The following is a 245,146-nucleotide window of genomic DNA, read 5'->3' as shown; positions in this document are numbered from 1 at the left end:
GCCACATGTGGCTGGCGGTCACTTTCTTGGACAGTGCAATTCTAGAAGCTTCCAGCTTTTATAACTTGATGCCCCGGATGTATGGGCTCTCAATAGGGGGTTGGGTCTGGAGAGAGAATGACAGAATTCTGATTGAGAGCCCGTGGGCTTCCCTAGAGGTGAAGCTGGTAGAGTTGGGGGTTTGGACTGGCCAACCTTGGTTTTGTTTCTCCTAGTCTTTATGCGTTAACCCTGGCTTTTTTCTCAGTTCCAGAGAATTTAGTCATTCCTCGGGTAACAGTTATAAATACAGTGGAGGCATTACTGCACTTACATAAATTAATAGCAGACACAAAGAAGTTGGACTCAGTCCTCTTAACCCTTAAACATGAGGTTAAGAAAAGCATTTTAAACATTCCTTAAAAAAACAAAAACAAGGGGCACCTGGGTGGCTCAGTGGGTTAAAGCCTCTGCCTTCAGCTCGGGTCATGATCCCAGCGTCCTGAGATCGAGCCCCGCGTCGGGCTCTCTGCTCTGTAGGGAGCCTGCTTCCTCCTCTCTCTCTGCCTGCCTCTCTGCCTACTTGTGATCTCTCTCTCTCTCTCTCTCTCTGTCAAATAAATAAAATCTTTAAAAACAAAAACAACCAAAAAGCCTTCCCAAGAGTAAAGCAAATTAGGGATGCCTGGGTGGCTCAGTCAGTTGCACATCTGCCTTCAGCTCAGGTCATGACCTTGGGGTCCTGGGATCTGCCAGGTATTGGTCTCCGTGCTCAGCAGGAAGCCTGCTTCTCCATCTCCCTCTGCCCCTCTTCCCGGCTTGTGCTGGCTCTCTCTCTCTCAAAATCTTTAAAAATCTTAAAAAAAATTTTTAAGCAAATCAGGCCTTTTGGTTTTCTAAAAATTAGACAAATCTGATATACCATGATAGCATTTTGATTTTACTTAGGAAAATCCTTCTGTGCAAGTTTTTTGGAGGCCTCCACTGATCAGCTTCATGCTGCCTCTCCTTTGGCAAGGTCAAGGGCGCAATTGTCCCTATCTCCTAGGGATCTCCAGGAAGGGGCACCTGGCTGGGTCAGTTGACGGAACATGGGACTCTTGATCTCAGGGTTGTGGGTGCGAGCCCCCCTCCCACGTTGGGTGTAGAGATTACTTAATACTAACATCTTTTTTAGCAAAATAGGATCTGCAGGGAAATGGGACATATGCTGTATAGGTCTGATTGCATTGTCACGCCTTGCACTGTCTTGGATTCTAATTCTATTCCCTAAGGAGCTCTTTCCATGACTATAGGTTTGTTTCAAAATGAAAAACTTTAGAGCTGTCATTGCTAATTGTGGTTGCAAGTATGTTTCCAGAGACAGGGAGCCTTTGTTTTGCCTTGAATGTATTTTTAAATGCTTGTGATCTCAAATGCTGTAAAGCTGCTATTAAGTATCATTTTGGAAACCAAACAAAACGCCCCAAAGGTTCTAATACATCCCAGAGTGCTGGGTGTGTCCACCGTATCCAGTGCATATTTGTTTTGTTTTGTTTTGTTTTTGTGGGTTGTTTTGTTTTTGTGGGGTTTTTTTTGTTTTGTTTTGTTTCTGGTTTTGTTTTTTTGACTGAAATCAGTACTTCCTAATCTTTTTCACACCATGGACTTAAATGTGATCCATTGAGGCATAACAAAAAGCCCACAAACTCCTTAGCTTGAAAACAGCAATCAACAATATCTCACCCAGTCACTGCGCATTTGAAATTCCAGAGTAGCTTACCTGGACTGTCTGATTTGAGGTATACCATGAGGTTGCGGTCAAGCTCTTGGCCAGAGCTGCCATCATCTGAAGGCTTGACTGAAGCTGGTGGATTCGGTTCTAAGATGCTCATTCCTAATGTTGGAAATTGGTGCTGGTCTTTGATGGGAGGCCTTAGTTCTTCTCTCTGCGGACTTCTCTCCAGATGCACGGCTGCTGACTCTCCCTAGGGGGCACGATACAAGAGAAGTAAGGCCAATGTGGCCACGTCCTTCCTGAGCTAGCCTGTGAAGTCAGACTCCCTCACATCTGCCATCTTCTGTATTTTAGAAGTAGGCCACCAGGGTTGGGCCGCATTGCGGGGGAGAATTATTGGGCTCCATGTTTTGAGTGGCGAAGTGCCAAAGAATTTTTTAAACATATTTTAAAATCACCATAATGGGGTACGTTAAGATTCTGTATTTGCTGTCTCACTGGGACCTATGGAGGAAGCTACTTGCTGCTAGAAATTTCCAGCCCTGGAGTCCCTCCCAGCAGGCTGGGCCAGTCAACCTCAAGTAATATCTATAACCCAGTTCCTGGGTGCACCATGGCACACCACTTGGGAAACTCTATCTAGCTGAAGAGTAGTTCTCAGTTGGCCATCTTTTGTAAGGGACAGAAAACCAAACTCAGTTTCGTGCTTTCAAAGGGGGTGGTGGAGTTTACAGGCTCACATAACAGGACAACCCAGAGGTATTGTTGGGTCAGATGCAGCTTGATTCAGGACCCACAGAGCACGTCCTGGGTCCATTTTTTATCTCTGCTTCCTCCTGGCTGGCTCCGTTCTCGGACGTTCAGTAGTGGCCCCTGCAAATTCCAGCTCATCGCTCGGGATGACAGACTATCAGGCAGTCCTGAACCTTACAACCTCCTTTGTTCCAGAATTCTCAGGGAAATCTTTTGGGTTCATTCTAAGCGGAGTGGCTTGTGCTAACCAAGGTTCTCCCTTCATACTAGAAGTGGGGTCAAACCACATGGCTAGTGGTAAAGGGACCAGTAGTTCCTCAGAGAACAGGGAAGAAAGGGAGAAAGGAAGCAAAGAAATCACGAGAGGCTCATTACCAAACATTTTGCGTTACAGCATTCAGAAGCAGGAGATTGTATGGGCATCAGGATGACAGTTTCTTTTCTACCATGTTCACAACCACTGACTCAGCAGGACCCTCCCCAGGAGGGGAGCTGAAGGAATATATGCACTAGAAGAAGCAGGACCTAGGGCTTCTTGTAGACGGAAGGAAAGTGGGGACCGGAGAGATGGGAGTGGGGTATGTCACTGTACCAGTCATTCGTCCTCTGGAGTGTCTTTCCAAAAATTGTGCACATGATCAGGAATCAGAAGTATGGAGCTGAAGGTGGGGAGGGGCACTGGTAGGAGAGAGAGGGACAGGGAAATGGAACAATGGTAGGTTTGACTGGGTTAAATCAAACATCAGAATTGTGCCTTTCACTCATCACTGCATTGCCAGGGCCTGGCCCATAATGGACACTGAGTGGGTGTTTGTAAACACCCAAAATAATGGATGAAGGTGGCCACCAGTGATGATTTCTTCCAGACTGTTCCTTTTCTGTAACTCTGAGCTAAAAGCAGTACCTAAAGGAGGACAGTCCATTTGGGTCCATTGGCCCCAGAGGAATGCCTTTCCATTCACTCTTGACTCTAGCCTGTCAGTGCATGGGCAAGACTTAGAAGATTTCCTCCCTTTTCTGGCGCCATCCCCGGACTCATCCTAAACTTTATCCTTAAAAACCTTAAACCTAACCAAACAGAGTCTGATGAAGAACCCAAATCTCCAATGGTCACGAAGTTTGCAGTCATAGAATTCCTGAAGGAAATGCAACATGGCCTCAGTTGAAAGTGATTTGGAGAGATGTCCCTGTTCCTGACCCCACGGGGGTGTGGAGGTGGGGGGTGGGGCACTGCTGTCTCTGGAATGATGCTACTGAATCCAGCCCAGCTCCTAGTCTGACAGTGATGTCTGTGGCATTTGCCTGGCAGCTCACATGGCTTTCACTTTTACTATTTCGCTCATGCCCTGGAAGACGGAGTCACCAGCAGCAAGGATAAGGGAGTGACTTTCCAGGTGGTATAGCTCCAAAGGACACAGTGGAAAAATCAGCTTTTGTCCCTTGTCAGTTCCTTTATGCAGTGAGAGAACAGGACATAGATGAATACGTTCCGTATGGATAACAAGTTCAGTTAGCCAACAGGATTGTCAGGATTATCAGTGAGACGATATAATAACAACAAATTATTATTATTATTATTATTATTATATAGAAGACCACGTGACTGCCCAAAGCCTCTGAACCAGGGATCAGAAGCCCTGGTTTCTCACTCCTTTGGTCTCTAGTGCGGCAACACTGGCCAAGTCACTATTCTGCTCAGCTTCAGGGTTTGTTTTTTTAACTGTAAAATATAGATAAACGTTGCTCTGTCTTCTTCCTACCTGCCGAGGAGATCCAGTGGATAATGAAGGCATGGGACTTGTTTTGGAAACTCCAGAGGGCTTGCCCCCAATATAAGGAAGCACTGTTTGCACTCCACAGCTTCAGAAAGTTTGGCCAGGCCCCCCCTCCCCCCCGGCGGCGGCATTCATCAAAAGGAGGCCAAAGGTGGCCACAGGACAGAGGCCTGATTTCCCAGTAAATCAACGCCTGGCCTATTCAGCTTGAAGTGCCCGTTGATGCCGGCTGGCAGGGGCCAACAGCGAGGGCCTGCAGGGGAGCGGAGAGCAAGCGTCTCAGTGGAACAGAGAGGGTGCCCAGTGGCGTCTGGAAACCCAATCCGACCTGGCTTCCCTTCCTTCTCAAGCGCAGCATGTTTCCAGGGCATTCCTCTGGAAGGTAAATACACGGGCTCCAACAGCCCACCTGTGTCCACCCCCCGCAACCCCGGTCCGCAGGTGCTCCTCCAGGGTATCACAGTACACAGACTCCTCCTGGAAACAAAGCTACCCCAGTTTGCCCAGAGCCCTAAGGAACAACAACAACAAAAAAAGACAAGGCCGGAGCAGGGACACGCAGTCACTGAGCTGACAGGCTCCGTCAGAGGCCCGGCCTTCACCCGCAGCCTCGCCTACCCGCTCCATCCGCTCCAACTTGGCCGCCAAGCCTCCAGAGTCTCTAGATGCATAGGAAGCCAAAGGTTTCACGAAAGGATGGTGTAGGGCCCGGCAACAGAATAAGAAACTCAGTGGCCCAGATCCCCGGAGAACTGAGCCCACGACACCCCAGCTGTGGTTCCAGTGGGGCTGGCAAATCCCGAAAGCCCTGGGGTTGTAGGACGCCTGCGCTTGGGGGGGTGTGTGTGTGTGGTTTGTGTGTGTGTGTGTGTGTTTGTTGTTATTTTGGTTTTGCTGTTGTTGTTGGTTGGTTTGGTTTGTTTTGCTTCAGGAGCAGAAAACTGCTTCCGCCTGTCATTCATGGTGATTAGCTGGACTTGAGAAACGAAGCCTATGGGCAGGCTCCGGGCCTTTTTCCGTCAGGAGCTGTGAAGCTGCAGGAAAAGGAGTCCAAGTGGGAGCCGAGTAAGGTCGTATCATGAGACTTGGGCACAGTCCTAAAATCTTCCCCACCCCCCTCCAACTAGAGGAGCCCAGACGGGGGCAGCTCACCTTGCAGTGGGAATGAAAGGGTAAAAAAAAAAAAAAGGTGGGGGGAGCGGACCGTTGTCCAGTGGTGTCCCCCGAGCAGAACCCCCACCCGTACCAAGCTGGGGGTTCACCTGTCTGAGTTCTGGTTCTCATGGCAAACCCACAACGTTGGGAGGCCAAGGGGGGGACAGCATTTCCTGCAGATGAGGAAGCAAAACCCAGTCTCTGCCCTGAGAGAACACCCCCATCCAGGGGGCACACACGTGTGTGCGCATAGCTGGAGGGAAGGATTGGAAGTGTGCCCCCCATTACTCCTGAGCTCCAGCAGGAACTCACCCCCAACTGTGCACCTGCTTCTGGAAACTTCTTCCCTTTCCCACCCATCCCTCACTGACTTCTCCCGCTCTAGTTTCATCTGAGTATAAGACTGTCCAAGTCCCTCCCCTAACACACACATGCGCCCTACCCCCGACTTATCTGGACGTTCTGTGCAGCAGGAAGCTCTCCCTCTTCTTGACTGCTAAGAGACTGAAGATCTGGAAACTCTTATCCAAGTGGACACGAGCCTTCCTGGGTAGTGAAGACGGTCCTGTTCACAGTCCCCATGGGGATTCTTGCCGTGTAAACCAGATACTGGAGAAATTAAATTCTCCTTCAACTAAACGATGCCAAGGTTATCATTTTGCAAAGAGCTGCTCAAAGTCATGTTAATAGAGGATGTAACATTTCTTCAAATAACAGGAGATGCTTGTGGCTGGGCGATATTGAAGCCTACTCGGTTGAAGTTGCTTGTTTGTTATGTAATGAATGAAAAACAACTACCACTGGAAGGAACCTGCCCAGGGATCTGATCACCCACCAAGGTCTCCACCTCCAGGGATAACCATGTTCTCCTGCAAAGCTAGGCACAGAAAGCCCACAGCACCAGAAGAGGTCATACATGTTGGAGTTTGCCAGAAGGTACCAAGAAAATATCAAGGAAGGACACTTGGACACCAGACCGAGGGTGGGAAGAAGGAACTGTAAGGGGTAGGAGAGAGAGAGGGGTGGAGGAGCACGCTGAAGATGGAAGTCACAAGATGGGCCTACCTTTGTGGGTACGCCTCCTCGAGAGAGCCTAAGTCTGCCATCTTCCCTGGAGTGGGACAGGATCAAGTAAGATAAAGTCACACTTTCTGGTCCCCCTTCACACAGCTGTTCTATGTGGTTAGTCATATGTTAGGAAAAGAATGCATTCTCTAGCTCTCCATTAGAGCTGGGTGTTGTCACATGAGGACATGTGCCCCAGCCAGCAAGGAACAAGACCCACTCCCTGTGTGCAAGGAACAGTTAGAAAAAATCTGCTCCCCACACTCTCCTCCCCTTCTGCTTCGATCAGAGGTAGCAAGAAATGCCCTTATGTGACTAAAAAGAAGGGGCTGTTCTCCTCTAGGCCCAACTTATAACCCCAGAGGCCCAGGCATGGTATTGTACCTCATAAATAGTTAATAAATAGACAAGCATTTCTGTCAGGTTATAGGGCCCACCTCATCCACAGCCCCTTGCTGAGAGCCTACCCTGTCCACAGTCTCTGGAAGGGGCAGTTGTCTCTTCCGAAAGAAAGGTGCCTGCTGCTCCTCGCACACCATGGCTGACTGACCAAGGAAACCAGCGTGATCCTGAGAGCCAAACATTGCCTCAGGCCCTGAGTTTCTCTCCTTTCCACTTTCTTGTGTTGTGGTCACCTTCATTTCTGGGAAGTTTCTGACTCTTGACCATAGATCCCTTTTTTTTATGAGCTGGCTTGAGTGGGTTTCTGCTTCTGAGCACCAAACAAACTCTCTCAGGACCTGATTGCTTATGGGAAATGCTAAGCGTATGGAAGATTTTTCTTCTTTCTCTTCTTGGATTGGGATAGCCTTTGGTCCCCAGAATACAGTGAGGTGATATGGTGTGAGTTCTGGCCTCAATCTTAAGAAGCTTGCAAGCTCCATTTTTCATCCTCTTGGAGTTGTGATCCATTGTAAAAAGAAGCTATGTAATGTGCAGAACCGAATCTAAAAGGACAATGCAAGGTCCCTTCTTTAAAAAATTACTAAAAATTCCAAGATGGTGGCAACAGAGTGTTAATCCCAGCAGGGACCCTTTTGGATGTGGGAAGCTGTGGGTCTGTTGCATCCTTATGAAGCCAGCCTTACTGGCCACTCTGGTGATGGGACCTCTTGAAAATACAGAGATCCCTAGCCTTGTCCCCACTGTTCTAGCCATCCCAGCCAAGGTGTCTGATGCAGGAGGGAAGCCATCTTGGATTTCCAGCCCCAGTTGTGTCTCCTGGAGGTGTGAGTGCACAGGTAACTCCAGGTAAGACCAGCAGAAGAACCACCTAGCTGAGCCCAAGCCAGACTGCAGAACCATGAGAAGAGTTGCATTGTTCTTCATGGAAATCTCACTAAAGCTCTCAGGGCAGGTGGCACAGACCGACCCAAGGGCAGCTCACTTGGGTACTCTGTGTGCGCCAGCTCACCTGACCCCCACAACAACCTGCCCATCTCTCCTGTTTGCAGGAGAGGTAGTAGCATTTCCATGTGGGAGAGACTGCCCTCCCACTCCTGTTCCACCGTCAGTAAATGGCAGTGGCCAAATTTGAACCTGAGTCTGACTGATCCCAAGACCTTATGATGTTCCTATAATAGAACAAAGAAGGATCCAGAGAAGGTATGTGGACCTCGGAGACGGTTGGGTCGGGATTTGGTTCATTGTTCCCATGTTTCCTCATGGATCCCAGAGTTGAAATATCAGCCGGAGACGGGATTCCTGATGGGGCATCTTCCATCACTGCTCAGTCTGCTTCTACCGTAATACCTGTGCTCTCGGTCGCAGGCTAGAGTAAAGCTTGCACTGCGCTCCTGATGGGGATGATACTAAGGACATTGTATGGGATTAGCTAGGGTTAGTCACCGCTGGATTTATATGCCTGTTATCCCCCAACAAACCTCAGACACCTGTGGTCAGCTGGGAATGACGTGGGAATGTGTCCAGGCACACATTCTGGGATCTTGTATCCGGAAGGCACAAGAATTAACTTCAACAGTAGATGAAGCCAGAGTTCATTAAGCTGAAACAGCTGTCTCTATGCGATGGCATCCAATTTAAAAAAAGAAAAAAAAAAAGACTTTCTATTTATGTTATTCACAGCTTTGAATTTTCTTTCCCAAGCCTTCTTGAGTGTCATCAAGGGGTGAGTGAGTGAGTGTGTAGGCAGGTGCCCGTCTGTCTGACTCTCTGCCCGTGGGTGGTGAACTCATCTCACTAGGTCAGCCATGAGATTAAGGTTAAATGCTAAGTCAGCCTTAATTAAGCAAAAGAATGACATTCCCTAGCACAGAGGAGGTACTGGGCAGGAAAGCGGTATGGACCGGAGTCGAGGAGCACAGATCTAGAATCAGAGATGCTGAGGTCTGGTGCCTTGTTCTGCTTCTTACTCTCAGTCATTGTAGTGGGCTGAATGTCTGTGTCCCCCCAAAATTCCTGCGTTGTATCCTAACCCCCAATGTGATGGTATTTGGAAGTGGGGCCTTCGGGAGGTAATTAGATCACGAGGGTGGAGCCCTCAGGAATGAGATTCATGTCGTTGTAGAAGGGACCCCAAAGGACTCTTGCCCTCTCTGCCGTGTGGGGACACAGCTAGAAGTAGGCCATCGGCACCCGGGAAGAGAGACTTCGCCTCCCACTGAATCTGTGGTGTCTTGGGCTCAGATTTGCAGCCTCCACACTGAGAAATGAATGGTGTTTATAAAGCTTCCCAGTCAGTGTTAGAAACTTTGTCACAGCAGCTGGGACGGTCTGAGACGGTGACATTGGGCTCTTTGACGATCTTTGTAAGGCTCAGTTTCCTACTTCTCTGGAAAATGAAATGTGTGAGCACTAAATGAGGGAGAACACGTTCCACAGGTAACAGGCCTCGATGAGGGCTTAATCAACGTCCGCTGTCGTTTCGTCTGATGAGCCTAAGAAGGCAAACATCTGTTCTTCGCCTCCCTAGCCTTGTCCCCTGTGTCCTTTCTCTGAAAACGGTGTGATTTCTGTTTTCCTTCCCCTGTCCCCTCACCTGCCGTTTGGTTCCCTCTTGCCACTGATCCCCCTTTTCCCCTCTCGGTTCCCACCTTCCTTCCCCTTCTGCTCCCCTGCGCTGGAGACAACAGAGAGGCTCTGGGACAGTGCAGCTCAGCGGGGCTATCTAGACTTTTCTACCTCTGAGGATACCATTTTTCCAGGACTCCTAATATTAGGCAAAACCTCGGCCATCATCCGATGGTGTCCAAACCCCTCACTTCCGGGTCCGGAAACTAACCGATGGGAGGAGCTTTAATGGCTAGTGTTGACCATGCCCGGGCAAGAACCCAGGTTTCCTGGACGCCCATCCAAAAGCAAAGGGGGAAGGCCAGCCCCATGTTTCCGTCTCAACCAGGATGTCCTTACTCCCCAAAGCACCTCTCCTCCTTCCTTGCTCGGCTGTGGTCATATCAAATCGTACCAAGAGTTTGGCCACGGTGGACCCTCTCTCTATGCACAGAGATGCTCATTTCCTGGGACACACATAGAAATACCATTAATAAATATTAACCCTTGTCTTTTTCTGAGACCTTACTATTTTCTAAGTAGTATGTTAAGCACCAACGTACTTGAGTTTTTTTCTTTTTTGTCTTAAAAATGTTACATTTGCAGCGTTGGAATACATGTCTGACTTCTGAGCCAAAGTGAGCAAAAGCAAAAAAAGATACAAATGTGTTTTTTAAAGTTGTTTCTTCCTCCGAGTTAGCTCTGTTCTGTTGTACGAGTCACCTTTCCTGAGCCCCCTCTCTCCTCTGTTTCACTGGGGACAGAAGCATCTGTGGGAGTATCGTAAAGTTTAAAAGCACGTTTGTCTGACACCAAGTATTCAATAAACAATAATTATCATCACTACTGCATTTTGCAGTTTGGCCAAAGATTGTCCGGGAGTTGGGATGTCAGGTGAGAAAGTTAAGAACATAAGGGAGTCTGAAGGGTATAATAAGTATAATATACTTTAAATAGATTATTCTTTTTTTATATTCTGTGAATGATGTTCTCTCTGATCAGTGTGAGGTTTCTCTGTGCCTCGGGGAAGACTGCGATCTTTAGAGCAGGAATGCAAAGTAGAAAAAAAAAAAAAGTAAAGGTCCAGCATTTATTTTTGTTTTTTTTTTTTTAAGATTTTATTTATTTATTTGACACAGAGAGAGAGAGATCACAAGTAGGCAGAGAGGCAGGCAGAGAGAGAGGAGGAAGCAGGCTCCCCCCAAGCAGAGAGCCTGATGCAGGGCTCGATACCAGGACCCTGAGATCATGACCTGAGCCTCTACTGTGCAGAGGCTTTACCCACTGAACCACCCAGGCACCCCAAGGCCCAGCATTTAACTTCCAAATTTGAGTTTCTAGAAAGACAGTCTTTAGAAGTCATCGATTATCTGGAGCACCTGGGTGGCTCCGTCTGTTAAGCGTCCAACTCTTCATTTCAGCTTGGGTCATGATCTCAGGGTCCGGGGCTCAAACTCTGCATTTGACTCCGCACTGGGAATGGAGCCTGCTTGAGATTCAATCTCTCTCTCCCTCTGTCTTTGCCTCTCCTCCTGCTCTCTCATTCTATAGCTCGCTCCAAAAAAAAAAAAAAAAAAAAAAAAAAAAAGTCATCAGTTGTAGAATAAGAAGAGGATTTTCTAAATTCCTACCATTTCCATGAATGGATCAAGGGTCTGAATGGCAGACCTGAGGTTGAAGCCATAAGTAAAGAGAAGTAAGTTTGACCTAAGGGGCAGCCCCCACCAAGCCGGAGCCCTGAAGAAAGCAAGTCAGAGTGTGGGTGTTTCTGCGTGTCTTCGTGGAGGCTCACGTACAGCCGTCTCTGGTCATCCGGCACCTGCAGTCTGGTTCATCAGACACCCGCCCCCCCACCACCCCGGCTGCCTCCCCAGTTCACCCCCAACAAAGTCAAAGTTGAAAACCTGAGGTCCGCCGTTGAGGGGGTTCAATGCCAGGTCTACCTTGCCTCCCCACATCAGCCCCCTGGGTCTGTCTCTGAAAATGGTGGGTAATGACCTTGCCAAGACCCCCAGTGACTGGAAGGATCCGCGGCTGATGAGGAAGCTGACCATTCAGAATAGATGGGTCAGGTCACCAGAGCCCCCCAGGGACCAACCAGGGAGAGAAAGAAGCAGGAGAACAGGAAGCACAGTAGAAATCAGATGTTGTGGGACAGATGAGATAGTGGTCTTCAGCCAGAGAACTCTCTAGAGCCGTTAAGGAGATCCTGCAGCTGGGGCCTGCCCCGTCTGTGGGCTGCGGGGCCGATGGGGGCGGCCCTCTCATGACGTCATAGGTGACATCACCAGTGGTGAAGAACAACAAAGGAAAGTATTGCAAATAAAGGGTCATTTCACAACAGAATACGATGTGGTTAAGAGACCTAAACCCCAGGTGGCCCAGGAGGGACCCAGGCATTTCCTCAGGGACTCGAGGACGTGGGTGCCAATGAGTCAGGCAGCTGTGGCAAGGGATGACCTGGATGGCCTAAGTAAGAGAGTGGCTGAGACACAGAGGGATCTGCAGGGCCACCAAAGCCAACGTGGGAGCTGGGAGCAAGTCACAGGGAAGACCCCCAAGCCCTGACCAAGGCAGAAAAAAAATCACAGTTTTCCCAAACACAGACATCAACAGTGCTGTCAGCCAGATACCCAGACACATTGCTGAAAACATCAGCACCAACGATCTTGGCTCAGGCTGCCATAACGAAATTCTGTAGCCTGGGGGGCTTACACCACCGACGTTCATTTTCTCACAATTTTGGAGGCTGGGAGGTCCAAGATCAAGGTGCTAGCCAATCAGGTTGCTGGCGAGAGCTCTCTTCATAGTTTGAAGAGGGTCAGCTTCTCACTGTGTGTGTGCACCTGGCCTTCCCTTGGTGTGTGCATGCAGAGAGAGAGAGAGAGAGAGAGAGATTTCTCTTCTGTTTATAAGGCAACTAATCCCGTGATTAGTGAGATTATCCCCACACTCATGACCTCATCTCAACCTAACTACCCCCGAAAGGCCCCATCTCCAGATACCATCACATCACATACCAAATGCCCTAATTGTGGGTGTGCAAATCTCTGTAGGTGTGCAAATCTACAGCTTGGTTCCCACCTACTGCCACCAGGTCATGCACCTGCCCCCATGATGCCACAAGGTCCTATTTTGGAAAGTGAGGCAGGAAACAAATAAGATTAGACATTTACTTTGAAATGAAAACAAAACAAAACAACTCTTAAAACCAAAACACTTTCCCATCTAAAGAGATTAAGATACGTTAATGGTTAGTTCAGGGAAAGCTGATGATAGAGATTCGGTCAGTTTTAGGAAACAGACCACATTTACTCTGCACACTGATTGTAATTTGGTCCATTTGTATGATGTATGAAATTGTACGAAAGGAAAAAATATTCCCCTTTACTACGCTGAGCATTCATTGCATCTTCAAGGTATCCCTTTCTGGCTGTTTTGCATATGCATGCTTACTTTTTAAAAAGATTTTATTTATTTATTTTATTTATTTATGTTGAGAGAGAGAGCATGAGAGAGAGAGAGAGCACAAGCAGGGGGAGGAGCAGAGAGAGAAACAGACTTCCCGCTGACCCCAGTGCACGGCTCCATGCGGACCCAGGATCATGACCTGAGCTGAAGCAGGTGCTTACTGACTGAGCCACCCAGGTGTCCATACCTGTGCTTATTTTAAATAGCTACAATGTGTATCATTCACGTAATTTAATCTGGTGCTATTTGTAAAATTCACCAAAATCTTTTCCGTGCTGCTATGTGGTCTTCCCAATTATCAGTGTTCATGGACACATAAGCAGTTAATCAAAACCCCTGCAGTTCCAAATAACGTAAAGCCAACTCCAACTAGCTTAAGGAAAATAGAAATTTAATGGGGGGGGGGGCGCAATACTGGGACTATCCACTAAATTGCAAAAAGCAGGTGGCCTTGGGGACCCAAGTGTTAGGGGCCACATGTCACCAGAGTTCTTCACTACTAATTCTCCTTCCAGATGACATGTGTGGGAGCCTGCTGGTGTAGGTATTCATCATACAGCTCTCCAGCATAAAGGGAAGACAAAGTCTTTTCTACAGAAAAATCGAAGGGAAAGCCTTTGGCTCGTGTGTCCATCCACGATCAAGCACTGTGATGAAAAGGAAAGGATACGGCGGCCCTTTCTGCCCTTTCCGAGTTGATTTTCTGCTTCTTTAATGGGAACAGAAGGAGGGCGAAATTTCCTAATAGAATTCTGGTATCTACAACACATGCTTGATTTCAACAGCCTGTTTAACATTTAGACAGTAATTGTTTTGCTATGTGGAATTCCTCGCAGGGAGGCCTCATCTCCTTTGAGATTTCTGACTTGCAAGAAAAGGGAATTCATGTTTATCGATCCCCTGGGTGCCCCAGCTTCCCTGCAGGAGGTCCATTTCCATTAGCCACATGTTCCAAACAGGGAAGCAAAGCCTAAGGGGTTAGAAGGCTCGCTTCAGGTGGTTCAGCTCCTAAGTGACATTGACTTGAAAATGTGCATCTTGATCGAGATCAGTGGATCCACACAAGCTTGCAGAGGACAGTGCTCTCTGAAAGTGTATGAGGAGCTGCATGGGAGAAAAACACATTCGATGTTGCGGGGACTCCAGCTGAGAGAGAAGAGAAAAATCCAAACGGGCTCCCGTTTCCCTACTTACAGGCGCTCCCTCCTTCTCAGGCTAACACCCCGGGGTCTTCCTGACCTTTGGCTCTCCCTCGAGGAAGCTCACAACAGCGTTGTTTTCAGAAGCCGACACTGTATCCTCCTGTCTCTACTTGCAAGAAAATCACCGGGCTTCCAGTAAATGTAATTGGTGTTAGAAGTGATTTATGATCTACTGAGTTCTCCAGATGGCCCTTCGTATGGAGATTTTCCCTGAAAACAGAAAAATATGGAATTGTCTCCCCTCTCATCAGGTTATAACAGGTCCACAATCTACTCCGTCAAAGCTGAAAACCAAAAACATTGACAGAGTTCCCTTAAGACAGAAATACAAAAAACGCATTCCATTGGGTAAATAATTGCTGGGGCTACATTCCTGTGCATTCAGGCACGAGCTAACTTCTGTACAGCACAAAGCTGTGAAAATGTCTAGGTCTAATGGGGCAATTGGAGATAAGATCTACTAAGATTTACCATATCCTGGAAATGCAGCCTCCTGGGGGACGGGTGCCTCCTAGACTCCCGGCTCATCTTAGTCAGATGAGCTAGACGGACCTTTGCCAAGTTCATTGTGAGATGACCGTGGTTGCAGAGACAAGTCGAATGTGGTGCTAAGTTACCCGTTTTCTTCCTGAAGAGCAGGTTGGAAAATGTATCTAAGAGCTACCTCCATCTTGCGATGGGATGCTTGGGAATGAGAAAAGCATTCAGCAAGAAGCAGGGAGCTGCCAAAAGGATTGGAAGTGCAAGAGTTAATATATAGCACATTAATTTTAGCTGGTGAATCTATGCTATGATTTTCATTCAAGAAGCACTCTTTTTTTTTTTAAAAGATTTATTTTATTTATTTGATAGATCAGAAGTAGGCAGAGAGGCAGGCAGAGAGAGAGGGGGACGCAGGCTCCCTGCTGGGCAGAGAGCCCGATACAGGACTCGATCCCAGGACCCTGAGATCATGACTTGAGCTGAAGGCAGAGGCTTAACCCACTGAGCCACCCAGACGCCCTTCATGCAGGAAGAACTCTTAAGTCAGAGCTTGCTCCCCATGGAGCCCACTTCCTCAAAGGACCTGCTTCTAGAGAAGCATAGGCAAGGAAGCCACATGCTAGAGATCTTCTGTGTATGTGTGTGTGGCTGGAGGAGAGATCCAGGAATTCGGGAAGCTGGGTTCAAGTTAGAGCTCATAGACTCAATGTCTCTTATGGTTCAGGTGGTTAAATTGTTGAAAACGTTAAGAGAGCAGGAAGTGGATCAGACAGGGAACAATTGGACAGGCACACCCCACCTAAAGGCGTTCAAACTCAATATTATTATATATATATTTTTAAAAAGCATTGTCTTGGCCAAATAAAATATCTCTGCAGGATTTGGCTGTGGATCAGGAGGATGGTTTGCCACTCCTGAACGGAAAGATCCATCAGCTTTCTTCGACCTCTTGGTTCTGTGATGTTCTATGTGGAAATAATGCATTTTAGCTCTTTTTGTTTTGCATGTAAAATAACTTATTGATATGGATGGGTTTCTTTTTTTCCATTATGTTCAGTTAGCCAACATATAGTACATCCTAAGCTTTCAATGTAGTGTTCAAGGATCCATTAGTTGTATAGAACACCTTGTGCTCATCCCAGCACGTGCCCTCCTTAATACCATCACCCGGTCACCCCATATCCACCCCCTTCTGAAACCCTCAGTTTGTTTCCTGGAGTCCAGAGGGGAGTCTAGGCAGGTGCTCCTGGCAACTTGCTAGTTTCTCAGCAACGTAGAGGCACGTGCCTGCCAGAGTCAGATAGCTAACATCCAGGGGCGACGTCACTGGGATCATGCTCTTGGGAGTGTGAAGTCAGGTGTGCATTGGAAAGGAGATGCCCCTTGCAGGGCTGTGACAGCGAAGGGGCCTGCAGACCACAGCCAGACTGGTGGGAAGTGGAGGGGCAGCTCGTGATTCAACTTTCCCGCCTTGCAGACAGGACAGCGCCTGCTCCAAGCCCAGCTCTGCTCAGCCTCCCTGTGCCCCGCTAACCCACTTCTCCGGGTCGCTTTCCTCGGGTCTCAGATGTGGATGAGGTTATCCACACTTGGAGGATGTCGAACACTCAGCCCCAAGCCCCCCACTCGGCACTCCGGGACCTGGCTGTTGTTGCCTACTGTGCCCTTCTTCCCCAAAGCAAGAAGAGCCTCGGCGCCCCGTCTCCCACACCCCAGAAAATCGGGTGAAGTGCAGCCCCATGATTCATTCCAATCCATTACCTCCTCCCTCCTTTGGACCCACAGTCGCAAGCACTGCGAATCAAGCTTGGAAGAGATAGTGAGAAGTGAGATAAAGAGTATCAATGACCCAAAAATAAAGGCAGAGGGTCTATTTCTGGTTCCTTCTCAGGGAGCATGGGGTTGAAGACTTGCAGAGTGGAGCACAGAAAGGTGGCAAAAGTCTCCTCCCAGATCTCTGGCCTGTGACAGGCCCCAGGAAACTCTATGTAGCACCTGAGTTCAGACAACACAGCACCAAAAAATGACGTGCTTGAGCCTGGAGAGAAAGACCTTCTGGATTTTTCTGGGGATGGCTATTGTCAACATCTCTGAGACGAAGAATCCAACACAAGGTTGATCCCACCTTGAAATTTGCCATGGAGAAGTTAAGAAAACAAAAGTTAGGCCTCACAAGGTGCACATGTGACAGTGGTTTGGCCCACGATGGACCCACGTTTGACTTTAGAAAGGCCCTGAAAGCTAGCACTGGTCCCAGGTCAACCTTTGGTTCTTGGGCCTTAGAAGCAAATCCATTAACCCAATTTTTGACTGGCAGACAGAGGACCCTCTCTCCAGTCTTGGTCGCTGTGCTTTGGATAAAACGGACTATATCCCTGTCCCCAGGGAATAGGTGTGGTAATCAGGCCTGGTCAATCAGAGCATCACATTCCCCTGACACAGTGATAGGTTTCCATCATCTCAAAATGATCTCTCATGCTCATCTGTAGTCATAAGAGAACTTCAGGTGAGTGCTGGGTGAGATTTCCACATTCCCTCTGGCTGGGCCTGTCCGCAGTCAGTGACTGGTGCCATCACACAGAACCTGAGAATGAAGGAGGAACTGCCAAAGGGAGAACCAAGAAATGGAGAGATATTGTGTCCTGAGATCACTGGTTCAGACTCTGATCAAGCCGAACCTGAAGCCAGTGTTTCCCCTGGACTTTTTACTTACATGAACCAAGAAGCTCCCTTTTGTCGTAAACCAGCTTGACAAGGGGTTTTCCATCTCTTGCAATGGAAGCCTCTCAACGGACTCCAAAAATTATTGGCCAAACTCCAGTGACTGAAGTTGAAATCTTTACTTGTTGGATTTATTTATTAATTAGATGTTAATCGGATATATTATGATAGGAATTCTTCAGATCTACTGTGATCATAGAATTTTTTTTTTAAAGATTTTATTTATTTATTTGACACAGAGAGAGAGATCACAAGTAGGCAGAGAAGCAGGCAGAGAGAGAGAGAGAAGGAAGCAGGCTTCCTGCTGAGCAGAGAACCCGACGTGGGGCTTGATCCCAGGACCCTGAGACCATGACCCGAGCCGAAAGCAGAGGCTTTAACCCACTGAGCCACCCAGGCGCCCCTGTAATCATAGAACTTTTTTATGCATGACCATAGAGCCACCATTTTACAAATGAGGACACATAGCAGAATCTGAAAGAGTCCTGGGTTCTGTGTCATCATGAAGTTGATCTCACATTTCTCCTCTGTTAATTAGCATCATTATCATCAAATGAGGCCTCACTTCCCCAGGCCCTCCTCTCTGGGTTTCTTCTTCTGTGGCCCAGCCTGATCTCCTACTGATGATGTGAGCAAACTGACCAGTTTGACCACCAATTTCCTAAGAACCTGATGGTGTTAAATAACCAGAAGTCCACTGGGTACATTGGAGGATCTCATTGGCTTTATTGAACTTCCCATGAGTCAGGCAACCCACCTAGCAAAGAGAAAGGAGGTCCTTGGAGCTGTAGAAGAGGAAAAAGCTTTTAAAAGCAGAGAGGAGGTGGGGGAAAAAAATGAAATTTTTGGTGAAGAATGCATTGTTTGGGGAAAGGTCACCTTCTTAGGAGAGTAAAAAGGACATATCAGTAAATTTCTGGTGCTGCCCATGAAATGCCATGTTGACTGGGCAAAGGTTACCTCCTCAGAGGGTTGAACCTGCAGTTCAGTTAGCTATCAAAGCTCGGTTTGCTGATGTGGGCCCTTAACGTATGTGAGGGGCAGCGGTTTTCTTGTTAACTGACTGGCTCATCGCCTCCATGATTCTCTATACACATGGCAGCACACGGGCACGGTTCCTGGCTCACCCGTGTGCATTTGGGTTGAGGATTTTCTGCCATCAGTCGGCCCTCGCGCCATCCGGTGTGCGGGAATGTGGAGCCTGAGAGGCGGGCAGGACACAGCGGCTGGGGCCGGGGCCAGGTTCCGTGTGAGCAGGCAGGCGGGTGCCTCACCTCACCAGTAGCCACTGGCTTCCTGGCCTTGGCTGGCCAGCCCTGCAGAAGGAGGAAGAAAAGCCAGCCAAGCTCTTCATTCACCCTCAGGTTATTTTATTCACTTGGAGAGACAAAACCTGGACTTGAGCCCTGTTTCTGCCACTTACAAGTTGTCTGAACTTGGATACGTATGCGAATCTCCACTACTTCAATTATAAAGGACAGTGACTGTGATGTCTTACCTGCCCCGTTCACAGGATTGTTGGAAGAATCGTTGGTTTTTGTACACGGTAAGTGCTGCACACACGTACTCTGCAGAGTCAAGTGCCAGGAAAGACTGCCCCTTTTATCGAGGGTCAGGATTCTCTGTTACTGTGTGTGCGTGTTGACTGCCAAAATCGTGGTGTTACGGTTACAGGGAGAGCCCCCAGTCGTATTAAGTGTATGATTTTAAGAATGACATAGCTTGGGGCACCTGGGTGGCTCAGTGGGTTAAGCCTCTGCCTTCGGCTCAGGTCATGATCTCAGGGTCCTGGGATCGAGCCCCGCATTGGGCTCTCTGCTCAGTGGGGAGCCTGCTTCCTCCTCTCTCTCTGCCTGCCTCTCTGCCTACTTGTGATCTCTTTCTCTGTCAAATAAATAAATAAAATCTTAAAAAAAAAAAAAAAAAAGAATGACATAGCTTCTAGGAATTTATTTTGCAAACCAAAGCCTGTAATTTTAGGAACAATGGAATATTAAAAGGGAAGAGTTCTGGGAAATTGAGGACATATGGTCAGCAGAGAGATATTAAAAACAAAAACAAAAACAAAAACAAAAAAAAAAAACAACTTAGCTAGGAGTTAGGAAACTTGATTTCTAGTCCTTCCTCTGTCTGTGACCTTGAGCTGTGGTGGCGCCCTTGTAGGCTTCGGTTCCTCTGATCTGTAAAACTAGGGTGCTTGACCCCAGTGTTTCATAACTGGGTGAGGTTTAAAAAAAGAAAAAAGATTTATTTATATATTTTACAGAAGCAGCTTGAGAGAGTTCACACGTGCATGGGGAGGGGGTGGGGAAAGGCAGAGAACCCAAGCAGACTCCCTCCTGAGTACGGAGCCAAGATCCCCACTCAATCCCGAGATCATGACTCGAGTTGAAATCAAGAGTCAGATGCTTCATGGACTTGGCCACCTGGGTGCCCCACTGGGATGAGTGTTTAAAGTTCCCCGGGAACATTCACGAAGGTGGAATATTTGTTTTGTTTCCTGCTGAGTTTCCAAGGCAGAGAAGAGTACTTGGTACAAGGTACGGACTTAGTGTTTTTTAAAGGAACAGATAAAAGTTTATGAACATTCACAGGCCTGGCTACACTCCAGAATCGTCATAGAGCGTGTGTTGTTATTTGCCAGGTTTAGCACATAAACACTCAAGACATCCAGCGAAGTCTCAATTTCAGATAAACGGTGACATTTTTTTGAGCATTCCTATGTGGTGTGCAGTGTTAGGTGTCAGCCTTCATGGAAAGATCACCAGGTAAGGCTAGTGCCTCGGCTGATGGTTAGGGCCCGAGAACTGCACTTGAAACTGGCCCAGATTTCAGAATCAGACAGATAATCTTGGTGTGAGTCTCTGCCTCGATTGTGTAATTTTTTTTTTAAGATTTTATTTATTTATTTGACAGATAGAGAGCACAAATAGGCAGAGAGGGAGAAGCAGACTCCCTGCCAAGCAGTCCCGATTTGGGACTCAATCCCAAGACCCTGGGATCACAACCTGAGCTGAAGGCAGCCACTTACCCGACTGAGCCACCCAGGTGTCCCTAGAAACACCTATTTAATGTTGAGTACATATTATGTACCAAAGACTGACCTAAGTGCTGGGACTCCTCAGCGAACACAATAGCGGTCAGTGAATAAAACAGATGCAAATCCTTGCTTTTGTGGAGATGGCATCCTGGGATAGGAAGAAAAATGTAAGCGCCCCAAATAAGTGAATTATGTAGGATGTGGACTGAGTTCTATGGGAAAGGACCACAGGGGAAGGAAGGCAGGACCAAGGATGGGGGGCTGGTCATTTTAGGCAGCAGGGTAAGAGTGGGCCTCTCCTGCAAGGTGGCATTTGGGAAATGGAGGTGATAGAGGGAACCCAGCTGGTCTGAGGGGATGAGAAGAACTTGGAGCACAAAAGACCGAAGGCAGTCACATGCCAACAGTGGTCCAGGAACAACGGGGAGCCCAGTGTAGCCACTAGAGAAGGAAGACAGTGGGAAGAGAGAAGACCCAGGTGACTGATCTGGTCTTAATCCAAGACTCCATAAACATCACTGTGAATCTGTGTCTTAACTGATTTTCTCTGTACTTGCAGGGACATCTTCAACTACCCACTTGGAATGATGGCTCTTAATTTGTAAAGAATGGTTAGGTTAGAGATTTACCCCACAAAACTATAACTGGAGAAGGAGCACAGCTTAGCGAAGATAGATGTGCTTTCCTCCATAGATCTGAGTTCCTATTCTGATGTCCTTGCTAGCTGTGTGCCCTTGGGGGAGTTGCTTAACCTCTCTGTGCTTCAAGTTCCATCTCTAAAGTGAGGTGCCTAAAACTGCCTCCTTTGAAGGCGTGAGGGCTGTAGAGAGGGTCCATGGACAATCTTAATATAGTGCTTGGTCCCTAGGAAGTACTAACTAAATACTGTTTTTATTTCTTGAAAACTATAATCAGGAGAATTGGGTATTTTGACATATCTATTTCGGTGTATACTCAGAATGCATATTTAATAGCCTAAACGTGTATTTGAGCAAAAATGGACTTTGAGCCAACCTCGGAGACGGTCCCTCGTGATCCTGTGTCTGAGGATTCAGCCCCATGTGTGACCCCTCCCACCTTGTATCAGCGTTCGTTGATGTGACCATAGACCGTGGCAGAGGTGATGACATGTCACTTTTTTTTATTTTTTATTTTTTATTTTTTATTTTTAAGATTTTATTTATTTGACAGAGAGAGATCACAAGCAGGCAGAGAGGCAGGCAGAGAGAGAGGAGGAAGCAGGCTCCCTGCCGAGCAGAGAGCCCAATGTGGGACTCGATCCCAGGACCCTGAGATCATGACCTGAGCCGAAGGCAGTGGCTTAACCCACTGAGCCACCCAGGCGCCCGACATGTCACTATTTTAGAAGAAATATTTAATTAAAATTTTTTTCCTCTAACGATAATTAGATTATAAAAGGCATTGCAACTTTGGTCTGGATACTGCTCTCTTTCTCACTTAGTCATCACTTGCTCTGGGGGGAAGCCAGCTCTTGTGTCCTGAGCAGCCCCATGGAGACGCGTCCCCTGTGGAGGGGTCTGCGTGACAAGGTACTGAGTCCTTTCGCCAATAATCGTGCAGGTCAGAGCCTTTTGGGGAATGGACCTGCTGGGCGTGGTCAACAGCGGCCCTCGCTGACATGTGACCGCACCTTCAGAGAGCCCCTGAGCCAGACCCATCAAGCTAAGCAACCCCCAGATTCCCGAACCACAGAAGCCGGGTGAGAGGACAAATATTTGTTCTCTCAAGCCTCTAAGTTTTGCGATAACTTGTTTATGCAGAGACATATCATTAATACAGTTGTTTACACACACATATATTTTTCTAATTAACTTTTGATTATAAAGGATTTACCGGACCTAAACCTATTTCTCTCATCTTTCAACATCGCCCCTGGTCCTGGGTAAGTCTACAAGCATTTATTTTTTTACATAGCTGTTATCAAGGTAAAACAATGTATATATGTCCATGGGTATTTTGATTTTTTTTCCTCCTCAGGGTCATTTCATTGGTACCAAGAGATTGCAACATTCTTAGATTCTTACTGGCTCTATGGCGTTCTTTGTTATGCCAGGTCCCCTGGAGGTCCCCAGCTCCATGGTTCCCTATTAGAGGCCATAGTGAGTTACAATAAAAGTAGTGCCCATGAGCCAGGCAATGTCCTGAGAGTTCCTGAGACTAGGTCGCTGCTCTCAGGTACGAGAAAGATGGGCAACACGGAGGGGCAAGTCCTCCCCAGGGGTACAGAATATGGTAGGTATCAGACATGAACTCTTGCGTTGGTTAGGGGAGTGCCTTGTCCTTGAAGCTGACCCTAAGATTGTGGGTGCAAAGGAGCTGGGTGAATGTCATTGTTAAGACAACAAGAATCACTTTCTAGAATTCTGTGTGCTTCCTGGAGAAATACGGAAGCGACAGTAGACAATAAAACCTTGGGGGGGATAAAAGAATCTTTGCCTTGACTCCAAGTCCCAAAGCAGGATTTCAGGGAGGGTATCCCTGAACTAAAGCCACTGTCCCCCAGCGCTGTGTGTCTGCCTCCCCCTCTCAGCAGTCTCCTCCCCTCCTTGGCTGTGCTTTGTCAGACCCCACCATTGTGGCTGGAAGAAAACAAGTTGACTGAGCCCTTCTTTGTTGAAATGCAGCACAATGTCACACATACCGGGTCTCTTCTGAATATAGCATTCATGACAGGGCTCCTACGTAACCAGATCCTACAAGCAGGGAACACCATTTCTCCAGCTTGGTCGGTTCTGGGGCTCATCGTCTGACTTTCCCAACCTTCCCGATGAGATTTGGTGGGAGATCATGGGGTCGACAAGCCATTTTCACCTTTAAAAAAAAAAAAAAAAATAAGGTGTGGTAAAGGGAGCTGCGCTTAGTGTAGCAAGAACATTAAACACAACCAACTCTAAATCATCAGTCTACTGAGGCAGGTGCAGCCCTGCCAGTGACGGCAAAGTCAACGCACTCCTTGAGTGACAAGCCTGAGGTGGCATTGACATCTGTGTTCCAAACTAGGTTCCAGCTGCGCTGACCATCATATGAACTTCCCTCCCTCCCCCTAGCACTCACGGAAGACGCCCTTCCCTGTTCTGCTGCACTCAGAGAACCTTCATTTTTTGTTAAAAGTCTGTCTGATGACAAAGCACCCAGGCTCAAAAGACGGCGGTTCCAGTTGTTTGAAAACTCCCGGGTTCGAGAATGGGGCTATGAGGTCAAGGTCAGAAGGTTACCAGGTCAGGACGGCCTTTCCAAAGGAGAAAAGGCTTCGGGGCCAATGACTTGGGGGCAGAGTTATCACTAATATGATTTAAAAAAAAAATGAGCAAACAAACCAAAATACCTCGGGCACCTGTGTACCTGTACACAGTGTGGCAACTGAAAGTGACGGGGTAGGGGGTGCGGTGAGTTCCAGCTCTGCACCTTTGCAGCCTGGGTTCAAATCCTGCCCTCACCACTTGGCGCTGTGGCTTCCTGTGGATACTTGAACCGCCCCGAACCTCTGTCTTCGTTTCTGCGATGTGAGTCATCATCACGCCTACCCCTCCAGACAGTGAGGTTCTCAGTAAGTGTTATCAATTATTAAAGTTATACTGTCTGAATTATGATAATATTTTATACTGCATTCAAGCCAAAATCTTTTACATCATGCTCAAGTTCGTACACGGGTCAGCTCCTCTAAGTTACAGGTAGGTTCTTCGGATTCTTCAAGTCTGTGTCCTTTATAGAGCTCTGAACCCGGCGCTCTGGGCACACTAGGCCCCCAGGAAATATTTGTCAAATAAGTCAATGTCCTAACTATAGGGAATCTGCAGGGACAGGCTTGGACACATAATCCCTCTAGTTAGGAACCTATGAGAATGTCACACACCTTTTGAATACTCTGTAAATATTTTCTGTGAGTAACAAGGATATAATGAAGATTATAGCTATGAATAAAGATTACTCACAGTTCCAATCTCCCGGATTAGGGTTACCTCCTTCAGCAATGTATAAAACATAGTCACACGGGGTCTCAGCTTACTGCAGACTAAACCCTGACTTACTTTACAAAACAAAACAAAGGAATCCATGTGTTCTTTACTTTTCAGACAGGTGTTCCCAGGAACCAGGAGTGCGGGGCTGTCATGTTAGAGGTGGAAATAACCTCTTTTCTTTCGAGATTTAGATAACAATTGTATGTTTTCTGACACCGTCAGCAGCTGGATTATTTTACATTCATTTCCTAAGCTTCGTAATGCTTAGAACTCAGTGGCAAACTCGTGAGGTCTGAGTTATGAGCTTTGGGACGTAGAAAGAAGCAGAGCTGGCTCTGCGGGCCATTCCCTTCTGCTCCTCTATTTTAGTTTTCTCCAACAAGGGAGGCTGAAGCACTGTTTTGGAAGAGACAACCACAAAGCCACCGGCAGGAGGTAAGTGTTCCAGAATGTGAGTCATGGACTAAGGTTTTGTAATATTAATAAATGTTCTTCAGCAAGAAGACTCCTTAGTGGTGGTAAGAACTGAGCCAGGAGGAGGAACACATTGTGTCCTTTAATAAAATCTAGAGCCTCCAAGCTTGGCCCTGGGAGAGAATCTGTTGTGGTGAATGCAGAGGTCTCTGCCGTGCAATACACAGCCACCCACCCCCCACCCCAGTTTACCTTTTCTTTCAGGGAGACTCACTTGTGCCCAGGTTTGCACACGTGCACACACATTCACTCACACACGTTCTTGCCACCATGACTTCTCTTTAATACTCTGACATGAAAACGGACAAAACACTTCCCGTCACATCTCTAAAATATTTGAGAATGACAAAAACTAAAAAAACAAAACAAAACAACAAAACCCTCAACAATAACAGTGGTATATATCCATCGTGGAAAAAGAAAAAGGAAATAAAGAAGGGTATGAGAAAGGAAATGACTTCCAGGGCCTGCCCCAATTCTGTCCCAAAGGACTCGTGTGACTTTGGTGACCTCTCATCTCAGAGTCTCCCTCGCTCTGTCCTGATTTATCTCCTTGCTGCCCTGGACCTTATCAGGCTTCAGTGCATGGGACATTCAGGGCGCCATAGTCCTTCCTGCAGCACCCCCCCCCCCCCCACCAGGCCCTTTCTGCTTCAACTCACACTTTGAGGCTCGATCCTTACTGTAAGGTGAGGTTGGTATTGTTCCCATCTTACAGATGGGGAGCTTGAGGCTCAGGGAGGTAAAAGAGTGGGTGTGGCTCCTTGCACACACTTTCTAGTATATGGCAGAGGACCAAGTATGGGACACGAAAGTCCACTTTGCAAATGATATATCGCAGAACCAGGACAGGTGCCCTTTAGCTGCAAAGCCCATATAACTTATGGTCATGTTTATTATTATTTTTTTAAGATTTTATTTAATTACTTGACAGACAGAGATCACCAGCAGGCAGAGAGGCAGACAGAGAGAGAGAGGGGAAGCAGGCTCCCTGCCGAGCAGAGATCCCAATGCAGGGCTCAATCCCAGGACCCTGAGATCATGACCTGAGCCGGAGGCAGAGGCTTAACCCACTGAGCCACCCAGGTGCCCCGATGGTGTTTATTATTAATATACTAGACAGCTTAACTGAGTCCTGAGGGAATGGGCATAGGAGACATTGGTTTCCCTGGGAAAGGAGAATAAAGAGGAGGCCCTAAACATGGGGACATTGTCAGTAAGACAGTCCTCATTATGACCCTCAAGTATAAAGTGCAGAGCCACAGACGTCATTGGGATGATAGAAAATAAATAATGTTTTATTTTTATTTTTTAAATTTAATTTAAATTTTTAAAAAGATTTATTTATTTATTTGACAGGAGAGATCACAAGTAGGCAGAGAGGCAGGCAGAGAGAGAGAGAAAGGGAAGCAGGCTAACCCACTGAGCCACCCAGGTGCCCCTAAATAATGTGTTTTAAAAGGGCCTGATGGAAATAGGTCATAATCTGAACAGTGACTGTATCTAGGTGATGGAACCATAAATGATTATTACTTCTAATTTATCCTTCCCATGTTTTTGCAGTTTTTTTCCCTGATAAGGGGCATGCATTACTTTTATTGTCTGAAAAACTGTTAAGTATTAGCTTATAACGTGTTAGCATATGTTTTATTGTAAAAACATTTGACTATCAAATTAAAAATGTATGTGCTTCAAAGGTCCCCATCAAGTGAAAAGACAACCCACAGAATGGGAGAAAATATTTACCAATCATATATTAGATAAAGGACTACTATTACTTATCAGATATAAGATCACTTATGACTCAACAATAGAAAGACACGCGACCCAATGTAAAAATGGGCAAAGGATTTGATCTGACATTTCTCCACAGCAGATACACAGATGGCCCATAAATGAAAAAGCCGCTCAGCATCTTTAGTCATTAGGGAAATGTGGATTAAAGCCATGAGATACCAATTCACACCCACTAGAATATGTATAATTAAAAAAAAATGGCAATGACTGTGGGTGAAGATTTGGAGAAATTGGAACCATCGTAATGGGAAGGTAAAGCAGTACGGCCACTGTGGAAAAGTGTGTCTGTTCCTTGAGAAGTTCATCATAGAGTTACCATATGGCCAAGAAATTCCACTCTTAGATATACACCCAAGAGAAAGGCAAACAAGGCAGTATAGAGGGAAAAAGTAGAAACAACACAAAATGTCCATCAGAGATGGATGCATGAACAAGATGTGGTTTTATCTACACAAGGGAATATTATTCAGCTTTGAAAAGGAAAACAGATGCAGGCTATAGCTTGGAAGCACTCTGCAAACATTAGGTGTAGGAAGCTAGACACAAAGGCTTTGTATTGTACGTCTCTACCTATGTGAAATGTTCACTATGGGCAAATTTGTAGAGATGGAAAGCAGATTAGTGGTTGCCCAGGGCTCAGTGCTGGGGGAAACTGAGGAGTGACTGCTGGTGGGTGTGGGGTTTCTTACTGGAATAGTAGGAGTGTTCTGGAATTAGCTAGGGGCAGTGGTTGCAGAACCCGGAATATAAAATCACCAATGGTAAACTTTAAGAATACATCTTACGATATGCAAATTGTATCTCAACAAAGAAATGACTAAAAGTGAAGTAAAATTTCAAATGGAAATCCACCAAAAAAAGGCGGGGAGGAAGAAAAAGAAAAGAAAAACCCAGAATCTGCCTTACTTTTTTTTTTTTTTAAAGGGAATTAACTGAGTTTTCTTTTTTTAATTTTTTTTAAAGATTTTTATTTTTTTATTTATTTGACAGCAGGCAGAGATAGGGAGGAAGGGAAGCAGGCTCCCCGCTGAGCAGAGAGCCCAATGTGGGACTCGATCCCAGGATCCTGGGATGGTGACCTGAGCTGAAGGCAGAGGCTTAACCCACTGAGCCACCCAGGTGCCCGAATCTGCCTTACTTTTGACGGATGAGGTTTGACTGCGTTTGAGGACCTGCGGAATAAATGTTCACTGACTACATGTAAAGAAGGAAAAACAAAGGGTGGAGAGAACTGTTGATGCAGGAGCCCCCTGCCTCTCATTCTCCCTCTTACTCCCTATCACCCCGGGGGATAAAGATTGTTTTCATAGAATGGTAGACGTTAGACAGAGAGAGGGTAGAGAAGATCTACGGAACCCATAACCCTTATTCTACCAATGAAGAAAGCGAGGCCCGGAAGGAAGAAGGGTTGCTCTCTGCCCCCGCCCCCATAGGGGCTGCAAAGGGGCGGATGGACTTTCCTTGCCCCACGTTATTTTTGAGCCGCTGTCTGCCCGTCCTTTTAACATTTCAGAGCCATCCGCTTCAGGAATTAGCAGGTGTGCTTTGCCTGAACACATAGAGAACACTGATCGTGCAGTCCCTCTGCCCCAAAGGCCAGCATTTTGCTTTTTGGGGTTTGAGGACTCTTCCCTGTAGCCTACTTGCAAAAATACGGGGACAAGGGTGCAGCGCCGCTGGGTGTGTTCTCCGCGGGAGAGCTCAGAAGCAGGGCCCCAGCCCCCTCCAGAAAACCAGTGACGGGACACTGGCGTTAATGGGGTTTTGCTTTTGGCCCTTCTTGGTTTTATAAAGCTGGCCCTCCCGTCCGCTTTATTCTCATTGCAAAGAAGACCCAAGCCACAGTCTCTGAGTCTCGGCGCCTGTGCTCGCCCCCAGCTGCGACGGCTCTGAGCGCAGCGTGTCTGGCTTCCTCGTCTGCTCTCCGCTCCCCAGGCGGGCGCTGCGCCTTCCCCGGAGTCCGCCGAGCACAGGCTCGCATCTGCACACGCTCGTGTCCCCCCCTCTCCACCGAGGGCTCCGTCCCGGCCCCACCCCCCGAGCCGGCCCGGGGAAAGGCGACGGGAGGTCCGCGGCCGCCCCCGTGCGCGTCCGGCTCGGGCACCTGCAGGAAAGCCGAGCCCCGCGCGCTCCCCTGGGGCCGGGAAACCACCCCACGCGCGCAGCTTCTGGGCGGAGGGCTGGGAGGGGGCAGTGAAGAGGCGCTGGCGGCGGGTATTAGCCGTGATCCCTCCCGGACGGGGACGAGAGGTGGGAACGGACTCCGGTTTCCCCCGGGTGGGGCGGACTTTTTCGCTCCCTGCGGGGAGAGGCAGGCACCCGTGGGCGGCAGGGGCGCGCCGGGCGGAGGGCGCCGCTCGGATCGCGGCGCTCGGGGCAGGGGCCGGCGGGCGGGGTGAGGCGGAGGTGCGCGAAGGTGCCTCGTGGGCCTGGTGGAGTCGGGGCGGCGCGCAGGCGCACTGGGGCCAGCCCGCCGGCCGGGTCCCGGGGTACAAAGAGGCGCGGCGCAAAGCCGGGGTTCCCGGAGGTGTCCCGAGCCGCCTGGGGAGCCCTCCCGCCCGGCCTCGGGGCGCCGCCACGGTCGTTTCCCGCGCCGCGGCCGAAGCTCGCCCGCCTCCCCGGACTCGGTGGCCCTGCGGCGGCGGCAGGGCCCGGAGCGCCGCAGTCCGTTTCGGGGTTTAATTCTGGCGCTCGCACGCGGGGCCGGCTCCGCCCTCTCCGCCCCGCCCCCTCCGCCGAGGTCCGGGAGCCGCGGCCGGGCGGGCGCCGCAGGTTGGGGAGCGCGCCCGGAGGTGAGTGAGCCGGGGCTGCGCCGCGCCCTGTGCCGCGCGGGGTGGGCGCGGGGCGCCCGGACCCCGACCCCCTGGCGCGGGCCGGCCAACTTGGCGCGCGCCGGGGGCGCTCGGCGGCCGTGGCGGTGGCGGAGGGCAGCCCCGCGGGCTCGCGCTCGCCCTGCCTCCCCCGGCCGCCTCGGGGCGGGCCTAGGGACGGGTCCGAGAGAGGTTGCTTGGCGCGCGCTGCGGCCGCGGGAAAGTCCGGGCTGGGGACGGGAGGGTGGCGGGCGCGTCGCGCGAGGGTCCCCCGGGCCCTGAACTAGCCCGGGACGGGGTGCCCGACCCTCCCCGAGGCGGCGCCGGCTGAAGTTCTCGGCTCGGCTCCGCAGGGGGACTGGCGGTCGACCTCTTTATCTCTGTGTCCCAGAGCGCCAGGTGGCCTCGGTCGCCCTCCGCCGACTCCGACATGGCTCCGGCCGGCTGGGGTCAGAGGGGTCGGGGGGGGGGGAAGGGCGGGGGAGCCGGGGCCTCCGGGACGCGACCCGGGCTACGGCGCGGTCGGCTTCTGGGCGGTCCGCGGCGTCAGGTCGGCGGAGGGTGCGAGCGCCCTTGAGCGGACTTGGCCCCCGACGTCCCCTCCGCGGGGCCACTCGGGCAGAAACCTACGGAATCCTGCGCTCCGTTTCAAGCCTGCCACCGCCCCCTGCTCACTCTGCCCCCTCCACCTGGGTCCCCGGGGAACTTTCGGAGGCAGCTTCTCTCGGGGTCCTGCGGGTCGGGGGGAGCGGCTCTGCACCGGGGTGACGGGTGAGGGCTTCGGCCGAGTTCGCGTTCCGATCAGTCTGTGGCGTCCCCCAGTGCTCGCTGTCTGCACCTCATGTCTGCGGGGTTCGTCTCGGCGTATTAATTAATGAAATACATCAGCACGACAGCCCTGAGACTAACAAGGAAGGGTAATCATCCAGTGTAATTGTGTAGTTGTGCAGTTTCTGGTCCCAACTTAATTCCACGCATCTCTGAGTTCGATGGAAATCAGAACCCCCTTCCTCTTTTTTTAGTTCGTGGGTTTAGTCAACTTGATTTTTAGGAGGTGCTCAGTTCATCGGCTAATGTTCCTTTCATCCAACTTTCTCTGCTAAGGAGTGGGGCACTGTCACGTTGTGTTTATTTTTAAAATTGAGATACGATAAACATGCCATCAATTTACCCTTGTAAACTGCTCAGTTCCATGGTTTTTCATATATTCACTAAGTTACACCGTTATCACGACTAGTTCCGGGACATTTTTATCACCCCCAAAAGAACCCCCGTCCCCATGAACAGTCTCCTCATTTCAACCTAGCCCAGCCTTCCTCCTTCATTTTAAGGAGGTTTTCCCAAGATAGAGATAGAATTAGACACGGAGAGATTATTAACTTCAGACTTTCTTCAGTTAATGGATTTGGGGGAAGGTGCTGCTGATGAGGCAGTTGAAGAATAAGTGGGGGCTGTCTCAGGTGAGATTAGTGTCTAAGGATGCAGGAGAATTGCCCCGTGGGGGAATGATGGCCTCCTTCAAACACAATCACAGGAGGGATGCATTTTATCCCCTGGGGGGCACAAGGGTGCTTTGGGGGCACTTTGTCAAGTGCATGAACCCTTCTAGTTGAAGTTCCAGCAAAAGTGAGTTCTGTTTTGTGTGTGTGTGTGTGTGTGTGTGTGTGTGTGTGTTTCGGGGAGGGGGGGTGGAGATGATAGAGCAGAAAAGGAGCAATGTTTAAAAAATAGTTTTGTTTTAAATCATCCAAACCGGCCCCCAAAGAAATAAACCACAGGGAAATGGCCCCTGGAATCGATACAGTCAAGACCTAGATTCATTTTGTGAGAGTCAGTATTTGCTCACTCATAGTACCACGAGCTGATGTGCTCTTGCCTTAGCCCCCTCGTCCAGAGGAGGAGAAGGAGGGTGGCCAGGGGTGTAGCTGGAGAAAATTCAAGGAATGGAGGAGGAGGTAGGTGAAGGGCTGACAGGGGCTGTGCAGATGGGAGGGGAGGCCTGTAGGGTATGAGGGTTCAGAAGCAGCAAGGGGGAATCTCAGGGAAAAATTACAGACACGTCACTCAGGCATTTGCTGGACTATTTGTGCATGTTGTAAAAGTCTCCTTTTAGAGTTGCAGCCGCCCAAATGACAGCCACCTTCATACTTCTGCCCTGCAGTCAAAGAAGCTAGGTTGGTTTCGAATGTTTCGGGACATTTTATGCCTCTGTTGCATAGGTGACTTCGCTTATAATCTCTATTGTTTTGTTTTGTCTTGTTTTTAAGTAATTGTTAAACTATATAACACCTACCAGTTGTAAATGTCTAATATGACGCATTTTCACAGTGAACATAAACTTGTAACTTGCATTGAGATCAAGGCACAGGAGGTTGCCAGACTGCAGAAGACCCCTTCTGCTCTTTTCCCATTCCTTTTTCATCCCACGGTAACCACTGTCCCAACCCATAGATCAGTTTTGGCTGTTCTCATGCTCTGTGGGCAGGGTATCCTCTAGTACATGTTGTTTGTGTGTTTTTCAATCTGGCTTCTTTCTGTCAAAATCACGCTGGTGAGATACAGCCATGTCGCGTGTGGCTCTGATCCAGTCATTATCTTTGCTGTCCAATATTCCATTGTGTGACTGTGCCCCCGAGTAATTTATCCATTCTAGGGTTGATGGGCATCTACATGGTTTCCACGTTTTATCCATGGCCAGCAGTGTGGCTGTGAACATTCTAGCACACTTCTTGATACAACTGTGCACATTTGTTTAGGGTCTGTTCTCAGATGCGGCACTGTGAGTTCTAGACTGTTCAGTTTAGAAGACTGTGCCAAACAGATTTCCAAGCGGTCGTTTGGTCAATACTCTACTAGCAGCATGTGAGAGTTCTGTCCTGTGTTAAACTGCAAGAACGATAAATCTACAGAGTTTCACAAATGGGCGAAGGGTAACCCGTATGTGTCCCAGTCTAGCAGATGGATTTTTCTAGTTGTGTGCACTTCTAGTGTTTTCCATGGTGGCTTCTGTTTGTATGATATCCTGATAGTCAATTTGGTATTTTGTTTGTCTTAATATTGTTTCAATCTCCGTAACTTTCTAATTCCTGCACACATCCACAATCCCATGGACAGGCTTCCATTTAATAGTGCCCCCAGCATTAGAAATGAGTATTACTTTTTTTGGACTTGAACTGGTGTATATTGCTAAAGAAGCCATCTTTGTGCATATATCTCCCCCCCCCCCCCTTTTGGGATCATTTCATAAACTAGAGTCTTTGTTTTTTATGGCTCTGGTCCTGTTGTTAAAGTACCACCGGCAGACCTCAGCTGTCCTTGAATCTAGTATAGAATTAAAGTAACCTATAAATTGCTAATATGTTACCCACAAAAAAGCATCTGCCTAATGGTTTAAATTGCTTTCAAAGTAACGGTGAAGTTGACCCCGATACCTGCTTTTTAAGTAGTGTAAATGGGACTGTTGTAATTTCATTTGCCAGTCACCTATGATTTTTCTTTATGTGATGCTTTTTGCCACGGTACTAAGCTGGGACTTTTCAGGAGTACCAGAGGAATCACACCATTAAGCTGCTGGTTGTCCGGAAATTATGTATGAAAAATTAAGAACACCAGCTAGGCAGATTCCTTACATGTGACAAAGGAGTGTTTCGTTCATTTTCCAGATATTGAGTATTTCTCTGAGTTCTGAATCCAGAGCGGTCTTTCTTGCCTGAATGGTTAGAATGGGCTTCCCTGAAAAGTAAGATTTGAGCTGAGCTCTAGGGGATCCTTAGAAATTGGCAAGGGAGTAGATTTCTCCGAAGAAGACACCACTGAGTTATCTCAAGAAGAGAGCTGAACCGTGCACAGGTCATCCTGGACAGTGGAAATGATGCTGGTCTTTGTCTTCTTTCTCTGGAATAGAGGGAAAATCGGTGAACTACTATAAAGGCAGAAAAAGTAATTCGAGCTTTTAGGGCAAAAACTTTTTTACTTTCAAGTCAGCATCCTGGGGTTCGATCACGAACACTTGCCAAAGGTGACCATGTAGCGGACTGCTGCTTTGCCTAGCTCTGGCTCTAAACGCACTCTTTCCTCTCAAAATGCAGCAAAACTCTGCCTGAGTTAAAGGCTGCTTCACCACCTGGCATGTAGAATAAGCCAGTAGCAGTTTGCCTTTAGTAAATAATAATGACGTTTCTATTTTACACATGGCTTGGTGGGGGCAATTCAGAGACTTAGACCCTGGCAGAGTTCATGGCAAGCGGGGAGGTAGAAAGATACAGAATTGTGGTAGGATGCAAAAGGATGGAAGTATCTGCTAGTAATGGCTCACTCTGGACATGTAAGGGGTGAAAAATATAATGTTGAGAGGTTTGTGTGATATTGAAGGAGACTGGGCCTTGAAAAATTATGTGGTAGGGGTTAGAGCAAAGGGCATTGCATTTTAGGGCCCAGCTTTAGAAGCAGTGAGGCAGTCTGGTAGAGCAGGATGTAATATTTGGTCGGTCACGCTCTTGGAGACTCCGGGGAGTGGCAGCTTGAGATCATGCTCTCTGTCCAGTGACTTCTCGCTGCTGAGGCAGCCCGATGATCTGTGTGGAAATACTGTAGCTCTGGACCCGGACTGGCTGATTTGAATATAGGTTGTGCTGCTTGCTGTGTGATCTTTGCCAAAGTTACTGAACCTCTCTGTGATTCTGTTTCCGATTTATAAAAAGGGGATAACAAAAGCACTCCCCTCATGGAGTCACCTGAGAATTAAGTGAGTTGAAATGATAGAGGGGGGCTGGCATGCCTCCAGCTCTTGAATTTGGAGTGTCCAGCACTTGATTTCGGGTGAGGTCACGCTCTTGGGGTGCTGGGATCCAGCCCTGCGTCCGGCTCCGAGCTCGGTCTGCTAGAGATTCTCTTCCTCTCCCTCTGCCCCTCCATGCCTGTACACTTGCTCGCTCACTCTCAAATAAATAAATCTTTAAACAAAAACCCAAACCATAGAGAGCACTTAGAAGACTACTTGGTACACCATAAATGCCAAACACATTTACTGTTGTTTCTTTAATTTTTAATTGTTTAAATTTCTGAGATAGTATTTGGACATAGAATAATGCAAACAACAAAGAAGCATTTAAAGGGCTCCTTTCTGATCCCTGTTCAGCTACAGTCTCTTATCGGGTGTTACTGTTAACTCTTTCCATTTTTAATTCTTTTGGCGGTTGTCATTGAGCAAATGACCTCAGACTTCAGTGGCTTGAACAGGTGTTTCATGGTATTTTGGATTCTGTGGGTCGGGGATTCAGGCAGGGCTTGGCTGCTTCTCCTTGTGGTGGTGAGGTCTCTGTGTAGCACGCCCCTGGTGAACAGGGTGGTCTGGAAGGTCCTAGAAGGCTTTGCTGCCGTGTCCCATTCCTTGGCAGGGATGGCTGGAGGGCTGGCTCAGTGTTGATCGCTGCCCAGAGAATCTACTACGCATGGCAGCTTCAGCCTGATGGTCCTAGGTAGTTGGACTACTCACGTGGCCACCAGCTTCCCTCATGTATTAATCAGGGTTCTCTAGACAAACAGAACAAATAGGATGTATGTATTTTCATAGAAAAATATGTATTTTAAGAACCCAGGGTTCACTGATTAAAATGTTAATCTCATCCCCAAATAGTCTCCAGATGGACAGATACAATTCACTTGAGCTAGAGTGCCTCAAGAGAACCAGTTAGAAGCTTTGTGGCCTTTTATGACCTAGTCTCAGAGGTTATATGACTTTCCTTTCACCAGTCTCTATTGATTGGGTCCATCACAAAGCCTGCTCAGACTCAGGGAGAGGGGACATGGACCTGCCACTCAGTGGGAAGACTGTCAGCAGATTTGCAACCAACTGCCATCATGTACCCTTGATTTCAACAAATTTGGCAGTATCCATTCATTCCTGCCAAGAAAGAAAGGGAATTAGGATTATCCTCATATTTCCTCTCTTGCTCTCCCCTCCGCCTTCCAATTTTATTAGATTATTTTTATCTTATTATTATTATTATTATTTTTTAAAGATTTTATTTATTCATTTTACAGACAGAGATCACAAGTAGTCAGAGAAGCAGGCAGAGAGAGAGGAATAAGCAGGCTCCCCACTGAGCAGAGAGCCTGATGTGGGGCTCAATCCCAGAACCCTGGGATCATGGCCTGAGCCAAAGTCAGAGGCTTTAACCCACTGATCCACCCAGGCGCCCCTATCTTGTTATTTTTAATTCTCTTTTTTTCAGTAACCTTTATAATTTTAAATAAACCATTCTGTACTTGACAAGGCCATGAAGAAACGAGATTTGTTAGAGTGTGTGTGTGTGTGTTTAGTAGAAAAGAACAGAACTAAGAGGAGACCTAACAGAGAGGCTCTTATAAAAACCCTCCACTTGCTAGATGTGTGAATTGCTGGGGAGCATGTCCCCTGAGGCGCACAGCAGGTGACCTAAAGCAGCAGTTATTTTCTCTTTGGCTTTTGGATGCCTGTTTGCTTTTTTCTTCCTTGAGCTTTATGTTTCAAGTATGAATTCGTTCTCACTGATGAGGAATCTTCAAACAGATACACTGTTGATTTGTGTATTTGTGTATGGATACATACACCAGAAGGACCTATCAGAACTAAGTATGCTCATGCTTTTTTCATTACAGAAGCAATCAGTTAATTGGAAACAGTTGCATATTTCAGACAGTGTCAGGAACCCTGTGGCTCTGTTGGAAGGTTGGCTTTTTTTTTTTTTTAAATTAGTTAATGGAATTGAGAAGTGGGGCTTAGTTTAACCCTCAGAAGACATACTAATCCCTTTTTATAATTATCTGATCTCCTGAGAAGCACACAAAAACCTCCATTCTTGTTGGTTTACATTGTCGTGTATTGCAGATAAAACTCCTTTTTATATAATTTTTGGCTTAATTAGAGGGAAGAATGTAAATGTGTTGATATCTGCACTATGTTTTTGGCTGAATTTGTTCAGATTTTGTTGGTGATTCTGACTTGTTCACTGTTGACCTTGGGAAAAATATGAAAAAATGATTAGAGCAAAGGTCGAAATCGAGCTGAATTGGTATACTCCCTCTTTCTCTCTCTCCTCTCCCCTGCCAACCCTTCTCCCTTTCTCCTCTACCCTTCTCAACAGAACTGCTCTTTCCTGTAGAAGTAACTGCTTAAGGGTAGCCCTTTTTAGGGGTGCTGATTGTCCCTCTTAGGTGATGCTCTGAGTCACTTGTCTATCAAATTCTGGCTCATTTCTTCTCCCTCACACAGAGCCACACCCTTGGGGTAACCCTCTGGTATCCTAGGTCACTTTTGTCTATGTGTGAAGGTTTTTAATCGCAGTGTGTATATCCTTTTGTGTCTGGCTTCTCTTTGCTTCGGGCTGTGCTGTGTTATGTGGCTACGGAGTGTTCTTGTGGTTGGTTTGTTGTGTCCCATGGTGTGCTGTACCACCAATGACTCGTCCTCCTAGAGACCTGCATTGAGTTGCTTCCCACTTGGGACCAGCACGGACAGGGCTGTCACAAACCAGTCTGCGCTCGTGTTCTGGCCCATGTGTGTATACAGTTGTGTTGGACGCACACCCGGGAGCGGAGCTGGTGGCCGGACCGCTCACAGGTCTGCTGTGGTAGAGACGGCCGGAGCGGGGTATCACGGATATTCCCGTGGTGCTGTGTGAGTTCCACTGGCTCTGATGCTTGTCAGTGTCCTTTGTCTTGTTTTAGCCGGCAGGTCAGTACCTGTTCTTGAATTCCCCAGACTGATGAAGATGAGCACCCCAAAAAGGGCTCCTGTAACATGTGCTGTACTGTATGTCAGAGCATAGCGAGATACGCACCATTAGACTAGTTCAAAGACTCATCTAGAGATTATATGTCAGCTTTTTGACTGGTCTAGCTCTTCTCTCTCTCCATGCTGTAAAATTCCGTTCTCATGGGACTTTCTCTTCTCATTTGGTAGGAGATGCGTGGCAAGAGATGGGCTCATAGTAAAAGTTAACAAAACTTTACGAATGCTTTCTACCAGTTCTGAGAATTAAGGCTTTCGGTATATTTGAAAGCTGGGATTTTGCTCGTGTCATCTTACCGTTTGCACTTTGCTGGTTTAAGTCAATCCACTGGTTTTTGGCATTTACTGCGACATTTTTGTAGGAGAATTTGTCTAAGTCATGCTCTGCATTTGGCCAGGAATTTTTGCCATGTTTAAGAAAATGCAGTGAGTGGTTTGGATGAAACTTAATATGATCTGATATGCCCGTTTGTTTTGATTTATTTCCTTTTGAAATTTCATCCCTCAGCTTCCGTTTAAGGGGCCCGTTTTATCTTCTCCGTTGTTTCTTTTTGAGGATCCTATCCCTCTTTAGGAATGCAGCCCCGCTCTGTACTTGGTGCAAATGTTCTCTCCCCATTATATGTCACTGGGGCGTTGCTGATCAAGGGAGAGGCGCTGTTTGTCTTCAGCACCTCTAAGGTCTTTGTGGTACTGTTTGGCCTGTTGGTGGCAAGATTAAATCCTGGGTGGCATAGTCTAAAGGGTCTTTAGAAAACCCAGGCTTCTGACCTCAGGAGCAGAAGATTTCTCTGCCTCCAGAGACCCGCCTTCGGATCCCCTTTCAGGGTTACGCTCGGGAGCGGTGTTGGGGCTGGGGTACAGTTTGTAGGATCTCTGTCAAGGAGAGGAGGTTGGAAGAGAGATCATGGAAGCTTACTTCCTGCAACTCAAAGTTTCTTAGCCTGGGTGGGGTTTCAGTAACAATTAGGAGATACAATTCAAATAGTTGACTGCTATGGAAGTTTTTGTATATTGTTAAGTTATTTTTTTAAGTTGAGGGAACTCAAGACGAATCCTTTCATGAAGTCACGTGAACTTGTGTTCCAATATGTTTTTGTTGGCAGGAGGAAGAGGAGTCCTTGTGGCTCTGGAGTGGGATCTGAGAATTGTTTGTAAAGCGGAGAAGGGCCCGTGGTGGATGGGAGGCACCTGCTTGAGGAACAGCAGCGGGGGCTAGTTACGGAGTCGTCGTGAAATAGAAGAAGAACGACTAGGTCACACTTCGTAGGCATTCAGAACTGTTTGTTGAATGAATATGCATAATTATATCCACCACATACTGAAGTTGCCAGATCTGCATGGAGGTCCGACCCATCAACTGTGGCAGTGGTCAAGGGGCTCACGGTCTGGTATCTCATTGATCCTTAGGTAATAAGGAGTTCTCTGCTTCCATCAGCTATAGTCGAAGCATTTTGGTTGGAAAGAGATTTGTCTTAACAAGATGTGGCATGCTGTACCACGCCCCTCCCCCTCCAGGCATCCGTCTGAACCCAGTTTTGTTCCCTGCTGTTCCTCCCTACACACCCTTCCTGCACGTGTGTGTGTGTGTGTGTGAACTTGGGGGCACGGGGATCCTATAAGGTACCCTCCCCAAATTCAGTGGACTCTTATTTTGTCAGGAAAGTTTTTATATTCAATTTTTTAATAATTTTTTTATATTCAATTTTTTATATTCAATTCCCATTTATTTATGGCTCTTGGGGCCATGTGATCTCTTCAGTATGAAAAAAAGCAGCAAGTTCAACACAAAATAGAGATAAGACATGCAGAGTAGGGCAGCACCAAAGTAGGGGAAAAGGCAGGAGCCAAAGGAAGAGGTGAGATGCTCAAAGATGAAGAACTTCCTGGCCCACCCGCCGCCCCCCCCCCCTTTCTGGGGAATGACTCCGGTGTTAAGGTGGGACATACAGCTTTCCATAGGTGAGCCCCCCTTTTTTTAAAAGAATTTTACTTTTATTTATTATCATTATTTTTAAAATTCCCTTTATTTATTTATTTATTTATTTATTTATTTTAGAAAGAGAGAGAGAGCAAGCAAGCAGGGGAAGGAGCAGGGGGAGGGAGGGGAGAGCCCTGAGCACAGCCACCCTGAACAGGGAGCCCGTCGCGGGGCTCGATCCCATGGCTCGATCCCATGGCCCCGAGATCAGGACCGGAGCCAAAACCAGGAGTTGGACACTCAGCGGACTGAGCTACTCCGACGCCCCCAGGAGCGTTTTAATCAATTTTTAGGTTCATAGAGAAAGAAAACTGTCTCTTTTTGTTTGTTTTTAGGCTTATTTTAGCCAGCCCCTAGAAACAAAAGGCTACTGTTTGGATAATCACGGGAACTGGGAGAGCCTAATTGGAAGGACTTGCTTTTCCTTTAGTCAGATCCCTTGCGCTCATAAAGCTCTTTCACACCTTCCAGAGAAAGTGTCTCTCACTGGGAAACAGAGTGCTACTGTGCCGGGCTGGGTGCCGCAGCGGCTCGTTGGGAAGGGCTGGGAATGGTGTGCCAGCTGCTCACCTCCTGAAGTCAGGAATGAGTAAGAAGACCCGGAGGACTTTGAGCCAATCCAGAACCATCAGAGAAAGGAGCTTTACTACAATGGGGGGGGAGGGTGTCATTTTTTTTCCTGTCCATCAGCTTTGCCAGCAAGTGGGGAAATACCGTTTAAGGGCACGACATTTCTATAGTTTAGGAATCGTTTTCTTGGGAACTTTTTCTTTCAAAGAAAAAGTGTTATGAGCCTCTAGCCTCACATCCCGTTTGACCAAATAACTGTGCTTCCCTGTGGATCTGATTGGAGTCCCGACTTGAAGCTGTTACCCACAGAACCAACCCACAGGCTGGTTCGGGGTGCTGAGTCCCTGGAAGCTGTGTTTGGTCCTCAACATCTCTTTCTCTCCTTGACCCTCGATGGCCCAGCGCAGCTTTTTCTCCCCCACGTCCTTCCCTGTTTCTTACCTTTGTTTTTGGACTGCTCAGATTGAAGGGATCCGATTCCACACAGGGCAGCGGGCAGGAGCCTGGGCTGCCGGGTCCCAGCCTTGCACTTCCTGCCAGGGGTCTATTTCCTCTGCTTCCTTGTGTCTGAAAGGAAACAGTCTTACTCTGCGGTGGTGTTTAAGTGTGTCTTGGGTGTGTGAGTGTGGGGCGGAGGGGAGGCAAGGCAGAGGACGTAGGGAGGGAATACAAAGGAAGGCGGGTCTAAGATACAGTATGTCCTGACTCTAAAATTCCCTGAAAGAACATCATAAAAGGGTGTCCTGTTTGCCCAGGGCCAGATGAGTAGAGAAGGGGTTACGGTCCCAGGTAGCGCACAGTGGAGCGGAGAACCCTGGGAGCAAGCGAAAGGGCAGAGACAGGCGCAGGGGCCCCGACTCCGAGCAGTGCCTTCTCCTCTCTGCGAGGTCTTCCACACTTTTGCCCGAGGAAGAGCATCTGTCTCGGCCCGTGATATGGGGGTAACAAGATGTATTATACAGAGAAGCGAAGCTGATCAACCAGGTCATGGGCATGTGTGCCTCGCCGGAGCTTTGTTGAAATCTGCATCACTTGGGAAGCCTGTTGCCCTGCCTGCTGCCCCAGCCAAGGAAACTCAGTGGTTATGCAGGATCCCTGGTTATTGAGGTTGGGGTACTAGTGGAGGCACTGGGGTGGGGAGAGATGAGATGCGTTCCTGGGACCCCAAGTTGGTGCTCTGCACTTCTCTTCGGGCAATGTCTCCATACAAATGCTGGTTCCGCAGAGCTGTGCTGGAAACATGGCATGGGTCTTTGAAGTGGTGCAAGCCATTCATCATCTAGAATAATGTTTCTAAGATTAATGCATAAATACTGTTAATAAACTGTGGGCAACACTGCTGGGTGTTGAATCAGTGATTCATTGTATCTGAAGCTTTGGGGGAGTGAGGAGAGTGACATTGTATTCATAGTCCAAGGCCTGTGCAAAAGCTGGGTCCCATTCCGTTAACTACTTAGCTTTTCTTAAATCAGTGACTGTGGAGACCCAGAGGTTGGGTCTTTTCCTCACAGCAACATGCACTGTTTTGCCTTTTCTTGTGTTCATTAAAAGGAAGAACTTTCATTTAGCAGCATACATGAAGGGTGGAGAAGCAGGTCACAAAGTAGAAGGTATTTGTCATATATCCAATAAGCGGCTTGTCCAGAATATGTCAGGAACAGCTACAAATCAACAAGAAAAACAAAACCTCATTTTAAAAATGGGAGAAGGGTATCCCATATCACCCGTCATCAGGAAAATGCACATTAAAACTACTATAAAATACAACACATATTCAAATGGCTCAAATTAAAACCAACCAACCCTAATAACCAAATATTAGCGGAGATAGGAAAAGCTCTCATTAGCTGCTGGTGGAAGTATAAACTGGTTAGTCACTTTGGACTTAAAAAGCTGGACAAATACATACCCTGTGATCCAGTGATTATCCTCCTGGATATATGTGTCCAAGAGGAATGAGTGTATATGTGCACTAGAAGCATTTGCAAGACCGCTCCTAATGGAATGATAGAATCTAAGAGAAACAGTCCAAATGCACATGAACGGGTAAATACATTGTGGCAGGATTATGCATGAAATATTGCACAGCAATAAAAAAAAAAGAACAAAGTGGTGCTGCACAGGAAAACATGAATATTGAGACATTATATTGAGTAATGTTATAGATGTTATATTGAGGAAAAGAAGCCAAAAGTGTACATATTGTATGATTTCTTTTTTTAAATTTTTTTTTTATTGGCCATTTAGATATTCTTTTATTGTGAAATGCCTATTCAAGATTTTTGCCCAGTTTTTTTTTTATCATTATAATTTTTTTATTTTTTATAAACATATATTTTTATCCCCAGGGGTACAGGTCTGTGAATCACCAGGTTTACACACTTAAATTTTTTTTTTTTTTAAGATTTTATTTATCTCTTTGAGAGAGAGAGACACACAGAGAGAGAGAACATGAGAAGGGGGAGGGTCAGAGAGAGAAGCAGACTCCCTGCTGAGCACAGAGACGGATGTGGGATTCGATCCTGGGACTCCAGGACCATGATCTGAGCCGAAGGCAGTCACTTAACCAGCTGAGCCACCCAAGTGCCCTGTATGATTTCTTTTTTATGAGGCTCAAAGAGGGGCAAAAATAATCACTGGTGAATAGAAGAATAGGGCAGGGGGGCTAAGGTCAGGGGTATATTGACTAGGAAAGGACATGAGGGGCTCTGTGGTCTGGATGAAGTTCTCTTTGACCTAGTTGCCGATGACATGAGTATTTCATTTGTAAGAATTCCTCATGATAAGTATTTAAGATTTATATATTTTTTAAAGATATTATTTATTTGTTTATTTGACAGAGAGAGATCACAAGTAGGCAGAGAGGCAGGCAGAGAGAGAGGAGGAAGCAGGCTCCGCACTGAGCAGAGAGCCCGTGGCAGGGCTCGATCCCAGGACCCTGGGATCATGACCTGAGTGGAAGGCAGAGGCTTTAACCCACTGAGCCACTCAGGCGCCCCAGATATTTATTTATTATTCATTTATTTTTACTTCATTGTACTTTTTTTTCATTATGTTCAGTTAGCCACCATATAATATGTCATTAGTTTTTGTTGTTGTTGTTTTTTTTTTTTAAAGATTTTATTTATTTATTTGACAGAGAGATCACAAGCAGGCAGAGAGGCAGGCAGAGAGTCAGGAGGAAGCAGGCTCCCTGCTGAGCAGAGAGCCCGAAGCGGGGCTCGATCTCAAGACCCTGAGATCATGACCTGAGCCACCCAGGCGCCCCCATCATTAGTTTTTGATGTGGTCACTGATTCATTAGTTGCTTATAATACCTGGTGCCATTTCCTCATTTTGGAAGTTTATTAAGATCAAACATTTAAAAATAAATAATTCAGGATTTACGGTAAAACAGATAGGCTTATTGGCTGCATAAAAAGTGAAACTCATTTAAACTGACTTAGACAAACCAGCATCATCAAGGAGTTTTGGGAAACCAACCAGACCACAGTAGCCCAGCCAGTCCTGCTGGGAGTGAGGACCGGAAACGGATTCCTGTGGGCATTCATGGTGTCTTGTCTCCAGCATTTGCACCATACTTTGGCTTTTCTCTGCAGATTACCTTTCTCTGCTTCAGCTCACCTGTGGTAGGAAATGGCAGCCCAGCCCTTGCTTCTGACTCCCGTCTCTAACCTTGCTGCTCTAGCCCTCTCTCCCTCCCTGCGACTGGGCTTAGCCTATGCCTCCTTTTTTCTCCCTGGGAAGAGGAATCATTCTGTGATCCCATCAGCTGTGGCCAAGGAGGCTGGGGTTGTGTAGGAAGTACCACAGTAAATAGCCAAGGTTAAGAACGGGTGGCTTTTTCTAAAAGGGAAATGTGTGTGGGAAGAAAATGGTCTCCATGCTACCACGTGTTCTCCTGCTGAATGTCTGCTCCCACTGATTTTTTTTCTAGCCCCAGTTTAAAGCAGGGAAGAGGAGTCCCCAGGAAATTCTTTGCTACCTCACAACCAAAGTCAGACTCACGTTTGTCTCCAAACACCCCATCAGCTTGACCCTGATATTTTGCAAAGTGTTCCTTAGCTAAGCTTTGTCAAGATCCCTCACAAACTAGCCTTGCCGAGGGACCTACTACCCTGGATCTTTTGGGGACTGTAAAAGTTTCCCAAATGCATGAAGTTTCACACCTTCCGGATGTAACTTTCTGTCCAATTGTAGGAAATAGCGTTCTTAACTTGATTTGAACTTAGTGTGAATAGCCTTCCTGTTTATTACTGTGGACTTGCTAACCATGGTGGAGGGAACCATGGCCCCCAGATTCAGGACTTTTCAAGGCAGAGTATAGCATTATCTCTCTCCCACTCTTGGGTCAGCTTAGTCCTAGTAAATGTTAGGAGTTTCTCTGGTCATCCAGCTTGCCCTAGCCCCATCACAAATTTGCAAGAGACTGTGCTGAATTTTTCCTTTGGCAGTGAAGTTTTTAAATGATTTGCTGTATATGCTCACCAGAGTAGCCATGAGAAGAGTCTTTAAGCATTGTTTTTCTTTGGCTTCTAGAAAAACGTTTGAGAGATCTAGTAATTTTCATCAAGTTAGGTTTTAATGGCTCAGATCTTATTCATATAGATAAGATTTCCAGGCAGAGGCTAATACGAAAAGGCTAACATGAACCTGAACTTTTTGGGGATTGATTTCTGCATCCCATAAAATCCCAGACAATTACATTTCCTTGTTTTGCTGGGAGACTGGTTTGCCAGTTAAGTTTATAACCTTGATTCTTGTTTTATCCCCCCAATTAGTTAGAGATTAATTACGTGTCTTAGGAAGGGTGAGCTGTTGAACCTTATCTTCTTGGAACCTACCATTGTTCTCAACAAGGTTTTCTAAAGTTCAGTCAAGTAACTGAAGTTTTCTCTCTCTTTCTAAAGCACATATTTATAAAGTAAAAACTTTAATTAGAAAAAGACCTTATTTCCAGTTTATTACGTATGTTTTGCAGATGGTCATGGAAATTCTCTGGCGGTAAGACCTGCATGTCTTTCTGCATTCATTCAGCTGCCCTAGGTACTAATTATTCCATTGATCATTAAAAGTTTTTTTTTTTTTTTTTTTTTAAATAAGTGATGGTTTCATTTCTCAGCTTAGGCTACGTGATACTCAGTGACCTAAGACACCATTTTAATTTCTTCTTCGCTCTGCTCCAAAGGTCTTCTGTATTCTAGCTCCAGATCTGGGTTGCGTGAGCCGTCCCGTTCTGGGATATGGTAGAGGGTGAGAAAGGGAACCGCCAATCCATTCGTGGCTCTTAATGCTTCCGTTTGTATGTCAGTCCTCGTATTCACTTGACTATGGTAAGTCGCGTGGCTAAGCCTACCAACAGCGGAGTAGGGAAATGAAATTAACTCTTTCATCTGGAGACACTGCAAGTCACGTGACAATGGGAAGTCTGTTCCTTTTGCAGGGAGGGCAGCAGATGACTGAAACAAAACCACAATTTACCACAATGGAAAACAATATTTAATTCTAAGAGGTTTAATGGCCTGTATGCTGATTCAGAAACAGAGTTTCGATTGATGACATCTGTATTTGGGGGTTTGTTTTGAAAGTTGTGCTTCAGAAATCTGCCTACATATGGAAGACAGGGTCACATTTTCATACAGGAGTGATTAATCTTTTATGAGTTGGAGAGCTGTACCCACAGTTTGGGAACTTTCCACTCATTGTTTCTTAAGGGTCTGGATCTGCATTTAAACAAGAAGTTACTCTTCTTACTCTCTTGACTTTTGTATCTTGATTTTCTCTGTGTTACTGCTATCTTATTGGTTGATTGTCTTTTGTTTAATTGCCTGAATTAATATGGTTTTGGCAGCCACTCAAAGGCAGATGACAATGTAAAGAGAAAAATAGGAGCCTTCTGAACTGAAATTTATTAGTGCTTAGTCAATCTGTCCTGGTATTTTTCTTGCAAAATGAAATTGCTGAGCTGTTGCTGATATCCTTACTGGGGAATTTCTGCCTTAGTGCTGAAAAAGGACAACATCAGAACCCTTTGAAGAAAGATGACAAATTGCAGTTATTCTTAATGCAAGGTAAAAAATGTCAGTGCCTGGAGTGGTTATTTTCCCGTATGCATGCTGGGGAGATTCAGAGCCCTGTTTTGGGGGCAGGCAGGGAACCTTGGCCATTCTTAAGAGTTTCATTCTTGCAGCCTTTAGTGGAGTTAAGGCATCTGTTTAGGTAAGAGTCTTGCATAGATTTTTTTTTTTTAAAGATTTATTTATGTTCTATAGTTAAGAGGCTGTTATGACTTGTCTCCTTCTCTGCTTTCGTCAAGCCACGAGAGACCCTTCACTCTAGGGAACAAATTGAGGGTTGCAGGGGGTGGGGGGAGATGGGTGGGGGCTGGGCATTAAGGAGGACACTTGATGTGATGAGCACTGGGTGTTGTATGCAACTCATGCATCCCTGACCTCTCCCTCTGAAACTAATGATACACTACATGTTAACTAACTGAATTAAAATAAAAGAATTTATTTATTTACTTTAGAGAGAGAGAGCGTTCGTGCATGAGTGGAGGTAGGGGCAGAAGGAGAGGGAGAGAGAGAGAAAGAGAGAAAACCTTTGGTGAGCACGGAGCCACACTGGGGGCCCGATCTCATGACCCTGAGATCATGACCTACCCCGAAATCAAGGGTCGGCTGCTCAACTGATGGGGCCACCCAGGTGTCCTTAGTTTCTGTAATTTTGATAAGAATGCCAAGATTTTTTCTGATTGCTTTATTCTTTAAAAAGGTGAGATGGAATTGACACAAACATTGTGTTAATTTTAACTGTATAATATAATAATTCAGTATTTGTGTATTTTGCAAAACGATCACCCCAGGAAGTCTAGTTAACACCCATCACCACACGTAGTTACAAATTTTTTTCCTTGTGATGAGAACTTTAATTGTTTATTAAAGTTTTAAATTTTAATTCTAGCTAGTTAACATAGTATTAGGATGGTTTCAGAAGTACAATATAGTATGTTCAGTATATTATGTATTTATATATATATATTTTATATATAGCATTATATGTATTATATATATATTTTAAATATATATATTTTATTTATTTCAGCAGTCCTATACATTAGTGCTCACGATGATAAATACACTCTTTAATCCTCTTCACTTATTTCGCCCATCACCCTGCCCACCTCCCCTCTGGTAACCACCTGTCTGCTCTCTGTAGTTAAGAGTCTGTTTCTTGATTTGTCTTTTTTTTTTCTTTGTACACTTGTTTCATAAATTCCACATCGGAGTAAAATCATATGGTATTTGTCTTTCTTTGACACTTGTTTCTCTTACCTATCCTCTCTTGATCCATCCGTGTTGTTACACATGGCAGTTTTCCTTCTTTTTTATGGCCAAGTAATATTCCACTGTGTTTATATACCCATTTTCTTTATCCATCCGTCTGTGGATGGACACTGCGGCTGCTTCTGTGCTTTGGTGATTGTAAATAATGCTGCAATAAACATAGGGGTGCTTGTATCCCTATGAATTAGTGTTTTTGTATCCTTTGGGTAAACACCTAGTAGTATGATTACAAGATCTTAGGGTATTTCTATTTTTAACTCTTTGAGGAGCCTCCGGACTGTTTTCCAGAGTGGCTGCACCAGGTTGCATTCCCCTCAGCAGTGCAAGAGGGTTCTCTTTCTCCACATCCTTGCCAACACCTGTTGTTTCTTGTGTTGTTGATATTACCATTCTGACGGGTGTGAGGTGATCTCATTGTGGTTTTGATTTGTATTTCCCTGATGATGAGTGACGTTGAGCATCTTTTCATGGGTCTTTTGGGACCACGAGAACTTTTAAGACTTTTAAGATCTACTCTCTGCAACTTTCAAATAACACAGCATTATTAACTATAATTGGCTGGATTTTAAGGTAAGCAGACCAGTCCTCAATGGATAACAACACTTAATCAACCTCAAGTATTAATGAAAACTAGGTTTTGAGACATAGTGTCCATTTATTGAAATTCTAAAGGATTCTACACACCAGTCCCAATCAAGTATTGGGTGATTGTGAATGCTACTTTTCCTTTCCCTCTGATTTCTCTGATCATGTTGGCATGTGTTATGTCCTGAGGGACAGGAAATAATTTAAGGACTAGCCACAAGAGACCCTAACACAGTGCATGTCTTTTGTGTCTGTTAGGGGCCCTTTTATGAAGAAGCATTAGAAAAGTTGCCTTAGGCCCCAGTATTAGAAAATGGTGATTTATTGAACGATATGAATCTCATATGAGACTATGGTTTGACCAAATGTATGTCCTGCTGTTGTTAAACAACCGTGTATACCTTCAGGATCATCATTTTCCCCAATTTAGACTTTGTTTACTATTCCATAATATTTTCCTTTGTTCTGAATCTGATATTTTTCTTCTGTTTTTAAAATTAAGGTAAATACAGTTCAGTCTAGTTTTGAAAGCTGCCTGAAGCCCTCTTTGGAGTGAGGTTGGATATACATGCATGACCTGGTGCGTTCAAACATTTCAAGAAGGCCCTTCATGTACATGAAGTGTGCGCAGAGAGAGGAGAGCTCAGTCACCCTTGGTCTGCCCTTTGTCTCTCTTGTTCTCAATAATAGATGTGCACGCTCAGGGGTTGCTGGGGTCTCCGGCTCTTGGACTCAGACTCTAGGCAAGAGACCCTGTCGGGGCCCTTTTGCTAACGAAGAAGGGGCTCGTGGTGTGCTATGGGGTCTGCGATGCAGGCCCAGGACTGCGAGTGGGTTGAAACTGGTAGGAGGCAGTGGGATAATGGGCACGTGGGCAGGAGCAGCTGGGGAAGGGCCTGCACACCGACTTTGGGGTTGGAGTTCATATTTTCCAATGAGCTGCTTTGGCATCTGTCCCTGGTCCCTCTGCAGCCGGTGATACACTCCTTGGGCCGGGAGTGTGTGCCTCTCTGTGCTCTCCTGGCCTCTTGTCTGTGACCTGCTCTGGCTTCTCCTTCACCGCCCTCGGTGTTCAAGACAGAACTGGCCAGAAGCTAAACGCCCGGCCTGCTGCACTGTAGCTGCTCGAAGGCGTGCTTCCCCTGAACTTGGACTTGGTGCCCTTTGCTGTTACTGATGGACGTGATAAAGCATGTCCGTGTTACAGTTTCCGTACACTTGCTGGTTCTCCTCCTTGCTCACGGGTCATTCCTTTCCACTTTCCTTTGCTGCTGCTTCATCTCCTTGATTTTCGGAGGCCCGAGGGCTCCGTCCTCGCTGTCTTCCGCAGACTCTCACTCGCTCGGTGCTTCGAGTACGGTGCATAACTGCGGCGAGTCTCACATTGATTTCTCCGGCTCTGACTTTCCCCCTGAAATCCATGCTTGCTCGTCCAACCACCTCCTCCTGTCTCCACCTGGAAGTCTCCTGTGGCCACCACAGTGTGGCCAGAACAGAATTCCTGCTTTTTTCCCAAACTGGTTTTTTTCCCACAGGCTTTCCTGTTTCTATTGTGGGCAAAACCCTCAAACTCTGTATTCCTCTTCACTCGCTTTTTTCTCTCACTCCAGTCCATTGGCAGATCCTGCTGACTCTGCCTTGGCAATTTACCCAGAGCCCGCCCCCTCCCCACCTCCACCCTCCTCTCTCTCGCGTGAATCGCGGCAGTAGCCCCGCAGCTGGTCTCCCTGCGTCTGTCCTCGTGGTGCATTCTCCGCCGTGGTTCTTTAAAAACATCTGGGGCCTCAGTCGGTTAAGCGTCTGCCTTCGGCTCTGGTCATCCTGGGATCGAGCCCCGTGTCGGGTCCTTGTTCAGTGGGGCGTCTGCTTCTCCTTCTGCTTCTCTCCCCATTCGTGCTCTCTCTTCCCCCGTCTCTCAAATAAAGAAAATCTTTAACAAAAATTAAAAACAAAGGTCAGGTGGTGGCACTTTTCTGCTAAACCCTCTGTTGGCTTCCTGTTTGCATAAAAGGAGAAGTTTTTACAGTAAACTCTGGGACTGTTTTGACCTGGGCCCTGGGTAGTCTCTGACTTCCTCTGCTGTACTCCCCCGCCCCCTTGCTCGACAGCGGGGCCCTCCATGGTCTTCCTCACACTTGGCTGTGTGCTTCCCCTTAGGGCCTTTGCACAGGCTGCGTCTCTGCCTACATTGTTCTCATCTCAGTTCCTGCTCAGGCCGAGCGCTCGAGTCCCCAACTCAGAACCTTGACTGTTGGTTCAGAATTGAAATCAGCCTCCTCCTGCCGCCCTTCGTCCCCTTGAGTCCTTCCTTGGCCTTTTCCCCGTAGCATAATAGCATATCCTGTAACTTACCGATTATGTCTACTGTCCGTCTCGCCCAGCAGAATATGGCCCTCCCTGGGATAGGACTCTTGACCTGATTTGTTGGCTCACGTACCCCAAACTCTGAGAACAGAGCCTGGAAACCCAGAAGGGGCTTCGTAGGTACGTGTCCAGTGAGCTGCTCCTACAGGTTCACTGTGCCGTTCACGGTCCCTCCTGTAAGGAAATGTATGTTTCAATTCATGTTACGAAAAGAAAATCTATTTCCCTGATGAACAGGGACTTTAAATTTCTTCTGCCAGTTATGGAAGTTGTGTAACTCATCGTATTTCCATTTTTGTTCTGGCTACCAGGATGCCAGGAGCTAAGTCGTAAGGTCAGTTGCGCCTCACTGTGTAGGTCAGTTGTGCCTCACTGTGTAGGTAAGATCATCCAAACCTCTTCTCCTTTCCCCTCCCTCCAGCCTTCACTCCATAAAAGTTACCTGGGAGTTCTTCTTATTCTTTGACGATAACTATGCCTTTTATCATTAGATCCTTCAAGTGACCTTTGGGCATAAAGGGTGTATAAGAATTCGTATCCACAGGGCACTTGGGTGGTTCCGTGGGTTAAGCCTCTGCCTTTAGCTCAGGTCGCGATCTCAGGGTCCTGGGATCGAGCCCCGCATCGGGCTCTCTGCTCAGCAGGGAGCCTGCTTCTTCCTCTCTCTCTGCCTGCCTCTCTGCCTATTTGCTCAAATTTAAAAGATATATAAGGGTCAAGTGAAAAGCCTCCCATTCCTGCCACTAGCCGTATATTCCCTCCTCAGTGTTCTTGCTTCTAAAGATACTCATAAGTAAAAAACATGAAATAAAAAAGTATAAAAACATTAAACACTAAATACTAAAAAAAAAAAGACTAAATAAAGTGTGTGTATTGTCATATTCTCCCCCCTTTTAAAATCCCACATATAACGTACTTTTTTTTTTTTTTTAAGATTTTAAAAATTTATTTGACAGAGATCACAAGTAGGCAGAGAAGCAGGCAGAGAGAGAGGAGGAAGCAGGCTCCCTCCTGACCAGAGAGCCCGATGCGGGGCTCCATCCCAGGACCCTGAGATCATGACCTGAGCCGAAGACAGAGGCTTTAACCCACTGAGCCACCCAACCTCCCCCTCAACCCCCCCATAACATACTTTACATACTGTTACGCACCTTGCTCTTTTCCTATAACCAAACATCTTGAAATTTCCTCTGTATAGGTAGAGTTTTTCTTATATTTTTATAGTTTTAAACAGAGCAGCATAGTATTTTCTTCTTACAGATACTCTGTTTTGTTAAGTAGGTCTCCTTTTGATCTTGCCGTTTGCTACAATGCTGCAAGAGATGACTTTGCACGTAGATTATTTTGCTCACATAGGATACAGTCCTAACTCTGGGGTCCCCAGGTGAAAGGATACGTGGCGTTTGTCCTGGGAGGAGACCCCGCCCCAGGTGACTTCCGTAGAAGCCGTGCTAACGTCTGTACGCTCACCAGCGAGGTATGTAAGTGCCTGTCCGTTCCCATCCTCACTGGCATGGTGGGTTGTGAGGCTTGTTCCTCTTCGCCAATCTGATAAGGGAAAAACAGCAGCTCCTGTGGTTTTAGTTTGCTGTCACTTAGGAGGCTGAGCGTCCCCTCCTGAGCCCGGAGGAGCTCTTCCTATTTACCTTCCTCTGAACTGTTCTGTCCTTCGCCATTGGGCTGTGAGTGACCAGTTCATGTCACTTACTGTCTAAGGGAAACGAGCCCCTTGTGACGAGAGATGGAGATGTTCCTGGTTCACTGCTCATCTTTTGACTTGGTTTATGTGAGATTTCTCCATGCAGACAGTTCTGTCAGATGCCTTGTTTTAAGGCCTTTGAATTTAATACCATAAAGAGGAAAAGGCCATCCTTACTCTAAAATTACTGTCTTTTATTTGTCCAGGGCTGCTTTTCTTACTTCTTTGCTTTTAGTTTTTATACTGACATTATTCATCCATCTTGAATTTATTTTACAACGTAGGATCCCAATATGCCTTTTTTAGATGGCTGCTGGTTTTCACAACCACGTACTGAGGAATCCATTTACCTCCTTTGATAGGAAATGCCACCGTTATCACATATTAAATCCCACATGCCTGTGTGTCCATTTTTTGATGTTTCTCCTCTGTTGATCAGACTTGATATTCAGGTTTTAATTGGGACACTTCTAATTATTAAGGGTTTTCTAATCTATGTTGGTGTTAGGGAGAATTAGGTTTTTTATTTTAATTTAATTTAATTTAATTTAATTTAATTTAATTTTATCTTATTGTTGGTGTGGACATTAACTACCAATTTTGCAGTGGCATTTAAAGGTGAATTAGGCAGCATTTAAGGAAAACCGATTGGGATTTTGTGTAAATCAGAGGTACACGGACCTAGGTTGGTTCAGCTCAGAGTTTGCTAATGTGAGGCTTACTATTTTTGTTTTTTTCCAGTGAGGGGAAACAAAACACCAAAACAGGTAAAAAGTACTTAATTGTTCAGTTTTGGGAACAAGACTGGCTTACAAGTCAGAGCATTTAGTCCGGAGGGAGGAGGAGTGCGATTCACTAGGCCCGTCATCCCAAAGCAACACTCAGGTGGCAGGGCGGGTGCGGAGGCTTGGTGGGGGGACGCGGACCCGTTGGAGATGTGACCCTGTTGGGGGGACCTGGACCCGTTGGAGATGCGACCCGGGTGGGGGGGGGGAGCGGACCCGTTGGAGATGCGACCCGGTCCATTCTTCGGCGTTGAAAATCCCGTGTCAGCAGCCTTGGTGATGTTCCGAGTGCGGAGCATCTGAGAGGACGGAGGGAGACTGCGGCGGCCCGGAGACCATTTCCTTCTGAGTCACGACGGCCTTTTGGCCTCTGTCCTCGGCGTTACTCTGAAGAACCTGAGAACGTGGAAGAAGCAGTTGGCACGTCTCTGCGTGCGTGTGGGTCCGTGTGTCCGTGTGAGCCAGGCTGTTGCCATACGTCTGGGGGCCCCAAGGAGCGAGAGCTCATCTGGATGCCCACCTTCGCTGTGGTGCCCAGAGTCCCTGCACTCGAGCGGGTCGTTTTAGGAACTTTTCTGCGGACGGTAATGGGTCTCAGCCGGTAACTGAATGTGGGTGCCAGCACAGATCAAATCCAGAGGAGACCCGTCATAGCTCAGGCTGCTGTGACACAGGCCCCAGACTTGGGGGGGCTTAACAGCCTGGTCGCTTCTCCCCATGATCAAGGCTGGAGGGCAAGGTCCAGCGGCTGCCTGGGTGGGTTCCGGGGACAGCGAGAGGGAGCGTGTTTCCTGGCGGGTGCTTCTTGCTGGGTCCTTGTGTGGTGGAGGGAGGAAGGGCTCTGCTCCCTCTCCCTCTTCTTCTAGGAGCACCCGTGCCTCACGACCTGACCTCACCTCACCCCAGCTCCCTTCCGAGGGTCTCACCTCCAGATACCATCACACTGGGGGTTAAGACTTCAACCTACGAATTTTGCAAGCGACACAAATGCTGAAGGGCGATCGGTCCTTTCCTCAGAGGACTGGCAGGGGATTCTGGCTTTACCGAGACACGCAGGCTCCACAGAGCAAGCCGTCCCTCAGGAACATTCGTTTTTTCCCCCAGAGCTCTGGGCCTGCAATTCCCCTTTCTTCCATGTAGCCCCTGCAGTGGGCCTAGAAAGTTCCAGTGGTTGGTTTTGGAAGGAGCTGGGGCCTCATTTCCCTTGGTACGGGGGCGGTTTCAACAGGAAGCACTCACCTGAATGTCAGGGTGCCTTTTGCTTGTGTTTCCCCATTTTCACCATGTCTGAGTGTACATTTCCGTGGCCCTGAGTCCGTTCACGTTGCTGGGTGGGCATCCCCACCCTCCTTCTCCAGAACTTTCTCATCTTCCGGGGCAGAAACTCCATCCCCCGTTAAACACTAACTCTCCTCCTTGTGTCCCTGCACCCACTTCTGCTTTGTCATTGTTTTTTTTTGAATGCTTGGAAGATCCCTCTGATATCTTTCTTTCTTTTTTCATTTTTTAATTAACATATAATGTATTGTTAGCCCCAGGGGTACAGGTCTGCGAATCACTAGGGTCACACACTTCACAGCACTCACCGTAGCACATACCCTCCCCAGTGTCCATCACCCTCTCCCCCCGCCCTGCGCAACCCCCTCTGATACTTCTCTTATGACACAGTCTTCACTCAGCAACTTGGCCTGAGCCTGTAGTTTGCTGGTCTTGGGATGGTCTTTATCCCTCGTTTTGGAACATGTGGAAAGTGGGTAAAACTGCCTGAGTTTATTAGGGAGGGACGTGCTTCCACATTTCTGCCGGGGACAAGAGGTCTGACCAACGGTAGCATCTGCAGCACCCGCAGCACCCGTGGTGTTCTTACCTCTTGCTGCCCTGGGGTGGTAAAGCCGTAGGCACAGCTGCAGGCCTGAGCTGGGAGGGGCGCGCCCGGAGGCTGGGGAACTCCTGGAAGGGGGCGCGTCAGGCCCCCTGCAGTGGAGGGTCTGGACAGTGTTGGAGTTGGAGTCCATCTTGCCGGGGTGCAGACTCCTTCAAGGGGAAGGCATTTTGGAATATTTGCATTGCTTTGAAGCCAACGCCAGGGAGAGGTTGTGACTTCTTGTCCTGCAGCAACGCCGGGTGTGGCAGGTTGTCGTGTGCAGGAGTCAAGGTGGTTCAAAAAGGGAGATCACCATTGATTTTTGTCAGTACAGTTTGTTGATCCCCCGAGGGCAATGTGGAGGAAGCCTCGCTGTTCCCAGAGTCTGTTGCCAATCACGGCAGATCACAGGCATTAATCCTGAGGTCAGAGCGAACAATCTGGGTTCAGAGTCTAGGTCTGCCAGCTGGTGACTTGGGGCATGTTGTTTAGCAGTTCCAAGCCTGGGTTTCCTCCAGGGAAGAATGAACACGGAGGTAGTTTGCTCTTGGATCTTTGGAAGAAACAGATCAAATAATGCACACGCATTTAGGGAGTCTGGCACAGTCTCGGTACTGACAGTAGGGAAACTCCTACGGCCCTGAAAGAGGCGTATAAAATGGACTGTCTTCGAGACAAACACTGTGGGGATCTCCCAGGCCTGTGCTGTGTGACTTCTTTGAGTTGCAGATCATTTTTGTGGGATTGTGTGGTGGTGTCCGGATTATCCTTGCAAGAAGCACGAGGTGAGAGAGGCTGGTGTGTCCAGCTCGGTCGGCATTGCGGGGTCTGATGGAGTGGCTGAAGCCCACGCGGAGGTCCAGGGAGCTTCGAACAGCTCCCACACGTCATGCTGTTTTCCTCTTCCAACAGGAGGCTGGAGTGTGTTAGCTAAGTCCGTTCTCTGTCTCTGAGCCATACCTCCTCCTTCCCATGTTGATAAAAAGCCAAACCAAATCACTAGACACACGAGGTGCATGTTCTCCTTCTAGAAGGACCCAGAGATTCACCTGCTGACCCTCCCAGAGTCTCCAGATTTGGACTGAGGAGAGGGCAAGCCCTGCAGCTCCTTTGCTCTGCGGGGTTTTTTGTATCCCCAGGGTCAGCAGAGGCTTGCAGCTTGAGGAGCACAGAAAACAGGGGTTGGGGGGAGGGCAGAGACAAGATTCAGTGCTCTTGTCACGTGCGCCCGAATAATGGATCTGTTCTGAGAACCGCCGATCTGGGTCTGCGTGGAAAGGGCACCGAGTGACACACAGTGGGAGTGCAAAGAATGAGCCTTCAGATCCACGCAGCTTGGCGAAATTCAGAAAATGTCGTGCAGAAGTGTATGCCTTTCCAGTTGGTGAATCCTAAACAATGGGATTGTTGGCAGAACTTTGGAAACTTGTTCTTTTTTGAAAGCATCATTGTGTTCGGTGGGGACATGTGCTTGGCTCACAGACATGCGTAACTTCATCACGCCACCCGCGAGGTTGTGCCTTCTGCCCCCAGCAGAAAGGAACGGAAGAAACGGTGGCTTCCCTGCAGGTGCTAAGAGGTTTTCTTCGAAGGAAGAACATGGGACTCGGGCAGAACAGGAGGACTCCGTGGGCCGACTCACTGTCTTATCAGCCTACTAGGGGAGACTGGTTTCCTTCCTCGCTGCTGGGTTTTATCTTCATCATTCCTAAGGTGACTTTTTCTCCCTCTCTGTTAGGCTGTAGCCTGCTGGCTGACATTTAACTCTCGACTGGGAGTCCTGGCCAATGAACCACTGTAATTTATAGCCCTGGGTGCCCATGTGAAGAGACAGAAAGGATATTCAAATGCTTTCGGCGTCTTGTTTCTTTCCTTGTGATGTCTTCTCCCAGAAACCTTAGGAAAGCGCCTGAACTAAAAAAGTTCTTACGCTAGGAAAACACCTGTCATCCCTCCTCCATAGAAAATTCTAGGCGTTTCTGCAAAAGTTGGCTTTGCCGTGCCCCTGCAGGAACAATTGCGGTCTTTTTCATTCTTGTTGTGTCTTATAATTTCATGGATGGAGATGGGTGGTGGGCGGGGGAGAGGGGGAGGCAGAGGTAGGAAGCCAGGCTGGAGAATTGAAAACGATCTCTTTCTTTGAGGACGCCCCCGTCACCCCCTCCTGCCGGCTTTTCGACCGTGGGACCCAGCCACATCACTTCCTGTCCAAGTTGGCACCGAGAGGGGCACAGTATCTCGGCCCAGTGTTCTCAAACTGCGCTTGGCACGCTTCCAGTAATAGAGGCACCCAGAGGAACAGCTCAGCCCCCTTTTTGTCTTGCTCTGTTGCCTTGGACAGCTTCCCCAGGCCTCAGTCCCTCTGTCTCTTGCATTTCGGAATAGCCCCATTGAGCTCCCAGATCGCACTGTGATTTACGGAGCCCTGGCTTCCTGAACGTCCAGGTCTGGCTCTGCTCCCTTCTTTTATGCTTAGACCCTCAGTCTGCCCGAGGGAGGACTCATCGCAGGCTTTCCTGTGGGAGAGAGGGTGCCTTCCTCTCCAGCCATTTCCCAGTGTCTGCCCTGTGCTGGGCACCCTGTGAGGTTTCTGCCTGCACGTCCTCGTTAACCCCTGTGGTCCCGTGAGGTGGGCACTGGGGCCATCCCGAAGAGCGGTTCGCAGAGGCTGTCTGCCCCAGGTCACGTGACGGGACAGCAGGTTGCCCCTGAGATGGTCAGGTGCCTTCCCCCCCTTGGGGGCTTCACTTTCTTTTTTTAAAATTTTTTCACTTTTTTATTTTTAAAAAGATTTTATTTATTTATTTGTCAGAGAGAGAGAGAGCGAGAGCGCACACAAGCAGGCAGAGAGGCAGGCAGAGGTGGAGAGAGAAGCAGGCTCCCCGCAGAGCGAGAAGCCTGATGCGGGACTTGATCCCAGGACCCTAGGATCGTGACTGAGCCGAAGGCAGCGGCTTAATGGACTGAGCCACCCAGGCGTCCCGGGGGCATCACTTTCTTCGCCCACAGCAGGCGGCGCATGCCAGGCGGGTGGCATGTGTGACGTCTTCCGCTCTCAACCATGCAGGCGTCTCCTCGGCAATCTGGGTTTCCTCCCTCCGGAGCTCTCCTTCCCGTCCACGTGTCTCCTAACAGCTCTGTTCAGGGCCATCTAGACTTTCTCTGCCGTGCTCCCCGCCACTGCCCTGTTCCAAAGCCACTGGCCATTTCTTGGCTTTTGTCACAACAGCACCCCACCAAGTCTGTATTGGTTTTCTCTCCCTGCCGTGACAGAACCCTGACGTTTGATGCTTAGAGCAACATGGATATATTCTCCGACTACTCTGTAGGTTAGAAGGTCAGCACTGGACTCACGGGGACCAAATCGGGGTGGGCAGGGCTGGTTCTGGGAGAGAATCTGTTTCCTCATTGTCCTAACTTCTCGGGCCCCCCCGCATTCCTTGGCTCAGGACACACTTATTCCATCTTCAAAGCCACCAGTGGTGATGTGAGTCCCTGTCACATTTCAGATCTGGCTCCTCCATCTTCCGTCTCATCTCTCTCTCTCTGACCCCAGCCAGAGACGTCTGTCGGCTCTCCAGCTCTCGTGATTACATTCGACCCACCAGGAGAGCCCCGGTGACTCTGCTCAGCTCGTGGGTCCTTGACTTTAACCACACGTTCAAGTCCATCGTGATAACATACTCAGTTGGGGAAGTAGGACTGGATATCGTTGGGGGGCTGGTAGGGGTGCATTCTCCTGCCTGCCGCCCAAACTAAGGGATAGCTTCTTAGCAATACGAACTCTCTGGGCTTCGTTTGCAGCCAGCATTCCTTTAGCCAAGTGTGCAGTTGCTGATACAACGAACATTTTCTCCAGGTCCCCTCTGTCCCTCTGGCTGGCCGCACACACCTTGCAGAACAGGTGCGAGACGAGCAAGAGCCGTTGGAAGACTAGAAGCTTCCTCCTTTCCTCTTAAAGGGAAGACGAACCACAGAAGCAAGGAGACCACCCGGATGCAATTCTCCTCCTCACTGTAAAATTAAGAAAAACTAAACCATGAACGACAACAACCAAAACCTCCCGTAACAGAAATACCAGTTAGTGCTGATGCTTAAAACCGACCCACCTCCTCCAAACCGCTTTCTCCTTTGAACGCAAAGCTGTCTTGCACTTTCATGGGGAAATCATCCCCCCAACCCCCGCCCCCGTGACACTGGGTTGTGTTTCTGACCAGAGTCCCTTTGGGGGCGGTCGGGAAGCGCCGTCCCCACTTGCCACCTGGAACTGGATGCCAGTTCCGCTCTGATAGCTGGTTAGCCTGTGGGATCCGCGCAAGTTCAATCTTGTCTCGGGAAATAATTTGCCTGAAGATCAAAGCGTGGATGGGATAGATTAATTTTTCAGCAAAACCGCAGGTCTGGGAGAATGTCAACACTGTCTCTTAAATGCCGCTCAGGTCCTGATGAACGAGTCATTTGAGGGGACTCTGTTTCTTTTTTTCTTTTAAGATGAAAATTCTGCTTGTGGTTCCTTTACATCCGAGTGTGTAGAACAAGAACCGTGGAAAACTGGTGCCGCGTGGAGGAAGATAAGGCCGCGAGTTGACCAGTTACTACTTGATATTTTGGAACCTCTTTAGAATAGTGCTTCTCGGGGGGCTTTGGTGGTGGGGTGGGGGGACGGTGGAGATTTTGCCCCCCGGGGGGGGGGGATTTGCCAGTGTCTGGAGATATTTTTGACGGTCATGATTCAGAGCAGGGGTGCTCCCAGCATCGGGTGGCCTGAGGCCCAGGACGCCGCTGAACCCCCGACAGCGCACAGGGCAGCCCCCACAACCAGCAGTTCTCCAGCCAAACGTCAGTAGTGCCGAGGCTGAGAAACCTGCAGAGGGACGGTCTCCGCTTTTCCACTTACTCAGCTGTGTTTGCGCGTGGATGTGGTTTCTCTGAGGGGCCGCTCCTTGTATCTCCTCGTAGCGTCTTCCCCTTAGTGGGCTTAGTGGCCGCCATCTTTGTTAAGAACGTCGTCTTTTTTGGCCTCAGAGCAGAGCTCTTTGGGGGGCCCGGGGGGTGGGCAGCACAGACAGGCTGACCGGGGCTGAGTCAGCCTGGTCTCCGGAGAGGGAAGAGCACAGGCTTTGGACTTCTCTCAGCCTCTGCTCCCTGACATGTAGAGCGGAGCTGGTAGGCTATGACTGGTATTTAAGAAACACGGTGTCGCAAAATGTTTGACATGTAGTGAGTGACATGTAGTAAATGTCTTCTCTGCCCAGACAACTGATCAGGAGACGGTGTGCAAAGCCCAAAGGCCCTAGGACCCTTTTTTGGGGGTAAAAAAGTTGCATATAAAGGAGAGGCAGAAGTCTGAAGCATTCTGGGATTTCCCCCCCACCACCACCCAGGAAGGAGAAGGAAAGAACTTAGAGCTTTTTAGTAAAGGTTACTCCCCGGTTGACAAAACAATTTGAAGTACTTAGGAGGCAAGTTTTGCCTCAGGCCCGAGTGAATTTTAAAACTAAAATGAGAGCAGCTAGCTCAAGTTGGAACATTCCTGGCTTAATTACAGAGACCTGCAGAAGTCCCGCAGAGCAGGTGGGTCTCCGCGGCTGGGGGCTCTTCCTCCGTCAGGTACTTGGTCGAGAGGGGCATCGAACAAAGACGTGGGAGTCCGACTGGACAGAGAATTCTGTCTCCTCTCGATTCAGAGTTTGTTTCCCATTTGTCAAGCGGCCATAAGACTACTCCCCTCAGAGGATGGGTGAGCGTTGAGGGAAAGCGTGTTTTAAGACACCCGACACAGTACGTGCTTCGTGGTGATACCTGGAAAGGTTACTCGTTGAAACGTTTCCAGTTTTTCAGTGTCACGTTAATGAAAGTGTGAGGAGAGGTAACAGGACGTTAACAAACAGGTAGAGTGAAACCTTGTCTGCCCCGTTATGTCTGTTAACAAACTGATGTTTGAAGAACCCCACGCCTTTGCTTTGTTGCTGCTTGTGCTTTTGTGGCGGGAGAGTCGGCTTAGGTCTGTGACCCGTACTTCTCCTGCCACCACAGAGTCACTGCTGGATGCCGTGGTTTTGGTGCCACCGGAAAACTAGCAGGGGGACTGCTTACGTTCTCACTCGAAAACAACCCGATAAACTCAACCGGTGACAAAGTGGTTCATCGTCGCAAAATTTGGCCTCTCCCGGGTTAACGTCTGTGCCCGTCCGTCTGGCCCTCACCACTCTCAGAGCCTGAGTCCGAGTCCTCCTCTCGCAGGGGCTTCCAGACGGTCTGCACGGCGCCCGGATGATCTCCGCATTCTGCGTCTCCGCACCTCCTGCCTTCTAGGCCGCCCCTTTCCTGCTCTCCGTCTGCAGACCTACCGTTGGGTACGCAGAACGCTTCGTGTTCTGTAACGTCCCTGCCGGGATGCTTTTTCTTGAGGCTCGTTCCACATCATGTACGTGTTTTGCTGTCCCCATGGCACCGCGTGGTGTCCGCTAGTGATGCTGAGCTGTCGCACGCGAGGTGAGCAGTTACAGAGGACGGCTGAGCTGTGCAGAAGCTGCTAGGTACAGCTGGGGGAGGGGGTCTGGCATGTTTGGCTGCAGCCTTCGTGCTTCCCTAGGGGGAGGGGAGGGCAGGCTGTTCAGGCCCTAGGACTGGGAACAGTAGGGGTGGAGGGCAGGGAGGCGCAGGGAGCCGGGCGAGGCCAGTCTGAAAGGGGCTGCCTGTTCCTGACTCAGGTGGAAGAGCGCCCTTTGTTCACGACCCAAGAGAGCTGAGTTTGACTGCAGACTGGAGAGTGGATTTGGGTAGGCGGGTGGGGGAGGCGTGCAGAGTGGGGATAAGGCCATGAAGGGCCTGGTTAGCCTCAGTCGGAAATTTTAAACTCGAGCCCAAGGGCGGTGGGAGATCACTGAGGAGTTGAAAGCCCCGTGAGTTCGGGAAACACCCTCCAGCCTGGGGTAGAGGATGGCCCGGGAGCCAAGGCACCTGCAGCAGCGCTCAGGTCAGGTGACCGAGCCTGGGCAGGGGCCCTGGGGCTGGAGGGAGGTGGACGGGCAGCTGTGGGAGGCCGCTGTCGGGGAGCTGTCTGGGAGCTGAGCCAGTGGGAGCGGGAGGCGTCCAGGGCTGAGCCCAGGCTTCCGGAAGGCCCAGCCGCTTGCTCCTCAGTGAGCGGAAACTCAGGAGGGTGTTGGGGAGGGCGATGGGCTTGGTTTGGGGCAGATTGAGTCCCAGGCTCTGCGCCCCATCAAAGGGAAGCGTCCGTGGGAACTGTGTATGTCAAGTTCAGGAAAGAGAGAATGTGCACCGTAGGGCAAGTTGTGCCCCTGCCCCTCCCCCGCACCCCAGGCAGGCGGTCAGTGCAGCTGGGAAGGAGCAGGATCTCCCAGGTGGGGCCGGAGGCCCAGGGTGGGGGACGGGGAGGCGCAGGGCCAGCACCTGACGAGCAGCCTGCAGAGCAGCTTGAGGATGCGGGTGCAGAGGGGTCTGAGGAACCCTGCAGGGGTGCGTTTCAAGGAGGGGAGAGTGACCGGCGTCCTGTCCTGTGCAGCCACGGGAAGGGAGTCGTGTATTGGATCTGGTGGCAAGAACAGTTTTCGGGGCACGATGCCTGCTGGACCCAGAGCCGAGGGTGGCAGAGTGGGTTGGACGTGAGGGACGGGTTCCTGCCGGCCTCCTCAGGCTTTCGAAGAAGGTGTGCCCGCTGGGGATGGACCCAGCCCCAGCACGTGTGGCTCCGTGAGTGGATGGGGGGCGGGGAGTGTGCCGCTCCCACAGGCCCCCTTAGCCTGTGCCCTTGTCTGGTGTGCAGACTGCGGCCCCGTACACCACTTCTCAGTCGGGGACAGTTTTGCTCAGTGGGGGGTCTTTGGCAATCTGTGAAGACACTTTGGGTTAAAAATGGAACCAAAGGGGGTGGGGGGCTCCTGGCAAATAGTGGGTAGAAGCCAGGACAGCACTCACATCACAGGCGTGTCCGGCCCCAAACGTCAGTTGTGCAAAGCCCAGAAGCCGTGCTGGAGTGTGAAGAGGAGGCTGCGGCATCTTCGCGGCCGTCTTCCTCTGGTTTCCTCGCGCCGGCCATGTCCCCGTTCTCATCAGATTGTAGCTTGACAACTCTTCCTTCTCCGGAACCCATTTCTCACACACGCCCCCCCAGCCTGCCCCAGTGCTGTGATGCAAAGTACGCTCCCGTCCTCATTTCTGTTTCTGGGCACCTTGTAAGGTGTGTGTATCTTAATACTGTTTGGTCAGGAAAATTTCTTTTGGTACCAGAGAGACCGATGTCACGCTTTGGCTCATCTGAAGTCGCCCATAATTCATTGTCCGGGAGACAAGGCTTTAATGCGTGGTCTGTTGAGCAGCCCCTCGGCCGTCAGGCTTGGAGAAAGACCGGGAAGTATTCCTTGCCTTTGGAAGCAAGCCTGGCTCCTGGCTCAGGAAGAAAAGAGTGCAAATGGTTCTCACCAGGTAGGGTGGCCGCAGCTCTCAGCCCCTGGGGGAACAAATCAAGTCATTATCTCAGCAGCCTCCGAACTGTGTTCCCAGGTCACTTGTTGTGGAAACATTTGGGGCTGATGGGGAGGAAAGGAGTGAATTAGCAGCTCCCCCCCTCGCTGTCCGTTTCCAGCCCTCTCGGATTGCAGCACCAGAGCCCCTGGGATACGCTGGGATACGCTGGCGGCTTGTTTCATCGTCCAGCTTCTGCGTGGTGCAGGAAGTGGCCGGCTAGGTCTCGGGAGCCCCTCTGACGTGAGCCTGGCGGAGTCCTGGGTCCAGGGAACAGAGAAATGTCCTGCAACATCCCTGTCAGCGGGGAGACCCCTGAATTCACACAACAGCCGTGGAGAGTCCCGGGTGAGCTCCAAGAGCCGTCTTTTCTGTTTGCAGAAGTATTTTAACCCGCCGCAGTGGGTAAATCTAAAGCCCCTGAAAGAAAAGAAAACAAGCTAAATAGGAGGTTTTGGCCAACAGTGCTCAAGTCAGTGAGACTGTGTGGTGAAGCAAGGGACACGTCTTACTGTTAAAATGGTGGTGATGGTCACGGCCACTGGCGGGGCGGGTCCATCAGGGGCCTTCCCCGTGAGCATGTCCTTTCTGGATTAATTGCTGGATGTCGAGCTGGGCTTCAGGTCCCTTTCGGTTCAGTTGTCTTTCACGTAATTTAAAGAGCAAGGGCTGATAAGACTTCCCTTCCCGCACACCCAAGTACCGCAGGCCAGATAACACAAGTGTGGCTTCGGTGTCTGTTTTGGCAAGTCTTAGCTCCGTCTACAACCCCACAAAATGGGGAGACACACGGGAGCTCTTCTGTTTCTGCGACAGACCAGCCCGGGCTGTGGAAGGGGAGAGTGGTGGAGGGCCGGAGAAGGGGGAAACTCCTGGTCCTCTGGGTTGGCCAGTTCCCTTTATGATGTGCTCAAAATTCCCGATGGTAATTCCTTCGAGGAAGGGACATTTTTCGTGGGTAAATAACCCTCCCCGTGCACAGTGTCCGTAGTCATTCTAAACCATTTTGCAGACCCTCAGTGGAAATGATGATTCAGGGTTTTTGTCCCTTCGGTCAACCAACAGGTGTTTCTCTAGGGAAGGATCAAAGCTCCTTTGTCAGGGTTACTGTAGTCACTAACCCAGGAAGGCTTTCTAAAGGTCTCTCCGTGGCGTATGGAGGGTTCCCGATTTTGTGACTGCAGCAGGCGAACGTGGTCCTTCCAGCCTGTAAATCTCTGGGAGAGCGCGTACGTGACCCGTTTGCTTTCTAGGACTGCTGTAGCAGTAAAGAGCAGGGGTGTTTGCCAAGAAAATTTGCAAAGAGCATGCAAACAAAGGTGTATTTATTTGAACAAACAGATATGCATGACTCGTGTGGGGAAAAAAATCTAATAGGTTTAAGGAAATTTTTATAAACAAAGATCTTCCCCTAGCTGACCATGTATTTATATGTCTCCATTTGCATAGGAAAAAATGGAAAAGGATGTCCTAAAGTGTTAACAGAAGTCAAGGTTTTTTGTTTGTTTGTTTGTAATTAGACCTATGTAACTGAAATTTTTTCAGATCAGGATTTTAAAATGTTTTCTAATGACCTTGTCATATTTATGCAATAAAAATGAAGGGAGAAAATAGGTATAAATATATAAAAAGCCAGAACTTTAAAGTCTGGTTAAAGAGGTATATAGTGCATGAAACTACAGAGATGAAATCATGTAAAAGTTTTTTCATTTTAATATCACTGGTAGTTTCAAACACATTTATTTTCTTTCTCCACTTACTCCACGGGAAAACAGGGAGAGAGAAAGCATATATGATGAATTTTCCATGTTTCTTCTCCATGGTTTTATTTCTTCTTTGCACTCACTTTGAGAGTTTTTCTGCCAGGTCTCTGATTCTAGAACCTTCCAGTAGAGAGAGTGGAGATTACCCCACCCAGACCCTTCTGGGAGAATCCGTCCCCTAACTTGGCACCGTGGCTGTGACCTCCGGCCAGTTGCCTCTGGCCTCCCTCTCCGCCCTGACCGCCAAGGAGTTGTTGGTAGCACATCAGACCGAGGTGTTTGAAGCAGGCTGTGTTTTGAGTTCACCAGCTTTTGCTCCCTTAGAAGACCAGGCCGTCCTCAGGAAGGATTGTTTTCCCTTCCCTTTCCTGTTGTGGCTCGGTCAGCTGTCTCCGCGCACAGCTTGAGGTGCGGGGCATCCTTGGGAAAGCCGGCCTCGGCTGCACCGTGGGGTGTGAGAGAGCAGCCCCCAGTCCTCCCTCTGCCCAAGCCACCTGGCTCCTTTGTCTCTTTTTCCTCCTTGCCTGCCGTCTGGGGCCGAGCGGCAGTGACTCCATCCTCTAGGAACTCCGGAGCCCGGAATGCAGCCGCGAGCAGGTGCTGCTATTGTCCGTCGGGTGGAAGTGTGCGAGGCTTTTCCTGGGGCGGCTTTGGAGAGCTCGTAGCGGGGGGGAAAAGGATCCTGCATTCGGGGTTCGGGCTTGTCCACACACCGTCCCGGGGGTCAGAGTGGTCCCTAGTGACGTCCTCTTCTCCGCGTGACTCTGAGCCGCCCGGAGTGAGGACTTGCCCTCTCTGTGGGCATGTCTGGAGGGTCAGCAGTGCCCATGCCGCTGGGTTGGATGCGGAGGGTCCGAAAACAAGTTCCACGCTGGGGGTCAGGGGGGCGCCGGGAGAAGACCCCTGCAGTGGGATAAACAGGCAGACTCATCTGCGGTAGGTTCTCCCCAAGGTCGTCGTTTCTAGTACCTTTTTAGATACCAGTAATTCCAAAGAGAGGCTCCAATCTTGGGGTTTTCTGAAGGCCATTAGGGTGTCGACGACAAAACCCTCCTCCCCTCGACTAACACGGTGCCGTCAGCGTCCTTCCCACACCCGTTCATGAGCCTGCCTGCGGGTCTTGGGTCTGATCATGCTTTGGGTCGAGCGGCGGGAACAGAGGAGGCATCTTGAAACCTCACCGACCACCTAAGGAACTGGGACTTCTTTGTCCGATTAAATCCTCTCCGGAGTGCGAGGCCCTGACCGGCAGCCTGGGAGGGCGGTGCTGCCGGCTCTCAGCTCCGTCTTCGTGGTTGTGGGAGGGAGAAGGCCCGGCAGCCGACGTGCGGACATCTCTGTGATCGCCCTGTTTTATCCGGTTGCTTTTTCTTTCTTCCCCGGAGCTGTCTACCCCTGCACGTGATCAGACTCCTCACCCCCTTTCGCGGGGCTCCAGATTAATTTCCTGCCACCTGCTCAGCAGTTTCCCCCCGATCGTGTAGCTCTGGGAGCCTTGAGGTCCTGCCTTCGAGCGGCTGAGTCGCTGCGTCTCCCGTCTTGGGAGGAGCTGAGTGTGGGGACCAGGGAAAGCAGGAGCCGAGATGAGGGGGCCCCGAGGGGCCAGCGGACAGGGAGGGCTGAGGAGGGAGAGGAAGAACGTGTGGTGAAGGGAGATGGTAGAACACGATTAATTATTGGTCCCACCTGGGGTGCCCGGGTGGCTCAGTCGTTAAGCGTCTGTCTTTGGCTCAGGTCGTGATCCCAGGGTCCTGGAATCAAGCCCTGCTGCGGGCTCCCTGCTCAGTGGAAGCCTGCTTCTCCCTCTCGCATTCCCCCTGCTTGTGTTCCCTCTCTTGCTGACTTTCTCTCTGTCAAATAAATAAATAACATCTTTAAAAAATAATAACGATTAGTCCCACCTGTCCCACCGGTCTGGCCCCGGATGGTCCAAGTTCGACCAGGAAGCCTCTCCTTCCCTCAGTCTTGTCTCAGTTGCCGCACAGCTGAAAAGATCAGGTGGGAAGACTGAAAGCAGGCCCTGGGGACAAAGCAAAAACAGACGAGTGTGCCTGTTTCCCTCTTCCATCCAGACTGAGTAGATGGGACATGGAGTTGTTACCCATGATGCTACCTAATACTGGGTTCAGCATACTAAGCTATTAGGTTTTATAAGAGTGATTCCCAGAATTTTGAATATGAAGTTAGCTGTATGAACTCCGAGGGCCCAGAGTTGTTTTTCAGTGTTGATGACATTCTGCTTTTGGAAACCAGAAAGATGTTGAAAGAATTTGCTTTCTCGTCTGACTTTCTTGCGTGTCTAAAAACCCATCTGGTCCAAAATTGTGTTTGCCTCTGAACTCTCTGACACCGGTGATCACCCTCGTTCCTGAAATGATGCCTAGAGGACTGTTTACAAGGCTGTCTCTCCGGGGCACCTGGGTGGCTCAGTCGGTTGAAGCACCTGCCTTTGGCTCAGGTCATGATCTCAGGTCCTGGGGTCAAGTCCCACATCAGGCTCTCTGCTCAGTGGGGTGTCTGCTTCTCCCTCTCCTCTGCCCCCCCTGCTTGTGGTCCCTCTCTCTCTGTCAAATACAAAAATAGAAAGAAATGTATAATGCTATCTCTCCCCTGTGCTCTAGACCCTGCACTTAGTCCTAGACATATAGCAGTGGACAGAATCCCGGCCCGCATGGAGCTTGTGGTCCAGTAGTATAGACTGACATTCAGTAGACAGTTATAAAAGAGCAATATAGATACAATTGTGACAGGTGTTAAAGTAAGTAAAAGGAGTATGCAACAGGAAGATCCAATCTACTGTCAGCTAGGACAGCTTTCCCTAGAAGTGTCTTGGGACCCGAGGACTAACAGAATGGCCTGCAGACTGGGAGTGGATGCTCTGGGTGAGGGATGGGACTTGGGGGTGGGTGATATGGGAGAGAACAGGGCTGGAACAGCATGTGCAAAGGCCCTGAGGCAGGAAGGGTCTTTAGCCTGCTTGGGAGCAGATTAGGACTCTATGACTGGTGTAGAATGGACAGGATGAGGACAAGAGTAGAAGATCCGTGAGCTGGTGAAACGGCAAAGCCAGGACTCAAACCCAAGTCTGTTGGCATTGTCTCCTGAGTGTTTGTTAAATAATATTCAGTAATGATATTGACGTCAACCCACAGCATATTTAAAAGATTCTTAAGCGAAAGCTTTCTTTCCTTATGGCTTATTGATCTTTTAATTATAATCTGAAATGTATTTTATTATTAAGTTATCAGCCGCAGAAAAGAAGGGGAAGGCTCATTTGAATCCACCAGCAGAAACTTGGAATCATGCCTGGTGCCTCCTTCAGCTGTGCCAAAATGGGATTTCTTTAATTCATCCAATCACATTCTTGACTCACCTGCGCAAGTCTGTACTGCGCCTTGGCACCACCACCCCCCCGCCCCAACCCCATAACGGCTTAGGGATCTCTAAAGAAAATATTTTGAAATGTTCTCTCTTGATCAGCGTGTTTGTGGTTAGACGCTGTGTACATGGCTTTCAGTGCAGAATGTATTTTTCTATCATGTGATTCTTTGTTAGGAATGAGAGCTTTTGGAGTTTTGTCCCCTTTATTTAAAAAATCATTAATCGGGTGCTTTTGTAGAGAACGTGATCTAGTTGTTAGCAGCCTTTCTTTTCCAGAGACTTGAGCATGCTCCGAGGTATTTAAGGTGGAGCGGTTCTGTTGGGTCAGAATAAAAAGATTGTGTCGTGTGGAGGAAGGGCTGCCCCGAGCCAGGAGAACGGCTTTAAATCACTTTGATTCTGATGACGTCCCTGTGATGAAGGTTGGGCTGTACTTTTGTTCTAATTTGGGGAAACTGAGGCTTAAACATGGGGGAACTGAGAGCTGACCTCAGGCTCTCTCAGGGTCCCTGCCCTCGGTCCCCTGCATTTGTGGTTCTAGGGTCAAGTGTGTTTCAGGCAGCTGTTGGGTGTCACCTTAAATGCGGGCAACCAGAGGAACATCGCAGATCAAGGAAGTCTGAGTCAAGTAGAGACATTTTCTTACCAACTATTGGAAGGACCACAGGTGAGAAAAAGGGACGCTAAGGGCTTACTGTCCTGTTAGTCACTCTTGTACGCAGAACTTGTGGTAAGCTCAAAGCTTCCCTGTGTTTGCATATACTCTCACAGGAATACTGGAGGGTCAGCAAGTGGCTCTTCATGGGCGTGGTGGAAATGAAACCCACACCTAATGGCAGTCTCAGTCAGTGGCCCCTTGAAGAAAACGATCATTGATTGCAGTGATTCTTCCAATCGTAATCCTCATCTGAATTCCAGGAGGCTGTACTAAAGCACAGATTGCTGGGCCCTGCTCCTAGCCATGGTGGTTCAGGAGGTGGGGGACTGGCCTGAGAATTTCCACTGCTGACCAGTTCGCAGGTGCTGCCGCTGCTGGGCTGCGCAACACTCTGAGAATCACGGGTACGGGCCAGTGAGGAGCGCTCACGAAGCCAGGGGTCCCATGGCGAGTCCCAGAGAGTCCTGGTCCAGCCTCACACGACATCCCCAAGCTGAAACAGAGTGGTGTCCTGCTGTCCACCGGGGTCCAGGGTGCAGCAGGGACACCGTGGAGTCATCCTCACTGCTGGGAAAACGGTGGGGGGCGGGGCCCTGCCTCTCCTCTCCCCGACACCGCACTCTCCCTGGATGAAACTTCCGCTCTGCCGGGTGTTCGCCGTAACTGCCCGTACCGCTATGTGAGAGGAGTCCAGTGACTAACTGTAAATCAGGATTCGCAGACCCCATGGGTCAAACATTCTATGTGGTGTATTAAGGAGATGGTCCTTATGGGGGGAGTTGATGGGGTTGGGGGCCAAAAGCTCTCCTCTCCTTGCCATGACCGAGAATTACGTGCAGTCATCGAGAAGTTTAAGATTCCTGTGTGGCTGGAAATAAAATCACATCGGCTGGTTTAGTAAGCCTGAAGAAATTCCTTCAGATTTGATGTGTCCAGACTTGTTCCTGGAATATGAAATATTTGATGTAAGAAGATCTGTGGGCTCCCAGTGCCTAAATGCTTTGAAAGTATGTTTCTCAAAATACAATTAGAAAAAAATTCCTTTGGAATGCAAAAATGACCTGTTAGTGGTAATAAAGATGCTGACAGCCTACTAAGAAATGAAACAAAACAAAAACGTGTAACCTTCATGATGTTATAATAGCATCATTAATTTTTTTGTAGACAAGCATCATTGATCATATTTAATCATTAAACTTTTTTAGAGCTGTATGAAAAAGACAACCACTTTTTAAATCATACTCCTCTAATAAAATATTGCAAAGTTGATGGAGGGGTGCTCTAGAGTTTGTTTTGTTTTAGCTCAAGTGGGAAAAAACAAAATTATAACTAAATACAAAGGCATTTTAGAAAGTTGTATTTTAAGGAGGAAGGGAAATTTTGGAGCCAGTTCTAATAATGAACCTCAAAAATAATCCTGAGACATAATAGAATTTTTAAAAATTCCATTATAGTTAATATACCGTGTTCTGTTGGTTTCACGTGTGTGATACAGTGTGTTCAGCACTTCCGGGTCACACCCAGTGCCCATCACAAGCGCGCTCCTTCCTTCTCATCCCTATCCCCCCATCCTCTCTCTCTCCCCGCTCTGCTAGCTATCGGATTGTTCTCTATAACTGAGAGTCTGGTTTTTGATTTGTCCATTTTTTTTTCTGCCTAAATTCCACATGAGTGAAATCTCATGGTACTTGTTTTTCTCCGATTTATTTCACTTAGCATTATTCTCTCTACTGCCATTCATGTTGTTGCAAGTGGCAAGATTTCTTTTTTTGTTTGTTTGTTTGTTTGTTAAGATTCTATTTATTTATTTATTTATTTATTTGAGAGCCACCACATGAGCAGGTGTAGCAGGAGAGGGAGAAGCAGACTCCCCGCTGAGCAGGGATCCCAGTGCAGGACTCGATCCCAAAACCCTGGGATCATGACCTGAGCTGAAGGCAGATACTTAACCGACTAAGCCACCCAGGCACCCTAAGATTTCACGTGTTTTTTTTTTTTAATGGTTGAGTAATGTTCCATTTTAGTAGAATATGTATACACATACCACTTCTTTATCCATTCATCTACTGATGGAAACTGGGGCTGCTTCAATAGTTTACTGCCAAACATAGGGGTGCATATATCTCTTCAAATTAGTCCTTTCATATTCTTTGGGTCAACACCCAGCAGGGGAAATCCTGGATTATTGTAATTCTATTGGTACTGTTCCGAGGAACGCGGGATCTGTCTCCCACCGGGGCTGCACCTGTTTGTGTCAGCTCTGCACGGGAGTCCTAGGTTCTCCACATCCCTGCCAACCCTTATTGTTTCTCATTAGAGTTTCTTAGTTTATCTGGCTTAATTTTCTTATTTTAAAATTAATGGACATGTACTACTCACATAAAAAATTCCCTCGTTTGTGTATCTGCTGAGCAGAGAGAAGCTCAGTGTTTAGAGAAAGCTGGCGAAGCAGTTGGGAAGCTTGGTTTCTTGTGCTCTCCTTGGTTTGAGTGTGGTTTGACTCTTAATCTCCAGCCTCGACCAGGCTGGTTTCAGGATCCGGTGCCGTCAGTTATGAGGGGTGACCCTCACAATCATTTAACCGTGGAGTTTCAGTTTCCACATCTCTTTGATATAATTATATTATTGACCTCATGCGGTTGTGGAGTGCCTGGCTTGGTAAATGATCTCTAAGGTTGGCTATTGCCCTGATAATTGCATGGCTTTATTTTCTTTTTGCAAAATAATAATATTAGTAGTAATAATAATAATAATAATAATAATAAAGCAGCATTCTAAATCTGTGGAGTGATCGGGATCAGAATCTGGGAGCTAGAAATAGTCTGTCATACCAATGTCACTACCTTATATGGTATTTTACACTTATTTTGGTCCCTGTCAAATAAAACATAAACTCCTATCCAAGATCTTTTTAAACTAATAGTGTAATTATTAGGGTGCCATGATGTCAAAATGTGCTTGTGAAACTAAGGTTTGGGAAGTGAAATGAATCAGATACACCGACTGTAGGTTTTTCTTTTTCATAGCTGGCCTTCCATTACCCTCTTGATCTGAAGTGGGATTGTAAAATCTAATGTCTTTGTTCCCTTAAGACAATTCAATAGTTTATCCAATTACACTCCTTACTCAACTTCAGTTCTCAGCCTGTTGGTGCCTTATCTTTGGCTCTTTCCCTGGTTTTGACTTTGCCGCTGAGTTCTAGTTTTGTTTTTGTCCATTTTGGTGGGCTGGGCTTCTTTCTACTTTGATTCTTTCAGTCATATGGGCTCCTCCTCTCTTTCCAAACTCACTCAGGACTCATCCCTCTGCTGGGGTTCCTCGGTACGGGCTCATCAGGTGAGATGCGGTATGCAACCTTGTTTGCATTATTATTTGGACAGACCATCTGCAAAAACACACTTTTGAGATAATCGTGAAAATGTTCATGTGGACTGATGCTCGGTGATAAGACAATTATTAATTTTGTTAGGGTTTGATAATGGCAGGTGATTATGTTAAAAACCAGTGTTCTCTTTCAGGCAGAGAACAGTAAGGAAAAAAAAATACACGTAGGACTTGGGGTGATTCTAAAATATCACAGGGGACCCAGAGATAGTAATACTGCTCATTGTAGGAAATATGAGGAATATGGAAAAATTGAGAGGAACCCCTCCCCCCTGAATCCTTACACAGTCGGTGCTATTGTGTGTGACCTTTCTGTTCTGTAGGGCGCCGTGAGCACTGAGTTAATAAATACTAAAGCGCCGCTCCTAGTCTGAAAAGGACTAATTTAGGTAGGGTCCTGTGAGCTCTTGGTCATTAACACTTCCGCCAGCAGTTACTGTGTAGCTTTGTTTCATATGTGTTTCCATTTTAAAGATACCTTGTTACATGTTGTTGACTCTTCAACACTGAGCTCCTGGCTGCCAGCACAGCAACTGGGGCCTGAATGAAGCTCATCTAACACCCGGTTTCCCCGTAACTCCTGTCCCAGCCTCCTCGCACTTAGACCACTGGACAGCCCTGTAGCCTTTTGCGTGGGGGCCACTTCAGACAAGACAGTTATCAACAAAAATGCAGAAAATGTGGAACTGAGTGACTGTGAAAGGGATGCTTGTTTACGGCAGGAGAGCTGAAACAAGAAGGCAGGGCGTTGCCTTGTTTGACCTGTGCTGGGAATGTGTGCTACAGTCAGTCAAAGATGTCACCACTCCGCACATGGCCGCGAGTGACCGTGAGCGGTGATTTGGGGGTTAGAGGGTGCACTGAGCGGGCCACTTGGCACATATGGAGTCTGTGAGCAGCAAGGATCTACTCTAGTTTTGCAAGCCTTTTTTGGGGGTAGTCTACCCATAAGTGTTGAAGATTTTTGCCCCTTTGTCACCTTCTTGTCAATTGTCTGGTCTGTTCTTGCGGTCTTACAGATTTATTCTAAACACCAAACATCAGAGATAGCCACGTAGAGTTTCTTGCAAATATTTTTGCACTGGTCACCCATTTCATTTATTTTTGTGCAAAGTTTTTGATTACATAAGTCAACACTGTATTCCTTTCTTTTCTTTCTTTCTTTCTTTCTTTTTTTTTTTTTTTTTTTTTTTTTGGTCTAAGCTTAGGCAACTCAAGGATGATGATTTTTTTTAATTGGAAAGAGCAAAACAAATGTTGAGGGCAGGGGGAGGCTGCCCACGCTGGGGGAGGTGACCTGAATGTGGAATTTCTTCCACTGAGTCTGCGTCTTCAGGCCCGGGTTCATCCTATCTTAGGACGCTTTCCTGCCAGAGGTAATCTACTTGAAAACGCTTAGTAAACTTAAAAATGCTGTTGAAAGTGTAAAGGTTTAATATTTCTGATTGTAGCCTTGTGCTGGCAATCTCAGAGGATAAGAGGAAGGCCAAAAAGAGTGAAGAGAGAGGCAGGTGTTCTTTAGAAATGGAAAAGATTTTTATTTTCTGAAATAGAAAATGAGAAATGCTAGATCTTTCCAAGTATGGTTGAGAAAGCTATTTTAAAGGCGATTCTCCGGTAAAATCAGGTTGGTGTCTCTTACCGTGACCCCCATCCTTACCTTTATGCCCCGTCTTCATGGAGGCTTTGGTCCTACCAGAGAGAGCTCGTCCCTCCTGCTGCCTAGTGCTTTCCTGGTCTGGAACTTTCTGGAAGCCTTTTTTTTTTTTTTAAGGATTTATTTATTTTAGAGAGAGCCAAAGTGCAATCAGGAGGGGCAGAGAGAGGCAGAGAGAGTCTCCAGCACACTCCCCACTGAGTACAGAGCCCGGCACAGGACCTGATCTCACAATCCTGAAATCATGCCCTGAGCCAAAACCAAGAGTTGGGCTCTTAACTGACTGGGCCACCTCGGCGCCCCTTTCTCAAAGCCTTTTTTCCTTGTGTTGGAGTCCTCTGTGGGTCATCTTTCTGTCTTCCTCATGGTTTCCTTTCTCACCGACTGACTCTCGTTGAGTGCCTTCAAAAGAATAGGTGTGAAATGGTCTTGGAGCGAAGAAGGGATGATTTGGGATTGGCTTGGAAAGAGGCACAGCAGTTTGCAGCGAGTTAACGTGGGTTTCCCAGGGACAAGCCTTTCTTAAACTCACTTTGTTTTCTTTCTTCCCCCTCCCCCACTTCCTTCCTTTCTGAATCAGTTAGTTATTGAAGAGAGAGTTGGAGTAATATCATTGTTAGGGGATATCAGAATAAAACTCAGTGTTTGAGTTTCTCAGGATCCTTCTATGGGTAAGTTGGGAAAGTACAGATTTGATTATAATACTGTACATAGGTGTGTTGCAGGTTAATTAGCTCTTTGACTTTCTACACATCCCTGCCTTGCCACTACTATTCTCATTTTCCCATCAAGGAACTCTTTAGGGAAAGCAGAGTTTATACTTTTTAGGGGAAGCTGTGAAGGGGTGAAAGGTACAGGGTCAGTGGCAGGCAGGAGCGTTGGGTAAGTTGGAAGCGTATCATGTGTCTTTGAAGTTGCATGTTTTTGCCCAAAGAGAAATCTGCTTTGTATTTTATTTTTTAACTCATCCACATTTGTTTTCATATAAAAATATTTTAAATTGTCAGAAGATAAATAGCTTGGTAGTCCTTCCAAGAAAAGACACGTGTCCTGGTTTGAGAGGGCGGTCTCTGATAAAGGCGGATTGTGTTTGCATCTGTCTCAGGGTTAGGATTTCAGAAATCAGAATAGAAAAAGGTTTCTAAAAGTCAAAAGCAATCAGCATAAACAAATATACAATTAAGCTCTACTGAACGCAATTTCCTTATCCCTGGTATAGGAAAAAAAATTGCATGTCCGTGGCATGGAGAGACCTGGGTCATTAGCCACTCTTGTTAAGAAGATGGAAGGTTTGGGTGCCTGGGTGGCTCCGTTGTTAAGCGTCTGCCTTTGGTTCAGGTCACGATCCCAGGGTCCTGGGATCAAGCCCCCATTGGGCTCCTTGCTCAGCGGGAAGCCTGCTTCTCCCTCTCCCTCTCTCTCTGCTTGTGTTCCCTCTCTGGCTGTGTCTCTCTCTGTCAAATAAATAAACAAAATCTTAAAAAAAAAAAAAAAAAAGGATTGAAGGTTTGAGCCAGCCACTTGACATGGTTGGCCATCTTGAGCAGCATTAATGACAGTGTTCAGAACAAAGGAGATAATCATGCCATTGTTTCTGCACTGGACAGGCAGCCTCTGAGGGCCTGCCCTGGGTTCTGAGCTCTGCATTTTAAGAGGGCAGCCAGGGAGGAAAATGGCCTAGAAACTGTGTCCTACCAGGAATAGTAGAAGGGCTGTACCCGTGGAAAGGAGAGCCGACTAACTTCTCAGAATTGAAGCTTCCAGACAGACATAAGAGCCTTCTCTTCTCTGTCCGTGAATTCAAGATTTTTTTCCCCCTGTGTGTTCACAAAGAACATGAGATCTCATATACACTCATGAGTGATTTGCTTTCTTCCACCGACTGCGGCATATACATCATTTCGTGTTTATATTTCTCCATCTGTATTATTCTTCCTAATGGCTATGTAGCATCCTATTACATGAATACACCCTTTATTAAAACCATCTCTCACTGGTAGACATTTTGGTGGTTTGCAATTTCTTAGTATCATAAGCACCAGCGTTATGATGAATATCTTTGAGATATTCCCATCGCCATGGACTTGTCAAGTTATTTCCTTAGGACACCTTCTCAGAAATTGAATAGCTTGCTCAAAGTTAGTCCTTTTTCTCTTTCTTCCTTCCTTCCTTCCTTTCTTTCTTTCAAGGCTTTGGGTACTTTCTGCCAAATGACCTTACCGATAGAACTGGATGTGTTAAAGAATCCGGATTACCCCAAGTCGTAGATGTGCAGAGGGCATTTGGTAAGGAGTTGTATATTGGACAGTGGTCTAACATAACCTTCAAAAAGGTCATGGAAGTTTTTACCGGGTGGTGGTTTTATCTAAAGGTGTCCTGTGTCCATCTTAGAGTCCGTAAGGAAAGTGATGCAGAGTTCTTATGACAAACCACGGTAGAAATCAGCCAATGATGAGAGACATGTCTCAGGCTGCACGTTAGTGGACCCTCTGGCTAGTAGCACTCGGCACATGGAGAAGAGATCGAATCAGGTACTTTGGTTGCTTAAGAGAAAAGATGAAGCAAACATGCACACCATACTTCTGTCCACAAAGTTGCTTCAAACAAACTGATGAAATGTTTTGTCAAACTTTATTTTTATTTTCTGACCTTTAAGAGAGAAGAATTTTTTGTTTATATTTTTTGTTTATATATAGCCAGCACTGAAGTCGCTGTTGCCAGGAAGAGAATTCTGTTACCCACATCCCTAATATGGCCACTTTTTCTCTGTTTCTGTTCTTTGTGCATTGTGTTGGGTCTGAAACTGTGACTACTCCATTAACTGAGAGCTCTGAAGAGCCATTGTGAAACCGGAGTGATTCTCTGTCTGTGTCCGCTCCATGCATTGTGTTTGAGAATAAACGTGCTGTTTGATTTCTGACAGGACCTCTCTCGTTGCCACTACTGATGTGATGTTACTGAAAAGAGAAGCCAAAGAATGAACCTCAGAAGCTCTTGGCATGGTTGAAACATAAAATCTTTCAGTTTAGGCTTATATGATTATATGCACATGTATGTTTCTGTAGGTGCAAATGGTTGCTAGAACATTAGCATCTTATCCTTGGGCTTCAGGTGAGACGTGTCTATGAAACTGACTCCAGAATTTTGTTTATATGTGCTTTGCTAGGAAGAAGTTCTTTTTTTTTTTTTCCTTCTCCCTTTTTAAAGTCAAAAATCTCAAATTAGTCTACAGTCCAGAAAGATGAGGGGCTCTGACCCACCCAAATGAATTCAGCCCTAGTAGCTTGTTGGATCACTAGGAAATCTTATCAACACCTAGACCGAGCAGGGGACTCAGAGATGCCGCACACATGTTTGTCGGAGACCTGACAAACACCAGAAGTTCTTGTTCTTTCTCTTATCTGTAACAGGAAACAGCCTGTGAGCTCCCGAGGGGACACTCTGTTTTATTCGTTCTTCAGCATCCTGGCTTCTCACTGCTGTCCCTGTGTTATAAAATGCGCACTTGCTTTGTCAAGGGAGAAGTCTTTAAACTCTTCAGAACTTCCCATTCATACGAAACCGTTTGAGCGCACGTCCCCCAAAGCAGCACTTAACTCTCCCTTAGACGTGTGTGTGTGTCTCTGCTGAGGATCCAAGCTCGGCTCTGTGTTACGCGCATCATGAAAAACACATGTGAGGTAACTATCTGTAATTTTAGCAGTGCTAAAAGAGGAAGGACGGAAAGCAGCGCTTTTAAATGTACTGATAACCGTGATGGCTTCATGTTAACGTTAGCTAATATCCAGAAGGGTACACTGCGTACTTGGCCCCTGCCTGCTTCTGGCCTCCTCCTCCTTTAGGCTCGTGCCCAGCTCTTAGGTTTCATGGTTCCTCTCCCACCTCCTAACACCCTTTCAGCCGATGGCCTCACTGCTGACCACTCCTCCTCTGTGCTGCTTTCCCATGCTTTAGTCGGCCTCCCAGTTTACCCATTTTGCCTTATCTTGTCGGGTCAACTCGCGTGAATGTCTCTGACAAACGGCGTTGGTTTCGGCTTCTCTGGCCCCCACAGGTCGCTGGGGCAAGCGGGAGACAAAGTCCCCTGGCACAGGCATGGCACAGGCAGCAAGGAGTGTGGGTGGGGTGGCTTCACCGAGGAGGGGCCCAGTGAGCCCGGAATCGTGGCCCAGCCTTCCACAAGTGTGGCCGGGGGCCTAGAAGAGACGCCGAAGTCTGACTTCCTCTCGTTTTCTTTGCAGATGCATGCCCACGTTCTTTCCGAGATCTCTAGGCATATTCAGCCACGTTTTTGCCATTGAAACAAAAAAGAGAGCTGGGGACCATTTATTCCGATACAGATCTTCCCCACCCCCAATCCCCGTCTGCTGGCTGCAGGGAGAAAACAGGAGTAGCTCCCTCTCGAAAACTTGACCCCTTGTTCTTAGAGCAGCAAAAATGGTTTCCTGTTCCCTCCCATTGAGCCTTGTGCAGACGGGGTTTGAAGATCTCTTGTGCAGAACGCAGCTCATTTCTTCTGCACAGATGGAGGCCAACAAGGAAAACACGGACGGCAGGTCCTAGTTTGGAAGGCCCCTATGGATGAGGCACGTGTTGGGGAACGTGAAACCTACTTATGCACCCAGGGGGGTGTTTTCTTTTGAAAAGCACCTCCAGGTCTCTTCCTTGTACAACTCGCGTGCAGTGTTGGCCCCTTCTGAAGCCCTGGCCACCTGCACCAGTGCCTGGGCTCGTCAGAGGCTGACCTCTTTGGAGTACGTTCCTGTGGTCTGGACGGTTGCACGTGTTCTAGAACTTAAGTGGCCAAGTGGTGTTGACTTGAGAGTTATTTTTTTTTTTTTAAGTGGCTCAACACTGGCCAGCAAGAACAAAATTTACTGTTTTCCGAGGAGAGGGAGAGGCGAGCACTAACGTTTATTGAAGGCCTAAGTTCTCCACTTTGTATTCTTTGTTTAAGCTCCCCTGCCTGCCGCAGTTCCGTCACTACGATTATTCGCACCGTACGGAGAGGAAAATAAAGCTCAGAAGTTGCGATTTGACTAAAATCACAGACCAGTCCGGTGGGAGGTGTGGAAGGTGACCCTATGTGATGGGTGCTTGCGTTTCTTTTGAGCCACTAGGTGCCCGGTATGAAGTCAGCGTGTGCTACCTTATTCTCAGCACATTTAAGTGTCAGAGGGTTTGTTTTTTTTTTTTTTTTTTTGAAAAATTTTTTTTTTATTTTAGTGAGTAAGCAGAGAGAGGGGTAGAAGGAGGAGAGAGCATCTCAGACTCCCTGCTGAGCAGGGAGCCCTACCCGGGGCTCGATCCCATGACCCTGAGATCATGACCTGAGCCACAATCAAGAGTTGGACATTTAACTGACTGAACCACCCAGGTGCCCCTAAGCCTCTGAGGTTTTAAAGATCAGTCCCCCAAGACTGTCTTGAGACCAAGGACAAACATTGTTGAAACGTTGTTGGATTTCCTTCTAGTCCCTTGTATGTATTTTTTGTGGAATCAACTTCATACCCAGTTTTCACTTAATTGTATAATACAAGCATTTCCACATCTTCATAAAATCTTCATAAACATGAAATCTGTGTAGTCATTTCAGTTTCTAACTATTTGCTATTATAATCGTGGGGCAGTGAATTTACATTACTTAATCTGTGGGGGAGGGGGAGTTTAAAACATGTTTTCTTAAGGCGTATTATTAGAAGCAAAGTTACAGGGTCAGAAGTTACATTTATTTTTAAAGCTGTAACCACTTTAAAGGACAGTGATACATGTTGCCTAGTTGATTTCTTTTAACTAAGGGAGCAGTAGCCACCCCAGGGCAGTGTATGAGCGAATGCCCATTTCCCAGCTGACCTAGCCCCTGGGGCTGGTACGGGTGGTCCCAGTGTGGCTCTGTCCAGGACCATCCCCTCTGTGGGGCACAGAGGACTCGGGAGGCTGTTGGGGCAGAGACCTCACCTGAGTCTACCTGACTCCCAGCTGTTTCCACCTGCTAAAGGCACCGTTTACTAGTCTTCCTGCTGCCCCTCCATTGTGTCATGTCCATTTCAAAAAGCATAACTTTTTCATCTGTATTATTCATCATTCTTTTTTCAGTTCCCTCAATATGTCCTAGTGCTTTTTTTTTTTCTAATAGTATTTACTTTACTATTTACTGAGGTACCCTTAGAAGAGATACACACTTAACTTCTTTGATAGGGTTTTATTATTTTTTATTGGATTTTATTTTATTTTGTTAAGATTTTATTTATTTGAGAGTGAGAGAGCACAAGCAGGGGGAGCAGCAGGGGGAGAACCAGGCTCTGGGGAGCCTCATGTAGGGCTGGATCCCAGGACCCTGGGACCATGACCTGAGCTGAAGGCAGATGCTTAACCAACTGAGCCATCTAGGCACCCCTTTTATTGAATGTTAAATCAACTCCTGGATTTATTGTTTCTGGTTTTTTTTTTTTGTTTTTTTTTTAATGCAGTCACTGTTGCTCTAGTGTTTCATAGTAATTTTTCTAACAAATGGAGTTGGGTGTTTTTCCTCATTGCATGTGTAGTTCACTTACTGTAATTACTCAGGGCTTGCTTGCTTTTAGCTTTGTGCTCACCTTGGCCGGATGCATAAGATTTGACCTATAGGATTTCTGTTTTGTTAATTTCCCAACTTCTCCAGGCCCAAGTGTTTCTGTCATTGTCAAAGCAGTCTCATGTTAGGATTTATATTTCTTTGAAGCAATGGTTATTTAGGAAAATAATTTCTTTTCCTCTATGTATTTGGCTTTTTTTTTTTTTTTTTTTGCTTAAATGCCTAGTATTTCTCTGATGTGCTTCGAGTGTGGTGTGCTACTAAGAATGTATTGAATTCCTTAGTATATTTAAATAATTTTTATATATGTTATATTTATATATATGTTTATATATGATAAATATTTATATATGTTATTTGGTATAAATATATACAGTAAGTTATGTATGGTATTTGTATAAACATATATAGCAAATTATGGACATTTGAAAAAGATGTTATTTCTGTAAAACTCACTTAGACTTCTTTTTAAAAATCTGCCCCTGTATTTTAATTACTGTGAAAATGTGATGTCCTTAGCATGCCCTGAATATGAAGACTTGTTTTCCTAGCCGGGGTGACAGTTTTAAGATCACAAGAGTCTTGCTGGCTGGCTACACTGTTACCCAGTGGGTCTGGCTGGGTGTAGACAGTCAGAAATCAAGACTCCGCTCCCTAGAAACCTGATCTGTGACCTAGACCCTGTCCAGGAGGTGTTCTGATCAGAAAGTTAATCTGTTAGAGGAACTTTCATCACTGTAAAAGGCAGAAATGGTTTTCTTAAAGCTTTTGATAAGATCTGGAAGCATACTGCTTTACCCTCTTATTATGGACACTGAGCACGGGACAGTGTCTCCATTCACTGACATTAATAGTGACATATACTAAGTCACACATACTAATAGTCACATAGACTAAGCAATTTGAAAATTTGTACTTTTTGTAAGTTTTTAAGATATATTGAGGGAGACTAAATTACGTTGCTCTTCATGTTAATAACGTTATTGAAGACTCCTTGACTTAGTTCTTCATAAGACTTCATACGCATGTTTAGTGTCTCCCTACTGTTTAATAGTAATTTAAATTTCTGACATTTTATTGTGGTAGTTAGTGGGGCAATACATGTATTTGTGCCTAATTTTTTCTATTGTTGTGAACCTTATTTCTTTAATGTGTGTTATTAGAAGCAAAGTGACTGGGTTAGAAATTATAAACTTGTGTGTGTGTGTATGTGTGTATATGTGTGTGTGTATATATGTGTGTATATGTGTATGAACATATATAGAAATAATACTGAATAACTGTAATCTAAAGACCCTGGATGTGTTTTGCCCAATTTATTTCTTTTGTTTTTTAAAATTTTTTAAATTTTTTAATTTTTAAATTTTTTTTAGGATTTTATTTCTTTATTTGACAGACAGAGATCACAAGTAGGCAGAGAGGCAGGCAGAGAGAGAGGAGGAAGCAGGCTCCCCACTGAGCAGAGAGCCTGATCGATGCAGGACTCCATCCCAGGAACCTGGGACCATGACCTAAGCCGAAAGCAGAGGCTTTAACCCACTGAGCCACCCAGGTGCCCCCAATTTATTTCTTTTAAATGGGACCATCGTCCACCCCATGGTGGGATGTGAGTGTCTGTCTCCGTGGGGGTGATCTCAGTGCTCTTCCACCCAGCCGTGGGGCTCCATCCAGGAGCAACTCCTTCTGTGGGGTGTTAGTGTGCAAAGGTGGTGTCATGTGTCTTCTCCACAAGAAAAGCATTGTTACCAAGACAAACAATGGTACTGGATACAGCTATGTACATGTCAGAGGCAGAGAAAAGTTTCCCTGGAGGGGACCGTTGACCATTGCTGGAGGTTGGTAATGCAGAAGTTACATAGTGTTCTTTTGGTGGTAGATGTTAGTGGATTTGTTCTTTTTATTTTTTTTTTTTAAAGATTTTATTTATTTATTTGACAGAGATCACAAGTAGGCAGAGAGGCAGGCAGAGAGATAGATAGATAGAGAGAGAGAGAGAGAGAGAGAGAGGAGGAAGCAGGCCCCCCGCTGAGGAGAGAGCCCAATGCGGGACTCGATCCCAGGACCCTGAGATCATGACCTGAGCCGAAGGCAGGGGCCTAACCCACTGAGCCACCCAGGTGCCTCTAGTGGATTTGTTCTAATGGAGGAGACCTTTAAAGAAAATTCTGAGCACCAGAGCCTTAAGAATGCATTATTTGTTAAGATTTAGTAAGGGAGAGCACATGTTGAACAAGATAGATTGCTTTTTTTTCAATTTAATAGGTAAGGAAATAGGCCATGCGTCATTTTTCAATCAAATATCTTTAAGACAGTACATTTTTAAACAAGGAAACAATGACCAAGATAGTTGCTCCGGTCCCCAGGCACTTAAAATCTCATGTAAATTTATGGTTAGAAACACACGATTCTGCTTCTTGGAATGAATGCTGAAATGCAGTTGGAGCAAGTCTCAGCCAAGAAACTTAGATGCACAGAGTGAGATGTTTTTCCTAATATATCAGAAAAATTAAAGATAATTTTTCTTGAAAAGGCACAGATTAATCAGGGAAGGAGAAATAGGGGTTTGTAGGAAAAATTTAGGTATTTGGTAAAGATTCACATTTTATCCTTTAACTTCTTGTCTCATAAAGTCAAGTCCTACAGTCATCAAATGTTCTTCCCAGTTTCCCTGTGGGTCAAGGTCAGAACAACCTGGAGATGCTAGTTGAGCCTGTGTGTCTGCTGGTCTACCCCAGCAGCTGCTGGGAAGACCTGTGGGTTTTCCTTTTTTCAGTCATTTCAGTTGCAAATGACTTGGAATTAGAACCTCAGTTTTTCGTAGACTTAGATGTCTCTAGCTTGTATATATAATAAACAGTGATTAAAAATATATTTATGCTTTTTAAGAGGGCATATTTATCTTAACTAACTGGAACTTATTGAAAGAAATGTGAAAAAAGTCATTGTATAATGAATCAAAAAAGACCTACATGTCAAGCAGCAATTAAATGAAAATTTTTATTTAAACAACAATGATCAGTTTGCCCATCCCCTTCCCCCACCCCCACCCTTGGAACTGCCAGCCTGTTCTCCATCTGTGAGCTTGGTTTTACCTTTTTTTTTTTTTTTTTTTTTTTTTGGTGGTTTAGGTCCTACATATAAGAGAGATCATATACTCTTTGTCTTTCTCTGTCTGACTTAATGTCACTTGCACCCTCTAGGTCCATCTGTGTTGTCACGGTTGGCACGATCCGGTTCTCCTTTATGACTGAGCAATGTTTTCGCTGCCACATTTATATGTGGCAAAATATATGCCTCATTTTGCTTGTCCATATCCATTAAGGACCCTTAGGCTGTTTTCAAATCTTGACTCTTGTCAGTGATGCTGCAGTGAAGTGGGGATGTGGATAGCTTTTCAAAGTAGGGTTTTCATTTTCTTCACATACATATCCAGAACTCAAGTTTGCTGGGTCATATGGTAGCTCTACTTTTAATTATTCGAGGAAGCTTCTTACTGTTTTCTAGAGTGGCTGCACCACTTTTCATGCCTGCCAACAGTGCATAAAGGGTCCCTTTTCTCCATATCCTCACCAGCACTTGGTACTTCTTATGTTGTGTTTTTTTTTTTTTTAATTTATTTAAGTGTTAGCTACACCCAGTTGGGGTTCAAACGCATGACCCTGTGATCAAGACCCACACGTTCCACCAACTGAGCCAGCCAGGTGTCCTCCTCCTCCTCTTGTCTTTGGTATTAGCCACTCTAACAAGTGCGAGGTAACATCTCATTGTGGTTTGGGTCTGCATTTCACTGATGATTGATGTTATAGAGCATCTTTTTCATGTATCTGTTATCCATCTCTGTATCTCTGGAAAAGTATCCAGATCTCTGCTCATTTTTTAATTGGTTTGTGGCGTTGCTATTTATTGGTTTGTTTTGTTTGCTATTAAGTTGCATGAGTTAGTTTTTTTTTTAAAGATTTTCTTTCTTCCTTCCTTCCTTCCTTTTTTTTTTTTTTTTTTTTTTTTTAGTAATCTTCACACCCAGCATGGGGCTTGAACTCACAACCCTGAAATCAGGTGTCACATGCTCCACCAAGTGAGCCAACTGGGTGCCCTGAGCTGTATACATTCTTTATATAATTTGGATATTATAATTTATATAATTTGGATATTAAGCCTTATCAGCTCCCATTCAGAAAGTTGCCCTTTAATTTTATTGATGATCTTCTTTGTTGTGGAGAAGGTTTTTAGTTCCATTTAGTCCCACTTGTTTTATTTTTGCTTTTGTTTCTTTTGCTTTTGGTGTCATATTAAAAAAAAAATCATCACCTGACTGACCTCAGGAGTTCTGTGGTCGCAGGTCTTATGTTCAGATGCCTCATCTATTTTGAGTTGATTTTGTGTGTGTGTGTATGAGAGGTCCAGTTTCATTCTTGTGCCTGTGGCTGTCCAATTTTCCCCCCGTTGTTTATTGAAGAAACTTTTCTTTCCCCCATTATGTTCTTGTCTTCTCTATCATAAGTCACTACTCTCCGTTGAGATGGATTGATGTTTGCTCTAGACATCCTGAGTGAAAAGACTGAAGAGTTACCCCCTTGGGGTAAGAATGACTGACGGAGGGAGCCCAGGCTCCCTACATTACACGGTAAAGGAGATACATACACACTTTGCGAATGTTTAGTATTAGATGGGGTTAACTGTTGATGAACAGCACACTTCTCATTCTTGTAATTGCTGGTGGCTTTCATTAGAGGCCAAGAGCAAGGAAGCTAGCGGCTGGCTTTGCCCATCCACCTGTGCTCTGTGTCCCCAGGATGCTTGCAAGTCTAACCTGGCTCTGTCTTTGTCCTGGAGGGAGTTGTATTGTCCCATGAGAACTCACTGATCATCACTAGCATGGACTCACTTGGCCCCTGAACTGCAAATATTTGAAAGGCCCACTTCAGCCCTACTCCCCTCCTGGGAAAGGTGACAGGAGGTCTGTGCTTGTAATATTCCATAAAGGCTGAGGAACGGGAGGAGGGTGACTGGGCAGGGCGCCAGCTCTCTGTCTTGAAATGCCAGAGCCTGGGCTCTGATAATTAATGAGGTTGAGAGCATTTCCTTGGCGAACTTTGCTGCCTGACCTAGTTGACTGGGGCACTCTGGGGAAATAAGCCTGGATCCCTGCTCTTACTTCCCAAGATTGAAATCTGGCATTTACCTGATTGTTAATATTGAAATGGGCAACTGTACAGCCCTGTGTTCTCAACTGGGAAGAAGCCATTGCATTTTGTAATTCTTTGTCGAAAGTACACACTCTTTAAAAAAATAAAAAAAAAGTATGTATATTTCAAATTGAAACCTGTGTGTGTTTGCTTGGTCGTTACACATAACATGGAACTTGACTGAAGTAATATCTCTTTCCATGAGGAATAATCAAAAGTATCTTCAATTTTTCTGCATTTGGGGAAGGCTCACATTGGCTAGGCTTTGTCTTTTTTAAAAGAGAAGGATTTCTCCAATCTTGTGTGGTGGAGGAGGGGTATGGGTATTTGTCTTAAATGTTATAAATTATTTCTATCGAGGCAGTCAGCAATATTCTAAAAGACAAGGCAGCAGCTGGTAGTGGGGGACGTCTTTTAAATCACTCAGTAATAACCTTTCATCAGGTCAACAGTATTTGGGAGGTAGGTGTTCTCAGTTTACGGGTGGAGAATTAAAGCACAGAAAGTGCTGTACTGTTTGAGGTCAGTCGCAAGGTTGGTGACAAAAGCCACGTTCATATTCTCTTTCATGTAATAAACTAATTAAAGGAGATAGTGTACTCATTAATAGCAAGGAATAGCTCAACAGGTGGCTCTGAGTGTGGTCCTTGGGCCATCGGCATCATCTGAGAGCTTGTTAGAAATCTAAATTGTCGGCTTTACCCCGGATCTGCGGAACTGCACCCGGAGGTCAGAGCCCGGCAGTTTGTGTTTTCAGAGCCCTTTGCGTGCTTGTGACGCAGGTGCCAGTTTGAGAAGCACGGCCTTGGAACCTGTGGGTGTTGTTCTCAATGCTCAGAGTCGCCAGGGTGATCAGACCCGCGGGGGTCTGAGGGGAGAGAGGCTGGGGAGCAGGGGGCAGCCTCTTTGGCACAGATGGCCCCCACAGCCCCTCCCCCCAACCTGACTTTTCAAGCTGCAGGGAGAGGACAGGTCAGGAGGCAGAAGCAGGGGAGCTGCTGTGTGCTTGCATCTCTCCAGCAGGTGCCTTTCCCCCAGCCTCTCTCCTGTCGGGCTGTGCCCTTACTGTACCCCTCGGGCCTCGTGGCTGCTTCGGCGTATTCCGGTTAGAGTCTCACTCTCAGGAGTGACATTGGCCATTAGCTTTGGTTCTCTGATGGGTGAGCACCGGGCGTTGCTGCTACATTCTTTCATGTTGAGGGCTGTGCCCCAGCTCACAGGGTCACAGGACATGGGGTTTGTGCTTGAGATGTGGGGCCCTCCTGCTGAGCTCGGTGCCTCTCCCTGGAGCAGGAGTTCTAGGACAGACATGCCGGAGAGGGGGGCAGGGACCCTGTCTGGCTCGTAAAGTGGTTGACTTCCTGCTCCTGACGGGAGGGGCGTGGTGAACAGCTGTCCCTGTCGTCCACACCAAGCTCATACCCTGTCCTGTAGAGCCCTTTGTCTGCTTCTGTTTAAGACAGTAGTTCTCAAGATGTGGTACCCGCTCCCCCCACCCCACCCCGTCCCCCAACACCACCACCAGCCCTGCCTGCGGCAGCAACGCGTGTCCCCTGGGAACTTGTTGGAAATGGACATTCTCAGGCCTCACCCCAGACCTGGTGACTCGGACCCTCGGGTGGGAACCGGCCATCTGTGCTTTAATAGATTAATGCTTTGGATTCGGAGTTACACTTAGATTTGAAAACTGCTAGTTTTAGGTGCTTGGTTGTCTTTGTTTGTTTTTAAGATTTATTTGAGAGAGAGAGAGAGAGAGTGGGGTTGGTGCAGAGGGAGAGGGAGAATCCTGAAGCTGTCTCACCACTGAACGCAGAGCCCAATGTAGGGCTCGATCTCAGCATCCCCGAGATCGGGACCTGAGCCCAAATCAAGAATCGGCCGCCTAACCGACCAAGCCACCCAGGTGCTCCTGTTTCATTGTTTTGTTTTGTTTTGTTTTTAATGGTACATTTTGCTCTGATTTTCTGGGAAAGTAAAGATGTTTGGCATCTAGACTTTGGGGATAAGAGCGCACCGCAGCTCAGAGTGGCACCATACGGAACCCCTGCCCGGGTGCTGGTAGTGGGTCGTTACCTGCTCGCACACCTTTCCTCAGGGTCTAGCGAGGGACTTCCTGCCACCTTGCCCCCGGTCACCCTCAGATGTGGTCACCTGCCCCACGGAGAGCTGAAAGAGGGTCGGAATCCTGGAGAGTATGAAACGTTCTATCCCGGGGCTCCTGGTTTGAAGGGCAGGACTGAGCCGAGCGGTAAGCCCATCGGAGGGAAAGCACTTTCTGATCTGGTCTCACACACGTACAAGCCTTCATTCACCTTTTGTTTGCTTTGCTTGAAGTTGGAAATGTTCTTCCTCCTTTATATAAAATTTAGATACAAAGTAAGGAAGTGTATTTTGGATGACAGATGCTCCTTATTCACTGTGCAGTTTCTCAAGTGTAACTTCTTCTTCTTTTTTTTTATTTCCCACCCTTTGCCAAACCACAGATGGTAAAAAAGTTGTGTGTATTAATAGTATAGTTTACATGGTCAGTTAACTATTCTCCTACTGATTAATCCTAGAAGAGAAAAGCTTTTCTTTCCTTGAGCCCTCTGTGTAAGATTTAAAAATTGAATATCTTTTAATTTTGCTCTCCTGGACAGTATTACAGTTTAAGAATGTATTGGACTGTTGATTTTTACAAAAAGCTATATACATACACAAACAGCTAGCTTTATACCTTGTTACAAGATCATTGCAAGGTGTTTTTTTTTTTAAGATTTTATTTATTTATTTGAGAGAGAGACAGGGAGAGAGAGCATGAGTGAGGAGAAGGGCAGAGAGAGAAGCAGACTCCCCGTGGAGCTGGGAGCCTGATGCGGGACTCGATTCCAGGACTCCAAGATCATGACCTGAGCTGAAGGCAGTTGTCCAACCAACTGAGCCACCCAGGCGTCCCTCATTGCAAAGGAAAAATCACGTATGACAAGTGAAGAGAAAATATGCTTGACCGAGTTGACTATTCTTTTACCGTATCAAGAAATTACACATGGATGTTTATGGGGGAAGTTATTCCAGACCCTACCAGTTTTCTGCCCACAAAACCCCCCAAACCCCCAAACTGTGTTACTTTAGATAACTATTTTCTCCCACCTCTGTGCAATGTTTAACTTGTCTTGTAACGCAGGCTCGAGCTCTGCTGATAATTCCATCTTGAAGATGACAAGCCTATACCGGGGTGGGCACCGTGCAGAGTACAAATATCCCCCTTGGGGTTTTACCTTCATATCTTTTTTTTTTTTCTTAAACATTTCCTTTGTTTATTTGTCAGAGAGAAAGAGAAAGCACAAGCAGGAGGAGCAGCAGGCAGAGAGAGAAGCAGTCTCCTCACGGATCAGGGAGCCTGAGGCAGGGCTCAATCCCAGGACCCTGGGATCATGACCCAAGCCAAAGGCAGAGGCTTAATGACTAAGCCACCCAGACGCCCTTTTACTGTCACATCTTGATCAGCAGGTGGAAACAGGAGGAATGGACTACATTGATATATATATATATATATATATATATATGTAAAATATCAGCTAAAGCAGGCTATTCACCATGCAAGCCTAGAAAAACAGGATTCGGCGAGGTACAATTTGGCGGTCAGGCACGCTGAAATGGGGGACAAGAGGCCCAGACGTGGAGATGTGCTCCGAGTTCAGAGCATGGACTCCACCGGGCGCCCCCTGCCCTGCTGCCCCTCATACCCCCAGCCTGGCTCTGCCTTCTCGGGTCTGCTCCAGTGCTCGCCCAGGGCACCCAGTTGTTAAACTAAGAACACGGTAACCGGGAGAGGATGGTGTTCTCTTGGGTGTCTTTGGCTGTGAGGGTCACACCAACTCCAGGAGGGCTTTCTCAGGATCGTGAAGAGACTCCCGACTCTTCAGAGAAGACCTAGGATCAAAACCAGAGAGCATGAGGCGGGGGAGGACGCTGCGTGTCGTCTCGCCTGCTCTCAGCTCCCCGCCGCCTTCCCGCAGACCGGCGCTGTCGGTTCCCGGGCCACCGGCTTCTGGCCCCCGGCTGCTGCTTTGAAGCCCTACGGGAGAGGCGTCTTGTCTCACATGGGCCTGACGTCTTCATGGGCCCCGTGAGGCCGTGGCTGGGTGAGATGTGTGCATATGGGGGGGCCGTGTGGGCGAGTCCGCTCTGACCCTCTGGCTGGGTCAGGACATTCCAGAGAAGGGAGTAGTTGCTGCGGGGAGCCTCCCCCCACGCATACCACGAACATGTTGCTGTGGGTTTCTTCATTAGTGTGCGCTCTGGGGGAGGTGTCCTCTTTGGCTCCCAGAAGATCTGGCTGCTGGACCTGAAGAACCTTGGGGCCGACTGGGGCGTCCGGTCACGGGTGATCGTGGATTGCCCGAAGTGACTCCGCCCCACGAGGCCTCGGGGCTGGGAGCGGGCGATGCCTCCGGGGACACCTGCCCCTGTCAGCGCAGACCCTTTACACAGCCCTGGTGACGAGCAAGGCTGACGTTCCCGGTGAATGCCCGCGTGGTGGAAAAGCCTCCTGAGTCCCCGCTGGGAGAGCGTCCTTTCCTCTGAGTGCCGCTCTCCTCCCCGATGGAACTCGGTGAATCTGAACGAAGACTCAGACAATCTGTGGAGGTTGTTAGATGCTAATCCTTTCGGCATCGTGGGTTCGTTTGCTCACTCAGGGGTGAATTCAGATTGGGGAAGAGTCTTGGTGCACAGACTCGGGGTGAAGAAATGCTGTGCTCCTCTGACTCCGCGTCGCTGGTGGTCGCGGAAAGGTGAGGCTGGCGGCTCTCCCCGGTGTCGCCCTCCCCAGACGGCGCTGGAGTTGTCCCAGGCTCCTGCTCTTCGTCGTGACGTCGGAAGGCCCCCAGGTCATCTCTTCACGCTGATCCTTGCTGCTGCTGGGTCAGAACTGAGGCTGGGGAGGCGGCACTTTGTCACACGAGGAGTCTAGGCTCCCCCTCCTGCCATTCTCTCGGACCCTCGTGTCTGGGGGTACGGCCAGCGAGTGAGTGTGACCCTCTGCTGCTCCACGTTTCACCCTCAGCTCTCCTGCAACCATCTTAGCCACGTCCTCCTTCCGACCACAGCCTCCCTGGTGCAGGGAAGCCAGAGCCCTCCAGGCCCAGGAATGAGGGAAGCGGGGCCAGGCAGACACACGGAGATGCCTCCCGCCCTGGGGTCGAGACTGTCCACGTCCAGCCAACAGCCAGGCCTCCAGCTGGCCCAGCTCCTCTGCAGGCATGAGCCGCCGTCCCCTGGGTCGGGTCGCCGCTCAGAGGCATCTTCTGCTCTTCCTCCCGGCTCCAGATTTGGAGGGAGCTGGTCCTGCTCCAAGCCAGGTGCATAACGGCGTTTGTTGTTGGGCTGTTTCCAGAGCCCGCTGGGAAACCTGTCGATTGCAGAGGAGTAGCCTTCCCGTGCCTAACCGTTTTCCATGCCTCTCCCGTGAATTCGTACAAGCATCAGGAGAGCTTTTCCTTCTCCCCGTCTCTGGCGAGGGGTGATTTAGTTCTGCAGGGGGCTCCCCTCCCTGGCTCCCACACACGGTGCACTTTTGCCCTCAGACTTTGCTGCCGGCGACGGGGACACTTGGGCGGATCAGCCGCCATCCTTCGCCCTTAGGTCCTCCGCAGCCTGGCCCACAGCACAGTTACGGCATCAAAAAATAAAAACATCTCGGGTGCATGTGTGTGTTGGGGGGGAGATATTTAGGAGCAAATCAAGGAGAACCCTCTAGCAGGTGACAAAGCTTGCTCGCGGCATTAAGAAAACTCTGCCGCCTTGGGCAACCAGCAGATGACCGAGGGCCTGTGCATGCCTCCTCGTCTAGGATTTCAGCATCGGCTCCGCATAAAATATTGATGCAGCAGTGCCCTTGCCTCCCCCCCCCCCCCCGCCCGCAACAAGAGCACGGGCTCACGTGTCTACTGTTACCACAGTCATCACCAACGTATAACCTGCCGAAGAACCTTGAAGGGTAATTGGAATGTTGGAAATAGTAAACAGCCGCGGGGTTAAGTCTGTAGGGGCTGATAAAGTGGCCTTGGTTCCTAAACAGAAATATTTATCCTGTGACCAGAACGGCTCCTCGGCGGTCAAGACACGGGACAGAGGAGGGAGAAGAGAGGTTGTTAAAGCACAGAGTGGACGGGACGGTACAGGAGCTGGTAGCCTGGGGAGCTACCGGCAGAGACACCAGAGTTACTGTTGAGAAAGAAACGTCCCTGGAAACCCAGCTGGCGATAATTCTGTTACCGAGTCTCTTAAGTCCCTGGAGACACTTTTGTGTATTTTGTTTTTAAATGTGTCATGAGTACCTACCAAAGCAGAAGACTAAAAATGCTAATAACACTTTTCATTTTTTTCTTTATTCATATCTGATTTTTCCTTTAAATATTTTTTTTACATTTAAATCCAATTCAGTTCATTTCACAATTCAATTAATGAACATACAGCGTATTCTTGGTTTCAGAGGTACCTGTCTGATGGCTCTAAGCTTAAAGCCCTATTTTGAAGGAAGACAAAACTGTTTAAAGTTCTCTTTTTGACAGGTTAGCATAAATTATGCAAGTCACCTCGAGGTCGTCCTCTCGAATCTCACCTGAACTTGGACTTTTGCTCCTTTTGACCTGACATACTGTAGTGTGTGGGTTGCGGGGGGGGGGGGGGTTGTATGTTTGTTTTCTCTGATAAATAGATAACTATCATTTTCCTGAAGAGGGAAATAGAATTTCGATGCTGAAAGTGGTCAGCATATGGCCGTTGAATAGTTCTGGAAGGTTTCTTAGAGAAGTAGAAGCAGGCACGCCCAGGGCGTGCTGGGCAGAGAGGGTCTGCAGTCAGTTGTTTTTGGTGACTGAGCTCTGTGCACGTGGCGAAGCCAGGAGCAAGGGAATAAGCAACAGGAGAGGTACTTTTACTGGCTTAAGTCAGGTAAGCTTCCGGGTACAAAATGACCAGGACAAACTCTGTGGCTTATCTCTGCTTGTCACCATTGCCTCCTGCTTTCTGCTCAGTCCCCTTCAGCTTGCGTCCTGTACCAGCACGATTGCAAATCGTCCCCAGGGGTTACCAGTGGCCACCTTACTAGTGAAGTTCAGGGACCTCTGGTGAGTCCCCCATCCACGGCCTTCGACATCGCTTCTGTTTCTCTGGGCTTGTGCTCTCCTCCGCACGGTTCTTCTGCCCGTGTCCCCTCCTCTGTGTCTCCTTCCAAGGTGGTTCTTTCTCTGTCACTCTTTCTCCTGTCATCCCCCTTAGAACCTTCATGTAGCCCTGAAATCACAGCCACCGCCTTTCTTGAGGTAAACAGTGGCAGCCCGTCCCCTTTCTCTCCTGTGAGTCCCCCCCGTTGATGCAGAGGGTTTGATCACAAGCTGGCTTCTCCGCGTGAGCCCTGACACAAAATCTGTAGGTGCTGGATGCGCTTAGAACTCTCCTGGCTCCGTGAGGAGGCCCCTGGGTTTTCTGTGTGTGGTTTCCTCATTGCATCAGAATAAGCTCCTGGGTGAGACTCCGGGCAAATGAAAATAGTGGCATTAATTAAAAAAAATCTTGGGGCACAGGTGACTCAGTTGTTAAGTGTCTGCCTTTGGCTCAGGTCATGATCCCGGGATCCTGGGGTCGAGCCCCGCATCGGGCTCCCCGCTCAGCAGGAAGCCTGCTTCTCCCTCTCCCACGTCCCCCTGCTTGCCTTCCCTCTCTCCCTGTGTCTCTAATAAATAAAATCTTAAAAAAAATAAATAAAATTAAAAAATAAAAAATCTTATTACATTAAGGCACAAAGGCATATAAATTTCAAAAAACATTTGCAAAGCTGATCCCCAAAATACCTGGCTTATAAACACTGAAACGTGATCTATACTGAAGTGAAAAACTTAAAATAATCAGAATAGCCCCAATCCAGCTGGGCCACCGAGCTTGATAAACACGAAACAACGGACAGGGCTGTCAGGATACCATGTGAGGGTTAAATCGCCTGGAACCTGGGCCTTGGGAGGGCCACAGGGGCTCAGCGGGGCCTTGATGGGGAATAAGGAAACGCGTCCCCCATGGGGAGTGATGGGTCCACAGATAGGGTCTAAGGGTGTGTTCTTTGGAACCTAGGAAGACTTAGCCTGGCAAGGAGAGAAGGTGTTTGTTGGATGTTGGAGGAAGATGAGGTAGAGTAGAGCTAGATTATGGAAGGCGCTGACGGTTCTCAGAGCAGTTTATGTTTGCCAGGAGAGAATGTTATTACTGCCACGGATCTGGATGTAAGAGAACGCTAGATTTGGAAATTCAAAGACCAGCAAAGTCCTCTGCACATACCCTCTAAGGCGGGGTGGGGAGCCCTCCTATTTCACGAGCCTCTGCTATACGCCAGGCACATGGTCTCCTAGTTCTTACCTTTAGAGCAACCTGAGGGGGCAGACAGCCTGTTCCCATCTCACACGTGGCAGACTGCGCTCTGTGGGAAGGCAGGGAGCGCCTGGGCCAGGATTTAAGCGCAGCGACCTCCGACTTCCAAGCACAATGAGGATGGAGACCATTTTAGTCCGTTCTCTACTTCGCGGTCCAGAGAACTGAGACCCGGGGGAGGGGGGCTGCTGAGGGGGGACAGGTAGGAGGAGGGCTGGAGCGGCTGCTCTGTGAGAGAGCCTGGGTGGGCGGTGATCTGCAGGGCAAGGCCGGCCCGAGGCTGCTGCTGGGGGAGCTGGGGTGCCGCGGCATCTGGAGGCTCGTGGTGGGTCCGGGCGAGGGAGAGCTGTGGGACACTGCAAGGGAAAGGGGCTCCGGAGTGGTCCCACAAGGAGCGGTGGCTGGTAAACCATCCCCAGGGTGGAATCCCAGAGAGCTCCTGCACACAGAGAACGTCCTCGATGGAACGCGCTTCCTGAGCAAGGCCTCAGCTCTCTGACGGAGTGCTCCGACTCCGAAACGACAGGGAGACCAAGATGTCCCAAACGGACGGTGTGAGCGAGCTGCCTTCTGCACGGATCGACTGGTGCAGGCGCAGCCGTGGGGGCCAACGGCGCGCGTCGAGGAGGCACCAGCCCTCGTCTTCGAAGGGACGGGGACGCACCCTGGGAGGGAGCCACTAAGCGTGTCCTGAGAGCAAAGGACACCCCCGATTGCATCCTCTCGTGGGCCGTCTGTCATGCTGGGCTGCACCCTCCGCCCCCCGTCCCCGCCCCACCCCGGGGAAAGGACTTAAGTCTGATGTCTCCACTCCGCAGCCACTAACGGACGCCCCTCTCCCGCAGGTCCCAGGCCTGGCAAGGATATGGCTCCCCGACATTTCCCTCACCAAGCTTCCTTTCCTTTCAGAACGATCGTCGCCCGGCTGGACGGCCTGATGAACAGCTGAATTGCCTCCGTCTTCGGACCACACGGGGGAGAGCGTCTATGGGGCCGGGACACTGATCACCGTCATCTTCTGGCCTGACCTGGCTGAGGTGAGGTGGACGTTTTCCGTATGGCTGTCCCGAGGTTGTCCTGTTTGTCCCCTTTACCTTTGCTTTTTGGAGCCCTTAATCCAGTCCCCGCCCCACCCCCCCCACCCCGCTTTAATGCTCTCATGAGCCTTGCGGAGCGCTCTTCCTCCGCAAATGTGTAAGAGGGCCGGAGAGACTTTTATAGGATAAAATATGAGCTAGCTGCTTGGCTCTCAAGAATAAAGGGGAAAACGTATTACTCCTCGGATTAAATCAGGAGAAGTACCCTATTTCCAGAAACACAATATGCATGGAGTGGATTATGTTAGGGAAAGTGAATAGACGGAAAGGGGTATTACTTCAGTGATAATATATTGCTGGCTTTCGTCGAGTAAAGAGAATTTCAGACCTCTAGAGAATTTAAAAGGAGGGGAGAAAAAAAAAGCCTGTCCTTCCACTTCCAGAGAAAATCCGTGTTCAAATTTAGATGCGTTACTTGTAATATTTCTTATTACAAATATTTGTGATGACGTGGGTCGGTGTGTTGTGCGTGAGCGGTATGCGTGCCAACTTGCTAGATATTTGCAAAGCGAGTGACATTTACCGCAGGCTTGCTTTAGGCCGGGCTCTGTCCCCAGCACCTGACGTGTATTAATTTATGAATTCTCACAAGCTGCTGAAGTGTCTCTTTTGTTATCCCCATTTAAACATAAGAACACGGAGGTGCAGGGAAATGAAATGGCTTACCCATGCTCACACGGCTGGTGAACCCATTCAGAACTTGAACCGGTTAGGTAAGGTTGGCTTTTTAAAGTTTTATTTATTTATTTATTTATTTTGCATATCTCTTCTCCTTAAGAAGATGCTTATTCCTCGGGCCGCTGGGTGGCTCAGTTGGTTACGCGTCTGTCTTCGGCTCAGGCCATGATCCTGGGGGTCCTGGGATCGAGCCCCATTCCCTGCTCAGTGGGGAGTCTGCTTCTCCTACTTCTCCCCACTGGAGCTCTCTCTTGCAATCTCTGGCGCTATCTCTGTCTCTCTCAAAGAAATAAATAAAACCTGGAGGAAAAACCGCAGATGCTTATTCCTCTTGATCTATAGCATCATTTTTTACGTGTGTGCTGTTCACTTACACGGTCACGCACCCTGGCTTCCCTGCCCTGTCTCATTGTGTGCAACTGTCGTGCATATGCACGCTTATTTCCTGAGGACATCCCGCTCCGAGGGGATCAGCTGAGTCAGCGGGAATGTGGGAATGTTCCATTCCGGTTTCTGATTCACTCCGCTAATGGTCTTCTCAACAGGCCGTACCAGTTTATATTCTAACTAGTGGCATAGGGAAGTGCCCGATCACCCGAAGCCCTCAGCAACACTGGCTGTTGGCAATTTGAGTAAGTTCGTTTGCTTTGTTAAAAGACTCCGGGCGGCCCACCTCTCATACTCTAGAGCCGGCCTCCTGCCTGGTTTCTCTCTCTCTGCTTCAGTCCTTGTCACAAAGGAGTCTCAGGACAGTGGGTGAGAAGAGCCTAGATGCCTGGGTTCAAATCGGAGCTGAGCTACTCTCCCTCAGTCTTCCCATCAGTAAAATGGAAATAATACTGAGCCTCTCTCACAGGGCTGCTAGGTGATAGCTGACTCTTGGTATGTGCTCAGGTAACCGTTGGCTAGTACTGTCCTCCAAAAGTCCGTGCTCAGGGGCCCCTGGGTGGCCCATTCGGTTAAGCATCCAAATCTTGATTTCAGCTCAGGTTGTGAGGTCCGCCTCAGGCTTTGTGATGAGACCACAGTCTGCCAGAGAGTCTTTGTCCCTCTGCCTCTCCTGCTCATGCTCTCTCTCTCTCTCTCTCTCTGAAAATAAATACTCTTAAAAAAAAAAAAAAGGTCCATGCTTCTATAATTTTTAAGAAAAAAAGTTGTATTTTTTTGCAATGACATACAATTACCAAATTTGTCATTCACGGTAAGAGCTGAAGTGCTCACACAGCTGTGTCGTTGGTGTTGACACTGTGGGGAAGCTAAAGGTGACACGTACGCCATTCCTGCCCCAGCGAGAGCCGACTGGTCCCAGGTATTGAGGAGAGAGTAAGAACAGGCGTGTGACATCAGTAGAATGCGAAAGTGCTTTATGAGCTCACGGAGCACTTTCCCACGCCTTACTTCGCGGGATCCTCACGACAGAGCCGCGAGGAGCTGGACCAGCTGTCATTAACCTTGCTTCGTAGAGGCGGAATTAAGTGACCTACTCACTTAGCTCATGGAAGTGGTTGGTAGCAGAGCGGGGTGTGTACCCAGGCTTTCTGCCGCTAAACCCTCATTCTTGGTGCTTCGCGTCAAACTGGAAAGCTGAGGGAGGGACAGGGGCTGATCCGCAGCTCTAGAACATGCTAGAAAAGGCAGGAGCAAAGTGGGATGCCACCTGGGGCTGGGGGAACGTGGGGGGGGGGGTGCTTTCTCTTGCAGTGAGGAGGGAGGAAGAGACAGCGGGTGTAGACTCAGATGCTTTGCCTTGCCAAGGAGTATTTGAGGGCGCCCAAGACTTAGGACCTGAATGTAACTCCAGAACGGGGAAAGAAGAAAGTATTTGTTGAGGGTAAGAGCGGTGGGTTTGCAGGTTTTGATTTGAGAAACAGGAACTAATCAGAGTAGCCCAGGTGTGAAGTGGACCAGGGATCCAAGGCGCTGCCTTTAAAGACCTTTGTGGCCCCAGAGGCAGGGCCCAGATGATGTCGCTCAGAGACTGAGAACCGCAGTGACCCTATTTACACCTTCTTGTCACACGGTGCAGGGTGGTTTAATGAGCCTCGTCGGGCTGTGCTAATCATCAGGCACAGAGTACGTGAAGTGGGAAGAGGGTCGATGACTTCTTAATCTGTGAAACGAAGTTTCAGACTACGTAGATGCTTCTAGAAGTCCCTTTCTACCATACCGTTTCCTGTTTCATCTTTAGTCTATACCGTCTCCTGTCTGTGACCCCCTCTACTAGGCAATTTAGCCTTTTTATGTGGTGATCTAGATAGTTTATTTGCTTAATTTGCTTACTGTCATAAGCAGTGTATATTGGCTGTAGAAAAATAAAAGATAAGTAGACAAAAACTTTTTTTTTTTTAAGATTACGTATTTATTTATTTGACAGAGAGAAATCACAAGTAGGCAGAAGTAGGCAGACAGGTAGAGAGGGGGAAGCAGGCTCTCTGCTCAGCAGAGAGATGTGCCTGATGTGAGGCTCGATCCCAGGACCCTGGGATCATGACCTGAGCCAAAGGCAGAAGCTTAACTCACTGAACCACCCAGGCGCCCCAAAAAAGATGTATTTAACGTGCATAATCCTACCACCACTAAATACGCACTGTTAAGGTTCTTCCAGAAGCTTTACTGTATGTATATGATTTTTAAATATAAGATTTTCGAATATAAAAATGTAACTTGGCTTTCTTTCTTTTTTTTTTTCTTTTTAAGATTTATATATTTATTTTAGAGAGAGAGAAAGAGAGAGCAGTGGAAGGGGCAGAGGGAGAGAGAGAATCCCAAGCAGATTCTGCACTGAGTATAGATCCCGTTACAGGGGTCGGTCCCACAACCCCGAGATCATGATCAGAGCTGCAATCAGGGGTCTGACGCTGCCCGACTGAGCCACCCAGGCGCCCTTCAACTTGCTTTTCTAGATATACTGTAAACTTCTCTCTGTATCAGTGGTCATGACGGCATGAATTTTTTCTTACTATTGAAGTGTGATCGACATACAGTGTTCTTATTAGTCTCAGGTATACAACGGGCTGATTTGACCAGCTGATTCACTACTCAGTGCTTATCACCATCTGTCACCATAACATGTGTCAGTGCATGTGCTCCTAACTATTTTTGAGGCTGCTTTTAATGATCTTTAATATAAATTCAGGAAAGGTTTTTGATCTCTATTACCTGAAAAATCTGAACCAGTTTACAGATTCCAGTGACAGTATGCAAGAGATACTTTCCCCAGACTCTTCTCAATATTAAAATAGAATTTTAAAAAAACCCTTTGTCCAGTATTATGGACAAGTGAACATTTGTCATATATTTATGAACCATTAATTTTTCTCCTCTTGTGAATTCTCAGTTCCTGTCCTTTGCCCGTATCTCCAGAGAGACATTTGCTTTTTTTTGTTACTGATGTGCAAGAGGGTTTTTATTATAAAATATCTTCTATTATAAAACTATTGCAAGTTTTCATGATCTTTGACTTCTGTATGGTGTTTTTTAAAAGGAAGCAAATATTTAATTTTGGTAGTGAAATCTTTTCCCTGTGGTCCCCATGCAGACTAACTAGGAAGCAGGCAGGCCTGGAAGTATCACCCCTACAGTCTGCCCTTGCACAGTACAATGACCTCTTTCAAGTGTCGCCCCGTCCCGGTGCACCCTTCCTGGGCCGTCCTGGCAGTCTCCTCCCTGTGGCCTGCAAGGCCGGACGTGACCCCGCTTTGCCTGGTCTCCAGTCTCGCCTCTGTTACTCTCCAACACGGTGTCCCGGCACCCCTGGCCTCCTTTCCATTCCAGGGATCGTGCAACATCTTCCTGCCCCCAGGATTCCGCAGGAGCTCTTCCTTTGTTTGTGAACACACACACGCGTGTGCACAGAGCCACCTGCACTCACGCTTGTGCTCACACGCTCGTGCTCGACTCTGTCTTGTTCAGAGATGCAGTTCCCAAGCGAGAACCCCAGAGCAGGCTGCTTGGGTCCTCCTGACTTTCCCGTTCCCCATCTCCGTGCCCTTGGACCCCTGGAACATCACCATCGTCATCATAATAGTCCTTACTTATCTCAGACCTGCTGGGAGGCCTAAATGGGTCGATTTATGCAAAGATCTTAGACATCGACCCCTGGCACAGAAGTGCATGTCAGTGGTTCTGGGTCCTTGTCGTTTTCCGGTTCTCAGAGAGTGCTCTCGTGTCCAGGCTCGGTCGTTCCCTCTGGCATTCTCCATCCCATAAGCCCTTTTTATCCCCTTTGAGACTTACCAGTATGCAGTTACTTTGCGTTGATTGACTTTGTCCTGTTCTCTTCGCTAGCCTGTGGCTCCCTGGGAGCAGGCTGAGTCTGTGGTGTTCGCAGCTCGGTTTCTGGCGTTCTGCAACATCTGTAGAAAGGACGAAGGAGTATCCGCATGTCCAACCACAGCCTGCGCAGGCATTCTCCTATGTTGTGTTATTGCTGTTTTATGGTTTTATTTCATGATTTTAAATATTTCCTCTGTGTAAAACTGAATTTGAAGTACAGTTTGAAATACAAATGCAAATTAATTTTTCTGCACGTGAAGACATGAAGTAGCCAATTGCAATTGTTGTCTGCTGTTTTTTTGTTTTGTTTTGTTTTGTTTTAAGAGTGCTCCAACCCAAATTCCTTCGGGACGCTGTTGTTGTTTCTTGTTTCTTTGTTCATCATTCCTTGGGTAGTCCTTTTGCAAAAAGTAAGTGCAGGAACTGTTCATTGACTTCAGCCAAATTCCTCATGAGCCTGCTGGCCCAGGACCAGGAGGGAATGCTCCTGGGGTCACTTCCCATGGCTTGAAGGAAGACGTGATGTGAACCAACTTAAGTACTTGCTGCATTTTTTCAATATCGAATGCTGCTAAACCAGCTGGATATTTTAGGCAATCCTGTTTTAGATATTCTGTGTTCTGTTTCTTAAAAACTTAATGAAATCTTGAAACTTCCACATTCCACTGACTCAATTACTTTTCCTTAACTGCCTCTTGCATTTAGAGGAGAGACGAATATGCCTCGGTGTCGATCACGTGTTCTGATTTTTGGTTTGGAAAGACTGGTCACCATTCTTTTCCAGATTTTACCTTTTGTCGTTAAAATTAACGATAAAATCGAGACCTACCCATTGTCAGAAAACACGTGCACAGAAAAAAACACCTGACTCGGATTTCACCTTCCGGATCAGACCTTCATATAACCACTTCTAAGTTTATTATCTGTCCTGCCAGGCTTTTTTATGCTTAGGTTTTTACATATGCATGTATGTATGCAGCACACACACACACACACACACACACACCACACACACGCGTGCACCACGCACATTCTCACTCTCTCTCTCTCTCTCTCTCCCCTCCCCACCCCCTGCAAATACTTGCATGCTTTTCCGGAACAATGTCATAAACCCACTTTCTTATACACATCAGTAGGCTTTCACAACACTCGAAGCCTTTGTTTCCTCGCTGGCAGCATGCTAGAGAAGTTACTAATCGATCTTTTCCCAGGGCAATTGAAATCCCACGTCCTGCTTGGCTTGCCTGAGTCACTGGGTGTGATCTTCCAGAGGGCAGGGGCTCGGGCACACTCAGGAATGTGTATCATCTGATAAGGGTTTCCGTTCTGAGGCAAAGGAAGAAATGGGGGCTCAGAAGGGAAGCCAGCGGGGTGGGAAACGGGATCCTCCTCTCCGTTGATGAGGGTAGCCTTCAGCGAAGATGTTTTCCCTGGGTTAGAGACCACGTGGGCTGATTTCTGGGGAGAGAGGCTCATACGTTGGGGTGCTGTCTGGGGATAGAATTTTTCTCCACTCATTCTCTTTTGCCTCTTTTTTTTGGCGGGGGCGGGGGTGGCTCATGAGAGTAGAAGACACCACAGGGTGGGCTGGGTCAGAGAGCACAGTGAGTCACGGGCTGTGCCCTTCACGCTGGCAGTGGAAGAGGGTGGCTGACCGCCCCGGGTTCTGATCTATGGCGCCACACTACAGAGACCCGGAGGGGTTTCTGTAAGTGATGGGGACCCAGGACTCCTGCAGAATGGCCCTTGTCAGGGGATTTTCACAATGCCCACCTTACTGTGCCAGAGCAGCAAGTTTCATTGCTTAAGGGAACAATTTATGGCCATAGGCTTATCTCCTTGTTTTAGCTCTTTATGTTTTTTCTGCCTCTTAATAAAATGTGAAGTCACAAAGCAATTAAATAGTAGTGTAGTTTTCAGGCAAGAGGTGGAGAAAGGCTACCCCGGGGGAAAGGCTAACATGATTGACAGAGGCTGACTGGAGATTTACATTGGGAATAACTCGTTTCTCAAAACTTTCTTCATTTCCTGGTGGGAAGTACGGGGTAAATCATCGACCAGGAGGATGGATGATTAAAAGTGCAGGAGTTATGATTTCTTTTTGACTTTGTAAGTCTCTAAATCTAAACCTTAACAGAGGGTTCTCATTTTAAGAACTCTTCAGAAAGTGATGGAAACCAGCCCTGCCAAGGATTGAAGGGAAGCAGAAACACTGTAAAATCTCAAATTGCTAATGAGCTTAAGCTGGTTTATATTTTATAAAATGTCTTGAGATCCAGTGCAATGAAGTGGAGAATTCACGAGCCTTTTTTTTCTTTATTTCTTATACTGAGATCAACAAGTGTAGATATTTTTCAGTATTTAAAAATATTGAATGGGGTTTCAACTGTGAGTGTCTAGAGTTTTTTAAATAGCATTAGGAATATGTAATAGTGACACTTGAAATGAGGACGAATGTGGACAATTAAACATGAAAATAGGGAGAGTCGAGATCCCTGTTACTCTTATCCCAGAAACTCTTTTGATTTTGCTACTTTGTATCGATGACCTGCTTGTTCTCATCAAGAGAATTAACAAGTGAAGATACAGAACTTGAAGTTGTCATTCTTTCTTATCCGAGAAGCATTTCGATTTTAAGGAGTTTTGAAAGGCTGCCGTTTGAGCTGAAGTTCTCGTTTCCCGATAGCCCCGTGGAGATGGCCAAAGCAGACAGCTTAAATTAAAATGCATTTGTTGGTACCTGTTGAGAGAAGGAGTACCTTAACGAAGACTTAATTTATAGGACCCAGAAAATGAGTGACTAAAAGGACAGTGCTTTTTCTGGTGTGAATTTCTTTTGCCATGCAAGCACCCTGCAGGGGAGACTTTGTGCTTTGGCAGGAGCACCCCTGTTCCCTCCCCGCTAAACTCCACCACCACAAAAAAAGAACAAGACTCGGAGAGTCAAGTACACAGCCATCCTGTTGCTGCTGAGGAGGTGTTTCCTGATAGATGACCCCCCAGAGGATCGTGCTGAGGGAATGGGGAGATGTTAATTTCTAGAGATTGGTAAAATGGTAACAAACCACTTTCATCCCAGATCAGTAGATCGTTCCCAGGTCCCTGCCCCGGGTCCTTGTGTGGGTGGTGGAGTGCCCGTTGTTCTCTTTCTGCCCCTATAGAGGAAGGTGTGGGACGCCTTGAGGTGTCCATCGCTGTAGATGACTGCTCCCCAGGGAGGTATCTGGATGCAGAAGGCGCCCTTCTGCACTGGTACCACCATCTTACTGCTCCAGCAGAACGTGACTCGTGGGGAATTACTGTTTTGCTCTTCTCGTGTATTATTTTTTTTCAGTAGTATTTGTTTTCAGTGACATGAAATTCATATGCATAGAAGTGAATAATTTAAAAACGAACATTTCAGTGGCATTCAGCACATGACAGTGTTGCATAGCGGCCCCTTCTGTCTAGTTTCAAACATTTTTATTACCCTGAAAGGAAACCCTGTACCGTGAAGCAGTAGCTCCTTATTCCCTCCTCCCTCAGCCTCCGGCAACCATTCATCTGCTTGCTGTCTCTCTGAATTTACGGATTCGGGATCTGTCCTATAAATGCAATCGTGTAATATGCAATATTTTTTGTTCGCCTTCTTCTTAGCATGTTTTCAGGGCTCACCCGTGCTGTGGCTTACGACTGAATAGTATTCTGTTGTATGGGTATGCTATAGTTTTTAAATTTATTTATCTGTAGACGGACATCTGGGATTTTTACCACCTGCTGATTATTTTGAATAACACTGCTATAAACATAAGTATTTGGGTCCCTGTTTTCAGTTCTTTTAAGTATGTATCTAGAGGTGTAATTGCTGAGTCGTATGCTAATTCTATTTAACTTTTTTGAGACACTGTCAAACTGTTTTCCGCAGACTTGTACCATTTATTCCCATGAAAAGTTCCAGTTTCTCCACATCCTTACCAACACGTGTTTTTCCTTTTTTATTCTTTATTGTAGCATCCTTGTGACTATGAAGTAGTACTCGATTGTGGTTTCGATTTGCGTGTCTCTAGTGACAAATGATATCGATCATCTTTTCATGTGCTTACCGGCCATATGTGTATCTTCTCTGGAGAAATATCAATTCTAAAATTTGTCTATTTTTGGTTTTTTATTTTTTAGAGATTTTATTTATTTACTTGAGAGAGAGCGAACACAAGCCAGGGAGGAGCAGAGGCAGGGGGAGAAGCAGACTCCCCACTGGACAGGGGGCCCGATGTGGGACTCCATGCCAGGACCCTGAGATCATGACCTGAGCTAATATCAAGAGTCGGACGTTTAACTGACTGAGCCATCCGGGCACCTTCTTTGACCATTTTAAAATTGGGTCTTCTTTTAAAAAATAAATTGGGTTGCCTTTTTATTGTTGAGTTGTAAGAGTTCTTTATATCTTCTGGATCCTAAACTCTTGTCAGGTATATGATATGCAAATATTTTCTCCCATTCTTATCTTTTCACTCTCTTGGCAATTTCCTTTGACATACGGAAATTTTTTATTTTTATGAAGTCCAAGTGATTTTGTTTTTTTCTTCTGTTGCTCATGCTTTTGATGTCCTATCTAAATATTGCTGCCTAATCCAAAGTCAAGAAGATTTTTTCCTATGTTTCCTTCCAGGAATTTTGTGTTTTTCTCTCTTATGTTTAGCGTATTAATCCATTTGGATGTAATTTTTTGTAAGGTATGAGGTCAGAGTCCAATTTAATTCTTTTGTATGTGGCTATCTAGTTGTCCCATTTATTGAAGGGTCTCTCCCATTGAATGGTCTTTGCACCCTTTAAAATAATCAATTGGTCATATATGTGAGGATTTCGTTTTGTGGTTTTTTGCTTTTTTTTTTTTTTTTGAGGATTTATTTTTGGTCCTTTGGTTTTTTTCCCCATTAGTCTGTATGTCTGTCCTTGTGTCAGTTTACTCCGTTTTAAAGATTTTATTTATTTATTTGACAGACAGAGATCACAAGTAGGCAGAGAGGCAGGCAGAGAGTGAGAGAGAGGAGGAAGCAGGCTCCCCGCGGAGCAGAGAGCCCGATGTGGGGCTCGATCCCAGGACCCTGGGATCATGACCCAAGCCGAAGGCAGAGGCTTTAACCCACTGAGCCACCCAGGCGCCCCAGTTTACTCCGTTTTGATAATTGTAGCTTTATAGTAAGTTTTGAAATAGGGAAATGTGAATTTCCAACTTTGTTCTTCTTTTTCCATATGCTCTGGCTATTCAGATCCCCTTGCATTTCCATATGTATTTAAGGATCAGTTTTTCTATTTCTGGGAAAAAAAAAAGAAAGCTGTTTCTAGGGCTTGTACTGATTCTGTAGAGGGCACTGTTGCTATCTTTACAATACTAAGTTTTCCAGTTCACAAAAGCATGAGGTCCTGCTGTGTATTTACGTGTGTCTTAGCTTATTTCAGCATCGATTTTTAGTTTCAGCATACAAGTATTTTACCTCCATTAAATTTACTGTTGAATATTTTGTTCTTTGGAGGCAGTTGTAGATGAATCTGTCTCCTTGATTTCCGATTGTTCCTGGAGTACAGAAACACAGCTGCCTGTGTGTTATTTTCATTTAAAAAAAAAATTAAAGTTAAAAAAAATCATCTCTTCTTTTTTTTGTTTTTTTATTTTGTTTTTTTTTGTTGTTTTTTTTTGATGACTTAAGATGAGGGGCCTAGGTAACTCTTCATCTCCTACTCTTGATCTCAGCTTAGACCTTCTCAGGGTTGTGAGTTCAAGCCTCACTTTGGGCTCCACTCTGGGTGTGCAGCCTATTTTAAAAAAAGGACATAAGAACCCCATGATCCCTTCATATATTCCAGGGTTTTTTGTTTGTTTGTTTTGTTTTGTTTTTTAAGATTTTATTTATTTATTTGTTAGAGAGAGAGCACAAGCAGGGGGCGTGGCAGGCAGAGGGAGAAGCAGGCTCCCAGCTTAGGAACTCCATCCCACCGGGATCAAGTCCTGAGCCGAAGGCAGGCAATTAACCGGCCTAGCCACCCAGGTGTCCCTTCCACCATATATTCCCTTGAGTTTGATGTACATCCTTCTGTGTATTTTCTAGACGTTTACATGCAAGTAAACACCTTCCTTTGGGTAGGCTCTTAATATACTTGTCTATGTTTTAACTGAAGTCTAGATTTGAGTATCTTTCTAGGTCAGTACATCTAGATTTATAGTAATCCTTTAAATTGCCTCAGAGTATCCTGTTGTACAGTGTACTCTCAGAGCGTTCTTTTAATGAGTATTTGGTGTGCTTTTAGGTTTTTTGTTTTAATAAACAAGCGACAGTTAACTGTCTTGTGTGAGTACTGATCCATACTTGTGTGACTATGTCTTGAAGGGAATGTCCTGTAAGTAAAATTGCTGAGGCAAAAAGTAGGCATATAATATATTTTGGTGGACAATGTTTTTGTTTTGTTTTAAGGGTTTATTACAGGCAAAGATGCTACCTACTCTTATCTTAGAACTCACAGTAAGTACCTAATTGCTTCAAAAGAAATGTGAAAAGTGGGGCACCGGGGTGGCTCAGTCAGTTAAGCGGCTGCCTTCGGCTCAGGTCATGATCCCAGGCTCCTGGGATCGAGCCCCACATCGGGCTCCCTGCTCAGTGGAGAGCCTGCTTTTTCCTCTCCTTCTGCTGCTCTGCCTACTTGTGCTCTCTCTCTGTGTCAAATAAATAAATAAATAAATAAACAAAATCTTAAAAAAAAAGAAAAAAGAAAGAAAGGTGAAAATGGGGATATGTCTAACCCTTCTTATTCTTTGTACAATGTGGTAACATATAATCTCAATAAAATGTAAATAATAAAATCCTTTGAGGTATGTGTATGAACCATGTCAACATTGTATTCTTAAAGGTGTGGTTAGCCCAGCTCACGGTGGTTAGGCGAGGAGACAAGTGAGAGTACATACCTGCCTCTCGGGCTTTTCTCTCTCCAGCCTGCGTAAGCCCTGCCCCGCCCACTCCTCCCCTGTCTCTCCTTCTCCACCCCACCCCTGCCCCCGTTGCTGTCAGTCATTCCAAAAGATCTTTCGCTTGTTGACAGAGTCTGTGAACACCCAGTGTTCTCTTCGTTGGCACCGTCCTAGAAAGACCAGTTTGGGAATTTGCTAACGTGGGAAGGTGAAGACTTTATTTTGTTCAAGTCTAACTGAAAAACTTAGCTAAGCCCTGGAAGGCAGAACATACCCATTTGGGGGGAGGGTCCCCCTCATGTTCTCTGTGGGTGCATCTCACATCTCACGTCGTCATCCTATGCTCTTCCGTGGTTCACCAAGTAGAGCAGAGGAGGTACTTCTGTGAACATCTCTGAAGAAAAGAAAGTCAGATGGAAATGAGGAGTAAGAGTCAACTTCGTTGCTTTCCATTCCCATCCATTTTTAAAGAACTTTTTATTTTGCAATAGTTTTAGACTTAGAGGGAAGTTGCAAAGATTGTACAGAGTTCACATGTGCCTCTTCAGCCACCTTCCTACAGTGTGAATTTCTTACATAACCCGAGTGTCATGATGAGAACCAGGAGATGCAAATCGTCAGAGTCCTTCTAGCTACGCTCTAGGCCTGCTACCCTCCCATTCAGTTTTCTAGGAATGTCCTTTTTCTGTTCTAGGATCTAGGGCAGAATCCACATGGGACTGAGTTGTTCTGCGTCCTTAGACTCCCACCGTTTTCCCCTAGTGTTCCATTATCTTGATACTTTTGAACAGTACCAGTCAGTTCTTCTGTTGAATGAGATTGCCTGAATTGGGAGGTTTTCTCCTATTTATTTGTGAGGCTATGAATGGTTCCTTGATGTCATTTTTTCTTTTTCTTTTTCTTTTTTTTTTTTAAGATTTTATTTATTTATTTGACAGAGAGAAATTACAAGTACACTGAGAGGCAGGCAGAGAGAGAAAAGGAAGCAGGCTCCCTGCTGAGCAAAGAGCCCGATGCGGGACTTGATCCCAGGACCCTGAGATCATGACCTGAGCCGAAGGCAGCGGCTTAACCCACTGAGCCACCCAGGCGCCCTTGATGTCATTTTTTCTTATTGGTGGTGAAGCTCATGTTGATTCTGTGATTCCAGTAGTATCTCCTGGGTTTCTCCCCTATAAGGCTGCTGTTGTAAGGAACAAATTAGTTTCTTTTTAATTAATAGATATCTTGGGGCCTGATCCTCTGAGTCCGTGCAAAGACTCTGTTATCCTCAAGCTTTCCTGCACTGATTTTGGCAGCCATTATAGGTCTTATCTGCAATAATTGTTACTGTACTGTTGCCCTAATAGTCATTTGGTATTGCCTTCATCTCTTATACATTTATTTATTCATTCTTCATAAGGAAGAGCTCTTCTCTCATACATGCACCAGTGTGGACTTGTGGATAGTTATTTTATTCTAACGGTTCTAATCTGTTGCTATAATATGAATTTTGTTGCTCAAATCGCTCTAGCTTTGGCCATCGGATGTTCCTTTGGATTGGCCCCAATGTCCTCTGACAGGTTTCTGTCCTTTCTCAAGCGCTTTCTTCTGTTGTGGTACGTCCACAGGTTCCAGGCTCATCTTGCCTTTTTCTTGCTGTACCCCTGGAATCAGTCACTTCTTCAAGGAGCCCAGGTCCCTCTGGAGGAGGGTGCAGTTGGGAAACCAGGATCTGCGTTGGGTGGCCCGTCCCTGCATCTCTCTTCGGTCCGGTTTCAAGTGAGGTCCTCCCCGTGAGCACGGCTGTAGCAAGCCTGAAGCTTGCTCGGACTCTGCTGGGCAGATAATCATTTTGGTATGAAATAAATTTTGATCAGACCATTTAATGGTGGCTTTTGTGAAAACCATTTGCACATAGGGACCTGGAGACCAATAGGTATTTGGACTATAAATGGAGTGGGTTAACCTTTTTGTGGAAAAACATTCTTCTATTCAAAGGCTGCTGTTAGCATTTAGACATCCCTAACATTGCTTTCATCATCTCGCATGGATTTTTCACTCTCACTTTTAGCCCATGTCATATTTTAAGGTAATAAGACTAACTTTTGGTCTGTTACTTAGAGAAGTGAAATACTATCTGATGTATTCCCATGAGAGTGTTTTACTCAACGTCTAGGACCGATTGATCATCCTAGAGTTACTTTAGTTTTGCATAGATACTATGTGGCATAAAACTTTTGATAAATTAGTTGTGTCCTCGTAATTCTGTTTATGAAGTCTTACAGTCATTGATAAAATATTTTCATTACTTACGAGTCCTGAGGGCCCTTCTCCTGGGAGAGCCAGCGTGATTCCTTTGCTGCTCTGCCTTCTTACAGCACAGAGCTCGCCTGGATGAGATTCCAGTGGGATTTTTTTTTTTCCTCTGTAATTTTTCCCATTTCTGTTACCACATCTCCACTCGCTTGGCTCACAGCCTCTGCGAGGACGGATCACGACGCCCAGACACGCTCCACAGTGACGGAGTGAATTCACCCACAGCGGTGAGGAGCTTCTTGAGCATTTTGCTGTTATTTCAGAGCTCGTTCTTGGGTCTTACCACCTGTTTCTTGTATAGGGAGAAAGTTTTTCTTGTTCCTTTTCAAAATATAATTGGAAGAGTGGGTTTGTATCAAGATTTAAGAAGGCGCATCTTTTTCAAGGACATTTTCCTTTGGACTTTGGTGTCTTGTAAGAGAGTTCCATATTCTTCCCACCCCTCGTCTACTTGGGGTTAGGCACGATTTGGTACAAAGCCTAGCTGGTCCGTTAAAGCCTGGTGTTGGGATGTTTTGGAAATATGCCTGACTGACTCTGACCTCTAAGTGTGTAAATTATCTTTGCAGCAATAAGAGGTCTTGAAGCCCTTGAAGTTGCTTTGATAACTAATCATTATATGATCATTCACCCAGAAGAATTTGCTGAGAATAGCTCATGTGTCTTGCATCCAGTTTAAAGGTTAGGAGTATGAGACTGTAACCATAGTGGTGTAGAGAGACATCACGTAACATTTGGTATTTCTTTACTATTAGTAGTTCCTGCATGAATCATCGTCTTTACCTTTCCCTCATTCTAGGACAGAGGAAGATTTTACTTACTCTATTAATAATTACTGTGTGTCCTATTATTCATTAAACGAGTAAATGGGCTTAACTTTTTCTCATTTAAAAAAATTCCACTTTATTGGGGCACCTGGGTGGCTCAGTGGGTTAAGCCTCTGCCTTCAGCTCAGGTCATGATCTCATGGTCCTGGGATCGAGCCCCGAATTGGTCTCTCTGCTCAGTGGGGAGCCTTCTTCCCCCGCCTACCCCTGCCTCCCTCTCTGCCTACTTGTGATCTCTCTCTCAAATAAAATCTTAAAAAAAAAAAAAAAAAATTCCACCGTATCATGATCTCAGGGTCTTGGGATGGAGCCCTGTGTGGGGCTCTGTGCTCAGCTGGGAGTCTGCTTCTCCCCCACTCTCTCTGCCCATCCCCCGCTCATGTGCACACAAGCACATGCTCTCTCTTTCAAATAAATGAACATTTAAAAAAAACTTTCACCTTACCATGCCTGGTTTTTCTTCTTTTCCATTAAGTCATGGTGGAGGAGGTTAAGAAGGACATAGGTGGCATGTCTTTGGCCCTTGAGTTTAGCAAAAAGCTTTTTCATCCTATAGAATCTTGACTTTGGGATTTCAACTCGTGGATGCCTTAGTGTCTGAGATAACAGAGCTAATGATCAAAGCACCAAACAAATATTGTTCTAATTGCTCTGGTTATTTATTCCATCTCTTTCCTGGGAGCATGGGAAATATCAACCATGATGCTAATCATAACCACTTATTGAATCGGCGTTTTGTGCCAGGCAGGGTGTGGGACAGTTTGCAAGTAGCATCTCATTCGATCTTCATAGAAACCTCCTAATATTTCAGAAACGGAACCTCCAGTGCCTAAAATGTTAAATAACTTAGGGTGCCTGGGTTGCTCAGTCGGTTAAGGGCCATATTGGTAAGAAGCAGTCAGTCCAACTCTTGATCTCAGCTCAAGTCTTGATCTTCAGGTTGTGTGTTCAAGCCTCTCATTGGGCTCCACTCTGAGCATAGAGTCTACTTAAAAAAAAAAAAAAGAAAGAAAGAATAAAAAATGTTAAAAGAGTCCCCCGAGATCACACAGTGAGCCGGCCAAAGATCTGCTTGGATTTTGTCTAAGATGCTCACCCCACATAGCCCGCTGTGGTTGTCCTCTTGTCACTAAAGAGGAGGGTTTCTTTAAGATTGCCTTTCCCTCAAAGTATTTTTTAAATTTCTGAAATATTTCCAAGTATTTAAAAAAAATTTCTGTTGTTGGTTTTTAATGAGGCTCCATGGCCAATGTGGAGCCCAACACAGGGCTTAACCCCTGGCTGAGGTCAAGAGTCAGATGCTCGACCGACTGAGTCACCCAGGTGCCCCATTTTTAAAATGATTTTTAATGTTAGGTGTTTCGGGGTTCAGCTATTGTCACACCTTTGGTTTTGAGACAAAAAACTTCTAGCTTTGAGGAAAGGTAATTTGCTTCCAGATGGTGCAGTCCTGCCTTTTCTTGAAGCTGAAGACGACTTCTCTTTTCGACTTTCTTGCTTTCCTGTGAGTGGAAGCTTCTGCCTTTGGGCTGGTGGAGTATTATATTTAATGGCAGAAAAGATAAAGCGCTGAACATGACATTACGTAGACTGTGAAGATGATGAGTCCGTTGTAACTGCCTTGACCTTTAGTGTGAATGCCTGTGAGTCACCTGCGTCCCGGGTTCAGGAAGCCTGGCAAATGATGCAATGGGGAACTTATCTGGAATAATTAAAAAGGCCCAACTTCAGCCTCCCTTGCATTTATCCTTCCTGAAGCTCTACGATGTGAACTTCTGATTATACTGAGCTGGTGATGAGATCATCCATGGAAGAAGGAAGTCTTGAGAAGGGAGGAGGGTAGATTGGCCTCCAGCAGGGAGTTAAAAACCTGCTGTACAGGTTCTAGAAAAGTGGGGTCAGAGGGGTTGGGCTTAAGATGTACAAGGGTTTTGCTGGGTGATGGATGATTTGGGACTTGAAGGAGCTATCCAGCTTCTGTAGTCTGAAAGTTCCTTTCTTAGGCTGAGAAGAGGCATGGTGGGCATTATAAACAGAGCAATCACATGTAACTTGAACACTGGAAGACACTATTTGGCTTTTGGTTTGAGTGTAAAGTAATCATGAGACTTTCATGTGAGGAACACTTAGGCAGCGAGACAGCAGATGAATTGTCAGAATGTTCTAGAGTTACTGTGCCTGCCTCCAAGATGGGCAACGGGACCTCTTCCTTACAGCTGATCTTTCAGAGAATGCCCTTGACATTGTGCTGCGTACAGGAGAAAGGGCCATACTGGGAGGAAGTGGTAGGTTCTGGACCATTTTTTGTTGGAGATGGGAAATATCCTATTACCACCTTGTCTCTTAAATCACACCTTAGGAAGTATCTAGAAAGTGACGTCGCAGGAAAAATGTTGTTATAATTGAATAGGTGCCATTTGCAGACTCTTAAAAATTTGGGGGACACTGTCATAAGTAGATCACACTGGAGTCGGCTTCTGTGAAGTTGGATGGGTTCTGACATGGAAAACCTCTTGTCGCTGGAATTTTCTTGTTTTAAATTTTTTTTGAAGTGTGGAGCCTGCAACAGGGGTTGAACTCATGACCCTGAGATCAAGACCTGAGCTGAGATCAAGAGTCAGATGCTTAACTAACCGAGCCACCCTGGCGCCACTGGAAATTCCTTGTTTTAGAACACTTGGATGCCCCGGCCCCTGTGCCATGAGACATTCACCTGTTCTGGAAGGAGACTGCCGCCCTCCGCTCCCCCTCACAGGGACTGTGTGAGGAGGCCCCAGATAATGGTGGAGTGACAGAGATCACTTTCCCTCCGCTGCTCTTGGTTCTCATCCTCTCTTCTGTGATTGGTTTGCACTCCTAGACTTGACCGAACATTCCCGTTTACCGAATCCATTCCTCTCAACAAGCCACGGGTCACAGAGGTCCGCTGTGAGGTTAAAGCTTTCTGGATGTTTTGTCCTGTTGGTTTCAGAGAGGGTATGTTTCAGTAGCTAGTAAAGCTTCCCTACGTCTGTTTTCCAAAATTTGGACTAAATCAACAACGTTACATTAAAGTGATTAAGAAGATTCCCAGCCCTCGGTCACTGGGACTGCCATTTGATGATTTCTGAGATAGTAAAGGTCTTCCGGTTACATATTTAATGCTGGAGAATTTATACATGGATGTCCTGCGATACCATGAGCATAAGCTAAAAATGCTTATTAACGTCAAGTTTCCTTAACTCCAAATCGCCTTGTGAAGACGCATCCAGAAATTTTTTAAATTGGAGCCACGATTCATCTTCTGCTTGTGTATTTCTTTCCTGTAATTATATGAACATTTCCACAGATGGGCAGACGTCATTTACATAGAGTGGTCGTGTTATTAGGAACACAATATCCCCTTGTGCTGATGTACCACGGTTCTTGCTAAGTTGGTCACTGATGTGGGGTATCTGGTCTGTCTCTCGTTTTCTCTATGACAGATATGAAGGGACATAGAGAAGGAGCCGTTCTTGCTAGGATTGTCGCGCATCTGTTGAATATAATATGCCAGGCATGACGTCAGAGGCTGTGGCACGTGAAACAAAGGCCGTTGAGACACAGAGCGCTGTAGGAGATGAGAGGTGTGGGGGATGCTTTCTGTCTAGGGAGAACAAGGAAGGCCGCATGGAAGAGAGGCATTTGATTCTGGGTCTTAAGAATGGGGCCCCTGGATGGCTCAGTCTGTTAAGCATCTGCCTTCAGCTCAGGTCGTGATCTCAGGGTCCTGGGATCGAGCCCTGCATCAGGCTCCCTGCTCAGTGGGGAGCCTTCTTCTCCCTCTCCCTCTGCCTGCTGCTCCCTCTGCTTTACCCTCTCTCTGTCAAATAAATAAATAAAATCTCCTTAAAGAAAAGAGTAGTTAAGAATGGCAAATATGGGAAAATTGAACCCCCCCAAGGAGCAGGGTGAGCAGTTTCAGAGTATTGTGACTGGAGTGTGTTGGATCCGTCTGCCAACGAGCCCAAGATGCACTTTGCCAGAAAATATCGCACTACAAGAACGTGTCCTAATGGGTTTCGGGAAGAGTCTATATGAAAAGTGTATGATTAAAATGTTGCTGAAGAGATGCTTTATAGGAAAGTATGTTACTAGAGGCTCACCTCCTATTTGCCAGTCACTTTTTGATCTTCCTTAAGGGTGATTCTGCAGGCCAGTCCTATGAGGGAGTCTTAATTTTGGATTTCCAGGTGACAGAGAGAGGCACCGGACGGTGTGCCACTTCCCGTAAAATACAGGGAGCCATGCACGTGCATACAAGCACCTACAGCTCCTTTGGTTTTGCTTGCGTAGACCAAGCATTTTGGGGATAGATATGCCACATGGGCCAGTGCTGAGACAAAAAAAAGAAGACTCCATCCCCTGAGGAAACTAACAGGTTAATTAGAGAAAGAATCCCAATCAATAATCACAACAATAAAAACAAAGTCTCAGCAATATGTTAAGCGCCTTGAAGTTGCACATAGAGGGGGCCCAGGGAGGACGCATCTCTGCAGTGGTGGGGGGGGGAGGGGGGATACCAGGGAAGACTTCTGAAAGAGGAAGTGTCTACACAGGGCCTTAAAGACTGGGGCAGAAAGCCGACGGAGCCCTGGTGTGGCAGGCAGCACAGTCAGCCCGGGCCGAGGCATGAAAATCAGAGAACATAAACACGAGGGGAAGGAAATTGTGTATGTTTATATGTATATACTGTCCTGGTGGGGAGAGACCAGGTAATACCTGCCTGTGCACGCCGTGCCTTAGGGAAACTCTCAGTGCCGGGGGGTGGGGTGCGGGGGGGGAAGAAGGCTGGATCCGATTTACCCAGGAAGTGAGTGGGATGGTGCAGGCTAGGCACGGTGAGCCTGGTGACAAGGGAGAGGAAGCAGTGGAGAAGGGCCCAGGTGGCCAACTCTCCCTTGGTGCTTTGCAGTATGAGGAAATGAGCAGCTTACTCAGGAGGCCACTGTGCCCAGAACGGCTTTGTGGGCGGGTGCCTACCTGGTGAGGAGGATTGTGTTAGGGTCAGGCCGTAGTTAGCATGGGGGAGAGAAGTGCTAACGAGATTAGCTTGTCTCGATGGCATTTGGGGGAGCCCCAGGTCTGTCTGTGTGACATGGCCCTGTGTCCTGAATCCCTCCCCATGAGCGGGGCTGGAGGGTCAGCAAGCTTCACCACATACTGGCTTCCAGTTCTGGCTTTTACCATTCAGCCAGTTTGATCCAATCAGTATGAGTATGTTTTCCCCTTTAAAAGACCAGAAGGTGGGGCACCTGGGTGGCTCAGTGGGTTAAGCCTCTGCTTTCGGCTCAGGTCATGATCTCAGGGTCCTGGGATCGAGTCCCGCATCAGGCTCTCTGCTCAGCAGGGAGCCTGCTTCCCCCTCTCTCTCTGCCTGCTTGTGATCTCTCTCTCTCTCTCTCTCTGTCAAATGAATGAATAAAGTCTTAAAAAACAACAACAACAACAACAACAACAACAAAAAAAGACCAGAAGGTGGCTGGGTGGTTCAGTCGGTTGGGCTGCCGACTTTTGATTTTGGCTCAGTTCATGATCGCAGGGTCCTGGGATCCCCCTGAGTTGGGCTCCACACTCGGGGGTCAGGGGGAGATTCTGCTTCTGGATTCTCTCCCTCTGCCCTTCCCCATGCACTCTCTCGCTCTCTCCAATAGATAAATAAATCTTAAAAGAAAAGAAAAGACCAGAAGGGAAGAAAAGCCATGGTGCTTTCCCGTGATACAGATCGAATGTTATATGTAGAATATTTACTTTAAATATATATATGTCGTATAAAAATTCTAAAAATTAAAAATACAAGAGGCAAAAATACACTAGAGCTTTCCTATGATCACTGAAGCAGAAAAGGAGAACCAGTATTCGTGGGGTCTTGGAATGTGTTCGTCCACTCAGCATGCACGTACACGTGTGTCATGCACTGTTCCCATAGTTGTGGAATCATAGGAGAAGAGAAACAAAGTCTTGCTCTCCTGGTGTTTACACTCTGGTGGATTTGGACGAGATGTGACCGGCTCCTGAGTGGTTTTTAAAAACTAAGAAGAAACTGGTGAAATGTGGCTGTTCACCCAGATTTTTTATTTTTGAGTGTTTTATAAAGCCCAAGGAACCCTTGGGAGCTACAGCCTACACTCCAATTATTTGAGTTTTCCTGGGGCATTCTTTAAAGCTGGCTCTTCGAGGGGTGCTTAGTAAATGACACCCTCTTTCGCCTCCCAGAGTCCCTCTGCGTGCTGTGGGTCATTCAGAATGGCCCCAAGGTGGAATCTGGCATTTTGTAATCTGCTGGAAGACAGGTGGAGACAGGTGGGGACGTCTGCTCACACAGGTTCGATTGGGCACCTCTCGAGTGGGCCTGTTCGTTCTTGCGCAGATGCCTGTTTCCACCCTGCTCGTGGACCAGCTGCACATACCTGCCTCACCCCAGTCCCGGAGGCCAGACTCGTTGTCTTCACGCGGCCCAGAAGCAGAGTTCCAGAACAATCTGCTTCCCATGCTATACGATCCTCTGTGAGGTTTCACTGTCCTCGTCCTCCTAACGTACTGTGCTGGGACTGAAAGTCACTGTAGGGGTAGCAGGGATTTTTAAGCAAAGAAAAAGCACTGAAATGGGCAATAATGTTGAGATAAGAAGTATCCGAGGAACTGCTACCCTTACTGGGCTGTGTATATATAACCTTTGTTTTTCCTTGTAGAAAGCTGCGTGTGAGTGAGTGAGTGAGTGAGTGAGGTGATGAGTGTGTGTGACTTTCCACTACCATGGAAGCTTTGAAGGAGAGAATGTAAACTTTCAGAATTGTAACAGGGATGACTTCCTTTGGTGGTTAGCACGTTACAACAGAACCATTTTCCTTTATTCATATGTGTGTAGTCAGTCTCTTAAAGACCTAAAGGAACTCTGTTGGCTTAAAAAAAAAATCCCTATCGACCAATGTTATGTATAGAAAAATGTCCTTGTTTTAAAGCATAGGAGATGAAGATGGCCACCGTCAGGGCGTGTGCATGGCGCGAGTGTCCAGACAGTTGGAGACAAGGGGGGGCTCCGTCTACAGTCTCTACTTCAGGACCAGCCCAGTCATCCTCCAGGCTGATTGGGTCTTTCTTCCAGCCGAGGGGATAAACAGGACAGATTTTTAGGGTTATCAGTCTTTAGGGTGGAGCTGTTGAACCACACCTGAGAAGCTACCTAGACGAGGCCAACTCATAAAGTTGCCTAAGAGCCTCCACCCCGGTCGATGGCCTAGATAGTCTCCAAGGGAGTGAACTGCGCCAGTATCAAGCCTTTAGTGGCATAATGGATGCATTCATCCACATCACTCCGATCCTACGGCATTTTCTTGGATGGAACCCTGAGAAATAACACATGAGCACCTACTCATGCCTCTCGTTAGCTTTCTGGGTCACTGCTGGCCTCCTGCCGTCCTTCCTAGCTCAGCTGCCTTTTGGGACCTGAGCCTTTGTGAGGTTATGGAAAATGTTTATGTTCTTAAAAGCCCAACCGGAAGAAAAATGACCACTACCCTTTCAGAAAGTTGGCTGAAGGACTGTCTGCCCATGTAGCATTTGGCTTTGACCAGAAGAAATTTACCATGTTATTAAGCTGATAATTGCAGGGATATTGTCATAATACCACTGTACTATTGTAATTTGGAAAGTACTTTGATAAGAGTATGGTTTATACATTATATGGATTTGTTTGTAAATCCTTGTGGGAGTTCTGTTAACTTTAGATTGGGGTCTCAAGTCTATTTTAAATAGATTCGTAGACATTGATTGTGCTACCATATTTTGCCTTTTAACCCACTGGTGGTACTTGCATTTCTTCTAATGGACTCCACTAAAATTTAGGAAAGCTTATAAATTCCAGCTGAGTTAACTCTAAATAAAGAAGAAGAAGGTCAGTATCTTCTTTTGGAACCAGAGCCAAAGTGATTTTCCTCTTACCCCTGGTTAGCAAGTAGGTTGTATTTCTTTGTTAAAGAAAATCAACAAAATATTTCCAGATTGCTTATAAATTTTGTCACTCTAATATAAGCATGTTTTTCTCTTTCTTATTGTAATTTGGTTTTCATTTCATTTTAATTTTTGATGTTTTGTTTATTTAAGCAATCTCTATACCCCACATGGGGCTTGAACTCATGACCTTGAGATCAAGAGTCACATGCTCTCCTGACTGAGCCAGCCGGGCGCCCCCAGTTTTCTTTCATTTTATTGATGTGGTGTATTTGGAATACTGTTTTTACTTCATGTGCATCAGTTTTCCAGGGTTTGACAAAGCCTCTACGATGATGCTGGTAAGTAATGTTGAATCATGGTCATGCGCTATAATCTCTAAACCATCTTTCTAATGTTAGACACGTAGATCATATCTAACTCTCCGATAATTTAGACCCCATGGCAGTAAAATCTTAGTTACTCTGGGATAAAAATCACAGAAATCACTAGGTCAAAAAGTAGCAGCATGGTTTGATTTGGTGAGGGAGTTTTTAATTACCAAAGACTCTTTTTAGATTATAAAAGTACTACACGATCATCCTCCTAAATTAGAATGGTGTAGAAGTATATAAAATTAAGATTCTTCCCAGGACTTCGATCCCACTTTGCAAAAGCAAGCCGTGGTGAACCCTTAGGCCAAGGTTATGTGGGATGAGAAAAGGTGGTTCTATAAAGTACCGGCTTATTTGTCTGACTGAAGAAGTGGAATCCAAGCAGTTCTCTCTTTGGACAAAGTGAAGAGGTGCGCTTTGTTGGTTTTCTGTAGCAGCTGGTTTGACACAGTGCAATTTCCTGTGGTCATGATGTTCCTGCCCCCTTGACTGTGGTCAAGAGATGGCTAGAAGTGGCAGGCCCCCGCTTTTCAGCACCTAAGGGTCATTGAAGAATCCTTGCAGATAAGAGAGGAATTGTAGATCCTGGGCCGGGTGTGACGCCTGGAGGGGTGGCGGAGGAGCAGGGGTGGGGGGGTGGAGGGCGGAGGGGTGGGGGCGTGGGGGTGTGGGGGTGGAGTTCAAGGGTGTTTAGCAAAGAACACGGTCCTGGCTGCACACTGTGACGTGAGCATCTTTGACATTTGACTTCATCTGCTGAACCCCTTGGTAGAAACCACGTTTGGCATCTTTTCCACTTTTTTAGGAAATGTGATTGAACAAAGGGAAAGAAACCAATTTATAAGACCACTTTTTGGAAAGGAAGTCATTTCCTCCATGAGCTTATGGAAGAAAAATACAGTGGTGTTCTCCCATTGGGTTGTTTCATTGAATTGTTTTGAATGAGTCACCTTTGGAAGGAGGTGTCCTCTGTGTCCTGTATGTGTTCACTTACTCTGCTATCATTTGGTTACGTTGTCACCTGCCCACCGGGCCTGTCTTCAGCCCCACGTCTGAAGGGAAGGTTGGCCTGACATGTGTGGCTCGTCTTTGGCCTTCAGAGATGTTAGCCGTCAGTCCCCAGAGTTCAGTTTGCTAGTCTTGGGCCCAGCCCACAGCTTTGGACCGGTAAAAACAGTAGGCAAGCTAGAGGCTTGTTTAGGGAGTCAGAAAGCTGTCATCGACCTGAGTCCTGCTCCCTGGGCCGGCTTCCTCGCAGACTCTCTGCTTTAGTTTCCAACTTGTAAAATTGGGTGTCTGAGCATATCTCCCAGGTTCCGTCTAGGACCCGGGGAGGACAAGGTAGGGGCCTCCAGTGATGCCTGAAACCGGTATAAGAACCATGAGACCACCCGTGTCCTCTGCCCTCAGCCCACACAGCGGATGAATTCCAAACACCAAATACCTTAGCTTCCCTTCACCTTTTATTGAAGGAGAGCATCTCTCATCACATAGACGATAAGGCTCGAATTCAGAACCTCAGATCCTGATTCTCTGACCTTCAGATTCCATTTCTGAGGGTTTTTTTGTTTTGTTTTGTTTTTAAAGTTATTTCACAGTTTATCTTCTCAGTAAATTTTCCATATCTTTATCGTCTTTACCCTCTAACCTTGTGTGCCCCTGTGCATTGCAAACTAGGATGCAGGGAGAGAAGACCTGCTTTTATTTGCATATGAGCCCATGCATTGCTTCGGGGCCTCCCACACCCACCCACCACACCCCTGCTCTGAGCTCTCCCGGTGGGGGCAATGGACATTTTGCGCTTTAGGCCGATCTGGAGAAAATACAGACCAAGTGTGGTGACTCTTGGGTGGAGGATGGGAATGTAGTTTTTAAGATCTGGTTTGTTTTTTTTTTTAACAGCCAGTTATTAGAAATAAGAAAGGGAATCTTGACATCAAGTCAGAGATGTCCCAGTGGCAGATTCTCATGGGGTCTTGTTCTCGAAGCAGCACTAGTGGAAGGCAGTTCAGAGGCCGGAAGCAGGACTTCTAGATCAGCCTGTCGTAGGAGGTGATAAGGTAGCCAGCCGTGCTAGGTGTTTCTTGCAAGAGAAGGGAATGCCTTTGGGATTTTGGTGTTATCTCCATGCTGGTTGCTGTAACAGTTTCTATCAGCCCTTGAACAAGCCGTTGTATTAAAAAAAAAAAAAAAAAAAAACCTTTCGTATAAAAAATATTGTAATTTGGAATACACGGACCACTTTGGAAGGGGATAAAATAACGCAGTGCGACAGTGCATTTGTGGGATGGGAATTCTAGAAGCTGCAGGAATTGAACCCGAAATCTCAAGGCAAAGACACCTTCCAAGGCCGTCCTGGAACATGACGGGCGCGCAGTTCTAAGTGAGTCATGGCTCCAGTGACGGTGCTCGTCTGAGCCTTGGTTCAGCCCGTCAGCCATCCTGGTAATGAGGTAACGAGAGGTAAGTGAGCCCCAGGAGTCACCGTGCCCTGTGACATCTGCCTGCCCTGGGCTTGGAAGCTGCCCGGGGTCCCAGCGGCCGCGGCATACCCAGACCGGGGATGGTCCTGGCTTCCGTGCTGTACCCAGTCCCGGCTCAGAGCACAGTGTTCGATGGCTTGGAGAGGCGTGCAGAGCGAAATTAGACATCAGTGGGTGAGGACGTTGGGACAGCAGGAAAGAGCAAGAAGGGGAAGTCAGGAAGGAAGAGAGGGACCGCGTGTACGGTGTCCTGTAAATTCGCGGGAGACGGGCCCCCAGTTGGCCCCCACGCTCCCCGCCAGCCAAGGCAAAGGGAGAAGCACGACCAGCCGTGCAGGCACAGCCGCAGTAAGATTCAGTACATGACTTAGGAAGAGCACGGGTACTCCCCACGCAGGGGACAGTGGCCGAGCTGTCAACGACGTGCTGACCTTAGGCAGGGCTTAACAGCCCCTACCCGGGGCAGAGCACTGTTGGAGGATTTCACGGGAAATGGACCTGCCTGTTTGCCTCCGTTCACGCTCCTTTGTGAAGTTTGACTAATTACGGAGGCAGGTGACACAGCCTGCAGACTCTCAGACCGCCACGCCCCCCTGCTCAGTACGCTGAGGGACACTCTAAGTGGCGTCAAACACAGGATACTTAACACCTCTTGATTAGAAAGACTGGGTCCCCGAGCTCCCACATGGTTGGCACTTTCTGGTGGCAGAAGGACAGGATTCACTAGGTGGCAGCATCAACAGCCTTTTGGGATGTTAAAGAGAGGTTCATGCATCTCTCAAGTCCTGAAAATGCAGAAAAGTAGGCAAACCGTTTCGCTGAACATCCGGGATGGCATTTGTGCCTCCCCCACCCTCGCCCCCCACTTTTGTTCGTGGCTGGGAGCAGCTGCTGTCTGTAGTAGCTGCTGGCATGTGGGGGGGCTCCCCCACCAGGAGCACTTTTCGCAAGAAGCGGATCGATCGCCCACCGTGCATGCTCGCCGTCCTCCTGGCTTGAATCCCCGCCCATCAGAGGGCCCTTGTCCCTTCATGGTCGCTCCGGACCAGCCGTGGGATAATGGCACAGGTGCCATCACGTGTGTAGCTTGTGGGGATAATTTGTGGATCCCCTGTGTTTGCGCATTTATTGTCTCCAGCACCAAACAACATAATGTCTCTCAGGAAGTGTGATTTTTTGTTTCCAATTAGGTGAAAATCTTTTGCCCATTTCCTTTTTTGAGGAGAGATGACATTCTCAGCCTGGCTTTTTGTTGTTGTTGTTTGTTTTGTTCTTTTTTTTTTTTTTTTTTTAATCATAATGGTATAAAATTAACAACATTTGGTTGAAGTTTAGGATCTCTGTGGTCTGCCTCAGGCAGCCTGTGAGAAGGTTAGGAGGACTGGTCTTTGTCCTCTTCACTGGGGCATTTTATTGACAGCAGCTCTGCTGGTGTTCAGAGTGAGAGAATCCTTCATTGTGTGGGGCTGCCTGTCCCCTGCGTTGCAGGTTTTGTTCCACATCCCTGGGCCCTGCCCACGACATGCCAGGAGTGCCCCTCGGGCTCTGGGACCACCCAGTAATGCACGGGTGCGTTTCCTTAAGGCCTTGAAGCGGGGGAGGTGGGTCTGCCCAGGGGTGAGAGCGGCTGGAGGCTTTGCTGTACCTCCTGGGGCTTGTGGAATTTACTGGGCAGAATCTTGTAAAGAAATGTGTGTTGGTAACCTTATATTTATTTATTTAAAGACTTTATTTATTTATTGGACAGACAGAGATCACAAGAAGGCAGAGAGGCATGTTGTGGGAGGAAGGAGCAGGCTCCCCACTGAGCGGGGAGCCTGATGTGGGGCTCGATCCCATGACCCTGGGATCATGACCTGAGCCGGAGGCAGAGGCTTTAACCCACTGAGCCACCCAGGTGTCCTGTAACTTTATATTTAAAAACAAAACAAAACATAACAAAACCACATACAACCATAACTGCGTCACCTAAAATTTCTCATTTTCATTTATTTAGGGGTTGTCATGTCAATTGTACAAAAACACAATTTTTTCTAAAGATTGTATTTATTTGAGAGAGAGAGAGAGAGAGAGAGAATCCTAAGCAGGCTCCATGCTGAGCGCAGAGCCTGACGTGGGGCTCGATCCCGGGACGCCGAGACCATGACCTGAGCCCAACCCGGGAGTCGGGTGGTTCACCAACTGTGCCACCGAGGCATCCCCACACAATTTTGTGTACACGTAGAACTTGTTGGTGTGCTTTCCGTATAAGCCCCGGATGCACTTTGCTTGCACTCCTTGTCTCTCTTTCACCCACATGTCCCGTCCAGATCATTCCTTTTCCTCCACCCTGCCCCCCCTCCTTGAAAGTTACAACCATTTCTTTCTCTCTCCGGTGAATTTGAGTATCCTTTTCTTGAGAACGATGAAGTGTCCTTTTTTGTATCTTCAATTGAAACGGCTAACATTCAGATAACTCAAAGGTGAGTCGTATTCTTTGCTGTTTTAGTCCTTCTGACATCATAGGTTCTCACTTTTTTGCTTGACTTTTCCCCTCCCTTGAAACTTTAATTGGGTGAGAGGAATCCTTGCCTGTGTGCATTCACTGTCTTCTGCCCTGGAGTGATGGCTTGTCATCCACATGGTACTTATTTATAAATTGGGCTCGTTGAAAAGAGTGTCTTGTCTTGTCTTGTCTTTTCCTTTCTTGTTCTTTTCTCATCAGCTAGACCAAAAACACCCCTTGAGCTTGAGACCTGGACCTTAGAATTCCCAGATGCCCTCGTGGTACCTAGCCCAAGGGCCAGTCCTTGGTAAAGGCGTGATGAATGGATGTGTTTCCTCTTATTTTCCCTGGTGGGCCTTTGCACTGATGCAGTCAGGACCAGCTTCTGGATGTAGGTTAGGTCACATAAGTTATGGCCAAGACATCAGAAGCAAATTTTATATCTTTGATGTCTAAAGGCAAAAGACAGGGTAGAGGGGATCCCAGATGGCCCCTGACCTAACGACAACCCATGAGTAAGGAAGACTGTAAACCTGTGGCATTGCCACAGCTATGCCAGCTGGTGATGTGAGTTCCGCACCTGAGCGGATCCCCAGCACCTCATGGACAGACCCCTCCCGGCACCACGGGTGACATGTTATGGGGCAGCAGGGACTTTGGCAACCATTGCATCAGTGTTACTTGTCCCCACGCTCCCACCCCCGGCATCAGCCTGGCCCCACACCCCTGACTGAAGCTCCGTGTGGAAACACTGCTTGATGCCAAAGTGTCCGCTCATCCGGATGGAATTTTCAAGTTGAGGTCATCTTGGGGACTTGGTTTACGAGGCTTTTCACTTTGATCCAGGGCTAGAACTACTGTGTCATGAGCTGTGTCCATGGGGAACTGAAGTGAAGACTGTGACAGTCAGTCCCATGACTGCTCAGCAGCTGGTTGTCAGTCTGGCTACTCACGTCTGGAGCCACTGGACTAAAGATGGCGGGTCTCATGCCGACTGTTAGACTAGATGCTTGGAATGCTGTCAGATTGCTATCAAAGTGCGTAACCTGGGTTTGCAGTTCAGTTCACAAAAACCTTTATTTTGCTTGTCCAAGCGGTCATTTAACCGAACAGCTTCTTGTCTCCTCACGCTGTAAAGACTTCTATTCATCTGGTCCCTATCACACCTCACCACTGATTCTCTGAATACTTCCTGACATTCAAACATCAGCTGAGCTTTATGAAGAGCCCTGTGTGAGTCCCCTCAAAATCCGTCAAGGCGGTAATTATTCTAGATGACCCCAGAGCTCACTGGGTTTCAGAACCACAGCGGATTTCTCACTCATGCTCCATGTTCACCATGGGTCTGCTGTAGCTCTGCTTAGTGCTGACCTCAGTCCGGTGCGGGAACAGCCTCTGTCTACGTCGTTGTTCCTCTTCAGAGCAGGAGAAGAAGAGAACAAGGTGACGACTCGTGCCAGCTCTGCTTGTTTTCTCCTGGAAGTAATGCATGGTCATTGGTCATCGCCGGGAGCTGGTCGTGTGACCATACTTGAATTCAGCTGGGTGGTGGTATGTAACTCCTGCTTCGGAAGGGGCAGGAAATTTTGGTGAAGAGTAGTGTAACCACCACTTTTCTGAGAACGCAAGATCTTCATATTCTGAGAGTGTTCGTTTCCTTTTTCAAAATATCGTTCCAAAAGGGAATGGTGGGCCCGTTAGGTTGATTTTTTTCATTCCTATAAAGAACCTACTATTATATCTAATAGAGATTATGATCTATTTATTTGAGCTATCTTTAAAATTAAAGTTATTTTACTGTGTCCAGTTCTTTTATCGGTCGCTTCACAGTTCGTGTCCTACAACTGTCCCTTGTTGGCTTTGCTGTTCAGCACTTATTTTTCAAAACCAGGCATGTCTGTCATCTTCACGAGGTAAATGAAGTCAGTGGAGGGGACGGATCCGGAAGAGGAAATTAGGGCATGACAGATGTCCACGGTCCTGGCTTCTCTTTCCATGTTATTTGTCTCCAGAATGTCCGTCCTGGCTTCTGTGGGTGTCTCTGTGTAGTCTGAGGAGTTCCTTCTGCTCTTGGCCACAGGAAGAGCCCAGTGTTACCTTTACACCTAGTCAGTGGTGAGAAGGAGCCAGCCACCTCCTCTTTTTTTTTTTAAGATTTTATTTATTTATTTGACAGAGATCACAAGTAGGCAGAGAAGCAGGCAGAGAGAGAGGAGGAAGCAGGCTCCCTGCTGAGCAGAGAGCCCGATGCGGGGCTCGATCCCAGGACCCTGAGATCATGACCTGAGCCGAAGGCAGAGGCTTTAACCCACTGAGCCGCCCAGGCGCCCCCAGCCACCTCCTCTTTCATCCGGCTCTAGTCGGGGGGAGGTAAAAGCAAAACAGGCTGGTAGAAAAAACTGCTTCCTTGGCTGGATTCTCCCCACCATCGACTTACGGCGGGTAGGCTGATGCCGTGCACCTATCATCTTTGGCAAAAACGCAGCTCAACGGGCCAGTTCCTGACGCGTCCCCATGCACACTTTGAATTGCTTCTTCTGTTTTCCACTTTTCCTGCTCAGGTTTCTCTTGGGAGCGGGTCCCACTTAGGACTTATCGCTTCCGTCAGAATGACAACACGTCTTTATGGAGTGGAATATGTGACGGGAAGAGGGTGTGGGCAGGGTCGGGGGAGGAGTGAATCCTGGCTGCTGTCCGTCAACAGTATTTACAGAACCACCCGCCGGATGCCAAGCTGATTGTGGGCAGTTATCAAAGAGATGTGTCGGGCCCACCTGCCTCCTGCTTTTCTGCACCCTGCGTGTCTGACCTCATCCTCAAGCTTCTTTCTGCTGATACTCCCCCTGGAATTCAAGCTGAAGCTCCTTTGGGTGCAGATCAATACTCCCAAGAATAAAGTAGACAGCTCCAGACCCCCTGTGTTCCAAAACTGTGCCATTCCTTGAGAAAGGCAGAGTGACCTCTGTTCCAGGACATAATTTTTTTAAGCAAAGACTGCCATCTTTTAAAATATGTATATATTCACTCCTCAGCACCTGATTGACTGCCTCACACACCCACAGTAGGGATCCACGAAATGATTTTTAAACGATGATGAGTGACACAGCTTGCTCAATTAAAAAAAAAAAGTCTTCACCCACAGTCCCCCGATTTGTCACCCAGGAAGGGCTGCTTTGATTCGGTGGGAAGGCTTGTGTGCTCTGGGTGAGGAGGTGGCTTTTCTCTCCTGGCTCCCTAACTAAGCTCCTGTCTCTCCTGAGGCAAAATTGGCTTCACCCGATTCTCCCAAGTACAATCTGCTGCTGCTTGTAGCTTGAACAGACTTCATGGGCCACCTTAAATCAGAGAGTGAGTTTGTGGAAACGGAGAAGCAGGGAATTAACGACAACCCTTTATTTACTGTGGCTCAGAAACCTATGAACTTCACGTTTCCTGAACTTAAGTTCACTGTCTGTTTGTAAAAATCCACAGCACCCTTGGGAGAAAAAAATGGTCATACGAAGTGCAAGCCTCTGTTGATAAGGAAACGTTGACCCAGGTCACTTCAAATCCTCTTGTAGAGCTGGCTCTGGTTGGTTCTGTAGACTCAATACTTATCTCAAAGGAGTAGGAGACATTTCTAGTACTTCTGAATTGGTGCATGTGGGGAGGGTCTCTTATCTATGCCTTGAGAATGGTTTTTTAAAATGTTGTTTTTAAAGATTTTATTTATTAGAGAGAGAGAATGAGCAATGGGGAGGGGCAGAGGGAGAGGGAGAAGCAGGCTCACCGCTGAGCAGGGACCCCGATGCCTACACTGGGCAGATCCCAGGACCCCGGGATCATGACCCAAACTGAAGGCAGACGCTTAACCAACTTAGCGACGCGGGCGCCCCTAAAATGTTCTTTTTCAAACCATACAGTCTGTAGAGGCACAATCCTTAATCTAACCTGTTGGGTGGATGGTGAGCGGGACAGAATGAGGTTGGCCGAAATCCCAGCTGTGACACTGTAACATCTTCCTCGGGACAGCTGCTCTGTGTAATTGGCTCTTTGTATATCCTCAAATTTGGGTCAGCCCAGTTGCTTTATGCTTTGAAAATGGGTATTTTCAACAGAAGAGCTGACATTCCTTCAGAATAGCTAAATGTGCCTTTCTCTTAGGATCAGATGAACCACTGTATACAATCGTAGTAGCTTTCCATTGTTCAGCCAGGGACTGAGTGGATAAAGATACTTCCTGACCCACAAGTAGTTCTGCCTTTGACTTATGGGGCGCATACAGAGTGCAGATCGTGGATGGCCTCAAGTCAGCCTTACTGAACAGTTCAAGGGTTTTAAAATACAATAGATTCCCATGTTAAATGCTAATATTTACTGAAATATTAGCAATTTGCTATAATCTTAAAATACCGTAAGAGACTCTCCTCTGCAAGATTGTTTCTCTATGTATCCAGCTGGTTTAGCGTCTTCTGTTGTGTGCTTTGTTGTCTGCTTCAGGTCTGGGCAGGCCAAAGGACTTTGTGCAGGCCCTAGTGTCTTCTGAAATGCTCTCACTCTGTATTACTCAGGGTCATTAAGCACATGCCAGTCCTGTCTTGGAGTGGGGCATTAACTCTTTAACCACCCAGCACCTGAAACCTGATTTCAGGGGCCCAGGAGAGCAACAAGTAATCCTTTGCAAGGAAAGCAAAAAAAAAAGAAAAGAAAAATAAAAACGAAGTTTTTTTAAAATTAAGTATTGTGGTCACATCAAATAGCAGTGTAAGGTTTGAAAAAATAAAAAGTGCTGTGTCTTTTCTCAGCCCTATGAATAGTTTTGCTGTTGACCTAAATACAGGGCTCAGGCTGGCTCACCGAACTGACTTAATTCTGTATTGGAAACGAGTCATCATTTGATTTACCAGAGGGAAACCTCTTGGGCCAAATTCTCTAATCTGTTGTCTCGCATCTGGTCTGTGTAGATCCTCGCTTAAGGGCTAACTTAAACACATCCTTCCAGAATGCCCAATACCAGAAATCTAAAGTCTTGAATCTAGTCTGTCTCCTTAACTGGAAGCCACCTAGTGGCTGGGTAAGAATTTTATGTAGGGCCTCATGTGATAAGAGTCGCCCAACAGCGGACAGCTGTCAGATCCCGTGTTAGGCTCAACGGTTAGTACTTGCAATGAAAGATAAATGAATCATTTTGAGGTATTTATATCTGCTCTGCCCAAATCGTATCATTAAACTTGAGCTTTACGAATCATTACTGACTATATAGTAAAACGAGTGTCAGCAAAACCCCAAGGTGCTCTGGAGTCCGGCATGTGTTCCCTGTGATACTGACTTAGCAAGTGTGGAAGCTCTTATGTCATCACGACAGGGAAGAATCCGAGTCCAGCCGGAGATTTCACACCCTGGGAACCATTGAAAAGAACAAAAGACCCAAAGGCCTCAAGCCTCTGTCATTTTGTTCTGGGAAATCTCTGTTGTCAGATGTTCCAGGAGAAGCCGTTCCAGGCAGCTAGAGATGAGAAGCCGAAGCCCCACGATAACCCAGGCCTTCCCTTCCCATGACTGACCTTCCCAGGTCTTCCTGTGCCAGAGGACAGCCAGATTTCTTCGCTTTTTCTCTCAGGGAGAACATGGGTTGCCCTCTTCTTTCTGAAGGAGAGTTTGCCGTGCGAGCACCTGCCCCCCTCTTTCCAGCCCTACCTGGCTTGCTCCTACAGTGCCTTGACCTTCACATACAGGCTGTGCCCTCGCCGGTGGAGGGAGACAGTCCAGACACGGGTGACATGGAAGCCCACGTGCCGGCTTTCTGCCAGTTAGCTTTGGTTTGCCCTGGGGACCTCTGCTATTGCTTACAGCTCTTAGGAAGAGAGATAGAGAGAACAAACCCAGAGTGCTGCCTTCTGAAACCTAGGACAGAAGAAGGGACAGGCTCTCCCTGACAGGACAGGCAGCTTATAGCTGAAAACTCCTTTACTGGGTTCTTATGCTCTGTAACCATTTTTGAAGGTCCTTAAGCTCCTGCTAGAGCTCCTCTCCTGTTTGGAGGGAGAGCCTATGAGAGCGAATGAGAAGGTGTTTTGGAAGAGCTTTTCTAGGTGTGTCGTCTTTCCCAGTGACGGGTAAGCTTCTGTGGCTCCCACTCAGCGTGTAACTGGGCTTTGCACGATTCCATAGCCGTGAAAATGAAGCCTAATTATTGATTGTTCCCTCTCCCTAGAGTGGAACCGGAACCCCACTGCTTGGGCGCCATCTTGCCTCTTCAGTTCTGAGCAGACAGAGATTACCATAGTGGGTTAGGTTACTGTGGCTAAACCTTGGCTGTACATCTTCAGAATCCCTGAGTAGTTGGGTTTTTTGTTTGTTTGTTTTAAATAGACTTGCCCAGGCTTCACCCCAAACCTAGGGGATCAGCGTCTCCTGAGTTGGCAGGTAGGCTTAGGTATCTGGGTGCTTGCCCTCCAGGAGCTTACACACAGCCTGGTGGCGGAGGCACAAGGGTAGACATCCAGTTACGTGGCATTGATCATGCTCCAGGGGGTCTGGGCTTCCAGTTATGTGCAAGCCACTGCCGTTCATAGAACATTCCCCTTGTACTTGGTGCTGGGTATATGATTCCATGTTTTGTTATCACCTTGCAAAGTATGCTTTTAGTGGCTGCTGTGCGGATAAGTATTAGTACACACGCATGGTCCCAAGCCAGCTGGGGACAGCACCGAGAAGCAGATGCTGGGCTGCCCCACCTCAGAGCCTGTGCGCGTCTCGGACCTCCCTTCTGCCCCAGGACCACACGTAGTGCTAAGGCTCCGTCCCTCCCCCAGGTGAGCACACCTGCTTTGACTCCTTGTACCCCCGGATCCTGTCAGCACCCTTTTCAGTATCCTGAGAGTCTCTGTTTGTCTAAAACCCATTTTCTCCATTTTTTCTTTTCCTGCGAGTCTGCTTTTGAAAACTAGAACTCTTGGTTCGGTAAGAATACTTTGGGTACATTTAAACGGGATTTCACCGATACAGAAGAACAGAGAAGGGAAGATAAAAATAATTCTAGACTTCGACTGGATTTCTGAACCGTTACTTCTGGGTAGTAACATCTTGGCTGTAAAAGCCTGTTTGACCACCCACACGTTGCTATACTAGTGTACAAATCTGTGTAAAGTTTCATGTTTAGAAGCCTCCCGTGGGTTGAAGTGCTAGTTTTTTCAGTAGTCCTCTGAAGTTAAAGACAAAAGGATGGTATCTTTGTAAATAGAAGAGAGATACAAGAGGTAAGTGGTTTCTATAAGTTCGGGGGCTGATACCTCGTAGATAGTTACTGGCAGAGGTCAGCACATGTAAGTGGGGTCTTGGGGTTCATGGCCCACTGCCCCCCATGCTTGGTGGCTGTACAGAAGCTACAGATTACGACAGAATGCACATCTCGCATGGTGCTCAGGGACATGCAGAATCATGAGTTTCAAGATGGGCTTGTACACATTTTTCTTTTTTTTTCTTTTTTAATAGGAACTTTGTATTTCATTAAAATTGTTTTCAGCCTTTCTTTGTGCTTCTAGATACAGGGTGCTGCTCTTAGAGCTTTTGTTGCCCAGCTAGGTCATGGAACTTAACAAGGGATGAAAATAAAAAAGGGAGAGGTGCCCGGCCTCAGCCTGTGAAGCATCCGCCTCAGCACAGGTCATGATCAAGTCCCGCATTGAGCTCCTCCTTGTCCAGTGAGGCGCCTGCTTCTCTGCCTGCACCTCCCCCTGCTTGTGCTCACTCGCTTGCTTTCTCTGACAAATAAATAAAATCTTAAAAAAAAAAAAGAGAGAAGAAGGGAATAAGGGAGCCGTAGTCTCTTTTGGGCCAACCAAGTAATACCTGAAGCCTAGTGAAATGTATTTGAAATGGATGACTTGTGTGTTCAGTCTCTGTGTAGACTTGCCTTGGAGCAGAAAGAAGCTGGTCACCTTAGCATCTCATTGTTCCGTGCCCTTCTTGGGCTCTCTGTGATGGGACCCTGTGCGCGGTGGAGTGAACGATGGCCATGATGTCCGTGGGCAGAAATAAGGCTTGGGTCCTGTTCTAGAAGAAGCTTAAAAATCCAGTGGGAGCAAACAGTAAATGCAGAAATAATTACTTAATTTCAAATGGATCTAGCATGCATCTAGAGAGCTGAGTAGAAGCACCTGAAAAAGTGGCATTAAAGAATAACAAACCAGGAACTCCTTTAAAAATAACTTAATAACAACCACAGAAATCTTTTTCTTTTCTTTCTTTTTTTTTTTAAAGATTTTATTTATTTATTTGACAGAGAGACAGAGATTACAAGTAGGCATAGAGGCAGGTGGTGGGAGTGTGGGGGGAAGCAGACTGTCCACTGAGCAGAGAGCCCGATGGAGGGTTCGATCCCAGGACCCTGAGACTATCACCTGAGCCGAAGGCAGAGGTTTACCCCACTGAGCCAGCCAGGCGCCCCCACAGAAATCTTTCTTACCAGATCACCAGTGAGAGCCCCGTCTCTAAGTACCTGTGTCCAGCCAGACAGTTTTTAGTTTGTGGCTTAAATCTTGACGCAGACTAACGTTAAGCCCTTGAGCAAACTGAACTTTTTTTTCCTTAACTTCTAACTTCTAAATTATAAAATGACATCGGAGCCTAAGTGTCTACAAAGATGTTGGGGAATCTGAAAGGTCCCACTGAGGGTCTACAGCACCTAAGGACTGTTTATTTCCCAGGCAGACCCTCCGAGCCCACAGAGGTGTCTCGTCTTTGGCAACAAATTCCTGCAGATAAGAGCCAGGTTTCCTCCTGGAGGAAAAGACAGCTACCATCAAGAAAAAGTTTGTTTAAATATTTTTTTTTTAGTATGTTTTCCTAAGCCCTTATCAAGTAGGGTACCTAGATAAGAACAGTTAAGTATTTAGCTGTAAGCCAGCAGTGGAGAATTGGAACTATTTAAATCTGTAAGAACTTGAGTCCAACAAAAATGCTGGCTGACAGCCTGACCGAGGTGAAATAAACCTTGTTTCCAGGTTTCCCAGAAAAATAGTTTTTTTATGGGCCTCAGCTCAGACCTCCACGTGCGTGCCGCGTGTGTGTGTGTGTGTGTGTGTGTGTGTGCGCGCGCGCGTGCTCTTTTCATCCAAGGAAACCTGTAGGTTGCGTCTTCTGATGGTTGTCCATTGTCATAAGTTCTGTCTTGATATGTACCTGATTCTTCACGGAACGTCTAGAAAAGACCAAACTGGAGGTTGTCTAATCACTTTTTCTGACGTGGTGTTTTGGACAGTTCTCTGCGTTTCCCTGGTTTGTTAACTAAAATAGCCGCCTTAGCAATGTCCTGAAATAGTTTCCCAAACAAGTGTTCAGAATAAAACGAACAGAAAGTGTCAGGCATCCCCGGCCAAACCTGGATCGTGCTTTCAAAGGATCTGTCTCCCGAGGCGCCTGGCGGGCTTGGTTGGTGGAGCCTGCGACGCTTGGTCCGGGGGGTCATGAGTTCAAGCCCCACATTGGGCATGGAGATTTCTTAGAAGTAAATTCTTAATATTTAAAAAAAAAAATAATGGTCTTCTGAGTGTGATCTTGAGGGTGACACTGTGTAAACGAAGACTCAGAATTTCGCCCTTTCTCCAGAGAGCTCCTGTTTCCCTCAAGCACAGACGCTTGGAATAGTCTGGACCACTCACACTGGAACTGGAGACCCAGTCTTCAGCCCATGGTTTCTCTCGGTCAGACTGGTACCTTCTTTCCCCTCCTGATTCGAGCTGTGCTTTGGCAAAGACCGCCTTTCCTTATCGGTTCCTGTTAGCCTGACAGGCAGATGCCAGGACATTCCAGGACATCTAGACGTCAGCCTCTATCTCCCAAAGGGGCTGTTTGATGATGCAGAGTGTCCTTGTGCTCAGCGTTGGGCAACCCCACCATTTTGAAGCTCCCTCTCTTCTCTCCTGACTGACCCCAATGTCAAGCTGGCTCTTGGAACCTTCCTTCAGTTATGTTGGTTGTGTTGTAGGTGTGAGTTTCAGGGGGACCAAGGGTGGGCATCTGGGATCTGTGTCCTTGCTTGCGCTTTATAAAGACCTCATACCCTAGGCTGGTGGGGTCTATTTTCCCCATCTTTTCTTTGTTCAACAGCAGTGGTAACCAGCCCTCAGGAATTCAGAGCTAAATTAGGGTTAGGGCCACATGTGAACAGTATTTATTTATTCCTTAATAAGGATTTATTAAGTCCCTGATGTATGCACAGTCCTCTGCCAAATGAAAATCATTAAAAAAAAAAGTGTTGTTTTTGTTTTTAAGAAAACACAGGATATGACTAAAGAAGACCTTCAGGATATTTATCTGTAGAGTAGTAAGTATAAACTTTTATAGGCACAGTGCTTTCGTGCTATACAAAACACTACTAAAATACAATCATGCGTTTCATTTCCTCGGTAATCCTCGGCGAGGTGTTTTCTGCATTTTACTGACTTGAATCTAAGCTGAGCTGAGCTTCTCTCCCGGCTTCTGAAGCCAGAAAGACCAGCGCGCGGAGGCTGAACCCCAGACCCCAGGCTGCTGGTCGGGACCTGCTGCCAGCTGGGGGGGTCTGGCTGCCCCGCGTTGGTCATGTGCTCTCTTCCCCTGCTGTATTTTTGTTCCCAGGTGCTCTGACACATTAATGTCTCTGAAACAGGATACGTCCTGTACCCACCATGGAGGTCCACTTCTTTCCCAGAGTTGGCATCTGCCGGTCATGGAGGGGGGGCTACAAACGGAGACCATGGTTTGCAGCCCTGCGGGAGGGCGTTTGGACCACACTACAGATGTGAATTCAGAATGTACATCTGGGGGGGCGGGGCGGGGGCACGGGCTCTGCTTCAAACCCTAGGGCAGAGATTCCCCCTCCACACCCAGTACCAATACCAAGCTCTCCCCGACATCCCATTCTGCATGGTGGGCTTACTTCTCTGTGGCTCTTTGGTGCCCTCGTCTAAGGGGGGGCCTCTCCTGCTCAACTCCCCATCTTGCGTGCTTTTGCTTTATTGGGGGTATGTAAAGCAATGCCCACCTCATGATGGTGACATGTCACATTTGATGAAACGTGGTGTTGGGTGGTGGGAGTCCCTCTGGATGGCTGTCGGTGGCATGCGGCGTAGCACTGTTTGCCTTCAGCAGAAAAGTGGGTGCTCCCTGCTCCCCATTGCCTAGCCTGAGGCTTGCTGATTGGCTAAGACAAAGCCAGCCTGTATCACCGTTCACTGTCCCTGACCCCCAGCCTTCCTGGCGGCTGCCTAACTTCGTTTCTTGCTGTTTGCACGCAGGAGACAGAAATACAATGTAAATAAATATTTCTACATGTAATTAAGCAACGAGCTGTAAAAATAGTCATTTGCCATCTGCTCACATGCGTTGCTAGGAAAAGATGACATTTTCTGATTCAGTAACTTAACTGCTCTCCTGCCTTCTTTTGGATGCATCACAGACAAACAAATTGTAAATACCCAAACATGTGTCCAGAGAGAAAAGGCCTCCTTATCTAGAGCAAATATGAATAACAAATGTCTGATTCTCCCTCCTGCTGGGGAGGGAGCCAGACAGCTGCCCCATTCTCAGTGACGGGTGCCCAGCTGTAGCCTCGGGTGCAAACTTGTGGGTGCTGAGATACCTCATTGGCATCTAGAGAGACAGGTGGGTGACAAAGCGGAGAGGGGAATGGGTGCAAGCCCTGTCTGTATCCAGGGAAGGGAAAGTATTGTAGATAGCAGATGGCTTGCTTATTAGTGAGTGCCCTCTGTATGTCAGGCACTGTGCTAGGTGCTTGGTGTGTATTACTAGCTCATCTGCTGGGGATCTGACTGCTCCTGTTAAGAACAAAGCGAATAATGATAAGAATAAAAGGTAATCATCAAATGCAGCCACAGGGGGAAGGTGAACAATGGGGAGTGGGAGAGGCTGCAGGAAACTTGTTTGAAACCCTGGGCTCCAAGGTTTTCTAACAAAAAGGCAGGTCAAGCTGTGACTGGTTGGTGGGAGCAGTTCTAGGAGCGATGAAGACCTTGTGCTGTTGCTTTGGTTCTGTGACACCAAGTTTTGAATCCCACCCACTCACAAGTATTTTCTTAGCCCTTTGCCCTTGAGACAGAGGGCATGAAATCACAAGTTGAGCTGCGAGCAGATTAAATATACAGTGCGGTTATGCCCCGCAAACAGAATGATCTGTGGAAGTTATGAAGGGCTCTGTGGCCTCCTGAGGATTCCACGATCCGGGGGTCTCCCCTGAGCAGCCCTAGCCAGGCTTCCACGCCATAGAATTCCACTTCAAGAGTCATGTCTTCTCCTTTCTCTTGGACGTTCGTCAGCTCTGTACCCTTGGGCCCAACCATCCTGCACCCCTAGTCTCCAGCCCAGACCTCCCTCTGCCCCATCACTTCTGTACGCTTCCATGATGGAGGGCTTCCCAAGGAGTGCCTTGTTCCCCCGAGATGCAGGCCTTTTTCTTTAGTTCCACCCGAGTGGTAATTCCTAAAAATGAACACAGTCCTGCAGCTTCTGGGCTCATGTGACATTCAGTGGCTCCTGGGCTCATGTGACATTCAGTGACTATGAATACTTTCAGAACAAAATCTAAACTCCTTGGCGGCGTAGACAAAGCCCTTAGTCATCCAGCTCTTGCATATTTTAATTCCCCGCAGCTCCCTCACCCCACCCCCCTCCTGGGGGCTCTTGCCTTTCTGTCTGCTGCCTGTCTTCTTTGAAGACTACACTTCCTTCCCTTCAGGGCCAGCTCTCCCAGCGTCAACACTGCTTTCAAGGGCGATGCCCTCCGATAACCCCTTCCCACAGCGCAGTTTGGTTTATCTCCCTCCCCTCTGTGCTCTGGAGCTCTCAGCAGATGCCTCTTGGAGAACTCTTAACATGCAGTTAGATTCGAGTATGTCCTAACTTCCCTTCGGCTGTTCCTCTGTCCGTGAAGACAAAGGCTAGACCATTAATACCCGTCTCCCTAGGACGAACAGTGTCTCTGGCCCCTGACAGTCTCTGAAAGATCTGAACAAAAAGGAGGTGACATTTGGCGCCCCATTTAATGACGACTGGGAGCTAGCTGGTCAAGCTAGGTAGTCGCAGTGAACTTCTGTTTAAGTCAGATGTCATGGTTTCCTTTAACGTCAGACCTTGGCAGCCAGCTCTTGTAGATTTTCAGGACCAAAAATATTCCTGAAATTCCATACTTGCAGATTTTGATCTCTGGGATGACATACCCACCCACTGCAGGTCACTATTTGTCAAGATAATTGTGCTTTTTTTTTTTTTTTTAACCTTTGGGGTTCTAAGAGAAGAGGTTAAAAGAATCTGTAGTTTGGTGATCATGTTGTTCATCTTAAGAGAAAAGTTGAGTGGGAAATGTTTTAAAAACTGGTTAGAGAAGGTCATCATTGGGAACATAGAGAAGGTAATTGCTTATTTCATGTATAGTGACGTAGATAGATGGAGATTTCATGCAAAGTAAAACAGCCTGTGATTTGTTTTTTTTTTTTTTATAGCTTCTGTACCATGTTTTGCTCACTTTTGAGTTTGTACACACTTCTAGGGCCCCGTAAGACCATTAGGGAATGAAACATTGTATGAACTGTTAATAAGTGGTCCAGTGCTATCTCGTGCCTTTCATGTTACTACCGATGGTGCCACTCCTGCAAGACTCCAGATTCAGGGGTTCAGGGACAGCATCGGGGGCTCAGGGGGTCCCTCCCCAGCGCTGTCCACCATCCGCTGGTGCAGCCTCCGTGTGCCGGCAGAATGGCGGCAGGAGCGCGCCGCTGCCCAGTCGGGTAGGGCATTGTGTGTCTGTTTCAGGAGGGGAGGAATCTCTCCCCAGAAGTGCCCTGGAGAAAGTCTCTTTACTTCTCACTGACCAGAATGGCGTCCCATGTCCTTTCCTAAACCCATCACTGGCAAGCAGAACGAGGGGACTATGGTAATGACCCCGCTCAGGACAGAGGTGGGAAGTTGGCCATCAGGACTCCAAGGCTTTCCCCCTAACTGCTGTGTGTTCTCCTCCCCAGACCCATGCCCTGCCATTTTGGCTTCCCCTTGGTGACTCTACAAAGTGGCCCCTGCCTACTTCCACCAAACCTCCTCTTGACCCCTCCAGATTCCTGGCACCCCGAAGCCCTCACCCAGGTTCCCTCTGCTCCGTGGAACATTTGCCCTCCCTTTGATCTCATTTGGCACCTATGTGAAGGTCACATCTCCCGGCTAGATTCTGAGGTCTTTGGCGGCACGTCTGTGCTTCTCTCTGTTCCCTAGTATACTTTTCAGAGAACTGCAAACCCTGACTTTATTTGTGCAAAAAACCCTTTCCCTAAAATGTTACTAAGACTAATATGGCCCACGGAAGGAAATGTTCCTAACATCCTATTCCTAATAAGCTCCCTTGAGACGAGAGCCAGTCCTTAAAATAGAGTATTCATCCCTTTCTATTATTAGGAAAATAAGAATTCCATATTAGTAGAACAAGAAAAAGTACAACTGACGTTCACAATGTATTAATACTTTTTCTTCATCCACTCACTTTCGTTTTTGTCCTTTTTGTAAGGAATCACAAACTTCTGCAATGGTGCATACAGGTTTAAGTCAATCTCACTGTTTTCCTACTGTTCTCCAACAGTGTGGTTCCTCGTCTTCACTACCCATCACAATTACCAAAGGAGATTTAAAAAATATGCGTATATTGGGGCACCTGGGTGGCTCAGTCGGTTCAGCGGCCAACTCTTGATTTCGGCCCAGGTCATGACCTCAGGGTCATGAGGTCAAGCCACACTGGGTGTGGAGCCTGCTTAAGATTCTCTTCCTCTCCCTCTGCCTACCACCCTACAGCTTAGGCACGCTCTCTCTCTCTCTCTCTCACACTCACACACACACACACTCTCTCTCTCTCTCTCTCTCTCTCTCTCTCTAAAAAACAAAACAAAGTCAAAAAAGCCAGATAGTATTTTTCCAGCAACTTCTCTGAATGAATTTACATTTGGGCAAACTCAAAACTGGGAAGAGGAGAGTGGTGTTGAGGGGCAGATCAGGTTTTGAACAAGTGTTTGCTTTTGCTAAATCCCCGAAGCCTGTGAGGTTGCTTTTATCAGTTTCCAACCCCGAATTTTGGGTTCACGGACCTGCCCAGCCACCAGAACTGGGCAGGGATCTGCATTGCCGTGAGTGGACAGCCGGTCGAATCCATCATCTTTGACAGGGAGAAAAGTTCAAGTTACACAAGAACTTTTGTGGCAGGTAATTCTTATTGGAAATTTAATTGAATCTTCTAAAGGCCAATTTGTTTCTCTGTCTTTCAAAGTCAATAGGTACCTGCCACCTTCTTCTCTTTCATCTGAAAAGCTTCTATAGATGGAAGAAAGTTAATGCTTCCTTTTGGTATTTTGAGAGTTTTATTTTTATGCCTCCAATTGGCAGCCTTTCCTCTCCATAAGCCAGTGTCGACATGATGGCGCTGGTAAGTATGCCTAGTGTTCTAGAAGACTTCTTTTTTGATGCAGTTTATGCCTGAGTAAATTTATCTTTCTTTCTCCTACTTTATAGCCTCCCCCCATTTAATGTATTATGAACTATTTTATACATTACAAAAAGAAAGAGAGAGTCTATTTTGGAAACGTAAAAATAGTGAAAGGAAAGTCATTGTTAAGCTTCTGGTTAGATCAGGATTTGGGAAGATCTTACACTTAGAAACCAAAGTATTGAACCATGGATCTGTTGGGGGCGGGGGGAGCAGTCTTACCTCTCCCTCTTCCTTTGAAATTTCATGAAGATATGTGTGTGTGTGTGTGTGTGTGTGTGTGTACACATATCTACATTTTCTGGTGATAAGGTCCATAACTTTCATAGGTTTTCAAAGTCACTACTTTAAGATATCTTTTTGATGACAAATTTTTACTGTATTTGTTTTAAGATTTGCTCTGTTGTTGCTTAGAAACAACTTTCTGTATTAGTTAACTCTTTCAGTGCTTTCTTTGCAGAATAAGATATTCTGTGCAATATATTCTTTTCTGTGTGTGTGGTTTAATTTACTGTGCAGTTAAAATTTTGATCTCCATTCTAGGGAGCTTCTCCCGTGAGTATTTTGTGTAAGAGCAAGGGATGTTAAGATAAATGGACCAGACTTAGCTTTGATTGGTTTTGCATGTAGGAAAACATATCTTTAAGTACTGCCCATTTTTGAACCTTGGTAACGAAGTAGCGAGAATCCTGGTCTGGTGGGTCTGGAGACCAGGCTCTGTTGTCTTCCAGAAAGGCAGTTAAAGGAAGCAGAGATTTTTAAATCTTCGAGGTCACTGTCGTTCCAATCCAGGTGATAAGTAACTGTGATTTTTGTGCAGGTGCCGCTGTTTTAAGAACAAGCATCAGTTACCATTAACCTGGGGAGAAAGGAATTGAATTCTACTGTGACATTTTTAGGAGTTTAAGAATGTGGCCTGAAGTTAATAATCAGCGACATAAGAGAGGTCCTGTTTTTAAGAAATGGAGTCTCTTGTGTTTCAAAGTTAATGTATGGGGCGCCTGGGTGGCTCAGTGGGTTAAGCCGCTGCCTTCGGCTCAGGTCATGATCTCAGGGTCCTGGGATCGAGTCCCACGTCGGGCTCCCTGCCTAGCAGGGAGCCTGCTTCCCTGTCTCTCTCTCTCTGCCTGTCTCTCCATCTACTTGTGATTTCTCTCTGTCAGATAAATAAATAAAATCTTTAAAAAAAAAAAATTCAAAGTTAATGTATGTACCTTGCTTTGGGGGGACAAAAATTAGGTAAATGGTTAAGGAAGTATTTCTTTTTTTTTTTAATATTTTATTTATTTATTTGACAGAGAGAGAGATCACAAGTAAGCAGAGAGGCAGAGAAGAGGAAGCAGAGAGCCCGATGCAGGGCTCGATCCCAGGACCCTGAGATCATGACCTGAGCCAAAGGCAGAGGCTTAGCCCACTGAGCCACCCAGGTGTCCCGGAAGTATTTCTTTTTTTAAAGAAAGCATTTCATGATTTGAGCACAAATTACGTTTTTGGCCTTCATGATCTGACTTAGCCACAAAATTACAGAGGTATTTCAGCAGCTATGTGTGGGGGCACTTAGCAGGTCCTGGGTCCCAGCCGGCTACCCTGGGGCAGCAGGTGGACTGAAACTTGGTGGGAGACCCCCCCCCCGCCCCGGGGCTAACAGTTCAGGGCTTGGCAGTCAACTAATCATGTCCTTGCTTGACGCTTTGTTTTACTTTGATGTTTTTCTGTGTTTGCTGAAGATACCTGTTTCAACCGTCACCGTTGACCTTTGGAAAATATGAACGCCACCAGGCACCGTAGGAAATATTTTCTTATAGTTAAAATAAACTGTAGTAAATCGTAGGTTATATTTCTACAGCAGAGAATACGCTGTTCTGGATAGCTGAGCCTTCCAAGTGGCTCGGGGTTTGTCCCCGGGATGATGTCTTCTGTGTCCCCCTCTTGCTTGAACCATTTTGGTTTAAAAACGTTCTGAAATTGGTTATATATTTACGGACTTTCTTAAACAACCTTCTAAACATAATCTACGCTTCTCTTAGTAAGTTAGGGCCGTCACTGTCAATCATAATTATTATGTTGTGCTATAGTAATAGTAATAGCACAGTTCCTAGCATCCCTAGAAACTGTACAGTTTATAGGGCTGTTTCTGCCTTTTCAAGCATTATTTTATTTTAGAGAGAAATGGAAATGGGAAGGAGGGAAGTGCAGAGGGAGAGGGAGAGAGAGAATCTTAAGCAAGCTCCATGCCTAGCACAGAGATCATGACCTTGAGATCATGACCTGAGTTGAAATCAGGAGTTGAATGCTCAACCGACTAGGCCACCCGGGCACTCCAAGCATCATTTTAACCTCTCTTCCCCAGCTGTAGGAATTTGCCTTTGAGTTACCTGACTTTCCGAAGCAATCCCCAGACTTATAATCTGCTGGGAGCCAGATTTAATAGAATTGTATGTGCAAGAAGAGTAAATTGGCCACGGGTTTAAGGTTTCAGCTTCAGCAAAGTTCCTGGATCTATTTGTGATCATTTATGTATGTATTTGATTATTTTCTATTCTCATTAGTGTTCCAAGCAGACACCTAAGTTCCGGGTAGTTATGTCATTATCACATAAGGATGTTTTACTATTTCTTAGCATCATAAACACAGATATTGTGTTGTACTCTTGTTCTGTGGATGAACTGTGAGCATTACGGAAGCTTGACTTGCAGAGGACGGTCGCTTTTATACCTCGGTGTTCTTTTCTGTGCCTTTGCATGAAACTTAATCCACTATAACTATTAATCTCTGGGACCGGTCAGGTCTCAAAGCGGTGAAAACTGCAGAAAACAAGTGTAGTTTTTAGTGTTCACACTCTTTCCCCATTAAATGTGTATTTAATCTTCACTCTGTTTCTCATTTGGGGGTTTGTTTGTTTTCATCATTTCAGTTGCCTTTCAGAGAGTGCTCTTGAAGAGAAAGGTCTGACAACAGCTGTATGCCTCCCTAGTATCCACCAAGGAGAATCACGACAGGAAGCTACGGGGAGCGAAAGCCCACACGGCTTCTCACCAAGTCTTTCACGCTGTTTTTTTCCTTGTTGACTCAGAACAAATGCTAGAGAAGATGCTGAATGACCTTAGTTTTTCTTTCTGGCCCACACTTATTATAGCAGAGATAAGAAATACCAGCCCTGATCCAAGAGCTGCAGTGGGTAGCCTCGGGAAAGTGTTTTTCACGGAGCTGTCATTCACGTTCGAGGAATTGAGGGCAAAAGTAAAGGATCGGTTTGGCCTAGTACATTTCAACCATCTTCCTTCCTTTCTTTCTTTTTAAGATTTTTTATGTATTTGACAGAGAGAGCAAAGACAGAGACAGAGAGAATGAGAGAGGGAACACAGGCAGGGCTAGAGAGGGAGAGGGAAAAGCAGGCTTCCTGCTGAGCAGGGAGCTTGACACGGGGCTGGATCCCAGGACCCCTGGGATCATGACCTGAGCCAAAGGCAGATGCTTAAATGACCGAGTCCCCCAGGCGCCCGTCAACCTTCTGCTTTCACATCCTGTTTCTGGAGGCTCCTTCTTCTATATGTGAAGCGAACTACATAGTAGTAAACTTGTTTCTTCTCTCTTTATTTTTCTTCATTTTGGAGGGGGTGGGGCACAGGGAGAGAATCTTAAGGAGGCTCTACACCCAGTGCAGAGCCCCCGTGGGGCGCCATCTCACAGCCCTGAGATCCTAGCCTGAGCTGAAATCAGGAGTCGGACACTTAACCGACTGAGCCACCCAGGTGCCCCTCTTTTCTCATTCTTTACTAGAATCATCTCAGTATTTCTTTACCAATTTTCTGCATAACTTCATATTCGCCTTCTCTGGGTCATAAAATGAGAACTCAGACACAAGAATCGAAATGTACTAATGTTCATTACAATAATTTTGAGCATTGGCTGTCCTAGGCTCTTAGGACAGTCCTAGGCTAGATACTTAGAAAACAAGGACGATAGTTGTGCTCGCAAAGCCTGCAGCTCAGGGAGCTGGGGGTCAGGCGGGGGGCGGCGCGCCGTCTGGCCGGTCAGCACCACTGTAGGGCCGGGAGCTCCCTTGTCTGAACGCAGCCTCCTGGTCTGTTACAGCGGGGACATCTCTCCCGAAGCGGTTTTGCAGCCTAGCTAAGATGACACATGGGAAAACATCATAAAATTGCACCGCGAGGACGAGTCTACTGTCGGGTTTGGTTTAGAATAGAACGTGGGAGGCTTTTTGTCCCAAAACCATTTCGACAATCCAGCTCTGAGATGCGGAGTTCAAGGGAAACCATGCACGTCAGCGTCGCATGCGGTTCCCAGGAGAATGTCGGAGCTGGTATTATTCAGAGCCTCCCGCTCTAGAAGATCCTGTTACTGGCATTATGCTCAGGGGTGAGGACAGCGAGACCCGCGCAGCTCTGTCGGACGCTGCTTGTTCCTGCGGCGATTCTCAGCCCCCGCCGTGCGTTTTCACTCTGTCTGTTTAGTAAGAACCTAGAGAACCTCGTGGAAGTAGGATGTATAGAAGATGCCTGTTTTAGGACTGGGTTCTGTTTTTATAGCCGTCTCAGTGTTTCTCTGTCTTGGCAGTCCCCTCTCTCTCCCTTTTTCCTGTTAGTTCTTTAAAGGCTCAGAGGTGATCTGTCGCAGTTTGCCTGGGAACCGAGACCATCCCGGTTTATGCCTCTTTTTCCAGCATCCCTTCTACTTAACCTTCTAGCATTCTCCGAAGTGTCCCAGTTTGGATCATGAGCTATATGGTCACCTTGGTTCAAGGCACTGGAAAAAAAAAAAAAAAGAACTTGGAGCCAGCAAATGAGTGGAATTTTAAGAATCTTTGATCATCGCCCTCAGCCCCTGACCTGACTTAGAGCGTGGATTTGGTCCCATAATGTCCTGGAATGCAGCTCACGGATGAAAGTCGGTCGTGTGTGGTGTCCGCGCCCACGGCAGCCCTTCCCTCCTGAGCTGTTCAGACTAGAACGCGTGTGTGCGCACCCTGGCTCGGAGCAGCAGCTTTGACACCCAAACGGTTTCTGTTCGGGCTTGGCTTGTTGGAGCTTGACGGCTCATGTTCCTTCTTGAAGGCCTATCAGGGTTTTCATTCAGCGTGAATATTCACATGGCGATGGTATCCATCTTGGGTTTTTTTTTTTTTGTTTCGTTTTGTTTTGTTGTTTGTTTGTTTGTTTACCTATTTGTTTAAGGAAACTACGCCCAACGTGGGGCTTGAACGCAAGACCCCAAGATCAAAAGTTGCTCGTTCTACCGACAGAGCCAGCCAGGCACCCCCATATCCATCGCGTTTTTGAGCATCGTTCGCCCCCAGCAGCTCGCCATGGGGGGTGTGAAGCATGCCTGGAACCTGCAGCTCTTATGGGGCAACTCCAGGGGGCCGGTGGGACGAGGGGCAGCTCACAGGGCCGGGCGCCTGCAAGGCAGCATCTCCATCACTTCCTCCCCGTCTCCAGTGAGAAGGTGGGACTGAACGAGACAAGAGCTTAAAGCACAAATGCAGGGAAGAGGGTGCCACTTTGTGTCCCCTCGCAGTCCCCTCGCAGTCCCCGGCAGAACGACAAAATGGTCCCTTGCCGCCTGCATTAATGCGGACTTGGTGAAAATGTCCAGAGGGTACTGTGCTATTTTAGCATCTGCAGTCCCAATATTTTCATGGCAGAGCAGTTGGCCAAGAGTTGGGGGCAAGTTATGGTTGGTGGAAAGCAAACGTGTAACTGCCTTTCTCTGTCGACAGCTGGTATTGGAGTTCGGGGTTTGCCTCTGTGCCCCTGAGCCCTAAAGGAACAGGTCCAAATTAAGTCTTGCAAAGTGAAACCAGGAGGTCAGGAAATAAAGAGAAATCGATGGAACGGGTCAATTCAGTGCTCGCCCCGGCGTGCAGACTTTGCAGAGACGCGAACATGGTGCAGAGATCTCTGTGAAACCGTGCTTTCTTGCACGTTTTGGGCAATTGTTGAAATGCTGATTCTGATGTCCTGGGGCTGGGATGGGGGCAGCCCACTGCATTTCGGACCTGCTCCAAGGGGTGCTGGTGCCTTTGCAGACCACGATGAGCCTCCTGGCAGGACAGAGTGCTTCAGCGGGCTCCAACTCTGGGTGTCACTGTTGTCCCACAGGCAAGTGAGGGTGACACAGAGGGGACCCTGTACTGGGAGGAGCTCCTCTGCTGAGCCTTGGATGACAAGAATTACCCAGTTAGGGATTAACCGTGGTTCCCAGTATCTTCCACAATCTTCCAGCATTCTCTATTCCAGAGGCCCCATGTTCCTGCCGGTGAGAATAATAAAGATGTACACATTCCGTGGACTTGGAGTTCCAGGCACTGGCTCCTTGGACAGCGGTTAGGCCCTGGAAGGAAAGGAGAGGGGGCAGAAGTGTAAGAACTAAACAAGAAATTAGGGTAAATTCAGAGAGGAATGTTCCATTTCCTCTTGCTTCCATCATAGAGAAGAAGCTGTTGAGTGCCTTGCTCTCATCACCTGGAGGGGCCCGGGGCCACCGCTAACTAGTTTCTGGGACTCTGTTCTGCCTCTTAACCTCCATTATTTCAGGAAATGTTCTCACCTACAAAACCAGGATTTGAACTGAAAGCGTTTTTAGAGAGCATCGTTAGACTACGGCAACCGAGAGTTTTATGATCATACGACGTTGTGTGTAATACATTCCTGTGTCATTACTTGAATATGTGGTTTTGTTTCTGTAAGAGCACTTCCAAAATGTGTGTGTGTGTTTTAATATATATACATTTCATATTTTTCCCTTGGCTCTCTTTTAAAAAAATCTTGGTTTCATAGCTTCAGAAAATTTTATGTAATTCACAGATGGCTCTATTAACTTCCTCTGGCCTCACAGTGGCAGCAATAGCTTGAACTTTCTTCTGTGGTTCACCGGCACTTTCCCTAACCATCTGCTCCTCTGGGCTGCATGTGTATGTCCTGGGCTGTTCTTTTGATACAACGACCTCTTCAGTCCTAGGACAGGAGTCTAGAACGTATTCCCATCTCTGCTCTGACCGACTGCTTACACACCAGGCCCCACATGATATAGTAGGTAATGAGCCACTATAAGTCATTCCAGGGGTTCTCACTCTTAGATTTCTGGATGAGAGAAATATTTTCTATAAATTTACCTCCAGAGACAACATTAATACTATGCACAGGGACTGAGTTTACAAAATAGAAGGTGCTCTGAGCCAAGGCAGAAGAGTAAGTAGAGAACCCCGTGTTGAACAACGGAAATTGTCATATGAAATTCAAACTTCATAAGAGCGTATTGTATGCAGAGAGGTTCCGGGTGTGTTGTTTTGGTGGTGTGTTTACTGTGTTAAAAGCAGTAAAGATAGACATGGATTACGGTTGCATTGGCCCTCCCATGCGGTTTTGCCGAGAGTTCACCTTTCTTCAGGGTGACCCATCGGAATGCACAGGCCGTGTCTTTTCATGTCATAAATCCACACCTTGGAATTCATCCATGGCACGTTATTGGACAGGTGCACGAAGCTGAATGTGAAAGTGTGTTCCCAGAGTATTTGTAATATGAACAAATTGGAAATAGTTAAAATATTCAATAACAAAAGAAAGAAGGTCAAATAAAATATGGCCCAATCACGAAATGGAACATTCTGCAGCTGTTAAAAAGTAGGGATGCAGGTATTATCTCCAAAAGATGGCTCTTAAAGGGGTACCTGGGTGGCTCAGTTGGTTCTGCCTCTGTCTTCCGCTCAGGTCATGATCCCGAGACCCTGGGATCGAGCCCCATGTCTGGCTCCCTGCTCAGGAGGAAAACAGCTTCTCTGTCTCTCATTCTCCCTCTGCCTCTCCCCCTGCTCATGCGCTCTCTCAGATAAATAAATTAACTCTTAAAAAAAAAAAAAAAGATGGCTCCTATAAATGTTAAAATGTTAAAAGTGCTGAGACGATTGGTTATTCAGATGGAGAGAAATTAAGCTGGACCCCTGCCTCATACCATCTACAAAAATTAATTTGAGTTGAAGCATAGAAAAAACAAAAACCCCTTAGAGCTTCTGGAAGAAAACAGAAAATAATGTCTCTGCATCTCAGGGGCAAGCGACATTTCTTAGCACAAGACACCAGCGCGCTCACCCCGGAAGAAGAAAACTGATGTGCCGGGCTTCCCAAAATTTGAAACTTCTGTTCTCCAAAAAAGCAACATCAGGAAAACAAAAACGCAAGCAACAACCTGCTGCGGAAGTGTTTGTGAAATTTTAACGCTCACAAATCCAAAAAAGGACTCTTACCCAAAATATATAAGGAATTACTGTAATTCAAGAGCAAAAAGACAAACAAGGAGGAATGAACAAAAGATGTGCACAGAGTTGCTGCAGAAGAAGGTCTGTGACGGCCACTAAGCCCAGGAGAAGATGCTCAGAAATGCCGGTCACTGGGGAGACCGAGGCACGTCAGACCGCCAGCAGTGATGGCCGACAACAGCTGATTGTCGATGAGCAAGGACTTGAACTTGTGAACGTTGCCAGTGAGAATATAAAATGTTGCAACCCCTTTGGAAAGAAGTTGGGGTGTTTCTTGGAAGGTTAACAGTACATTCTCCGTGATCTGGCTGTTCTACTCCCGAGTGTATAAACACATGTCCCCAAAAAGATGTGTGGGAGATGTTCCTAGAAGCTTTATTCATAATTTATATGAATAATTTATTCAAATGTATTCATAATTGCCCCATCCCAGAAACGGCAGTAGGTAAAAGGATAAAAAGATTGTAACCTGTTAAAAAAACAAAAAATGCTGCTCAGCAATAAATAGAAGAGACGAAAGAAAAATAAAGTAGCGTGTTTGGGAATGAATATGTAGACACGTATGTACGCATAGGGAAGAATTAGGACGCTACCCCCCAGAATGTCGATGACCATTCGTAAGCATTGTAGCTGCTTTTTCGCTTTCTCTCTTATGATTTTCTCTATTTTTGAAAATGTGCCACTATTGCCCCCAAAGAGAGAAGATACCTTTGTTTGGAAGGGGCAGGACAAAAGCAGCCCCTCTGGGTGCTGAGTAGGAGAAGAATCCAGAACCTTCCTCTTGCAGCACCTCCTCACTGTTGCCTGCTGGTCCTTCTCTGGGGGCGTCCCTGGGCCAGGGGGAGCTTCCAGACGTTTGTGGGGGGGGGTGGTTCTGGGAGGCAAGACCTGTGTCCTGCTGACCCATGCACACTGCCCCATGGGGTCTGACATGATTTGGCAACATCAGCCCAGGGGAGCCTAGGATTGACCAAGCCCAGTTACAGAGTCGCAGGATGTCTGTCTGCCCTGGAGTTGTTACTACAGAGCTGGCCTCGCCCCACCATAGCGAACTGGGACCCACAGCATTTAAGTAACGTTGCCAGGGTCCTGGAGGTCATTCGAGGCCACATGGAAATGAAAACATGGTTTCCAGGCTCCTGGTCTTGGGCTGCCCCTTTGCTCCTCCTGATCTCTGCCGTCGTGAGTGAGCCCCCGGCCTCATGAGCAGCTCTTAAATTAAGGCCCGAGGAAAAGAGGTTTCCAGGTAAGGGACTGGATTTTCCTTCATATCTTAGAACATTTCAGTGTTAGGCCTTAGGTCCAGATTTGTGTCTGGTAAAAGAGGCTGAAATTTAGAGTTTTTTTCTTTTCTTTTTTTTTTTTTTTCCTTTTTAAAGATTTTATTTGTTTGTCAGAGAGAGAGGGTGCAAGCAGGGGAGCAGCAGAGGGAGAAGCAGAGGCAGACGCAGAGGGAGAAGCAGGCTTCCCACTGAGCTAGGAGCTGGCCGTGGGACTCGGTCCCAGAACCCCGGGATCGTGACCTGAGCCAAAGGCAGGAACTTATCCGACGGAACCACCCAGGTGCCCCGAAATTCAGAGGTTCTTGACGTTCCTTGGGTCCTGCCGCCTTCTGGATACCAACTAAACGTGGTAAAATCTCTCCTTTGAACAGTGTGTTGGCTAAAAACCATCGAACTTAGCATTTGATTTGGGGAGTTTCAAAAACCCTCTGAAACCTGTCATTGGGTAGTACATGTTTTTGACCTTGCGTTGCTCGAGTTTTCAAGCAGTCCTCTTGCCTTTGGACAAAAGGGACGGATGAGCCGGTTTTCATACCTCTGTGGAGAATATGTTTCTTGACTAAACCATCGTTTGGGAACAGAAAGGACAGCATCTAGACACCTCATCACAGCGGACACTTGAGTGTTTCCTGTGTTTCCTGTTGCTGTTCGATGGTCTTTCCAACACAAGTAAAATTTCATGGTATTTTACAAAAGTCCCACCACACTGGTGCAATGGATTTTTGTTTGTTTGTTTTGGCCCTGTGCTCGACTCCACTCTGCTCCTCCCCGGCTGGGTAATTCCCGATTACAGCAGACCGTCTGAAGCATGTTCCTTCGTCCTGTTCATGGTAAGAAGACCATCGCTTCCAGAAGAAAGATCCAAGCCATGCCCCCACCCCCGCGATGAGGCCAGCATTTCTCTGTGCTTCTCACCAAAAACTAGGTGTTTGGGTAACAGCTGGTAATTTCCACTTAAAAGATAGAAGGGTTTTGGAAATGGTCCCGTGCCGTAGTTTTGGAATTGGTTGCAGGACCTGCTAACACACTAACCACTGGGCCCACCGGAAGTTTCCGATTCAGCGGCCCGGGCTGGGGCCCAAGAACATGCATTTCTGATAAATCCCTGCATGACAGTACTGGTCCTGGGCTGCACTTTGAGATATAGGGACATGTGAGGACTGAGAGTCCTATAAAGCACAGTGGTCTCCAGACTTCTCCTGTAGCAGCACATCTCACACACCGTGCCGGGATCAGGGAATCAGAATCTCCAGGCAGAGTCTCAGGACTCTGTTCCCTTGATGAGGGGAAACACTGTGGCCATCGGGTACGCCCTGCGGAGCAGCGTGGAACCGCAGACTTGACTGACCGCTCCCAGCCACGGTCTCCTCACCCCTGTATGCTTTGACCCGAAGACTACGTCCGCTGCTACAGATGTATCTTTCTGGCTTCATCTTCAATTTTCATATGAATTCTGGGCCATCCTTATAAAAGATGTTCATTTCAGGTGCCAAATACTTGGTGCAAGAGAGAAACCAGGACACCCATCTCTGAGAATTTCCTGAGCTTTTAGTGCATTTCCTTTCTGTGAGCGTGGTCACCGTTTGAGTGCGTGTGTGTGTGTGTGTGAGAGAGAGAGAGAGAGAGAGACAGGAAGTAGGGGGAGGAAGGTAGGAGAGAAATGTGCATTTTTAGCAAGTTCGCTGGTGATGGGGATGGTGATGCTGCTGGTCCAGGGATCCCGTTTTGAAAACCACTGGGATAGACCAGTGACTCCCAGCGTAGCTCAATGGCAACTCCTGGAGAAGGATTCTTCATGGCGGGGTCCCCCCGCCTCCTCACAGAGTAGTCCTACTGGTGTGTGGTGGGGCCAGTCTGAAACTCCCCTTACCCGCCAAGGTCATGAACCACTGCTTTGGCTCCCTCAGGGCAGAAGGAAAGCCCAATAGGAAACGTCAAGCCTGATCGGGAAAATAGGGCTCACCCAGAGCGCGTCACACGGCACCGTGTGTGCGACCCCTGTGCGTCCTGTGGGGCCCACGGTTCTGTGCAGCAGGTCTGTCCTGGGGCCCACCGTTCTGCTTTTTTAACAAACCAGGCAGATGCCGCTGCTCTTGGTTTGGGGGATGGTCTGCCCTCGGAATAGCAAGGGATGTAGAAGCTTCAACAGACGCTTTTAACTGCCTATCAACACGTCACTTTCACATTTAAAATTGTATTTTGGGGAAGCCTGGGTGTCTCAGCCGGTGAAGCATCTGACTCTTGATGTTGGCTCGGTGGTGATCTCAGGGTCGTGAGATCGAGCCCTGACTCGGGCTCTGGGCTGGGTGTGGAGCCTGCTTAAGGGTCTGTCTTTCCCACTGCCACCCCCGCCCATGCTCTATTTTATTCTATAACATATATATATATATATATATATATATATATATATATATGAATGATACGGAGAGAGAGAGAGAGGGAGGGAGAGACAGAGTGCACCAAGCAGAGGGAGCTGCAGGCAGAGGGAGAGGGAGAAACAGGCTCCCTGCTGAGCAGAGAGCCCGATGTAGGGCTCGGTCCCAGGACCCCGGGATCACTACCCGAGCTGAAGGCAGACACCTAAGTGACGGAGCCACCCAGGCACCCCTATATAGAAATATATATAAAAACAGTATAGAACAAATGAAAACAATGTCTTTGAGATGCTAGACATGTTAAATTAGATATAGTAGATACTTTGCCTTTAATGAATGTTTACCTTCCCTTGATGGCTAGACATTTCGTTGTGGTTTCTCCCTACCCCCTTCCTGTAGTTTCACACAAATGTTTGTGAATCCATTTTGCTCTAGTGTGACGCACACACACTCACAGACCTTCCTTCCCGCCCCCGCCCCACATCTAGATCTCAATGTTCCTGGTCTTTCTGAGAGGGGACCTTTGGGATCCTGCCTTCTTGCTTCCTCCCTGCCTAAGCCCCTGCCCGCTAGGTGTTAACACCCCGGGGGGCTAAATGTGCGGTGAAACCCCAGCCCCCCCCCCCCCCCCCGCCTTTCTGGAAAGGATGGCATTTAGTTCCGCCCTGCTGTCACATTGCACGCTCTAGGAGTGGCTTTCTGGGGATGTGGCTTCAGCCTGTGTCTCAGGCTCAAGGCAAACCTTTTTCTTCTGGGTTAGGGGTGAAGCCTCTTCTCTGGCAGGTTCCATCCACCCTCTGGCACTTTTCCAAGCATGCTGGAGTTGAGACATGGCCATCAGAGGCTTTTAGAAGAAGGAACGGGGCAGCGTGGGGGGCGGGGGGGCAGCCAGGAGGAGGCAGGACCTCGGGGTGAGGAGGGAGGGATTGGACCCCCAGCTGCAGAGTCGCCTTCCCCAGGCCCGTTGAATTTCCCAGCTGAGCAGGGCAGAAGTGTTGAGTGATTGATGGCGTTTTAATTGGCCCTCGGAGGATGCATCTGTGGCCTCTGACCGTTTGAAAGTGGTGGGAACGACCCCAAGGGGTCGTCCCTTCCCGTGCAGACCAGGGGACAAGGCTTTCCCTCTGGGGCATGGCCGTCCTTGGTCAGGCTGTCACTCTACTGCTGTTATCCGAAGCGTCCCTCCATGGAAGGACTGGCTGGCAGGAAACAAGTGTGTTCAGTCGTCTCCGTGGCAGATGCCAACACCCCCACCCAGCGCCCTGCTGTTTACGCACCAAACACGGGTAGACGAACACCAGCGGAAATTTTGCAGAGTCATGGAAGCGGCGTGCTTGTCCCAGCAGGAAAGCCTGAGACCGAAAAGCAGAGAACGTTTGGAGTCTCCTATTCCAAAAAAGGAAAAGTTTAAGTGAGATTTATTTCAGCGAACAAAAGTGACATCAAGATTCGCTGGAACAGTCCGTATGACTTATTAAGGGCAACTTGAATTTGAGGGTGTCTGGGGCACAGTAGAGTTTAGGATCCAGAATTCTGTGGTCAGTTTTTGGCTCCAGCTTTTCCAGGAACCATTTTTAGAGTCTTTAAAGATTGTGCAGGGGGTAGGGAGGAGCAGAGGGAGAGGGAGAGAGAGGATCTCAAGGAGACTGCCTCCTGAGCTCAGAGCCCAACAAGGAGCTCAGTCCCATGACCCTGAGACCATGACCCGAGCCAAAATCACGAGTCAGGCACTTAACAGTCTACACCACCCAGGCACCCCTCCCAAAACCGTTTTTAACTGAAGTGCATTTGCTCTACTGATAACAGTCTAACATTCTGGGTACCTCCTGGGCTAGCCCCTTCATGTCTTTTAATTTTCTCTAAAATAAGTAGGAACTTATAGGTTCTGAGGAAAACACAAGAACTTACGGGAAATGTCTGTTTGGCATGGCTGCACCTTTCTGTTATAGAGTGGGAAGTAAACATTTTAAAAGTCAAAGTATAGTCAAAGAGCTTGTTACATCATTAGGGGGAAATTATCTATAAAATCTGGAAAAAAAAAACCATTTCTGAAACAACCAGTGTCTTTTCCCCATAAGAGTAGTAAGGAAGACCCAACCTACCTCACCTTAAAATGGCAAGACTGCTAAGCCAAAAAAAAAAAATGTTATGTATTCGTTTTAGGGAGAGAATGAGTGTGGGGAGAGGCAGAGGGGTAGAGAAGGGAAGAATCTCAAGCAGATTCCACACCCCTGTGCAAGTCAGAGGTCTACACAGGGCTCTATTCAGGGACCCCGAGACCTCCCCACAGCCAAAACCAAGAGTCAGACACTCAACCGACTGAGCCGCCCAGACACCCCTTAAGCAGAATACTTAAAAGTAAGATCATTTAATTTGTGTTACTCATTGATATTAAAATGCTGAGTGACGGGCGCCTGAGTGGCTCAGTGGGTTAAGCCTCTGCCTTCAGCTCAGGTCATGATCTCAGGGTCCTGGGATCGAGCCCCACATCGGGCTCTCTGCTCAGCAGGGAGCCTGCTGCCCCCTCTCTCTGCCTGCCTCTCTGCCTACTTGTGATCTCTCTGTCAAATAAATAAATAAAATCTTAAAAATAAAATAAAATGCTTAGTGACTTTGGACTCTGAATAAACCCCTTTCCCCTTCCCATATCCAGCAAGGCCCAACAAATGTCCTAATTTAACCTCTGTTCACCTCTCTACTGTTTTGCTCTCTTTTATATGTAAGCGTTGGTTGCTGAAACGCGTAGAGCTTTTTCCCACCTCAGTGCCTTTGGACCATGCTTTTACAGGAGAAAAGGATTTTAATTTTAATGAACACCACTTCACCAGTTTGTTTCTGTCTTCTTTAAGCTCTTCTCCAAGCCTTAGGTCTTGAAGATCTTTGACATTATCTTCTAGAAGTTACAAGTTTTTTTTTTTTTTTTTGTCGTTGTTTTACAGTCAAGACTATGAGTCCTTTAGAACTGATTTTTGTATAAGGTCAAAGGTTAAGGTCAGAGTTTGTTGTATGGCCTATCCATGGGCATTTGCTGTAGCACCATCTTTTGAAAGGGTTTTCCTTCTGTTGGGTCATTTCATATGCCGGTTGTGGAAACTTTGTGGGAATGTTGATGTGTCGGGCTGCTTCTGGGCTTCATCCTTATTCCCCACACTCCTCCAGCTAACCCCTACCTGTCCCTTCGGTCTCCCCTTCAATGTCATTTCCCTAGAGGTGTTGCAAGGACCTCGCCTTCCCATCCATCTCCAAATCCCCATCATCAGCCCTAAGGAGTTTGACCTTCATCATTCTCACTCAACACCTATTTTTTCCCTCCATGTGGCATTTAGCATCACGTGTTAATAACTTGCTGTTGTGTGTGGATCAGTCTGTGTGAAATTCCTGCCTTTAGGCCTCTGGAAGACAGAAACCGAGTCTCTTGTTTACCATTCAAGTTCCAGCAGTATGTCTCGTGCATGCCGAGTGCCCAGTCAGTGTGTTTGGAGTAAATGAATGGCAAGAAGTCAAGCCCCTCGGGGGATGTTGTCTAAATCATTGGGTACCATTTTCTTTCTTTCTTTCTTTCTTTGAGATTTTATTTACTTACTTGACAGAGCAAGAGATACAAGCAGGTAGAGCAGCAGAGGGAGAGGGAGAAGCATGTTCCCCACTGAGCAAGGAGCCTGATGCAGGGCTCGATCCCAGGACCCTGGGATCGTGACCTGACCTGAAGGCAGTTGCTTAACCAACTGAGCCACCCAGGCACCCCTGGGTACCATTTTCTTAAAATCAGTGGATATTCCTGGCTCTGGGAGTCTCAGGACTGAGTTCGATAATTCTCATTTAACCCATCTCTTAAGGCAGTGGTTTTGAGAACCTTTGTCCTGTGTCAAGAGTCCCCCACAGGGCTGGTTAAGAAGCAGATTGTTAGAGTTCCTGATTCAGTAGGTCTGGGTTGACCTGTGAATTTGCATTTGTAGGAAGTTCCCAGAAGATCAGTGCTAATGCTGCAATCAGGGAACCACGCTTTGAGAACTTCTGCTTGAAGATTAGAAACCCGAGGATGTGTTATGATCCGCTTTTACTTAGTGACCCATCCCAGGCACCCTTGAACTTGTCATTGAATAGCATTGATGATTTTAAGAGTGATCACAGAGAATAGCCTATAAGAACCCAATCCCAGGGGAATTAGAGGGAAAATGTCTGCTGAGCAGCAAATAAATGAGAATGTCATATTTTAAATAATTAAAGTAGGAAATGAACAAAAGCCTTTCAAACTACAGTAAACTAATTCACTGACAGCTATGGCTGTTACATTTGGGTTCTTTAATATTTGAAGAGGCAAAAGCTCTGACATTTTAACTCATAAACAGTTAGCAGGTGTTGCGGGGGGAGGCTTAGGAGGCTTGCTGAGAGCAAGACCTCACTGAAGAGGGCAGCTCCTAAATGAAAGGATCAGGTTTCTGCCGGAGTCTCTTCTGCCTTAACCCTTTCGAGATGAACCAAAGCAAATCAGGATCTCCCATTTCATGTGCCTATACTGAATCATACTCTGAAGTGAACAAAAAAAGTTAAAGGTGGTAAAATTTTTTTAAAAAATCGATAATTCTAATTTTCCTTTATCTGCCCTTTCATTGCCCTCTTTGTCGCAGAGGAAAACGGCTAGTTTTCCGCCCAGGTTGTTAGGATCTGATAAACTCCTCACTGCCTATTTCCTGGAAAGACAATCTACCAACAGCCTTTTCTTTAAGGAAGCTGAGTGAGTTCCAGCAGTCCAGCTGGAACAGAGCCAGTGCCAGGCTCCAGAAGTATTTGCAGACCCTGAGGTGGTGGTTTGAACCTGTTGGTTAGTAGCGGAGGTGGTGGTTTGAACCTGTTGGTTAGTAGCAGAGGTGGCGGTTTGAACCTGTTGGTTAGTAGCGGAGGTGGCGGTTTGAACCTGTTGGTTAGTAGCAGAGGTGGTGGTTTGAACCTGTTGGTTAGTAGCATTGCCCTTGCACACACGCTAGGAAAGACCCCGACGCACTTACGTGATGTGTCGTGGACGTGGATGGGTCGTGGGGGGGGGTCGTGTGAGGGTCGTGGGGGGCTCGACTCGCCCATCCCACTTCGGGACACAGGGAGGCAGATCTGAACGTGGGAATTCTTTTCAGAAGGCAGTAAAGAGGAGTAAGGAATTGGCTTTTGGTAGAGCTAATCTGTTCCACACATTGTGAGACCTAAAATGTCCTTCAGCTAGACCTCTAGTTAGATTCCTTGGGGTTTTGGAGGTGGTGGGCATTTATTTTGTTGCTGTAAGCTCCATGCCGGAAACAACAATGCGTGGCACATTGCACACACTTACTTGTTAAATGAGTAAATGAATTTATGTATTATTGTTGCTTCTCTCATGTTTTCCCTTTAGTGTCTTCATTTGGACTTCATTTTGACTTGTTCCCGTGATACAAAAACTTGTTCTCGCCTCTTAATTGTTACCCCAAGGAGTAAGTTCTAAATGTAACTGTCTGAACAAACATTGCAAAAAAAAATTTTTTTTTAAGATTTTTATTTATTTATTTGACTGAGAGAGATCACAAGTAGACAGAGAGGCAGGCAGAGAGAGAGGAGGGGAAGCAGGCTCCCCACCGAGCAGAGAGCCCGATGTGGGACTCGATCCCAGGACCCTGAAATCATGACCTGAGCCGAAGGCAGCGGCTTAACCCACTGAGCCACCCAGGCGCCCCCATTGCAAAAAATTTTTGTGTAGTGGGCAAAACCCAATCCTTTCTCTATATTGTAAATGAACTAGTGTCCACGTAGGATTCTGATGTAGGTCCTGATTGATGATGGAGATTTCTTTCTACCCTGCCCATACCAGGAAAATTATCTGCTGTATTTGAGAAGGGTAAGTGGGTTTGGGTCATGATTAGGTCATTTGGTTGGAAAATACCGAGAGTTCATTAACCATTTCTGCCACAGTTTCTGTGGTGGGAGCCAGTAGTAGAAATCACTGGAAGATGATCTGATGATGCACTCATTTCACTCAAACATACTTTTTCAATGAAGTTACTTTTAATTAAACTCTGGACAGAGCTCTCTGGGCAATCACAGGTGGTGATGGAGGAGTGTTTGACAGACTGACTTACTTAAAGAAATAAATGGCTTTACGTGTTTCGTTAGGGGAAAGGTATCTGTGTCCGTGTGGCCGTGTGTCTGTCTGCACGTGGGTGTTTCCAATTCAGCTTTTGTAGACTCTGTCCTCGTCAGCTGTCTCTTGAGCCTTCAGGCCTTGGTCGTCTTTCTTGACTGGACTGTTCACTGCAACAAGCCCCCGTGTAAGCGCCCAGTTCTCTAGCTACAGCTCTACCTCCCATGCACTTTCTTTTTCTTTTCTTTTTTTTCTTTTAATGATTTATGTATTTATTGGGGGGGAGGGGCAGAGGGAGAGCGAGAACCCTAAAGCAGACTTCCCGCTGAGCTCGGACCCTGATGCAAGGCTGGATCCCACGACCCCAAGATCCTGAGCTGAGCCAAAATCTCGAGTCAAGCACTTACCTGACTAAACCACCCAGGTGCCCCCCGCCTCTTTTTTTTTTTTTTTTTTTTTTTTTTTTTTACAATTTTTTTTCTTAAAGCAATCTCTAAACCCAACAGGAGGCTCAAACTCACAATCCCAGAATCAAGAGTCACAGACACGCGCTGCCCACCTCGCCGGCCGGGTGCCGCCCCGGGCACTGCTGTTTCTCTTGACTCCGCAGATGCCGCTCCTTCTGTGTGGGATCCGTCTGTCTCACTCTGGAAAACACCTGCTCGTGCTCTCAGATTCCGGCCTGGTGGCCTCTTAAATACATTTCTCAGCCATTCGTAGTCTTTGGGGGCAAAGTAAGGGTCCCTTGCTGTGGAGTAGAATCAACTGTGCGTGCGCTGATGTTCCAGTGTTCTCTCCTTTGACACCATGCTCGCGTCCAGCGGCCGCGTGTGACTTCTGGGGACAGAACAGCGCTTTTGTTTGTCGTGTATCTCCAGGTAGAAACAAGGCAGCGGCCAGCAGAGATGCTCGGAGTTGCAGGTCTTTAAAACATGTAAAGGTGATTAAAAAAAAAAATAGATATAACGGCCCTAATACATCGAAGAGAAATCAGCTCAGTTGGTAATGGTGGCACGTTAGCCCTGGGAGAGAGTGATTATTTTTTATCAGATTCGGTCTTTTTGAGATTTTAGGAACACCTGTTTGTGTTGCTAATTTTGTGAAGCAAAAGAAAAACCCCGATGACACGTCATAGAAGCATGTCAGGACCTGCACGTCCCAACGGTGGTTTCACGTTTCCCAGCTGTGGCTGGAGCCCCGCGGCTCCTACTTCCAGGGTGACGGCCTCCTCCTTCCGTCCGTCTGGGAAACTCCTCGGGCTCCGCGGGGAGCCTCCCGCCGACCCTCCGTGGCGGAGACCGTCGCTGGACTGAGCAAGTACTTCATTTTTTGCAAAGAGCCGGACGACACCCACAGCAAAGGCTAAGGCCCGAGGCCCTGAGCCGCGCCAGCCGGGGTCCTCTGGAGTCCCCAGGAGAGTGTGACGGGCGTGCACGGAGGTAGTTCCTGTGAGTCACCCGGGTCCCTCCGCACGCCCTTCAACGCCGTCATCTCAAAGAAAACGATGGGAAATACACTTGCTCCAGAAGCAGGAGCCCCTCACGGCCCGACACCTCCCTTGCTGTCTGGAAGGAACGTGCGCACGGCATCCTGGCCGTGAGCAGACCCCTCCCGCGCGTGGCCTCCTTGAAAGGTTCCCCTTACTTTGGGGCATAAATTCTTACTTGTTAGAGTAGCACAGCCCACAGCCCCGGGACCTGGATGGCTTCCCTCTGGACTTGGCTCTTCCTGGCCCTCTGAGCCAGGCAGGTTCTCACCTCCCCGTGCCTCAGTTTCCTTTTTGTAAAATGGGGAGAGAGAGTTTTTTAGTACCTCACAGGGTCATCGTGAGGTTTGAAGAAGGCCACAGCCATTTGGCACTTCTAACAAGTGCCTTGAATGTGACAGTTTTACAAATTCTGAGCTGCACATTTTTTGCATCTTTTTTTTTTTTTTAAAGACTTTATTTATCCCTTTGACAGAGATCACAAGTCGGCAGAGAGGCAGGCAGAGAGAGAGGGGGAAGCAGGCTCGCCACTGAGCAGAGAGCCCGATGCGGGGCTCGATCCCAGGACCCCGGGATCATGACCTGAGCTGAAGGCAGAGGCTTTAATCCGCTGAGCTACCCAGGCGCCCCAAAGAATTGCTTTTTCTTCATGAGCAGAACTAAGGCACCTGTACCACTTGAGATTTACTGTTGGCTGTCTTCTCCGGGGACCAAGAGAAGCCATTTGTTGATCTGTAACAGAGAATGGGTCGCAGCCAAACATTTTCTGGCTTATATACTGCGCTGACGGGAGAGTCTGCATATCGTGGGGAAGACTCAGGCCTCACCGTGTGACGCCTCCTGCCAGGCAGGAGCAACAACTGGGGGAAATCAATCCACAGTATCGTACAGATGCCTCCAGGCTCCACGCCCAGTGACAGCTGCGTCGTGCTGCTTCTACCCGTGGTGGGCTTGTAGTTCCCAATTTGGGGACTTCTCCCCATTTTGATTTTATTGTTCAGTTTGAGGGAGGTTGGGAGGGACCAGTTTGGATCTGCTGTAGACATCGTCTGCCAGGGGAAAGGAGGTTCACGGACAGGAGACGACCTTGGGCCAAAGTTGAGGAAGCTTTCGGGCTTCAGAATCTTCTGGGAAGATTCTGGGCATATCTCCATCCAAATACCTTGACACATACCTCACGCGCCCATAATACGCGCAGCCTGTTTCTTCTTGCCTTCTGTTTGCCCTCAAGAGTTTAAGGGGTGGTATTTACAGGCCGTTACGAAGCAAGAGCACAAGCACATGGTCTAGAAACGGACCCGGGATTGGGGTTTTGCTTAGGTTTTATTTTTGTTGACTTTTAGAAATATAATTAGCTGAAGAATTCCAGAAGCTGGGCTTTCCTCCTCTGTGCCCTTATCTTCCTGCTTCCTCTCTTCCTCCTTCTGCCCTCCCAGTGTATGTATATATATATAAAATATAAAATTATCTTGCATATTATTTATTATATATTATATAAAAATTATATATTATAGATTTTATATATATACATATATAAAATTTTTTTGAACAAAGCTGCATTTGCCAGACATGTGCTGTCATTTCTATTCTCAAAGGTGACGCTCACTCGGTCCCTAAAGCCTGCCGTCTGAGAGCGCCAGCTCTGCCCACACAGAGGTTACTGCTTTCCAAGCTCAATGCCGTGGACCTGAACCGGGGCCTGCTGGCAGCAGCCGGTCAGGCGATCGCCACACAGGCAGACGGATGAGAGCCATCCCGTCCTCCTGGTGTGCTGCCAGACCAAAAATGGGGACCGGCAGGGAGCCCGGAGGCCTCCCAGGGGAGGCTGAGGAGCACGTCTCTGCGGGTGGGCTGAGTGGTGGTCCCCAGAGCGGGAGAAGCCAAGCACGGGGACCGTGTACTCCGCTCTGAACTATAGCGCAGGCCCAGTCGGGCAGCGAGGGGACACGCGCACGTGTTTGATCACAGAGATCAGCCATTCGCTCTGCTCCTTTACTTCTTTCTCTTCTTACAGTCGCCGTGACTAGGGCCTGATCCGTGCCTTCTGCATAGCGTTTGGAAAATTCTGTTTTCTTCCTCCCGTGCATTTTAAAGCAAATAAAACCAGACACAAGGAGTCTCTTTTTCTTCTTTTTTTAAAAGAAAACAGCTATTATTCCCAAAGTAGTAAAGGAGCTAAACATCCCAAATGGTATCACACAGGGGCAACCGTAAGGAACATTTTGGTGTACTTCTGATGGTTTTAAATAGATGTGTAAATATGTACATCTGTATTTTTAACAAAATTAGGTTTATGAGAGAATGCAATATTTATCAATGTCCTTTGAGTATTTTACTACATTATTAAAAGCTCTTAAAGGTGTGTGTGCTTTCTCTTTCTGCTATTAAAAATGAGAAAGGCGTGCCTTTTTCCTTCCTTTTTTTTTCCATAAGAAAAAAGTGTGTTTACTACTTGTTTGTGTGTCTGGGTACCACAAATGCGTGTGGCAGACACACAAACATGTGATATATTTTGTTTAAAATATAAACTTTCCAGAATTTTATTTCCTAATCTGATCACTGATTGGATTGGATTGTCTTTAAAGTTCCTCTTTAGCTCCAGGATGGAAAGTTTTATGTGTTAACTTGACTGAGCTAAGGGAGACCCACGTAGCTGGTGAAACATTATTTCTGGGTGCATCTGTGAGGATGTTTCCAGAAAAGATGAACATTTAAATCGATGTGCTAAGTAAAGAAGATTGCCATCACCAAGCCAGGGAGACATTACCGAATTCACTGAGAGCCCGGACAGAACAAAAAGACGAGGAAGGGTGAATGTGCTGTCTCTGTTTCATCTCCTGCTGCTGCTTCTTGACCTTCTGGACTCAAACTGGAACTTATGACATAGGGTCCTCTGGGTCTCAGACCTTCCCGTCTGAACTAGAACTACACCACTAGCATTCCTAGACCTCCAGGTGTTAGATACGGGACTTCTGAGCCTCCGTAGTTACATGAGACAATTTCTTAAAATAAATTTTTTGGTATATGCCTAAGGGAAAAAAAAAAAGAAAAAGCTCTTAAATGATTTCAGTGGCTACATGAAAGCCCAGTATATATGGGTGTGTTGTTATGTTGGCGTTCTCCTGTTGTTGGGAGGTCCTTGTGGGTTCCTGAACTCATGCTTGAATTCTCAATTTGGAATTCATTAGATCAATTTCTTCAGATTTCCTGGGTCTAGAGTTATGACTCGGACATAGTGGAAATGGAATACTTCCATCGGTACCATTGTTTGCTTTCTTTGCCAGCATTTTTCAAAAGGCATTTCGAAAGAGCAAGGTTGGAGTAGTGTTCCTTTCCTGTTTTTGTTTATTTTTTGTTTTCAGTTTTGTGATTGTAACACGTCTTATGGTAGTAATCTCAGTTAACTTTCTTTTTTTTTTTTTATGTTTTATTTTTTTAGAGGGGGACCAGGGGAGGGGCAGAGGGAGAGAGTGTTTTAAGCAGGCTCCACACCCAGCACGGAGCCCCACATGGGGCTCCATTCCACGTTCCCTGAGATCATGACCTGAGCTGAGAAGTCGAGAGTCGGATGCTTAACCAACCGAGCAGGTGCCCCTCCGTTAACTTTGAAATAGAGGATTCACATCAAGTAGCAAGTAGGGTGCCCAGCGTGAAGCCTGATGTTTCCAAACTGTGTGTCAAGCTCTGTCATGTGGAGGTTATCTGACAGGACCGTGGGAGCTGTGGGAGGCTTTTTAAAAGAGGAGCTGACCAGATCACATTTACGTCTCACAAGACCAAGTAGGTGAAAGACTTGGAGATACCTCAGAGGGGCTCCCACGAATGAATCCTTTAAAAATGTGAACACTCATATAACAGCAACAGCAGCTACTGTGAGGGCAACTGAGTGAATGAAAGTGTTGAGCCAGCCGTTGGAAAAGAGGCTAAGAACCACACATGGTTTGTGACGGGCTGTGGAGCCGTACCCATTATGAGCCTATTGGCAGTTGAAGGCCACCTTTCTAAAAAAAAGTCACATTTCTAGAAAACCAGTTTTATCTCCTGGAAGAGTACTCTGTCTGGAGACCCGCTCTCTTGCCCATCCCCAGGCCCCTCTGCACGGGTGTGACCCTCGCAACCCTGCACAGCGGGGCCGGACAGCCGTCCCCACCACCCAGGGGCTGCCTCTCTGCTGTCGGATCTGCACCGTCCATTAGCAGCCATCTTGGCAAACACGCATCTAAGATTTAGTGTCGTACGTATTTTTAAATGATCCATTTTGATGGGACTCTGTTTCTTATTTCAGGGTGAACGCATTGGGGAACTTGGTGCATAAGATTTGCATGACTCCTCACTCCTTTCCGGACCTGTCCCTGGATCCCAGCCAGCATGGCTCACACCACAAAGGTTAACGGCTGTGCCTCAGGTAACCGTGCTCTGGAGTGTGTGTATGTGGAGGTGTATGCCTTGGCTCAAGCTGATTTCTGACTTCTTTTTTCATAATGGGTAGATAGTAGCAAGTTGCCTAGATAACTAGGCTTTCAAAGAACTTTCTATCCAATGAGGTTGGGGTTTTTTGCCTTTTCTTTCTTTCTTTCTTTTTTGTTTTTAAATCTCTTGGAGAGTTTTCTATTATCTTTAGAGTCTTTCGGTACAGAAGTCAGTTAGGTAAATTATTCCCCACGTCAGTTGTATTGAAGTGCTGAAAGATAAATGTAAAATCCTGAATGCTGATCCAAGGGCAACGTACACTGTCCTCGAACTTCTTGATGAGGGACTGAGCAACGAGAGAAGAAGTGAGTCTGGTGCTTTAGGCCGGTTCCTGGGATCCAGTCCCCAGCAGGTCCTGTTTTCACGTTGCTACGTAAAGAGAAAGGGGCTGGAGAAGGTCGTGCTGTTCCTTCCCAGGGAGGAACACACAACAAGCCGTCTCATGAAGACGTGCATTCTCAGTTCTGCATCTACAGAGAGACTTTTGTGGATGGCGTGTCTGGTCTAATATTGCTTGTGTAAGATTTGGGAGAAATTTATAGAACAAATGCAGAGAAGCCTCCCAAGAGATGGTGGAAGATAGGAGACAACCGTTCCACTCTCGAATGATCTGCCCGAGAGCAGAAGGTGTGAGAGCAGGGGCTGTGTGGGGAGCGTTTGTGCTGTTGGAACCCAGTGCCGCTGTGCTGCCCTGAACTCTGGCTAATGGAAGGAATGTGGAGTTGGAATCAGGAACCCTGAGGTGAGTCCCATCTCCAGCCCTAACCACGAAATACAGGGCAGGACTAGTTGTCCATGTGTTAACCGTCGATGAACACCTCTGCCTGCACAGTTAGGACCCATGTAAGGACCAGAAATGGACTTAGAAGCGCCCTGTAAGCTGGAGAGCCCTGGTAAGGGCAGAACAGGACGAGCCCTTTGGAGTGGGCTTGCCCGGCCCACATGTGACTTTCTGTCCCAGGAGAAGGGCTGTCCTCTGGCAAGAAAAGCTGTAACTTGCCCCCATCCAAACCCGTCCAAACTCGGTGGTTGATTCTGGGACGACTCGTCTCTCTCTTTTCTTTCTTTTGCTTGCCCTTACTGCCGCCACTAAGACATTATGAACGACAAAAGCTAACATGGCCTGAGCACTTACCGTGTACCATGGTGGCCCAGGAGTTTTGCCTCCATCATCATGCGTCATCCTCCTGTCATCGCCACTGCCCCCGCATCCATCCTTCTGTGAGCGCAGAGAGACTCAGGCACTCACCTAAGTCAGAGAAGTCGGGCTTATTCCTTGCTTCTCTGGTTAAAGAGTTGATAAGGGAGGAAACTGAAGCCTTGTGAAATTTCCCGAGTGTTGTGGGTGAGTTTCAGTTCCCCGGGACGCTCTGCTCTCCCTTCCCACTCCTGTCCTCACCTGCATTCACGTGTTCAGAGCGGGGAGGGGTCCCTCCAGAACTTGACCCTCTGCCGTCTCCGGGGTTTAGGTACCTGCCTCATTTCCCCTCCGTTCCTTTTCAGCTTGACTCATCCTAGAGCGTCCCTTGTCCCTTTGTTCCTAAAGTCTGATGACCCAGCTTTCACCTTCCCCCTGCCTAACAGGTCTGGGCACTGAGTTTGGAAGCAAAGGGAAGCTCTCATTAGTGACTTCTGGGGTGTCCGGGGATGAATGGTTACTGCAGACAGGTGTCAGGACCATGCGAGGGACGGTAGTGTTTACTCTAGTCGCCAGGACCTCTAGGAGCAATCTGATTCGAGGCTCAGCCCGACACAATTACTTTAGTTACAACACACACATGCACACACACACACATACATACATATGATGCTCATTTTAGAAAACTTTAAAATATAAAAGTTTAATATTTTCTGAAAAATAAAGCAGGAATTCCTGCTAATACCACAACCTGGAAATACATGTTCTGCTTATCTTCCATGTTGTCTTTCAGTGGCGTAGACTTCACACAGTCCAGATGTGCTTATAAAAACGATGATTTTTCTTTTCCTGCTCTATATTACAAAAGAAATACCTGCTACTGTTTACCCCAAAAAAAAGCCATACTCAATGCCGAAGTATATGCTCGTTATAAATATGCTGTTTCAAAATCTAATTAACATAAGAACATTTATAGGTTGCAGATTAAGATGGGATAAAAAGGGATTTATGCAGCGAATGAGGGCTGGATACTGATCCTTCCTGTGAGAAAAATAAATAATTTGGGTAGTTCAGTAAAATTGTAAATGTGGAGTAAATTGATATTTTTTCATTTTCCAAAAATTAATATTAAATATATATATTTTTAAACCCTACTTCCCCTATGTGTGTTGTGCCCAAAAGGAATCTCCCCCAGCCCTTTCCCTTAAAAAAAAAAATCAGTGCTTTGGGCTCTCATAGAACTTGAGGAAAATTCCCATATGAAGGTGGAGTCAGGGCACTGGCCCCAGAAACATTGCTCATGGTCTTGGGAACAAAGCAGGAATTAAAGAAGTCAGCTGAGGAAAGTACCAGTTGGCCAGGCCCTGGGCTGCCAGCACGTCTGGTGACTGACATCCCACATTCATGCTCCCGTTGAGAGCTGAAACTGAGTAAGGGACCATTCAGAGTCCTTTTATCCTCTGACTTCCCCACTGAGTCCTTCAGTTAGCTGCAATAAAAGGTACCGGTTTTCAAGTAAGAGCAGTTCAGGGCGCCTGCATGGCTCAGTCACTGGGCGTCTGCCTTCAGCTCAGGTCGTGATCCAGGGTCCCACATCAGGCTCCCTGCTTCTCCCTCTCCCTCTGCTCCTCTGCCTGCTTACGCTCTCCCCCCACCTCTATCAAATAAATAAATAAAATCTCCAAAAAAAAAAAAAAAGAAAGAAAGAAAGGGAAAAAAAGAACAGTTAGTTAATGCTGTAATTTGTAAAATGTGTTGCCCTAGGTTTCAGACCAACATAAAGATGATGCAACAGGCACCTGTGTGCATAGCATCTCGCCGGAGAAATACACTTTACAGGTACACGGCAGGGATCCGGGGCCTCCAGTGTCCCAGGCACTGTTCTGGGCACTCAGATTCAGCAGGGAAAACACAGGCCCAAACCCCTACCTCCAAGGACCTTTCATTCTGGTAGAGGCTGAGGATTCCTGTGGGCAGAGCTTCCAGATAAAATAGAGGACTGATTTATGCTTTAAAGAAAAAAAAAAAAAGTATTCACTGTGTTTTCAAAATTTAAATTTCACTGGGTGTCCTCGCTTCTAATTTGCTACACGTGGCACCTCACCTGGGCTTTCCTGCCGGCATTGTCCCCTGCTCACCATCCATCTGTCAGAATCAATCATGTCTTTGTGTCTGTCACCTCCTTTTATTTTTTTTTTTAAGATTTTATTTCTTTATTTGACAGACAGAGATCACAAGTCGGCAGAGAGGCAGGCAGAGAGAGGGGGAAGCAGGCTCCCCGCTGAGCAGAGAGTCCTATGCGGAATTCGATCCCAGGACCCTGAGATCACGGGGACGGTCTGCTTTTTCTCAGGTCTCTGAATCACGTTGGAACCTGGATGCCCTGTTTACCTCTGTAAACACTAATTCATGTTGTGAAACTTTAATTAGAGCTTTGACTCTCTTTAGAAGCTACATAACAAGTGGCTTATTTGTCCGATGAAGCTAATGCACCTTCCCAGCCTCCTTCACAGGACGGTTGCGAGGGACAAATAAAACAGGAGCCCTAGAAACACCCCAAGATATGAAACACTGGTCAGATGTCAGGGGAAATCACTGCCCGCCTTGTTCTGCGAGGTCCCTCCTCGGGTCCTGGTCTGAAAAGGGCCTGCTCACGCGCTGCGGTGCCAGGCCCTGTCAGACGCGTGACTTTGAGGCAAGAATTGTGTTCCTGTCCTGTGTCACAGTTAAATGAAAGAAATCGATGAGGGTTAGGGAGTTCCGTTTGTGCCTCCCATCGCCAGCCTTCTTGTTGCTAATACTTGCCTTTGGTAGTTGATGGTGGTTTTCCACCCTTTTACTATTTCTCGCGCGCGTGCGCAAACACACACATATTTTTTTCCCAAATAACTAGATCTTAAGTTACTTAGGGTACTTATCAAGCTGCATTAAAAACTTGGTTGTCGGGACGCCTGGGTGGCTCATCTGGTTAAGCGGCTGCCTTCGGCTCACGTCATGATGGGATCGGGTCCCACATCGGACTCCTTGCTTGGCAGGGAGCCTGCTTCTCCCTCTGCCTCTGCCTGCCTCTCTGTCTGCCTGTGCTCGCTCGCTCTCTCTCCCTCTCTCTCTCTGACAAATAAGTAAAAAATCTAAACAAACAAACAACTTGGTTGTCATTTTAAATTCCTCTGATAAATTTTAGTAAGGCTCGTTGGGACTCTGGTCAGTCCTTTGGCTCGAGGTTTTGTCTCCATGCTGATCTTAAATGAGGTACAAAGGCCGCTGATAAGACCGGGTCAGCCGGAGCCCACAGACTCCCGGCCCAGCAGGTAGAACTCTGCCGCCCAGCACAGCCCCCTCGGTTGTGTAAATATTTTTCCCGGGCAGCGGCGTTTCTCAAACAGAACCCTGAGCCCACTGCTGGGAACCCGACAGCGGGAATTGCATGCTGTTTGTCAAGCACCAGAGCAGTTTGCCCCGACTGGTCTGGCTGGAACTGCCCCGGGGTTTCTGAGACCATCTGCAGGCAAGGTCTCAGCCTGGCAGCGGTGGTGTGCGTCTCTGCTGGGGCGTCTTAGAGCTGTGGTCTCCACCAGCCTTCCTCCAGAGGCAGAAGGTGAGCGGATGAGATGCTAGGGCTGCTTGAATGCGCGGGTACCGGCCGTGACCCTCCAGGGTGTCCTGGAAGCCTCTGCCGAAGAATGAAATGTGTGTTCCTGTCGGTGCTCTGCCCTCCCCTGAAAGCGGTGTGTTTGGTGGTGTATGAGGAGAGCTAAGGGTGCGACCTAGCTGCCTGACATCAAAACAGAGGTAAAGGGCTGGTGGGGGTCTTTATGATTCCACCTGTCCCTACTCTCAGATGAGAAAAACCCAGGCTGCCCAGCCCACCCAGTTACCTAATGGCTAAGCCGGACCTTGAACACAGAGGACCATTTCCCCTTGTTCAGCACACTCTGTCGACATTAAAAATCAGAAGAGCGCCAACTGTAAATTCTTAATGAAGTAGATCAAGGGGAAAGTGTGTATTTCAGGAAACTCCATGAAACCGAAAAGGAGGGCAGTTGTGAGTAGAAGGTCCTTTGAGATAGAGGCGAAGTTCTTCTTACTGCGAATTACCTCATAGAGCCGATTAACAAACGTCTCCGTCTAGTACATCAGTTTCATCCTGTTACTTGGTGTTCTTCGTAATTGGATTTCGATTAGATTGTGCCTTTCAGCGTTAAATGAAACTGTTAGTTTTTCATTGATGAAAGACTCCTTTCCCACTGAGGTTTACACATGAAATAATGTATTTTCTCATAGTGATGGTGTTTCCGAAGATAGTTATTTTTTTAAGCATCAGTTTCATTTGAGTTTCACAGCGCAGAGATCACCTACACATAGGAGATCCCGATTCCAGGGACTTGCCTGTCTGGTTAGATCAGAACCCCAGAACTCCACCAGCCCCCAGGGACGTCCTGCAGAATCCCTCCCTCTGCGGGGCTTGCTTTGTTTCCACACTCTCCAGGCTTCCGCTTTAACCAGGAGCCCCCTGGGTCCCAGTGGGTTAAGCATCATTCAGATTTCAGATGGGAGATTCAACTCTGCAGTTCAGCCGGGGAAAGATGCCTTATCTGGCAGCGAGTCCCAGCCTACTAGGGTGTAGGACGGGTAGAAACCAGGCTTTTGCCTATCCTAGGCGTTGGGCAAAGATACACCCTTTATTTGGAGAGATGCTGTGCGGGTGCCAACAGGAAAGAAAAAAACACAAAATAAAAACCCAGGAGGGAGATGTGCTTCGATGTTAACACTTTGAGCTGCTGAAGCTGCCAAGTGAGGCCCTTCCTACAAGATTTGAATGTCCTGTGCCCTGCTTACCTAAGGCAGACTTCCCGTCATGAGTATTGGCGTTTTTTTCTGATTATGCACTTCCCCTCTTTCTCAAAGGACGTGGGTGGGCCAGCTGAGCCCATCTGAAGTATAGCTCGTTCCCTTCCTTTCCAAGGGTTTGCCTTCTTCCTGTGCCCCAGATAATTCCCGTTCATCTCCTTTTGTGCAGTTTCTGAGAAGTTTGTGCCGGTTTGGGACAGGAATGACGAGCTCATTGTTTCTGCTTTGGGGTCCTTCTCTCTGAGAGGCTGTTTGATTTGATCTGGTCCAGAAAATATCCGCGTCATTTCTCCAATTCACAGAGGTTGTAAACTCTTGCTCTTTTCTGGCAACATATCGAACTAAAAATTGCATGGAGAAGATTTCTCTAATAAAAACCTTGTAGGAGCTTCAGCCAGGAAATCGGGTTTACTAGGATTCATTCAAACATTTGTAGAGATTCTAAGTTAAAAAAAAAAAAAATTGATGATTCTGTTCTTCCTCTCTTGGCTTCTCTACTGGATATTTTTGGAATGAGCTGGAACTGATTCACTCATTTCCATATGCTTTAGGAAAAGTATGCTCATGTTTTAGAAGCTAAGCCTGGTTCTACTTTGGGCTGCAATTCCTCATGAATTCTGAGGATGAGAAGTGCTTTAAGTATGCAGCGCATTTGTATCTCGTCGTGATCTCAGCTGGTAGTTCTGTATGGACAAGTGATCTCACAACTTAAAAATACGTATGTGACTATTTTGAGAATTTTTTAAAAATTGTGGCCAGATTTCCAATCTTAACAGCACTTGGACCATGATCAAATACTATCCTATAGTATTCAGGGGGCCTTTCTAACCAACAGATAGAAAAGCAGAACTGTCAACCTGAAGGAACACGGGGCCGATGGACCGACTGTTGTTGGATCGATGGGATGCGTTCTCGTCCCCAAAGTTCCATCTGTGGGCTCTCTTTCGGTCTCGTGTGTGACCAGATTTGAGTGGCCTGTGACTTTCCTCCCACCTGGGCTGGAGGTTTTGCCCAGTGAGCCTTTATTTAAAGGAGGTGATGCTTGGAATGCTGTGTGCTCAGTCACAGGTGCTGAATTTATCTTGGGTCCTTTCTCGAGATCTTCCTTAAGGGAGCAAGTTTTCTGTCTGTGGGATCTTTTGTACTCTGGGCATGATCTCTGTTCTGCAGAACCAAGACGACAGGCACATGATTTCCCGAATCTCGTCTCACAACATTTGGATTAGTCAATAAATCCCATCCGCTTTGCAAATAACTTTGTGAAAACATTGATTCAGCCCTCACTGTCAGATTTTCCCATTCCTGCCCACTATTCTCAGTGCCCTTTTCTCTTGCAACAGTTGTACACCAGGCAAAGGCTTTTTAAATGTTTGTGTACAAGCAGCCACAACAGGCCTCTTCTGGAGCCTCCCGGAAGACAAGGAGTAGGTATCTCCCCTGACTCCAACTACACAAGAGAGATGGGAGATTTCTAAAGATTCCTAAGCCCAGACCCAGGTGTCTTCACCCCGTAATCTGTGTGTCTCCTCTTCTTTTCTTTTAACGAAAACCCACAAATGTTCCTTCTTTCTCGGCTGCCAGTGTCCTCCCCACGTACATCTGTGCACTCCCCACGTATGACTGAGTGATTTCCTTTCCCCCCAGCATTCCCAACGGACGGACGGGGCTGCATTAATCAAATCAGGGACACACCAGGGAAATGTGGTTTCGGTTTTTTGTTGTTTTTGTGTGTGTAGGTCTTTTGTTTTTTTGTTTGTTTGTTTGTTTGTTTGTTTTTTGAGGTGGCCCATTTAGCGTGTTCCCCTCCAGCTTCAGCTGGGAGGACAGAAACTCATCTGTCTTCCTGAGAGCTGCCCAAGCAGGTAGTAGAACCTGCCGGCTTTCTGCGCCCTGTGCCTCAGCCAGGACTCCACCCCTGAGCGAGGGGTGACTCAGCCCAATGACACACCGGCTGTTACAGCCGCCCGGGGTGGAGACCTGGCAGTCTGTAGGCCGGTAGGGGCGGAGGGAAAGGTTGGCATGTCAAACCATTCCAACAATGTAGCTTACAGGAAAAAAAATTGCAAAACACTGAAGCCCTGTGCCACCGAGTTTTTCCATTAGGGCCACGCTTTACACAGCTTCCACATCTGCCCCGGGCTCAGCTGCCTGGCAGTGTGAGAGGAAACGGTCACATTGTAAGCTTCTGGGCGGTGAGGAATCCCACCAGCTCCTGGGCATGGCCCTGGACACTCTCAGGCGTCACCTGGGCGCCCGGGAACGTGGATTCTCTGGGCGGGGGCTGCTTGCACCTTATTGAGGTTCTAGAAACTGGCATCTGGAACTTACACCACCCAGGATACTGCTTTTAAATGAAGAATCAACGGACAGAAAATCTTCCAGAAAGGTAAAAGGGGGGCCAAAAGCTGGGCGCTTTACCTCTGGGGTTCTTATTATTTGGTTTTCTGTCCTCTGGCCAGTTTGATGGTGAAAAGGCAGACTTTGCAAATAGTGGTGCATTTAAATCAGGGGGTCTTTTGGGAATGACCAGAAGGAAGGATGCGCAGACAGAGAAACCACTTCAGTGCCATGGGACCATTCATTCGGGAGCTCACTTGTAAATGACTGCACAGAAACGTCCTGGCAGAGGGCACCTGTTTCCCTTCTTTGTGACACGGACCAGCCCCGAGGTCCTGTGAAGGTGGGTCTTTCTTTTACTTACGGTCACTTCTTTGTGACTTTGTTTAGTTCAAGACAGCTGGCGAGATGAAGGAGCGCTGAACTTTCCATACTTTTGTTATTTTTTCCGTCTCTCAAACATGTTTGGCTTTCACTGACTTTTGTCTGTTTGCTCCTAAATCTGGACTTTTGCTTTTGGCCTCATTGGGACAGAAATCATGATTTGTTTCTGTGTCTTCAGCCCTGAGGCCTGCAGAAATCTTGGTGGGCCTTCCCAGCCCTCCAGGGCTCCAGGCAGCAAGAGACCAGCTCTGGCAGAGGGTTCTGGGGCAGAACCCCAGGGCGCTTCTCCACCGTCCCCACCCCTGTTCCCAAGCCCAGCTGCCCTATTGCCTTCCTAGGGCCTTGCTCAAAGCCCTGTTCTCTTGATCTGGATGGCTTTCCCATACCTCCCAAGGCCTTCTCATCCTTCAAGAGCTGCTTCCTCCCTGACCTGTTCCAACCAGTGTTCTCAGAACTCTGAGGGGAATGTCACCCCTACCTCTTCTTAGTTCCTGGAGAGCTATGTATTTTTATGTAGAGTCAGGGGAGTGGCCTCGACAGTCTGTGAGCACTGAGGTCTCAGGGGGTGAGAGTCCCATCATCTGCACCTCGGGTGTACCCACTGTGGCCTGCTTAGTACTCCGCCTGGGGTCCGCAGGCTGCACGTTCCATGAGCACATGTTTGCAGCCTGCTTTGTGCCCACACAGTGCTGGGCAGCGAATCCAGAGAGGGACGTGGGCACAGTGCCCGCTGGAGAATCTCTGATTGAACTGAACCCTGCTTCTGGCTAGGCTGACAGTGTCTTTCCCTTGGCCGGTGCCCCCCAGCCTGTGCACCTGGATATTTTTCCCGGACGAACCAGGTGGCTTTCAGTGCAGGGCACACACCCGCTGACAGCCCACCTCCTCTGACCTCACCGCTCCGTGCAGGCGGTCGTATCTGCTTTCTGTCCATCACGTGCTCTGACGTAGGCTTAAAATGATCCTGTCTGTTCAGTGCCTTGCGTTCCAGGGAGAGGGGACCAGTTTTGACATGGTTGTCCAGGGAGGATTCTTGTCAAAGGGCATTTGGGAAATTTCTTTCCAGCTCCCACCACCACGTTCCTGTTCATGACCCAGCCAGAGAGAGGAGGCGGACCTCTCATCAGTTCCTTTTGCCCCAGGCGTGTTACCTGGTCTGGTTGGGCGGGCTGGTTGGAACTGTGGACAAGAAACCAACCTGGTGGCCTGCGAGGTCGGGAGGATGGCGGGCCGGCCTGCCATCTGTCCCACAGTTCTCTTGGGAAGGTCTCTACAGATGTCTGTCCCCTCTTAGATGGGAGGAAATAAACAGTTATTTAATTAAGTAAGTTATTATTGGATAAATGATTGTTAATAACTTACAATTATTACAACCTATAAATTGTAAATATGTATTAAATAGACGCTTATTGTTTGCAGCGTTCATAGTCTTTGTGGCTATCTAATTTAGTTTTAATCCCTTTATTTCATGCCTCAATTTTGTCACGGGCTTTTTAATGCTGATTTCAAGATTCAGGTGAAAACACATTATGAGACTGTCTCTTTGTCCAAATCTGATGAAAGTAATAATCACGGGCACCCCAGACTGTGAAGAAAGCCTGATGTGTAAAATTCAGCGTGACTCCGGTGTGAAGACTTAAATGTGTTGGAGGAAAGGCGTTCCGCTGCGTCAGGTGTAAGGCAGACTGAGGGTTTCTTCCTGGCGTTTTTCGACAGGCCCATCACCCGTAGCGTCCTGGTCCTCATTTCACTCTCCTGGCCAGTGTCACACCTCTGCTGGCACACCCGCCCCATGTTGCCTGTGGCCTCTCCTTGGAAAATCTCTCCTTACATCAAGTCTTAGGGCAGATCCTTCTAATCCAGGCGTGTGAAGAAGGAGTTCTCTTCCAAACCCAAAGCTGTACACACCTACCAGAAGCTCTTGCTGGGCCTGTCCTGTAATCCCCTCCGTGGCCCGTCAGCCCTCAGGGCTGTGCTGGCGCTGGGTGGAGAAGGAGACAGTGGGGATGTGGGAGGGAGCCCCGCCCACTCTGCTCCCCCTCCCTGGGGTTACCTCAGACACCGGCTTCTGTGTCACACCCATCATGTCCAAGAGCCCGGGAGGGGTGAAGCGCACCGCCAGGGCTGTGCATTCCTTAGGGGCTGCTGGGGGGCGGCTGACGCACCACAGACATGATCCAGCCCTGCCACGGGATTGATGAAGCATCCTGCTTCCGACCTGTGTCTTTTCCTTCTTCTTCTTCTTTTTAAAGATTTTGTTTCTTATTTTGCCAGAGAGATCACAAGTGGGCGGAGAGGCAGGCAGAGAGAGAGGAAGGGAAGCAGCCTCCCCGCTGAGCAGAGAGCCTGATGCGGGGCTCGATCCCAGGACCCTGAGATCATGACCTGAGCCGAAGGCAGCGGCTTAACCCACTGAGCCACCCAGGCGCCCCCCAACCTGTGTCTTTTCAAGATAAATATTTGCAAGTAGGGTTTGGGCACATTAAGTTTACCTTCAGAAGGCATGGTGGTAAGGATCCTAGGCTGTTGGGTTTGGGTATTTATTTATTTATTTATTTAGATTCTATTTATTTGAGAGAGACCAGGAGAGAGGAGGAGCCTGAGCAGGGGGGAGGGGCAGAGGGAGAAGCCAGCTCCTCGCTGAGCAGGAAGACCCTGGGATCACGACCCAAGTCAAGAGCAGATGCTTAACCCCCGAGTCACCCAGGTGCCCTGGTCTTTATTATTATTATTCTTTAAGATTTTATTCATTTGATTTGTCAGAGAGAGAGAGCACAAATGGGAGCAGCAGGCAGAAGGAAAAGCAGCTCCCGCTGAGCAGGGAGCCTGATGTGGAACTCGATCCTAGGACCCTGGGACCGTGACCTGAGCCAAAGGCAGACGCCCAACCGATTGAGCCACCCAGGCGCCACAGTTTTATAGTTTCTTCCAACAAAGGGAAGAAGGGGCATGTGGCTGGCTCAGTCAGTGGAGCATGTGAGTCTTGATCTCAGGGTTATGAGTTCGAGCCTTACATTGGGCGTAGAGATTGCTTAAAAATAAAACCTTTAAAAAATAATAAAATGGGAATGAAGAAATTGGTCACCTGGAAAGTGGGAAAGGAACACGGATGCGAACATGAGTGAAACTGGATCCCACGTGGACAGCACGAAGTCCTTGCTCTGTGCCACAGTGAGGCCTGGGAGTGTGCTCCGTTTGACCAGTCCAAGGCTTTGGTTTAATTTGAGTTAATTGCCAAGATGTTTTAAGCTAGCATAGAAAAACACGAATTTCCTTAGTTTCCCTGGGAAAGTCAGAAGAGGCGGCATCGCTGGGTGGTGTATTATAGGCCACGTGAGCTAACCGGAGGGAACAGGTGCTCTCTGGTCTCCCCAGCTGCCCTGAACCCCTCTTTTCAGTTACTGGCCTGGATGCTAAAGGTACTTGGGTTTATGATCTGGACCCTGAGGGTCCGTGTATGCTTCACGGGCTGTCCCCGGTAGGGCTCTCAGCTCCTGTAAGCCGAAAGGAAGACCACACTCGGAGTTGCACATTTGGCTTGGTTTGAAGTGGAGGTTCTCCCTCCTGGCTTCAGTTCAGCCCCCTCTGGGGAACTTCTGAACATGGCGATGCCCTGGCTCCTCCCGCCCAGGAGATTCTGACTCACTGGGGTGGGGTGGGGGGCAGCTCAGCACTTTTACAAACAGCCCCAGGCCGTTTAGTTGTGCAGCAGGAGTTGAAAACTTGGGGGGAGGGTGGGGGCCTGTCTGGGAGGTCCCAGCTTTGGCCTTTATAACCTCAGATGCTGAAAGTGATGTTCGTACCATGACCCCTCAGGCCCAGAGGCCTGCCTCCGCCTAAAAACCAGGACAGGGACTCAGAATTTTTTGACATTTTTGTACATCTCGTTAGAAGGAAAGAGTAACCTGCAGAGTTTGGCTCCTCTGGAAGGAGTTGCATTGACGGGCTGGGCCCGGGGCACCTGCAGTATGGCTGGGCGGGGGAAGCGGGGGGGCAGCCCTCGTTGAGATGAGTCTGTCGGGCAGTGAGATGTGTGCACAAGTAGGACGAGAACAAGCTCTCCTGAGAGCCGGGGTGGAAGAGGCCACGGAAGGACGAGGGACCTTCAGGCAGAACTGATGCTCAGCTGGTCTGGGCAGACTGGGAGGATTTCGTGTGGGAAGGTCGGGAAAAGAAAAAGGTCTGGAAAGAACAATCCAAGCAAAAGTGTGTCCTTCGCCTCCCGACCCTTCAGAGATGCCAGCTCCCTCCCCCTCCTACCTTTGGGGGGGGGGCTCCTGAAGGTGCAGTAAAGATGGACTGCCCACGTGGCCTTTCCCTAGGAGGTGGCATTCACACAGCAGATGACATAAACTTTATCTGTAAAATGCCGGTAATCCGGGGCACCTGGGTGACTCAGCGGGTTAAGCCTCTGCCTTTGGCTCAGGTCATGATCTCAGGGTCCTGGGATCCAGTCCCGCATTGGGCTCCTTGCTCAATGGGGAGCCTGCTGCTGTCTGCTTGTGCTCTGTCAAATAAATAAATAAAATTTATAAATCAAAAAATAAATCCCAGTGATCTGAGTTTCACTCCCAGGCCGGTTATGGAATTGAAATGAGTTCACTTCTTCTTCTTCTTCTTTTTTTTTTTTTTTTTAAAGATTTTATATATTTATTTGACAGAGAGAGAGAGGGAACACAAGCAGGGGGAGTAGGAGTGGGAGAAGCAGGCTCCCCGCTGAGCAGGGAGCCCAATGCAGAACTCGATCCCAGGATCCCGGGATCATGACCCAAGCTGAAGGCAGACACTTAACGACTGAGCCACCCAGGTGCCCCTGAAATGAGTTCACTTCTGTATATGGGATCGAAGGGAGCCTCAGAGCCTCGCTGCAGTGGTGGGTCACTGAGGTCGGAGGGCGTTCGTAACCGCTGGCCGGGAGAAGAGGACGTTACTGGGGGAGGAAGGTAAGCTCAGGCTGTGTCAAGAAACCTGCATCTCACAATGTCCAAAACGTAACTCACGGTTACACTGAATGTCAGTTTTCTCTCCAGACTTGCAGACAGACCCACCCCCGTTCCCCCCCACCCCAGGGAAAAGGTCTTTTTTTTTTTTTTTAATATTTTATTTATTTATTTGACAGAGAGAGAGATCCCAAGTAGGCAGAGAGGCAGGCAGAGAGAGAGGGGGAAGCAGGCTCCCTGCTTAGCAGAGAACCCGATGTGTAACTTGATCCCAGGGATCAAGACCCTGGGATCATGACCTGAACTGAAGGCACAGGCTTAACCACTGAGCCACCCAGGCGCCCCAGGGAAAAGGTCTTGGTGCAGTACTCCCGTTCAGTTAACATCAGAACTGTGGGCTCAGAAAGGCTTGATCGCAGCCTGGAGCCCTGCAGCTGCCCCCCGGGGGTGAACACTGTTGGTGCCTTCGACCAGCCTGGTGACCAGAAGGCTTCTGTCCACGGCCTGTTCCCCTTCTCACTGCGAGTCACCCTTCCCGGCTCCTTTGCACCTGTCAGAGGCAAAGCCTTGAGTACATCCCCGTCCTCCCACGTCTGGCTGGGATGCTTCTTTTGGACGTAAATTAAGAGAAAGTAAAGGCAGGCAGGTGTGTCTGTCTCCAGACAGCGGAGCCTGCGTGACTGGCACTCTCCAGGTAGAAAGAGCGCCTGTCTTTAATTGTTCTTCCTTCCTGACCTTTGTCCTTCTTCATCAAAGACTGGGTGTTTATTAGTATACTGTGACTTTTTCTGCTAGACTTCACCCTAATGGAAGCACATGTACAAAATTATTACCTTCAGCTGTTTTGGGAATAAGCTGTATTTTTTTTTTCTGTTTGTTCTTTCTTTCTTTCTTTTTTTAATAGGCTAAGCTGTGCTCTTACCTGAACACAATGTTGGTGAAATAGAAATTCAGCAGTATTCTCTTTTGCAGGATTAAGAAACCCTACATTCAGATGCTTTCCTCCATTGAGTTCTTTTTTTCTTTCTTTTTTTTTTTTTTTAGGATTTTATTTATTTATTTGACAGAGAGAGAGAGGCACAGCGAGAAAGGGAACCCAAGGAGGGGAAGAAGGAGAAACAGGGTTCCTGCAGAGCAGGGAGCCCATCTTGGGGCTGGATCCCAGAATCCTGGGATCCTGACGTGAGCCAAAGGCAGATGCTTAACAACTGAGCCACTCAGCCGCCCCCTCCACTGAGTTCTTAAGAACAAGCCTTTGGATAATGATACCTAGTTTGAAATGAAATCACGTGACTGAGCAGTACCAGAATTTTCTCACAAGTACAGAGAAAAAACTTGCTCTGTTAAAAAAGCAAATGATAAAACAAGCCTTAGGGGATTTTTAGGTTGATGGGCATTTCCTAAAACTGGTTTGTGGGGATGGATGCCACAATTGTATACAGTTACTAAAACTCATCAAACTAGTCACTCTTTTATTTATTTATTTATTTGACAGATCTCAAGCAGGCAGAGAGGCAGGCAGAGAGAAAGGGGAAAGCAGGCTCCCCGCCGAGCGGAGAGCCTGATGCAGAACTCAATCCCAGGACCCTAAGATCATGACCTGAGGCAAAGGCAGAGACCCAACCCACTGAGCCACCCAGGTGCCCCAAATAAGTCACTTTTAAAATGGGTGCATTTTATGGCATTTAAGTATCTTAATAAAGCTTTTTTTAAAGCCCCTTGTCCCCCAAAAGGGAAAAAAAGACACCTAACAAAAATCTCTTACCTAAGGTAGGTATTGGTGGGTAAAATAACTTGAAATGATTTGGACCCTGTATTTCAGAGTATCTAGCACTTTGAAGCTTTGTTCTTAATTTATTATTTTTCTCTGAATCGGTTTACTTATTTGGTGGAAAACAAGCCCAAATGGGCCCCACATCGTCTTAAAATGTTTAGTCCTTGTAGCTTCACACAGAAAGTTTTGTGTCCCAGAGATAATCACCCAGCCCCCAGATCTGGGCCAGGAGGCCGGAACCAGAAGGTAAAAGGAGTGAGGTGTGTGTGCACGGCCACCAAGACGAACCAGTCAAACAAGGCAAATTCAGTGGATTCTTATAAAATTTTGCCTTTCTCCTTGCGGCTCTACCCTGCAAGGTAGGGTGACTTCGAGTCATCCCTAATCTGTTAATCTCTGTTTTATTGTTTAGAACGGGTTCTGCTTGTTTGCCCTGTAGACAGAGCTCTGTAAATCTCGTTCTTCTAGAATCACTTTTAGCCCATGTTCTTAGGCTCATAGGCCAAGGGAAGAATGTCTTAAAGTACCGTTTTTTATCTGTTTCTTTCTTTCTGTTTTAGGTAATATATTTAAACCGCTAGAGGAACATATCATTCTTACTTTTTTTTTAGATTATTTATTTATTTATTTGACAGAGATCACAAGTAGGCAGAGAGGCAGGCAGAGAGAGAGGAGGAAGCAGGCTCCCTGCTGAGCAGAGAGCCCGATGTGGGGCTCGATCCCAGGACCCTGGGATCATGACCTGAGCCGAAGGCAGAGGCTTTAACCCACTGAGCCACCCAGGGACCCCTCGTTTTTATATTTTTAAAACAGAAATCAGAGGTTGCTGAAAGATGTTATCATCCTAAAACAGAATGCCCTTGTTGGAGGGGAACTTAAGTCTGTGTCTTTGAGAGTCGTATGATCGAATTTGGGTAAAAATGCATGAGAGAAGATGAAAGAAAAGAAAACAAAAGCTTGGGTCTATGCTGTACACCCAGGAGTGTTTTTAGCCTTCAGATTACATGTTGCATTAAGGAAGAGTAAAGCAAGCAGAGGAACCCTCACCTCCAGCCCCTCCTGGGCTCAGCTGTACGACTGAGTCATCCCTTTACGCAGACAGCTGCTGAGTTACAGCTCCAGATTATAACACGAAGCTTTCTCCGCTCCGGAGGCTTTGGGGAAGGGAAGAAGTGAGGGGAGAAAAACAGAAAGCATTTGTTGCTTTTCTCTGTTCTTCCTCGAATGAGCAGGTTTGCCACTGGATTCCGAGGTCGGCATTTCCGGTGTCTAAAGAAAATGAGGAGCCCATGCTCCAAAAATCGGAAGGGGCATGGGGGCGATGTGCCTTCACCTTTTTATTTTTCTGTTAAGGTCCTTGCTGGCAGTTTTGCTGGTTGGTAGATTTTGCTGTCTCTCTGGCGCCCGGAGTGATGGAATTAAACCCCGCCGCCAGGAGGGTGCTAGTTGGTCAGGAAATTCCAAGTGGGTAGAAATGAATTCTCCGCAGCAGCTACCCGGGCTCCCTGCCCTGCTCATGTGTGTTAGTCTCTTTAATGACGAGGGAAGTTTGCTGGAGACCTGGCTTCCTGCTTGCTGAAAGTCATAGTTACTTTGTTTCTGGGGAGGTGAGTAAGAAAGCCCAAAAGAAGAAAAAAAAGAGGAGAGCGTGAAGTTTGGGGGGAGGAGGATGGGGGGGGTGACATAGGAACTCAAGCTCTGTGTGTTAGGAAAAATGTTTGCTTTTATTACAAGCTGGAAAGGATACCTCGTCCTCGATTTTTGGTTCACTGACCATTTCAGCTTTAACATAAAGATGTCATTGTTGTGGGAGTGAACGGTGGTACATATAGGCTAAGGTTTGCGTTTCTGAGTTTATGGTTTATTTAAGTTCCAGAATTTCCTTTTTCGTGAGGCTGAATCCATTTTTGGTCATTTGTTTTCAGCTCTGTTTTTCTAATGGGGAGCTGTTCCGTGTGCCTTAAAGCTGGCTCCTTGTTCTTGTATAAACACTATAAAACAAAATACAGGCTGTGATTTATACGGTTACTCCAGTTCCTCCCTCCCCCCAAAACAAGTGCTGCTTTATTAGAAAAGCCCTTTCTGTCCCACTGTCCCAGCTTGTGCTCCTCCACTGCTTTCCACAGAATTACCCTTAGAACTGTCACATTCCCTATTTACCCTTAGAATGGAGTGTTATTTTTTGGAGAAAGTTTGGAAAACAGCCTTCCGTCCCCCGCTAGCTCTCGGCTGCGCATGCATGACCAGTGTGGGCTGGGTTTCAGTCGCATCTCTCCAAACAAGACCATGAACACGAGCAAGCACTGCTTCGGTGGGTCAGGGGAGGGTCCTGACGGCAGGCTGGTGGCCGTTTCAAGACAGATTTGGGCTCGAGCGTGTCCGCACCTGACAGCAGGCAGAGCGCTGGAGGAGAGGGCCCTGCCGTGTGGGCCCTGCTGTGTGGTGTGCCTCCCTGACGCACAGTGAGCGCCTTCTGTTAAAACACAATCCATTCTGTTCCTTTCCACGTCCTTCCCTCCCAGCAGCTCACCTGCAGCCTGGCGTCCGGATTCTTCCAGCAGGTCCAGAGTAGAACTGATGCTACGACAGCAAGGGTAAGCTGCTTTGGGGGCGTGGTTAGGCTGTGTTGTTGTGATGCTTCTGGAAAGGTGCTGTGGGACGAAATGAGCAGAAGAGGGGCCATGGGGGCGGTCTGCCGAGCTTTTCTGGTCTGACACCTGCCGCCATGCCCTGCCTTCTCCCCTGGGTCACACAGCGTGCAGTGCTACGACATTCTGTGGGAAATGCGTCGGAGGGTCCTAGTCTGGAAGAAACTTGTGGGAATTCCCGAGGCCCACCTCCCTTCTCATTTTATGCGTGTGTACCTGCTCTCCGCATGGCCCATCTCAGGCCCCTGCAGCCCCGTGGCTTGTCCGTGAACTTGGAAGTATCGATAGCTCCTGTTCTTGTTTTATGAAAGTTACACCTTCCCCCATCTAGGGGAGCCAGTCTGGACGGCCACGGGGTGAGGTAGTACCGCGCACGTGTGCCCAGTGTGTTCAAGCACGCTTTCCTCTCAGGACTCCTGTGGGGCTGAAAGCATGAGATGGTTCAGAAAAATTAGTGCAGACTCATGTCCCCGTATTAGAAGAGGATGTTTTGATTTGGCCATACTTTGTTGCTAAAGGTCAGGGATGTGGGTTGACTTTCGCTTTGGTTGTAGCTTACCTCCTTCCTGCGTGGCTGAGGCTGGACCCAGCCTTCCTCTCCCCCAGGCAGCACCTCCTCACCGCATTCCCTGGGCCTGGTGAGCCCCCACAGGCACACGCACGTCCCCTGCCCGGCCCAGCCAGCCTCGCCCCCACCCATGCCCAGAGGCCCAGTCCAGCTTGGACCTCAACATTGTAGCGAGCTCATTCGCTCAACACCTCAAGCCCTGGCTTCTCAGAAGTGGGGAGAAGCAGCAGGGTGGCGGGGAGGCCTTCTGGGTCATCTGGGACGCCTCACCTGACAGCGGAGGGCGATCTGCTCAAATGATAACAGGCTGCAGGCTTGGATCGAAGCAGTCCACAACCACGCTGGGCGGCACATCTGTTCTTTTCCCAATTACTCAGCTGAAATACCATCCAACGTGCCAGCAGCCGGGAAGTGGCAGAACCAGGATCCAAACCCGGGCCGTCTGGCCTCAGAGTGCCGGCTCCTGTCATTCCGTGTCTTCCCCCGCCATTGCCGACCAATCTCTAGATGCCTCAGTGCGGAGTTTCTCATCTCCGCGTGTAGTGAGCACAGTGTGTGCCGAGCACTCGGGGATAGGAGAAGAAATTCTACGTGATTCCTGTGCTCTCCACCCCCCTGCCCAAGACACCGTCTGGTGAGGGAAGACCCGCGCGTGCTTTGCTGGTCAGGATGCGCAGGCAGAGCGTTTCAGGGCCGAGGGAAGAGGGTGACCAGTTCCTCCGGGACAGAGCAGCTGTGGATAAGTGAAGCTTTGACGACGGGTGGGCTGCTGGGGTTGAGGCAAGACAGTGTAGTTAACCCTGACAGAAGAGAAGGGACCAGAATGAGCGAGGGTGGCTGGCCTGGACAGTTGTTCGTTCCATAGGTTGGGGTGCAGGGTGGGAACGAAACTGGGCAGGTGCTGGATTCGGGCCAAATTGTCGACGACTTCTGATGCCACAGAGAGGAACGTTCATTATTTTCTTTCTTAAGATTTTATTTATTTATTGGAGAGAGAGAGGGAGAGAGCAGCAGAGGGACAGAGAGAGGGAGAAGCAGGCTCGATCCCAGGACCCCGGGATCATGACCCTACACTTATGTGACTAAGCCACCTGGGCGCCCCAGAAAGGAGCCTTTAGACTTTATTTTCTCTCATGGGGCTCCTGGCATATCAGTGGGCAACATTAATAATTGAGAAGCCTTTCACGTTTCCAGGGATACCTCAAACAAATGTAACATTCCTTGAAGCATATGTAATAGAGAAGAGAAGGGGTATCGGGCCTGGTTAAAAGAAAAAAAAAAAAAAACGGGCTGCCTCATTTGCATATACGAGTCTTGGCCGTGCTCCCCGGTGACCAGCTGATGGCACTTCTGTCCCCCAGAAACGCTGAAGGCACAAGCAAAGGAGGCTCATTATCATCCCCATCTCTCATCCCTCATGGCTGTGCCCACACGTAGACATAAATGCCCAATTTATTTTGAAATCATTTCGAACCTCCCGAAAACTTGAAGAAATTCTCCTACCTCCTCCACCCTGATTCTGACTCCCCAGTGGTTAACACTTAACCCTGTCTACTCCGTCTCCTTCTGTGTGTGCGCAGGGGGAGGGGCCTGCCTGGGCCATGTCTCTCGGGCTTCCGCAGCCCAGAACAGTTCTCGGCCTTTCCTTTCTTGCACAACCTTGATGGATTTTTTTTTTTTAAGATTTTATTTATTTGACAGAGATCACAAGTAGGCAGAGAGGCAACAGAGAGAGATAGGGAAGCAGGTTCCCTGCCGAGCAGAGAGCCTGATGTGGGGCTTGATCCCAGGACCCTGAGATCATGACCTGAGCTGAAGGCAGAGGCTTAACCCATGAGCCACCCAGGCGCCCCGCTTTTTTTTTTAAGATTTATTTATTGGGATGTCTGGATAGCTCAGATGGGTCCTGATCTGGACCAAAGCAGTCTCCCTGCTCAGCCCAGAGTCTGCTTCTCTCTCCCCACTCTGGCTGTCTCTCTCTCTGCCTCATTCTCACTCTCAAATAAATAAAATCTTAAAATTTTTATTCAATTTAGAGAGAGAATGCATGAGAGTGAGCTAGGGGTAGGGCAGAGGGAGAGAGACAGTCCTCAAGCAGGCTCCCCACTGAGCGCTGAGCCCAAGGCAGGGCTTGATCTCAGGACCCTGAAGTCATGACCTGAGCTGAAACCAGGAGTCGGGTGCTTAACGGACTGAGCTACGCAGGCATCCTGACCCCATCTTTAAGTAGCTGATTTGAGGTGTGCTGACATCTGAGAATAACTCATAGGCAAGCACATGTTCTCTGAGTTCTCTATGTTGTCTGCACCTCAGGCCCTTGGGGCCGCCTGCAGCGAGATTCTTGTCAGGCAGGCGGACTCTGACAGGTGACTCTGGGGACAGACTGACCTGAAACGGAGCTTGTCAGAAACCAGCTTAGTGAGTGGAAGAGTTGGATTTTACCATGTACTGCTTGGGTTCTCCCAGACCCAACCCTCTCTCTTTAGCCTTCGCATCCGCTCAATCAGCACCTGGGAAGGTGTGGGAAGGGTGTGGGCTGGGTGGGAGCCGTCGGGGTAGTCCGATGCCAGCTGGCCTTCCCTCCTGTGCAGACACACTTGCTGGCTGTCAGGGACAATGTTCCTGCTTCACAGACGTATTCAATCTCTGCGGTTCCCCTCCTAGAGTTTCAAGTACAGAGCCCGTTTGTCCTCTGCATCCCAGAGCGCTCGGGCCGACCCTCACCCGTGCCACACGTGTCCCTCCCGGATTAGATTTATCATGTTTTAATGACCTTCAGAAGAGGAAATCCTATCGTTTTTCTCTGCAGTGAGTCATCCACTGGTTTAAAGAAAAATATTTTCTTTTTTGACAGCATAATGAGGTCATGGAGAGAGCCCCCAAGGGCAAGTCCCGAGAGCTGATCCTGGTCCCCAGCCCAGCCCGGAGGAGCTGAGCTTGTCAAGCCTTCCCAGTAGGCCATAGGTCATCCCAAATGCAGATTCTAAGTTCTGGGGGTTTTAACATTATGGCTGGCACTTAGCCTCGAGTTGTTTTAAAACTCGACTCCATGCAAAGGATTTGTGACCCCAGGAGAAACATTTATGGGGACTTGGAGCAATCCATGGAAAGCTATGGAAGGTGCGGAAGGGACTCTCAGTCCATCCTCCAGCATCTAGCTAGAGCAGTCCTATTAAAAATGCAGATCTGGGGCGCCTGGGTGGCTCCGTCGGTTGAGCGGCTATCTTCAGCTCAGGTCATGATCCCAGGGTCCTGGGATGGAGCCCTGTGTCAGGCCCCATGCTCAGCGGGGAGCCTGCTTCTCCCTCTCCCTGCCCCTCTGCCTTCTTGTGCTCTCTCTCTATCTTTCTGTCAAATGAATAAATAAAATCCTGTTTTTTAAATGCAGATCTCATCATTTCACTCCCTTATTTAGAACCCTTTGATAGCTTCTCAGTGCACTTAGGAGCCAAAAACCGGACTCCCAGGGCCCTGCCTGGCTGGGGTGTGGTCGCCTGTCTGCCGCAGTCAGGGCACAGTCCTCTGTTCAGTGTCTAAACAGGGCAGGTTGGGTGTAACCTAGGAGCTTCTCCCATCGCGTTCTCCCCTGCAAGCATACACCCTGCCCGGTTCCCAGCACCCTCCTCCAATCCAGCCCAGTCCCAGCACGATCCATACCCCCCGCCCCCCATCTCTGTCCAGCTCACTCCCTGGGCTTGACTTTCACCGCACTCCTCGCCGCTGGCCCTTCCTCTCTGCACCCCCTTGTCTGTCCCCTCCTGTACTTCGCACGTTCACCTACAGGCTCTCTGTCTGATTTGCTGAGCAGCCCCTAGCCGGGTTTGGCACACAGTAGGTACTCAATAAATATTTCCTGGATAAAAGAATAAAATCCTTCTTTCAGATGGGTCATTGCACCTTCCCTAGGTCAGCATGCTTTTTGTGGGGTGTGGGATTCTGGAGCCAGTATGGAAAGGGGTCGTGGTGGGAGACAGGGGAAGGTGTGGGGGATGGCGTGCAGGTTAGTGGCTATGAGCAAAGGCTCTGACACCCAGTAGGTGCTCACTGTGTGTGCGAACGGATGGGCGGGTGTGCTAACTGGGAGGGGCCACAAGCGGGTGGGAAAGGAACTCTTCGGTGATGGGAGAGCAGGAGGAAATCTCATCTGTCCTATGTCATTGTAAAGCAGAAAGAGGTCCTTTCTGTGTGTTCTGCACCGACCGGGGTTGCTTGTGGATTGCGTATGGGGAAGGTCCTTGGGTCTGAAAGTCATAGTGCTAACAGTGCCATCCGCAGAACTTTCCTGTTAAACCTGTCCGGAAGGATCTATCCCACTTCACTGTTTTCTTTGTCCCACTCTTTTGAGCCTAGAAAAGTTGATTTGCTAACGCAGTTGCTCTCATACTTTGAGTAATTAACTTCATGGGAACTTCGCTCTCTCTCTTTCATCCTCTGGTTTGCTTTCCTGCCTCTCCGCCCGAGCTCACGTGGAGTGTTTTCCACTGCTTCTAATGACGGGAGGCTTGCAACTCTGCTGCTTTTAAATATGGGAACCCGTGATAATTATGTGCTTCTCGGGGACTGACTCAGCTCTTGGGGCAAAGCCTTCATGCACCATGGGAGTGGAGACAGTGCGGTTGTGGGAATCAGCAGCGTCGTTCAGTTTCAACAGTTCAGGGGAGCATCTGGTGAAGAAAGACATTAAAAGCATGGAAGTTGTGGCCCACGGGTGTTATTATTTCTCATGGTGCCGTCACTCAGCCACTAATCGGGCCTATAGAGTGCAGCAGCGAGACCAGAAGTCATTGGATGCTCATGCATAGATAAAGAAATAATATCAAAGTTTTGTCCGTTGAAAAGTCCACCAGGACGTAGTAGTCCAGAACCCTGGGTTTTGCTCAGACTAAAGACTGCCTCAGTGGGGCAGCCTGTGTAGAAAAGTGTTTAGCGTTTTCTTCCTCGAAAGTGGCATTTTATTATTATTTTTTTTTTACCCTGTCCCTGGAGCTGGATGTTATGGTCCCCCTGAGAACTGGGGGCATGGAGACTGTGGTTTCTGTGACCCATGTTCTCAATCGCTCTATGGGAAGTTTTTGACTCTGCTCCCTGTCCTTGGCACAGACCGTCTATGCCTGAGCACAGCAGACGTTCTGGACGGATAATCCGCCATTGAGGAGGGCAGGGCTGTCTGCCCACCGTGGGGTGTTCAGCGGCAACCCTGGCCTCCCTCCACGAGATGCCACTAGCTCCCCCTTCCCGTGGTGATGACCAAAAAGGTGTCCAGGTATTGCCGTATGTCCCTCGTGGGGCAAAAATCACCCCCTGTGGAGAACCACCACTACTAGGCTAACCCCGTGACTCATTTACTACCATCTAGCCTCATCCTCCACCTCCCAGGGAGTGTTTTGTTTTTTTGTCTGCTCAAACCAAGTATTGTTTGAAGAGTAAGTTTTATTTCCTTGAGAAGTGAAGATTAACCTGAAATTATTTGGGGGGGGGGCACCTGGCCGGCTCATTCAGTAGGGCCTGCGACTCTTGATCTCAGGGTCTTGAGTTCAAGCCCCACGTTGGGCATAGTGCTTGCTTAAGAGAAAGAAGTTGGGCACCTGGGTGGCTCAGTCGGTTGAGCATTCAGCTCTTGATTTCAGCTTAGGTCCTGGTCTCGGGCTGAGAATGAGTCCCCCATGGGGCTGTGAGCTGAGGGCGGAGCCTGCTGGAGATTCTCTCTCCCTCTGTTTCTCCCCCGCTTGCACACACATGCTCTCTCTTAAAAAAAAAAAAAAAGTGATTTTCGAGATATCCGTATCTCCATTTCACTTTGCTAATGCAGATAAACTGCAAGGAAATTTTAAATTTTTCCTGAGGCCATAAATTGGACCCCTTTCACAGAGCTCTTAAGTTTTATAGGTGGTAAATATATAAATGAAGAGTAGAATTACCATCAGTTTGTTGATTTCAGTTTCTCTCTGAACACAAGAGAATTTGCTCTGGACTTGGGACATTGTCTCTACTTAGTGTTGTTTTCATTTGGTGTTCGGTTGCCCCAAACTGCAGACCGTAGAAAGTGGGTCATGAGAGAGAAGCAGGAAGAGGGTCTCTGATACTGTTGGTGTGTAGGAAGTAGGTCAGCTCAGAGATGGTGTCAACCCCAGAAGCCATGCACCTGCTGTTAGTGGCCTGTCTCCTTATGTTGATGCAACAGGATAAATTCTGGTGATTTCCACCTCTTTGTTTCATTTTTGCCTCGTATTTTACTTGGGTTTTATCCCCATGCGCCCTGCTGCCCACTAGACTGTGAGTCTTATGAAAGTGGGGACCTTATCTCTGTTCACACTGTGTCCCCTGCTCTTAGGACAGAGCCTGGTAAATAGTAACAGCAGATAAATGGATGGATGGACGGATAGATGGATGAATGGACGGGCATATGGATGGATGGATGAACAGGTGGACAGATGGATGGATGGATATTATTACTACAGACTGTTTTTCTTTATCAATATTGATTATGAGTCGAATGTACAAATAAATTTTTTATTTGGTTGGTCCTTGTGTCACACTTGAGGATGATAACATTCTCATTGGTCCCCTTGAATTTAATCTCTTGGCCTACCTTGGTTGGTCCAGTCCACACACAGTGCCAAGACAGTCTGAGTCAAGGCCTTTTTCGCCTCTAGCATGGGGCGGGGTGTGCCCCACAGGGTGACTGTAAGTGGACCAGATCTCCCTGGTCTGGGACCTGAGTCTGGTGGCCTCTTTCATACTCAGCCACCCCCAAGCTCTTCTGAGCTCGTCTGTCCTCGGGCCGTACCAGCAGTCTCTGCCCTGGGCCTTGGCCCTTTTATTCTGTCATCACTTGCTTTCCCTTAAAAACTCAGCTCTTGGTTAACACCATTCTGTTTTGATTAATTATTCACATACGAGCATATTGTTCTCGTCGATAATATGCCTTTGTAACTAACTGATCTCAATTAATGTTATGTTTAGGGTGTTTGGCATCTATTTCCCAGCAGACTATACCTCCTTTTATTTCTTATAATCCTTCCTCCTACTCTTTCCACTGAATAGGACCATTTTCTGCACCCAATTAAGCTTTTAATAAATGCTATATAATGAAGGCAGAGGCGGTGCCAGGAGCAGTCTCCACCACTGGCTTTCCAGACATTTAGAAAATTCTTGTAAACCCCAGGGGACAACCCTGTGATTCCAGGATATTTTGTTGGAAGCTGTTACTTTCAGGATTCCATTTGCAGACAAAGCCAGTGGTTCTTGGCTATATATAAACAGGCATAACCCTGTTAGTCCAAAAAAAAGGTTTCAGGCAGTTAAGAGTCTCTTTATAACCCACTTAGAGATTTTTTTTAAGAAGTGTTGTTTTTATTCTTTCCTGATTATTCTTGAATTAATAAAAATTTCTGTAATAAAAAAATTTTATTGTAACATCTCCCCAGTTAATCATTTAATGTTCTTCTTCTTTTCAAGATCTGGTCTTAATTTTTTGTGGGGGAGGGGAGACGCGGAGGAGAGATTGCCTTATCCATTAGAATTCAGTGTAGATCCAAGTAACAGAGACATAACACACAGAATAGTTTCTTTCTCTTGCTTTCTCATAGATGTATAGAAGTGGCTTCCCAGGTGTAGTATAGTAGCTCTGATCTGCAGAGCTCTTAGAGATCAGGATTTTTCTAGCACATTGTCCTTCCATCCCTATGTGTGAACTCCCAGTCCGGTGAGGGAGCTAGTGTTCTAGTCGTCACATCTGCATTCCAGGCAGTAGGATGGCGGACGTGACAAAGAAGAAAGGAGGCCGGAGAACTATTCCTGTGTCTTCGAAGGGAGGTTCTGGGGGGTTGCTTTATGATGTTTCTGCCTATGGTATACTAACAGTAAAAGAGGCCAGGGAAATATAGTCTTTTTATGTGCCCAGCTAAACCAGGAGTCCTGTTAATTTCCAAGATGGGATCATACATACAGAGGAACATTGGGATGTCTTCTCTATGGCTGCCTCGTGCATCTCCCTCCTGAACAAACTTTCTTCGAGTTCATTTCAATACATTTTCCCTTGCTTTCCAGTAACTTCTTATAATCTTATAAATATTTTTTAAAAGAGAACCATGTGTTGTAAAAATGTATAAAATATAAGAAACAACATAAAAACCATCCATGATTCCACAACCTGAAGGTAACCACTGAAACAGTTTCATGTAAAAGTTGACTTTTACAGACAATACAGAGCAAGCAACTTCTGCCTACAGAATATTAAGATGTTCTTAAAAATTCATTATATGCTACTGTATATTCAGTTATTTCTTCAGGAAACATGTTTAAACATCTCCATAGTTCCCCACATCTTATTAAGTGATGTGTATGATTGGAAAGGGAGAGCTGTGAAGGAAATATTAAAAATTAATTTTGTTGCTCTTAACATCCTTAATCAAGCACAGAGAGAAGACCTCCACAAGGGGGGGAAGTTGGGAAATCCATCAGAGCCTCCTAAAATGCTATATTTGTGTTACTGTACGTGAAGGTACCCCTGAAAGCAGGAGGTAAAAATGACACTGGGTGTCTTCACTTAATTATAGAACATACAGTGGACAGTTGATTGCAGAAATGACACCTTGAGAAACCCAGGTTGCTTTATTTAGGTGCTGGGGATAGAATGCGGGTCCTGTTCTCCTTAGGATAGTCTGATTTAAGCAGCATTAGGAAATCGTCAAGCCCAACATGGTTAAATTCTAACCTTTCCTGAGTCCCAGATGTAGAAGTCCAGAGTTCGTTTGGGGGATAATTCAGCATGACCTTTTGTGAAACTTCACAAATAACTAAAGATGGGCCGGCCGCCAGTTAAGTTTCACTGAAAAATGTGATGTGCTTTGTTGTGTCCTAAACCCTGACATCAAGTTGCGCATTAAAAAAAAAAAAGAAAAAAATGGGGCACCTGGGTGGCTCAGCGGGTTAAGCCTCTGCCTGCGGCTCAGGTCATGATCCCAGGGTCCTGGGATCGAGCCCCGTGTCAGGCTCTCTGCTCTGCAGGGAGCCTGCTTCCTCCTCTCTCTCTGCCTGCCTCTCTGCGTACTTGTGATCTCTGTCAGATAAATAAAGAAAAAATCTTAAAAAAAAAAAAAAAAAAAAGAGGGGCGCCTGGGTGGCTCAGTGGGTTAAGCCGCTGCCTTTGGCTCAGGTCATGATCTCAGAGTCCTGGGATCGAGTCCCGCGTCGGGCTCTCTGCTCAGCGGAGAGCCTGCTTCCCTCTCTCTCACTCTCTGGCTGCCTCTCCGTCTACTTGTGATTTCTCTCTGTCAGATTAGTAAATAAAATCTTTTAAAAAATAAATAAAATAAAAATAAAAGTAAAAAAAGCATTTTGAAGAGAAATAGATAAAACAAAAATTAACCTTTTCTACAGAAAATGGGCAAAATAACTATGTTAAGAAATACACAGGAAAATCTTGTGGTTATACCAAAATATTGATATTTCTCCTAAAGGGTGAGAGCTGAGTGACTTTTTTTCATTCTTTCAATGGCCTGGAGGTGATTTTTTTTTTTAATTAACATAAGCATGGTATACTTTTGTAGCTGGAAAAAGGCGGGGTGTTTCAAAGAACTTCTTAGCAAGGGCAAAGGCTTGGTTGGGATTAAGACTTAAGCATAGCTGCTTGTAGCTGGTGAGGAGCCAAGGGCCGGGCAGCGCCCCTGGACCAGCCGGGACTGCGGGGCGCTTGGAGAACCTGCTGGGGACAGTGGCCCTATTGTGCCTGGAACTTCCTCAGGTGACCGAGGGTGGGAGCACACACCCTCCCCTTTGGAAGTGACGGGTCCCGCGGACACAGAGCCTCTGTGTGGAGGTGTTTAAGCCGCCGGCCGCATGTGTGCGCCGGGCCGCCACCGGCCCGAAGAACACACGGTTTCGCCAGATCCCGGTTTCCTGTTTCCATTAAGAGAGCGGGGAGTGCCGAGCCGCTGCGGGCGCCGGGGGTGGCGTCCCCGGAGCCGCCGGAGACTTCATTGGTGAGACCTGGGCCTATGGTGTTCGCGCGTGGCCCGGCGAAGTGTGCACGAACGCTGAACCTCCTTTCCTTATGGGGTGAAGACCGACGGAGGGCGTCCGAGGCGGGGCCGGGCCCGGTGCGAGCCGGCGGGGGAGCGGGCGGCGGGGCGGGGGGCGCTGCGGCGGGCGCGGGGCTGGGAGCGGGCCGGACGGCGCGGCCGGCGCCGGGTGTCTGCGCCGCGGGGAGCGGAGCCCTGCGGGCGCCCGGGACCGGGTGAGCTACTGACGGGATCGGTGGGCGCCCGGGAGGAGCGCTGAGCTGCCGGCGGCCATCGGGCGGGTGGGGAGCGGAGCGCGGCCGGCGCCCCCGCGGACAGGGCTTTTCGGGCGCCGGTGGGGGTGCGGCCGGCTGCGACCCGGCCCGTGGGGAGCGCAGCGCCGCGGGCGCCCCCCTCCCCTGGAGGTGCCCGGCGGGGGGGTGGAGCGCAGCAGGCGCCGGGGAGGGGGTGGGTGGCCGCCTGCCAGCGGGGCGCAGCGCGGGGCGGGGAAGGGGCTGGTCCCTGGGCTGAGCCCCCTGTGGCCTGGAGGAGCCACAGCCCAATTTTAGAATCGCCGGCTCCCGGCTCCTGCCCGTCCGATCCGCCTGCGTTTGCTTGACACCCGAGCCCGCAGCTTCTCTCTGCTTGTGGAATTCAGACAGCCCCGGGAACAGGTCGGGCTGCATATTTGGAGTGAGCACGTTGTCCGTGCGGAGTTTAAAGAGGCAAGAAAGAGGGAAGGAGAGACGCGCTCCGGTAGCATGAGCACAAGTTTCCAGGCGCCGGCTCAGCATCCGCTCACCCTTCCGTAGGTGAGAACGTGGTGAAGGCTGAGCACCTTGTTCCAGGGGAATTCTCTTTCCATGTTTTAGAACATTTTAGAAATGAAATCGAGGGCCTGGGTGCGGACAGCGAGAACAGTTTAATATTGTTTTAAATCAGGGCACGAAGAATACACAACTCTGTTGCCTGGCAGTCTTTTTGTACCTTTCTTTCCAACTTTTCCGAGGAAAGAGGGCAAATGCGAGGCGAACGGTTTACTCAAGAGCGTTCACGCGGTCAGGTGGAAATGCTCAGCAGGGTTTGGACTGGGAAGGGCAGGCAGGAAACCCACAGTGCTGGAAGGTCTTGACAAGCGGGCTGGGTTTTTATACCCAGGATAGGAGCAGGGGTACAAATGGCTTGCATTTTCACTCATTGCTTTCGGGTACTTGGCATAACTCAAAGAATGCAGAGCTTGTTATGATGATTTTGAGGAAAACACATTACTTAATCCTACAATTTAAACAAACAAAAACGGCCTTGCTTTTCAACTTGAAATGCACAGCTCAGGTCACTAGCAAGGTCTGTGCCTTGAAAAAGTTCTTGCGTTTCCTTTTCTAAATGTTTGGTTTAGCCAGAAGTAGCATTTACTGAATCGCCCCCAGGGATCCAGTGTGTGGAGTATAGGTTTGCTTTTATTTTCATTCTCTTTTGCATCTGTTTGGATATGTTAAAATGCAAAACAGGGTGTTCCTGGAGTATGGAACGGTATGTCCAAAAGAAGTCAAAGAGGAGGAATTGGGGCAAGGTTTTGGTGGCAGTGGTGATTTTAAAAGGGAAGACACAAAACAGAGTTGAAGTCTGTTCTCAGACTGTGTTCCTGCGTCAGTCATCCGGCGCCCCTTGGTCCTGGCTCTCTCAGGGAGGGCTGGCTCAAGGCAAACTATGATCTTCTGGAGGTGGTCGGGCACCAGGGCTGCCCTTGGCCGCCCTTTAGAAAGGCTGCAAAGCCCGCCTAAGAGTGATTGCTGTGAGGACTCTTGTCCCAGGCTTCCTGGATCTGTGCTGATTTGGTCTGTTCTTCCAACTTTGCACTTTTGGTGCCTCCGTGTTCACTTCATAAAAATAAGAGTCTTCAGGACTGCTTTCTAGACTTCAGCGGACTGTAGGCAACAAAAGACATGATCCCCTCGAAATGCGTTCAAGTCTTTCCAATACATTCTTTTCAAAAATAAAGTGTTTAGTGAGGACTTGATGTATGCTTGGCTCTTTAAAAACCACTGTCTCATTACATTCTTCTAACAACCTTATGAGGTAAATACTTGTATTTCCATTTTTACTCGGGGAGAAACTGAAGTTCCAAGGGGTTTATTTATTTTTTTTTTATAAAGATTTTATTATTTATTTACTTGATAGAGATCACAAGTAGGCAAGAGAGGCAGGCAGAGAGAGAGGGGGAAGCAGGCTCCCCGCTGAGCAGAGAGCCTGATGTGGGGCTCGATCCCAGGACCCTGAGATCACGACCCAAACTGAAGGCAGAGGCTTAAACCACTGAGCCACCCAGGTGCCCCTCCAAGGGATTTATTAACGTATTCACCCAGCTGTTAAGTTGTAGATCCAGGATTAGAACAGAAAGACGTCTGTCAACTCCTAAGTCATAGTGGTCTGCTACACCGCACCATACACAAATACTAGTGGTTTGTTTGGTTTTATTAAAGATTTCATTTATTTATTTATTTATTTGACAGAGAAACACAGCAAGAGAGGGAACACAAGCAGGGGCGTGGGAGAGGGAGAAGCAGGCTTCTCACGGAGCAGGGAGCCTGATGCGGGACGCGATCCCAGGACCCCGGGATCATGACCTGAGCCGAAGGCAGACGCTTAATGACTGAGGCACCCAAGCGCCCCTCAATTGTAGCTTTTATAAACAAGTATATTATATGGCATTATAATATTCTCTTCTCGCTCTCCTAGGGAAAGCAGAGGGTGTTCTGAATGGAAATCATGACAAGGAACAGAAAGATCCTTATTTTGTGGAGACCCCCTACGGTTATCAGCTAGACTTAGATTTCCTCAAGTACGTGGATGACATACAGAAAGGAAACACCATCAAGAAACTGAACATCCAGAAGAGGCGGAAGCCATCTGTGCCATGCCCCGACAGCAGGACCGCGCCGGGCCAGCAGGGTGTGTGGACTTCCACTGAATCCCTCTCCTCCTCCAACAGTGATGACAACAAGCAGTGCCCCCCCTTCCTCCTCGCCAGAAGCCAAGTGACATCGACACCAACCCCAAGGCCCCCTGCCCCTCTGGAGACCTCGCCCACTTTTCTGACCGTCCCAGAGAGTCGGCAGCTGCCTCCCCCCTCACCACAGCTCCCAAAGCACAACCTTCATGTCACCAAGACCCTGATGGAGACCCGGAGAAGACTGGAACAGGAGAGAGTCACCATGCAGGTGGCGCCTGGTGAGTTCCGCAGGCCCAGGCTGGCCAGTTTTGGAGGCCTGGGCTCCACGGGCTCCCTGTCCTCCTTCCTGGGTTCTGGAAACCACAATCCCACCGTGCACCCACTTCAGAACGGATACCAAGGCAACGGGGACTACGGTGGCTATGTCCCAGCTGCTGCCACCACGTCATCCATGGGGAGCTCCATCCGCCACAGCCCCCTGAGCTCAGGGATCTCCACTCCAGTGACCAACGTGAGCCCCATGCACCTGCAGCACATCCGCGAGCAGATGGCCATCGCCCTGAAACGCCTGAAGGAGCTCGAGGAGCAGGTGCGAACCATCCCTGTGCTCCAGGTCAAGATCTCGGTCCTACAAGAGGAGAAGCGGCAGCTGGCCTCGCAGCTGAAAAACCAGAGAGCTCCAGCACAGAATGACATCGGTGGCATAAGGCCACGGTCCTACAGTGCTGGGAACGCGTCCCAGCTGGAGGAGCTGTCCCGGGCCCGGCGGGGTGGCGGGGAGCTGTACATAGACGATGAGGAGGAGATGGCGAGCGTGGAGCAGAGCGCGCACAGCATCCGGGAGTTCCGGCAGCTCGCGGCGGACATGCGCGCCCTGGAGCAGAAGATCCGTGACAGCGGCGGCGAGGCGTCCCCGGGGCCCCGGGAGGGCAGCGAGTACCGCTCCGTGGCCGTGGGAGGTGACGAGCGCATGGACCACGTGGTCGTGTACCGCAGGGGTCCCGGGACCTGTCGGGATGCCGCTGTGGGGACGGTCGCGGAGACGAGGAGCTGCGGGGTCGGCGTGACAGAGGCCATGCTGGGGGTGACCACGGAGGCCGACAAAGAAATTGAGCTGCAGCAGCAGACCATAGAGGCCCTGAAGGAGAAGATCTACCGCCTGGAAGTCCAGCTCAGAGAAACCACTCATGACCGCGAGATGACGAAGCTCAAGCAGGAGCTGCAGGCCGCCGGCTCGAGGAAGAAGGTGGACAAGGCGGTGACGGCCCAGCCGCTTGTGTGCAGCAAGATGGTGGAGGCCGTGGTGCCCACGAGGGACCAGATGGCTGGCCGGCACGTGGATGTGGCCGACGCGGGCGTCGGGACCTCCGTGCAGACGTGGAGCGTGGCGGTCTCCTGCCAGCCCGCTTGTGAGACCAGAGCCACGGGGCCGGAGCTGCCCATGCATCGGTGGGTCATCAAGGAACGGGTGGAGACGCGGGACCAGGGTGCCGGGAGGTCGGTGGAGATGAGCGACCAGAGCGTGGGGGTAGAGATCAGCGTCTGCGAAACAGGCAGCAACACGGAGGAGTCTGTGAACGACCTCTCGCTCCTCAAGACCAACCTGCATCTCAAGGAGGTGCGATCGATCGGCTGCGGAGATTGCTCCATTGACGTGACCGTCTGCCCCCCGAAGGAGTGCACGTCCCGGGGCTTGAGCACAGAAACTGTGCCCCAGGTGGAGGCCGCTGTCATGGCGGTGCCTGCGACCACAAGCCGGCACACCAGTGCGGTCTGGGAGCAGGTGGACCAGTCCACCAACACCGAGATGGCCACCCTTGTGGACTCGTGCACCAACACCTCCCTCAACACTTTGGACAAGCAGACCAGCACCCAGACCGTGGAGACACGGACCGTGGCCATCGGAGAAGGTCGTGTTAAGGATGTCAACTCCTCCACCAAGATGCGGTCCATTGGAGTGGGAACGGTGCTCTCCGGCAGCTCCGAGTTTGACAGGCCATCGGCTGTGAAGACCAAAGAGTCAGGCGTGGGGCAGATAAATATTCAGGACAACTACCTGGTTGGTCTCAAGATGAGGACCATAGCTTGTGGTCCTCCCCAGTTGACACTGGGACTGGCAGCCAGCAGGAGGAGTGTAGGTGTTGGGGATGAGCCTGTTGGAGAGTGTGCAGAGGACCCCCAGCCCCAGGCTCCTTCTGGAACGATGAACGGCTTGGATCACTACATCGAGCGCGTCCAGAAGTTGCTGGCGGAGCAGCAGAAGCTGCTGGCTGAGAACTACAGTGAACTGGCGGAAGCTTTCGGGGAGCCGCACTCCCAGATGGGCTCTCTGAACTCGCAGCTCATCAGCGCGCTGTCCTCCATCAACTCCGTCATGAAGTCGGCAAGCGCAGAGGAGCTGAGGAGCTCGGAGCTGCCAAAAATGAGTCTGGGTCAAGTCACAGGTAGGTGGCGTTCCGGGGGACCTGGGGATAAGGAAGGGCGGGGATAACGTACTTCAAGGGGGTGTGGATTTTTGTCACCCGCTTGAATCATTTTTTGGAACCCGGAGGAAGGCTCAGAGTGGTCGTGGGTAGAATGAACACCAGGAGTCACAACTCGCCAGGAGCTCTGCTCATGCCCTCTGTCTGAGGGTTTCACGGGGCTCAGGCGGAGGACGGTGGCTGGGAGCAGAAAAGCAGGCTCAGGCTGGCTAGCCTAGGGGCTGCCTTCCGGGGCTGCTGGTTTGCTACGATGTCTTCTAGTTACGCATTTACTCATTTTACGCAGGACAGCGGCCAAAGGTCCCACAGTGTTTGTGACAGGCATGAAGTGTTCTTAATTAAAACCTTGACGGAGGCAGAGAGATTGCATTAATTCATTTATTAATTGAGCAAATAACGATTCTGTTGCTGCTCTTTGCTAAGCCCAGGTCTAGGCTTCGGTCCTCATGATGCTTACATTCCGGTTGAGGACACTGTGTGTCAGGGGGTGACTCGTGCCCTGTAGAAAAGAACTCCAGTTACAGGGAGAGTGAGTGTTGATGGTCGGGGGTGGCGGCGACTGGAGATGGGGGGCGGGGGGTGTCCGGAAAGGCCTCTCTGATAAGGGCCTCCGGAGCCAGAGAAGGGACCTTCTCCAGAGAAGGGTCGATTGTGACAGGTGCTTAAGGTGTTGCCTTTCTCATCCTTTCCATATTGCGATTCCTGCTCACCACCACTTTTTCTTAAACTGAAACTAACTGAGAAATCACCCTGGAAGATTTTATGACCTATAATATTTCCCTGCGACCCTGTATGACCTGGAGAGGAAATACCACCCCCCTTTACGGTTCACTTGTAAAGTGGGGATTCGAAGGGCACCCATCCTGTGAGGTGGTCAGGAGAGCCCTTTGTTGTCCTAGGTGGTGTCGCTAGTAGTGTGTCCCGTGGGGCTTCTTAGGTTGGCAAGCTAAAGTGTAGTTGAGGTTTGGGAAGCTACCAAAACACGCCCTCCGCTCTGACCAGGTGCTGCAGGTAAAATGAATTCAGGTAAACGCTTCAGGTGATTTGATGAGTGCACACTGAATTTAATTGGTTGTGAAAATATGCCGTATGGACTGAATTGTGAGTAAACCACTGACACATGTTTACATTCCTTGTTTCCCTTTACAGTCAAAAGGGGAGTGGTTAAAACAGACTGAAATTGATTCTTTTTCTGTCTTCCCACGTGTCCACTTCCAAACCTGAAATCATATTTGTTTTTCGTCAGCGTTCTGTGGGACAGATAGTTTATTGTCGAAGAAAAAACCAACCATGACAATGACAGTTGAATGGGTGAGAGGCTTCTGCCTTTTAGAGTCGAGTCTAGTTAAGTGTACAGAGGGGTCATTTTAGAGTAAATAGGATAAAAATGACATGTGGACTGAAGCAAAGGCTTAAGTAATCATAGGTCTGTTTCCACTTCTTTTTAAAAATTCTGAGGTCAGATGTGAAGTCAAAATAAAACTCTTAAATATCCCCAGACACAGTTGGTACAGTGGGGCATCCGTTCTAAGAACATTCTCCTGCCAGCTTCCTCCCTCCTCCCCAAACGGGGGTTTCCGTTTCACATTCCTGCCAAAAATATTTAGCTGTACCCTTGTGATCCTCTGCCTGACACCCTGAGCGTCAGGAACAGGGGAAGGTTTTGCCTGGCTGTACGATGGTGCGTGTTGGTCCCTTTCCAGTCGCAATGACATCGCAGACATTCCTGTGTAAATCTGACCCTGCAAATGAACGCCTAATTCATCAGCTCAGGTGGAGGAGACCTGCAGCATTCAAACAGAAGTAGACATAATTTTTTTTTTTTAAAGATTTTATTTATTTATTTGAGAGAGGGAGAGAGTTGAGAGCATGAGTAGGGTGAGGGGCAGAGGGAAAAGCAGGCTTCCCGCTGAGCAGGGAAACCAGTGCGGGGCTCAGTCCCGGGACTCTGAGACCATGACCTGAGAAGGCGGACACTTAATTGACCGAACCAACCAGACACACCAAAAGTATAAATGTTTTTAATAGCACTTCTGTGGTCACGGCGGCCGCTCCCTCTCAGAGAACAATTTTAAAGTTTTTCTGTCATCACATCACATTTGTATTCTAATGTCCTAACGCAGAAGGAGTTAGATGAGGGCAAAGCATTAAACTTTCGTTACTTAGTGTTTGCTTTCGTTAGTGTTTGCTCTATGGACCGAAAACTGAAGTAGCTTGATATGGTGCAGATTTTCAACACTGGGAAAGTGTTGGAAGTGTGGGAAAGTGTGTCAGGTTGCCCTGGGACTTACTGCGGGGTCCAAACGATGTGGAATATTGTTCACACCCAGTCTAGAATACGTTTCTGTACCAAAAGGCATGTCCAGCGTAGATAGACATTTTCTCCCCCAAATGAAATGATGTGAAATTGGAGTTTGACCTCACCAAAAGAGCATATAAGTGATCACTTACAGGAATCTGGTACTGATTTTTTTTTTTTTTTTTTTTTTCTAAAGCTAGGTTTGGGCTCTGAAGCCAGACCTTCTGGGTTCAGGTTCTTTCTGTGCCCCTAGGACAAGATGTCTTTGTTTCCTTCCTGGGGTTGAAGTGAACATTTAGTGGGTCACTGTGAGTAAAGCATTTGTAGTAGTCTGCAGCCCCGAGCGTAGATGCTCAGTAAATGCTGGCTGTCATTGCTGTCACTGTTTTTACTACTTCCAGAAATGGAAATGTAGGTACAGAACAAATTGCCAAGCAAAATTGCGCAAATGGTCTCGTGTTTTTCATCCAAATGTTTATCTTCATTGTTCTGGCTGACCCCTTTTCCCTTCATTTATTATGCCTCCCCAACTAAGACTTTTATCAAGATAAAGAAAGATATCAGTACAAATGGGAAAACACAGAAGAAGTAGAATAAATTTTCAATTCTGAGTCATCCAGAGTCTGTATAAAAGCTAAAAACAAAGCCTAAATTGAATTATGCATTTCTGCCCAATCCAGAGACTTCTCGGTTTTTCTAGATTGGACGTTTAAGGGCATCCTTTTTTTTTTTTTTTTTTAATTTTATTTATTTATTTGACAGAGATCACAAGTAGGCAGATAAGCAGGCAGAGAGAGAGATAAGAGGAAGCAGTCTCCGTGCTGAGCAGAGAGCCTAATGCGGGGCTCGATCCCAGAGCCCTGGGATCATAACCCGAGCTGAAGGCAGAGGCTTTAAGCCAATGAGCCACCCAGGTGCCCCTAGGGCATCCCTTTTAAAAAAATTTTTTTTCAAGTGGGCTCCACACTTGGGATGCCTGGGTGGCTCAGTCAGTTACGTATCTTACTCTTGATCTCAGCTCAGGTCTTGACCTCAGGATCGTGAGCTCAGGCTCTGTACACACCGGGCCCCACACTAGGTGTGAACTGTACTTTAAAAAAAAATCAGAAGCTTAACTGACTGAGCCCCTGGGCTCCCCAAAATGTTCCTTTTTCATGGGCAAAAGAGCATTCTTTTTTGTAGCACCATAATGCCTAACACACCTCCTTCAATTTCTTAAAATAATAACTGGGATATGTGCTTATAACGAATTAATGGTTCTGAGAGCTTTTAAACAAAGACTCCCTCATGCTCTCTTGGGACAACCCCTTGTGTGTTTGGTGGGTACAAGTGTGTGTGTGTCTCTATATTTTAGAGATGTAATTTGTTTTTAACAAAAGTTGAATCTTGCATGTTCTATCTGTGTATTTTTCACATAAAAGATCACAGACATTGTTCTAGGATTCAAGAGACCTAGTCATCATTTTGCCACAGCTGAATTTGTTGATGACCAAAGATAGTCTGCACTTTTTTTCCCTCAGTGTTCTTTTTTTAAAATTTTAATTCCAGTATGATTAACATACAAGTGTTATATTAGTTTTACGTTCTGAACATTACTCAGGCTCAGTGTATTTTTAGTTTCCGTCACATATTTCACCCACACACACACCCCACCTCCTCTCTGGTAACCATTGGTTTTCTATATTTAAGAGTCTGGTTTTTGTCTGTCTCTTGTTTTCTTTGTTCATTTGTTTTGTTTCTTAAATTTCCACATGTGAGTAAGGTCACACAGTATTTGTGTTTCTGTGACTGACTTATTTCACTTAGCATGATACACTCTAGCTCCAGCCATGTTGTTACAAATGGCAAGATTTCATTCTTTTTGTGGCTGAGTAATAATCCCAGAGGATATACATACCACATCTTCTTTACTCATTCATTGGTCAAGGGACACTTGGGCTGCTTCCGTAATTTGGCTTTCGTTGGTAATGCTGCAACAAACATCAGGGTGCAGATATCCATAAAGCACTTTTTGATTCCTTGTGGTGATAAGTTTCCTGTACTTAATATTTTCTTCTATGGAATTACAAAATTAAGAGGAAATAAGTTTCTGTTCTCACACAAACCTTAGGAAAAAAATGTTTATTCTTCCTGTAAATCCATCGGATTGTTTTGGTTTGAGGAGTAAGTTAATATTTATTTATTTTTTCCTTTTTCCCTCAGGAGAGAGAAAATCATAAATGAATGACTTGCACTTACAAATACTCCCAAACTATTTAACTATCTTTGAGCAAGCACAAACAAAACTATCTGTAACAGTGTAATTTCACTGTCTGCCAGTTTGTAGAAAACTAATCTCTTATACTCAGAAGAACTGCTTTTTAAATCAGCTTCCATATTTGTACTCTTGATTATCTTGGGTTTATTTAAAAAAAAAAAAGTATGAACTTGAAGTCATTCCCATAACTGTGAAAGCAATTTTGTCGACAGAGATCTGAGCCAAAGCACAAGCAGGGAAATGAAGTCGTTACAGAAATACCATTCTTAGTGAGTTTTCTCTTAGCTCAAATAATATACCATCTACTTGCCCAAGGACTTGGAGGTTTTTTTAATCACAATTTCTTAAATACTTTAAGAGCATCTTATAATCTGGACAAAATGCTTCTGAAACCCAGCAGTATATAATGGGCTGATGGAGAGGAGGACCTGCTGACCCGGAAGTCAGAAGAGCTGACCCGGAAGTGGTTCAGGAACTTGCAGCATCGGTTGAGAGAGGAAGTGGCGGGGCTGCCATGTCCTCTTGTGTCATGAGAAAGTTGGATTCCCTATTTCTTGCTTGGCGCCCTTAAACCAGAATTATTCTCTAAAAGTAGCTCTCTTCCAAGATTTACCTGAGAGCATGTTTTTCTCAAATTCATGGGTTTTCTGCTGCCACCCACCATCACCACTGCCACCCAGTAGGCACACGCAGGTCCTATTTCACAGAAGTATTATCGCAGTAAACTACCTTAGAGCAAGGCCTCTTGATCTGGGAACCATTGCTTTGTGAACAGTTTTTGAAGAAATTGAACACTTTTCATCAGATTCTCCAAAGAGATAGCTGACACTCAGAAAAATTGAAATTGCAGATCGGGGGCATCCGTTACAAACCTTGGGGAAGAGTACCCCCACCCAAAGGAAAATCTTTTACAAGGGCGTGAAATCTGTCCACCACCTTCATGAACCCGTCCACGGACACATGCGTGAAAATCTTCTCTTTTAAACTGATGCTTTATTGTTTTTAGTGGGTGTTGGTGACATGGCTGTGCCGCTCCGGGAAAAGATGCGAGTTTACTTCAACATATATTCTGAATCCTAAACTGTGCGGTTCATTTCCAGCTAAAGCATACAGATTGGTAGTTTTTGAGAACTGAAGTGAGTTCTTGCATGTTTGATCGTTAAGGACGAAGTGAATTTGTTGATATTAGGCAGTGACCAAAACTGTTTATTCTTCCTCCAAGCAGCTAGTCGTTTATATCTTAGTAAGGATATTTTTTTTAAAGATTTGTTTATGGAGAGAGTGAGAGAGCAGGAGCGAGGGGAGGAGCAGAGAGAGAGGCAAGCAGACTCTGCACTAAGCACCAAGCCCGATACGGGGCTCTGTCTCGGGACCCTGAGATCATGACCTGAGCTGAAACCAAGAGTCAGACATTTAATCTGTTAAGCCACCCAGGCACCCCTCAGTAAAGATATTTAGTCTGCTCTGTCCCCTTCTCTGTTCAGGTCAGTTGATAGCTATGCATTGACCGTGAACTCTGCGAAGTGTGGTACTGCATCAGATAGGTAAGGGGGTCTGTGCCTTGAAGAACTTGCAATCCAGTTGGACCAATCCAAGACCTATATACCAACAATAGGAGTGATCGCCTATGGCAGTGTGTGCGAGCCACCAGATAGTGTGCAAAGAGAATGTGTTCCCAGAGTTCTGCTGCAGTCAGGTGCTCTGAGATTGGGGGAAGAGATGAGGTCTTTAGCTGTCTCTGGAAGCACACCCATGCTTAACCTAACTTAATGCAGCCTGTCAATGTGGCTTTTCTGGGTCAGGCCCTGGGATGGTTTGTAATTAAGCATGGGTGGGGTTGTAGCGAAGGAGAAGCTGATTCTTCATCCACTCTAGCATTTTAATTTCTAAGTACCCCCTTTTAGATACACCCATGACAGCTATCTGGAACGTTCCTGGGAAAATATTAAAATGGCCCTAGAAATTATTAAACTGCAACCCTGACCCTTGAAGCTCTCCGGATCAGTTTGACTGTCCTGGTGGCCACATGCATTGGCCTTGAGGCAGAGTTCTGAATGTTGAACCTTTAACCAGAATGCGATTGCACTTTTTCCTCCATCAAAGATGCACACCTTCTCGTAGAAGTAATGTGTACCAAAAAGCGGGTGATCCTTCAGGAATAATCTCTAATGTCTGTTCCCTAAACCAATATGTACGCTGAAAAGGATGAATTTGTGCCCAAGCCCTTTTCTTTATGGAAGAACTTCATTCAGATCCCTTTGAATTTGTAGTATTACTTGGGGAAAATACCTAAATGACTTCATGGCCTCCATAATGACTCAGAAATTTCAGGCCTGCTTCCTGACAAGCAAGCTACATGCTCTTTAAAAATCAGAATGTTCAGCTGAAATTTTGACAAGATACGTGTTTAAGAGCTGGCCACAGTGTTCATGGGTGTGTTTTAAGAAAGCACTTGACATTATAAATAAAAGCATGGGTTGGCAGGGCAGAAGAGTTGGGATTTGTGAACAGAGCCAGTTCTAAAACCTGTTTTACTTTTTAAAATCAACTTCTAATAAATAGAGACACACAGTGCAATATACCAAGAACTAATACAAACTCTAGGTGGAGAAATGTCAGAGGAAATTGAAGAGGATTATCTTGTTTAAACAAACAAACAAACCAAGCTCCTCCAGCTCTGTTTTTCATTGAAGGCTTTTTCTTATAAAATAGTTTGCTTTTAACATTTCTAAATGTTACATTCTAAATATTTTAAAGTCAGGAACATACACAGAGTTTTCACTTTAACAGACTGATGTATTTTTTGGTATAGTTTGCCTTGGGTAGCATAATTACCCGTATATTAGATGCTACATGTACTTTGGAATTAATGCTTCGAGGTGCTCTTATCTTCCAGGCCCTGAGATTTCTGTGACTCATTGTCTTTCAGTTATCACTGATCTGGTTAACTTGTGAAATGAGGTCATTTTAAGTAAAGACCGTGAAGGGCAGCTGCCCTGTCCCCTGCTCTTGTGCTCGCCAGCAGTGCCTGTGGGAACCATGGCCACCTGGAGGGAGCTTTGAGCTGCTAGGCCAGAGTGCTGGAATTCTGCAGGTGTTTTGTGGTCACTCCTGTAGCTTTACGCACGCCGCTGGGGTAGCATTTACCGGTGGTACTCGTGGACTTCCCTTAACGGTCCAGGCCTTGTTAACTAAACTCCAGTAATTCCTAAAAATCCACATGGTCCAAGTTGATGGATTGAAACCAGAGGGATGTCTAAACTCCTCTGTTTTCTTTTCTTTAAGATTTTATATATTTATTTGAGAGACAGTGAGAGAGAGCATGAGAGGAGAGAAGGTCAGAGGGAGAAGCAGACCCCCCCACTGAGCAGGGAGCCTGATGCGGGACTCGATCCTGGGACTCCAGGATCGTGACTTGAGCCGAAGGCAGTCGCTTAACCAACTGAGCCACCCAGGCGCCCTAAACTCCTGTTTTCAACAGTCAGGTTTCTATTAAGGAAGCTCTAGGCCCAACATGGGGCTCGAACTCACCACCCTGAGATAAAGGTTACATGCTCTACCACTGAGCGGGCCAGGCGCCCCTCAGCTGTCATGTTTTGTATCTGTGAAATAATTCAGTGGTTCTCAATCCTGGCTGCACATTAGAAAACCTTCAAGAGCTTTTTGTAAAAAGTACTAACACTTGGGCCCCCCTATAGAGAGTTCATTGTATCTGTATTTTTAAAAGCCCCACCCCCGGGTTTGTTGGTTCTAGAGTGCAACCAAGGTCAAGACCTTTGGATCTGGTTGTCCTCTTTATTTTGGTTTTCTCTGCTGCACCTTTCCTGTGTTTGACTTGAACACAGCGGCCCTGGGCTGGTGCACGTCTCATTCTGCGCATGCTCTCTAACCACCACGGGCCGTGATCGAGTGCAGACCATTGTTTATGGGCCATTCCAGAGCAGCCAGAGTTTCCGCACCATCCGAAAAACATTTTCTGGCAATAGAGGGGACACATTCCCTCTGGTCCCAGCGAATGAGGACCAGTTTAACATTTGATGTTGTTCTGTGCCTTGCCAGTCAGTCGCAACGGAACTCTAGCGACTTTCGGTGGAATCACGTAGGCACTTAGGGAGGGCTGACTGTTCCCCAGCACTGCTGTGGGCACTGTGCAGGACCCAGCAAGAACAGAGCATGGAGGGACTCTGGGCGCTCACGTTCTTATGGAGGAGTCGCCCGTGAAGCCAAGAAAACAGAGGGCGGGCATCCTTTGGTCTCGACACAAGTGCTGCAGGACATGGAGGGAGGAAAGAGACCTTTGTGGACAGCCCCATAGGAGAAAGACTATGGAGGAAGTACAACCATAGCCAGCAGCCTTGAAGAGTCTGGTTCAAGTGCACGTGGTGAAGTTTGCTGAAATAAGGACACAGGTGGAAGTGATGATGCCACGTGAGCCCTGTGAACACGGAGAGGGTGGGAAGGGTTGAGCAGTAGAACTCCCACAGGCGACAGGAAGCTGTCCGTTCATCCTGAAGAACCCTCACGTGCCTGCCAGAGGGGCTGGCTCTGCCTGGGAGAAGTTCTAGGAAGCCCTAGTTGACGCAGTGGAGCTCTGGTGAGGAGCAACCGTGGCCTGGCGTGGGGGTGAGGGTCAGGTTGTCTGCAAAGGCGGGCAGGGGCAGTGTGCACTGACTGAGTTGTTAGAAATGTTCTGTATCTTAATGAGGGAGGTGGTCACACAGGCATGTATGCATTTACCAAAAGTCCCTGAACTCCACAATTGTGCATTTTCTTACATATAAATTATACCTCAACTTATAAATGTATTTTGAAACCTGTGTTCAAAAAGAAAAAGAGGGGCACCTGGGTGGCTCAGTTGCTTAACTATCTGCCTTCAGCTCAGGTCATGATCTGGGATGGAGTCTCACATGGGGCTGCCTGCTCAGCGGGGAGTCTGCTTCTCCCTCTGCCTGCCCCTCCCCCTGCTTGTGCTCTCTCAAGCTCAATTGCTGTCTCTCAAATAAACAAATAAAATCTTTTACTTTTTTTTCTTTTTTAAGATTTTATTTGTTTATTTGACAGAGAGAGAGAGAGATCACAAGTAGGCAGAGAGACAGGCAGAGAGAGGAGGAAGCAGGCTCCCCACTGAGCAGAGAGCCTGATGTGGGGCTCGATCCCAGGACCCTGAGATCATGACCTGAGCCGAAGGCAGAGGCCCAACCCACTGAGCCACCCAGGTGCCCCGATAAATAAAGTCTTTTTTAAAAAGTAAAAAAGAAAAAAGAAATTATGGATCCCAAAATTTAAAACCCTGAGCAACCCATGGAAATCTGTGCAAGGATTCCCTTTCAGATATCTTACGAAAGTTTTTCTGAGATCATCAGAGAAATGTCACTACTGACCAAATATGCAATAATCATTAAAAAAATTTTTTAGGTTCTTTTTTTAGCGCTTTAATTATTTTTTAAGAGCTCTTTGAGGAATATATGCTAAAATCGTTAAGGACGGAAGTGCTAGACCATCTAGTTCTTGCTTCCCAGAACTCCTCTGTGAGTGGGTGGATGCGTCTAGCTGAAGCCAGGGAGCTCTGATGGCTCTTGAAGCCCATGACGGGCATGCAAGGATTCAGTACATGGTGTCTGCTTCTGTATAGGTCTCTGGTTTCAAAAATAATAAAAAATGGTTTTAAGTCCCCGCTGGTTCTTAAATAGGAACATGCCCAGTGAAAGTGTTTCTCCAGGAAGTGCGTGCTGGCATTGGGACTCACGGCTGCTGAGACGTTGGGGAGGTCACCCCGCTACCTCGGCTGTACTGATGAGTTGGGATGGAGAAGGCGGGACGGAGGCCAGTGCCCTGGTTTGTTCACTTTGCCAACGATAAGTCAGAGGGACTCTCAGAGGCCTTGTTTTTGCTGTTGGGGGAGCGCGTCAGGTCACAAGGACTCTGAATACTATCAGGAAGCCTGCGTACAGTGTTGCGTGTGTGTGCTGTAGGAGGGAGGGAGACCCTTAGAGTCACCTGGGAGGCCCCTTGCCTGCAGAGCTAGAGGAGAACACTCGTGCTACTGTTTTCACGGACAAAATACTGCTCACACAGTTAGGAAATGTAGGTTCTGGGCCACCTATGAAGTCACCGAGCCTCCCTGGCATTCAGACTTCTTAAGTTGCATCTATGAGAATTAAAATTTAGGTGATCCCTAATGCCTCACTGTGAACATTTTGCCTCCGTCCACTATTTTTTTTTTTTTTTGTAATTAGAGGTTCATTGTTTTAAACCAGTACTTTCTAAAGTGGGCACCGTGCATCAGAATGTCTTGTGAACCCCAGATCAGTGAGGATGTCCGAGATGCCTACCACTGGGCCCCCATCGCAGAGCTACAGAATGATTTTATGGCGGCAGGTGCTTGGGAATCTGCATTTTAGCAAATGCACCCCAGACGGTGCATATAAACAGTAGAGTCTGAAGAGAACAGTTACAGAATTTATCATGGTTGGGTTTTTTTTTCCCTAATTGCCTCAAAATACAAGCAGTATTTAAATTTCTTTTCTTCTGGGGATGTAAGCGATTTCAGAGGTTTAGAGAAGAGGAAGTTGTGATCAAATCCTTTCCATATGACATTACTGTGGTTAGATTGAAATTTATTTGAATTAGTAACTCCTGTTTATAATACATAATTTAGGAAGTCAACATCATTAGCCTTAGAAAAGCAGTGTTAAATAGGTTTGTTGTGTATCCTTCCAGACTTTTTCTAATATGTATACATATAAATATTTTTGCCAAAATAGGTTTATTTTCCCCAAATGATTCAATAATCTATTTTTAAAACCCAGTAATACATTATGCGTATCTTTCTGTGCCAAAAATGTCTACCTACATCAACATTTTTAATGGCTACATAGAATTCCTTTGTATAAACGTACCAGACCTAATTTCACTGGTTTCTTACTGGCGTTCTGTGATATCTGCCTCTTTCCGCTATTTTACACATGGAAACAATGAACATCCTTCTGTATCTTTTTGTACATCCTTAGGTTAAAATTCCTAGTAACAAATTGCTAGTCAAAGAATTTCCTTGTTTTTTTAAAGTGATTTTGAAACAAAGTTAATATTCACTCTAAAAAACGGCAAATACAGAGAAAAGTTAAAATCTCCATAGCTTCCTGATAACTTTCATATATATTTTTAATAAGATCACATACATAGAATCTTATTATTGCTTTTCTCATTTAACCATACATTGTAAACATCTTCCCATGCCAGCCACATTAAAGATACTGTGATATACATAGATACAGTAATTATGTGATATACATAGATACAGGAATTATGTGCAATGAATTGATCTGATTCTTCTGCTTTCGCCAGTACCTGATACATACCGTTATTAAGTACCTGAAGTACTTAAGCAATCTAGTAGATGTGAGGAAAGAAAGTTGATTTGAATTGTTTGGTGCCCTCAAAATTCTTACAGACGAGAAGAGAGTCTTGGGCGCTCCCAGGTCCTTTGTCTTACAGATCCCGTAAGAGGGTCTGAGAGCTGGACTGTGAAAGTCGGAGAAAGGAAAGTCATGTTTAGTTAGGTCAGGGAAGGCTCAGAAGAGATGGTGACGGGGGGCTTGACCCTGTGAAGGTGGGGAGGAAGGAGAGATCCACATAGAGGAGTGTTTGCCACGATGTGTTGCCTGGAAGATGCGAGACACCCACTCGCAGCATCCCAGTGACTGGGAGGCAGTCCTCCCCTCACACGGAGCCCCAGGCGTGGCCGGAAATCCAGGTGGAGAGGGAAGGAGATGGGTCCGGTGTGGGTGGTCTAGAGAGTACGCGGCTAAGCGTCGTGGGCTGCATTTCCTGAGCAGAGGGGAGAGTTTTATAGCTTTGCTCAGATTTGTTTTAGCCAGAGTGCCGATGGGGGTGGAGGGGCTGGAGTTTTGCCCATCAGCCGTGTGTGGGACAGGCCATCGTAAAGGAAGAGCACGGTCAGGATGCCCGCCCAACCGGGGCAGTAACAGCTGTGCCAGAGGGAAGAGACGGAGGTAGAAGGACAGGCGTGGGCGGACCCGGATGCGGGGATAAAAGGAAAGTTAACGGTCAAGAAGGTTCGGGGCTCCTGGGTGGGTCAGTGGGTTAAAGCCTTTGCCTTCAGTTTGGGTCATGATCCCAGGTCCTGGGATCGAGCCCCACATCAGGCTCTGTGCTCAGTGGGGAGCCTGCTTCCTCTTCTCTCTCTGCCTGCCCTCTGCCTGCTTGTGATCTCTGTCTGTCAAAGAAAGAAAATCTTTTATTAAAAAAAGAAAAGAAGAAGAAGGTTTTAGTTTGGGTGGCTTGGGGTTTGAGTTTGGGTGGCTTCCATAATACCGCCACGTATGCAAAAAAAAAACAGGGAGAAAAGCAGTTAAGAAAATGAAGAGTTGCAAAAATTCTAACAAAAAGAAGTTTAGCTCATTTCATTTGGTCTTAACATCACACATTCTACACCTGTCTCCTTCCTGACAGGCAGTAGTCTGGAGTACACCTGTAAGTGCGGGGGCCTTCAGGCAGGAGCTCCGTTCCACACCCAGACCTCCCAGCACGAGCAAGCAGTGGGCACCATGGAAGGGAGACCCCTCGGCGGCCAGGACGCCTTCCCCCCTCAGGAAAGCACGCTGTGCCCGGTGAACCTGACGGACGACCAGATAGCTGCCAGCCTCTATGGTAACCTTCCTCAATCAACCCTCCTTGGCCTCAGGATTCTAGGACCAGCGCTGCTCGCGCTGCAGTCTAATGTCACGGTGCCTCATAGGCTGACCTGGAAACACCATTGACCTAAGAAATGGTAGGAAGGTAGGCCTAGAACATCTTTAAAAGATTTCAACATAAAGGAGTGTGCCGTCCCCCGAAGAAAACTCATCTGATTTTGTGAATTATGAAATATTTTAAATAGCATTTCACTCCTTTGCAGTCTGATAGGTGGACCTTTTTCCCAGCTGAGGGAAAACAACAATAATAATCCCCATTGTAGTGCCTAAGTGGTTTTTGAGGCCCAAATAAGATGGGAGATCACTTTATAAACAGTGAAGCCCGATACAGATGCTAGCTGTCAGTCCTTCTGTTATGTCTGGTAGTACTAATGGGGTTTTTTTTAATCCCCATTTAAAGAACTTCATATTATTCCCTTCCATGCATACATCTTTCCAATGGATTTTATGCAAGCTTGTCCTGTGCCCGGGGCCAAGATCTAAACTGACATGAATGAGAAAAAAAAAAAAAAATGAACATGAAGAAAGATTTCTTGGTCCTTTAACTTGTATGGGGTGTGAGTTGGGTTAATTTTGTTCGCCCTGATTCCCTTTTTCACAGTGTGTACAAACAGTGAAAGCACACTGAAGTCTATCATGAAGAAGAAGGACAGCAACAAAGATTCAAATGGAGCCAAGAAGAATCTTCAGTTTGTTGGCATTAACGGAGGGTAAGGGAAGATGGTGACACCAGCCAGTCTGTACATGGTCTGTCTGTCTCCTTTGCCTCCTGTCTCCTCAAGTCCCATTTAAAGGTGCCCGGTCTGGGCTGCAGCCACATACTGGTGACGGAAGATCCCCTCAGAAAGGTGCATCTGGGCTTCTCTCCTCTCCTCTTCTCGCTATCTTTAAGGATGTGTCGCTCTTGAAAAGACACCTGATGACACTGAGCGATTCACGTCTTGCCACCTCTGATCTGAAAACAATAGTCTTCAACAAAAGCAGCAGGCGGCAGGGGTCCCGCGGTGTTGGACAGCTTGTTCTTGCCTGTATCAGACTCAGGAACAAACAGAAAGGCGAGAGCATCACTCCACGGACCAGTGATGGTCATCTACTCCTTCAGAATGGCTTGTTTTGCTTATCTTCCCATGCTTACGTACGGAACTGTAGGGCCTTCCAGTAGACCAGTAGTCCAGCTGTGCCTTCAATTCTTTACTTTCTAAACAGAATGTCTGTTAGTTGTTTATTCCTTCTTACTGGGGCCAGATAAATAGTGAAGCCTGTTAGTCATCCTACAGTTGGTACAGAGCAGCTAATCTGTTCATCTGCATGTGGCCTCAGCCACAACAAGAAAGCAATAATGTGGTTAGTTGAGTTAATATTTATGACAAGATTTAACTGAATAGGGCCTAGTTTCTGAGTCTTTGAAGTCTAGTTGGGTAGTGTGGCCCAGGAGGTTCTGGAGGGCTTATTCCAGAGGAACGATCGATTACTTACCTAATCCGTTCACCATGACACAGAGACAGTTGATGAATCAAAATAGGAAGAACATTAGGGAAAAGGGGGGAAAAAAGGCGGGGGGGGGGGGCAGAAAAAATGAACCACTGCACACCTGGCTTCATGAGTGAGTTTCCGTTGGTGTATCCTAGGCCAGAGGTGTTACGTAGACATATTTTTTTCCTCCAAGTGGTAGAATGATACCAACTGGCAACTCAAGTTACCCCTTTTCAGTCAGAACCCATTCAAAACCACCAGATTTTTAAAAAGACCTTCCTTTGAACTTCTAAATGCAGAGTCTAAAACCACTGGTCAGATGTCTGGAGTCAGCTGCTTTCCCTGCCTGAGAGTTTCTGTCACGGGGTCTTTCGGGGTATGCCTTGCCTCTCCTGAACTCCCAATTGCCACCTAGGTATGAAACAACTTCAAGTGATGATTCCAGCTCGGATGAAAGCTCTTCCTCCGAGTCAGATGACGAGTGTGATGTCAGTGAGTACCCTCCTGAAGACGAGGAGGAGGAAGAGGAGGATGAAGACACTCGGGGAATGGCGGAAGGGCACCATGCCGTTAATGTTGAAGGTTTCAAGTCCGCCAGGGTGGAAGATGAGATGCAGGTTCCAGAATGTGAACCTGAGAAGGTGGAAATCAGAGAGAGGTGTGGTACACTCCCCTCCCCTCCCTAACCCTTCCCACGTTTAATGTGCCTTTGGCAAGAGAACTGGCTGATGAGGAGATTTCGCCATTGTCGCTATTGTTTGGGTCTTGCCCATCCTCAAAGGATAGCTGAACTTTGTCGTCAGGGGTATAACCGCCCTGTCCTGATGCTAATCAGTACAGGTGGGGAGGGAGATAGCTCCTAGATCTCTCAGAGGAGCAAAAAGATGGGCCTCATCAGGCTGCCACCTGTGTTTCCTTTAAATGATTTGCTAGCTAGTTCTCTCTGTGGACCCACCAGCCATAGAATATTCCACGCCCCCAAGGCGTCCAGTGTTCACATAACCCACCTTATAGTTGAAGGCACATTAGGATTTAGTGTGGCCAGCACATGTCTTTTAAGATTTCGGATTTTATCATTAGCCATTTATCTTGATACAGGTCAGTACTATTAAGGGATTGCCGTGTGCGAAAGGAGCAGCTCTTTAACCCCGGCCAAAGCTCTCATTCACTGCAAAGATGATGTAATCAGTCCCACATCTGTGTTTTGTTGCTCATTGAGTGATAGGGAACCCCACAAGAATGGGTTTGGAGTCTCCTTAGCAACAGCTGAAGTACCTAGTAAACACTCTGGTTGGCTGAAACACGTACGTAACGGTGTAGAACATTTTTAAAGATGGCTAGCAAATGTGGAATCAGTGCTTATAAAACAGAGAGTAGGACATATGAAAAATTCAAGACGGTTTTTCACTCTGGAATATAAACAGAACATCTCAAAAAACTTCTATTTAATTTTGCAAATCAGAGTTTAACTGCATTAACATAAGGTAAGTGTTTCTAGTTTATATTTCCAAGTATTTTCACATGGCTGAGATCTTGTCATCTGTGTGTTTTGTTTTTTAACAGTTTTGTTGAGCTATCATTTATTTACCTATGCCATCTGATTTTTCAGTGTAGGTTTTCATGGGGGCTAAACACTTCCTGAGTTCAGACATGTGGTTTACTAGTCTGCATAATGGATATGTGGTAATTCTGACCTCTTCAACCCCTTAAGAGTAAAAACATTTTTTTTTAAGAGTAAAAATATTTTTAAGAACTTAGAATAAAAGGACTAAAAAAGTTCCAGGTGTTATTCCAGAATGTCAAAAGCAGAACAGGTAGGCCTGAAAGTCACCATATGGAAAGGCCCAAGCTCTGGCCGGAGACAGTGGCTCTGTATGTCCTCAGACACCTAGGGAGGCCTGCTCGACCTCCATGCAGGCACCTTGTACTACCACGGACTTGTGGAGGTCCACTCGAGGCCTCTTGTCTTTTAAAGGGGGTATAAAGTCTGCAATAAAAATGCCTTTCCTGGGGTTGCCAATTGTGAGCTCTCTTTCTTTTTATCTTGTCCTAGGTATGAATTAAGCGAAAAGATGTTGTCTGCCTGCAACTTGCTGAAAAATAATATAAATGACCCCAAAGCTTTGACCAGCAAGGATATGGTGAGTCTGCCCTCCAGATATTGTCCCTAGTCCATACAAAGTGCTCAAGTGGACACCAAAGTCAAGGTGTCTCTAGCCTGCCCCTGAGCTGTTGCTACCCACATGCTTTGCCCCTGAACTATTTCTAGCTCGTGTAAGCAAAGTGAGCACCGTGCCACCCTGCTCATACTGAACGTTTCCCTCAGGCCCTGCAGCAGACAGCCCCACCCTGTACTTTTCTCGGCGACACAGGCTCCATGAGGCATACACTTGCACACCGGAGGGAGGACTAGCGGCAGCTGGTCGTCAGGTTTCGACACATTCTGCTTCCGCTCACAGAACCTTGTGATCCAGGGAGAAGAGTTACCAGAATTTTTTTTTTATTTTTAATTGGCCTATGGTTTTTTAAGAAGCAGCCTGACCGGGCTGAGGTCAGCATTCCTTTCAGTTATGGAAGTGCATATTATGTTCTCGTGTGGAATGCGGGCAGCCACTATTTTTAAATTCCGGAGTCACTGCACTTGTTATCTCTGCCCACTCTGAGAGACTTGGAAGCATACAGCCGAGAAGCTGGTGGCTGCCTTGGGAGCAGGAAGGACACAGCCCAGGACAGAGGAGCACTTCTGGGGCAATGGTGAATCTGACACCATGGCGAAGTATGTCGCTCTCCCTCCGGGGTCGCTGAAGTTTTGAGGTGCAGCTTCGCTCCTAGGTCACGCCCACCCTGTGGTTGACAGTTCTCTTCAGCCTGTTGAGAAAATGGAGGCTCTCCCATTACGCTAGACAGAATTGGCATTTGAATCTTGGCATCTCGTCAGCGTGAAGTTTTTTGCTGCACAACTGAAGTCAGCAGTGAGTGAGAAAGTTGATTTGAAAGTCTCACAGGATTACAGTGATGAAACCAAAATGTTAGAACTTGAAGGGACTTCAGGGAGTCTCATGCCAGAAAGCCACCGTTTTCCTCGTGAACAACACGCACAGTCTGAGGAAGGACAAGGACAGCTGTCACGGGCATGCGTGCCTGTGAGGCCACTCTGTCCTCATCTACTCTGTTTTAACTGAGGCCCTAACGATTAGGTGTCTTGTCCAGAGTCAGTTAACTAGCTTCTAGTTAGTACTGGGGTCAAATGATACCTCTTTAATACTGGTCCCAGTTTTATTTATCCTCTCTGAATCCCGTCACCTGATTGTACGACACCTTTTTTTTTTTTTTTTTTTTTACGGTTCTGGTTGCATCTCAGATTTGTTTTTATTGCTATGGAAACTGAATTTCTCAGAGCCAGCTGTGTCTTGACATTGAATGAGTGTGCTGAGAAAGGCACACGGGGTAATGTTTACAGAAGAAAATACTAAATAAAATCCCTGGGCGGGGGCAGACAGAACTCCATCAGTATAAACTAAACGTGTGTCTAAGCTTCAGTCACAGAGAGCAAAGCCATGAAATGTCACTGCAGTGTTTGTATTTCCCGTGAGGCTGAACCTGAACTTAAAACTGGTGCTTCTGGGCCCTAGATTCCATAGCTATAATGTACTTTTTCTTGGACCCCGCTCAAAATGCCGGGTCCTGTGGTTTTCCAAGAGAACGTCCATTTCTCTGGTGCCAGAGTACCAAGCATATTGTCACAGACACACTCCGTGGTCAGTTCCTTTTTGGTTAAATGGAACTCATTTGGTAAAATCGTCTGTAAGGGATTGTGCCCTGAAAACTGGTAGAGACATGAACAGTCCCAGTGCCAGGGCCCAGAACCGGAACAGGACACCACCAACACGCAGTAACAGAACTCAGCCCCCAGATGACACAAGCTCCCTCTTTGCACACGAGGATGGACTCTGGAGAAACGAAAATCCGAATATGCAGAAGAGTGAGCAGAAGAAAACAAAACAGTAGATGAATTTTTTTTCCCCACCCAGGACCCTTTTCATCAAGTGCCACAAAATATGATAGAATGGGCTGAAACCGAATCATCTGGTGCTGCTGACGTAGGCTTTCCATTTTTTCTTTAGTGTATTTCTAACCCTTGAAAGAGTAAGCAAAGCACGGGTGAACGGTGATCACGTGTAGGAAGGGCTCCCGGAAGACACGGTCTAGCTCTGCCCATCCCAGCAGTGTGCTGCGAACTTCACGGGTCCGGGATTCCCATCCACAGCAGTGCGCATGCGAACTTCATGGGCCTGGGATTCCATCCCAGCAGTGCGCATGCGAACTTCATGGGCCTGGGATTCCATCCCAGCAGTGCGCGTGCGAACTTCATGGGTCCGGGATACCATCCCCAGCAATGCGCATGCGAACTTCACGGGCCCGGGATTCCATCCCCAGCAGTGCGCATGCGAACTTCACGGTTCTGGGATTCCATCCCCAGCAGTGCGCTTGCGAACTTCATGGGGGATTCCATCCCAGCAGTGCGCATGCGAACTTCACGGGCCCGGGATTCCATCCCGGCAGTGCGCATGCGAACTTCACGGGCCCGGGATTCCATCCCGGCAGTGCGCATGCGAACTTCACGGGCCCGGGATTCCATCCCAGCAGTGCGCATGCGAACTTCACGGGTCCGGGATTGACGAAGGCTCGTGAAGGAAGCCCTGCCTTTATGCGGGCACAGCCGGAGGGAAGGCCTGCGTGGGGTCACGGCGGGATGCAGACGCTTCTAAATGGGAGATGTAACTTGTTTTGAACCCGCGTTTTAATCCCTTTCCGTGGTTGAACGCGTTTGTCTTGGGGCCTGGCGTGGGAGTTGGGCTGGTCCTGTCCGCGCAGGGCCGTGGGCGTGTTGAGGGAGTTAGGGCGGTCTGACTGGGAGGAACGCCCCAGCGGTCAGTGAGGGTGATCATGTCTCCTGCCCTGACCCTCCGAAAATCACGTGCAGGGCCAGCGAAAGGACATGATCCTAACCGTTCGAGAATCGATGGCGCCAGGCCTGCGTGGGGTTACGCGTAGTGCCTCGCTTGTCCCCATCCCAAGCCCGGTGGGAGGAGGGGTTTTTCTTGCCCCCATTTTGCAGATGAGTGAACTGAGGCACGGGGAGTTCCCGTCCGCAGGGGAGTAGAACTCACAGGTAGCAGAGCCACAATTGGCCCCTTCCAGGCGGAGCCCCCGAGCAGGGCCGCGTGGCCTTTTCTGTAGCCGGGAGAGGCCCGGGAGGGACGCTCCGGCCTGGACGTCGAGGCTCGTCTTCGGGCTCTGGCTTTCCTGGCTGGTTCTCGGAGGGCAGCTCCGGCTGCATCTCTCCGGCCACAAAAGGCCGCGTGTCTCGGGCTTTCAGCGGCGTGTCGGGCAGGGCCAGAAATAGAAGAGCTAACGGCCGCTCGCGTGTTTTTGGCAGCGGTTCTGTCTGAACACCCTGCAGCACGAGTGGTTCCGCGTGTCCAGTCAGAAGTCCGCCAGCCCGGCCATGGTGGGCGACTACCTGGCGGCCTTCCGGGCCGTGTCCCCGGACGTGCTGCGCCACGTCATCAACATGGCGGACGGCAACGGCAACACGGCGCTGCACTACAGCGTGTCGCACTCCAACTTCGAGATCGTCAAGCTGCTCCTGGACGCCGGTGCGTGCGCCGCCGCGGCCCGCGGCCTGTCGGCCTGCGCGGGTGCTCACCCCCTCCTCGCCCCGGGGCCGCCCCGCGTCCCCCTCCCGTTGCCGGTCCACGCCGTGCGGCGAGGACGTCCTTCTCCGGTCCCCGGGGGAGGCTTGACCTTGGAGCACACCCGGGTGGCCCCAGCCCCACGTCCGTCTGGAAGGGAGGTTCTGCGGCCGTTCTGGCTGCGGCTGGGCTGCGGTCAGGCGAGGTGTCCCCCGGCGCTGCGCAGGAGTCAGGGCCCCGCCGTGAGTCACGGAATCACGCGGGCCGGCTCGGTGCTCTCAGGAGCCAGATGCGGCAGCCGGGGTGTCTGCTGCTGCTCTTGCCCCTGCGGCCCGACCCCATCCAGCCGCAGGGCCGAGGTGTGCCCCTCGCCGAGACAGGCACCATGCAAAGCCACTGTGGCCGGTTGTACTGGAATCCGGACCTTTCCCACCGAAGCAGACCCTGTTACCGAGGGAAAAAGTGCTGTTCTTGTATCTGAGCCCTAGTAATGAGGATAGTGAACCTCCTTGTTTGTGACTGGAATAGCCCATCCCAGAATGTGGCCACCGCCCGTCTTACACACGAAGCAAGGCTGTGCTGCGTAGAAGGGCCCTTGGAAAATGAACTTCCAACTTTCTGTTCAACGCTAATAGCCCAGCGGTACATACAGTCCCCGAGTCACTCTGAGTTATTTTCAAACTACATATTTTTATTTCCCGTGTGTGACTGATGCAGAATTTATAGACCCTCGGTCTTAAATTAGTGAGAACACAATGTGAACATTTGATTTAGCATAGGCAGTGAAAGTGTCCAGTTTCCCCATTCTGCCTTTGATCCAACTCTCTAATTTCTTCTATTCCGTTTTGGGGGAATTAGAGTAATGCAGAGAAGTAACCTTGCAGGTTTATCCCCCTTTCTGAGTCTGCTTATTCTCAGCATATGGGGCTGTGTTAGGCTCAAACGACTTCCATCTTAGAGGAAGGAATTCCAAGCCTCTTTCCCTTTTGACTTTTCAGAGTATAAACAGAGCCGGTGATAATCTCAGCCCACGCTGTTATTTAAACAGAGAAGTGGATAATATCCAAAAGAGTCAAAAACATGATTTCAGATTACTTTTGAAAGTAACAATTTAATCTACCTTTGGCAAATTTGTGTGGACAAGATATTTTGGTAAATTAAATTATTTCAATGCCATGGTTGCGTGGCTTTGGTTAATCACACTACTAGACGTACTTGACCCTCTACTGCTCACCGTCACAGACTGAGACCGGGGCTCCCATACGGCATGTCAGGAACGACCTCTGCGAACAACTGAACTTCACAGATGATAGCATCAGAGAGCTCGTCAGCTCACACGCTTCTCCATCACAGCTTTTTCTTTCTCCTTTTCTATGTTAAAAAACACACCCTGTGTTTAAATGCCACCATATCTCTACCATGTAGTTATTTTTTAGCATAAGGCAAGTTTTCATGGTCCCTTTTCTTCTCACTCCTCACAATAGAAACTTCCTGAACATCTTAACTGTATGTGGTCACACATGAAAGCTTCTTTCCTGCCCTTGCCACTCCTTTCATTTTATTAGATAGTGCTAAAGGAATTTAAAAAGGATAATTGAGCCCCCAACGCCTCCTTAACAATTACAGGAATAGGCAAGGTCTGGTCTGTTGTGCCTCAGTCCCTGGCAGTTTCTTACTGCATTTCCTCTGACTACAGTTCCAAGAACAGCTATCTAGGAGTCACTCGATTGGAACTCAGCTTCCAAGGGCCCCACGCAAGTCAGACGACCAAACTCGGGGTCTCAGAATGAGCCGTGATTTCCGAGTGGGTGACACCATAGTGTTCTCTACACAACCCTTCATATTCGTAGCTCTCCCTGTCTCCTTCATTCCACAACCGCGATCCCCCAAACACAGATGAATGTCCTCATCCCACATTATGTGGCTTCTTCAAAGCCATCATTACTAAAGGACAACCCCCAGCCCTCTGGGCTGTTGCAGTCCAGGCACCAGTTGTAAACAGGAGGTGCCGTTAAGGCCTACTCTCACTTCTGCTGCTTCTGGACTCCTATGACACAAGAAAACCTTTTTTCTGTTGAGTATGAAGATGCTCTCATAGTTCCTTTCAAGTCACTCTGGGACATGGCGCCCTGGAGGCCGTTTCCCAGGCCTCTTCCCAGCCCTGTTCCTTTGGCCCGTGGGGAGAAGGGTCGCTGTAGGAAGGCTTCTCCGTGACCAGGCTTGTTTCTCTGCAGACGTGTGTAACGTGGATCACCAGAACAAGGCGGGCTACACGCCCATCATGTTGGCAGCCCTGGCCGCCGTGGAAGCCGAGAAGGACATGCGTGTCGTAGAAGAACTCTTTGGCTGCGGGGACGTGAATGCCAAAGCCAGCCAGGTAAGCGCCCTTGCCACCGGGGTCCGTGCTCACACGGCTCCCACCGACACCAGCCTGTGCCACCCCGTGTGGCCAGACACACTGGTGACCTAGTGGCTTCACTGTCACATGGTGCACATCTCCCTTCTTGGCCGTGCATGCTGCCTCTGTTTGGAGCAGGGTGCATGCACGGTGTAGGTCAGCCCACCTCAGGGCCCAGGAGTCCCCACCATACACCTGGGGTGACTGTTCGCTCAGTCTCTGATCCGTAGTGTCTTCGTGCTGGGCACACAGTGGCCCTGGTGTAGTTGGACTTCTCGGCACCTTTGAACTTGCCGGCTCCTGGCTGCAGGGACACAGACCCTCCTGGAGACAGGGCAGCGCTGACACACTACTGGATGATTGTACTTAGCTCGGCGCTCAGGACGAGAAACTGTTTCTCTGTGCCTGCCGCCACCCAGCGCCAGATTACTCCCACGTCTGCTCTGTGCCCTCTGTCACGCCGCCCCTCCACCTCCCCGCACTGGGTCTGCGCTGCTCTGCTGATGCCCCCGCTGCCCTTCCTCCCCGCAGGCGGGGCAGACAGCGCTCATGCTGGCGGTCAGCCACGGGCGGATCGACATGGTGAAGGGCCTGCTGGCCTGCGGGGCTGACGTCAACATCCAGGACGACGAGGGCTCCACGGCGCTCATGTGCGCCAGCGAGCACGGGCACGTGGAGATCGTCAAGCTGCTGCTGGCCCAGCCAGGCTGCAATGGCCACCTGGAGGACAACGTAAGTGAAGGGACACGGCCTTCTCGGGGCCTGCCCGCTAGGGGTCTGCAGGGCCCGTTGGCAGAGGGGCAAGGGCACATTCTCCACGCTGCTCATTGGGGATTTTGTGCCGTGGCCGCCCTTTCCGGCCCAGCACCGCGGCATCTCCTGTGTGCAAACTCCCACTCCCAGTAACTAGAGCCGAAGGCAGGAAGGTGAGGCCTCAGCGCCCGCACTCGAGACAGGAGGGTGAGGAGCGCATCCGAGAGCCAGCCCGTGGCAGGGGAAGACACAAAGGCCAGAGAGCAGATGGAGTGCAGGCGCCTTGCAGGTCCGTGAAGAGGAGAGGACCGGCCCCCCAGAGCGCTGGGCTAGTTGTTCCAGGCTGGGGCTACTAGGTGACGAGAGCCAGCTGTCACCACAGTGAAGCACTTGCCCGCCCCCAGAACGGACTCAAGCGTGCCCTTCACTGGGGCCCCTCAGAGGGACTCCCCTGTGCATCTCATTCAGCTTGGCCCTCCAGACCGGGCAGCTCCTTCACGCATGTTTCCCGCTCCTGCTCTGGCTTTTCTGTCACCATAATCCCGATCTACTCTCCCCGTTCCCACGCTGTCCCTGTTCCACATAACGCCTGGGAATCATCACAAGGAGCGCTGCTGCCTCTGCAGTCTCCAGGCCACAGGGGAGGAGTGCCCATAAGTGAAGGCACAGGCACTGATATCTGGGTGGGGCCCTGGGTCGAAATGCTGCTTTGGAAGGTTTATCTCCATGGAGCACGGGTTTGGCCCAGAGCTTCCTTCAGCACGAAACACTAGAAAGTTCGAAGGAAAATACCCTTTCTTGCACTGTCCGATCCTGGTGGGCCAAAGCCAGCAGGCAGAGCTAACCAGGGCAGGCATTTACTCGTACCAAGGACTGGGGGGCTGACAGTGGGCATCCGGGTGGCACATGGCTCCTGGGGTGGAGAGGATGCGGCTGTCCCACATCCCCTTAATTTGCGCGGGGCTACAGGGACAGCTCCCACTTAGCTGTCCCGAGAGCGGCGTGTGTTGCATGTGTCTTGATTTTTGTTTGTTTGCTTTTACTTCTGCTTTTTCTTAGCAAAGAACGGCCTGTACTTGTAGTAATAAGAGGCCCCAGAGCCACAGTGGCTTCCAGAAATGCTGGTCACCTCCGGAAGGAGTGGGGAGGGTAGTGGGAGGGCAAGTAGCTTAGAGAATTCCGGGTGGGGGGGAAGGACCCTAGATGCTGACCACCGAGCATCGTTTCCTGCTGCTAGTGCCCAGAAGGACATCCTTACTCCAAGACCAGACAGAAAGTAAATGGCGCTGGGTGTTGCTTTGTCCCTCCTTGACATGCATCCAAAGCTGGGCAAGTTCATGGAAGCCACACATGTAATGGAAACTGACTTCCCCATATTTAGTGTTTCCCCTTGGATTTTCATAAGATGTGTTTCTGCAAGGCCGCAGGACGTGGGGACTGTGTGTGGATGGTGTCTGCAGCGGTCGATGGGGGCACTTAAGGCCGGAGGATCCGCTCCCTCCCGAAAGGCAGCATTAAAAGATCCTTGGCAAGCAGCAGGGTGTCTAAACACACACTATGGTGTTTCCTGCTCGCTGTAAAGAGAAGCAGCACAGACACCTAAGTTTCCACCCCACCTTCTGCTACAGCCCCCAGCTGGTGGGAAGGGTAGTTCGGTGAGTCCCTTTTGTTGCCTCTGTCGTGGGTGCACGGGGCGCACCCCAGCAGTCTAACCACCATGAAGCACAGTGGGGATGAGGTGTCGGTCCTCCGACGGGGACTCCACTCTGGTGGACATAGTGCTTCATTGTAGCGTTTGGGCTTGGTGTGCAGAGCTCCAGAAGAGTCTCCTACGGTCCTGAACAGAGTTGGGGAACCTTAACAGTTCTCAGAGAGTTTTGTTTTGCTACTTTCAGTGGTCTGGAAGTTTGAGAAACCCACCCTGGCTTGTTTTTTCCCGTGTTCTCTTTAGGATGGCAGCACCGCACTCTCCATAGCCCTGGAGGCCGGACACAAGGACATCGCAGTTCTCCTGTACGCCCACGTCAACTTCGCCAAGGCCCAGTCTCCGGTCAGTGTTGTGCATTTGGTGTTTGTGAATGGGCTCAAGTCCACCAGGCCCGCGGGCCCCCTTCTTCAGGGAGTTGACAGGAGACGCAGGTTTTCTGAAGATTCTGGAACTGGGAATTTTAGCCTGGAACTTAAGGGTTCGTGACTTCTGCCCCTGCTCCCCAGATGGCCAGGTGGGCCAGAAGCTAGGCCTCTGCTTGTCCTCAGGAGACAGATGTTCTGACGCCCTCCCATGAAGGGGTTAACTCTGGGAAGAATTATCCAAATGGCACCTGGTTCGCCCATGAATGCACACTGTTTCGTTCCCGTGTTCCCGGCATTTTTCCTCAAGCAGACCGTGAGCAGCAACCCATGGTCCGAGAGTCTGCCCCTCCGAGTACATGGCCTCCCAGGGACGGCCGGATACGGTGCTGCTCAGCCCAGCTGGATCTAGATCCGCGCCCTGGTGCCCTGTCAACTGTGCTGGATGGGGTCCATTGTCATAGAGGACGCATCTGCCTGAGGTCACTTATTAACCCCCCCCCATTTTTTCTCTTCTTCTGGTCTCTAGGGCACCCCTAGGCTGGGAAGGAAGACATCTCCTGGTCCTACGCACCGAAGTTCATTTGATTGATTCTCTGCAAAAAGCCGTCCATTTCCATGCCTCCGTCGAGCTGCTACCTGTTCCTGTTGGGCTGACAGCTACTGAATGTACGCGCATTGTGCCTGAGCCCCCAGCAGTGGAAGCTGAGCCAGCAGGAGCTGGCCACTGGGCACACGCCGTCTCCCTCCGGCCCTCTTCCCGCAGCGTCGGGCTGCTTCTCCTGGCTCTGATGCTGTCGGGGCTCTGCTCCGTTACGTACAGCCGTGCGACATGGTAACCTGCCCCGAGCGGGCAGTGTCCACTCCTTCTCTCCCCGCCTTGCCCCTGCCAGGGAGCATCAGCTTCTCACCGGCTTGGCGTTTTTAAAATGTTCCACGAGTATTTATATTGACTTAATGCAGAGCCATGGGAAAGCTCTCTGAAAATTCCATTCCAGGAAGGTCGTGCTGATTTGTGTGTGTGTGTTTACTCTTGTAAAGTGAGGCGGTTGAGATGACTGATCGTCACCAGAACCTTGGGCCTGGTCTGGTGGGTTTCTTGTTTAAAAATCAAAAATGGAACTCTTGAAAAGTAAAACATTTATGAAAGGAGGTGTTTTCAGTTGGGTTAATTTAGGTGGATGTATTATATGACTTTTTATATAAAAGGTATCTATATGAAATTGACACAGTATTTTCAACTTTTATATTCCATAGTCACCGAGACATGCAGAACTACATGTAACATTACCGTCTTTTTATTAATCATTGTGCAGGTCTGCATCTGTGGCAGAGGTTGGATCTCATTAGAGGAATTGGCGATATGTTTGCCCCTAGGGAAGCGTAGTGTAGTTCTCCACATATTTATGGACTCCTTTCTACCACGTCACATTCACTTTGGTCTTACATGTATTTAAATGTTTGAAGTGCCTTAGATTCTTGCCATATTTTCCAAATAAAATTTCATTAAGCTCTTCTGCGTGTCCCCGCTCCTGTCTCTGACAGCTGTCTGCCCAACCCTGTTGACTTACGGCCCTGGAGCCCGGGCTGATGGACTGTGGGGGCGGGGAGCGCCAGCCTGCGGGTCTTGCACTTGCCTGAGAGGAGAGCACGACTCGGTTCACGCAGCTCTGCCCGGTACTCAGGTTGCCCATCAGGCGTCGGAAGTTTAAGACCTCATTAGGCAGCTCATCAGACAGGTAATCTCCAAGCGGAGGCAACGAGTGACCTATTCTCAGGTGTGGTGCGGAGCACTGGCCTCTGGCCCTCGTTTTGGGTGCAGCTGCTGGGTGATGGCACCCGCCTTGCAGTTCCTTTTACAGAGTAAAGGAACTGAGTCCGTCTTGTTTAAAAAAAAAAAAAAAAGCATGGCAGCCAAAATGCAAATGAGGTGTTTGGGCACAGTCACTGGTGGTGAATTTTAACCCAGCGTGTTGGCAAGAGCCAGGTGCATGGGAGAAATATCACGGAGGCGTTTCTCACACCTTTCTGTTTTCCTCTTTCCTTCCTCTTGTCTGTTCATGCACTGCTGAGCTCAAGAAAGAGACCAAAGGACAGACTTTTTTCCCAGCAGGTGTGTATCACAGTGCCTGTCCTGTTTCACGGGCTGGGAGGAATGCATCGTTTAGAAAAGAACACAGAGGAGCTGTGAAAAGCGGCACTCGAAATTGAAGCCAACTTGGGGCGGTAAGAGATGTCCCCACCCCACCCCCCATCCCCCACCCAGGCCCATGGCGGGACATCCGGGGCAGAAGGGCCATCCTCTTCTTGACCCATGAGTGAGGTCACAGCCACCTGGGCTCATGAGCGTCTTTGTCGGTCCCAGGAGAGATCCCGTGGCCCTGGGGTCGGGGCTACATTTCATTCATGTAGTCTTTCAGGCTTCTCCAGACCTGAACTAGCATGGTGTAAATTAAGGCAGAAGAGCATTGGTGTTTGAAGCAAAGTAGGTCTGTGAGTTTTCTGTCTCTTGATGGCATGGAATGCCTTTGGAGCAGGGAGCGCCGAATCTCAGGTGGTGTGGAGGTCCTGGGGGTTGTGTTCTGTTTGAGAAAGGAAGGCGTTCATGTTGTCCGTGCGTGAGAAAATGAGTTCCTCCACCTTTGTGCTCCATTTCGTGTTACTTTGTGCTCCATTTCGTGTTACTTATGCTAACTTTTACAAAACAGTGAGTGATTTTCTCATGGAGTGGGGTCTCACTGGATCCGGATCGCTTCTAGGTTTGCTGGTGTAGGCCTCGTTTACACTGCTAACACCGGGCACCTAAAAGGCATTTCGTCTTGGCATCTTGCCGCATTACATAGACCGGCCTGGTTCTCTCCTCCCGGCTTATTGAGGCGCGGGTCCAGCAGGGGGTTAGTGGCAGGACGCCCGGCCCCCCGAGTGAGGCCGGCGTGGGCTGGACACTCTGGGTGTTGTTTTCTGGCCGGCACGAAGGGAAGCCTGAACCTTTCAGAACCTTTGAGGCAGCCTCTTTCTTCTGTCAGCCTTGCTCAAGCGTCGTCCCCCAGACAGAAGGAATAGAGCAGTGGGAACTTAGAGACTTTAATGTTAAGAAAATGAAACAGGACTGGTCCTGCTGCCGTTGTGACGTCATGGACTAAACCCTGTGCGAGGGAGGTTGGGGTTGGGGTGCCTTGCTGCTGGAGAGGGTTACCAGGAGTCCCCCGATAAACCAAGTGTTGGGCTCTTGCATGGAAGTTGCCCATGTACTCTAAGGGGAACGGTCTTACCCCCGACTGGGGTGGCCCCAAAACACAGCAGATAACGGGCTAACTCTCACAGATGGGATCCCGTCCCAATGGGTTCTTTGCTGCGGGGAGCCAGCTGCAAGCAGGGAGAGTTTGATTTTCACGGTGCTTTTGTGGGAACTCCTTTGCTGCGTGCGTGAGAACTGACGGTGGGCGCTGGGGGGAGGTGCCGATGGTGGGCCCCACCCTGACGAGTAGCATCCCCGGGGTTTCTCAGTGTGGCCTCTGGTCCACGCTGAGAACGGTTTTACCCTGGAATGACACGGCACTACTGTAGTTCTTTTCCAAACAAATTAGGCAGGGCAGAGAGAGCAGAAACAAAACAAGAAACAGGACGCCTCCTCTTTTATCTTTAATGTGTGACGAGCCAACAGAACCCCTGTGTGGTCTTTGTCTACATTTGGTGGCATTTCTGCAGCTCTAGAGCAGTCGCTTCTAGAAAGCCAGGAGCCACGGCTGCCATGGTGGCGGGTGAGGGGGTTGCCCAAGACATAAGGGACAGCCACTGAGAAGGCAGACGGTTCTGACCCATGAGTGAGGTGTTTGGTCACAGTCACTGGGGGTGTTTTCCTGGGTTCATCTCTTCCTTCCCCTCTTCCTGGAGAAGCAGGTCCTCTCCTGCACAGGACAAAGGCCGTGACCCAAGAGAGCATTCTGTTTCTTTTCTACTGTGAGAAAATTCTTTTTCGCCAGAGACTCTTCTACTTTCTGCTATAAGGAAATTACTAATCATATGTTTGCTTTGTTGTTACAAAGCATGGCTGTAATTTAGCATCCCGCCGATCATAAAAATATATTCTCAGTCCATTTTGCTGAGGATGATCACCACAAAAGGATGTGGCTGAGCCAATGGCCACCCTGTTCCAAGACCGCTCATGTTCACCCTCCCTTCCCGCCTGAGGCCCGGGCTGTTTCCTGGGGCAAAGCACTGGGGAGTCACAGCTCTTCGAGCGTGAAAGGTGTTCGCACTTGCAGTGGCGTCCCTGAGGTACCGGGCCTGAGTTCCTGCGAGGATTTTGTAGAGAAGCTAGAAAACAGAATCCCATGTTTTATGGGTGCATACCTGATTTTGAGGACATTTTGGGGGAGGAGTTGGCATTTTAGGAAACAAGCTGCCCAGTGCCTCTCCATGAGCATCTTTTGATGATTTAATAGGCACGAGGATGGGAATCGTATCTTTCTTTTGGGTCATGGAAGCTGTGTAAGAACTAATCTGAAGACCAGATGCCAGTCTTATATTTGAGCCAAAACAGGTTTTATACTTGTTCCCCACCCCCAGCCCAGCAAGATCCAGTTTGCCCAGTGCTGGAACCACCTGCAGGGGTGAGGTGGAGAGGGAGGGCCCCGAGCGCGGGTGGACAGGGTCTTCTCTGCCACCAGACTTGTCAGGCGGCCCCGCACGGAGGGCGGCCGCTGATTTCTCACAGGGCGGGCCACAGAGAGATTCTGGCTCTGCTCCCTCTGTGATGAAACCCTGCACTTAAGCAAACAGAGCATAAAGATAATAGTCACTAATGAGATTGGGTCTCTCAATCCTATATGAAATTTGCCAACCACCCCACCACCACCCTGAAAAGCCAGTCTTCCAACAGGGAGTTCCCTAAGTTCAGCTTCCGTGCTTGGGTGTGACACCAGCTGCCGGGACTGAGAAGTTCAGGGGCCTGGCTGACCAGCACTGGTTGCATGAATGAGGGTAGACACATCCTTGGAGGGCAGCATTGAAAGTCAGGAGAGGGTTACTACTAGGGAGGGGGCGGTTCCCAGGAGGAAGCCTGCAAGGGGCCGGCAGGGCGGAGGGTTTGCTTCTTAGCCTGGAGGTAGCTCTGCTCTTAGGTTCCCTTTGTGATAATTCAGCAGGCTGTCTGCTCACAATTTGTGCCCCTTTTTGTGTGTGTGTATGTTAACTTCATTTATTTTTAAATTTAGAAGAATTTGAGGGGCTCCTGTTTGACTCAGTCAATTAAGCATCTGACTTGATTTCTGCTCCAGCCATGCTCTCAGGGTCCTGAGATTGAGCCCCAGGTCAGGCTCCGGGCTGAGTGTGGAGCCTTGCTTAAGATTCTCTTTCCCTCTCCCTTTGCTCCTACCCGCCTCCCAACCCAACTCAGGCATGTGCACACTGTCTTAAAAAAAGATTTTTTTTTTATTTGAAAAATTCTCAGCAAAAAAGATCGTAGGTGGGGGGGGTGTCGGTTTTGTAGATCTGAAGGTGAACAGGAACAGGGGTGTCTGGCTGGCTCCGTCGGTAGAGCATGAGACCTTTGATGTCAGGGTCATGAGTTTGAGCCCCACGTTGGGGATAGAGCTTACTTAAAAATATTTTTAAAAAAAAATGGTGAGCAGGAATAAAATGATAGCCTAAAACTGGAAGCATTGGGTCCCACCATTTAACATTAATACACAGCTTTGCACATGATGGGTGCTGTGGTCCACCCATAACCTTGGATAGTAATGGTTTGAGCTGTTCTCAGACGCTCCAGTTCTTTCTCGGGGTACTCCCTGCCTACGTCTGAAGTCGGGCTTGACCACGTGACCTGCGTTGGCAGATTGCGGGAACGTGAAAAGCCAGTCTGTCGCTGTGGCCCCGTCTCCCATCTTGTTCACGGAAGCGAGTGTTGAGACGGACTTAGCGGCTGCCCAGGTCCTCTAGTGACTGCGTGGAACAGTGTCCTCGCCAGCCTACAATTCCAGGGCTGTCAGGAGCGCGAATTTACCATTATCCTGTCACGGGAAGGGAGTTTGCAGGTGATTCCTCAGCACGGCGTTCAGGTTTTCTTTATCCATAGCAGAAATCGGTTTCAGGAAGTGGGTGCTGCTGGACCCGAATGGCTTCGTAGGTGAACTGTGGACAGCAGGGGCACAGGCTCCGTGGACTCGGTCAAAGACACAGGAAAGTAATGCACGCTTTTCCTTACTTTCCCGAGGCTGGCACATGCCAGTAGTTACCGTGCTCGATGCACAGGGGAGTGGGTAGACGCCTTGGGGAGCAAGGACTAGCCCTCTGGGAAGGATGGCCGCTTCCTGTGTACCTGGGGAGGCCGATTGTATCTCACAAACGTGTAGTTCTCAAACCTGAATCCGAATCCCGAGGAGGGCTTGTGACAACACAGACGAGTTTCTGACTCAGTCGGTCTGGGACAAGGCCTGCGAATCAGCATTTTAAACCAAGCTTCCCGGTGATGTGGCTGTGGCTGGCCTGGAGACCATGTACCGAGAACCAGTGCTCACCGGGAAGGAATGTTACAAGTAGACTTATATCTCAACTGCTGGCATCTGATGTATAGACGTCCCCAGTGTCCGTAGTCTTTAATATTGCCAGGCTTTGTTTATCATTTCCAATGACTGAGACTTCACGTGTCACTTGTGTGCTACGAGCCTCTTGCTCCCTGATTTAAATTCAAATTTTGCAAAGGTGCAGTTGCCTCATGGCAACTTTCTTTCTCGACCTCGTGTAATATATCAAGTGTTAATAAATCCTGTGTACCTCGAGAATTGGGTTTGAGAACCCAGCCAGAGCCCTGGGCTTGAATCACAGCAGTCTTGCAAGAAAAATGACACACTCACTGCACTTGGAAAGGAAGAAAGCCTGATTTGTACTGATCTCACTGAGTCTCTCTCTGTGTTGGCTCCCTTCCCCCCATCGTGAATGCTCATTGAAAAGTCACCATCTCCTCCTGAACCCACAGCGAGGCACCAAGGAGAGTGTGTCCTGTGCGGCTGTCCCCACAGCTGCCGTCCCTGAATTCCTCTCTCTGTTCCTGTCCTGCATTGCACAGAGGCTCACAGTGGTTTTGCTTGGCAGAGCCAGGCCAGCAGTCACTCTGGAGGCTCAGTGCCAAGTTCTGAGAGACAGGGGCATCTGTGAGGGCAGGCCCCGGGGGCCCCGGGACCAGGAACCAACGCGAGGTGTCTCCCCGCCCACTGACACACGTCATGCATGTCCATCGCTTTCGGGTCAGAGACTCCGTTAAGACGAGTTAAGAAGAGGGAGGGGAAATTTGTGTTTCACAGGGAAACTGGAGGCAACTTGTTTTATATCCTCCCCCACCTATAAATTAATCTCGGAGAGACAAGACTCGCTTTCAGGAAGTGCGCTTGCTGACGTGGATTGATGGCAGGCCTTGAATGACCAGAGAACATTCATGAAGTTCCTCCCATGGCCCCGTTCAGTCATTGTCAGGGCATAGCCGGAAACATGCTGTCGGTCTTAGAAGCCTGTGGTATTTTCTGGTCCGCGTAATATTTTAAAAAGTAGAACAGAGTACTTTTCTGTGTCTCTGTGTGTTAAGGGTTTGGGGACTCCGGCTCAGGAGGCCGACCAGCCTATGATTGCTAGAGCAACAGACTTGGTCTCATGAATTGTCCTGCCAGATGCGTGTCTGTGCTTCCGAGCCACGCTGAAATCAGGGGAGCCAAACGCTGCCACCGCTCATCTGTGACACCTCTCAGTGCCACCCCGTCTGGGCAGAGGACCCCTGCTCTCTGGAGTCCGTGGAAATACGGGGAGGCATGACCCTGCCGGGCTTTGCTTCTCCCCCAGTCCATCCATCTGATGCCTAACAAAAGGATGACTTTTCACTTCTTGCTCTGCTCCTTCTGTGGTTTCTACCAGGATACTGAAGACATCCGTAGAACTGAAGGCCGGGGAAAGATCTTCAGCTCGAGGTAGTGCAAGCAAAGACCAGTGTGTGGGGACCCATTTTATCTGAAGGTGAAAGTTGCCACTGAGGGTTCTTCCAAGGGTGTGTCGTCATCCGATTTATAAGTGTGCACATCCGTGACCTTGGCCACAGTGATGCTGTGTAACAGAGCCCACAAAGCCTCCACAGTATACAGCCGTGAGCATTTATTACTCACGGGTCGGGGGTGTGGTGCTGACCGCTGGCTCTGCTGCTGATCATGGCCAGTCTCCCGTGGGGCCGTCAGCCGAGGGAAGCTGCCTGCGCTCCGGTAGCTGAGCTGTTTCAGCTCTGTGACTCGTACCTTCCAGCTGAGTAGCTCAAGAATGTCCTCAAGGCCATGACAAAGATGCAGGGAAAGCGAATGGACAAGGCTTCTCCAGGCTTCCGTTCAAGGCCTGCACCCCGTCATTCCACGACATGCTCTGGGCCCACACAACATGCTCTGGGCCCAAGCAAGTCCAAGAGCAGCCCAGGTTCCAGGAGATTGGGAAACAAGCCAGGCCTCTGCAGTCAGCAGAACAGCAGTGCCACAAGTCAGAATGTGTGTCTTCAGACGGACTCAAGGGTGTAGAGCCAAAAAACGCAGTAAATATTTCACAGTGAGCTCCTTCCCCTTGATGGTTCGGGCCAGGATTTGGCGTGTTGCTCAATAGACCTATTAGCCTCCTTAAATACCTGCGGGAAAGTGTGGAGACAGTAAATCTGGTCCCTCCTTGAGGCCAGCTCATGTTTGCAGAGCTCTTGCACGGCCGGCCGCTCCTGCAAGTTTCAGCCATACCCTTGTCACTCCCGTGTGTGTCGCCGTGGGGGAGCCCCTGACTGGACTCACCGGCCATGGAGCGGCCTGGGACTGTGAGAACTTGAGCAGCAGGCAGGAAGTGGCAGTCTGGACCTTGTGGGGTGGCCGTCCAGAAGCAGCTGGAGAAGAGGAGGTGCCCTAAGAGTCTTGGGAGCTGGTTTCAAATGCTGTTTGAGGAGTGTCCATCAGGGCCAGACACGATGGAGGAAGAACCTCCATTGTTCCAGCCTGGCCTGGCCCAGGCGCCTGCACCAGGAAGCCTGTCCACAGCCTTTGGCTCCCTGCTGACAGGACCCAAGAGGGGACTGGCATGAGTCATGGTAGAGCCCCTTAGGGACCCAGCTAGAAGCAGGATTTTCACCACAGGCTCTGGCTGCCTCCCGCGGCCAACAGGCAGGGCTCCGTGATCATGTCTGAGTTCTTGTCTGTGGACTTGTTCTGAGGAGGACTTAGCGAGTGAGTCGGGCACGGTGTCGGGGCAGTTACCTGCCCTTGGGGAGCTGGTCCCAGCCTCATGGACGCCATGGAGCTGTGATGTTGGCTGTGCCGGCGGAGGGGCTATGTGTGCAGGCGGCCGGGGCGAGACCAGTGCTTTCCTACTTGCTAGTGCAGTGAGGGGACCTCCTCGGGGGCGCCCAGGTGGCTGAGTCAGTGAAGCGTCTGACAACTCCTGATTCTGGTTCGGGTTATGATCTCAGGGTCAGGAGATAGGGTACCACGGCGGGCTCTGCGCCCAGCAGGGAGCCTGCTCGGGAGTGTCTCTCTCCGTCTCCCTCCGGCCCTCCCCCCTTGTGTGCTTTCTCTCTCTCTCAAATAAGTCTTTAAAAAAAAGAAAGGAAGGAACTCCTCACTGCTTCAGGACGGCATAACCCTTCCGGCTGCTCTGGATGTAAGCCGTCTGCCGAATCTCCTCAAAACACAGAGGCGTGTGCTCCTGTTCCACCGTAAAGGGCGAGCCGACTGCATCATCACTTGGGTCATGCGCGAGAAACATCTTTATGGAACGATCGGAGCTCATAGGAGACAAGGAGGCCTGTGTACCTCTCAGATGCGGGTGGCCTCCTGGCCCTTACAGAGGAGGGCGGCCACACCCCGTGGCCGGTGGCCTCAGCGGGACAGACACCTTCTTAACAGCTGTCTTCACACACTCGGTCCCAGCGTCCCCAGGGCCAGGCTCTGCCACCTCCATTCCCTTCTGAGGACCCCACGTTCCCCACAACCCAGAAGGCAAGCTGGGGGAGCCTCATTTGCTGCGGTCTGAGGGAGGGTGCCTGGCCCCAAGTACGGTTTAGAACCGGCCCCAGGAGGAGGCATCTCCAGGCTGTTGACCGCAAGCCTCCGGGTGGCGGTCACACATCTGAAGGGCGGTTGTGCGAACAGGGGGAGAGGCGTTCCGTCCTGCTCCGGGAGGGAGAGGGTCGGAACCCTGAGCAGAAATCCAACTCCCGGCACACACGCCATTGTGTTCGCCAAGCAAAGGGTGAACCAGGAAAAGCTCATTCAGCAAAATCAACTGAAGTCAGAATGGGCTCTGCTGGCGCTAAAGGACGTGAGAGCTTGCAGGGGCCTCCTGAGGTCCCACCAGCCCTGAAACTGGGGCTTTCCTCTTAAGCCGCCAACGGAGTCACTCTATTCCCTGCGCAGCCTGACCTATGAGCTCCCCCTAGCGGCCAATGATGGACACACCCCTGCATGAGCCGGTCTCCTACAGAAAGTCATGGTTGCAAAATCAGTGTTTCCACAAGCACTCTTTAAAACTCCAGTAAATCGGGGCGCCTGGGTGGCTCAGTGGGTTAAGCCTCTGCCTTCGGCTCAGGTCATGATCTCAGGGTCCTGGGATCGAGCCCCGCATCAGGCTCCCTGCTTCGTCCTCTCTCTCTCTGCCTGCCTCTCTGCCTACTTATGATCTCTCTCTGTCAAGTAAATAAAATCTTAAAAAAAAAAAAAATCCAGTAAATCCTGAATAACCATTACTTCCACATATAGTAATGCCACATGTAGTAATGGTTATTAATGGTTAATGAAACTTCATTCACACTCACACGCATGCATGCACACCTGTACGTTCTGGGTCACAAGGTAATGGTGACAGTGGGCAGAGCAGAAGTCTAGGAAGTTTGCACAATCCAGGACACGGTGCAGCCGGGCCCATCAGTCTGCGGTTCCTCATGAGGGATGCAGGGAGGAATCCTCTCGAGCACCTGTTGTGACTCATTCTGAGTCAGGGACCCTGGGGTGGGGTGGGGTGGGCAGCACAAGGTGGAGAAGATCAGCCCCTCCCTGTCCGGGGGCTAACAGTATAGTTGACAAGCAGCCACACCCAAGGAAAGAAAGGCACATTGTGGTGCAGCGGGCACCTGAGAAAGGATGGCGGGTGGAGCCCGGGGTAGGCAGGAGAGCTCCTGGGAAGATTGGTCCAGACTTGTGTCCTGAAGGAGGCATAGGGCAGGGCAGTGCCCAAAAGAAAGGGAGTCTACCTCCTAGCAGGCTGGCGCTGGAAAGGGCTTTCGGGCCGGTGTCACCACCCCGTTTTCCCCCCTGGCAACCCACTTATGGCCTCATGGACTATAAAAGTCCAAAGTTGATAGCAAGTCCCTTTCTTTTTTCAAAGCTCGTTTCTCCCTCTCTTATTTTAACTTCCTATGTTTGATTTTTTTTCCATTGTGGTAAAATATGGATAATGTGCAGTTTGCCATTTTAATTTTGAAGTCTGTAACTCAGTGGCATCAAGTACATTCGCACTGTGGAATAACCATCGGAATAACCATCGGAATAACCATCGGCACCACCCCATCTCCAAACTCATCACCCAAAGCAGGAGCTAACCATCGAGCAGCAACGACTCACTTCCCACTCCCGCTGGCCTCTGGTAGCCTCCATTCCCCTTTGTTTCTGCGGATTGGCCTGTCCGGTGTATTTCACTTAGTATGACCTACCACGGCCACCGTTATTAGAGCTGGGCCAGTAATCTGAAGACCCCAGAAGAGTCTCACATGCACCCAACCACCCTGCCCCAGTTTGGTTTAGGTCACATGACCTGTCGACTCGGGAAGACAGAACTTTCTAGAACAAAAACCCAAAAAATAGCTGCTTTCTCCACGTCTGTTCTACTTGGAAAAGCAATTGCTGAGGAAACCACTCCCACCCTAAGGAGGGCAAATACAAGAGTCAGGCCAGCAATCCCCAGCCAAACAAGCAAGGACGCTTAGTGATGGGCCCTGCCGAGAAAACGTCTCATTAGAAGGTCTGGGCCCCGGGGGACTCTGGGTCCTTGCCATGTGGCTGGCTGAGTTCTCCAGGTTGTGGGTGGTTTCAGCCAGTAAGTCTAAGGACTTCGGCTGGTCGGTCAACAAGAACAGAACTTATTTACCCGCCACAGAACATCAGCGGTCACTTTGATAAGAATCCTTCAAGGCGCCCTTGGAAACCAACCAGTTTGCCGGCTTCTACCCTTTCCTCTAAGGCGCAGAGGGCAAGACAAGCAAGTGAGGGCACAGGCGCACTGCTGTTTTATGAGTCTAGTCATGCCAAATTTCCTCTCTTTAGTCTCCCCCACCTACTGCCGGTGGCCCAATGGCATGAGTAATGAGACACCACAGAAATCCCGGTGATGCAGGCAAGGAGAGGAAACCGGTCTTCCTGCCGCAGGTGGAGCGCGACTGTTCCAGAACTATTCTCTGGTCCCATGTAAATAACGCTGGAGACACCCCCTTCTTGCCCACAAGTCTTCACAGAGGCGCCCCTTGAGTCCTCATGACCCCATCCAGAGCTGGGGCAGGAAAGGGCCCGTGGAAGGAGGAAACCCGAGCAGGGTACGCGGCACCCTGCCGGGGTTGCACCAAGCCCCAGAGAGGCAGGCAAGCACCCACCTGGTACATACAGGTCCTGTGACTTGACCAGGAAGAGAGAAACTTCTGGAAGGAAAGCCAGAGAGCCTCCATAGCTGCTTACTCCAAGCGAGCGACGAGGAGCCCCACGAGGTCAGGCTCATCGAGGCATTTTGTAGACACGCCGCAGCGCTCTGGCAGGCCCGGCTCTTTCGCCGGGCAGGGAGGGCATCTTTCCTTGAGGTCGGGCTGCTTTTCGTTTCAAGTTCCAGCCGCCGGCGTTACTTACGCAGGGACAGTGTCTCCCCGATTACCCTGTGAGTTTGGACAGCAGCCGAACTGGCGGCTAATCATTGAAACCGTAGATGTCCCTGTTCGCACTGGATCGTCCCCCACGGCGCTGGCCCCCGGCAGGCTGCTCTGACGGGCAACAGAAGGAAAAGCCCGCTGAGCTACAAGAAGGCATCTCAGATGAACCTGAAGCCTGCGTGTGGGGCGTGCAGAGGAAGGGGTCCCCACGCGCTCCTGGGTTCCTCTCAGTGTGGGGCAAACATTCCACCCACGCCGCCGTGTTCCAGGCCCATAACGGCTTGCTCCCCATCCCCCCATATGCCACCCCACACCGGCCCAGTCACTCCTGGGGGTTTTATGGGGCTTTATGAAGCTCTTCTGGGCATCACTTTGTCGAATCCCATGAGCTAGATTGTCACCAAGCTCCCGGTTCCACCACCTCAGTGGCGTCTGTGTCTGTCCGCTTCTTGCTCCTTGGGTCTTCTCATTCCTGGGCCTCAAACACTGATCTGTTTGCCAAGCAAATTCCGAGAAGCATGGCCCCAACGAGGGTCATAAGGGGTGGCCTTACCCATACCCATGATAGGGGGTCTGTCAGTGGACCTTCAGAAGAGACCAGAACAATGCACTCCTATTCTGTCCATTCATCTGGAGGCAAGGCGACTGATACAGACATTAATCCAGTTTAATGACAGAAACACCGGCCTCCCTTACTGGTTCTGCTCCAGGGCACGGAGGGAGTTCCCTGTCACAGCATCCTTGCTCCCGTTCTGTGGCTGACCGCTGCAGTGCCTCCCTTCTCATAGACCAGACACTCGGCACCTGCTCTTCCGAGAGTTTCTCTTCACTGGGGAAGCTTCCACGACCAGCAGTGATGACACACAGAGGAGAATGCCTCGGACCCCGTTCCGGCTAACGTGGGGGAGTCTTCATTTTGGAAGCACATTGTCCACTACCTTGGAAAAAGACAAAATTCTCTCCTCTTGTACTGGACGTACTGTAATTCTTATCAAGAAAGTGAGGCCCCAGAGAGGGCTCCCTGGACCAACTGAACTAGATCCGGCCCTTGCCTTCACCCCACTTGCTCTGTGGGCAGTAGGGAGCACCAGCCTGTTTCGGCCTGCGGTGGTAGAAACACAGGATTTTGGGTGTCTGGACTCACATTCTAAAATGCCTTCGTAAGACTAAAATAAAACACCGTCTCCGCGGATTTCTTTCCTATAAAACACGATCACATACTCTTTCCATAATTAGAAGAAAGGTACTCTTCCCTCTAGTAAAAATAAGGAAAAAAGAGTTTAAAGAGGTCTTTTATATATTTATTTATTTATTCCCCAAAATTAGGTGGGAATTAAGGGGCACCTGGGGTGGCTCAGTCAGGTAAGCCTCAGACTCTTGATTTTGGCCTCGGTCCTGATCTCAGGGTCATGAGATGGAGCACCACATGAAGCCTACTTAAGATTCTCTCTCTCCAGGGCGCCTGGGTGGCTCAGTGGGTTAAGCGCTACCTTCGGCTCGGGTCATGATCTCAGGGTTTTGGGATCAAGTCCCGCATCGGGCTCTCTGCTAGGCAGGGAGCCTGCTTCCTCCTCTCCTCTCTCTGCCTGCCTCTCTGCCTACTTGTAATCTCTCTCTGTCAAATAAAGAAAGAAAGAATCTTTAAAAAAAAAAAAAAAAAAAAAAAAAAAGATTCTCTCCAGGGCACCTGGGTGGCTCAGTGGGTTAAGCCACTGCCTTCGGCTCAGGTCATGATCTCAGGGTCCTGGGATCGAGTCCCGCATCGGGCTCTCTGCTCAGCAGGGAGCCTGCTTCCTCCTCTCTCTCTGCCTGCCTCTCTGCCTGCTTGTGATCTCTGTCTGTCAAATAAATAAGTAAAATCTTAAAAAAAAAAAAAAAAAGATTCTCTCTCTCCCTCTGCTCCCACTCCACCCCCACCTGCTTGCACACACATGCGCTCACTGTGTCAAAAAAAGTGAGAATTTAAATACCACTTAATAGTAATTAATGATAATTATTATACTGTGTCATCTGAACAACCATACTAAAAAAAAAAACCCCACAATTTTAAGTGAATCTTTGCTTATTACAGCATTGATACCTGTCACTACCTTTGTTTTTTTTTTTCCTCTATATTTATTTTTCCTTCTACAGTTCTCCCTATACTTATTGTAGTAGATTGTGACACCTTTATAGTTTGAGTGTGTAGTGAGCGGTGGTACACATCCTTCTCTCAAGGTAAAGGAACGCAGGAATCTAGAAGCCAGAACCATACCCAGCCTTGGGCAGGGGCGAGGTGCGGCGGGGCTGGGGGTGGGGTGGGGGAGGCGGAGGGTGGCAGGTGTTGTGTCCTGTGGCTCTCTGCCACCTTGTGTCCACATGGGGCTATTGCACTGTCCTCGGTAAGGTTCCAGAAGGGTTGTGGAGTTCTTCCTCTTTACTGTCATCATCCTGAGAGCAGCCCCAGACGGAGCCCACGCCTGTGCGATGACAGAACAAGTACCACCGGGCTCTGGGGAGGGCGGGGGGTGGGAGAGAGATCAAGGAACTCTGGCATCAGACCTAATGTAGACTCCTGGGTTCCCCCTCCTTTACACCTGAACCTGTGAGCAAGTTCTTCCCCTTTCGGAGGCTTCATTTCTACCCCTGCAGCAGGCAGGTGACATAATGCCCGCCTTCAGACTCGTGGCCACGGAACTTCTAGAAAACCACACGGGTGTGATGTTGCTGTAAAGATTAAAGCAAATATCGTAACGTGCCTGCCCGTCATCCAACAAGGGATGCTTCCTGAACAAATGAGAGAATGAGTGGAACAGCTTATGGAATGAACCTGAGAAGAAGGTCTGTCTGTCAGTCCAGCCGACATCCCCTCTTCTGAGGGACCCAGGGAGGCCAGGGGCAGGCAGGAATGCTGGTTACTAAGGGCAAGGCTCTTTCTGACAGTTGCTCATAGAGTTCCACTTCCAAAGCCTTGAAGATAAACCGAGTGGACCTCGCTGGGTTTGGGCCCATCCCCGGTCCAGACATCTGGCCGGGTGTCTGCTGCGATCGTTAAGGGAGACCAGAAAAGTGTTGGTCCTCGTCAACTGGATTGGCTTTCTGACAGGTGTTTGCTGCACCGCAGGAGAATCTGAACCAGGCAATGGAGACAACAGGGTATAGGTGGGAAGAGCCCTCATGCAGTTATGTCTCCCAAGGGAACAGCTCTGGTAGGTAAGAAAGCCTACGTTAAAGTCGCTGCTAGATGCTAAACCATGAACTTCCAGAAAGCCAGATGACTGTGGGTTGTTTAACCTCATCCATCTGCTTCTAAAGAATCAGCGGATGCAAGGATCCCTTGTATTCCCCTTCAACTATACAAAAATGGAAACCCAGAGAAATTAGATTTTCTGGTGCTGCTACAAAAGTAGTGGATTTTTAAACTGGGACCTGAGTTTTCCAGGTTCTGGTTGAGGTTTTCTTCCCATATAGCACCTTAGCCCCAGGAAAAGGGCAGGCTCCAGAAGAAACTGTCAGATTTTTTTTTTTTTTAAGATTTTATTTAAGAGAGCAAGCACAAGCAAGGGGAGCAGCAGGCAGAGGGAGAAACAGACCCCCAGCTGAGCAGGGAACCAGATGCAGGACTCGATCCCAGGACCTGGAATCATGACCTGAGCCAATCAGGTGCCCCAGCCATCTAATATTTTGAGAAGAGCAACCCCCAGGAAGTTCCAATGAGTTGGACAGCGGGCACCGTCTTCCAGACATGGTCCTATGGGGTGTATGTTTTTGCATGACCTTTAATCCTCAGTGCCCTCCTACCTATTTGAGATAAAGGACCAGGGTCTCTTTGTTAAAACAAAAACAAAATAAAACAAAACAAAAACCTCCCAAAACAAAAAACATTGGTCTTATCCTTTACATTACCTTCATTAAACAGGTTTCAACTTGAAGAAACATAATCAGAGCAGAGCCGAACTTAAATTCTTTTTACTAAGAAATCAGTACCTTTTAGGTCGTTTATAAATAGTCCTCTCTACTGTTTTTTTTTTCAGTTGTTGAAAATGAATACAGTATTTTATTTTTTTTAAGATTATTTATTTATTTGATAGAGATTACAAGTAGTCAGAGAGGCAGGCAGAGAGAGAGGAGGAAGCAGGCTCCCTGCTGAGCAGAGAGCCCAATGTGGGGCTCAATCCCAGGTCCTGGGATCATGACCTGAGCGGAAGGCAGAGGCTTTAACCCACTGAGCCACCCAGGGACCCCAAAAATGAATACAGTATTTTAAAAATTGTCCATTATTATAGCAGCTACCGGTGTACTATAAGTTACTATCTGGAAACAAGTGTGGCAGACAGACTGTGCTTGTCCCCATGGTCTCCTGATGGTCATGCCTTTGTGATGTCCTTCCCCTTGAGCATGGGTGGGACCCATGACTTGCTTCTACCCACTCAGGACAGGAAAGGCAATAGAATGTCACATCTGTGATCACATTATGTGAGGTTGTAACCCCTGTCTTCCAAGGAGACGCTTCCTTACAGGCTGTGAGGAAGCCAGTGGTCATGTCGGCAAGACCCACATGGCCAGGAGCTGAGAATGCCCTCTGGCCGACGACTTCCAAGAAAGTGAGGCCTTCTGTCTGACAACCCAGAAGAAACGGAAAGCTCCTAACAGCCATGTGAGCAAGGAAGTATATTCTTCCCCACTCTGGCCACAGATGAGACCGCAGCCCCGGCAGCCCTGCTGATCTTGATTCCAGCCCTGCACCAGGCACAGCTCAGCTGGACCCGGACTCCCGACCTACAGAAACCGTGACATAATGAGTGTGTGTTGCTTTGAGCCACTGAGTTTGTGGTGACATGTCCTTGGAAAGACTGTAAGTCACAGTTTTCTGGAACACAAGCCACAGGAGGCTTTCCCCAGCCCAAAACATGAGCTCCAACCTCTTGATGTCAGCCAACGGCCCCCACTAGACCCACTCCATCCGCCTTTCCTGCCTTGTTCTCCTTTCCTGCTCACTCACCTCGGCTGCCCGCTCCTCCCCTCCTGGCCTCTTCATGGGAAGCCCTGCTGTCCCCATTTTGCCTGCCTAAATCCCCCAAACTTAAGTCCCCCCAAACCAGTCATATCTTAACCTAAATACTCACCAGTCTGTCAACATCCAGCTTGAATTCCGTATCAATCATGACCCCCAGGAATGCAGGGACCCCTCTGTCCTGGAGGGCTTTCTCCTCCCTCTCTGACCACTTTACCTGAAGTTCAGTTATCCCTGCAACACACTTAGCCCTCACCGTCAGCCCTCGTGCAGTACTGGCTGGACATGCCCTCGGAAGCAGTTCCCTCAATTAAGGTACTTACAGAAAAGAAGAATCCATTTCAGTGCATTTCACCACGTTCACGGGGCCCTGCACCCTTCGTATGGTAAATGCTTTCAGCCAATGGGAGTTCGCACGGAGGTGAGCGCTTTGCAACATATGTAATTACCTGTCCTCAAACCTCTCTTTCTGCCAATTACTTGGTGTTCCAGCAACTGGTTTTGGTCCATCGTGCCTGAGCAAGTGTGTGCAAGTATAGTACTGGACCCACAGAGAAACAAAAAGGGAATCGGGCTGGATGTTAAAATGCAACTTGGACAGTGACGATAGGTATCCACGCGGGAGGAGTTGAGACAAAGAGAGCCACAGGCCATGGCAGGAGTGACTTGGACATTACTGAGGACATTGAAAAAGACCAGCCCAGGAATACTGGCCATCAGCGAGAGGGCAAGCAGGTGGCCACAGTCCCGGGCAGAGCTTCTCGGGTCTTGGAGCATGGGTGGTCAGAGCCCTCCCAGGGTGCACTGCCGAGCTTGGTTCTGCCTGGGGACAAGACCACACGGAGCCCTTCCAGGCTGATTTAAATAGCACTCCTGTATCCAGGAAGTTGTCCTTCATGAGAAGCCATGGCACATGTATAATACTGTCATTTCTGTTGTTTTCTTTATCAGATCTAAAGTGTCTTAAAATCTGCATCTCTTCTGCATTTGCACACTGCTGTGAACAGGGGAGTCATAAGCTTCTGAATCCTAGAGTACCCAGATCAGGCATCTTGCTCTGGGAGCAGAAGACGAGATGGTTACAGGGTGGCTTTGTTTAAACGCCTTCTCTTACCCACCCGTAGAGTTATCGTCACGACCTAGCATAGACAGTATTGTTTCCTCTCTGTCTTCGCGGTCTGATAGGGCAGGGCTGTGGCTCTGTCAGGGTCTCGGGGGAAAGAGATGCCACTGCCAAACTGGAAACCTCCACTTCCTAAGGTACAACTCACCAAGATAAAGTCTGGCAGCATGGAAAGCGCAGAGGATGCTATGGTACCCAGAGCCAGTAAAGCCCAAAGGGGAGAGGCAGGTGGAAAAGAGCCTGCTTCACAGGAGGGTCAGGCAAGGACAATCCAGGGGCATCAAGGCCCCAGCCTCGCTCCTGTCCTGCCCTCCATTCTCCACCAAGGCTCCCTGTTGGCTGAACCAATGCCAGGGGACAAGGAACCCAGGGAGGTGGGCCACAGAACCCCCCTTCTGGGCAGGGAGCAGGGTGGGGAGGTGGGGAGTGGATCTGGTCTGGCGAAGGGAGCTACCCAGCACCTGGGAGGGTGTCCTGTTGAATATTTATGTCCCTCAGGCCCTGAACAACCCTCATTTAAGATTGACATCCCTGGTGTCAGGAAAATCCTTGGTAGTAGGGGAGAAATTATAGTCCTATTTCAACCATAATGCCAGGCCCCAGAGATAAAAACATAAATGTTAATAATCATTCGGCCGGAAGAGAGCATGAAGGGTGAAGTGGAGAGGAGGAAGGAGGAAGACTTGGCTGAGGCAGGAGCGTCTGGTTAAGGGGAGGCTCGTGTTTGCGGGACTCCAGATCTCCTCTCTGGGGACTGAGTCAGATGCCCCCAAGGTGAGGGGCGGCTTGGGGAACTCAGAATATTCAGAATAGCAGCGCAAGTACAATCCGTCTTCAACTATCCGCGGGTCTGAAGCTCAAGTGAGTTGGGCCGGGTCGTGCTCCGGGTGGGATCCGTTCTGCTACACAAACAAAAACACAGAAATTGGAGTGGCCCCTTCTGGGTACATACGCCAGGGAACTGACAGCAGAGTCTCAAAGAGCTATTTGTACAATCACATGCATGGAAGCCTTATTCCCAGTAGCCGGAGGAAGAAGCTCCCACGTCACTATCGATGGATGAACAGATAAAAAAGGTAGTATATACCGGCAATGGAATATTTTTCAGCCTTAAAAAGAGAGAAAATTCTGGGGCCCTTCTGCGGCTCAGTCACTTAAGTGTCTGTCTTTGGCTCAGGTCATCATCCCAGGGTCCTGGGATCGAGTCCCACATCAGGCTCCCTGCTCAGCGGGAAGAACGCTCTCTCTCCCTCTCTCCCTCTGCTCCTCTCTCTCAGATAAATAAATAAATAAATAATCTTTTTAAAAAAGGAAAAGAAAAAGTTCTGTCAGCTGCTACAACACAGATTGAACCTGGAGGACATTGCACTAACTTAATAAAATAAGCTGGTCACAGAAAGACAGACACTGCATGATTCTGCTGAGGCGAGGAACTAGAATAGTCCAGTTCCTAGCTGCAGGGGGTAAAAGGGTGGTTTCCAGGGGCTGGGGGACAGGAGGACCTGGGGTATCCTGTTTAGTGGGTGCGGATTTTCAGTTTCTACAAGACGAAAAGAGTTTTGGAGACGGGGTACACAACAAGGTGAATGTACTTGTCTCCCTTGAACCAGACTCAAACTGTATACTTAAAAGTGATTAAGATGGTAAATTTTAGGTTATATGGATTTTACCACCACTTCTAAAGATTTCTTAATCAACAAATCAGTAACGTGGCTTAACGCGCAACGGTTCTAGTCTTACGCCCACTACATCTCCCTAAAGGTCAGCCAGGGGCTCTGTTCCATGTTATTACTGGCCTCCCTCTGGACCCCGCCAGTGGGCCGTAGCTTCTGGAATGCTGCTGGTTTCCGTGGCTGAGCAGAGGGACTAAGGGGGAGTCATTCCCACCTGAACCAGATAAGCCTGAGTACCCACAGGGGCGTGGGGGCACGAGAAACTCAATAGCTAATGCAGATCTAAGAAGTATGCCTAGAAAAAACCATAGGGACGGCTCTTACGGCAAGAGGCTGACTAGACTCGAACAGATAAGAAGTTGACTTGTTTTGTTTTGTTTTGTTATGATTTTCTTAAACCACAGCCTGGCCTCAAAGTGTCCGTGACTGGTTGAGATTTTAAATCATCTTTGGTCCCCTCGGCGACCTCTGGGCAGCAAGCAGGCTGAGAACGCTGTCCCTCCCCGCAGATGTCCTCTAGGAGTGCCCTATTCAAATGACAGGAGAGCGACCAAAGAGCAAAGCAGAGCCACAGGCCAAGGATGGCACCCATGGGAGCTGAATCAGGGCCGGTGCGGGGAGCGGCGCTGTCCCCGCAGAGGGTGAGGGGTGCGGGCTGCTCGGAATGTCCGGGTCCCCGCGGCCCCCATCAGAGGATGGACCCGGGACGCCGGGCAGCCCCTCGTTCTCCTTTCCCAAAGGAGCGGGTAGTGCGCGGGTCCCATCGTGAAGTCGCCACCGCACGGCGGGTGGGGGTAGGGTCGCCGAGAGCCGGGCGCTCCAGCTCCCCGGGTTCCCGGTGGATGGGACTGAACCTCGATCGCTGCCGTACAGGCCCTCAGGAGATCCCGAATTTTGAACTGGGTACTGACCCTGGACGGGGCAGCGGGGCTCCAAGGGCAGCGGGAGCGGGCTGCGTCTATGCTGTGCCCAGCGGGAGGGCGAGCCGCGCGCTGCGGGGCCCGGGGGCGCGCTGGGGGGCCCGGGGGCGCGCTGCGGGGTACACTAGGCATCCCCGGAGTCTCCGATTCTGGGTCCCCGGTCAGGCCGCACTTCCGGCCCCCCTTGCAGTTGGAAGGCACTGAGCGATGAGTGCACTTCTTTGCCTTCTGTTTCTACTGGTTATACACGTGTACCAAGAAGGGGGTCTGCGAATAAGCATGTTAGAAACTACAAAAAAAGGGCGCCTGGGTGGCTCAGTGGGTTAAGCCTCTGCCTTAGGTCATGATCTCAGGGTCGTGGGATCGAGCCCCACACAGAGCTCTCTGCTCAGCAGGGAGCCCGCTTCCCCCACTCTCTCTGCCTGCCTCTCTGCCTACTTGTGATCTCTCTCTATCAAATAAATAAATAAAATCTTTAAAAAAAGAAACAAAAAAAAAGCTATGAATAGAGGTTTGAATTAAACCACTCAAAAAAGAAAAGAAAAGAAAAAGTCAATAAAAACGGATTATTGATATAATAAAGGCTGGAGCACATGGGAGAGAATCTGAAGAGAACAGGGGCAGGTGTTGGCACGGAACAGGAGGCGGGCCACCCCTCCGTGCTCCTTGACGGCAACCTGCCGAGAGCTGCAGGACGGACATGCTTTGGTTCATTTATCTGCTCAGTATCAGGGTCTCCAACCCATCGTGGACTCCCCGATACCTGCATGGAGATTATAAAGCCATCACATCACCAGCACAGTGTTCCTGGGCTTCACATTAAGGCTAGACTTCATTATCTACCATAACGTGTGGTGGGGGCCACCAGCCCGCTCACTCTGGTCCAGCGCAGAATCCCACACTTGGCAGCTTTTCCCATGGGAAGGAGCCACTGTTAATTCAGGCCTGTGACAGAAATCGTTTTAGAGGGTTTGATGGGGATTAGCTATTTTATTTT

The 245,146-nt window shown here is 48.2% G+C and overlaps 1 protein-coding gene across 13 annotated transcripts; it reads left to right on the top strand.

Moving 5' to 3' along the window:
- The first annotated feature begins 28,798 nt into the window (after positions 1–28,798).
- On the top strand, positions 28,799–224,048 carry KANK1 (KN motif and ankyrin repeat domains 1). 13 transcript variants are annotated; one of them, XM_082696619.1, is made up of 13 exons: positions 28,799–28,871; positions 94,796–94,923; positions 162,615–162,734; positions 194,177–196,834; positions 209,902–210,099; positions 210,745–210,853; positions 212,032–212,274; positions 213,670–213,757; positions 217,057–217,276; positions 219,547–219,689; positions 220,242–220,442; positions 222,415–222,513; positions 223,063–224,048. In XM_082696619.1, the coding sequence occupies exons 3-13, from the start codon at positions 162,698–162,700 to the stop codon at positions 223,123–223,125; spliced, it is 4,059 nt and encodes a 1,352-aa protein (XP_082552745.1). In that variant the 5' UTR covers positions 28,799–28,871; positions 94,796–94,923; positions 162,615–162,697; the 3' UTR covers positions 223,126–224,048. The 13 variants fall into 13 exon arrangements, with proteins under 13 accessions (XP_082552745.1, XP_082552751.1, XP_082552740.1 ...); XM_082696614.1 differs by lacking the exon at positions 28,799–28,871 and adding an exon at positions 29,023–29,413; XM_082696622.1 differs by lacking the exon at positions 28,799–28,871 and adding an exon at positions 55,992–56,109.
- Positions 224,049–245,146: the final 21,098 nt, after the last annotated feature.

The sequence above is a fragment of the Mustela nivalis genome (genome assembly GCF_964662115.1).
Source record: "Mustela nivalis genome assembly, chromosome: 13".
NCBI classification, from domain to species: Eukaryota; Metazoa; Chordata; class Mammalia; order Carnivora; family Mustelidae; genus Mustela; species Mustela nivalis.
The sequence above is the reverse complement of the archived record's forward strand: the minus strand, read 5'-3'. Positions and strand labels throughout refer to the sequence as shown.

Bases quoted from the DNA above. Each gene is read 5' to 3' on its own strand.
- KANK1 (XM_082696619.1), top strand. From the start codon at position 162,698: ATGGCTCACACCACAAAGGTTAACGGCTGTGCCTCAG. The intron at 213,758-217,056 runs GTGAGTCTGCCC...TGTTTTTGGCAG, and splicing joins CTTTGACCAGCAAGGATATG to CGGTTCTGTCTGAACACCCT. The intron at 219,690-220,241 runs GTAAGCGCCCTT...TCCTCCCCGCAG, and splicing joins TGAATGCCAAAGCCAGCCAG to GCGGGGCAGACAGCGCTCAT.